Here is a 222,846-nt window from a genome sequence, read left to right as displayed (position 1 = left end):
AAGCCCCAAAAGCCCTAAGAAACTTAAAAAGCTTGTGCCTGTCGATAACCCCTTTTTTCCCCCCCACAGCAACATCCTATGATGGTTGGAAAAGCCTCATGAAACATCTCCAGTGCGCATATAACTATTTCCAAATAGCCATAGTCATGGTGTAAGCAATACACGAGCTGTGGTTGAGGAGCTGGCTCTTTGACAGATACTGTTCAGTGTCTTGCAAGTTAGTGTAACAAAAGACACGCCTTCAGAGCTGCTTCTCTACAGTCATTACAGTTGCAATTATCTGAGCCCTGCACAAATGCAGGAATGTTCCCATGCTCAGCTAGTAGAAGGACCTACACCAAGGTAATGCAGAGTAGGCATTCCTCCCCTTCGTTCTGAAGAATAGTTTTCTTCTGAGGAAAGCCTCGAGGTACAGCTGATTTAAACAGCCATCTCCATCATGTTGGTTTGCTCAGTGATTCCAAGAGAACTTTACAAGTTAATATTTTGCCCCCTTTAAAAGCCATGATTCCACGTAGCAGCTGTCAGATCAAAGTGTTCTTACCCACATCCATCCACTCTTCTAAAATAACAGTTTATGTTCTGAGATGATGTTTAAACTGCTAGGCCGTTCCTTCTTGACCTATTCTCTAGTACTTCAGCAAAGCCCCAACTCAAACCAAACGTGGTCACTAGACCATGCAGAGGAAGGGGGAACTCAGTATCTCCGACAGCTTCATTCCAAGGTCAGCTGCTGAGTCTACTGGTAAATCTGATACACCCTGCTGGTTTTCGGGTCTAAAGCCCAAACCAGAACCATGATCAGCTTCAACTTCTGACTTCTTAGAAGGTCAGATTCTAATCAAGGAAAATTCATCCTCAAATCAGTCTAAGAAGGCTCATCTACCTAGAAAGCTTTAGTCTTCGCATCTCTGCAGTCCTTGGAAGCAGAATGGAAATTACACAATGGAAGTAGACCAGAAAAGATAGAACTGGCTGCTAGATCACTTGCAGTCTCCCCAGCTGAAACTACCACACCAGCACTGGGAAAAGAAGGCAGAACTAGTCACTTCTGAGCTTTTGCTTACATCACCAGGAAAGTTTTGAAAAAAAGCCAAGGTACACATTTGACATGGAAGAGTAGGGTTTTATCTTCATAAGAAAATCTATGCCTGCACATCAATCTCAAGTTCTCAGCTACATTAAGAAAGTGCACCATAAGCTTTTCCATAGCAATAACACTTAACCAAAGAAAAAAACTTTTTTTAAAAAATACTTTATTAGAAAAAAAATTCAACCAAAGTTAATTGATAAACAACTGTACAAAACATATTTCTTTGGTCAATTTGTGAAAGTTACCTTAATTTCTTTAGCTACCCACATATGTGAAAGGAATTTTTCTTAAATAAAAGAATTTATATACACAACAAATTGAGCTGCTGTTGCTTGGCAATTATTATGTAATCACCTTCTCAAGGGACGTTTGAGGCTGCACATGGGACTTACTTAAGAGAAGAATTCAAAACCGATCAGAAGAGTGCAGGTGGAAGACCATTGCCAAAAAGCAAGCGCCAAGAACTTGGCATTTTCCATTGTGTAGAGGGATCTGTGGAATTGTTGCTCTGCAACAAAAGCAGAATAATTCTTTAAGTTTTAAATAATGATACTGTAACTCTACCTCTGGCACATCTATTAAAATAACGGGCAGCATTTCAAGTGTCAATATCATTATGGGTTGGTTTAGAGAAGAGCATTGGAAGATCAAACTTGATCAAACCTTTACGCAATTTCCCCCTGCATCTGTCAAACAAAGGGACTGGGGTTTTGGTTTGCCTTTTCAGGTGGGGAGATTCCCAGTAAGACTTTAATCAAAATGGATCTTTACTTTGGCATATTCTTGATGACCAAGGGCCAGAATGAACCCAACCCATACATTTGTAACTTGTCTAAAATTCAGCTGAATAACATTTTTCATGTTCTGAAGAAAAATGAAAGTAATGGATATAAAATGTGAAAGCAAGAACCCCAGATCAAACAGCACTTACGTCGCTTTTAATTAGCTGGAGCCATTCATTAAGATAGTTAACAAGAGCAAACGCATCAGGGATGTTGTCCCCTTCTGAGCAGAATTTCAGAAGAACTGCCATTTGGATTCCTTTTGAACAGCTGCAACAAAATGAGCAGGCATTTCTATTTCTTCTCTAAATCCAAAACAATTCTATTTATGTACTAAGAGCAACAACAATCTGCATATGGCTTGTTAAAAAAAGCCCCAAAACCAACAACAACAACAACAAAGTCTATGTATAGATTTATTTTTTTTTCCTCTCCAAATTTCCTTGATTGCATTTTCACAACTCATGTTCCTTCTCGTAGTCTTGAATTTGTTCTTTGCTTTGTGAGGCAGGAATTCTAGGTCATGGAAGAGTTACTCAGGGCCTCTTTTCCATACTTAGTTTGCAGTTTTTGTGCTGGTGGGGCATTTATACAGATTCTTTGATACAATCACTCCTTATCTTTCAGTGTATTTCAAACAGTATTTTTACAGGCTGCGTATCACTACTTTACTCACAATATTCCCATTTTTTCATTTAGATATGAAAACTGTTTTTTTTGTTTTGGTTGTTCCCCCCCTCCCAAAGTCCTGGGAGGTCTTTTGTATTCATGTGTTGCTTTCATACTGAAGTCAGTACAAAGGTAAGTATGATTTTAGTAATTCTTCTGCTGTTGGATGCAACGGTTTGGACAGGTGTCAAAAACAATAGCTTAAAAAAAGTAAAAGTGAATTTTCCGCCTGACACAAAAAACCCAACCTTTTGCAGAGCTGACAGTTTTACCATAATGAACAAGTATTACTACGCAAAATTTGAAACTCAGGCATGATTGTAGCACAACTTGGGATGCACATACCTTTTAACAACCCCCCCCACCTGATCGTTTGCTGGCCCTGAAATCTTAGCTCATTCTTAGTACTGAGAATTTTTTTTTTTTTTTTTTTTTTTTACAACTGATGATGGAACTATTTGTCACGGGAGACAGTTTTAGTTAAAGTACCACAGGCACAGAAATTTTACTATTTACAAATTGTGTTTTCCATAAAATCAGATACCAGATTAATAATGATATTAACTGTAAAGGCTTTATTATTTTCCATTAGCCTATTCACTTATATTTTTATCATATTTTAACTTTATGATGCAGAACTCCCTATTTTCTGGCATATTATATCCTCTAAATAGGGTCTTAATTATGAGCTTGATTTGGAAGAAGTTCTAGTCCTACAAAATGCTTTTCGATGAAAAGAAGGACTTTTCCTACAACATAGTGGTTTAAAAGATAATTTTGCCCATGTACTAAAAACAGGACTTCTGATATCTTTCTGTGCTGATCTTTAGGCAACCCACCTCTCAGTGAATAATAGTTTTGTGATGCCACCTCCAGGAATATGCAGAACTTTTTCTGTATCATTTATTCCAGGGTAAGCTGCTACTTTTTCCATTTCTTTCCAGTTTAGCTCCTTCATAAGGCCTTCAACTGCTTTCTCAAGATCAGGTGTAAGTAGGTAGCGTAGTGGCGTCCTATAAACAAATCAAGAGTACATTTGGTCTGACAATACAAGACACTACTGATGTTATTACTTCTGACAGAAAGAAACTGCAAGCATTAAGGACCTCACACCTGCAATGAAGAATTGCACTGACACTCCCTTTCTCCTCAAATCAAAGTTAAAAAGTAGTCTGTGGCCTCAAGACAGTATGAACTACTGAAGTTTCTGCCACAAACAGAACTAAGGCACCACCTTTTTAAAAGGGGCTCAAATACATAAACACATAAATAGGGGAACCGCTTACGGTTGTTGAAAAGATTTACAAATTAAATGTGCTTTTTCTTCCATCAGATTGGAGGTGATTAATTTAAAGTTAGTTAAGGTAAACTTGGACTTCATTGTGACAAATAAGCTCACACTACAAATATATGCAAACTTCAGTCAAGTCTAAGTATTTTCTGAATGCACCACCCTCACTCTTTAGTGAATCTGCTATAAGACAGTTATTCTGTGGTGCTGGGGAGGGAGTTAAATCACCACAACTTATGATGCAGATCGCATTGAATAACCATCAGTCCCTCTCATTTCATTCCATGTTAGCCGGCCATTCTGCAACTGTATGCAAATCTCCCTGGTAACTATATCTGGAACGTGCATGGACCTAAACCTCCTTTAAAGCCCTACACATTTATACAGTCTGAGGATAACAATTGGTCTTATGCGAAAATATTTAGTTTTGTTTGTCTGTTTTTGTTAAATCACCAATTATGATGTCCTCAATCAGCGAGTAATGCTTGATTTTTAAAGGGGTAATATCTACTAAATATACTGACTCAAGTCTGAACCTTGCAGTTGCCTCCCAACAAATAAGAATCAACAACTTTCTATAAAAAAAGAATGACAACTTACTATATTAAAGAAAACCTTCAAAATGCAGAATAATGAAGAGGTAAGAAACTAACAAATATTCTAATTGACTGTTAAAAATCTAATCTGTGACCTGTATGTTAGCAGCTAATCCCTGACATTGCTTGCAGTCACAGGAAATTAAGAAAATTGAGGTTCTGTTGGCTGACAGTACAGGCCAAGTGCAATTTACTTACAGCTTATTATTTGCTCAGTACTTTTGACAGTAGTAACTAACAAAGTCCAGAGACTAATCCTGTATAACATAATGTTTTAATAGCATATTAAGTATTTTATGACCTAGGTACACAGCAAAGCAAAAGAATCCTGCCAAAAGTACTCAGCAGAGGGAAAGATGTCAGTTTGTCAAAAAGAATGGAAACATTAATAGGTCTTTTAATGACACAAACATACCCAAGAAGTTGCTCATCATCGCGCTGGTATGCATGGCTGCTAGACAGGAGAACAACTCTGGCACATTTGCTGTTTTTCACCCAAGAAAGCAGTGTTTGACAGAATGGCCTGTACTTGTTCTTTATGCAAAGACAGGAAAAAAAGTGAAAAATACGTTGTGTCCTTAAAAAAGAAACCAAAAGCCAACAATACTAGGTGTTACATAGCATGTTTAGCAGTGGTGTAAATTTTTTTTCATAGCCATTTAGTCTTCAGCTTCAGCTATATTTTTAAAAAACAGAGGACTACTCTGGTTTTTTACGTAATCAAAACTACATATCTAATGATAAAAATTATCATTAAGACCACGTTAACAACAGCAGTACCACCTTTTTTTGTGTGTCGTTAATACCAATGGAAAAAGCTTTAGAGTAAGATGGGATGGTAGAATCACAGTATTTTACCACACTCTGAATTGCTAAAAACTGCGGCACAAATTTTTTAATCTGCTTATTTTAAATTAAAGCCATTGTCCAGTTAATTAGTAATTCTGACTGCTTCATTTTTTACATAATGAATGCAGTTCAAATATATATTAACACTACAAAATAATTAAACTGGGGTGACATAAAGAATTAAGCTACTACAACAAAAGACAAACACACAAAGACAGTAAGTGTAAAGGAAAAAAAAACCACGACAAAACCCAGAACATTTTGTGTTTTCGAGACTGTTAATAACTAATGAAATATTTACACTAAAATCTACCAACATAAGCAGGTTGTTCCAGGGCTTTGGAAAACAAAACAAAACCTCAACCCTCAATGAATACAGAAGTCAGTTTTTGTAGCTAAAATTCTACCAACTGCAGAAAGTGTTATAGCACAAAGTAGAAAAATATTTTGGTCTCTTTCAGTCTGGTGTGGACTTTTTTTTTTTTTTTAGCAAAATGTTTTATAATGTGGCATAGCTCTTCCAGCTTTGCTTATTTAGTCTGTTTGAATGTCTTAAAATTTACCTAGGCCACTTAAACTATTTGCCAGCAGAACTATTCAAACTGAATAGTGAAGTAAGAACAATCAATGAACATACATACCTTTATAAAAGGTGATCTGATCTGCAGAACTACAAGTTTCTTTGAAGGTAATGAATACACTGCAAGAAGAAATAATAATGAAGTTTTGTAAGAAGAAAGCAAGAAAGAGATTTGGGCTTAGAAGTATCCAGATTTATCCAATTTACAAAGTTCAGGATGATAAACCTTTCAGCTATTGATTCATACTGGAAAGCTTGAGAATATCCAGAGTCTCAAAAATATGTATTTTTGTGCATTGTCTTCCCTGGACTTAATTTCATTTGTCATAAATTCAAAGGATCGAATGAAGTAAAATATATGACTATCTGCCTCCCATAATGATTCAGACAATCTATGCAACTTTGCAAAGATTATGACAGTTTATTCTGCTATTTCCATGATCTAAGAGGGGAAAAAAAAAAAAGATGAAATGCAATGGTCAATATAGGGAAAGAACCTAAGAATCTGAAGGGGGGAGAGTGAGAAATACTACATAAGGAAAAGGCAAACATAGGTGGGAAGGAAGGGAGGAAAAATATCTTTCCACACCAGAAATTCAGCTTGCTTTCCAGCAGTTTACTGCAACCAAGTGCAACAACACTTCATGTTGCTTTGGATTAAACTTGCAGAGATTTTTGGCTGCACTGTAATATAGTTGAGAGTCAACATTTATTAGAGGTTCCATATGTCAAATTGGTTATCCAAAATAACAATAGTAACAGATTCGTCTGTAAAGTGTACATACATCCTTATCTATAAGTTACTGAATTTGTCATTACTGATGTTAAACATTGTTCACGTAAGCAAAATGTAACGACAACATCAACAAACGTAAATGTGACATTCTTGCACCTTATGTAGCTTGCAAGTACCTTCAGCATTCAATACCCACCTTCAGCATTTATACTCAGCTCCACTGAGTTTTCTTCTGCTGTTGCATAAGGATTGTTTCCAACCATGGGCACCAGGCAATCAGTGTAGAAGTAACCAACTTTAGTCATGTTGAGTGTGGAAATCACTAGATCTATTGCCAATTGACCGACATTTCCCACTGACACTGCTGGCTGAAGTAACAGAAGTTACTGAATTACAGTGTGTTTTATGGATAATACAATATGCATTTCAAATAGTGAAAGTTTAAACTACTTAAATTCTGGTCAAACATGGTTTCTAAATCTAAGTACATCCTGGCCACTTCTGTGAATAATCCTGTCTCACTGTAAAATTAAACAAAGGCTTGAAAACTTGTCTCCTCCTTCTCTCTTTTTTGGATACAGACTAGATAAAAGTCACTCAAACAACCAATGCAGAGTTTGGCAGCCCTCAAGTGACACCTAACGGTAATGTTCATGTTACATATTAAAACTATAAATCTCAGATTAACACATATACAAGAGTAGGTAGTTTTTAATTTTTTAAGGGTCATCTTGGATTCATTTCACAGGAATTGCCATGGTTTATCACCAACTGGGGCAGATACTGACCTAATCTGATGGCACAGAAAGAAACGCAAGAATTTGTGTCCTTCTACAGAAACTAAAACTGGAAGACAATGGTAAAATTTTTGGTTGCTTCTCTATAATTTATAAGCAAGTGTCTACAAATTTCTGCTGCCACCAACTGTGGAAACACCGAAGTTGATGCTGATTAACTCATGGTGAAAGAGGACGTAACAGCACTCACAGACTGTCATTAGAAATTGGCTGGTATTCAATAGCCTGTTACTCCCAGACAAAGAAAACAGCAGTGATCTAGTTCCTGTGGCTAGTCAGCTGATCTGCAATGACTTCCCGTGCAGCCTGCACAGTCATCCCAGGCTGTGCAGCCCTCGATGAAAGGCGATAAGCCAATTTTAAGAAATACAGGAATACAGTAAAGGAACTCACTAACAGATAAAATAGTGGTTTGCTACTTCGCAGCCTGCACTGGAACTCTTACCCCACAATAACCAATGTAACCTCACATAGGTTATCTTAAATTGATTTCATGGCATATATGAAGATGATTAAAACACTTTCTAAAACAATCCTAATCGGAGTTTAAATATTGCACAAATGAGGATTTTTTCATTAAAAACACGTATATATCTCCTCTAAATGAAAAAAATAACATTTTATTCCAGCGCCAACCCACAAATACTGCAAATTTTGTAAGACAACAAACGGCACTTTAATCTTAGAGCGAAAGCATACAGTTATAGCTCAGCACATAACGCTTGGCTTGACAAAAGCAGAAAACGGGGGGCTGAGAAGAAAGAAACTGACGGAATTCGAGGAGACCGCCTTAAGCTCTGCTGGAAACAGCTCTGGGAAGGATCCCTGCAAACCCCGCTCTTTTACTCGGCAAAACAGCCGGCATACACACGGGCACAACAACCCCTGCCCTGCGCCTCTCCGTTTTCCCGCAGACAAGTACCCACGGACGACCCAGGCAGGGGAGAAACAGAGACCACAGCGCCCCGGCCCTCCTGTCCTATAGGTGCGGGCGAGCCAGGGAGACAAGCACCTGCCCGCATCCCACAGAGCGAACAGAAGCCTTCCGCGCCCGGGCCCCAAGAAGCAGCACACTCCCCTCACCTATTCCGGGGTGCCCCGTTGGGGCAGCGCCGCCTCAAGCCCATCGAGGACGGGAGCGGAAGCAGGAGCACGACTTACCATGAGCAGAGTGAAGCCTTTAAAATCGGAGCTGGCGGAACCCCCGCCACGGTCGCAAGGAACAAACATGCCGGCCGGGGAGGAAGGAGGCAACGGGGACTAGGCCTTTCTCCTCAGCGGGGTGGCGAGTACCAGCTGTAACCGCCCGCCTCGCGCTGCGCCCGCGAGGAGGCGGGGCAGCAGCCTCGCGCCGGGCGGTCGCGCCGTTGCCCGCGCCCGTCGGAAAGGCGGTTGGGGGCGGGGCCTCGCCCGCGGCGCGCGGTCCCGCAGCCCTTTTCCCTCCCGCTCCTCCCGGGGCGGGAAGTATCGCGGCACTTTTCCTGCGCTGCCGCCATGTCGCTACCGCCGGAGAAGGCTTCCGAGCTGAAGCAGATCATCCACCAGCAGCTGGTCAAGGTGGGGGTGGTGGAGCGGCTTTTTCTGACGGGGAAGTCCCGGGGGAGGGGGGATCCTGGCTGGTTCTGACAGGAGAAGTCCCGGGGGAGGGGGGGGGGGGGCGGATCCTGGCTGGTTCTGACAGGGGAAGTCCCGGGGGAGGGGGGATCTTGGCTGGGCTTCGCTGTTTCCCATGTAGGCGGTACGGACCCCCGGCTCCAGGTGACAGCAGTGCCCGCTCCATCGCCCTGCTTTGTTTTTCCGACTTCAGCCGCTTTAGATGGTTTCCAGGCGCCGTTTTGCCTTACTGGTGTTTGCGCCCCCTTCCAGGAGGGTCAGCGGCACTTCGCGCTCTCGTTTAACCGCTGCCTCCGGCTTGCGGCGTTTTCCCCGCCGCCTTCTACCGACTCCGCTCCTGGCGCTCATCTCCTCTTCCCTGAGCTACAGAGAGGTGGAGCTGAGGGGTCTGCCGTCCTGGCCTCCCCGCCTTGCTGCTCTCCCAGTCTGTGTCGCTGCCTCGTTCGTGGCAGGGAGAGGACAGCAGCGGGGGCGAGGCCCGAGGCTTTGGGGGGGGCCGAGCGGCTGGGTCAGCACCATGAGGCTGAGGCGCGTTTTGTTTTGTGGGTTTGGGTTTTGAGGGATGTTCTTGGACTGACTGGGAAATAAATACGAATGCTTTAACTCATATATTGCAAAGTATTTCAAGTCCCGGTGGTTGTGGCCTTAACATCCTTCCTGTGTGAGAAACAGCTTTACAAACCCAGTTTCACAGCTGCGGTGAAGGACAGAAATTCTCTCTGACTTCTCTTTGAGTGTAGGAGAAGCTTGCAATGGAGATTTCCTACTTTTGTGCCTTACCTACAAGTATATAAGGATGTACTTTTTCCTTTAAAAAATTGAGAAACTATTATCCTAAGCTTCAATTTTGAGGGACACAAAAAATTTAAACAGTGACCATTTGATGGATTTGCAGACCTTTTTGTAAGGAGGAAAGTTCAAAGCAGGGGGTGCTGTCAAGAGCAATGAAAATGCTCAGGTTTGGTATGCTTATGATTTTTTTTTAGCTGGTAGAGCTGCTTTGTGAGATAGTGACTCATTTGATTAGTTCTGCAAGGATTAAAATTTTGGTGTAGTTATTTCTGTGTTCCTAGTAGAATGCCTTTAGTCTTATAAAGTGACTGTTTAGCCATAGCTGCTACCGTATAAAGAGCTTGTTTTTGTAGCATATGGTGAATTTTCTTTCAGATGGACGTCCATGGCAGGATCAGAGAAGTTCTTGCTGAGACTATACGTGAAGAGTTAGCACCTGAGCATCAGCAGTTATCCACAGAAGATCTGATAAAAGCCTTAAGACAACGAGGAATCATTGATGATGTTATGAAGGAACTTAAATTCATAACTGTAAGTAGCTTTTGAAGAGGGAAAATATTTTTGCTTATTCCTCTTACTGCCTCGGTGTTTTGACAAGGTGAAAACTCGCTACTTATAAAGGTTTGTAATGGCTTTGTTGATTTGTGACATATTAGGAGCAGAACAGCTTAATGCATATGCTAAAATTGGTTTAATGATAATACTGTGTTGAAAGTATTTGTTCAGTTTCGTTACATCTCAAGTACTAGAAGGAAGCATACCTGAGGAATGGTATTCAGTTGAAATGGAGGATTCTTTAATTTTTAGAAGACTGTGGTAAGAGCACTGTTGTATCTCTTGACACCTTAAAAAGTCTTAATTGTAATTCCAGGATGTGAATGAAAAGGAGAGGACTTCAGCTCCAAAACCATCAACACATTTTGTTGACAGAGAACCATCAGTTTTGAAAAAAAGTATGTTGCTTGTTTATTTTAATATTTGGATCATAGTTTTGAGAGAAATTTGAAGTCTATGATTTTTGAACTCTGAATCAGTGATCCAGTGTGAACTGGCATATAGGTGGATGCTTTTCCTGCTTATCTACAGGAAGTAAATTCATGTAAGCAGCAGAAATTAGGGAGGTATAAAATATGAGTTTTTTAAACCAAATTATTTTACATTAGGATAACTTAATACGTATTAAAATCACTTTTTCCTAAGCACTTGTTTCAAAAAAGCTCCTTTTTTTTTTCCTAGTCTCCTGTTAGTTAACTGATACTTAACATGCTTCCTAAGATCTGTTTGCAGTCTCATCATTTCTATTGCTACACTTTACAGCTAACATTGACCCAACACGGAGGTATCTTTACCTTCAGGTTTTGGGTGGAAAAGCTTTTCTGGAACATCTTCAGGAACCGGAGCCTCTGCCTGGCCAAATCTGTTCTACCTTCACTCTGTGTTTACACTTTCGAAATCAGCGCTTCCGTTCTAAACCTGTCCCCTGTGCCTGTGAGCCAGATTTTCATGATGGTTTTTTACTTGAAGTACACAAGGATAGCCTAGGTAAGGAATATTGTAGGGTGAAAGCTCATGCCTTCCCCGCCCCCCCACTCCAATTTGAGAGTTATTGTGAAATATGTTTGATATTATTTAGTGGCTTTCTTTCCTATTTTTTGTCATGTTTTCCTGGGGAAACTGATTACTGTATTGGGTTATACCACTTATAGATCTTTCTCTACTCCTACCTCTTCTTTTTCTTCTTTTCCACTCTAAAGTAACTTTCGAATTTGACCAACTGTATCCATAATTGACAGTGAGGTGATAGTCTCGGACATGGTAAGAGATACTAAGATGGCTGTGATTTTCTTGAGCTTTATGCTGAGAAGTGAAGAAATGAGACATAAATTTATCATCATATGGAAGGAAAAACTTCAGTGTGAGTTCAGTTTGCTTACCAGTTGGCAAACCACCTGCAGAAGAGCCAATCATACACAGCCTGTATTACTGTTCTCTGGTTGGTAGCCAGGGAACAAGGTAGGAGTTAAGTATGTCATGAGAAGACTTGTGGATATTGTCGGAATCCTGTAGAAATCCAGGGTAGCTTACGGAATATCAAGAGGCAGTTATAGCAGTAACATGTGGGAGAAGTACTGGATATACCACAAATTCAAAGAAAAGCAGTCTTTGTTAATTCCACTGCTCATGGAGTGGTTTACGTCATGGGATCAAGCTGAACTACAGAGAAAATTGTTTCCTAAATACTTAAGTATAGTAAGTTGACCTGAAGCGTTCCCACTTACTAAAAGAATATTTTAGATTGTTTTTACTTAATGTTACTTTAATATTATTGATTTTTTGAAATGTTAATTCAATTTTAATTTTTGTGCAATTGAACTAGTTACATTGGAGTACCAAAATACAGGAATCTTTTTATCATCTCTGTAAACTAACTGTAATCTTTCTGTAGCTCTGTCCTGAACTGAGTTTGATTTTTAAGATGGGATTATTGCTTACACTTCTGGACGCAAGATTTTCTTAAAATGCAATGTATGCAATGACTGTAAATGCACGCTTTTTTAATTTTGAGGAGAACTTGGGGTGATAATATTCTTCCTATCTTGGTTTAACAACGACAGGTGATGGAAGTAAAATGGTGGATGCAACCACTATGTTATCTATATGTGATCCAGTGCATATGGTTCTGATCAAAACAGACACATTTGGTGAGACAACACTAGTAGCATCCTATTTCTTGGAGTGGCGATCTGTCTTGGCCGCAGAGAACGGCGTAACAAACGTTGCTGTTGAACTCCTGGGTGTAGGTAAGGATAAATAATAAGGCTGTAATGATGACTTAAAATATTGGGTACTGAGCTTTCTTATAAGCTTAAACCGCTATTCATGATGTAGTTTAATTTTAATTCAACTCATAAATTACTATAAAGTGTCCTTAGAAAATGTGTAGGAGGTTAAGGGTCAGATTTTTCTGTTACCAAATGTGTATTCCACATCCCGTGTAATAATAGCCCCCATGTCTGGGAACTCCCACTACTGATTTTCTGCAAAATCTTGATATGTTATCAAAACCAACCAACCAAAAATCAGCCAGTTTGTCTCCAGGAATCTATATGGCCGTTGCACTGAAGAGAAAATCTGTCTTGTGTCCCTCTCATAGCAAACTAGCAATTGCTAAAGAAAGTGATCATTGCTTTGCTACCTTGTATTGCAGGAACTGGAAGCATATTTTCTGATAGAGGGATTGAACAGCTGTGTTAGGTGCTTAGCAGTTAGCATATGCATGTATTTTTGTGTATCACTTGTCCCCACTCCCCTTTTTATGCATTCCAACCGAGTTTTTAGAATATGATGATTTAGTGGATAAAGACTAGATCTAGGACTCCATCTATCATGATTTCCTATGCTAGGTATCCCAGAGTTTGGTCACAGTAGTAGCTGATAGGTCATTTGTGTATTCTTTATTGCAGTTTTTCTACCTGTTAGAGTGGTGAGGAGTTCTTGCTAATTTCAAAAGAGATTAAATTATACCTTCAAAATACTTTGAAGATTGGTTATACTACACCAGTTATTTCTGATTGTTATCACTATTGCCTGCTTTTTTTTTTTTTTTTGGTTGATTTGGTGCAATGAACACAAATCTAGTAAGTTTATTTGCTAATATGTTTGTTAATTTAATTTCCTTCTGAAAATGCTGACTATTGCCAAAACTTTAGTAAGCAATATGGGTTAGGATAGATTCTCAAATGGAGAGCTTATTATTTATAATGACTTGGAAATAGATAACAAATAAATTGAGTTTGATATGCAAATGAGTGTGATGGGAGGAGTTAAATCTAATTATCATTAGTTTTATTCCAAGTAATAAAGTATATCAATTCAGTAAATCCGTTGCTTTTTCTCCTCTTCTAAAGTATTCTCATTGTACAAAATGCATCAAGAACGTCAAAACATGCTGCCATCTCAGATAAATTGACAAACTGCTATGTGAGGCTTCTGTTGCTTACATTATGCTTATAATCCCATGGCCTTTCATGTTCTGTATGTAATTCTAAATTTTAAGCATTATGCAACAACATTAGTTTGTGGGGTTTTGTTGTTTGGTTTATGATTTTTTTTTTTTTAATTGCTTAATCTATTTGTATGGCACTCTAGTCCTTCATAATAAACTGTATCTTGGGGAAGATGAACTTCCACTTATTTCCAACTACTTAAATTTGAGCTACCCTTGTAATCAATAGGAATAGGCACTTCTGTAGTGTGTGACTCTCCTACTCTATTTTTAGATGCCTGTGCTAGACATTTCTAGAACATCATTCATCTCATACGTCCCGGTACTGGCTGTAAAGAGGGCCTTGGATAGTTATCTCAGATCTAGATGTCTGCTTTTTTGGCCAGATTACCCTTTCTTACAGTCTCATTTGAGTTTGAAATTTAAATAAAGATGCTTATTTTGCATATGTTTAAAGAAGTTTAGTTACTTTTTGTGATTATATAACTAAAATATTTATTTTAATTATTTGCTCCTGTCTGGCTGAAATGTCCTAAATAAAATTAATTTGAGAGAACTTATCAAAATGTATTTTGGTTCAAAGGTACAGAATCAAAGGTTTCTGTTGGTGTTTTAAACATCAGACTGGAAGTGTATCCACAGCTTAGTAAGACATTGTCTCCAGAGGTAACTAATACTCAAGTAAGTAATTTCTAGGAGGATTGACTTATCCTTTTATGGAGGAGGGAGGAAAGCTCAGTATAGAATTACTTACACAGATGTTGAGAGCTGTGGATTTTTGAATATTTGATATTTTTTTGGTTACATTTAAAAAAAAAAAGGTAATTATATTTAAAACTACTTTGTCTATACTGATCATTACTACTGTTGTAGTAGTTTTTATAATTACCTTAAGAAGAGAAATATGGAAGATGCAATATACCTTGTTTTCTTCAGGTAGTGTATGTGTGTCCTTGCTGTCTTTTTCCCATTTTAAATAATAATTTCAAGTCAGCTATTCTGCCTGGAAAGCCAGTAAATGTTGGTCTGAAGGTGCATGCAGATATTTTTTGGTGCATCAACAGTTGATCAATCCTTTTATAAAGAAGTGCATCACTTAAGATGAGCACTACTTCACTGAAGCTTGCTATATGAGCCTACAAACAAGAAACATAACTTGAGTTTTTTGTTAATTGGATTTTCACTTAATACTGTTCTTCAGCATTTACATGGCACACTTTAAATGTTAAGCTTTATTTTACATATGCTAGGATTTGGTGTTAATGTACTTATTGATAACTTTTTTTCCTGTTTGAAATTAATACGTATTTGATTAGTTATGTTTTTCTTACCTGTAGTTTGCTTTGGAACATCAGAAAACAGCAGAAAAAGAAAGATTATTTCTTGTATATGCTAAACAGTGGTGGAGAGAGTACCTACAGATAAGGCCTACACACAACGTAAGGCTGGTAAAGATTTTTGCACAGGTTTGTAAGTTTTACAAGTAGATCAATCCTTACTTTAAATTATCTTTTTATTTTTAGATATATTTTGAAATTTATGTGTATATAGAATCTGCATAGATTTATGACGTGGTTACATTCAGGTCAGAGCTACATGTGGTGTATCATGCAAAAAGTGAAATTTGTAAGGGTTGAACTCATGTATGTGTATTGAAGCTTAATAGCGTGATGTAGAAAGAAGGGTTACTCCAACCATTTCTGATGCACAAGATGATAAAAAAGCCTGATTGATTAGTCTTTTCCTTGAATGCTCATAAATGGCAGACTTAAGTTATCTGTGCAAACTACTTCAAACCAGTTTTATACCAGATAAAACAGTTCTAAAAAATAGACTTGCTTAGATCTATTAAAACAGATCCACACAATATTTGAGCTCTGTGTGGTCTGTAAAGCAATCTGTCTGGTTCATGTTGCACGCTAGCTACAGACATAATTATTGTAGGCTAATAAATTACTATGCATCAGTTGCTCCTTCGTAACTGTCCCTCAGTAAAAGGAATGGTATGATTCTTTGCAGTTTTAGTGCCATGAATTTATCTTGCATGGTAGCAATTTTCCTAGCACAGATAACGAGCAGTAGCTTATTATCTCAAAGGAACTTCCTGAAGTGATCCCTGTGTACTCTTACTTTTCAGTAAAGTAACGGCTTCCATTCTGGCCATACCCTGAGTATTCAGTAGTGATGTTAACTTCCAAATTAGGGTGTGGTGGGTTGATCCCAGCCAGCAGCTGAGCCCCCTCCCAGTCACTCCCTCACTCCATCCCAGTGGGATGGAGGAGAGAAGGAAAGGGCAAAAGTGAGGAAAAACTCATGGGTTGAGATGAAGACAGTTTAATAAGTGAAGGAAAGAAAGGAAGAGGGGGAAAAACGTGATGCTAAGACAGTCACTCACCACCTCCCACTAGCAGGCTGATGCCCAGCTGGTCTCTGAGCAGGGGCTAGTTTAGAAAAAGTCTGTTCTCCATGCCCACCAGTTTTATTGCTTAGCATGATGCTATATGGCATGGAATATCCCTTTGGTCAGTTCAGGTCAGCTGTCCTGGCTGTGTCCCCCTCCCAGCCTCTTCTCCACCCTGAACTTACTCTGTGTCAGGGCAGAATGAGAAACAGAGAAGGCCTTGATGCTGTGCGGGCAGTGCTCAGCAATAGCTAAAATATTGATACGTTATCAACACTTGTTTTAGTCACAAACCTAAACCAAAGCACTATAGGGGCTGCTATGAAGAAAATTAACTCCATCCCAGCCAGACCCAACACAAAGGCTTAAGGTTTTCAGAGCACAGTTTATAGAGAAACAAAATAATGTAATTAAATAGGGAGTTCTAGAACTGGGAGTTTGGCTGGGGACATGAGGTAAAAATGAGACTTGTACTATTTTGAGAATAAAGCAATGTTGTGAATTCATGGTATTCCACTTTCTGCACCTACAGTTGGGAAGAAGGTTGGAGGGAAGGGTTTCTGGATAGGATTAGAGGACAAAATTCTTTGTTACAGACCCATATAGAAACTGGCAGCCCTCAGAACACTATAGGAACTATGCCCCCTGCTAGGTCCGTACCTATAGAGAGCTTATCTTGATTCTGCCGCTGGCCATAGCAAATGTTAGTAAAACTGCCTTTAATGGCCTTTCTCATTTCTAAGAACAGAAGTGAGATTATCAGAATTGTTTGATAATTTAGTTATCAGCCAATTTTGTAAGTGTAATGCAAGAGCATGCATTACATACATAAAACTATATTAAATAAATAATGAATCCTTGTGAGATTTTTTTGTTTGTTTGTTTGCTTTCGAGCTGTGAAATACTTTCCAACAGGATTCCAGTGAACTACAAATAAATGGTGCTTTTCTTAGACCAACTTGCTGGAAAAGCATGACAAAACCTTAATGGGGGCAATATGTGACTACAGTAAAAAATATGAGACCATGGTTTCGTGAAGCTGCAGACATTTAAAAGGCTTTGATCCCTTTTTAAATTTACAAACATCAAAGTATCAGTTTAGCCCACTTGAGGAAAAAAAGAGTTTTATACTGCTTGAAATAGTTTTAATAGTTCATAATCATAACATTTCCCTGCAGCATGTAATAAAACAGACCTTTTTCCAGTCATCTTATTTTTTTCATTTTTCCAAGAAATTAGAAATTCTTAGTATTACTACTCTCATAACTTTTATATAATGACATCATTGTGAGTAATTTTTTCCTGTTTTTTTGGCGTTACGATAAGAGGTAAAGAGTATTCAAATTCAGAAGCAAATAGACACCTTTTAAATTCTAAAATCAGCTGCGGAGTGCTTAATGCTTTGTGGGGGATGTTTTGGGGTTTTTTTGGTTGGGTGTGGGGTGTTTGGTGGCTGGTGATTTTTTGTTTGTTTGCGTTTTTTTTGTTTGATGATAATACGGAAATTGACAGTGGATGGAGCATTAACAGTTCCTTAAATGGGTGAGGAAATTAAGTTCAACCTTACTGCTCCAGGTGTTTGAACTTTTTGTCTACAATGTCCTACTGGTGACAGAGTCAGTGGAAAAATCTAACTGTAAGATCCCTCTAAACAAATTGTCTTAATCCTCTTGTTGTCTTAATTCTAGAAGGATTTTTGTCTCTTAATATTTTTCAGTGATACTCACTTCAGGGAGAATAAATCCTGTAGCAAAAAAGACAATTTAAGTGAAGATTGATTTTTTGCAACATTTGCGTGTCTGGCAAATAAATGTATTTTATATGTTCAGGATGAAAATGGGGTAAACCGCCCCGTATGTTCATATATCAGACCACTTCGAGCAGGCCGCTTACTAGACACTCCGAGACAAGCAGCACGATTTGTCAGTGTCCTGGGTTATGAAAGAGCTCCTGTCATCGGAGGAGGTGGTGGCAAACAAGAACAGTGGTGCACCCTTCTTGCTTTTATATGTAGAAACAAGGTATGTGAAAATGGTCTTTGTGTGACACAGTAGAGTGGGTATCATATTCTAACTGAAGCCAGTAATTTAAAACAGACTGCAAATACATGGATCAAATCAAATTTGGAGAATTCTGTTTCAATAACTTGTTTAAGTCCTTTCTAAAGTGAAACAGATGTTAAATAGTAGAAAAGAAGGCTTTGGAGCAGACTTCCTTTACTGCTATTGTTGGGGTCCATTTGTCAGTACATCTGTTTGACAGTGAGTTTGCTTTTCTTCATTTGCTTTTCTAAGATCCCATATAAATATTCAAGGAATCCCTGCTAGTGTGCAGGCCACTAATTGAAATTCTGGACTAGTCCAGGAAGAGTTGGAAAACTCTCTTTTGAAAAACTGATTTTTTTTGCAAATACTCACAGTCTTTGCGTTCTTTTTTTGCAAGATAGGGATTTTCACTAAAAGTTCAGCCTAGTTCTTAGTCATCTGATGCTTGTGTCATATGACTATAATAAATGAAATAAATTGTAGCTCATTATGGATTATAGCTCTTCTGTTGTGTGAATAAAAGTAACAGTGATGCCTCTTAATACCTTTTTGGAGTGGTTGATGATTTTCATTGTTTTTGAATGCAGAAGTATCTCAGTGACAATCTCATTGATGTGTTTCTATGAAAAAGATTTGTTCTTGGCAGCAGGAGCTGTATCCCAATTTTCAGACCTGTCTCAAAGCCTACACAGAACAGACATTAGCTGTTGTCTCTGTCACGTCATGCATAGGTGCCATATAATGGCACCACTGGCTTTCAGATGGAGGTGGTGATTGCGACTTTGAGGACCATTGTGTTTGGAGGCACAGAGAAAGGGTTTCCTCCAAGGCAGAAGTGGAAAACTGTATAGAAAATAGGTGAATTTAGCCCCTGAGACACCAGCTGGATTGTTGTTAATGTTTTTGTGGAAAGTGGTGTGGCGTTATTAAACGAACACAGGTTTACCAGTAACTTGTTTAAACCTACTTTTTGGATATGTCCCTTGTACATTATGGTAGGGGAAGATTGTGTTATCTGTGTAATGAAAAGATACGTCTAAGAACACTGAATTGTACATTTGCAATGTTTTGAATAGTATTTGACTAAAGAGCCATATTGTTCTACTTCTGAATGCTGTGCTTTGTATTCCGAAGGCTTCATTGCATGAGGAATTTTTTTTTCTTAGTTTACATCTAACATTTGTAAAGAACTTAAGATAAAATAACATTATACATCACATTCAGAAATTGATTTCTGTAAATTACCAATGGTAGCAATAACTTTTTGAAGGAAACTTTTTTTTCTTTCCCCTGGTTGAAGGGAAATGCAGCTACACATGACTTCCAGTTCTGTGGGGACGCTTGTTTTACCTTTTTTAATTTCTGAACTTTGACAACACATTCAAGACAATAAAATTACAATAGAATAACATTTTGTTGACTGATTAAATTTCTTAACTGTATGAACATACTGCATAATTTTTAATATTACCTCAGGCATTTGCCTTATGTACATTTTGGCTTTTAATTAGAATGTTAATTTTGTCTTTATGGGTCAGTAGATTCTGGTTTTGGTTTACTCGAAGGTATCTTTATAACCATAAGAAATGTTTTCCAGTATTAGTCATACAGTATATTTGACCAAAAAATATAAATAGTCTGTCGTTAGAACATACTACTATTTTTAAATTATTTTTTTCTATTACAGAAAACTAAAACTTGTCAAGTTTAAACCTTAAAATCCTGACTTCAGATACATGCTTTAGGTAAACCAGAGGAAAACACGACTTACTAAATCATGATTGGAGAAATATCACTATTTTCTTTTTTTTAAGATTTTATCCATGCCTGATACTCAAACCAGCTTACTAATATTTACTACCTAGGGTGATTGTGAAGATCATGCTAACCTTCTGTGCAGTCTTCTTCTTGGGTTTGGATTGGAAGCCTTTGTGTGTGTTGGAACAAAAGCAAAAGGAGTCCCCCACACTTGGGTAATGACTTGTGGAACTGATGGAACAATTACTTTTTGGGAGAGCTTAACAGGACATAGGTGAGTAAAAGGAATGTAAGAAAACAGCGATATATATTGAGGTTTGCATGGGATATTTTTGTTGTTGTTGTTTTGTTTCTTATCCTTACACCCTGTCGTGTAACTCATGTAATCAAAGACAAAAGGCTTTGAAATTTTTTTTTTTGTGTACTGTTGGTGTTTGGAAAATAACTGGTTCAGTGTAAAGTGAAATATTTCAACAGTTTATAACACAGTTTTCAGTGTATTTAATAGAGTATAGCAACTGTTTCTTGTTTTATGGCAGCTGATTGTCATTGATGCTATTGCTGCCATCGTTTGTAAAGCTGATGATGAAATCTGATGTGATTGTTTAGGAACTGTTGGGGTTAAACCCCAGCGGGCACCACACAGCCACTCTCTCACTCCTCCCCATGGCAGAATGGGAGAGAGAATTGGAAGGGTAAAAGTGAGAAAACTCGTGGGTTGAGATAAAGGCAGTTTAGTAGGTAAAGCAAAAGCCACGCATGCAAGCAAAGCAAAGCAAGGAATTCATTCACCACTTCCCATGAGCAGGCAGCCATCTCCAGGAAAGCAGGGCTCCATCATGCGCAACAGTAACTTGGGAAGACAAATGCCATCACTCCGAGCGTCGTCCCCTGCTGCCTTCTTCCCCCAGCTTTGTATGCTGAGCATGACGTCATATGGTATGGGATATCCTTTTGGTCACTTGGGATCAGCTGTCCCAGCTGTGTCCCCTCCCAACTCTTTGTGCACCCCCAGCCTCTTCACTGGTGGGGTGGTGTGAGAAGCAGCAGAACAGGCCTTGGCTCTGTGTCAGCACTGCTGAGCAGTAACGAAAACATCCCTGCGTTATCAGCACTGTTTTCAGCACAAATGCAAACCACAGCCACATACTAGCTACTATGAAGAAGATTAACTCTATCCTAGCCAAAACCAGAACAAGAAACCCATATTTTTTTCCCTTATTTCATCTGTAAAGTTAGTGTTACATGACTTTTTTCCCCTGCAGAAATTTCTGGAAGTTCTCTGAGATTCTCTCTCACTTGAATTGTTTTAGAAGGGCATTTGTACCCGTCTAAATGTTCTATACTGCAGAGCTTCTGGAACTTGTTAAAAATTCTTTCCCTTCTTTTTCTGTGTGTCCTATTGCTCAAGTACATAGAATGGTACTCAATCCCAATTTTTATATAAAAATAAAAAAAATGCTCCAAACTTCAATGAAAAGAACTTCCTCTTTACTGATGATACTCGCCACTGATCCGTCCCACTGTACTTCCTAGTGCTATTTGAAGCACTACTTTTGGAAACATAGTTTTTGTAATATATAGCTTCAAGTTGCATTTGTAGAAGCACAGTGGGACTACATATTTGAATATAAGACTTTTGGCTTTGAAAAGTGCTGATTAATATCCAGTGTTGAAAATTAGTGTTGTGATTTAACCTGTCAGGCAGCTAAAACAATCACACAGCCATTTGCTCACTACCCCCTGCCCAGTGGGATGGGGGAGACAATCAAAAAAAAAAAAAAAAAAAAGTAAAACTTCTGGGTTGAGATAAAAGCAGTTTAATAGGACAGAAAAGGAAGAGGAGAGTAATAATGATAAAAGAATACACAAAATAAGTGATACACAATACAATTGCTCACCACCTGCTGACCAATGCCCAGGTAGTTCCCGAGCCGCAGCCCTCCCCAGCCAACTCCCCACAGCTTATATACTGAGTGTGACATCATCTGATAACGGAATATCCCTCTGCCCAGTGCGGGTCACCTGTCCTGGCTGTGCTCCCCTCCCAGCTTCTTGCGCACCTCCTGCAGAAGGCTCATGCCTCCTCACTGGCAGGGGCCGGGAAGCTGAAAAATCTGACTTCTGTAAACACTGCTTAGCAACAGCTAAACCGTCAGTGTGTTATCGACGTTATTTTCATACTAAATCCAAAAGACAGCACTATTCCAGCTACAAGGAAGAAAATTAGCTCTATCTAGGCCGAAACTAGGACAATAAGCAATTCTATTTTGCCTCTTTATGTGCATCCTGTGATTAGCATTTGAAGATATATTTCTCCAAACGTGATGAATAGTGGGGAAACTGTATGGATGTGTTGTCACAGTTGCAAAATTTAATTGCTGTTGAATACCTGTGTGATCAATCACCTTATTTTTCTAGATTTAAAGAAAAAAGTGGTGTATTATTTCATTCTATGTTATGCCTCCAAAATGTGTATAATTACTTTTCTGTAAATAAATTAATGCCATTTTGGGAAAAAAAGATATGTTAACTAACTTGGCTTATATTTTTAAAAGGAGAAATGGCTTATATCTGTTCCATCTAAATATTTTTACGTTGCCTTGAAATAATGTGTATTAATAAGAAATTGAATGTTTTTGATTAGGTACATCCACAGACCTATCAACCCTGATGACCCTCCACTAGTTGAACAACCCAAGCCCCTGTATCCTTATCGCACAATAGGTTGTATCTTCAACCATCAGAAGTTCTTTGGAAATTGTCAGCCCTCTGATGCTGTGGAGATCTGTGTGTTTGACCTGCATGATGAATCTAAGTGGAAACCCATGAGTGGAGAAGCAATAAAATCTGTATGTTCCCCTGGAACGACATCTTCAGTTCCCCCTTTTCCTCCTCTGTGTGCTTCCACAATAGATGCTGCGATAACAAGCAACGAGATAGAATTGCAGCTGAGAATACTGGTCTCTGAACATAGAAAGGTAATGCTGTTTAAAGATTGCCGTTGATCTGTTGCAATAATAAAGGTGCATGTGTTTACTGTATACTTATTTTGGATAGCCGTTTGTTAGTTCACATATTCATATCTTTGCAATGTGTTTTCCATCAGCTTTTGCAGAGATGCAGTATGTGAAAAGTGAAATAACTGAAAAAATGTTTGGAAAGACTGTACTGAGCTAGTTTAGACATATTTATTATTTGCAGTAGTGATTCTGTAGCCTCCTGTGTGGGCTCTTCCCCCCACCTTGCCTTTGCCTGTCATTCTAGATCTGTGGTCTTCAGCTTGCTGGCACCTGCAGACCTCCTACAAGTGGTCTGTAAAAGCCAGGAAGATCAGAGCTGGTTGTCCGTGGGCTTTGCCTATGTGTCACAAATGTTTTTGCTCCCTAGATAAAAGCAGGCTTTCAGCTTTCATGATCCTACTCTGACTGCTTTTACAAAATGGGAACATACTTCTAGAAGTTAGTTTAATCCTTTACCAGCATTTTTACAAGATGTAATGTGCCAGAAGTTATTGTTCTTGTGCTGGTGAAGGACATGATATTTTAAATCCTTGTTAGCTTATGTCTGGTTTAAATGGGGTTTTTTGGGTTGTTTCTGTTTTTATCTCCCCATACAATGCTCAGCCTTTGGGGTGGCAAGTAACTTTCAGAGTATGAACCTCATGCAATGTTGAATACAGAGATTTTGGTAGATTTTTCTACTACTTTGCATTTGTGGGGTGGTAGGAGGAAGGCGCAGGTACATGCGTATGTGTTTTGGGGAGCTGTTGTGCATTGTTTTTTCAGAAGTGGGTTGCTGTGAGAGACATTAGAAAAATGTGAGGTGAATCTTAGCTGATCTTTCCCATATTTTTGCTGTGTATTTATGCGCTATCTTCTTGCTTTGCATGCAGAGATACTGGAGCTAAAACATCTAGTTTCAACTCTGCTGGTCTTCTTTTAGTCTAGTAGTTTAACTTAATTTCTTGGTAAATGTTTGATGTTTTGTTGATGAAGTTTGATTCTTGTGGTTGGTGTGTGAATCAACATAGAAATCTTACTGGTTTGTGGATTCACTGCCATTAACTATAAATTAAAGATTTGCCATGGATTTATTTGAATCTATACAGTACACAAGCTCATTAATATCCTAATGTTCATTTTGCACGGTTGTCATCATTCTGTGACTTGCCTCACAGGATCTTGGCCTTTCTACTGTTTGGGATGACCAACTATCCTATCTGTTGTCACCAGCATTAGCAGCCTATGAGCTTGAACGTACAACAAGCATTTCTGCAGGAAATGAAGAATTTCAAGATGCTGTAAGAAGAGCAGTACCTGATGGTCACACATTTAAAGGGTTTCCTATCCATTTTGTATACAGAAATGCCAGGAGAGCATTTGCCACATGTCTTCGGTAAGTTTAAAGGTAACAATATATGTGTTAAAACCAAATAGTAATACTTAATTATGAATTGCAACTCTTTTTTTTTTTTTTTTTTTTTTTTTTAATGACCTTTAAAGAAAATGAATTTCCTTATATTCAAACTGGAAGAAGAGTTGTGTAGTATATGCAGTGGGTCATAGGGTACAGAGCTTTTATGTTACGTTGGTGAGTTCAGTGATGATAGACTTCTCGTGGGTTAAAGAACAAGGAGTTAATTCAATTTCTCTGCACTTGTTAAAAATGATCAATGGTGGTCTTGTTTTCCTCCAAGGCAACAGCCCCTACACTATACAGCAATATTATTATTTATGATGACAGACTCATTGCTATTTGAGTGTTAGTCACATTTGAAATAACTGCACATATGTAATTGAAAATGTTAATAATAGCTTAGTAATATCCATTACTCTTGGTTTTGTTTTTGTCAAATAGGTCTCCTTTTTGTGAAGAAATAATCTGTTGTAGGGGAGACCAAGTGCGACTTGCAGTTCGTGTACGAGTGTTTACATACCCTGAATCTGCATGTGCTGTTTGGATCATGTTTGCTTGTAAATACCGCTCTGTCCTTTAAAAAAAAAACAACAAACCCAAAATCATTTGGACTTTTTTAGATCTGCAAAATAATGTATGTGGATATAAAATTATGCAATTAAAAACTACTACTGTGTTTTCTATAAATGTCACTGACTTTGAATACCACAGCGTGTGTATTGAAGAGGATTGCGTACACAGAAATTATTGTATTTATAAAGAGAATTTATTCTTATTTTTAATAAAAATTACTTTTAATACTTACAGGAATGTGGGTCAAGTTACTAGAATGCGTGCATAAAATACTAGCTTCTCTTCTGCAGTTCTGAATGGGTGTGAGAATTCATTTAGAAAATAGTCTATTTTATGTCTCTTTTCCAAGTGGTGTTCAGAGTGTACTTTGTGAGTGACTGAGATCCAGAAATTTTGAAGTTTAAGCGTGTCCTTTCCACAACAAAATTTATTTCTGTCTCTTTTGGACCTAGCAATAGCTTTTATGTTCAGCTTCTAAGAACAGTTCAGTCAGGTACAGGTAATCTTGGTAATCTATGGATTTAATAATTGATGGATATATTTTTTTTAATGTTTAAAATTAAGACTTGGATAACTGGACATGTGAATAGCTGTGCTGGGTTAGATAAAGTAGTTTAACCTGATGCCTTTTTCCTGATGCTAGCTTTAGAAGTTTCAAGTTGTAGCCAGGCCATTTTGCTTAACAACCAGTCATGATTTTGTCTAATTCTGATACTCAGATCCATACTTAATTATCCATTTATGGTTTTGTTTGTCTTAAACCTCTGGATGATGATTTTGCTGAGTGTCTTTTAGACTTCATGCTTTGAGAAATGGCAAGCAATTACTGAACTTCTCCATACCATGCCTCTCATGTTTTTCACCATGTGGACTCCAGGCATCTCTTTTTGATGCTGAAGAGTCCAAAACTATTTGATTTCTTCTGTAGAAGCCATTCCGTATCTTTGATTATCCATGTCCACCTCTTTTTGTTCTACTTGTAAAAAAGATTTGACTCTTTCTGCTGGTGCTGGAGCAAACGAACCCCCAACTAATCCTACAGAGGCTTGCAGCAGGAGTGAATGTTGGCACTTCAAACGTGCATTTAATCAGAAGTGTGGCAGTGTGATGCTATTTTTGTCTTTTTTTTTTTTTTTTTTCCCCAGAAGTGTTAAATGTTGCCTGTTGTAGCACTTGGCTTTTAACTTGAGATTTTAATTGTACTTACTGGCCCTGCTGCCAACAGATTTAAAATACTTTACAAATCTGGTTTTATTTTCCTTTTTATACCTGAAAGATCAAAATGTATTCCTTCGCCTAGTCTACAGCATACAGAACCCTGATCAGAACTTCAGACAGTACAATTATATCTGATATAATGTGAAAGGCTGGATCGTATTGTATGGTGGATATTGCTAAACTAAATAGCTTTATTTAAACAGTAATTGTATCTTATTTGAGCCGTGTATGTTACGTACACAGAGAAAAATGTAACTAAAAGGGGCCTAGGAAGAGCAGCCCGCTCACGCTGTGGCCTTTTCGGCGTACGGTACTCTGCGTGTGCCGAAGGGGACGCTGCACAATGCTCTCCTGGCGTTTGTGCGCGCCAGTCTGCCATTATAAAGTGGGTGCTAATTTCCCTTTACATATGCTAGGTACAATTGTAGAATACCAAAGGAGGGAAAAAAAAATAAAAGAGAAACATAGAAATGTTTTTGGATGCGAGTTTTAAGTTATTTAGCCTCTACAGCAGGAAGCAATGCTCTTGCTTGGCACCGGCTCGGGGAGAAGCTGGCACAAAGGGGGTGGCTGTGCCCTTCTGGTGCCCACGTGCGTGCAGGGGCAGGAACATAGTTCCTAAGTACGTGAATGACGATTCACTTTTTGGGCCTTGGCAGACCGTGCTCGTTGGAGCGCTGTCAGCCTTCCTGCGTGCCCTTGGCCTGTGTCTCCTGCCTCGCTTTGTGGTGCGGGGTGTTTGCGTTGCCAGGGCAGCACCCGTGACGGAGACGTGGCTCAGTGTCTATTGGGGGTGCAGGGGGGTGCGTGTCATCCTGCTCTCCGACGGCAGCTGTTTGCTTCTCGGGGGGGTGGGGTGCAGAACCTTCTGACACTCGGTGCAGAACCAGCGGCCCCAGGGTTATGAGGTAAGAACACCGCATCGTTATCCGTGTCTAAGGCAGACGTGGAAGCCTAGCATCTCGGAAAGAGATTAAAGCACTGCCCACGGACACAGAGGTTGCCGTGGGAGCCCCCGGAGCCAATCCCGCCTTCTCCGGCCCCGCGCAGCCGAGCCGTCGCCCGCCATTACGTCCGGGCCGGGTCTGACGGCGGCAGGGGGCGCTGCGGCGCCGGGCGGCGGCCGTTGGCGGCGGGGGGCGGGCGAGGACGCCATTGCGTTGCTATGAGCTGTTTCACCCTGCAGCGGCGGCAGCGGCGGGCGGCCCGGGCGCCGCTCCTCCTGCCGGCTGGCCGCTGCCTGCCTGTTTGCTGCGCGGGCCGGCCTGTCCGGCTGACTGGTGGCACTAGCGGGGCGGGGAGGATGAGCACGGCGGGACCGGGCGGCAGCAGCACAAGCAGCAGCAGCAGCAGCAGCAGCGCAAGCAGCAGTACCAGCAGCCGCTGCGGCCGCGGCGGGGCCGGTCACTGAGCCGAGGAGCACCGCGGCGGAGGCAGGGCATGGCGTTGCCGGGGGAGCGCGGCGCGGAGCCCCAGCCCGGCGCCTCCCGCCCCGCCGACGAGGAGGAGGACGGCGGCGGTGGCGGGGCCGGTGGGCAGCCGGAGGCGCTGTCGCTGGAGGAGATCCTCAGGCTTTACAACCAACCCATCAACGAGGAGCAGGCGTGGGCCGTGTGCTACCAGTGCTGCGGCTCGCTGCGGGCCCGCGCCCGCCGTGGCGAGACCCCCGCAGCCAGGCTGGGGGCGGCCGCCCACCTTCGCGTCTGGCGGGACGGCGCCGTCACCTTGGAGCAGGGCGAGCCCCACCGGCCGCCCCCGCCCGCCTCAGGTAAGGCCGGGTGCTCTGCCGCCGCCACCGACCCCCTTCAGCCCCCCCGGGTACGGCCCGGCCCGGCCCGGCCCAACAACGGCGGCAAGCCGTGTGTCGGGTGCGGGCGGCCGCCCTTCTCCCTCTGCCTTTGTCCGCGGGCTGTGGCGGCCGGGAGAAGACGGTCTCCTTCCCGCCGGAGGGTTGCGGTGAGGGAACGCTCGGCTCCTCAGCGGTGCCGAGGGCGGGCGGGGGTGTGTGTGGGGGTGTGTGTCCCCGCACCATCTCGGTTTAGTGCGTGGAAAGGTAAAAACCGGCGCCTTGAATTTAATCGGCTGCGTGCGGGTACAGGGGAAGTGAATGCAGGTTTAGTGTTTTATAATTGCATCGTCTTTTAGTGCGTAATACTGTGTCATCCGCACGTATAGCGCCTGCTTTTGGAGTTCCTTTGGCCATATTGCTCATCCTACGGTGTCTTTCAGAAATAGTTCGGCATCAAAAGACGCCTATTAGAAATAGATCAATTTAGAGGTGTGCTGACATTAAGTAAATAAGAAAGGGCCTTAGCACCTACCATCTGTTTCTTTTAAATACCCAGGAAAACCTATTTTGCATTGGAAAGGAAGAGAAGGGCGCATGTCTGTTTCTCAGCATTTCGAAGCTTCTGATTATAAATGTGGAAAGGAATATTTTTGTTGTTGCTGTTGCAAGTAAAGCTTGATTTCTGAAAAGAAACTAAAGCCAGGCAGTAGAAGGTCGTGATCAGTTCTCACACAGATGATGGTTTTCCCCAGTATCAACCTAGTCCATGTTCAGCGTCACTGAATTTTCCAGGAAGATGGAGGTTTGGGCATTTTAAAGTTATGTGAAGCAGAAGGCAATGGTAGATTCACAAAATGGGATTAATTGAGCCCTCAACCTTTAGAATATGGATATTATGCCTGATGTTACAATTTAATGAAGCCTTTTAATGGAGTGCCTGTCTGAAAAGTCTTTTGGCAGAGATTTGCAGTAATCCAGTTTGGAGCTCGTCAAAATATAGTCAGTGGAAGAGGGACATAATTTTATTCCACAATTGAAATGTATCTAATAATAACTTCCATTTAAATGTGATCTGATGTGCTTTTTAAATTATTTTAAAAAATAGTTTATTGTAATGTTTAATAAAATGCTAGACCAACACCCAGAAGTTCTAGGAAAATACTTCCCTGACCAAGGCACATGCATGTCACAAGAGCATTGAAGTTCTGTGTTGCATATTGTGTGCTGCTTTTACTTGGAGTGTTTTGAGATGATATCAGACTTCTTTCATTCTCTTTCCTACTGTAGGAAATATATTGATTTGCTATGTATTTCTTTCTTTTGTTGCTTTTTCCTTGCTATTTGTAGGCTTGTTCTATTTCCTCTTACAGTACATGTTTAATGGCCCCAACGAAGGTGTTGGATATATCTGGATATAAAGTTCAGGCCCCTCACTGACATCCAGCATATTTAGTTTATGCTAAAGCTGCATGCCATATCTGCGTTAGTCTTTTAAAATGTTTTAGTTAACATGTGCTAACCTGTGTATGTTGATACCGCATTTAAATCTTTGGATAGATGAGACTATTTTTCTCTTATCTCTTTTTTTTTAACCTTACTACTTACTTTTCGAAAATCTTAGACAGAGAGAGTGTGTGTGTGTGTGTGTGTGTATATATATATATATAAAAAAAACCAACCCCGAACCAGTCTGCTAAGACCTCCCAGGAAAGCATGAGGGGGAGGTAACCCAAGGAGAGTACCGCCTCCAGTGCATTTAATAGAAACGGGGAGGAGGGGAGATCTCTGCCAGATGTCCATTCCTAGACCGTACTCAGTGATCCCAGTTTTGCATCAGCCGCAGGCTGATAGGAGCCTGGATTTGAAAGGAGGCAGTCTTCCTTCTGGGATCCTCTCCCTGCCCCGGGTCTTCCTCATCTCCCTGACTTTGAATAGATTTCTGCAATATAGGTCGTTGCTCAGCGGTCAAGCTTTCACAAAAGATTTTGTGTGTTTGTGGGAGTAACTGTCATCAACATGAAACAAAGGTGGTCACAGTCAGTTGGCTTTTAATCTTCTTTAATTTGTGGAACTGTAGCAGGTTTTCACTGGAAATTGTTGTATGTGTGATACAGTGAATGTTAGTAATTCACTATACTGAATGTTGAAGAGTTGACAGTAGGCTTGCTTCTCTTTGGTATCTTTTGAACTGTCCCAGTTCTTTTCTTTATTACTCGCTACAGTGTCCTTAGGTGATGATTAATGAGCTTTCTGAGCCAATTTCAGCTTGAGCCTCTTGAACGGGTATTTATTCTTAGGCTCACGTATTCTGTTGAGTAGCAGTGAGAGCTTAAGAAGAGCCGTTGCCCTGGCACTGTGACTTGGGTAACAGTCCATCATAGTATGGGCCCTGAAGCTGTACGGGCACATTAATTTTACTCTTGAGATACAAATTCAAGTTTTCTTAAAAAGAAGTACTGATTATGTAGAAACCGATGGTACTTTTCCGAAGCTGTTTCTTGTGAAGCAATTTTCCAGTTAATGCACAAGACTTGAAATTCCAAGTAAAAATACTTGAAGAAATTGAAGAAATGCCCTTGAGATAGGAAACAAAGATGAGTTTCACTGATACCGGGGCAGAAAATCAACCTTGGAGTTGAATCCCTGTCCTTAACCAAAACCAAAGACTGATTCTCAGATCTCTCCAGTTTTATCTATATGTGGTCTATTAATATTTGGTTACCTTGTTTAAAAAAAACACTAAAAAACCCCCCAAAACCCAAAACAAACACCCCCACCCACCCCCCAACAAACTAATAAGGTTTTGGTTAAACAGAAGTAAAAAGATTAAGAATGAAAATGTTGCTTAGTTGTTCATTTTCACATAAGCATTGATATTACCTGAATCTCTGGCAAGAGGAGGATCAGGAAGGATTTCTGCTACTTGTTGTCCTGCCTTTGTATTTCAGACAGCTTAGGTTCATGTCAGGAGGTTTGTTAGAGCATTAGGGATTCTGTGGGTTAACACTCCGACCTGTAAAGCTATTTTGTTCTAGCAATGCATTAAAAAAAAGAAAGTATAGCTGTAGGTTGGTGCATAGGTTTGGATAATTCACAGGAACAAATATTGGCTGTTAGTTTCTATTTTTGTAAACAACAGAATCCTGTGTGGGCAAATAAAGGAGTCCCTGAAGAATGGTGTCTTTGGGTAGCAAACATTCGGGCTTTGTTTAGGACTGTGAAGAACGATGTGATCAGTCATGCCTGTCAGCGGGGCTCAGGCGAAGTCAGGAGCAAACGTGGCCGTGTCACAGAGTTTGCTTTAGAGATGCTGACGAAGCGATGTTTTCATGGTGTGTTGCAAACCTTATCGTTTTGCCAGAAAGGAAGTGAGTAGGAATAAACGTGAATATGCAGAAAATGAAGAGCTCGCTGTGGTCATCTTAGTATCAATCATTTTTGATTTTTGTCTGGTGTCTAAATATGACAGAAATGTGGGTTGCTTAGAAATACCCATGATGAAATTGAAGATACGATGTATAATATAACTAATGGATGTTTCAGGGCATTTGTTACTTGCAACATGTGATTTGACTCCTCCAAGCTCTTTTCTTGTGCAACAGTACTTGTAAGCATTTTTCTAATCTTGAAGCAATAATGAAGTGATAGATACCAAAGTAGAAAACCTGCCTGAGAGCTGGAAACGAACCTCCTACCCAGTACGTAGCTGCAGTAGAATGCCACGGGGCACAGGAGGCTGTTTTGTCAGGGTTGTGTTGTCACTGCGAGCCAGATAAGGGACTCTTGCTTCTCGGAGTGCCAGCTGTGCCGCCACCTTCCTGCGGGACAGTTTTGGGGATGAGCAGGCTTGGAGAAACTGGGAGTTTTCCACATGTGTTTTGTTAGTGCCAGGTCCCTGACTTAGCAAAGGCAGCTGCTGGTTTGGGGCATTGCAGTTGAGCTCCTGAAGAGAAACAGCCTTGAGGATCTCAGAAAGGGGCAAGGGCAGGTGGTTAGAAAACCGAACCACGCTGATTTCCAGCCGTTGGCTGTTGAGGGCTGGCACGCATGTGGTTCTCCTCAGCCTTCCCTCTCCCTCCCGAGAGCGTGGCTGTGCAGGTGGTGTCGGTGGCCCTTCTTTTGCCTTGTCCTCCAGCCCTGGAGGAGAAAGTACTGAGGGAAATTACTGCTGGCTTTATCAGAAGCAAGTCCTATGCAGATTTTTCTCTTGGAAATTTGCCAGGCGTTCAGTGGGAGGGCATAACGCATGGACTATTCTGGCTTTGAATCAAAGAGATCACAGAAAAGTTGACTGTGCGGTGGCTTTCATGGGACTTGGAGGGCTCAGGGTGAGACATGCTGGAGAGGAATAGCTTACGTTGTCTTGGCAGTTTTAATGACTTTCATGTCCTTCTTACGCCCTTGTGTGCCCGGGTATTGGAAGGCAGCATGGAGAAATACGGGATGAATAAATGCAAATTTAGCTTGTGTGCATCAAGACATTCTCGTCTGTCAGTCTCTTGTGGAGCACTGAGGAAAAATATGCAGAATTTTTAGAGGAAAATGAATGCACTGGCATTTTACATCTAATTTTGTTGACTCTTTTGAAAGATAATGGATGGGAGTAGTCTTGCTTGCTGTTTAAATTTCAAAACAGGTGTTGCTATGAATACTGCTAAAATAAATATTACCTCTAGAATTGACTTAATTATGCTCTGAATTCAGATTTTGTTCAAGGATATTCAGAAACATCTGTATTTAAAAATAGTAAAGTTTGATGTATTGACCCTCACCTTTTCCTGCAAGAGTTTTAAGAGAGAGATATATATACATACATGTTAATGTTGGAAGTCAAGGTAGGAAGAAAATGGCACTACACAGCAGAGAGGAGCCTCAGCGAGTTGATGCTTTATCTTTGCTCACTTGCTCTGCTGATCTATGGGAGAAAGAAAGCTTAGGCCTTATTTACGCTAGGCTTTGTGCCATCAGTGTGGTTCCCAGTACGTAAGGGTGAACTGGAAGGCTTCCAGTCATGGCTTATACTGATGCATCCCGTTCACTGGGAGTTAGGTGGTCTCTCTGTGAATGTAGGCAGATGGCTAGGGACCCTACGTAGGCAGCTCTGGTGGGGGAGGACAAAATAAGCAAAGAAAAGATCCCAACATAACAAAATAATATCTTGGGCTTGGGAGAAAAAAAAAAAAAAGCTTATGCCAAATGCCTGCACAAAAGAAATGGAAGTTGCCAACGGTGATAGGTGACCTCGGTTACCTTTATTTGTATGCAGAAATGTTGAAGATGGTAAGTAGGCAGTGAAGGAATAAAGACTAATTTAGTGTTGTCCGAAATCTGCATTTGTTCCTAACGAAAACTTCAGAGCAAAGAACTTTGAGGAGTTGTGGGCTCTTGATATTCATAACGACTTAAATTACAAATGTGGTATCTTTTACTTGAAAGGAGGTTTTCTTGACTAGTTCAATAAAAAATGTTGCTGTAGAAAGGAAATTAGAATTGTAGTTGTCATTATTAACAGTGATTGGAGTAGAGTGGAAAATGAGACATCTGCCATGATGTTGCAGAGAGTTAATACGTCTTTAAGAGGTATCACTGGGGAAAGAACAAAGATTCTTTTAAAAAAAAAAAAATGGATAATGGAGTCCAGCTTTGGGGACTGGCTGGAGGTGACAGTGTGCCCCGCAGTACTCAGCAAGAGGTGATGTGTAGGACTGGGGTAGCATGAGAAGGTAGCATGAAGATGGTAGCTGTGTGTGATGTGACACAGCGAGAGGGAGAGCGTGCCTTTAACAGGACGATTGAGAGAGCAAGATGTGATCAGAGCGACAGGCAGTGAAAATGACCTGCACGGCAGCAGCGCTGTGAATGAGTCTGACCTGAGCGTGACTGCGTTTGCCAAGTGTGGAGTAGGTGTGTTGCAGGTGACAGGAGGATTAAAGGATTAAACATAATATCCTGGATCCACGTTGGCAATGAACATATCTTTATAAAAGTGGGGAAGCTTTTTCATAATGTCTGTTAAAAGAAGACTGGAGAGTGTTCGCTCTCTGTTTCTGAATTATTTTACCACATTACAGCATTGGATCCAGTAAGGAGACAAACAGAATATTGTTCTATTCATGATAAAACATTAAGCTAGCTTGCATGACAGACACAACTATGAGTGCGTTATTGAATTTTATTACTGTGCACTTTGAGAGGAACAAAAGGAGATGAGTCAGTTTGTACAGTGTAAATACAAGACTGCAAAGACATAGCTGAGGTAGAGAAGAATTGAGAGAACTACTTTTTCATCTACTTGAGAGAGTTTATTAACAGCTGGAAAAAATTCTTAACAGATCCAATAGTGCTGTGTTATCAATTTAGAAAAGCTGTAACCTGCTTGAAACTCTGGGTGCATCAAATGTGATAGCAGAAACTGCTGGTGACTGCAATGGAGTCAGAATTCTGCCACAAGCACACATACTTTTTGAATGAGCAAGTAAGTGGATAGCTCCAGGAAAAAATTAGAATATGATTTGAGTAACAGAACTTTTAAAAAATAAACCAAAAACAAACAAAAAAAAAGAGACTTATGAACTCTGCATATTCACACTTTTTGGGAAGGGTTGATATCTGGACAGGCCAGAGGAAAGTGAGCGTAGTATCTGTACTTGAGCATCCGCAGAAGAGCCTGGCAGCTACAAATAGAGCTCAGCAGCACTTGGAGATGTATATCTACCACAATATTTATCTTAGAATAAAAAAAATGGATGTGATTCCTTGGTAAACTTACAGGTTTGCTAAAGAGGGTGAGCAGTGGAACACAGAAAGAATTGCGTGGTGACCACAGCCGTTTTCCTTCTACAGAGTAGAAATGGGACGAGACAAAGAGTGACCATTTAATTATATCTTAGGAGGTAGGACTAAGGTAGTATGCATTTGTTAATTTGGAATTAAAGAATATTATTTTAAAATATTTTTTATTACAAAATTTAACTGGGTAATAACACCGAAGACCTCTTAGTCATTACCTTTGCTTTGTGCAATGTACAGAGGGGATTGCTTATGACTGTAGGAAGTGAGGATTAACTTCAGTGAATCTGGGTGGAATGGAGAAAGACGAAGGCATGAAAAAAGATTGGCACAGGCTGCCTTCAGTCTGGTAACGTCTCTAAGAATTTTCCTTGTATTTTCTTACAAATTTCTTTCTCTTCCTTTTGCCTCTCCCATGAGAAAAATGAGGCATATAATTTCTAAATCATCGGCTACAGGCTGATACAGAAATCATGAGTCAGATCCAAAAAGCCACAAGCTGTAAAAACTCATCTGTTTCTTGTTGCCTTCTAATTACAGAGTTTAAAGGAAGGATATGTTGATCCTCAAAGCCGAAGAGTTTTACTTAAAGACATGGGTCTCCATACTCACTGCTCTGAGGGGTCTCTGATTGCCTCTCCTAATCCAGTCTCCTTCCTTCCACTTCCTTGAGTTCTTACTCTCCTTAACCTTCTTCCCTGCAGCCTGATGTCACTTACTCCTAAGCTATAATTTACCTACATTTGTCTTTGTCATTTTAATTTTTTTCTGTTTCTTTTTATCACGCAAGATTTCTCTGTCCTCCTCTGTTTATCTTGTAATATTCATCCTCTGCCAGAAGTCTGGCTCACTCCTGCTATGTCAATATTTTCCTCTCCATTTAATTATGAATCCTCTTCTTTGCATATTCATCTCTTTTCCTTACATTGCTTGGTTGCCTTTGCTTTCTTCATTCTTTCCCTTTCCTTTTATTGGTACTCATCTTGACTCTTGTATTGACTATCTGGTCAGATTTGGTGACTAACACTCCAGTTTCTGCAATCAGATGATGAAATGAGTCTGAACTTTTTTCCTTTTTCTTTTCTTTTTTTTTTTTTTTTAAAGGAGTTCCTCATTCTCTTAAGGGCAGGGAAAAGCCTGCTGTTGTAGCTACAGTGCTTCTTGAAGACGTAAAAGCTAGAAAGCAAATACAAATTCAACTTATCATTAATTTCGGGGCCTGACTAGACTGCTGAATTTGTGGATCTTGAGTTAGTGACTCCCACATTCTCCCTTGCACCCTTTCCTTTAATTAGCCCCTGTGTTCCTCCTTCGGCCACTTCTTCCGCTGTTGTTCAGTACTTATGGCTGTCTTTCCTGAAGGCAACTTGAGTTCTGCTATCGTGGAAATAGCTGCTCCATTTCACCCAAAACGTGCAGAAACGGGCTGTGGCATTTAACTAGAATATTCATCTTTTAACACAGGATGAGTTTCAGGTTTGTTGCCAATGCATACATCAGCTACACTGTTGCCTGAAAAATCAGTGCTACTGATTTCAATTCTGCAAGAAGCTGTCTTGAAGCAAATGGGTTTGGATCTATGCAGAGGAGTCTGAGGCATTAGAGGAAGGCTAGGAAGATGCTCTAAGCTGCAGGGCTCTTAGAGCAATGGTTATAGCTGAAATAGCAGCCATGTGATTGTGATGTCACATCACTAACATCAACTCTGTAGCTTAATTTTTCTTCGGGTGGTGGAGTGCAAATGGTTTTGTGCATCCTGCATGCTTTCTCATGAATATCCTGTGTCAATCCGTTTTAACATACTGAATTATCTATTTTGCTTTTAAAATTCAATCTTAAATTTGTGCTGCTTGCTATTGGCAGCAGTGCATGATACGCTTGCTATTTGTTATTAAATCTAGGAAGACCCTTTCTAACTGTGAGCTGTTAATCCTTGGAAGGCTGGGAAATTGTTCATCAGTGAAGCATGGGCTACAGATAAATTCAGTATAGTCTTTTTAACAGCATCCTGAGAGATTTTGTGAAAAGATTTATTTTTCCTGGTCTAAGTAGCAGCCTGAAGCTCCTGCCTTGAGGGATGAGTCAGTATGCTCTAATGCTTGATGAAAGTTTGGCATGACTCCTGTTGAGAGTTTGAAATAAGCATAATTTTCAAATAGAAAGTTTGAGGGAAAAATGAATGTGAAGGTTTGGATTTTTTTTTCTTGGTGGCAAATATGTCTCTGAAGACTGTTTTCAGAGATATAGGAAAAATCCAATTTAAGTCTCTTCCCCGTTGCAAAAACTGTTCATTGTTTTGCATTTCAGTAATCTGTGGGTGAAAAATCATGTAATCTTCCGAACTGTAACTTGTTTATAAATTGATGTTAATTTGACAGTTAAAGTTATGCTGTTTACTAGTAATGAATGCATTAGTCACTATCTGAAAGCTGTCATGGAAAAATACTCTTGAATTTTTTTTGGCAGTGAAAGTGGTGAGAATGCTACATAGATTAGTATCTAGTTGAATGGTTGTGAAGTCTGGATCTATGTTAAGTAGCAGCAGCTTAAATAATTTTGTAAGTCTTCACCTGTTTACCAGATAAGCACTTAGTACTGCTTGCAGACAGAGACTATTCTATGACTTCATATAGGGATTTTTTTTTTTCTCCCAGTGGAAATTAAGAGAGTGTGACCCTTAGGCTACACTTAAGAGGTTCTGAGTTTTCAGTCTGTCAGCTGGAGAAGAAATTTCTACTCCCAGCCAGTCTAAGTAAAGCCAGTCTAAGTAAATTGGCTTGCATGGGCCATACAAAAGCAAATTCATTTCAGTCTTGATAGACACAAGTAAGTACTTGTTTCTTGGGTCAATACTTTTGTTAATGCTGGTCTCTTCAGAAACGTAGGGAATTCCCAAAGGAGAGGATCCTGAAGTCACGGCAAACAGCTCAGGGAAATTTGCTAAGTGTGTAGCTGGACTGAAAGCACAGAGGCATGTGGAATGATATGGTTAATAATTACCATAATGCAGTATATATTAAAATGTTGTAAGTCAATTAGTAGTTTGCACCTGTCTAGAATACTGTCTGCAGTGCATTTGAGCTGGTGTGAGACTTAAACTGCTTGTTATTCCCCCTTCCTTCCCCAGTACATGGAATCATGGCAATACTGTTGTTTTTTAAAATGCTGGTATAAATGGGAATAAATGGTCCAGTTTAAGATGTTCCCTATGTTTTTATAATAAACAATGAATTGTGATTTGCTCTGAAAGAAGTAGTAAATTTTGATAGTACTATATATAAAATAAGGAAAGCTTCCTGACTTTGAGTGTTTTTCCTTGAAGAACAGCTTCCATGGAAGTTTATCAGAGTAGATGTATCAAAGGGGCTGTGAGATAAGTTTCTTGCTATTCGTTACAGAAATCCAAATTTTGCCTTGCGTGTTTTGGTCTGGGCTGATTTGTTTTGTGTTTGAAGACTTGGTTAGGAGTTCTATTAAAAGGATCTTTGCAGGACCTCAGCATTGCTATGAGGTGTAGCAATGAGTACTTTGTATCTGCGCTACTGAGAGCATCTAGTAGACAGTTTGACTCCTGTTCTGTTAGATCATAGGAGATGCAAGTCAAGCTATTTTAAATTATCAGTGATTGCAAACATTGGTGGCCTTCTGTATGGCATTGCATCATCATAGGTTTAAAATTACTACTTTTTTCTGAAGTAGTAATTTAAAAAAAAAAAAAAGTACCATTTTCCAAAAAAGGCAGTGCACTTTTTTCCCTCATCTTGACTACATTTCTGTGAATTAGTCTTGTGTCATGGAGATGCAGTGTTTTGGTAATTTTTCACTTATGTTTCGCAGAAGTAGCCCCTAAAATTAATGAATCTGCTAATAATTGTAGGACTATTTAAAAAAAAGTTCTCAGTAAATTTCTCCCATTTATAACTTATAACAATCACATGGATTTTACCATTTTAAACACAAAAAATCTGCTATGTGGATCTTGAAGTGAATCAACCAGAATCACCAGTCCTTTTAAAAAGATGATATGTAATGCAAGAGCTGCCTTTTTAATTCACTCTTCTGCTCTTCATTTTGAGGTCAGACTTCAGTGCTAAGCATTCAGCTTGCATTGGCAACAGTTCAAAATGAAGGTAAACAACTCTCACTCTGTTAGGTGGATGTTCCCTATTCATTCCAGATGTGTTTTAACCTTTAGTTTCAATGGGAAAGTGACCAGTTCAATGTGAAAAATGAATCTTTTTCTACACAGGTTACTCTAGTGCCGACAGTTTTGCGTGTCGTTCAGATCTAATGTATGAAGCCGGCATGATGGCTCTTCTGTGCAAACGCTGTGGTAACCAGTTGGTTGAACTTCCTTGGGCTTGTCAGGCAATCTGATAAAACAGTCCTTCTAGTTATGGCTACAAATTGTAGGCTTTTAGTAACTATTGCAGTAAATCCTTACATCCTTTGGCCACGCTGAGTGGTGTTCAGCAACCATTACCTGTAACATATGCTCTTGGTGTATGCGCAGTCAAGGTAACGCGCTGCTGTTCTAGTTTTTGAGTATATGGGGACTCAAAATCCTGTCATGCGTTTCCTAGGGTGCATGCCATCAGGCCCAAAATCACACGTTTTAGACCAGCATTGCAGGTGCAATGCAGCCAGAAAGCAAACAGGAAGAGTAAAATTCATTGTCTGTGTGTTTTGAAATTAGTTTTGGGTAGCTCCCCTTTGAAACAGATGTATTTCTGTAGAATACTTGACTTTCTCGAATAGTGTTTTTCCAACAGAAAATCATCCTGTCAGAATTACTTCACCCTACTTTGATATGAATTATTAATATGAAATTATAATTTTGCTGCTTTTAGTGAAGTGGTGCCTTCCTAATATGCTGTGAAATTTCAGTCTTATTTTTTGTTAAGCTGTCAAGCCGCTTACACTTTTATACCAAAGTGTTTTGTCTATGAGAAAATTAGATTTCAATTTGATGAAACAATCCAGAAACTTAATTTTTCTGTATTATATAAATTCCAAAGTGATGTTTCTGAACTTGGAGGAAATGCAAAAATTGATCAGAGGGATGTACAAAAATATTACAGTAATGTTTCAACTTTAATTTGCTTCAATGTTGTATTGTTGTTGAACTCTTTGATATCCCAGAAGTATCAGATGAAACAGTGGCTTTTGCCTGGTTTATGAATTAATGTTGTTTTTTTCTCTTGAAATAATTATTTGCTGCTGCTTAATTAAGCCAATATGTTTTCATGTTCCCTCCAAGGCCAAGCATCAATCATACAATTTAAATAATGAAGCCAGCCATTAAAAAGACACATCTTTTTAAAAGGGAGTATTGTGAAGGATCCAGGTAAAGAAGGCAAGCCTGGCGCCTTCTTGTTAATTCTGTGATGCATATATAATCGAAACATTATTGAAATGTATGATTAAAGCAAGGCAAAGAATATTTGGCGATTACTTAAAAAAAAAAAAAGTTATTCAAGTTTTTAGGTTTTTTATTTGTCCGTTGTCTTTTACTTAATCTGAAAACTTTTTTATTTCAATTACAGATAAATCGGGCCGTTTACACTGCACAGAAATGGAGGTAAGAGAAGTATTTTGTGTTCTCTGCTAGTGCTGATTTAGGTCAGTTCTTTTTCATTAACTTGCAGTGTAAATGTGGTACATTTATAGTGTGGAGTTATCATGGCAAAGTTCTACTGTGAAATGTGTATTTATGACTTTCATTATCAGCTGCAGAAATGTGTCTTAACATGGGATATTTAGTCTCACATTCAGAAACAGAGGAAAGAAAGGCCATGTGGTTTTCCAAAAACAAGGTTAGAGATATGTTATGCAGCCAATGTAATCTCATTTGATATTAATTTATTTTAGATAATTTCTGTTGGATAAATTCTCTAAATTCTTTACAAAGGACTAGTAGGTCATGGACTAATACTTAGTATTTATAGAATAGCTTGGTGATTTTTGACAACCCATGAATTTGTGTGGAAGCAGAGAAGACAAGTGATCCCAGGGTTGCTTGTCTAAAGACATTCTGATTTCAGATGCTTTTATTATTTCCTTTAATTTATCACTTGGCCAATTCACAACCAAGAAATATTGTTGTATGTCGTGCTGGGGTAGCAACAGAAACACAAATCCAGTTAAATCTGCTTGATTTAGATCTTGACCATTATTTCACTCTGTATCTTTGATACTAAGCTGTGACTAGTGTTGTAAGAATGTTCAAACTATCATTTTGCCAGATTCATAGGTTTAATCCAAGACTGAAAGGAAAACTAAGTAGAACACCTTGTTGAACAAGATGTGGACTCATAGCATAATTTTTATTATCATACAGAGCAAATAATATAGTCTACTCCTTAAATAAACTTTTCCAGCAATAAGTATAATTTCTGTGTCCTTTGCAGGGCAGTCTTTTCTCACTGCCTTTGAACTTTCTTTGAAATGTAAAACTGAGTTTTTACTTCAACTGTTCTATCAATACCTCAGGCTGAGCCTGGAGATGGGGCAAGTGCATGCATCTTAATTGGTGGGTTGTCTGTTTTCTTATCAATAATATATATGAGGGTGACAAACTGCTGTTACTGACTGGTTTATACATATGAACTGTGCATGAAAATGACCGGTTTAAAGGCAAAATGAAGGGCCAGCTAATTCAACTACGAAGAGTAAAAGGCTAAGGCCATCCAGATTTTTGCAAGTATTAATAACAATAAAAAAAGGAAATGTTCTTTCTGCAGGATACAGTGTAAGGCGTAATTCCTAACTGATGTGAGTACAGAAATTGGAAGCAGGCACGTTTTGTTTCTTTGTGTGTTCAATTTAAGCAAATGCATCCTGGTTTTCTTTCAGCATTTGTAAAATCTCAGTTTGTAAATCTAGTACCTTATTTATAAATGATAATCTAGTGTATCATTTGCTTTGCATACTAAATATTATTTACAATTTTGCTTTGCTTTTTTTAACAGAAGGTAATGAAAGGCCTTAACAGTAAAAATACAGATAATAATAATAAAAAAATAATAAACCCCAATAACATATTTTTAACAAAACATAAAATCTTTCACTTTGGGAAAGTAAAAGTGCTTTTGTTTCAAACAAAAATGTCTAGTGAGACTCAGTTGGATACGTTATACTTCATCTTCCATGGGAAAAGAGTTTTTAAATTTTGATATTTTAAAAATATTTGTTGTTGATAGTTAGAAAGAAAAGCAGATTAGAATTTCCCATGAGACAGAGGCTTCGTTTTAAATTGTCTCTAATAAGCTGCACTGTGACCATTAGCATATTGACTCTTCTGTTTATCTGTGTCATTTTGAAGGAGGCTGCGAAGGAGTCAGTGGCTTTTTCCTCCCCCAAAATTCCTTTGGGGCTGCAGCTTTAGACTTGGAGTTGGTGATGTTTGTGTTTTTCAGAACTAGGAGTTCAGCAGAGAGAGCCCATCTCACTTTTTTCATTCCTGTGGAAGAGTGTGGCCTGACTTAATTTATTAGAATATGTGGGAAACCTCTTAAAATTGTAACTAATATCAATCATAACATTTTTGCAGAACAGATAAACTATCCTGAACTGGTACACTGTCTGTTTCAAGGTGGCAATATGAGTGGTGTGTGAAGTTCAGAGTCCAGATGCCATAGCCATAATGGGGAACATGGGAGTAAGGAATAAGGTGACCTTATTTAATCTGCATCTGCCTATGACTCTGTTACGTACATAATGATAGCACTCCTTAGTTGTCTCAGCCGAGGTGGTAAAGATTATATAAAATATGCCAGCCTCATTTGTAAACATTTAATACTCATATAGAAAGTATTCTGTGAATGATAAGTGAATCATATGTAGGAGGGTTTAATTGCCATGTATTTGAAAAGACTGCCTAACTGAGCACGGGCCTGTTGTGTACGATTAATGTAGTTAACCAGTATGTATGCTAATACAGAGATATATGCAACCTCTCACATTTGTTTAAAAGTCAGAAATGAATTAATTAGACAGTCCCAAACAATGGTGAATAAATTGTTCAACACCGTTCAGCTTAGGTCAAATTCCAAAAAGAATCACTCGTAGAAATGTTTTAGGGAGACTTTGTGTGTTCTGTATGCAAATTCTATTTATGAGCTATCAGATATAGGTATTGCTAATTATTAAAGATCTTAACATACAGTGAAAATTATAATACTTGTCTATGGAGCTAAAACTGCCTTTTTTTATCTTTTCGTTGGGAACTTGTAATATTGACTATATTTCAGATAATAATTTAGGGAAATAAATATTTAGGTTATAAGGATGCTCTGTTTGCTTTGGTACAAATAAGAATATACTTATTAGTTTGTTGTAGTGACACAAACAAAATCAACTACCTCTCATGCTGATGAAAATGAGACCGTGTATTTAATAGCACAGAATGTTAGAATTTCAAAAGAGGCGTCATAATTTTACATTACAAATAATGCCACACCTACATTAAAGTGTGTTACCTGCTCTAAATTTGAGCAGTGTAAAATGGGTGTATTTAGCATCTACTAATGTCTACGATTCATTTTTTTATCCTTGTTGAGTGTAAACAAAAGTAACATTGACTGAGGGGTAGTTGCTGCAGTGAACAATCCTTGTCATGCCTAGTGATAATCACTTCGTTCTACTTCCTCAGCATTAACCTTATAGTGACAAGGGAAAAAAAAGTCACTGCAGAGAGGACCGGCAAAAATGTTTTTTCAGAAGGATTTCTTTTAGTAAAATATAGCTGAGTTTGTCTTCCATCAAGTTTTGATTATGCATTGGAAAAATAAAATTCTGTATGAGTGCTTGGTTACAAATCTGGTAATTCTACATAAGTTTTTTATTCCTTGTGCTGTTAAGAGGAGAATTAACAGGGAGTCAGGATTGCCTTCTAGAAATCGAAGTAAAATCATGCATCTTTTCTTGCAAGCATTAAGCCATGCTTGAGTATTATGTGCCAGTTCTGATAAGTGAAGTGCTCATCCCTTGCTGATGGAATTATGTCACAGAGAAGCTGCACATCCAGCCTTTGAGGGACCTGTTATTTTAGATACCTGAAAGCCCTTTATGCTTGTTCATTGATGTGGTGGTTCTGTGGCAGTAAGTCTGACCTCCTGATTTTCCTGAATTACTTCACAGTCACAAAGAAACAGCTTAACAGACACTTGATTAAATAGCAAATGCACACAAAAAAGTAGAATTTAGGTTTTGATCTTTTGTGTTTTGCAATGAGCTGCTTTTTCAAGAGGAGCTTTGTTTTTTGTCATTTGTATAAGTGTTTACAGCGCATCAGGAGGAGGTTGATCTTGGAGGAAAATGGACTTCTGTTGTTTACTTGCTATAAAAGCTTGGCACATCGCCCTTTTCATTCAAGCAATTTCATTAGGAATACACAGTGAATATTGGGCTGGAGAACTAATAATGTATTTGACTAAGCTGATTTAGTGGTAGTCAAATCCTGCCATCTGTCCGGAGTCTCAAAGAGACATCAACTATTCCTTGTAAAGGCTTTGTAATTTTGTAGTGTAGTATGATGTGCCTTTAATAATCTACACGCCCTAAAGTCACACAGCATTTATGATGAAATCTTCATTCCAGTGATGCCACCGATAAACCTTTCAATCAGCTGGGGAAGACTCCAGAGGCAGACTTCAGCTTTGGTCTTCTGACAATTTCAGATAATGGCTGGCAGAAAACTAGGTCTTACAATAACTTTGATCCCTCTGGGGAACGTTTTACCTGTGAAAAGCACCAATAGCAGAGCACAGAGCATGAAGTTAGGTGGCATTGGTGGGGTTTTTTGATGTGTTTTTGGTTTGTTTTTTGAAATCTCAAAGCACAAAAATATTCCCCATATGGTTACCCTGTGGTAACTACAGAATTGCCCATTTTTTTTCATGAGACTAAATGTGAAAGTTTGCAAATATAGTTTATATGACTCTGAAAGGGATCTCAGAATGTGGGGAGAATAAGGTAATTTGTACAGGTCTTTAGTTTTTGCAGAACCCTGTCTATATAAATTCTATTTATTATGCTTGATAAGATACCTATCACATCAATGACATGCTGTCATATCTATGGTAGCTATCATATGTACTGATTAATATTGCGTCTGTTAGCTTTAAGGTGCTATTTTTTTCAGTCAACCAGTGTCAGTGGAGATGTTTGCTTGTCTGTTCAGGATGAGAGTAATCTGATTCTCATTCAAACTGCAGAGAAAAGCTAAAATTTATACGTTGTTTGCATGCCTACAATTTAATGGCCTTTTGTATTGTCCTTCTTTGTTGTGTATAATAAAAGACAAGTTTAGAGTATCAGTATGAAATGAGAATGCTATGTTTCATACCTTTTTGCAGCCGTTCTTTCCCCACACCATTTCAATCCACATAGCACTTGCACTTGCAGTGGTGAAGTTGGGGTACTGGATAGGTTCAGGGGGAGGTTTGATTTCAAGGAAGCCAAGAGAAATTAGACTTTAGCATATAATTTTTTAAGTGAGCAAGGAGCACTTTGAGCTGGTTAAGTATCCAACTATAATGTTGCATTCATTTTGTACTGCATTTTTCCTTCCAGATGTTCTACTCTTGATATTGTAGTTATCTTGCTGTAGGACATGAGTAACTACCTCTGACTGAAGTGGGTATTAGTGGTGTTCTGTGAAGAACAGACATGGATTTGTTTGGGTTTTTTGGTAAAATGTTATGGTCCTACTAGATTATTAAATCACCTTAAGAGAGAAAATTCCTCAAATAGACATTTTTTATGTGTGTTCCTAATTGATCACTAATTTTTCTTATTTCTGGGTGGCTGGGTTTAGTAGCTATCTGACTCTAACATAAAGGCCCTTGAATATCTAAGCAGTATTATTTCAACTATAACATGCATTACTGAATTAGGCTAATTTTAACATAGCTAAGATAACCTAATTGCTTGTTTATCAGTTTTGAATTTGGTCAGTTGTCAAAGAAAACAGGAACTCAAGGGAGCAAACCACTTAACTGAACCACTGAAGTGAAATTATTAGGTACCAGTTTTTCAACTTAAAATTTAAAAGCAAATTTTGTTTTAAATTTAACCATTAAGAAAATGAGGGAAGGATTGAAAGATGAAACTAACAATATCAGTAAGTTTATTTTCAAAATGTGAAGAGATTTAAAGTGAGAGAAATATTTGACTGACGTGAATCCAGAATGCTGCCCCCTACTTTGTTTAATGACACTTACGCTCTTCTTTTCAGTGATAGCTTTTATTAACATTGAGTCATGCTTTGAACACACTTAGAAATATTGATCCGGTTCATCTAAACCCTTCTTGTATGAAGTAGATCATGTTTTAACATATAAATTCTTAGCCACTTTACACTTTGCATGTGTAGAATACCCAGCAATTTATACTTGGGAAAATAACATAGTGGAAGGCTTTTTCTAATGCCGCTTTAGCTGACCTAATGCAGATGAACGTGTGGAATTTTTATGAACAAGTATATGGTATGGTTAATCTTTGTTTAGCCTTTAATTTTTCTTGCTGCTTTCTGCTGTCTTGTCTCTGCTGGGAGCAAAAGAGCTGCTGTCCTCTGGTTGCAAACATGCAGAAGTTTCAGTTATTGCAAGAGAAGGGAGTGGAAACATGGTGTCCCCTCACAGGATTCCCAAAGGTTACTCGGGGAAAATACTAAGAGTAAAGCTTAATTGGAATTCTAGTCAGATACCCATTTTCAGTAGATTAATAACAAGGCAGGTCATGGTGGCCTGTTCAGAAATTCCCAGTAACAGTGTCTTTGAGCCTTCAAAAATCACAAGGCTTATTCTAGCATACAGTGAGATCAGCAGAAAACAAACTGTTGAAAAGAATATGTTTTTTTAAGTTAGTTTCTAGGTTTTGGTCAATACATACTCAAATACATGCTTTTCTTTGCAGTTCTATGATTGCATGTTTTTCTTCGCATGAATGCTAATATGTAGCTTTTTATCTAAATCACTTGACCTGAGAAGTTGAGATGTTAAACACCGCAAGATTTGCAGTCAAGTTGTGAGAGTGTGCAGCACTGCGTGCTTTCTTTGGCAAAGAGGATACTGAATCAGTCTTGGGGCTTGCTGAGGCAAAAAGGAGTTTTTGTTAGGTTTGTATTTTCTTTTGTTTGACTTGACACAGTGCAACTCATTTGAGCTTTTGTTCCAAAATGAATGTTTTAGCAACTGGTAAGTTTCTGTATTCCCCATGACCTACCAGTGTGAACATTTTCGTCTTAAACTGTTTAATTTTGTCTGCCACTTACATATTTGTAAAGTCGACCATGGGAAAACAAAACAATCTTCAAGATCTCTCCTTAATGGTGTGCAGGAAAGACTTTAAAAGATGTTCAGTGCTGAACTCTTTGATTATCATTTAGTGTTGCTGTGTGCTGTAGCATGTGAAGTAAAATACCTTTATTTACCTAAAGGAAATCCAGAGGGTAAATTAAACATAGAGATAAAACAAAGAGGTGACTGAATTCTAAATGGGTATTTCATCATGTCCCTTTCTTTTATTAACCAGTAGTAATTTTCAAGCACCTGTAATGCATTTAGTACTTCACCCTCAGCAAGAAGTAAAGGTTAAATAATTAACTAGGACAAGGCAAGCTGTTCACACTTAGTAGATTAACTCCTCCTTCATTTAAGGAGGTAGGGCTATTCTATTAAACTGACAGGTTTTCTCCTCCATGTATTTGTGTCTCAGCCTGAAACACCCTTGTATGTGTCTCCTGTCATCATTTCTCATCTGTATTGTACCTTTACTTCTAAGCCTCCCTCTCCTGTTTTCTCTCAAAATTGTTTATAGTTCATTCATTAACTTCCTTTATTTCTGTTTCTTCCTGGGCAAAAAGTTAATCATCTGCTTTTGTAGGTGAGTGTTACTGCTTCTGCCCAGTACTTGATGACTCTCAACGTTGCAGAGATGACTCTGCTCCATATGTGTTCTTTCACAGCTCCATGCACTTCTGCTTGTTTCTTCTGCTTGTCCTAGTGGATATTGTACTGCTGCCTAAATTCATTATTTCTCTGCTATGTGTTTCTCATTGTGTCTTTATCTTTCTCTGTTATCTGGACTTGTGATATTAGTGTTATCTTTGACTCACACTCTTTCCTTTCCTCCAGATGCTTGCCAAATCCTTAATTGCCATCTGCTGAAAGCCAAGATGATAATTCAGGCTTTGTGGGTTTTTTGTTGGGTTGTTTTGGCTAAAGCAAACTGCCTGCCACCTACTCCTTTGTTGGCAGTGCTGTAAAATATTTCTTCAAAGTTTTTTGAAATACTTTTCTCTGGCTGCATCATGGTTTTGAGGTTGCTGTATGTTGCTTTTCTCTTCACCTCTGGCCTGCACGTTCAGACTATCTTCTTCCTACTATTGTGGGACTGGAGCAGATACTGTAAAGTAAACAAGTTGCTCCATCTGGTCTGTTCATCTAGGAAGATGTGCCATTCCTTGTGGTATGTGTTCTGTTAGCTTTGGAGCAAAGCTCTTAGAAATGTTTCAGAGAACATAGATGAGAAGAATGTGGGTGTATTCTTCCGAATTATGTATTTCTAACTCCTTCACCATTTGGTGATTGTGAATCAATACTTTCCTTTGAAAATACTTTGTAGCACATGAGATTACATTGTTTTTTCTGAGCATGTTGCTTGTGCTTGACTATTTGAGTACTTCACTTTTATTCTCGGAGTGAAAGCTCTATGCAATTCCTAGGTCTTCCACAAATGTTTCATTTAGTTAGGCATGGAGAGAATAAATACAGTTGAAACTGCATGAAAACAGTGAAGTAATTTGTGGTCTCCGGTCCTTGGCCACCTTTTTGCCTTGTAATTTTCCAAAGGGCTGCTCTTGTTTATAACTCTTTGTGTTGTTTGCTATTGGAGTTTGCTTTGAACCTACAACTAGTAAGGCATGCAGAAAATAGTTCTTTTTTCCCTTTTCTTCTTCCTTTTTTAATCTGTTTATACACTAACAGAAATAGTGTGCTTAATGACCTTTGTTGGCCAGGATGTGTTCATAACATCCATCATTACTTTTTCATAATACTTTTAGCTTTTGTTGTCCAACTTAATGTACTTGAGGACTTCTGCTGTGATTTTATTTAATAAACAAACTTTTAATTGTAATACCTTTTTCTTCAAAATTTTGCCTTTACTTTTGTCAGCTCCTAGTTTTTTATTCAGATCTAGTAGACCAAGCTAGTGCTGAACCCGGCTTTCTTTATGCAGAGTCTGGTGCTTTTATCACACAGTCTAAAGGACACTTGAGCAGTAACGCTGCGTGCTCATGGAGAGTCAGCTGCATGTTTATGCCAGTAACATTTAAAGCATTGGCACTAGGAAAATGTTTTGGAATACAACTTGTTTTTCATGTTTCAGACTCATTACCGGATGTTAAAAAAAAAGTTAATCTGAAAAACTTAGGTAAGAATTGTTAAGAGAGAAGGGGAGAAAAACGTGCCATTGTGATGGAGAGAGTTTTAGAGGGATTATAGCAAAGTTATTTTTCAAGTTAAAGTACTTCATTCTCTTACAGAAGGAAAACATTTGTTTAGAGGTTAAAGTGTTTTTAATCCCTGGACTCCCAACTTTCTGGAGTGTTGTCTGCTTTTGCAACTCTCAGATCCTACAGTTTATTTCTGTATGTTCTTATGCTAGTTAAATATGGAAATATAGTACTTTACAGCTTAAAACCCAGACCAGCAGTAAACAAGGTGTGTGATGAACTTGAGGTTCTATGAGTTGCTTCAGTGACTTAATTATATGGACACTAAAGTAGGCAAGATGAATGTTCGGTGGGAGAAAAGAAATGCAGTTCTCATTTTAGAGAGAAAAAAATTAAGTTTGAAGACATCAGGCAAATTGCCTGGTGTGGCATTTGGGCTGTGTGGTGGAGCCAGCATAGAATCTAGATTATTTAAGCTTTAATCACAAAACCAAAAATCTTTCTTCCAATTTTAAATACTACCTGAAAAAACAAACCCATTACTTTGCTGCCAAGAAACTACTAATTCTGCTGAGAGTAATTTCATCAAGATACTAGGAATTTACTTTCAAGCTGGGCTATCCCTTTTTTTTCTGTGTAAATTTCTTAAATACTTTAAAATTCTATAGCAGTAGTCACCCATTCTCTTTCAAAATAAATCTCTTATCTTTCAGGGTTATACATGCAGATGTTGCCATGCTAGTACACAAGCAGACTTTACTTTCTATTGTTCACTTGCCTGGCGGTAGATAGACTGAGCTTTGTTCCTACACAGAAGACAAACCTACCCCTAAATTTCCTGTATATATTTCAGACAGAGAAAGCATTTCAAAACTGATGTAGAATACTTGGGAAAAATCAAAATGAATAGTTTCATAGAAGAAAACAGCAAACTTGGGGGGATTTGAAGTAGGAGTCATATTTAGGTGTGAGAAAGGGGAAACTATTCAGTAATAAGGGAAAGAAGCATCAAAACCTAGTACAGAATAAGGAATACTATTACTGATACAGAATTTGGAAAGTCAGTGACGCAAATGAGGTTGCCATTAAAACATGGATGAAATAATGTTTAGCTTCACAGTGTGGTAATACTCAAGTAATAAGTAGTAGGACAGAGAACTCGAATATAAAAAAAAATCTGTTAGAATTGAGCAAGCTAGTGGTCCTAAAAACAGAATTTCATTTCTCAAAATCTGCTTCAGAGGACTGGTATCATTTTTCAGCAGATGTTTCATGAGCAAAGATATAATCATTAAAACCAGCCTGAACCTCACTGTGGATTTACAGTGCAACACAGTGTTTCAGTATTCTTCTAGCATTTCAAATGTCATGTTGAAACACAAAGTGTCAAATTAATGAGATTCCAAGCACTTTTCTGTCAGTGGCTCATCCTCTTGTTTTTTTGAAAAAAGACAGCTTGTATACGTATGAAGATCTTGGTTCTTCAATCTTATGTCTGCATGAATATCTAGATAGATGAATTTTAGCAGACAGTGGGCACTGCAGCAAGTACACATACACACTGTCTTGCATTTCCTATCTTGGCATGGAAACTTGAACATTATGGGTTAATGGATGTTTGTATTTGTATTTTTGTGTATAACTGAAAGATACGGTTCACCAAAGGTGGCTGAATTTGTGCCACAGGGGTTTTTGTTTAAGGTGACCTATTACAAATTTTAGAAAGTGACTGTAAAAGCAAGTTTTCAAAAAGCTTTCTAAATAGAAGACAGAAAAGTGTTGATTGCTGTGCTTTCCCCCTGCTTAATGGCTATAGAAACAAAGAACATTAGCCGCTTCAGGCGTTATGGTAGTTAGAACCTCTGTGGCTTTGATGCAGTGAAACTGACAATTGTTAGACTGTGAAATAAAAGCCCTTCTAATGTCAGTTGTACGGAAACTACAAAACAGAGTATTGTTTCCCTCAAAAAATTAAGGTTGTTTTTTTTTTTTTACAGTCCCAGTCCCATATCCAAAGCAATTACGTGTGTAACTACATTTACACTGATACATAAATTTGAATGAGAAATGATACTTTGTCTCAGTGATAGTTCCCATGTTCATTCGGGACCTGGGCTATTGTGCAACACCGACACACAGCCTCATCCAAGTGCTCATCCAAGCTGCTCTGTCATGGCTCCCTGTGATGTGCAGAAGATCTAGCTAAGAGCATGTCCATCCCTCTGAATCACCCAGCACAGCAGGAACTGTCTGTTATGGATGTGTTCTTTTCTGAATTTACTTTTTTTATGATTCATTCTGTTGGAATGATCTTGACTCACTTCTACTACTCTTTTACATCCCTTTCTCGCTTGAAATAATTATTTTCTAATTACTTTGCCTGTCACCTCTTAGTGTCAGACCTCTTTAGCTCCTCAGTAAATGAGGATCCCAGTCTGACTTTTTTTTGCTTTCCTTTAAATTGCTAGTAGACAGCAATCTACCCCCTGAGAACAGCATCCTTAAAGCATACTACTTGTCATCCACCCACACTCTGAGTATCTCTGCTGCTCTGGAGAGATCCTGTAATTAAGCATAGAGTTGTCAGTAGTTTCAAGTCCTACAAACAGGGAACAAATCCCATATCTGCAGAATCCCTCCTTGTAAGGGTGACAGGTGGCTTTTTAGACCATGTTGGCCCTGTTGGTGTTCCAGGCTAACTCCACCGTTGTCCCTGGCGTGACCCGCTCCCACCGTGGCCCTAGGGTCTGCAAACTGCAGAGGTCCTCAGCATCCTAGTGTAGGATTTCACCTGCAGATCTCATGAGGGTATCCTGAGCAAAAGAAACAGATATGAATGGATACAGCAAATGGCTGTCTTCAGTCACAAGTTCTGCTAAATTCTGACTGCCCTAGCAGCTGCTGCCATTGCACTCTCTGGTAACACCTATAGCTACAGAGAGTCAGGACCCGGAATGAACAGTTGACTCTTACAGATGCTGTGTCCCTCTTAGTACCTTCTGTCTATTCTCTGTTCTTGGCATCTGACCTCCATAACTCGTGCTGCTGCAGTCCATTTTAGAGATGTAATTACTACACAAAGTCTCTGATTCCTTGTCTTCTTCCATTACAGTGACTGACTCTAGAAATCCTGGAAGACATCCCTGAGTCAAGAAAAACAAGTGTTGTCCTTTTCTAGCCTGCAGAGAACACTGTTGGGTCATAAGATGCTAACCAACCTGATTGTTATATCATGAGACACTGAATGACACAATATCCTATTGAATTTGCACATATTTACTGGTGTGTCTTTCTATTAGTTGGTCTTCCTGTTAACCACAGCGTTATTTATGAGGAGACATTGAAGATCCTATGCCAACCGTTCCTATACAGACAATTTACTTGTGTTTTCCTTCTGGATGCACAAAGTTTAGGAGCTTTATTACTTGCTTTGAACGTGAAAAATTGTCTTTTAACATTCACAGGTCTAATCCCTTCATATGATCTCTCAGATTTTTGTCTCCACTGTGGAGCAACTGTAGGGATTGGCCATCCCTACTCAGATCCTTTTGACATGGCTAATATGTTGTGCCAAGACTGATTTATATTAACTATGGTCATGCTGGCTTTGTTGATTTCCATTTATTTCATCAGAGCCTTAGCTGCCTTAGAGTAAAGGTTGGGAAGGTTTCCAGCACTGACTTGCTCGGCATAGCCACCAGCAGCTCTGTAGCTTCATTAAGCTGCATGGCATTGCTGAAAACTCTGGCAGCAATGCTGTTTAAGGCCTCTGCTGGACTCTGGATCCTCATGTGTATGAAGGTCTCTGTGATCTGCTGTTTAATGACTGTAAATTTGTAGGACAGTGCTTGAAATTGGCCAAAGTTACAATGTTACTGAATTGTAGAATCATATAGTTAGACGGGACCTTTGAAGGGACCTCTGGTCATTTGGGGTGGACCAGATGACTAGTATGCTGAAGATGATGGTAACCTCACATTAAATGAGGTTGATGAGGACCGTGTCCAGTCAAGTTTTGACTGCATCCAAGGTCAGAGATCCCACAATCTCTCTGGGAAATCCGCTCCCCTGTTTCACCACCCTCATTGTGAAGAGCACATATGCTGATGGCCACTCCAACATACAAAGAGAAATTCTTAGCAGTAGCTGTACTTACTTGAAAATGTAATCCACAGGTATGGGTACATTCTTTCTGTCTTCTCTTTAATCTACTAGCACTTGTTTTGAATTGCAGGTTGAGAAATACTGAGGGCATGGAGGTTAGTGCTCAGAGCAGAGCATTGATGTGGCAGCACAACATGAAGGACAAAGGCATGAGCTCCTTCTCAGAGTACTGTTAAAAACAGAAACAGACTTTCCAAACTCTAGTGTTCTTCTCTACTGAAACTTTGGGTTACAGGTCTTGAGGAACTCAGGTCACTGGTGATAAACTTTTTGTTCTTAGTTTCTGTGCATAACCTTGTATTTGTATGTTTGGAAAATGGCTGACATGGTTTTCATTCCAGCAATTTCATGTCGGTCTTGAATGAGTGATTTTATTTACACTTTGTGAATCATTCTAAGTTTTTTTTGTTGTTGTTTGGGTTTTTTTTGATACAAAGCTCCTGTTTTATCATGCATAACAAACAAAACCACATACACGTGTTTGTATGTATGTATATTTATTTTTGTCATGGTGAAATAGTAGACAAAAAGACGGCATAGTGGATACGTTGGTGTTTTCTGTTAGCAGCAGAATTGTATTATTTGGTTCGCACACATTTAAAACAACACCAGGAGCTAGCGTGTGTTGCACAAGGAAAAAATGAAGTAGCTTTTTGCCAAGCTATGGTAAGTAGATATGTGCTCATTCTGAATATGTAAATGTCTCGGGGGGAAAAAACAGTTTCCCTTTAAATGAAATTATAATCTCAAGAGTCATAGAGCCTTGTGACTGATCACAAGTTTTAGAAGAGACTTCAAATCACTGAACCTAATGTTACATAAAGTTTGTCGTTACGTAACAAGTCTTATGGATTGTAATGTTTAAAATACCCAACATCTATTACCATAATGTAGCCAGTTTAAAATTTAATCGAATGATCTTAAAAAGACTGTTAGGCAACCATTGTCATTAGACAGTTGGATGTATTTCATTTTCTGGTTTAGATTGTATCACTGTTTACTTGTGGTAAAGCTGCTGATAATATGTTTTCCAGACATATGAGACTGGACAGTTTCTACATAAAGTAAGTGTTCTTTGTGTATCCTAGATCTTTGTCACCTTCTTGGATGCATCCTTTTTTTTCCCATGTGGATGTCTCAAATTTAGATGCGTGTTTGCCAGTGATTATTTGTATAGACTTTACATACCCAAGATTATTTTATATTTCTTATAGAAGGACAGCTGCTCAACAACAAGCAACATGTGTTATAAAACATTTACTCTTACATATGCCTATATAGATAATTCAGTTTTAAAATGAGAAGGCTTCAAGATAAGCAAAGATTTTAATGTATTTCCCAGATATTAGTAATGTTTTCTTAGCTGCTCATTTTGTTAAACTAGCCTAAACATATGCTGTTTGGAGCACTTTGGTGATTTGTTTGTTTGTGTTGCTGTACTGAAATAATTTATGTAAAAAAAGACCAAATCCATGTGCGTAAATCAATCCTTTTTATTGCTCCTCAAATGCTGCGAGTCAGGGTTATTTTAACTGTATTTATTTGTCTGCATTATCCTCTCCAAGTATTTGATGGAAAGAAAGTTTGGTTATTTTCCAGGTTCAGAGAAGAGAGATAGTCTAATGCATGGGAGTCCTGAAATACTTTAATAGCTTGGAACGCCCACGCTGACCTCACATACGGAGATGAGGTGTCAGAGGCGGTGCAGGGAGGTTTCAGGGAGGAGGCAGAAGCGTTGCCCTGGCCGCGCAGACTGCCAGCTGACTCACAGAGTGTCACTGGGAGTGTAGGATGGTCAGGCGGCTAGAAGGAATGAGCCATCATGTTGGCTAAAACAGTTTAGTTCCTTTAAAGAGAGCGAAAGGCCCGTAAGAGGGGCAGAGTACGAACGTGGACAAGGATACTGCTGCTACAGCACCCATGTGCGTGCTGGTGAGGCTCGTGCTACCCTAAATGAGTCTGCCAGCGCAGGAGTCACAGTAACGTGATACCCAAGATTGATTAGCGGATGTGAACGTTGCGTGCATGTTTGTTTTCAGTAATTCCTGCAATAGTCATTGGTACCCTTTCTTTTAAAGGAAGGTCTTGTTTATGTGATACTGTTGATGGATCTAATTGGTATTAGTTTCCTAAACAATATTCGCTTTAAAAAAGCTATTGTTCTCTCACACAAGACCATCAATGACTTTATTACAAGTTTTTTCCAGGAGATTCCCAAATATAATAGACTTCATTTAGTTAAAAAATGAACAACACGGGTTTGTTCGTAGGTCTCATGATGAGTTATGAAACAAGTGTAGCGAGCAAATTGCCACATCTTCTTCATTCAGGAGGATGAAGTTTTTTCTCTTCCTGAACAACATGACTAGTATTTTGTCTCTTAGGTCAGGAAAACTCAAGATAAATATAGAGTTCAGTGCAGCTCTCTCACAAGCTAACTTTCAAAGTCCATATATATTTTAGTATCTTACATTATGTCCAAACACTGGATTATTCTTGATCTTGACTTCAGACATCTGATTTTTCAGTAACACTTTATTTTCTGATAGTTGCCACATACTGTTTAATAGAAGAATACACGCTTTTCCCCCCAGTGTTTTGCTATTTTTGGGTACCGAAGCACAACGCCCTATGTCAGGGCCCTGCACACACACCTCTGGTGGGGGTGGGCTCTGCACGCCCAAGGCCAGCTCTGCTGTGGTGCAGCTGTAGCCTGGGACCAGGCAGCTGTGAAAACAGCCATGTCAGAGCTGTGAAGAGCCATCAGAAGCCTCATCACAGGCATTTCTCCTGTTTTCTCAGGAGCAGCATTTAAGCTGAGCCTTTGTATTTTATCTCTTGAGCTATGCTGCAGCTCTTCCTGTGCACAGCCACGTCCCTCACTGGTCCTGACCTGCTGGCTTGCCTTCCTGGCCAAGCCTCAGACCTGCCTCGTCACCCTCATGGGACGACTTTGGTGATCGTGGACTGTGGCTGACCTGGGTTTCTGTCACCAGGCCTGCTCTGCTTTTCCTGTTTGGGTACCGGGGACTGCGTCCCTGGTCAGTGAGGGCACTGCCCCTGCCTCTGTTGTGGTCACCCTCAGCTCCTGACTCGCCTTACCTTGCAGAGATGGCTGCTCTTGCCGCTTCCTCACGTGGTTTTCTTTGCTCATTCAAAATCAGAGAGGCATGTTTCCTTTCTCTGATCACAGCATAAAAAAACCAGTATAGAAAATAGAGACACACATGGATGCTGAACCCTGTAGGTAGGGTTACACACACTTCTTTTCTCTCCCAGCAGCAGTGGCAGCCAACATGCAGATGTGAGTACGGGTTTGTAGAACACAGAATACAAAGCATTTTAAGGTAAAGTTACGAATGATCTGGAAAAGTCATAGCTTTAATGGCTCATCCATCTTGAGAGTATCATAGTGGAATATCAAAAGAAGTACTGAGTTGTCCTGTGTTTGACCCAGTGCATCATTGTGCCCTAAATGCTGACAGAAGTCAGTGTGCCCTAGTGTCTGACAAATTAATTCCAGGTTTGTTGCAGTATTTTATACCCACATCCTCTCCCCAGCCAGTGGAGATGGCATGATGACAGGGGCAGTGTCCGTAGAACAGCCACCAACCAGCCAGTGGGGTGACTGTGGCCTATTCACTTTTCCATCTTCCCACCCTTGATGTCTGTTTTATGTGGCCATTGTGAACAAGTCACAGTATAATTTTAGATTATTACTGGGATCATTGTGCCTGTTCACTTGAAGGTCAGGGACTTGTTTGTGATTGAGAGAAATTCCTATGTGGAAAAACAAACATCTCAATTGTTTCATAGCAAATTATATTTGGAAATAAATATTCTCATTGAATTTCTGAGAAGAGAAATTATGATGTCTGCTTTGTGAGTCAGAAAAGAGCAGGCTGAAACTCTCAGGCCAACTAAAATAATACAATAAATACTAAATCTCATCTAATACTATAAGTGTCCCCCACTTACTTTCATCAGCAGTGCTAATATCATCATACAGTACTGTAAAAACAGTTTTAAAGCAAACATACATTTTGTGTCCCCTTCCTCTCTGAAGAGAGGATAGCATGTGCAGAGAGGGAACTTCACTTACAGGAACAGCAAAAACCTATCCTTTCTAAGGATACATGTCAAAATCAGTGCTATGTCCTTTCTCATCTTGCAACATCTAAACTAGGAGCTGTTTTCAAGGAACATCAGTTTTGTAACTGTGCTGGTTTTGGCTGAGAATTTTCTTCATAGTAGCTAGTTTTGGATTTGTGCTGAAAACAGCGTTGATAATCAAAACATCCCTGTGTTATCCCTGAGCAGTGCTGACACAGAGCCAAGGCCTTTGCTGCTTCTCTCACCACCCCACCAGCAAGGAAGCTGGGGGTGCACAAGGAGTTGGGAGGGGACACAGCTGGGACAGCTGACACAAACTGACCAAAGGGATATTCCATACCATGTGATGTCATGCTCAGCATACAAAGCTGGTGGAAGAAAAAGGCGGGGGGCGGGGGGGGTTGTCTTACCAAGTAATGGTTATGTGTGATGGAGCCCTGCTTTCCTGGAGAGGTCTGAACACCTGCCTGCCCATGAGAAGTGGTGAATGAATTCCTTGTTTTGCTTTGTTTGCATGCTGAATTTTTGCTTTACCTATTAAACTCTTCGTCTTCAACTCCCGAGTTTTCTCACTTTTACCCTTCTGATTGTCTTCCCCATCCTGCCAGAGGGGAGTGAGTGAGCAGCTGTGTGGTGCTTAGTTGCCAGCTGGGGCAAAAGCACAACAGTACCTTCCATAGTGTTAATGTATTAGTCAAAATTAGCCCTACTTTCTTATCAAAGTTAATTTTGGGCTACTACAGAACACAAAAAATTGTCCTTTGTCCATTTGTATTGCTCTCCAAAGAGGAATGATGACATACTTCACATATCTATCGAGCTCTTAAGTTAGACGTATTTATTAGATAGCTTTGGTTATGCTATTATTGCAAACTGACAAAGGAAAAGAAAACTTATAAAATCTTCCTTTTCTAAATTACTGAGGCGATATTTCAGAAAAACTCAGCAGAGAAGATGACAGTTGTTATCTGAGCCATGTGGCTGGTCTATGAATAAAAGAATTATATGTGTTAAATGAAAAATCTATTATTTAGTCAACTGTTTATATCTAACAAATCTTACTAGGTGAGCATCCCATCATCATCGGATGCCACCTTTTTCACATCTGCCTGCCATTCTGGCTGCTCTGATTAGGCACTGCCATTTTACAAATCTAGAAATTTCATTAAAAACAAGAACGGAAAATCTGTGTATTATGTGATTTTTTTAATTTGTTTTTTTACTAAGGTCTACAGATTGACTGCATGCTGGCTGAGGCTGTGAAGCAGGGAGAGTGGTTGGAGTATGAATTGGTGTATAGATTATTTTGGCAGCTGTGTTGCAAGAGGACTGCTCTGTTCAGCATGACAGAGTCATTTCCTAATTGACACGGAATAGGCAGAAATTCCCCAACCAATGAGTTGTAGTTGAGATTCTTCCATCTTAAGCTGACTGATGTATTTGAGCTGCCTTCCAGGCTTAATGGAGCAGAGATGAAAATATTTTTCTGGAAAGGAAGTACTTAGAAAAGTTACAAATATATAATTTTGTTTTTTTTAATTAAAATCTGTGCATCTGTGATGTTGCTATCTATATAGTAATATCTAATATAGAAGAACCACCTTAGCTGGATAAATGCTTGTTATCTCAGTCGGAAACATAACTAACTCTTGGCTCAACGATTGCCTTGTAATGTAGGAGTTTCAGTGTTTGTGCAGAAGTTTGGGCCCTGAGTCTGTCTTGCTGAAAAATTATGACAGCCACAGTTTTCAAACAGAAAATGCAAAATTTAATACTTGTAACTACAGGAAATACCTGGCTCTTTGTTTCAGCCTGCGTGAGCTATCTCTGAGTGGAGGTAACCACGGTGGCCCACAGCTCCATGTGGGCGATGCTACTGTAAACTAGTTTGCTTGCAGCTCACAGCAAGTGTGACAGGCAGTTTTCTGGTGTAAGCTGTAGCTTTTTGTTGGAAATTTTGAGAGTGTGCACAGTGTGGGCATATACTTCGTACACTCAAAGTCAATGCAGAATAGATGCCCTACTTGCTGCTGAAAAGTGCTCTTTGATAGCAAAATTGGATGTAGAGTCCTACATACTACTATTCTTTGATGTAGGGTATGATCAGTGAGTCAAGCTTACTACAGTTATGGGAGGGGATATTCAAGGTACTTGGACTCAAAAATATCAGGGAGACAGGGGAACAACTAAGTTTTATTTTACTAGCAAAATACTTTTTTCTTTTTTTCATCTCTTTTGATTACTTTCTATGACTTTGCCTGTTGCAACAGTTCTCCAATATGAGCAAGAAAATATGTGATGAGTTGACTTGCAATTTTATTATTAAATAGTATTATTTCACTGTTACATACTGTTGGTGGGCTACCCTGTGAACATTAGTTGGGAAGCAGTGTCTTTATACAAGCTTAACAGAACTGTGTAAATGTAATTCCAAAGGAAGATTAGTCACTTTGCAATAGAAGAATTTGTATGTGGCAATCTAACAGACGTGCCCCAAACTCATGTCATATCTTATCATAAGTCAAAAATTGTCATAACATGGGTGAATGGTTGAAACTTCTTTTTCTTCTCTTAGCAACAGAATCTGAAAGTGGGAAATCTCACAATACTGCAGGTCTTACATGAAATTCTGCAAGATAGATAAACTTGTAAGAGAATAATGCTGTGCTATAAATACATTGCATCTGCCTTTTAGGAAGAATGGTGAAAATATTTTTTAGGATATTGCTTTCTCATCAGAACAATAGAAACATTCTATTTCTTAGGTCTCATGACATCTTGCATACTCTGTGTAGGAGTCTTTGGTGATTATAGTTGCCTGAAGCTGTATTAAGCACAGAATCATAAACATGTAGATAGAAGGGACTTTTAGAAATCTTGTGTAATTCTCCCTTCTATGTGCAAGCAGAAAAAAAGGCTAAGTTACGTCCTCACCTTTCACTCACTAGATGATATCTTCTTAGAATTTGCTTGTTTATTCCTGTTTATTTGCTTGTTTATTCCTGTGCTGCTGCTCTTTGTCTTGTTCTCCCTACCAAGACAGATTACTGCTCATAGTTTAAAAAAACCAAACTACGAAGGCATGTGAATCCTTATCTTTTGCATTCTAGGTGGTGACTTTTGTGCCTTTGAGTTAACATAGCACAATAGATCTACCACCTGTGCTGCAATTATTCTATCCTCTTGATGATATTTCCTGATTCTTTGAATCCTTTGGATACAATAAAGAGCTGTCTGGTCCATGTCTGAAGAAATAAGAAAGTGAAAAATTAGCTAAGATTAAGTTCAGAAGAGGTTTAATATAAAAACTGTTTCTTGAATGCTTAATGATTTTTGAAGAATGGTGCGTTTGTTTGGGTTTTTTTCCTTTGTATTCTGCTTTTATTTTGTATGCTACGTTAAGTAAATTGCTTGAAACTCTCTGAATTTACTGCATGTGATTAGAAGACAGGGTGCAGTAAGCTTGGGGTTTGTGATGTAGTGTGTTTTGGCCTTGGTTAGGTAGATACTGGGAAAGTATAATGATAATCGCTAGTAATATTACCCTTTTTGGGTACATTTCACTAGGGTTTACAAATAGTTTAAAGTTTGTAGGAGCAAGAATGTTGATAGTGGGATAGTGTGAGTTTGGTTTTTCCCTTCTTTTTCATTTTCCTCCCTAGCACTTACAATATTGGTGTAAAATCTGTATAGAGCCTGTATATCCTAAGCATCCCTAGAAAATCTGCAGCTGTTAAAAAGTAGAAATTATATAATGATTGCTGTGGGAATGATAAATCTGAAATGAAGGAAAGCAGTAGTATGAAATCCAAGCATTTGAAACTGGGTCAGGCTTTAGAAATCCCCCTTTTTTTTCCTTAGAAATTCATGACTTTGAATTCTTTCATTTCCTCCTTAAAGCCTCAAGCCTTTTACAATTCCTGGGGTTTGATTTTTATTTTTTATTTACTTGAACTTTAAGGGCTAAAAATACCCACCTTAAAATGAAAGCAAAAGTCCTTAAATGCTGTTGCACAACTCAGGAATTGGGACTGTAAGGAACAGGCTAAATTGCATGAGTCTTTTGATGAAATCATGAGAACTGGTAACTAAAATTTCAAGTGCAGTTGGAAAGATGTCTCAAGACAGAACAGGTTTTAGTACAACTATGACTAGATGGTTTTTCATAACTACTGTGCTACAGACTTCATTAGTTGTCTTAAACTAAGACCTTTTAAGCATTTGTCCAGTTAAGACCATTTAAGCATAAGTGTATTTTAAGCATTTGTCTTTACATTTTCTTTAGAAAGTTTTCAAGACATATTTTACTGGACTCCCAAGGAATGCCTAGAACATAAATTGTATTACTACATTCATCTGATACAACTAAAGTGTGGTATACCATATTGCTGGAAGTAAACATAGTATTTACACAGTATTTTAAAAACAATTGGGAGAAGATGTAGCCTTTTTAAGCTATAAAAATTGGCATCAAGATCAGCAAAATAACAAGTGTCCTTGAATAGAGAGTCATCCAAAGAGTTACCTCTTTGTAATGAAGCCTCCTCTTCCTGGGGTGGACAGAAATCAAGGTGGGTTTTGTGACCCACTTCTGGGTATGACCCATAAATTGAACCTTCATCTAGCAAAGTCAGAATACATTGGTATAATTTCTGCTTTTAACAAATAATATTTTTGTGATGCTGGTACAGACTGGCTGTTCTGGTAGAAACATCTCGTGCATTCTGTAATTACTGAGAAGAGAGTGACCTGGTTTTGTAGTATGACTCTGCATAATATTTCAGAGAGTCAGCTCCGTCAAACAACAGCACTTTTGTGAGTCAATTAAAGTATTTAATTGTTCAGATGAGGAAAACCTTATCAAACTAGTCAATATTGATCTCTTTTTCTAAAGCATCTACATAACTCAGGAGTTCTCCTGAATATGCCAGAATCTTCCTGGATGTGTTCCCCATTATGTCCAATGTATTCCTACTTGCTGGCCTTCAGATATGATATGGTGCCATCCCATCTTCAGTTGAAGTTGACTGTTTTAAAGTTGGTCTTCTCCTTGTTAAGATATAGGCTTGGAAACAAGGTGGATGCTTTTATGGTTGGTACTGCACAGCAGGCAGCTAAATGAGATGGCGCAAAAGAAGTTACGACATCAGGAGTGGGTTCTGGGTCTTACAGATTTTTAGTGACTTTTGGTTCTTTGGTATGTTTGATTGCTTTCCCATATTAAAATTTAGCACAAGGTTTGGAAGTTTGTTTGAAAGTTCTTCATGACATTGCTATCATCTGGGCATATAAAATAATAGAAAAAAATACCGGGATTCAAGGAAGATAATTGCTTACATTTGTTATTCAAAAAAAAGGAGTAGGAGACTTTATAGATAACAATTTGCACTGTATTTGATGTAAACTGTACTTTTAAGACTGTATAAATTATCAAATTATAAATTATCTACATAAATTATGAATTGTCATGTGCAAATTTTTTATCAGTTTGCCAGGAAAATTCTTTACTCTGTTAGCCAGACAAAACACCAATCCTGTAAACAGTTTCATTCCAAAATATCCATATGTAAATATGTAGTGACTTCTATATTTTCATTTAAATAACACATAACAATAGCACTTATTCCATGAAGAGATGATATTGTGTGCATGGGCATGAACTCATGCCCATGGAAAGATGCCATCTTAAGAAAAGAGAATACCTAATAAATACTGACAGCGTCTAAGACTTGGGATTTAAGGGACAACATTTTTTTATCATATATAGATGATGATTAATCACTGTATTTCTATAAAAAGAAAATTCCTCATTTCTGTATTTGCTGCTGCTCACAAGTTAGCTTATGGCTATCAATATGATGACTTCAGGCCAACCGCTCTTTCCATTGCAACTGCAACATTAAATTTTAAAGATAAATGTTTGCCTAAAAATTTCCAAACAAACAGAAGCATTGGGTTGGAAGGGGCTTCTGGTCAATGCTCAGTTCACACTAGGTTGCTAGAGACATTTCTCTAGTTGGGTTTTGAAAACCTCCAAGGACAGTGGTTCCACAACATCTCTGGACAGCCTGTTCAAGGGCGTAGTTCTCCTTCAGGTTTGTTTGGGTTTTTTTCCTTGTATCAAGTCTGAACCTCTCCTGTTTCAGTTTATGATTATTGTCTCTTGTTCTCACACTGTGCCATTCAGTGAAGAGCCTGGCTGTCTTCTGACCACTTTGCAGGTATTAGCAGGCTGTCCTTATCTCCGTCAACATTTTCTCTTTTTCAGCTTTGAAGAAGCCCGGGTCCATCTGCCTCTCCTCTAATGACAAGTGCTCTGACACCCAACCATGTATAATAAAGGAAATAAAGGCAGTCTCATCCAGGGATTATTTTCCTTGTCTTTTTAATTCTTGGCGTTTATGATATTTTTAAAAATATTTTTCAACAAATTATATTTTAAGAGTCTGTAAAATAATGCTAAAGGACTAATTAGAGCAGAGGAGCGGAGGGGAGCAGCGGGAAGGAACATCTCCAGAACTTTGTGAAGTCAAGCAGAAAGGAAACTCAGCCTATTCACACCCAAAGCCTGGTCTGGGGAACTCACTGCTTTGAAATGTGGCATTACAAAGATATAAGAACCTCATTATGATAAGGATGCAGGGTATTTTAATGATAAAAAATGAAATCTTAATGAGGAGGGTTTTTAAGCTTTTGAACCATGCAGTATAATAGGCTCTGCCATACTATTTGATTATCTGTTTGCTTGACCCTTGAATCTGTTGTAAGCACTCATGTAATTTTTTTTTTTCTGGAGACTTTCTTGGATTGCTTCATCGAGGCTTTGTTTAATGAGTTCTAAGAAGTGGAGATGTACGAGATGCATCAATAGTTTTGAATTAGTGCTCATGGAAACGGTATGTCATGTTGGGAAAGCAGTCTGTCAGTGAAAGAAACATTCTGCAAGCAGGTCTGCGTGCTTTTAAAAACAAAAGATCTTCATTCATTTTACTGGCACTTACTCTGATACTCTGTTCATCCTTTGTTTTCAATTCTTTAAACTGATAAAGTTCAAGATGCTCTTGGAATTTACTATTTTATAGTATAGAGGCAAAACAGTACTTGCTGTAATAAAATTGCTTCTTTATGTGAACAAAAAACTTCTTGGTGTTGATTAAAAGTTAATCAAGCTTTTCTCCAATGTCTTATTTTTTTGAAAGCAAGGAGGGGAAAAAAATCCTTTTGTGATGCCTTCTTTAACCTTCTTTCTTCCTGCTCATAAAAAAAGGAGCTTTGTGCTCTTGACCCTTCTGCCCTTGCAGGCACAGAGCAAAATTCCTAGTTATGCTGCTAGTCAGTGTGTTTACTAACAAACTCTCTAATTAAAAGCCACCAGGAAATCCTCTTTGGTGCTATCTGTTTTTTATATTTGTAACATTAATGTTCAGATGATATTCTTTATTAGGTGGGACATTTGCATATATTTCCAGAATTATTCTATCATAGACTCAATCTCGCAAAATTGTGTTGTAAATAGATCTGAATTGAGCAGGACATATGTAGTCACCCTTGACTTTTTTCCTAGCGATTGCTGGCAAAAATGTTTGAAATTATGTTGAAATTGAATTCTGCGGAATATTTTGATGTGAATGGGTACACAGTAAAAGCACATACAAGAAATGAAGCCATCCTGTCATGACAAAGATCTGGTATTTCGGTTTACTGGTGATGCTTGTATTGACTGAAATGCTTATCTATGTCCTCTTGTATCTTTGAAGAGGTGTGGAAGTTTGCATGTTCATCCATGATCTTATTAAGAGCTGATTTAAAAATCTTTAAGTCTGTTAAATGTCTAGAAATAATTGCTCTTTTGTTCCCTGTATGGCATCATTAATTTGAAAGAGCGACAGGATTATAAAGGTTCATCTTTTTACAGGCCTTATGGCTGTTCTTTAAAAAAAGAACAACCAATGAACAAACGGAACATCAAGGACAGTGGTATATTAGATATATTAGCTGTGAACTCCCTAATTCTGGATAGCTGTGAATTGGCTACAGGTTTCATTTTTAAAATTTAATTACTATGTTCTAGATGATTTTTGTTTTCCCAATTAATGTCATGTAATACCTTTGCAAGTCACATTTCATAAATGGAACTTCTGTATGTTCAAACTATGCTTGAATTTACAGTTTGCTTAATCACACTGTAAAACACTTGCAAACAAGACTTGCTAAAATTACACATTAAAAAAGCTTAACCTGATTTTCTTGAGTTCTGTGGACAACTGACCTAATGCTTGAAATTTGTAGGTGGTGCTAACAGTTGGTAGTTAAGAAAAGCTTGCGTCATTTCTTTGTGTTATTAGTTTTGATTTAAAGTGAGCAGCTAACAAATGGTGATGGTTAACATCTGATGCCTTTTGCTGATGGGGCTCCAAACCCCTTCCTCTTGACTGCTGCTTTGGCTATAGTTAATAGTCATCTGGTGAAGGACTGCATTATGGTATCTGTAGCTCACTACTGCATGACTAAGAGGCCACATGAAGGGAACAAATGCCAGTTTTACCCTGTGGAGCTAACTGATGGGAGCGCTTAGTGCCGTGCCTGCGCTCTGCACTGCTCTCAGTCGCATCCTTGGGTGCGGCTCTAAATTGGGCTGCTTATGTTCAAAGCCCTAAATGGGCTCAGACAGCGTTATCTCAAAAGGCTGCCTGGCTTCTCTATAGTAGCTTCTCCCATAGGAATAAAACTACTGATGTACAGGTTTGGTTTCTACTTTGTGAAATACTCAGGCACTAGACAGGGGGTTGAACAATTTATGGTCTTCAGAAAAAGGCAAACCTATTTTTTGTTTTGGTTTGTTTTCTTAAAGCAATTATCCCTCTAACAGTCATGGTGTAAAATTGCTCTTTCTAATAAGCTTCCAGTGTAAATAGAGTAGGTTAAACTCTTTTAAAATAAGCAGCTTAGCTTCAAAGCCATTGCAGGGGATAGATGGGAAAATCATTTACTGCCATAGGTAATGGTGTTTCTGTGTGTATGTATGCATGTGCACTCACACCTGTGCATACTGTATGTGGGCACGTGTCAAAACATTAGTAGTGGGCTGTGTACAGAGATATTTTAAAAGATCATTTTGAAGGAAAATCTGTGTATGATACTATTTCTACACACAAGCATGTTAAAAACTTCTTAAGGTTGTAAATTCAGGAGTTCACAAACTAAGAATTCCCATAATTGATGGTGGCCTTGCAAGAGCAGTTTGGTTCCTTTCTGTGTTTGCATCATCTTACAGGTTTTCTACTGCATTTTCACAGTCATCCTATGTTCTAGTTGCAACATTCAAATCAATTTTCAAAGAAGGGTTGACTCTTTCATGGGCTTTACCATTATATTAATTGCTCTAATTTCAAAAGGGTTTACAAATGTGTATTTTCATCATATGTTTTCATTTTGTTGTACAGATAATCTGATTTTCGGTGCCCCATTCTGAATACCTAGAACCTGACTTTCAGAGTACTTCATGCTATACAACACTTCAAGTGTTGAGAGCACAGCTTTCACTGATTTCCGTTTCAGCACTGGTGGTTCATTGCCTCTGCTGTTCAGACCTACATCCACAACTCAGGCTTACAGGAAAAGAGGTGTATAAAATTTAGTGGCTAACTGTACTAAGTATGTGTAGCTGGTCTTGTGGGTATTTGTAAAGGTCTGCTGTGGTAGAATGGTAGAAGATTTTATCCAAGCTAAGAAATGTCATTCCTGAAACCAAAGCTACGGACACTCATGTATGTTGTAAGCCACTCTTCCAATCAGTGGGGACTAAAATTTTACCCATAAAAGGTCCCAAGCTTACCATAATATATCTTCATTTTTTCCCATTAGGAAAAGAAACAAGGTGATGAATGGGTTGAAGAGCATGGGCATTGAAGAGAGACAGACCACACACATTTGAAGTGTTCGTGGTCAGAAGTATCAGGGAGACCTCTTTCCTTCTGCAAATATCTGCCAAGGATAAATCAGTTCATGTGGAAGACAGCAGCCTCGTATTGTGCTTAGATTCTGGGTTAAAGGTTACAGTTTCACAGGTGTCTTGATAGCAGTGCTTTGATAAGGCTCATCTTTGTTAGCTTCCCCCCCCTTCTTCTTGCTTTAACAAAATAAAACCTATGAACTCATGCATGTGAGAGTTGGGAAATGGCAAAATTAGTGTTACCCATTTAAACACAATGGGAAAGCTGTTGTGAGCACATAACAAGATTTTCATGTATTATGATGAAGCATTCTACTCTCTCAAAACGTAATGTGGTTTTAAAGCTTATCCTTCATAATAATGATAGTATATTGGTTACTAGAAATATCCTTGCTGAATCCTGGTCTGACTAGTCCTCTTGAAATAAAATTAATGAAATCGTCCTGTAGGGGGTTGCTTCATTGCCCTTTGTGTGGTTCACACTATGCCAAAGGCATAGATTACATATATTTTTCTGTTTGGTTGGTTCTAATTAAATGTGTTTAGTGTCAATAATTAACAGTAACAGCAAGAGATTCAACAGGTTCTCTTCTGCCCTTTAAAATTTTAAGAAGCCCCCCTTTATTATTTCGTTTTCTTTGGAAAAACTATGAAAAAGATATCTGCTATCTGAAACTAAAATTAGACCTCTAACAATGCCTGTGGGTTTGGGGACAGGAGAGGGAAGGTAAAAAGACAGAGCCAAGCCTGTGTTACTAACACAAACTTTCTTTCTGTTTCCCTTTGCTCTCTGTTGGAATAGGATACTCAGGAGACACTAAAGCTTTCTCTTCTCTATTTAACTGCATTTATCTGAACTCTGCCAGAGTTCAAGTTACAACCAGCTCAAGATATCTGACCTTCACAGCCCAAAGCCCTGCAGAACAGGTGTAGACCACCTGAGATTGCATCTCACAGGCTGGGCATTGTGAAATAACTACAATAACTACTTGTAAAGTAGGTTTGCACATCAATGGTGCTTTGTGAGTCAAGTCCTCATTAGAGTCCTTTATAGTCTCTTGTGCATAGCTCCAGCCTGGCAAACTGTTCAAGGTGATGTTGGACAAATGCTGATCTGCTCAGAAGTTATCTCCCCTTTGGATTAAATGCTCATTTGAGAGGGATCTCTCTGGGTAAAGATCTGTGTGATGAAGTGGCTTAGAGCACTGCATCCATTTGTGTTCCCAATCCCATTTGTTTTACGGTCCTTGGATCACAATTTATGACTGTATTTCAAGGTGTATTTCACACAGGTTATCAGTTTTCGCTTGGCTTTTTGATTCCTTTCTTTCCCACAGAGATTCAACAGCGCAGTTTCACGTATGCGTGAGTGGTTCTATAAGGTGTAAGTTACTCTTAAGCATCCTGTTTCCTTGCAGTCCCACTCTCCCACCCCTGATTCTGATCCCTCAAAAGCTCCCTTGCTCCTGTTTGTCTGTGATACCACCACATGTGCAGGTTTTCTGAGATGACGTGTTATTTGAGGATTTACTTTCAAATACAGGTATTTCCTATAGGAAGCAGGTTATCTCAGGTGAGGATAAAAATGAGGGATTTTTCATCTATATGGGATTTTTAACATACTGCAAAGTCTATGGTATAAAGAAGGGGATTTTGGAAGAGCAGAGTGAGTTTATCAACCACTGTGAGATGAGATTAAAAAATATTATATATTGTCCAAAGTAATCTGATAATATTTGTTGTCATTAAGTAAGTGCTTATTAGTGTTTGAGAGGCTCTGTAGGACAGACAAAAGAAGCTGCCTTTTCTACCCTGAGGAACTTTTTGGTGGGGAGCATTTTTGTTCCACTGTGTGTTTTAATCAAGCATGTCACTTCTTGTTAGTAGCTCTTTTCATATACCTCCCTTCCTGCCGTTTTAAGGTTATGAATGTAATGATTTCATTTTGCAGGAGAGAAAGGAAAAATTTTGAGAATTTAACTGCAGTCCCTGTTTGGCTCTCCTTGAGAAGCTGCTGTTCTCCCAGTTGCTGACTGAAAAGTGTTCAGTAATTAAACCTTGGGGTGTAAACAGGGACTAGATTTGGTGAGCGCAGAGAATCCAGAATCCCTCTGGCCTTCCTGAATCCCTTGTTTTAGGTACTAGAAGATGTAACCACCTTCTGGTTGTAGAAGTGGCCAAGTCGTGGTGAATTCTTTCTCCTGCATTACTCCCATCTCAGTCTTCTACTCAGCAGAGAGATCCCCGCGTTGCGCGCCGGCTACTACATAGGTGAAAAGAATCCTGTACAGGAAGGGTGTGGCTTGGGAGATTATAATTACAGTGCTTTAATTATTCACAGGATGTTGTAAATGTTTAGCATATAACTAACCTTACTTCATCCATATTTCATTATCTGTAGCCCCATAGAAATTGGACCTGCAGTAAGAAACGTAGATGTCCTAAAAGAAGACAAATAGATTGCTGAACCATGTGTATATAAACACTGGTATTTATTTATTTTAAAAAAGCAAACAATGTTTGTCATTAATGTTAAACTACACATTTGTTTTTAGGTTTTTTTTACTTAAGTTAAAGTATCCATTGCCTAGTCTGCATATGATTTCCTTCACATAGGGTAAAGAAGAGTGGGTAGAAGGTGCTGGTTTAGAACTGCAGTATAGGTATACCTGTATTATTTCACCTTTTAATATCCAAAGCTCCAAATTCTATTTTAGATCTTTTACATTATGGTGGTTGTTACATTTCTCTGGTAATTTTACCTTGATGATAATTACTTGCAGTTTCACAACATTGTAGCAGCAAGAAAAAGAAAATACATTGATGTTGTTAAAGGAGGAAAACCAGGCTATTTTGTTTAGAATGGCTGAATTATTGACATTTCTGATTTTAAAAGAAACTTTAGCTCTTCCACTTGTTCTACTGGATTCAAAATATTTTGTAATGACGATAACCATTCGCTCCATGTTTTTCAAGAATTTCTGAAGTTTCCATTGGGGTAGAAGCTAAAGTGTAAGAGAGGAATCAGACAGTAGTCTTTGAATTTAATGCACTTTGTAAAAGCTGGTGAAAGACATCATCTTGTACTATACCCATGGGAGGAAAAAGGTTTGCGAAATAGGGCTGTAGTTTTCATCTTAAAGAGAATTTCCCTGTTCTGTCAGTATTTTCACTTCTGTTGCAAGGGAGTATTTTAAAGAGATTTCTGAAGTATTTTACCATACCAAACTTGTGTTCTCTTTCCGATGTACTTTGTGGTTAAAGTGAAGGATATAAAATAAATTTTCTTCCTTCCCCCCTTTTCCTTCCCCCCTTTTCCTTCCCCCCTTTTCCTTCCCCCCTTTTCCTTCCCCCCTTTTCCTTCCCCCCTTTTCCTTCCCCCCTTTTCCTTCCCCCCTTTTCCTTCCCCCCTTTTCCTTCCCCCCTTTTCCTTCCCCCCTTTTCCTTCCCCCCTTTTCCTTCCCCCCTTTTCCTTCCCCCCTTTTCCTTCCCCCCTTTTCCTTCCCCCCTTTTCCTTCCCCCCTTTTCCTTCCCCCCTTTCGATAGTGTGTCTTGACTCAAAGTAGAATACTTTAACATTAATGTACTAGCTTATAGATAGTGGTAATATAGATATTATTAAACTGTTTCCCCAGAATAATATTCATCCTCCTTCAGCTAGGGGAAAGAACTCCAGTGGACACTGCTAGATTTTCATCACAGGGTACAAGCGCTGGCCCAGATATCCCAGAGCTGCAGCCGCCTCCCATAAATTTCCATTTAGACAGAAACTAAGTACAGACTGCATCGGAGCTGCCCAACTAAACCCACAGTTTTTGTATTACAAATTTTTTTCCAAGGTACTGGCTGCTGTTGTTCTTTCTGTACTGGCTTAATAGTTTTGTGGTTATTTTACAACTTTTCAGTTGTTCTTTAGTCTTGCATTAAAGCTATTTATGACGTTTCAGTCTCAACTCGGTCTGTTGCATTAACAAATAGCACGTTGCAAGTTTGTTGAGCAAAGAAGTTGGTGTTGAGGACCCAGTGTGCATGGACTATGTGTCCCAGTTGCTTTATTTCAGATTAGCTCTGAGAGCCTTAGGTTGGGTACGCCATCAGCAAAACAACTGTGTTAGGTGAGCTTCTGGATTTCATCTTCTGTTTTAGCTTCATCCAAAAGAAGCCTCGTTTTGCACAGCACTCCATGATGCAATCCAGAAGCTCAGAAAGAGACGATGGGGAGGTTCATTTCAAAGGTGCTGTTCTGTAAATACTAATGTGAGTTGCCCAGAGAGGAATGTGCTTGGTCGAAAATCTGTTCTAGTAAGGTTAACAAAAACCCATTTTACTTGAAAACTGAAGTGCCGTAGTACCCTTTAGTGACTGTTGGTGCTTTGTCCAAAGCATGTGCTACCTCAGTTTAGCAAACCACAGTAAGTCTGAAACATCATTCCACTTGGTAGCACATTGAGCACAGGATGGGTAATGAAAGCAGAAACAGGACTATGAATGTATTTTCTATGCGTTTATAATTTGTAAGCAGTTACTTCTTAATTAACGAGTTACAGAAGAGAAGGAAAATGTTTTTTGCAAGTCCAGTGTTTTTTTTAATGCTCTAGCCCAAAAAGGTGACTGAACAAGAGACATAAATGTGAGCCATCAGTAATGAATGCTGCAAAATTGGTAAATGTTTGTAGCAGACCTGATAGGTCTGATAGTCATCTCAAGTTTCCTCTCCTAGGTTTAATGGCTGCCGTTCCTTAGAAAACAGTGACAAGTGGTCTGTTGCGAACAGCTTCATGTTAACATTCGAGTGGAGTTTTTTAACTTTGGAAAAGAGCAAAATACTCCAGTAGAGAATTAACTGCAGATTTCATAGTAAGATGAGGTATGTTGGGAGGAAGCAGCTATAAATCAGTCCAGAAAACATTTGCTGTAGTCAAATAGCCAGAGAATTTGGGTAAATATCATGTATACTCTAAGAATATTAAGCCTTGCCTTCAGCTGAAAATTTCTCAGGAATTGTTACAGTCTGTATCTGTGGTGGCTGCTGGCCATCCTGCCTAACATTTCATATTTCATATCGTGTTCCTGTATGAGCAGGAACTACTGAAGCATCTGCTTATTGGAAGAAGTTTCTCCCTGAGGCCATGCTTTCTAGTGAGCAGTAATCCACAGTTCAAGGTGTATCTTCTGCATAAGAAAAAAAATAAATTCTTTCTCTCTTGAATTTTTTTTTGTACAGGTTTTTAGGTCAGACATTTATGTAGTCCCATTGGTTGATCAATTCATGAAATATGTTTTAGTTGGGAGATATGTTTAAAATGTTTACAAACATTATTCATTACCTCAGTTTGACCATCTAAAAATAGAGAGTTTTCTGGGACAGAGAAAAGCTTTTTTTTTTTTTTTTTTCAGGTAGAATACTTTTTATTAGTTTAATTAAATAAGGGCAATGAGCAGGGGAGGTTATGTTTCCAGTCTGCTTGTTCCATTGCACCTGGGCTTTGTTGGAATGTCATGTATTACTCCATAAAAAACCCCTTTAAGTATAATGGAAAAATCCTTAGAAATTTGATTTTAAGCATTTTTATTTAATTGCATTTAAAAAAAAAAATCTAAAAGAAAACACTGTATTTGGAGTATTTTGCTCCACTTTGAAATTTCTTTAACACTATTAGATTTCTCTTACTAATAAATGTTAGTTTAAAATAATGTTATGATTTGAGTTAGACTTTTTTATTTTATTGTGTCTTGCTTTTGGTTGACTTGATTGATCTTTATATAACAATTTTAAAATAATCAAACTTTTTTTTTTAATCTTAACTATAAGATCTTAAATCTAAAGATTGAAGCAAAACCTTCTAGCAGTTCTCCCCCCACAGTTCTAAGTGTCATAATAAGTACTTGGTAAAAAGCAATGTTCATAGGTAAAACTGGAGATTAGGGAAGACAGTGTATTGTTAAAATGTAGAAAAATTGTCAGAGAAAGGATTATGTTTACACCAAGCATTTTACCTAAAAATATTAAATAATTATGGCAAACAGTCATGCTGCCACTCCTTGTTAAGGCTAATTTTAGCTCTTCCAGTTAAAATAGACATTTCTTTTATCTGTAAGTGTAGCTTTGAGGTTTCTGCAGTGCTATGCTTTCTTTTGGCCTAAAGCCAAAGCTGATGTATGGTAGCACAGAGAGTGCATATGCACATGCGTAGAGAGCACATACGGTAGTGTAGAGATTTGGGGGTTGGGTTTGCTGTTTGTTTTTGTTTTTTCCTTTTCCTAAACTGGTCAGGAAAGCATGGTTTTTTCCAGCAAATTCAATTTTCTGATCTGGCAGACCACATTGCATCACAAACACTATGATGTTAGCAGAGGGAAGGTGAAGCAGTGAGAATGACACCCACCCACCCCTGGAGGGTTTGGCAAGTAGCAGTTATTCCTTAAAACCAGTGTTCTCAGAAATGGTGTCACTGCAGTTTGTCTGACACTAACTCCTGGTCCCAATCCTTACAAAAGACTCCCCTCCTTTGTGAGGTTTCACCTGCCTATAAGCTAACATTTACATGCCGCTGCCTCTTTTGTTTTATACAAAAAGAAATACTGAGAATACACAGCTTAGTGAAGGTATAGTGGGACTGGACAAAGGAGAAAAATAATCCGTGCAAAAGAGTTAATGAGAGGAAAATAAAACCAAAATCTGCCATCACGCTGAGCTCCAGAATTCACAGATATAAATTGTTCACTGGCATTTGAAATACTGAATGTTTGATTCCCTGGAGGTAGTTGAGTAGACGCTCTTTCAAACTGATTTGATTGAAGATCTTTAACTCCTTCAAGAGTATTGATGACTGTGCTCATGTAGTTAAAGAAATCTAGGCTTATGTTTGTAATACAATGATATTTTACTTTTATTCTTATATTTCTTAAACTTTTTTGGGGCTACAAAATAAAAGAACAAGGAAAAAAAGGTTCTCTGGTGAAATCAAATGGATACCTCTCTGATTTAAGGAGATTACTTTTGAGTAACTTGTTTCTTGGCTAGGCAGGAATGTTTTTGCTGTTCCAAAGCTGCGGTTCCTGTGGAAGTCCAGCAGAATTTAGTGTTCCTTCTGTAATGGACCTTCTGACTGTTACATTGCTTTTATTTTATGTTATGTTATGTTATTTTATTTCCCTTCAGAAAATGATTTCACTTGTTAGAGAACTATGTGAAGAATCAACCTTTTTTTTCCATTTTGTTTGGTCTAGAAATTGCCGGGCAATTTCTTTTTGAGCTATAATATGAACTGTCATGCTGTGTGTATTACAAAAGGTATTCCCGAAAGGGTGTGTGGATGTGATGGAGTTTGTAAAATGTTAAAATCTTGAAGGATATTAAGAATAATTAGGGATTCTTAATTAAATTAAGGATCAAAATTTAAAGCCACAATGTCCAAAATCATTAAAACCTTGCCATTTTTCCTATTTCTTAAGCTTCAAGACATTCATTCTCTAGAGTGTAGACGGGTAGGTATAATTACATTGCTATAACAAGACAAAGGGATGGTGCTGTCAGAATTTATTTCCTGTGAAGTTTAGAACAATCTGATATTCTAATCTTAGTAGCTATTTTCTCTGGCTACCTGTACTACTTACTTTTAAATAAATCACTCTTACGTCTTGCTTTATACTCTCAAAGAAAAGCAGTTTTGTGTGTTGCATTGCACCCAGCTGATAAGCCCAACCATTAGCCTCAGGCATGTACTTTGCTTCATTTTTCCTTCCCCTAGTTTATAGGGAACAAAAGTAATAGGGAAAACTGGATGATTAGAGGCACTTCCAGCTGAGTTTAAGCCTGTGTGTGTGACATGCAGAAATATAATTTAGACTTGCCCAGCACTTCTCATCCAAAGCTTTGAAAATGGGTCAATATCCTCATATTACAGGTGGTAAAACTGTAATGGGAGAGGGGAAATGACTGGTGTGAGGTCTCACAAAAAATGAGCAATTAGGAAAACCCCACAGGACCTTCAGCCCCATACACTTCCTACACTTGAAATTGGCTCAAGTACCAGATGGAAGTAGTAGTGCCTGTGTTTTACAATGTGGTTAGAAAGGGCAGTTAGCTTATTTTGCTGGGGAGTTTGCGGCCATAAAGATGAGACTAAATTTAGGATTTGAATTCTTTGCTTCTTTTGTGTTAAGAAAATTGTGGAGGCAACTATATTCTGACTTAGACATGCTGTGACAACACTTAGCTAGAAATTATAAACTCTAAATTTAAAAAAAAAAAAAAGCGTAATGTTTTCAAACCCAGAAAACTTGCACAGTACAAACAACACTTTGACTGTCTTTTTCTAGGTAGGAATCCCATTCTGTCATTTGAAGGATGATAATGTGACTAGAAAGACAGGGGAATATTGCAACATCATTTTAATTTCCAGAGCGGGAGAACTCTAAGGGGATTTATACTCCCTGTACGCCTGAGCTCAGCTCTGTTCTTTGCAACACAGCGAGGAAGCTTTGAGGAGCTTGTTGTGAATCCTGATCCAGGGATGAATTGTGTAGGACTCTGTAGCAGTCCTACGGATGTGACAGCTCACTCTGCCTTGGTGTTCCCCCTTCGCCATGCTACCACGTTACCTGCAATACGCATCTTTACGTATCTTGCTTTTCCTTGGGGTGAGGATGGGAGAGTGGCTTGTATAGGACCTGACTTTAGCACATCCATTAACAAGGTCTCAGCACAGGAGAAACTCAAGATTGGCTCTTTTAGGCCTAAGTTTATGAGACTCTAAAGTTTCCCAAGCAATGCAAAATGCACTGAATATGACACAGAATTTCACTATAGATTTTTGAGGCAGTAAGTTTAGTTATTTGGTATGCGTATACCTTCTATTTTTTAAACTTCAGCCTTTTTTTCCCTCAACTACCTGTGCAGCTTAAATAGATGTAAGTGTTGGAATTGACCCCTCTCCACCAGTGGCTGGATATTTAGTAACTCGGCTGCTATCTGAGCAGCTAAATGACTTATCTAGATAATTCTGCTCTATTAGAAGGGCAAGTGCTGAGCATTGTAGAAAATCTGGCTGTATGATGTAGGTTTCTGCACAGAGCCAGTTAGGAATGCTTTGGCTTTGGTTATTTATTTTTTTTAATTGAAGCATAAAATGCATATTTTTTTAATAGTGTAACACTTCTGAACTGTGATTGTAAGCAAATCTTTGTTATCATCACTGTACTAGAATACATGGATATTATTGTTATTGGCAGAGAGCAATAAAAAACTGCTCAGCAATTTGTTATCCAGGAATATGGCTGCCCCATTAAGGATAATAAACTGTCACAGTTCAGCACTTTGATGCCTTTGGGAGCTGACAGGTGCTAGGATATCTTGTGCTAAGGTACTTCATGCCTGAGGTTATAAACTGTGTGTTTTATATATCAATAACTTTTAACTCTAATAGAGGTATGTTTTAATATGGATTTTTTCGGGGGCGGGGGGGGGATTTCACTGTTCGGAAGGAACAGTGAAAGAAATAGAAAACTGTCATTTCGTAAATGGATTCTCTGGGGTTTTGCTGCCCAAAGGGCAGGTGGTAAGCTTTCTGCCGAGGCACGGCTACACATTCTGTTGCTCTTTGGTTTATGGTAAATCAGCCTTCCATGCTATGATTGTATCTGAATTTCAGACCTAAAAAATGATTGTCAACAGTGCCTACTGGTGCTTTCTTGAACTATCCTAGCAAATGCCAGTCTTTCCAATGAGGCCATTGCGAGAGCTCGAAGGTAATTGTGCAGTAACTCCGTTGCTCGTTACTAAAATATTTTATGTTCACTTAGGCATTCAGTCTTGGAGGAGTATTTGAATGCCAGTGATCCAAATGCCTGTATCCAATGTTGCTGTTTATGGGGAAGAGGACGTGGAAGAATATTAATAAAATGAGGAGCTTTGCAGAGGCTTTGTCAGCCTGCAGTGTTGTATGTGTATGACATAGTTAAAGATCATACGTGATCTAAATGAATAGTTGTCTGGCACATTAGTAACTCCTCGGACTAACATCGTAGTCCATGTGAAAATTCACATATTTCATGATCGGGTTATGCCCTGAGTGCCAAGCTCAAGTTTCCTTGCACATCTGACTAACAAAAAACCTCTCAGTAAGACTCTCTAGTATTTTAGCTTTTTGTTCGCAGGCCATATGTGTGAATTCCCATTAGTTTCTTTAGTAAAAAAGTCATGTATAGCTATCTGCCTAGGTATTGCTGACAGCTCTTCCACAAGATAGTGGAGGTAGCTGTGCATGGTTTGTCTTGGGTGGCTATGTAATAAATGCTAGCATCCCTGGGGAGATTATTTCAATGGCTGATTGTTCTCATTGTGAAAAATTTTCCTCTAGAGTCCAACTGGAATCTCCCCAGGAGTAGCTTGCACCAGTTACCCCTCATCTTTTCCATGTGACTCCTTGTAAAAAGAGAGTCTCCATCTTCTTTGTAGCCACCTTTTAAGTACTGGAACATGGTGATGAGGTCACCCCTAAGCCTTCTTTTCTCAAGGCTGAACAAACCCAGTTCTCCCAGGCATTCCTCATATGGCAGGCTTCCAAGTCCTTTGATCATCCTGGTGGCCCTTCTCTGGACCCTGTCCAGCCTGTCCACATCTTTTTTGTATAGTGGGGACAAAAACTGAACACAGTATTTCAGGTGTGGCCTGACAAGTGCTGAGTAGAGTGGGATAATGACTACTTTGTCTCTGCTGGTGATGCCCTTGTTGATGCAACCCATCATCCTGTTGGCTTTCTTTGCTGCTGCAGCACACTGTTCACTCATGTTGAACTTGCTGTCCACCAGGACCCCCAGGTTGCTTTCCACAGAGCTGCTCTCCAGCTGGGTAGATCCTAGTCTGTGCTGCACTCCTGGATTATGTTTTCCCAGGCGCAAGACCTTACACTTGTCCTTGTTGAACTTCATAAGGTTCTTTTTAGCCCACTCTTCCAGCCTATCTAGGTCTTCCTGCAGGGTGGCTCTCCCTTCCATAGTGTCTACTTCGCTGCTCAGTTTGGTATCATGATATCAAATTTGTATTGCTTTGTATGTAGTTAATGAATACTGCAGCCACAAGAAAGCAGCAGCATATGTCAGCCTTCTCTACTCCGCTCTCGTGAGACCCCACCTGGAGTACTGCATCCAGCTCTGGGGGCCCCAGTATAAGAGAGAGACATGGAGCTGTTGGAGCGAGTCCAGAGGAGGGCCACAAAGATGATCAGAGGGCTGGAACACCTCTCCTGTGAGGACAGGCTGAGAGAGTTGGGGTTGTTCAGCCTGGAGAAGAGAAGGCTCCAGGGAGACCTTATAGCAGCCTTCCAGTACCTGAAGGGGCTGACAGGAAAGCTGGTGAGGGACTGTTTATCAGGGAGTGTAGTGACAGGACAAGGGGTAATGGGTTTAAGCTGAAGGAGGTTAGATTTAGATTAGATATTAGGAAGGAATTCTTTTCTATGAGGTTGATGAGACACTGGAACAGGTTGTCCTGTGACTGCTGTGGCTGCCCCCTCCCTGGAAGTGTTCAAGGCCAGGTTGGATGGGGCTTTGGGCAACCTGGTTGTGTTGGGTTTGTGTGGCAAGGTTTTGGTAGTGGGGGTTGGTTACAGGGGTGGCTTCTGCGAGAAGCTGCTAGAAGCTTCCCCTGTGTCTGACAGAGCCAATGCCAGCTGGCTCCAAGACGGACCCACCGCTGGCCAAGGCCAAGCCAATCAGTGCCTCTGTGATAACATATTTAAGAAAGAGAAAAAAAAAACAGTTAGAGCTTTTGCAGCCAGAGAGAGGAGTGAGAAGATGTAAGAAACTCTGCAGACACCAAGGTCAGTGCAGAAGGAGGGGGAGGAGAGATCCAGGCGCCGGAGCAGAGATTCCCCTGCAGCCCCTGGTGAAGACCATGGTGAAGCAGGCTGTCCCCCTGCAGCCCATGGAGGGAGGATGAGGGGGTGTAGAGATTCCACCTGCAGCCCGTGGAGGACCCCACGCCGGACAGGTGGAGGCACCTGAAGGAGGCTGTGGCCCTGTGGCCCATGCTGGAGCAAGCTCCTGGCAGGACCTGTGGACCCGTGGAGAGAGGAGCCCAAGCCAGAGCAGGTTTGCTGGCAGGACTTGTGACCCTGTGGGGGACCCACGCTGGAGCAGTTTGCTCCTGAAGGTCTGCACCCCATGGGAGAGACCCACGCTGGAGCAGTTCGTGAAGGACTGTAGCCCGTGGGAGAGACTCACATTGGAGAAGTTCGTGAAGGACTGTCTCCCATGAGAGGGACTCCATGCTGGAGCAGGGGAACGATGAGAGGAGTCCTCCCCCTGAGGATGAAGAAGCAGCAGAAACAACGTGAGGTTGAAGCCGGGAGTGAAGTTGAGCCCGGGAAGATGGGAGGGGTGGGGGGGAGGTGTTTTAAGATTTGATTTTATTTCTCATTCCTCTACTCTGTTTTGCTTAGTAATAAATTGATGAATTTCCTAAGTTCAGTCTGTTTTGCTTGTGACAACAATTAGTGAGTGATCTCTCCCTGTCCTTATCTCGACCCACAAGCGTTTCGTTATACCTTTTCTCCCCTGTCTAGTGAAGGAGGGGAGTGATAGAGCGGCTCTGGTGGGCACCTGGCCCTCAGCCAGGGTCAACCCACCACACTGGTATAGTGGAGGGTGTCCCTACCCATGGCAGGGGGGTTGGAACTAGATGACCTTTGAGGTCCCTTCCAACCCAAACCATTCTGTGATTCTATGTTTCTATTCTTTTGTGGCACATCATTTTAAAGGGACCTGTTGTGTTGTTACATTTGGGCTTGTTTCTTGCATCATTGAGTTTAGGCATAAAATCTTGGCATTAGGACAATTTGGCTGACAAAAGAAGTCTGTTAGGAGTCAGAAGGACATATTTCTTTAGGAATGGAAGACGATGGATTTTAGGAAAGCTACGGTTAAATGAGAAGGTGTCGTGTTCCAAACTCTGTGTGAACTTGTTCAGGTGCTTTATCTGTCTCTGAAATTCATCATCTGTGAAAAGCTTGAAATGCGCACACACATACTTCTGACAAATATGGTGAAACCAGCCAAACTTTTGTAAAGTGTGTTGAGAGCTGCTGCTGGAAAGCTTGTAAGACGTACATGCAAATGTAAAACTTTAACTAATCAAGAATTTGTATTTAAAAGAATAGCTTTCATTGTACAGATATTTTGTTTGCTTGGCTTTTGTAGTTGTTAATTTTGGGGAAAATAGGTGTGAGAAAGTTCTTGATTCACAGGAGAAGAAATGGTTTACATTGCAGCAGGTGTTTACTCACTTTAATTTTTGGATTAATTAAATTGGGGCCAAGCCTGTAGAGGGCAACTGTAGTGGTTTAAATGAAATCTGTGTGAGATGGCTGAGAAGTTAATGCAAACTGACTTTTTGAGTAGATTAGTTGAACTGTGTAGGTATTTTGAATAAAAATGGTATTGATTTTGCATTGCTTCATGACTACCATAAATTGAACTGAATCAAAGCTGTTGTAAGCATTTTATTATCTGTCTTCTATAGTTGTCTGACAGACCATAGGCAGGTATGCAATATCAGCCAAATTTAAACCAGTCACACACGAATTCTCAGGATCAGAGCCACTGAACTAGTTTCACTGTCCTTTATACCAGTTTTCCTTGAACTGGTCACTTCTCTCACTCACTAGAAAATCTTTTGCTGTAGTTAATCTGATAGTCTTGTATAATCTAGATAAAGCCTTATTCAACAGGCTGATATGGCAAATGGCAATTTCTGTCTCTTACACAGTTTGACCACATTGGAGTTTCTGTGGGCCTGTTATGTTTTTGGTAGTCAACTAAAGTCTTTGGTCCTTCTGTTGGCTTACTCAGGGAGTTCACTTGATTGCTTTTTATTTCTATAAAAACCCTATAGATAGATGTTGTGGCTTAACCCAGCAGGCAGTTAAACACCACACAGCCCTTCGCTCACTTCCTCCCCACAGTGGAGCATGACATAATAGGGTGTAGAATACCCCTTTGGCCAGTTTGGGTCAGCTGTCCTGGCCGTGTTCCTTCCCAGCTTCTTGTGCACCCCCAGCCTCCTCGCTGGCAGGGCAGTATGAAAAGCTGAAAAGTCCTTGACTTGGTGTAAGCATTACTTAGCAACAACTAAAACATGAGTGTGTTATTAACATTATTGTCATCCTAAATCCAAAACACAGCACTATACCCACTACTAGGAAGGAAATAACTCTATCCCAACTGAAACCAGGATAGATGTTTAATTATATTTCATCATTTAAAAAAAAAAAGTCAACAAAAACTTTGTTTGGACCTGACTTTATTTAGTGGAGTCAGCAATACTGAAGGATTATGCGTGCTGAAAAGAATATTAATTGATCTGGTTTGAGAGGTGTGGTATTGAATGATTTTGAGGTAATAATACTACCTGTTGATTTGTCAGATCAATACTGCATTGAAAATTTTCTTTAAAAAAAGGTCTCGTGTAAGAGGCATTATTCTGAAGAGTAGTAGCAGATTTATGGCTCTGCTGTACTTGAGAAGGGAACTAGAACAGAAGTTTGTGACATCATCTTTGTGTCTTTAAATTAAAAATAAAAAATATATATTCTCCTTATATTTTGAAATAGCATTTCCGTAGTCATTGGGGCTTTCATGAGTGTAATTTTGCTGTGCTTAATTTCAAAGCCGCTAAGATTTGAATGAAGTTTTGGTGCAAATTGTCTTTGTAGACTGTGATAATAAAATGTTTCTTAAAGAATCAATATGAGATACTGTGCCTACAATCCTAAATAGGTAGGATATTTTAAGACAATTTTCAGATAGTTTGAAGCCTACAGGAGGGAAATGTAACAACATACCCATTCTGCCTATTTGGTTCAGCAAATATATTCCAAGCTTAGAATAATTAATGTCATCGCCATCTCTACCATTTACTTAAATGGGATCAGGATAACATGACCTGTATTTAAAACTGTGATATGAGTAGAGGTGTATTTAAGAACTTTCAAATGACTTTCACCATCTGTGTTACTCAATTATTGCACCTAATTCTTTTACTGGAGCTTCAGCTGTTACTGAGTCTCCACAGTTAAATCAGGGAATTTAATTTTGTTTTTCTCTGGGGATGAACTGTCACTTTGGTGAAATTCCTTCAGGTTGGATAAATTCCTTAATATCAGAGTAACAATTTGTCTTAATCTTGGGGATTATAATGTATGAACAAAAACTAGAAGAAAAACTAGGGGTTCGTTTCAGTGTTTTAATGCAGCAGATAAAATGTAAGTTGAGACTGACACAATGGAATAAATTCTGCTTTCATTTATGCTAATAAAAGGTAGTTCTCCTTAGATAATATCTATAGTGAAACTCGAACAACCAAAAACATGTTTATAATTATCAGAATCTTTGAATAAGTTGGGTTGGAGAGTTATATTACACTTTAGCCTTAATAAACTTACAGTTAAATTACTGTTACTTTATTAGAGGCAACTGAGTCCAACAGCATTTGACTGCCTAAATTTTTACATATTCACTTTGGGGGGAACAAAACAAAACCCAAAAAAGCAAACATCCGCTTTGTATGTGTTACGCTTGTTCTGTGTCTTTGATCAGGAGTTCTTCCACTAAATCTCTCTAATGTATACCTGAATAATAAAAAGAATTCAGTAAGTAGGTCTCTCTACCCAGTTAGTGCATTCAGAGACTCATGGATATAAAATCATTTTGAAAAACATCTCCCCTGAATACAGTAGAGAAATTTTCCTAGCTCTGAATATATCTAAACCAGACTGAATCTTGTTAAAAGGATGTATTTAATTTCCATTCATATTTATTTTCTATTAGACTCAACATACCCTGATTTTTTTTTTGCTTCGCTTTTATTACTGCTTTGTCTTAAATAGCAAGGCTCATTATATTGCAGAAAGCAGTATCTTGTTATTTTACTAGCACACCAACATCACTCAGAAGTTAAATAATCCTGTATCTTATGTCTGTATTCTTTGGAAATGAGTGATTTCTCTGATTCGTTGGAAATATTCCAAACTCTTGCTGCTTACCTGGAAGCACTTGGAAGTTTTTTCACTGTTCTCATTTGACAGTGTGTTGCAAGTTGCTCTAATTTAGTGAAGGTCATATTTAAATTTAGCAGTGTCCCAAGCTATTAAAACCCAAGCCTGTTTCCACCGGGGAATGCAGTGGTAAAAACTACCTTAGTATACGTGAGGTATGCAGTGACAGCAATGCATCTCTTATAACCACCTATTTAGACATGCTCTTCCATGAGGTACTCTTGAGAGTTACGTAGGGTATCTAAGGATAAGGTAAATAACCAAAAAGTGTACTTTGGTTTATCCTAACCCCGTTATTTGTTCACCCTTCCTAAAAGCATGGTCTTTTTCAGTTCCAGAATTGGATATTGAAGAAGCAAGCAAATGACTTTGTTACAAATGGAAATGATAACCAGGGCAATAGCTTGCTCCCTCTGTCATCTAGCTGGAGAGGAACAGTTGGGTTTACATAAGATTTTAGCATGCCTGTCTTTTGGAGTGTATTACAGAATTTTAGCAGAAAAACTCGTGCCTGTTTGTGTGTTTTCTAATGCATCATAGAAAATTTAAGATATGTAACTCTTGACTTCAAGAGTGTCTATGGATATGTTTACTATGTGTGTTATGATTCCAGAAGCCCAGCGTGGAGCTCCTGGCAGGCTAATGTAGAGTTGGCAGTAGGACAGTTTAGTCTTTGCAGATTGACTAAGTGCTGCCTTATACCAGGGGTGGTGGCGGAGAGGATCTCTGCCCTAAGGAGTGCCGTGGCCAGCGCCAGCTCTGGGCTCTCGGCGCTCCTACCGTAAGGCAGAGTGATTCTCCTTCATAAAGTGTGTTGGAGATCTGCTGGTAAGAAATGGGAACACTTAAAAATAGTAATTGTAGCATAAATTTTTAATAAAAAAATCTATTACAATTCATAAAAGTGCAGTAGTAATGCAAATAATGTTGTGAGTGGTTGCCATATCTGAGGTTCCTGTGGGAAAGTTCAAAGTTAGTTGACTCACCTTAGGAGCTGGAGCTTTACAGCGTCTTTAATCCCAATTTAGGGATACAAAACCTGAGTGGCTTTTGGAGGAAGGGAGAACTTCAGGGAGGGACAGGCATTTGAGCTGAAAAAAAGCCTTTTGCTGCTGTAAGTACAAGCCTGTCCTTAGGCTTTGTTGCTTTGTTTAAAAATTGAGGCAAGCCTAGGAAGGGGATGAAAGCTCAGACAGTGCCCTATTGTGTGTGAGTGGGGGGAATGGCATGTTCTGATCTATGCTTCAGCAAGAGTCAGAGAAATGTATGTTGAGGGGGAAAAAAAGATTCTTCTCTGAAATGAAAAAAAAAAAAAAGGGGTGAAGTACAGTAATTTCACTCAAGACTTTTGCAAGTCTCAGACATGTTTGGTTCCTATACAAAGGCTGTATATTTGAAGAGGTTTTGAGAATGTTAAATTGGCAGTGTTCATTGGAAGAACATAATTTGTGTCATATAAAAGACATAAAACCCTAATGAACCCCTTTCCAAGAGGCATGCCTTAATGTGTTGGAGGAAGGTGTATGGAATGGAAAGTTCCATGCAGTGTTTGTGTATGAAAATAATCTGTATGGTTTGGGATTTGTTTTTGCTGCGTGTGTAAAAGGGGAGTGAGGATATTGTTTTTACATCGTGTTTGAAGTCAAAGTGTTCCAGCAACTTTATCACAACTTGTTATAAAAGAACACTATAATACGAGTCCAGACTGGTGTAGGAGCTGAAAGAATACTCGCTTACGGTGAGACAAAATTCCCCTTTTGCTAATGATTTAAGCACAACAGAGTACAAGTTCAGTCTGTGGGAAATGGTTTTTGTTTGGTTTTTTTTTTTTGGTCTGAAGCCATGACTTTCAAAAGAACTTGGTGAGAAGGTGTAAAGCATAATAATGCAGACTTCCTTGTTTATTTTTTAAGCTATTTAGCCACTGATGGATTTGCAAGGATCAGGTCCTTCGCCAAAATTTAAATCAATTAGAAACAAATACGTTCTAAAATGTAAGATGCAGAACTTGGGGTTTTTATTTATTTAATCTGAATTGAGCAGCATAATTTATGGCACTTATTTCAGTGTCGTACAGTTGTTTCGGTGTGTCAATATACAATTCTGTGGTTTAAAAGAGCCTTGGTAAGTCCCTTCTTAGACTTGTTTTTCCTACTATACCTCTGTTTGCACAGATATAATTGAAAACTGTGCCAGTGGTTGTCACTTGTTAGGTGCCACAAGTATTTATTTTGTGTGAAATTAGCAAACAGCGCAGTTTAGAGCCAGTGACTTCTTTGTAAATGATTGATGCTTTAAAAAAAAAAATAATGAAGTGATAGTCCCTGATTATTGAACTCAAAAACCCGCATGTTTATCAATTCATGCACTCAACTGTGAAAAGCTTTTGCTTTTTTGTTTTATTTGATTTGTATTACAGGCAAAGTGACAGCACTCAGGCGTTGAAGCGACAAGAGCTGACTGTCTAACTTGGTATATTATGTTTCCAGTTATATAGACACAGATGTTTTATTTGTGTGAAGTTGCATTAATAGTTTTGCCCATGTGAAGAAGCGCTGATGATTCTGTGACTTTTGTTTGATATTCATGTGGCACTTGTGTGGTTTTACGAGATCCTCCATAAACCAGTATTGCTGAAAGTGTTGAAAGTTTTCAGTTCATGCAAGTCAAAGCAAAGTTTTTTAGTTAAGATATTTGCTGCTTTGTCTTTCAGTAAGAAGAATCTGTGATACTGGCAGACACTGAATAAATATGGTTTTGATCACGACTCCTAAATAAGAAGCTGAGAGACTGAAATATAAGTCTGAATTGGTGCTGTTCCAGGCTTTCGTGTTGTGTCAGCTTTGCATGTATTATGATATCTGTTCATAGTACGTAAAAATGCACAAACCATATTACTGAACTGCAAAAGCCCCACTGCTGATACATCAAAGGAAGCAGCAGCTGTCATCCAGTTTTAGCCACGGTGCTTTTGAATGCCTTAATCCTCTTCCCAAACAGAAGGAGGCAGAGAGAGCACTTTCTTTACACCCTCCTGCCTTTTTTTTTTTTTTAAGTGTTGCTGTAGCAAAATCCAGAAGCAGTCTTCAGAAACCATCGCTGCATGGCACAAGACATTATTTTCTTTGCATCTAATTTGTACGTTTCAGTTCTCCTCATGTATGCCAAGCTCTTGCAAATTTAGTTTTTATTAAAGTTAGAAATTACTCACATTGTGTTTACTCCTAAGTGTTTAAAATATCACAGTGATTATTCAACTGTACTTCATTTTCATTTAGGCCTACTTCAAATTGGAATTAACTTGGTATTCTTGGTTCCCGTTCAGTTGCTGAAGGGCTATATGTTGAGATTGTACTCAGAACTGGAGTTACAGGAAACATACATGCCTACTATTTTGTGAAATATTCACATTTTCAGATTTTTTTATAACAAGTTTTACAAGACAATTATTACAAAATAGTTTCTCTAAGAAGCAAGCCAGATATGCTACAAACATGTTTGATCTGTTACAGCTATTTTAAAGGTCTACATGGTGCAGCGTCCTATCTCCTAAGTGGGTCACGGCAGAAGTCTGGGGAGGGGTATGAGGACTGAGCAAGCATGCAGTGATGCTTCCCTGGTGTACTTTGCTGTCTCACTAGCATTTTCCCAAGTGAGAAGCTGTCCTTTGAACTAAATAAAGACAATTTTTTCTTCATTAATTTGCCTAATCATTTTTCTTAACTGCATTTTAAGAATATTTTCTAAATACGTATAAACAATTTTCAAGAGAATAGCATAGGAAAATTATTTATATTGAACTGAGTTATCAAAATTATTGGAAATAAGTTATAAAAGGGTGTTTTTTATGTATTGATTTTTATGTTTATTTGTTTATTAGCCACTGCCTTGCAAAGTGAATTTGCACTGCAAAGTAATCTCAACAGAGAAATGAAGTATTCAAGTGTAAAGCTGTCAGACTACAGCTAGTTCATTAAATTGTCTGTCTAGATAAACTAATAGGATAGCATTGTAAGTCTATGCTAATCTCTAGCCTCTCGGACCAAAATTACTTTGCTGTGCTGAAATAAGTAACCCGCTAGAGTCAAATTTAATATTTTAAGAATCCATTTGTGTTGTCCTATTTACCCAAATAGAATTTCAAAAAATCTGCATTAAAAAGTGTGTTAGCCAGGATAGTACTGGAAGCCAGATGAGAGAAAATGTCATTTGATGACAAGGTTTGGTGTGTTTAGAAATGCTCCTGTTATTAAAGTTGCTCCAGTGCCAACTACTCCTCCACTGGAATCTGCTCATTTATGTGACATGCTAGCCATCACAACACACAACATCTGAGATAACACGCAATAGCTCCAGTCCTACTTCTGTTATCAGACAAGGATCTCACAGCAGTGATGTTACCTTCTTGTGGCTTACTCTTGCAAGCGCTTTTTCCCTTCCCTCTCCATTAATACCCATTTCCAAACTGCTCAGTTTGAGATGCCATCTCTTTACGTCTTTAAAATGCTAGAAGCTTCAATACTACTCGTAAGGAAAATAATTAATGCCAAGAAAGAACATGTGCATTTAGCATTTTGGGATGTTCATGATAATTTTTTGCTAGCTTACACTGAGTAAGAGGTTGTCTGTTTGCTTTGCTCTTGACAGAGCACAAAAAAGAAGCCTTAAGTTCAATGAAAAATTGGGGTACTACCTCATGACTATGAAATCCAGTTGTGGTAGTTTCAGTGGAATATGTGTGCCTCCACTGGCTGTGCAACAGGGAAAGGAGTTCTTGTGGGCCGATATCCCAGTGCTCAGTGAATTAATATTGGGATGTCCACAGCGATATCTAGACATCTCTAAGGTCAGTGAAGAGAGGCAGAAACTGAAGGGCAGTTTCCAAGTGTCATTAATTTGTGGGAGGACGGAGGCATCTCATGTTAGTTTATTCTTTCTTTCAATTTCTTCCCACCTGCCCCTCCAAAAAAGGTCATATGCATGTAATATAGTCTTACAAAGTCTAGAGTAATGTTACTTTGAGGTTTGTCATATTAGAAGGAAAAAGGGAAAATAATCTAAAAAGGTCCTGCTTTTTTTAAATTGCAAATTTTTATTTCAAACTTTGAAATAAGAAAGCAGTAGGTATGTAGTATGACCTGCTTTTGCATGTTCTGTCCTGCATTACTGAAGTACTACTGTAGGTATTAGGGGATCATTTTTCTCTTTAATTTTGATGTTTATTGCTCTCTCAATTGCTAAGTTTGTAATACAGACACCAGAAAAGGGTGTTCCTAGACTGACCTATTCATTCATGTAAAAGGCATTAATAAATATTTCTTTTTAACTTTTATAGGTTATTGAATCACTAGGGATTATTATATATAAAGCCCTGGACTATGGTTTGAAGGACAATGAAGAGCGGGAATTAAGTCCTCCATTGGAGCAGCTTATTGACCACATGACTAATACCACAGAAACAGACGGGAGTAGGGATGAAGGATATGATGCTCTGGATGAAGGAGTGGAGGATGACGATGATGATGACAAAGACGAAGTTGAGGCCATTCATTCTTATAAAGATGTCATGAAGGTACAGTAATGGGCAGTTTATGTGATATTTCATTGGTTTTATCAATAAGAAAATCAACTCTTTTTTCCATGTTACTGTCTAATGCAATACTGGCTGTATAATTTTCTGATTTCCCTGGTCATTCTGTAAGGTTTGCTTTCAAAAAGGACATGCAGTAGTATTTCATGTATGACAGTAAGCAACAGAAGATCCATGATCAACTTTATCATTGGATGTGCCATTAATACTACGTTCTGATTTCATCCATGCACTGGATAGTCAGCTTTCCTGTTGAATTACTTTGTGTACACTTGGCTACTTCATGGGCTGTTTCAATTAATTCACCTTTTCATTAGTGCAGTATTACTTTAATTATTCCTTATCAGTTTCTTCCTTTGCCACCCTCCTCTACTGAAGCAGAGGAGTGCTTTTATATGAGTAGCTTATTTGTATGGAGTGAGTCAGGATAGAGTATTTCATTGGCGATCATTATGACTGCGGTTCTTGACCTGAGTTGTGAGATTTGGAAACAGAGCTTATGAATTTTAATTGCAAAAAGTTCTTTAATTTTGTCTGGACTACCGTAAACAGTCATTTAAAAGTTTTAACCCTCTATTTTCTATAGAGTAGTCTTTGGTATAAATTTTGGAGCCCAATGAGCTCTTAGTAGAGACAAAGTTATTAATAAGCATGGATTTTGACAAAATTTGTATGATTGGTTTATCTCATAAATAATATGAGTTTAATATAGGTTAGAAAATTGTATGCTAACTTGTACCAGGGGATTGAACTCTGTATATTGCTTCTTCGTAAATGCAAGTCGTACCTCGGGACCAGAAGTTTAGTGTGTCACAGAAATTAAGAGTGTAGTTGTAGAAGCTGAGACCAGAAGAGTGTCCCAGATAGCACATCAGGACACATTAGTAAGCAGAAACAAGACCCCACTAAAATCTGCCACTTCTGATGGGTTGACAGTAAAGAGGGAAACTCTTAGGAGACTGGAATGGGAGTAACTTTAGTTTGAGATGCTTTTGTATCCTCTTTGCATCAGAAATAATGCTAAAGGCATAATGCCTTCATTTTTAATCCCTCCTTCAGAGAAGCAGGGGTCAGAGGAAGAAATGAATGAAACGGCTTTTCACTCCGCTGTGATGGGGAGGGTCTGGCTGGATAAGTACTCTCCCCTTCAAGCCCCTGCCACTCCCCGCCATGCTGAGTTGGTACCCTCACTGAGGGCAGGAGCGAAGGTTGCTTTGCTCTCTCCTCTCTTTGCAACTCCCTGTCACACAGTCACCTTCCCTAGAAATGGCCAGCAGCACCCTGCTAAGTCTGCATGGGAGCTGCTCCAAACAGTGCAGTGCTACGTAGAGGATAGGTGTAATGCATCCTCTTTTCACCCCAGTTTGGTAAAAATGCTGTGAATTGGTGGGACAATCAAAGCTGGATCGTTAGCGGAAGTTTCCTTTAGTGCAGAGGTGGAAGAGACATTTGTATATGCAGAACTGAAGGCAGTGATTTGTAGAGGTGATTATTTTGCAAGTTCTTGATTTCTGCCAACAAGAAAAGGTAAGTTTGGAAAAATTCTCTGAACTCCTTCAGTTACAGTGGTACACATCCCTGAAATACAAAAAAGATAAGAAAATGTTTGGTCAGGTTTCAACTGTTAAGGCTGCTGATTGTATCTTTCTGGTTCTGTGTGTTAATACGTAGTCTGAGTTATCTGCCTATTTATGTGTTTTAAAATCAGCATCTTAACTTTTCTCATCTTTTGCTATTCATTTGTTAACATTCTGGAAATGTACCGCTTTTGTGACTTCACCTTAGTGAACTGAAGTTCAGCTGTCATTTCTACATCATCCTAATTTTTACTCCTTCATCTCTTGGAATTATCTTTTCTTGCTGTTGTTGCTTTTGCCTAACTTACTTGCTGCAGGTTTAACTCTGAGCTTGCCTTTATTCCCTACTCTGAGTCTTTCCTGCATTGACAGTACCAGAATGGCAGCATCATTCTGCCACATTTTTGACATCAGTGCAGATTTGTAAGATCCTTTTTTCTTGACTTCGTACTTTTTCAGGGGTAAGACCATGTTTTGTGGTTTGGTTTTGGTTTTTTTTCCCCTTCCAGTGGTAAAATGTGTTGCAGGCTACACCCTTATTTACCCAGTGACCATTTCACAACAGTAATGTGTGGTCTGGTGACCATGAGGCTCGATTATTGTAATTCCCTCTTGGCAAGAATCACGGTGAAGCTTTCTCCTCTGCAAGAATCACGGTGAATGCTGAAGCAGGTTTGCTTGTTGAATTGAGCAACTGTTGTTCTTGCCTAGTCTGCATTCTCTAAATTGCAAGCTTGGAAAATGGTAGACATGGGCTGTGTGCTACTTATATTGATATTTAAGGTTTTTAACTATATAGTCTCCAGTATGGACGTGGTTTTGTCCTTGAAATGTCCTTGAAGGATTAGAAGTTTTGTCCTTCTTCAAAATGTGTCATTGTCAGGTCCAAGGCCTGTCTGCCACTAAGACTGATTTTTTTACGTTTAATCACTAATGTGGGTGAGCTTATTTTGTGATTAAAACAAAGAGATAGATATGTGTCAGGTTTTTCTGTAATGTGAAGTAGACAAGGTCAATCCTGAAGCCTCCCCTAACCTGGAAAATGCTCAGTAATGTGTTGGACACCTATTCCCAAGCATTAGGGAAAGGGTAAGTACTAAATAGTACTGCCAAGGTCATCATTGGCAAAGCTCCTGTTTGGAGAAGGCACAGACAAGCTTCTGTGCTGCTTCTCGGTATATTTGGTTGATTCGGCTTTTGATTTCCTTGGCAGGACCAACCTGCTGCACAGACTTCATCCACTGTTTTTTAAAAATGCATCTATGAAGAGAGGAGACATTGGTTGCCAGACGCTTAACGTTTTTAGTCTTTGATGTATTTTGGATATGGCAGCCCTTGTGCAAATGAAGGGCGAAATAGAGACAGTAAGGACTGGATGTTTCAGACAGATGCTTTGGTTGTTCAGGGCCCTTTCCCTGCTCCAACCCGCGGTACGTACACACCGTGCACGTGCAGTACAGGAAATCTGTACATTTTGGGAGCACCTGGTGTGCTGTGGACACAAGGACAGAAGCGTACATACACAGTAATCCTGAGGGTTTGGGAACGCATCAGGTTGACAGCATGTGTATGGCTTGGAGAGCCTTGGGTCAACAGAAGACCTAGACAGTCAGCCTGGCACGCTGGGTGGTGTTGGGCTTGCTAAGGGTGTGTGAAATCCTGTCATGTGGCACCTTTATCACAGTGTGCAGCTCTCCCTGATACTGAAATGAGATGATGCAGTTTATCATCCTCTTCCAGAGTATGCTCAAACCCTAATTCTGCTCCTAATCTTAACGTTATCTCACTCCTTATCACACAGATCTCTGCAGTCAGATGGTTTGAGCCAGCACCACTTTTCATGTTAACTTGGAGGTGCTTTCTAAGCTGCAGTTTATCAATATCTACTAGCCAGAGCCCCAACTCTAAACCCAGTTCTAGTATTAACCTTTATTCTAGGCCAACACCCTGTTCTAATTCCAAATGTAAATAAAGCCACATAACCCTTTGATAGCAGGTTTTATTCTGTGCTGGTATTTGCTGGGCTGAACTGCCATCCTAGCCTTGGCCCTGTCAATTCTTCCAGCTTTGAACGTCATCGTAGCCAAATCGCCAATGCCAGTACTAGACTTTACCTTAGCCCTTCTTCAGAGCAGAGGTGTTTTCAGTAGTATCTGCAAATCATGACACGAACCTTTGTCACCACCTCGGCTACCTTTTTCTGCAGATCTCCTAGAAGATACATAAGGAGGCAGTGGTCTTCCTGAACCAATATCTTGCTCGTGTTCACCTTTCATCCCGAAAGTTAACTGAACTTTAAAAGGAATCTTATCTGTAGCCAGGCCACACCTTCTTGTATCAGGGACAAATATAGGTGGATGGCCCCCAGTGCTCAGTGGCCTTGGTCCCAGGCCTTACCTAACTAATCACTTTTAGGTAGTTCAGTAATAATGTTGTTACTTCTGACCAAAAATTATCTGTCATGTGGCTACTGCTTCACACAGATGAATTAGTGACCTAGGTTCTATAGTAAACAAAACTCGTACTTAGGAAATCTCCATGCAGACCTTTTAATTTGTATGAAAATTATTTTCAGAGCAGCATATACAGTATTGTGTTATCTCACTATAATGAATGTAAACAAGATTACAGTTTGCTATATTTTTATAGGTAGAAATTAATGTTTGTGCTTTGCTTGTAAGCAAAGAGGAAGATTAAATTGTTTCTGTCAAACCCCCCATATTTCAGATATTTTAATTGTCCTTTAATCATTGGCATGGTCTCTAAAATGAGAAACTTGTAAGTCTAGGTGACTCGTATGTCTTGGTAGTTCAATCTTTCAGCTGGAAGGAACTGAAATTTACAGTGGTGATACTGATCTGCTTGTGTTTTGTTTTGAGTACTCTGATGGTAGTACAGATCAACTATCTATGGCATGTGTAGAATTATAGAGGAAAAGAAGAATATGTCCTGTCCCCATGCAATTACAGGCGGGATGAGAAGATGTACATTTAGATCTAAGTATTTTGGAGGCTCCCTTCTGAGTTTGAGGACATACATTATTATCACATAGATGGTATGACCCTGTGTAAGTATAATATGGGAACCTGTCAGAGAGGAACCAGAAAATGCAGTTAAAAACAAGTCTGGGTATTTGGTTTTGACAAACAGTTGAAGAGTTCATGTTACTGGAATTCAAAGGCCCATAATTTTGCCTAGTCCATGAGGTTAAAATCTGTAAGATGCAGCTTTCTGCGTGTGTAATTCTAATAAGGCTGGGTGGGTTTTAGCATTTTTGTATGAGCCTGCAGAACAGTATTTATGCTTCATTTCAAAACAAGCAACTTGCAGTGCACCCTGTAACACTGAAGCTGGTGAAGATTTTGGAACCTTACTGAGATGGTAACCAATGCTCCAGATGTTGTCTGTTCATTCTATATTAAAAAGGTATGCAACAACATTGGGCATTTGTGAAAATTATCACACTCAAAAAAAGACAACAAATGATCAGCTGTCTTCTCTTGAGTCCTGTTCATAGTCTACTAAAATGTCATGTGCTAGTTTTTATCTAGGTGGATCTTCTTTTAGAAAAAGGTGATCTATGTGTCCACATATTGATGGGGGGAAAAAAATGAAATTATAGTAGGTTGGAAGTCCTCAGTTCCGTTCACTTTTGTTCTCAGAGTACTTGAGCTTGATTTTCTGGCTTGACCAAAAATGAATCATCTATCTGTGGATCTTCAGTTGTCCACACAGACCTGGTGTCTGAGACCCCTTTTGTAATGTTGGGGAACCTCCTGTCCCAACTGTTTGTGTCCCTGAAAGTACAACTATCTAGTCTTTGTACCTTTTAAGTTCTGAGGGGGACAGGTTCTCCTTTGGCAATTCCTTTTTGCAGTTTAACTCTTTGGGAACCGTAAGCTAGAAAGAAACCCAAAGATCTCCCAAAACGATATTGTGAACACATTCTCATATCACGTTGGTATGACAGGACACCACCCAGTTGATGCCTGTGGGGAGTTCGGGCCTCCGAAAGTGGAACTGCGTGGCACTGGTCTGAGCAGGTAGACAGCTTGTGTTGGCACACACCCTGGTCACCTTTTCTCTCTGTGATGCATTGACAGAAGCGGGACCTCTGAGCTCAGCAGTGAAATCCCAGGGACCAGTGCTCATCTCCTGTGCCCAGGGGCTTAAAAACATTCCCTTTTGGGCTCCTACCCTCCCAAAGCCTGCTGACTGACAGTACACCTTTTTGTATCAACTGCTCAGTATCTTCAGACAGACGCACGGACATTGTGAAAGTCTCAGAGAATCAATTCTCAAGATTGGGTTAACAACGGAATATATAGATCTTGACTGAATGAGACCCATCCACAGGCATTTTCTTATTCCTTCACCATTCTTTGAGCTAACTTGGAGTTGTCTTAGAAATGCAGTGACCCTGCTATTTTTCTCTTGCCCAAGCAAGCCTTGTACATCATGGTTATTCATTCAAGCCATAGTGTGTTTCTTCTGTCTGTGCTATCAGCTTGGCTAGGATCCATGTCACCTATATTTAGTCGAAGCATTCCAAAAGAGGTTTTTTTTGTTTGGTTTTGTTTTTTTTAACTCCATCAGTTCCTTCATCTGTTTTGCTGCAAGACCCCTCAAATGTTTGTGCAGACACAGCTGAAGGCTGGCCGAGTAAACTGTACTGCTGGCTGAGTCATGAAAGGAGTCAGTGTTTGAAGCTCCAGTACTGTGCAGGCCCAGGGAGCTGAGCTGAGGACAGACTGTGCAAAATAAATCAGAAGCGTCTCTCTCCATGTTTCAGTCTTCATAATGTATGAGCAATGCATCTCCCCATTGTTGGTTTTAAAATAAAATCATTTAACAATAATAATAGGGTTTTGATATGAAGGGCTTTATAAACAGCTGCAGAGCAAGTGGATTTTTGACAACGGGGAACTCTGCAAGTGAAAGGTAAGTAGAGGCAGAAGTAATTTTGTACTGTTCACAACATTTATTTTGAGAGGTTTTGCATAGAACTGCATTAAACCAAATGTACTTGTGAGGAGTCTGTCCCTCATGACTTTGATCTTTCCATTAGAAAAAAGAAGGGCTTTTTTTCCCCCCTTGCTTTAATTATTCTCATACAGAACAGTGGAAACATCCTTTCCATTGGTGTGGGCTTAGATGGATTGGAGCATTTTATTCCAGGCTGGGAGACAAAACCAAAAACAAACCAAAACCAAACCACCTTTTCTGCAGTGATTTTTGCCTTCCCATTATGGCTTACAGTAATGCATCTACACTGGTTAAAAAACCCTGTACCCATAAGTCACATAATTATACTGGTATAACCTGTCTAAGGTCTAAAATAGTCTGAGGAATCCAAGGAGTTGTCCAACAAAAACAGGAAACACAGATTGGGTGTTCAGATTATTTTTACGTACAGGGAGGTTCGAATACACCTGAAATTTGTGTGTGGCCTTTATGCATCTAAAATGGGCATGGGCATGGGCTTTTTCTCATCTGTTTTATGCTGCAATTATTATAAATAATTTATATGTGGGTAAAAATAAAGTTCCAGTTTTTAGTGGAGGTGGAAGGATTCTTTGGTGGTAATGGTGCCCTGCAGTGCATAAAATGCAGAATTTGTCATGACAGAGCTCCAGTTTTCCATTTAAAAATACAAATGTCTATAATGTGCAAAGCAATCTGTTAGAAATAATACATTGGAGTATGAGGTTTGATCTGAAGCATCAAAGAACCTGTGTTAGCCTGCACTGCCTAAAATAGACCCTGAAGACTAAAGTAGATCAGGTATTTACTTTCACAAGGTACATTTTGTTTGATCAGATTAATTTGAAATTCTAACTAATGACTGGAAATCAGGGTAATAGTTGGTCAATTAACACAGTAATGCTATAGTGACCCATAACAAAGTGAAAAAAAGAGCAGAGCCATTACAACAGTGACCCATATCTTCTTTGCCCTACGGATTAACTCCAGCACTCAGCCAGGCAATGCAGACTGACCTGTCCAAAGCTGAGGGGATCTCCCCTAGAGTCTCTCTCTTCAACACTCAACCACCTCCCCTCTCCAGGTGTTAAAACTGATAAGTGAACAGAAGGCCGTCATGGATTTTTTGGGTTCACTGTCAGCCTGGTAAAGACAGTTGATCTGCTCAGAAAAATTAGCCAGGACATCACCTTGTCTTACATGAGGGTTTGGCAAAGGTTCATCTTGTCAGAATCTAGTTTCGACCCATGTAGACTTTGCAGTCTTGGATGTTCATGGTGTTACAGCCAGCTTTTTAGCTCTACCAAGTCCTTTTGCTACTTTAAAGGCCATTTTTATACGGATTCACATGACATCTTCTATCGTGTCTGTAAGGCACAAGTGTTCTTTGATTTCCACATAATGCCAACATCCCATAGGGAATATCCCATGTACCTTATCAGGACTGCTTGTGTTATTTACATGATGAATGTCGTATATCTTGTAGACAAGTAAATTAACAGTGACATGCAAAATTGCTGTACGATATTCTCTCCCATCTGATGTTACGTGTTGAAGGTTCCCAGTAGCTGCCCTCACAGACTGTATTCAAAACAGTAGATTAACTTGTTTCTGCAGTTTTTAAGTTGTGCATATAGAGCTCTTGTTTGAAATGGGCAGTTAAGGTGCTCTTAGAGCTCTAATGCTCTACAGGCATGAGAGAAGCAGGATTTATGGGGTGGGGGAGAACTTCTTAATTAGGCCAACTGATTTAGCTGGGGGAAAATATGTTAGCCCTTCCAGGCTGAAACGAAAGGTCCAACAGCAGGATTTCCAAGTGCTTGTCTGCTTTAAATTTTGGAGTCTCTAACTTTTGTGATGTGTTAGAGCTTCACAATCCACCACCCCATTCAGGAGAGGAGTGAAAAGGAAAAGTGGCTGTGGAAGCTTTGCCTTGTCTAATTCTTGCCAGGACTCCAAATGACTAGATTTGAGGATGCTCAGAAGTTCTTTTTGCTGATCGCAGTTGTGTAAAAAACTATAGGTATTTCAGTTGTCAATATTGCTAGTTTGGAGTCACTTTAAGGATGATATAATTGCATTGCCAAACAAAATGGAAGCAGCGTAGATGCTACAAAATTACTTAATTCCTTATAGAGCATGTTGTACTGTAACAGCAACATGGGAAAAGTAAAGCAATGGAGAGAGGGCCCTTTAATTAAGCCACTGTGATCTTCTTGCTTTTGAATTATTCAAGAGGGAGCCTTGGGCTTGAGGCAAAGTTTCTTTTGGTGCATTTATTTCAGTGCTGGTAACAGTATTAAAAGAAATGAAACATTTGGGGAAAAGTTATTTGAATTGATTTAAAAGTACCGCTAATTTTACAAAATAGTAATCTCTCTTTTTTAACTGTGTGATTTTTTTTTTTTAATATGCTCGTGATTACTGTGTTCCCATGATGCTATTTTCTGCTCCCCCTTGCTTAGTGTACTGTTGCATGCTGTATTTTAGAAAAATATTTAAGTGAGATAAGGCCATTTGATACAAAGAAATAAACAGTGTATATTAGATTGTGCTGTCCCCTGAAGATCTGAATCTAAAAGAATATCCTATTTATCCCAAAGATTGGTCTGAAGACAGGGAATGTTTTGCATTTCTTAGTAAAAGGATTTTTACAGTAGGTTTTTGTTTAAAACATGTAGTTGCAACATCCTTAAATAGCATTGTAACAGAAGCAGTCTTAAGGGGTAGCTTTCAAAGGACTATTGTCCACAGGATCCATGGTCCTGAGTGTATTTTAAATGATTGATTTGTAAGAAATTGTAATGAAGTAACACAATGGGAAAAGCAGTATTCTTCTGGGTGATAGCTTCTGTGCATTTCTCAGGTAGCTTTAGCTTTGCCTTACTGCCTTGCTTGGGCCATACTGTCCCAAAGCTTGTGCATCTGTGCAGATGAGTCTTGTATGTGTAGTTGTGGAGAATTATCGGAACATTTTAATCTAGCCACCTTCCTAATTACTCACACTCACTTGTGCAACTGAACAAAATGGTTTCAAGAGATAAACTTCCTGAATCCACTAAGTTTGGCAGAGCATTTATTGAAGGGAAGTTGTAGGCTAGCCTGGAAACTATAGGAAGACAGTGGGCATGGGAATTCAGGGATTTTGTGTGGGGAGGCAAAACAAACTGGACGAGCCAAGTAGCAACCATGGCCACTCGTTGTTTGGACACCCGAACTAAATCATATAAAGAAGAAGCTTTAGCTGAGAGATTGGCAAGGGCAGGGAGCTGAGGGATTGTGCTCAAGGAAGGCAGCTGCACGCGGGGGCAATGCTTCATATGCTGCTCTTAGTTTGCTTTGTGTGAAGCCTGTAAAGAAGGCATTAGGAAGACTTTTTTTTGAAAGCCTGATTGGATGGAAAACAGAGGAGCTTTTTGGCCTTTGAGAGAACAAACCCCTTTGTTTTATTGTTATTTATGTGTATTTGCATCTCTGAGCAAGAGGCTAGAAACTTGATTTTAAATGCTAGAAAAACCAGGAGTTTGTTTTATTGTTACTGAGTTCATGATGGCAAGGAAGAACAAAATACTTTGGGTGATTTAAGCCAAAAGAGAGATCTATGGGGTTTTGCCTGCATTTCTGTTAGGACAAAGCAAGCTTGGAGTTGGGACAAGAAGTTCCTAATGAGCAATTGTATTTGCTTTTCCTTTACAGCACGCTGAGATTTCTTGAGGTGAGGACTAAGACCAAGACTTGCTTTAGATGAGGTTGTAACACGACTCTTCTAAAGTAAAAGCCAAGTCTCTTTATGAACTGGTCTCTTCTGATCAGTTCATGTCAGTCAGTCCACTATATTGTACTGTGTGTAACAAACCCCCACATAAGTATTTTATACATTTGCACACACTTGCACAGATATATGTAAAATATCACTGTCCTCAATCCACTTTTTAAAATGGAAAGATTGTAAGGTGATATTTGAAAACTTGCTGGCATTGGGGGAAGAAAATGAGCTGTAGAGTTTGCTCTTTTAAAAAACTTTTATTTTGGCAGTGGCATGTAATATTAATGAATCAAAAGCCTGAAGTTCAGGAGAGTATCAGTCAGCATGATTTATTAAGTATTTTCATGTCTGGACAGAGGAATCGTGTCACCATAGAAATATTTTTAGTGGCTCAGAGGTAAAAAAATAGAAAATATATTTTCCAGGCAACACACATGTTTGGAAATAAAAATATTCAGTAAGTTAATTTGCCCTTGTGTTTGCATTTAATTTCTTATAAACCTATACAGAAAGTGAAGGGATTCCTGTGCCTTAGCTTGATCAGGAAAGCTGGGGACAGTTTGTGTAAATCCCTTTAAGGTAATTTTAAAGCAGCTTTGAACGTGACAAATGTTTAAGTGAATTATGTTGATAGACAGGTTTCATTAATTAAAGTGATGTCATTTGGTGTCTTAAACAGTTGTCCTGATTTTTCATTCTGGGCAGTGTAATTGGAGGTCAACACGTGGTCTGCTTTACTTTGAAAGTAACCACTGTGCTCGTTTTAAAAGGGTGATGTCAGTCCTTTTCACGTTTGAATGTGTTAGTGAGCAAAGGAGGGCATTTATTGCAATTTCTTGTCCTGGAAATGATGCTTACTGCGTTCAGAGCCAAGGCACTTTGCCGGGGACTTTCCAGTGAAGAGTCTGGCTGCCAGAGGCACTTGGCCTCATGGTGTCACCTTCAGCAGAAGTGCTGCAATCTGTCTTTACAGAAAACCTTTACAAAAACCAAACTGCAAAACAGTTGCAAAAAGTGTACCTCTGAATACTACGGGTTGGGTTTTCTTTCCTGCCCAGGCCCATTTTTTGTCACAAGCAGCTGAGGAAGGAGAGGGGACATGCCTTCCAGGTGCTCTCCCGGTGGCCAGGGGATACATGGCACTCATCTGCCCTCCGCCTGGCTCTAGGGTCAAGTGAGCAGGTAAAACTGCACAAGTGTTGCTGTCGCATCCAGGACACTTTCCGCTGTAAAGATGAAACTCAAGTGGTTTGTAATCTCCCACCAGGTATTTCTTCTGCCTGGGTGCATGGCTGCGAAATGCTGAGGTGAGATAGCTGGCAAGATAACTAGGCCACCCCCCCACTAACCTCTATTGTTTTTAATGCCTACCACAATGAAATGATTAATAATTTTCTTTACCACTCTGACAGATAAAGATAACCTCTCTTTGAGGTTAATTTGGCAGCTATCTCAGTCTTTTAATGAAGACGCTGCAAGCCGAGTGGTTTCTTGGCAGCTCCCTGCTGGTGTCATGCAGAGTTTGAGGGAACCGAGCCCCCCTCACTTTCCCCGCCTCCCCCAGCTTCCACTTGAAGTCGTCTTTCTCGTGGGACCCTGATGTATACTTAAGGATACTTGCAAAAAGTCCTTCAGAAACACTTAGTTTGGAGCTTTTTGACAAGAGAGTAGTATTTTCAGCTATCTTTGCTGGCAGAGCAAGCTGTAAACTTTAACACTCATTGGTTTTACACCAGGCTCTTTGTAGATGTGACGGTACATCCTAAATTCAGTTCAGAGCTGTCAACAAACTCCAGTTGAGGCACTTTGCTGGTATCTTAGATTTGCCCCTTTATCCGTTGCTATCAAGTTCTTCTATATGAAGCTGATGTTAAACTGGCTTTCGTCTTCCTGAAGGCAGCAGTGTTTGAAATAGATTTATGTATTTACATTTCTAGTTACCTGTACTTTGCTCTTAAGTCTAGTTTATTTTAAAAATAACTGCCTTGAGTTTCAGCCTTCAAAAGTGACTTTATCATGAAAAATGTCAGTACAGAAAAGAGTAACCCAAGAGTAACAATTGGTCTTTGACTACATGCAGGAGAGTGTTCTACCATGATTGCCCCTTTGATAACCTTACTCTCCATGGACTGAGGTCACTACAGTATTCATTACCTTCCAGAGATTTAATTCCTTTTATATTTCTTCTTTGGAAAGCATTGGTAAACGGAGCATGAAAAGGCATCTATTTCAACAGACATGTAGTAGATGCATCTGCAAGTGCCAAGGGTTTCAAAGGTAACTTTGAAGTTGACAGATTGAGCTGGGAGTTCCTGCCTGACTTGCAGAGATATATCTTTCATGATACGTAACTGAGAACAGGTAAATAATTATCTATGGTGCAGGTCCTTAGAATACTTGGCACAACATAGTTTAATTATTTTAAGAGCTCTGTTTGAAAACAAAGCACTCATGCAGCAGTCGACTGGAGAAGTAAGAAAGTGATTTGCCCCCCTCCATTTTCTCTTTTCCCCTTCAGATAATAAAATTTTGATGAAGAGGCGGCTGGTAGCTAGGTTGTGGTGTGTGGTTTTTTTATTGTTGTTTTCATTTGTTTTGGGTTTTTTTTTTCCTTAACTATTCTCTGTCAAGGACATGTCCCTTTTACTGCAGAACATGCTTGTTTCTACAAGGCTCCTTAGATAAGAATGATAAGACTTATCTGAAGTGCAAAATTATTTTATGTTAATTAAAAGCAAGGTAATAAGAGTTGGGAAGAATCTTCAAATACTTTAAACTATAGATTTCTAATGCTTTTTTTTTTTCTTTTGAGTGTGCAAAGGAATTTCATTTCACAAAGAATGCTCAGCATTTGAAAGTGCAAGTAGCTCTTTCTGAAAAGATAAAGTTTTCTTGTTTTTGCAATCAGAGATTGGCCAAAGTGCATGGCTTTGCCTCCTCCTTCTTCTTCTTCTAGGGAAGAAGAAGAAACGTTTCTAAATTTAGTTTATTAGCAAGAGAGGTTCTCTCTCGCTCTGTATCTTTGGGATCTCATTTTATGTTGAAGTCTGTGTTGTTCGTCCTTGGTAGGAACAAGGACTCATTCCTATCCCCTCAAAGGAGTCATGATGTTAATAAAACTAATATATTTTAAAATTGGGGGAAGAGGTTAGCCTTTAGATTGTACTAGAATCTCCACAATATCTTAATTAGAAAGAATGAAGATTACAATTCATATGTATTCCTACGAGTTCAGGACCTAAGATTTCAGGAAAACTACCAATTACTACAAGATGTATAATATTCACTATAGTTGTCCGTTCTAAATTTTCATATGGAGACTGAAATCATTTTAGCAAATAGGAGTGAAAATGGGTCAACAAAGCAGGGACACGATGGAAAAATACCCTGTAGCATCCTACATGATTTGGTCAGCTATGGCTTTGATCCAGAATTTTTTTATTTTCTTAATCAGAAAAGATTCCTGACCAGCTTGATGAGCTTTGCATCAGCCTTAGATCTCCATCAGCAAGACAAAAATTTTAATTCCGAGTCTCGCAAGAGTGAGAGAATAAATGCAGCATGGACTGCCATGCAACTACTGTGGTGCGGCCCCTACTGTGACTACGGTCCCTGTGGCGTGGACTCAGTGCAGTTTGGGATATATAAAGTGGCCTCGAATGCTTGACAGAGTGGTGGGTTTACCTCTGTTGCTGCTGTTGGTGAGAAATGTGTGGAGCCAAAGCAAAGCAGTAAAGCTGTCTTTCCCTCAATTCTCTGAGCAGTCAGGGCAGTATAAACACCATCTGCAGTCCCTACAGGTGGTTAATCCCACCTACATACAGGGCGTATGTCAAAGCCATTGACTCTAGATAATTCAATTTCTAGTAATTGCCATACTAGAGGCAATTTCCAGGAATAGAGTGTGCATAGAGGAGAAGGACAAAAAAGGGCTCCACCACTTGAAATAGAGTGGATTGAGGATAAAATAACACCTTTTACATTCTGACTTACCAGATATCAGTTCTACTTGAATAAACAATAATATATTTTTGAATCAGAATTTCAGTATTTTCTTTTTAATCAACTAATCAATTGTGAGTTAAATAATTTTGTTCGTACCTATCTTAGAGCAGCATATGTTTTAAGTATTGACATTTATGTAACTGATATGCTTTATAAGACAACTTCAATGTAGATTTGATGGCTGTAAATGTTAAGAAAAAAAACGTTAAACATACTTGCCTAGAAGAAGATGAGGGAGAATTTTTCTTTGGGCCTTTTTCATTCAGAGTTTCAAGACCTGATTTCCCTGACAAAGGTACTACAAATAAGGAGTACGGCATGCATGAAGGAATAGAATAGGTTTCCATATGCTGAGATCTAATGAACGCAAAATGAGACTGGTTAGAAGTTGCTGGATTTATTCACTGGGAGTGAAGTTTAAAAGCTTGTTATGTTTAGTAATACAGTTTGTTTGGTTATGCAGCTGGAAATCTGTTATTTTGGATAGGAATAAAAAGTCATGCTTCAGGTCAAAACATGAAAGCAAATTATTATTATGCCTACTGAGAGAAGTTTCAGTGCTTTACATAAAAACAAACAAGCTTCCCACACACATACATTTAAAGCTCTATACGTGAACTGTAAATTGCTGCCAAGGAAAGTGCATGTTTTTATTTTAGTTGATATATTTTAATTGGATTTTAAGTGGCACATGAATAAAACTGCCTTACATTAATATATTGTCTCTCATTTAGTAAGTATGCAAACATCTGACCTGTTCAGTAATGAGATTGATGGGCTTTATTGAAAAATTGATATAGAAACAACCTCTCTTCTGCATTATTCTCCCCCTTTTTTTTTTTCCGTGTCAGTGAGATTTGGTTTCTGATTCAAGAGTCATTCCCCACCATTTTCTGCTGCCTTTTGATGAAATCGTTTTGTCTTTTATTCTGTTTGAAAATTTCACTATTTTCTATTCTTTTTCTGGAGATTCTCTATTTTTTCAAGCAGTACCCTGAATGTAATGGCTGCTTTATATGCTTATATGGAGGCTTGGGGAGAGGGGAAGAAAGAAGAGCATCTATTGTGCTCTCATTCTCTGCTGTGTATGCCAAGCATCCTGGTAGAAAACCACCTCTCCTCTCTTTTCTGGTGAACAGAAGTAGTAGTTCCAGTAAGAAGGCACCCTCCAGCCCTAAGGAGGGCCTGAGAAACATGGCAGACAACCATACAAAATTACATTACAAGGGTGCAACTCTACGCTATCAGTTGTTCAGGTCTAAGTTATTTAATAATGTAAAGGGTGGTTCCACAGCTTAACGGGCTGTTAGCTAAACAACTGTACAAGTAGCCCTGTGAATATGTACAGTCACTCCCCTTCTCCTTTAATTATCCAATTTTATCATGTTTCCCCATCTACGCCTGTACTCCGCTTCTGACGCTAGTTTTCTGACCCAGATGCCTCCATCCTGTCCTTCACGCTGCTGCTCCGGCATGAAATGCAGATGCGTGAACGATGCAGATGCGTGAACGGTACAGATGAGAGCTGCCAAACGTATGCAGAGCTGTTGCCTTGCTGTGAAGCAGAGAGCTTTAGAAAACGGTTGCTGCTGACAGGCTAACTAGTGGTTTTGCTATATGTTGCAGGGGTTGACTTTTCATGTAAAAGAATGGGAAAATTATAAATTGTAGGATTTTGCCCTTGTTTATGAATAATCCCATTGATGTTGCACTGAATAGTCAAAGAACGAGACCTAGCAAATTCAGATTACTGCATATTTATATTATTAATTCTTCCGTTATTCTGCTAAGAAACAATGGAGCACAGTTTCTCTGAAACTAAGACAGAATGCGGAATTGGTTTTCACTTAATTGGCTCTTTTAAAACAACCCTCTTTGGGAAGCAGGATGTTGTTAGTCCACTGTGTAAAGACAGTGTAACAAGACACCTAACACGTGTTCCAGTAACAGCTGTATGCAGGGGATGTATTTGAGGGGTAAAAATAGCTTAATAGCTTTCAAGAAGAAATAAGAATTTACGTGAACGCAGCTTCGTCAAGACGTCTGCACTAGCACATAAAATCAGTCATTGAAAAATTAATGTCAAAATATCCAGTGGGAATATCATCGTCTCACAAAACCATAGGTTGACCTCCATCTGAAGTCTGTTTTAGTAGTCAAGGTCTTCATTCTGTACTTAGAAAGCTAACAGAGAGTAAGAATAGGGTTCACTGAGCATGAAAAATACAGGATTGGGCTTAAAAGCTGAAATGTAGCCAGTAACGTATACTGTGGTTTGATTTCCATTTCTTAACACCCGTGCAAGTTTTAAATGCTTTTAAGTGTTAATAATTGTGTTAAATATTTGTAAGTAAGTCTTGTCTCCTTAAAAATAGCATCGTATAAATGTAACAGAATACAGTTTGTCTTCACCTTTAATTGTTTCTGTCATTGGAAAAGGTTCAAGTTTATAAGTGAGACAGTTCAGTGAGGTGTTAATCTTGCAGTTGCTGCCTGTTAAAATTTTACCAAGATTCTCATCACCACTTAAATTCAGTCTAATAGCGTGGAAGAGTTAAGATGCTTCAAATAGCTGTGAAATGTAAGAGTTTAAGAAAGAAAATGAATCTGAGCACTCAGCACCTCAAGGCAATCAGTACCTGGAGGAAATGGTGTCAGGACAGATACTCTGTTTAGAAGAAAATAGTGGAAGAGAGTCCTTTACTGTGCACCGGTTTCATCCTGAGCATTGCTGAATTGCTCCAGTTTTGCTTTGTATTTCTAAAACCAGCTACAGCATATGAAATGGCACTGCAGCATTTCCCAAACGCAGGCAACCCACGTGAGTCTTTCAACTTTACTTTCATGCTGACTTCAGTTTTGACCCAGGAGAGCATTTGCAACCATTTGTTAGTCTGTTCCTGTTTGATACTTAAGGTTATATATAAATAATTTGCTTAAGGCCTTTAATCTTCAGAGTTTGCAAAGCAGAGGGTAGTTAATGATGATGAAGATTGTATGATATAGATGAGTGGACACTTCTTTAAGGATCGAGATCTTATGCAAAGCACTGTTGTCAATCCTTGCATCATCTAATTCCCATTTGCAGTTTTGGTTTCAATTTGAGCAACTACATTTTTTCTTCTTTTTACAAACCTGAAAGAGGGAATCAACCAAGGCCACTATTTCATCAAATTGCACCTGTTATTGCTAAATGCTGTAGCTTTGCAGCTGTGTTTGGGTTTTTCATATTAGAAAGGAAAATCAGTAAAGAAGGAATGTATTTGTTAAGCCATTTTATGGGGAGGATCACTTAAACCATTAAATTCTGAACTTGTGTAAGTAGAGAACTATGTAGTTTTTCTTTTACCCACCTCAAAGTGGTAAAAAGTGTGATGAAAACAACAAATACCAGCATGAGGGGAAAGCTTTACCAGATTGCTGGAGAACACTTAAATAATGAGGTAGATGTGCTTGACACCAGCAAACTAGCAGTTTGTCTCAATTTCCACAAAACCTACCTTTTCTTTGAGGTGTGTAAAATTAATTAGGAGCTCACATGTCAAGCAACTGGACATTCCATGGCGCTTGCAAATGATCATTTAAAATACCAATTTAAAAAGTTGCAAAGCTTTTGCAGGTAGCTCTTTGGAAAGAACTTTCTGTGAATGCTTTCTGTACTTTCTTTGAATTTATTTTGTGGATTATTAGCTAACTCTGCTCCCATCCCTTTTATTGAAGTCTTACCTCACTAGTATTCCCCTTAAGTCCTTTATCAGAGGAATCAGCTAGTCCTTGGCCCAATGCAGTTACAAGTGGTGGAGCCAGGGGCAAATCTCTGCCCAGAAAGTTTGAGAAAGCACCTGTGAACTGGTAGGGAGCAGGCGGATTGGCTCCAGATGTTGTGAAAGCCACCTCAAAACTTACTCTGGGCCTAAGTTCCATGTACTGTGCATAGGGATGGCCCTAGCAGGCAGAAACATCTTACAAATTCATGTCAAAACACTTCTTATTCCTCTGACTGGTCCATCCCTTAATGTTATTCTGGATAATAAAGCAAGGCAAAATGCTCGGTTGAGTTTTATAAATACACAGGTATTGTCTTGGTAAGATTTTTCTGGTCAGGTGGCTCCTTGAAGTTCACATTCATAGGAATAAAAGGATATCTAGTAAAAAAAAAAAAAAAAAGCCACCTAATCACCAGGTCTAGTCTATCTGCACGGAGATAAAATCTTTCAGAAAATAACCTTCACTTGGGAAGGCATCTCAAGCTGAGTTTTATTTTTTAAACCTGTTGCAGTACCATACTGCAAAGGATGAGGCAGATGCCTAGTCCAGTTGCATGTTCAGTGATCTGTTGGCTAAAGTAATTTCTTCTTGTTGCTTAAGAAAAAGTACATCTTTTAAGTTTATGTTAATACTCCAAGGCTTTCAAAACAGTTAACAAGCCTGGCATTTGCAGGCTGGTAGTATGTTTTGCATAATATCAATAGCTTGTCTTTGTGTCCCATGGGAAAAAGAAATCCTTTTCTTCGTTGTGGTGCATTCATACAGGCCCTCTGCCCAAGATGATTGCAAGTGGAAACACTTTTTGTCTTTTGAAATCTGAATTCCAGCAGGCCAGGTGTTTTGATGAAGCTGCCAGTATATATCTAGCCAAAAAGGTTTTGCAAAACCTACCTGAATTTTAGTGGATGAGTCAGTTGTATTTTCTGTAATTTTATGGAGCCCTTGATGGAATATATTCAAACAAATGCAAGAAATAATGTTTGATCTCTTCAGATGGTTAAATTGTGATTTCTGTTAACACTGCTTTGGCTTGGTGCACTGTTTCCTAGTCAGTTGAGGATGAATTTGGACAGAGAAGCTGGCAAGGCTAAGGTATTTACATAATGTCTTTTTTTTTCTGTGAACCCTGAATGTGGATGGAAACAGTCTCTAATCTTCTTAGTGATCTAAGCAAAGATTGAATGCTTTGGGTCAAGCTGGGTTTTGGAAAGGCTCAGTTAGGGAAAAAAAAAAAAAATCCCAGCTCTTCACAGTGATTGCAAATGGAAATACTTACAGACCGAGTTAGTTAATGTTTCAGTCATTTATAATATTTTGGATATTTCACCAGTTTGCAAAGACCATATAATTTGCTTTCAACCATACTTTTTGAGACTTCTTGGAAACAGAAGAAACAGCCCTTGTATTAAGCTCTGGGCGCTGTTCACGTTCATCCCCCTTAGGATAGTTTTAAGTTGTATCATGAGGGATGAAAAGGCAAGTGTCAGAATAAGCAGCATACAGAGGCTTCCTTTCTTCGATGAACTCTCAATGACTGGAAAAGGCTGCAGACCTGATTTTAATCCTTCTTGCACCACGACTGCTATGACATGGTAAGAGGAGGAGGAGTTCATTAAGTGGCTGTCCTTTCATATCTCAATTATTAAAACATTCTGGCTGTGATTTTTGTGGTGTGTTACGGTAACATAGCTTTTCAAACACCACTATCGTAAAATTCAAGATGTGATTTTTTTTTTTTTTTAAGTGGATAAATATCTTGGACTCAGTCTTGAGTCTTTCATACTTGATTTGCCCTGTGTACCTAGATTTTGCAGTATTTTTTCATGCAGAAGTTATATCTTGTCAGGTGCTCTGAACAACATGCAAGTACAATATATTACACTGAAAGGGGGAAAAAAAAAAAATCAGTCTGTCCTATTTGCATTTTCATTTTCTTCAGGCTTACCTTCCCCAATCCAAAAATCTATGCTAAGTCACTTGACTTAATGTTACCATAAGGGGTTTTTTTTATATATAATGCATCCTCACATAATGTAAGATCACTCAGAGACTGATTTTTCAGAACATGAAAGTTAGTAGGAGCTGCTGGCCGTCTTAATATCTGCAGCCTAATGTTTACAAACCAAATAGTTAACTTTTTATGTGGTTACTTTTGTAACTAAATTTAGCAGCAGGCATTTAATTTTTTTTTGCCTACTTTGTGTTCAATAATAAAATCAAGATTATATCCATCCCCTGCTTGAACTTGCCACTGCTGCATTTCATTAACTTTCTCAATATTTGATGCAAATTGCTTCTAATTAACATGCTTCTAAATAAAGAAAAAAAGTTTTCTTAAAAACCTGTGTATAATCTATATAATAATAAAATTTTATTCTCGGCTGTGAAGACTTGTCCCATTTTATGACCTTTTTGAAACTGCTGTTGTTATTATTCTTACAGTTATTGTTATTCCTGTAAGTGGTGTATTTTAGAATGAAACCCTTTTTATCTGTGCTATAATTAATAACCAGAAATAGCTTACTGAAAACATAGTAAGGCAGGTAAGGACATGATTAGTTATTGAGAGAAAGGAACACAAATTAACCATACTCAGAATTTGGTCTTTTAAATGTTCTTTCATTAAGTCTAGGGAAATATTTAATAGCTTCTATCTTTGTAGTATGCATTGTCACTGTAGCACACATTAGTGGTGCATCGGGTTTGTTTTTTCTCCTTTTATCTGCAAAGGAGATGATATGATTTGTTAAAAAAGGAAAACAGAAAAGAAAAAAATGGAGCAGGGGGAAGGAAAAAAGAAAGAAAAGAAAAAAAGTAGAGTTTTTTTTTCTGTCAACTATGTTCTTGTGATTATCCAGAAAGAAATTTGAATGGTATAAGAAAATTTGGGCCATCACTGTAAAACAGTATAAAATTTGAAAGGGAGGAATCAAGGGCACTTTTGTGAATATATCTGCCATGTGTTCCCTGTGTGGAAGGAAGGAAGGAAGGAAAATAAACACACACACACATATATAAACTTTCCTCATGTATATTCTTTTTTGCAACTAAAAGGAGATCTACGTATGGGTACAAAAATCAGAATAGTATATTGCAGGAGTCCAAATTGTGCTTGTGAAAATTTATCAAAGAAGTTGACCCAATCTGACTACTAAACTCTGTATTGTTATACTAATTGGAAGAAATAAAAGATAACAAGGGGACTGTGGCCTCAGAAAGCAACTTGTCAGTGAGCCAAGCTAAATCTGACTGCAACCAAAAGAAATTGTTCAACCCTCCTTCCCTTTCCCCACTCTGGCAGCCTATTCCCCTTGCTCCTTTTAGCCTGTGCTACTACGCGTGTGTCTGTGCCATGAAGAATAACTGTCTCCTGCCCCACTTCCTTCACGGTGTTAATTTTTGCCTGGGTGAGTAATCCTCTCTGAGATAGGGCACGAACTCCGGTGCCAGCAGAAGGGCATCAGTGGACGCGTACAGCTGGAGGCCACAGGACCGCACCTTTTAGTGGCAGCATGGATTTAAATCAAACTGAAAACAATATGAAAAAGCAGCCCAAGCTTTACATGCCTTGTGCCCCTTGTAACCACAGCGTTTGCTGTAATGACAGGAGAGATTTAGACAACTGTGCCACTAGGCTAATTAAGGGCTCTTCTCCTAAAGAGGCTTTTGTCTCAAGCTTTAGTTCTGGAGAGCTGAATGTAGCCACCTACTGCCTCAGGTTTTGGCTTGTTCTTAAGTTTTAGCTCTATAGCTGTAAATACAGATATATATATAAAATAGATAGCTACTATAAAATCACAGTAACAACACATTTTAAGGCCTTCATTAAGATTTTGGTTTATTTTAATATCTACACCAGTACGATGTACGATATGGGTGCTCTAGTATCAGCTTTTGGTTTGGGTTTTTTTTTATTTAAAACTGTTTAGGGATCAAATTATAGATGATATTTTGTTCTATCTGTTTCCAGCCAAGATTTCCATGACAAATACTTACAGGTGATGGATTTGACTTATGGGAAGTGTAAGAAAAAGATATTACAATGATTAGTGTCAGTGCTGAGCTATTCTACACTAGTAGAAGCTGCATGTTCATGTTGATGAAGCTGGATGTTGCTCAAACCATTCAGGTTCTCTACTGGAAATATAATGGCTGGTTTCAGTGAAACTTCTGTTGTCGGAAATGGGAGCTGCATGTTTTATTCTAAACGCAATGCTGGACTGATTTACTGCTTAACAGCAGTTGTGAATGATTCTTAGTGATTTGAGTAGGCTTTCACAGTTTTGCAGGTTTAGCATATATGAAAACATTTATCAGTGTTTCTTTACATCAGCTCGTCAGCAGTGCCTGTGTCTGGAAATGTTCATGAATGTCTGAGGTGAAGCAATAAGACTGCACTTCCATGGCTCTTGCCGATTTTAAAAATCTTTGTACTGCTTGAAATAAATCAGAGTTTCAGCCTGACAATTGCATTTTACTTTTTTCCTTGCTTCAACTTCCATCCTGCTGTAAATTGGTAGGGATACAGGTCTCTTCCATGTTCATAGGAAGCAGAACAACGCAACGCTTATGGTGCTAAAGCTGGTTTGAATTAAGTACGTTTTCCCAAAATTTGATAATGCAAGATGGCTTTTTTCCCCTCCACAATTATGTTGGGTTTTATTTGGGTTTTTTTTGTTTGGGTGGGGTTTATTTTTGTTTTGTTATGTCTTGGCTTTTTGTAATGAAAAGGCAATGTCTTGGTTTTCAGCATTTTCCAGTGCATGGTCAACCCAGTCCCCTTACTGTCTTAGAACTCCTCTCATAAAATAAATGGTAGCAAGTAGTTTAGAAAATACACTCCAATTTCTGCCTAACTTAAATGTCTCATGGATTTTTGTGCCTTAAATACTTCATTGCATTCCCTTTCATGTTATCTCATGTTCTATAGCATTAATGAAAGCAGTTAAGCATTGTTTTGATATTGCTGTTTATTCTTCTCTCTAGCTGTGTGCTGCCCACCTGCCAACCCGATCAGAGGCGCCGAACCACTATCAAGCAGTATGTCGGGCTCTGTTTGCTGAAACAATGGAACTGTACACTTTCTTGGCCAAAATTAAAAGTGCAAAAGAGGTAAGCAGTCTGAGAATGTTTTCTGCTTTTGAGCTCATTACTGTGTGAATTAGGCTTACAAAATCACTTCTGTACCCAGCCAGCAGTGGATGTCAGATGCTTGAGGAAATTATCTGTAGTGTTCAGGGAGAGCACTACTACAGCTGAGGGGTTTTTTCTTTTGGCCTGTAACCATTTACAGATGTCTCATAGAAATTGTTATTAATTGCGACTAGTCTATTTGGCAGTAAAACAGAAGTTTTTCTTGGAGGGTTACACGCTGCATACATGCATCCATTCCTGCATGCATGTGCATGATGGATTTGAGTCTAAAAACTCCTCTGGTGTTTCAGGGATGTTGTGAGACATCAGAGCTTTGCCTGTTACTCCTTAGCTCCTTCTCATGCCTTGTCTTCGGCTCAGAATTACCTGAGATTCTTCTTGCTTATATTTTGTACCGAGTCAGCAGCTTCCCTTACCTTTGATATGTGATTGACTTGTCACAAAGGCTTCCCAGCAGAGCCGACTTAAAGGGAGGAACAGCCTACTTGGCTGTTACTGTTGACTGAAAGGCCATCCTAGGAACCACTTCAATTAAATGGTCTGGCTGAAGAATAACTTCAAGGTTGGGCGGATGATTTTTAATGAAGATAGTTTCAGTGATCTGGCCTGCAGAATGGCTCCTTAAGCAATTGTGTTAACACAGTGCGGGTGTTGGTTACGTTGGAAAACTGGTGGGTGAGGGAAAGGGCAGAAAGGGAAACATGCTTCTTAAAGCTGGTTTCTTCACCAAAGCCATCTTGTCAAGTAATGACACTTTCATAGTTTTTCTTTTTAATAAATCCCTGAAGGATTTTTTTTTCTTTTGTAAGTCAAAATCTACAGTACCTTTGAAAAGCAGGATAAAATTTTACAGGCTGATCTTAAATTTTTGATGCTGAAAGAGGCAGAGTTGTTCCACCCATGCACACATGCTCCCACTGTTTTCTTTCGTCTGGTTCTGGAAAACAAACACAGCAAATACCAGGACAAAAAAAAAAAGGAGTCATTCCTTGTCAGGTTAATGAGCTGAATCAGCTCATCAAAGGGTCAAATGAGCCTCAGAGCAGCACAACGGAGCTTTTATCCTCACGCTTGTGCTGGAAGACGCAAACCAGTCACAGGCATAAGGGACTGGTGCTGTCTTTCCTTCCCGGTCGAGATGCATCCATCCAAGGGGGAGACTCCTTCAGAGATGTTCTTCTGTTGCACAGGGTCAAGTTTCATGTCCACTTTTCCTCCAGTCCTACTCAAACTGAAAGCAGTTTTTAAAGTGAAGCAGTATCATACAAGGATAATTTTGACAGTGTCAGCATGGCTAAAGAGCCACTTGTTCTCTGAAGTGCTTGTGTTATGGTTCATCTGCATCAAATGCCCCGATGCAGAGAACAAACAGGATACAGTATCTCTGTTCTGAATCAGCCTCCTGAACCCTGATGTGATTAATTTCACATCTGGGCTTTTGACTGCTCCTTAGTGTTCTGAACACTGGATTGAGGGACCTGTGATAGAAACACCTCAGCTAACAGCTTGTGCAAAGTCCACGTTGAGGCTCAAAGATAAGATCCTTTGGAGTTAGAATCATAGAATGATAGAATGGTTTGAGTTGGAAGGAACCTTAAAGATCATCTGGTTCCAATCCCCCTGCTATGATGATCTGCCTTCTTTCTGCTCAGAAAGGAATTGTATTTCCAGTAGTTCTTGAATGTTTTGGCCACAGTAAGCAGTAATAAGGCATTGTCAGTGTCGAAGTAAAGTATTGTGGTTTATAACCATTTAAAATTGTCTTAACAATAATTTTTTTAAAATTTATTAAAACAGTAGAGGGGTGTTTTGAATTTGCAAATTATTTAATCACCTTGCAACTGGATGTAAAAAACCAACAACATCTGATCACACCATAGAGCCGTACTATGAGTTAATCCCAAATGAAAGAAACCATTTGCCTCTCAAAGGCTATTAGGGATTGATTCAAAGCACATTTAGGTCAAAGGAAGTAATCCTTGTAGTTTTCCTACTGAAATCAGTAAGACTTTTATTGCTGCACCTAACCAAGGCCAGAATTTTGATCTTTTGATTTCACTTTACTCTTGATCTGTCCCCCAGTAGGCATACAAGAAGTGACCAAGAAAATTATCTTATAAGCAGCTTCTGGAACCTGAATACTTTGGGTTTATGAGGTGCTTGATCCTTGCTTATAGCTTTTATCCAACTATAGATTTGAAATGTATTTAATTTTGAAAATAATGTAGTGTACAAAGAAAAAAATAGGTATGAAGAAAATACGAGGTGGAATGCTGTAAATCTTGTTACGCTATTTTAAAATGACCTCTATAGTTTATACTTGAGGCAAGCAGGAATCATATGATCACACTAGGTTTGTGCCAGTAAAAGCTGTGATATTGTTTATATGCTCTTCTCTCTTGCAAATACATAGAAGAATCTTAATTCATGAGGAATATGGTTAAATACAATTCAAGTCAATAAGTTCCTTTTTCTTTTCCTTTTGTCATTCTCATATGAGTATCGGCTATGAAGGAGAGAAACACCTAATACTTCAGTAAGGACACTTTGTTGTCATGAATTTGTGGTGATTGCATTGGCAGATACCTGGGCAAAAAAACTCAAGTTATATACATCAGCTCCGATTTAAAAAAACCCTATACTGTGTAATACTGTGTTTGTGGCGTTAAAGATGCCAGGAATTTTAAACTGTTTATTTCAAAAACCGACAGCTTTATTTGGAGGTCAGCTTTTAGAATCCTTCACACCTAGACACAGTTGTGGACGTGAGATCAAAATTAAACTAAATACACTAAAAAGGGGGGAAATCCTCTAAAATCACTTAAAATAACTTTTCTATGAATAAAAATTACTTCTTTGAAATTCCTTGGATTCCTTCTAGGGCCACTGGATGGCATCTAGGTATCTGTTTCCCAGGTATATGAAGTTCATAGTTTTTGCTCAGTAGGTGCTTAAACAGCCAACTTCACTGTAGTGGAAGAGGGAGAATTTTTATCTGCAGAAATTCACTTGCTAGGAGTGGACCACAATTGACCTATCTTATGCTCCAGGCTAGGACAGGTTTAGAAGGCAAGTACACTGTGAAACAGGCAGAAGAAATATTGCTGTGATGCTGTTTTCAATTTGGCACTATAAAAACTTGGCAGGATTTTGAAAATTACAGGATTTCATCACTAGGCAGGAGGGATAGGCCTATAGGGTTGTAATATGTTTTGTTACTAATATATATACTGAGTAGTCATGTACTCTCCAGTCTATCATATGATCACTGTCATATGACAAATGGAGGGTCATTTCAGAAAGGGTTTTACTGGCGTGCATTTGGGTGAGTGCATTAATCAGAAATGATGAAGCAATGAGTGAACTGTTCAGGTCATCTCAATGGATGTCAAATAAAATGTTTTAGGCACTTTGTCACATACTTGATGCCATGTGGATTTTATTTCCAGTCTGATTCCCTGTGTATGAAAGGTCAGCAGTAAAACTGACTTACAGACAGGGAGATGGTACTTCCAGTCTTAAAGAGAATGAAAAGTTTCATGTAGTGGACGCACAGGAGAGGACTCAAGCCAGAGCTGAGAAAGGTGCGATACTACTATTGCAATAGTTAAAAAAAAAAAATAGAATAACAGTAGTAAAATTATGTATTTCTGTGGAATACCAGCAGTAACTCTAAAGGTAGGGTTGAAATTAACTAATCTGATCTAACTTAGCATCTTTTTGCAAGGTGAAGTTTTTCTAGCAAGTTTACTGGAGTGTTTTTTTCAGCTTGCTGGCAGCATCTGTATGCTGCTCAGGCTCTGTGAAAGGTGCCCTTGCTGCAGATCAACCCTGTGTACCATCTGCTGCCATCCAGAAGTGGTCTTTTGATGGGCCAAGACCTCCTAACTTTGCGTCCTGCTGTTTAAGCATTTACAGCTGATGACAAAAATGGAGTACAGTTTGTTTCTCACCTCCAGCAGTGAGCTTTTAAAATTGCAATAGGAAATTTCCATAAAAAGAGGATCTCTTCCCTTTTTTTTATCCTTTTTTTTTAATTTTTTTTTTATTATTATGTAGGGAGGAAAATGGTCGACAAGGTGGAGGAAATGAATGTTTGTGTGGCAAGGGGGAAGATAGTTTGGATATCTGCTCAAAATGGGCTTCATGTAAAAGAAAAGATTCATCATTTTCAGAATCATCCAAAAGTCACTGACATCACCTTTGTTCGCACCTAGCCACGGACAGAACTGTAGGCGCAAATAAGTGACGTCCATGAGATAAAGCAAACGTTCCTGCTGTGGAGTATCTGAAAAGGTCACACACATTGCTCAGAAATGACATCAAGTGTGACTGAGAGAGACAGGGAGAGACTATGCAAGCATAGGAATGCAGAAATCGCTGCACTGCATCAGACCGGGGATCTACCTGGCCTGCTACCCACATTGTGAACTTACTTTATTGAGGGGATATCTGCCCTAGTCCTCCTTCAGCTCCCTGTCACTGCCCAGGCTTGCTTTTTGCTGGAGTTAATGCTCCACGTGCGCTTAGTGCCTGAGTGAGCCAGCAATGTGCCCTTGTCACAAAGAAGCCTCACGATGTCCTGGGCTGCACTGGGAGAAATACTGCCAGCACCTTGAGGGAGGTGATCCTTCCCCTCTACTCAGCACTGGTGAGGCTACACCTGGAGTGCTGTGTCCAATTCTGGGTGCCCCAGTACGAGACAGAGATGGGCATACTGGGGCAAGTCCAACAAAGCACCATGAAGATGATGAAGGGACTGGAGCATCTCTCCCATGGGGAAAGGCTGAGAGAGCTGGGACTGTTTAGTCTGGAGAAGAGAAGGCTCAAAGGGATCTCATCAATGTATATAAATACCTGAAGGGAGGGTGCAAAGAGGACAGAGCCAGGCTCTTTCCAGTGGTGCCCAGTGACAGGACCAGAGGCAATGGGCACAACCTGAAACACAGGAGGTTCCCTCTGAACATCAGGAAACACTTTTTTTTACTGTGAGGATAACTGAACACTGGCACAAGTTACCCAGGGAGATTGTGGAGTCTCCGTTGTTTGAGATACTCGAAAGCTGCCTGGACGTGGTCCTGGGCAACTGGCACTGGGTGGCCCTGCTTGAGCAGGGGGCCTGGACCAGCTGACCTCCAGAGGTCCAACCTCAACCACTCTGTGGGTCTGAAAAGGGGAACCAGTAAATGCTGATGCCAGACTGTAGCAGAGCTAAGCATTCATGAGTGGGCTGTGGGTGATAAACTCCACAACTGGCACAGCTGGTGCTAAAAGACACCATGTGATGCCAGCCAGTATAAAATACAGGAAGCTTCCAGTAGGCAGATGTGTCCTAATCTGCTGCAGTAGATTTGACTCATATCTCAAACATTTTTAGAGATTGATGTACACCCTAAAGTATCAAGATTAATATTCCTTCCAAACTAATTAAGACTTTGTATATTTTTATAATTGGCTACATCTTCAATTGCAATGAAAGTCCATGTTCATCACAAACTCATCCATAATTTCATTATCCATAGTATGCCTTGTAATTAAGTTTTTGGTAGAATACAGATAAAGCTCCAAATCTGTCATCTTTGTACTCTTCTTTTAAATCATGTTGCCTTTCGTTTTTGTCCTTTCTGATGTAAAAACATAATTCTTTCAGTCTGCCTGGATATATTCAATCTGATCTGTATGAAAACATAAACATACAGATTCTGATTAAGTACATGAGTATCCTAGTTTCATGCCATGCAAAGACTCAATTGGAAAACTGTTAATTAAAAGTTAAATGTTACTTTCCATTTAACATGGCTATCCTGATGTATTATTTGTACAAAATATGGTAATAGAGGTAGTTAATACGTACCTAAACAATGTTAATGGCTAACTTATTTTGGAAATATGGTCATTAGCCAGGTTAGTCTTAATAGTCTCGTGACTGTAAGAGCTGTTAAATACCCTGCTGCTTGGATTTTCAGAAAACACAACTGGAGAAAGAAATTGATTCACAAACTTTTCTGGTCATAACTTCACCTTTGCCTACACTTCCAGGCTTCCAGTGACTCCACTTTTGCAACCATGTTGTCATCAGGCTTGCAGGCCCATGGTGATTTGTTTGATCCCTCCATTTAGGAGCTTTAGTAAGGGAAAATGCTGCTGTTTTGTTTTTGTGGAGTCTTTTTTTGTGTTTGTTTTTTTCTTAAGTGATGCAAGCACTGTCACTCAATGAGTGTTATGTGCGCTGGGTTTGGGGTTTTTTTGCTTCTTCTTAAACAGTTCTGTTGAGCAGCATGGTGACTATTGCCCTTTCCAGATCCTGAGCAAAGCGTGTTGACCCATACCACTATATATGAAGAACTTTGTCTGATATCGACTCAAGAGGTTTTCAGGGACTAATTTAATTGATTCTATTCCCACGTTTGAATTAAATGGGATTTGGGTCTTTTCAAAGAACTAGAGTAATGCTGCTGGCCAAGCCCTTGGAATTTAAAACCAAGTTGGATAGCTGAATATATAAAAGCAGTTTTTTCCCTCGGTGCAGGTTATATATTTTTTAATTGAGCCTAGAGGCACAAGAATATTTTATTAGTTTCATGGATAGCAGTGTAAGAATTACTTGCATCAGCAAATAAATGATTCCTAATTAAGAATATAAACTGGGAACTGCAGTAGACTGTCTTCTGCAATTGGTGAAAGACAAAGTCCAGATCTGGATTCCCAAGAACACCATCCCCATTAAAACGTTGCATTTTAGAGAGCATTTTGTGGGAGTCTTTGACACTGTGCTGACAAGTGTCTTTATATAAACTCCCATCTGTCACTGAACACAGGAGAGTGCGTCTCGAATGTGGGACACGCAGCAGCAGCAAATCAGCTGCCTGCTTTTAATAATGCAGCAAGATGTTTGAAGACATTTGGTATTTTTAATACTAGCTTTTGTCACAAAACGCAGGGTTTTTTAACAAATGGCCAAATGCTTTAATGGTTTAAAAAAAGCCATAGCTGTTGAAACATTCACTTCCTACACATCCAACCCTTATTTCCTGAACGAATGCCCAGGCTGTAATAGGTGAATCAGATCTGTGGTATGGGTCTGAGGTTCCGGGATTGTTTAGAAAAAGCCTTTTAAGATGTTTCTGCTTTCTGAAATGGAAACTCATTTAGGCCGTGTATTTATTATACTATAATAGATCTTCTTAATCCATTGTCCCAAGGGCAAGTGCAAGTGGCTACAGCAGCTGAGGTTACATGCAGGTTTTGGATCACCGTTAAGTTCTGACAAATGATCTCTTGTATTGGAAATGTGTTGGTTCCCATAATTTACGATTGAAACAGATGCTGAAACCCACTGATGCTGGCTGGGAGTGCTGGAGGGAAATAATAATATTTCATTTAGTCTAGAAGTTTAAACATAATCATTTGTCAGAGTGAATTTATTCTTTCCTAAGCAGCACCTGACAGGTGCAGAAGAGCTAAGGAAACCTTCCTAAGCACTGGCCGCAAGGATAGAGTGCTGCTGTCTCTTTTTCTTCCCAATTCTCCAAAGCTTTCTAACTTCTGTAACGATGGCAGTTCCTTTCCTTTCTACTGTTCTCCACTGATTGCATGGTGAGCTCCATTTAGGGGTCAGAGACGGGAACCAGGGAGGGGAACAAACTATCGCTCCAACATGGGTGTCTGTTCCAGTCCGTGGGCAGCAGCCTGATCACTCAGCGCTAGGATGGGGAGTAATGGGAGCTCGGCTTTGGCAGTAGCCTGTGCTTCTATCAGCTCATTTGTATCATAAAACTGCGCTTTGAGAGACTTCCCCCTTGGCTGGCAGGTTTTGCTCTTTCAACTCTCCAGTGCGTGGTAGCCATCATCATCTACACCTGTGCTTTCTTGGGTAGAAACTCCCCCTCTAGCTATGTTCCAGAGAAACTAATTAGCTGGTTGCCTTATTTGGAAGGTCTTTCAGCTGTTTGGGGTGGGGGTTTTTTCCCCTTTCTTATCTTCTGCTGCTAAGAAAAACAGGTCGTAATCTTTTTAGCTTCATGGAATATTTATGTCAGTCAAAGGCGTCAGCCTTTGGGCATAAACCAGCCCTGTAAACTGTATGATAGGGAGCATGGTTGCTGAGATGGGTAATTGCCGCAAATCTTGTTGAACAGTCGAAGTAAAGGTTAAGCAGCTGGAACATGTTAATTTTTAAAAAATTAATGTGTACCTTCCAGTATGGAAAGGAGGAGCAATGAGAGTTGTGAGCTCGTTTACTGAAGTTAGCTTTTTGATTATGGAGAGGAAAAAGAGAAGGTATCAGAATAATTTTATATTTTGCAGTTTATCAATAAACGTTAGCGATTTGCAAGAAAGCAAATAATATACAGTTCCGTTTCTGTACTTGATTACAGCGACTGTATGATACAGAAAAGAGTAAACCCTGGGTGGCAAAATACACATAAGTGAGGCCTTTATGTTACTCATTGTTTCCATTTTTCTTTTTTCTTTTTTTTTTTTCCTTTGGAAATTGCCTGTAAGTGTTAGACTGCAGCGACAGAACCAACACAAGTTTCTGTAAAGACATTCTTTCCCGATTGGGTATCCTGTGGTGATACTGCAAGTCATGCCAAAACTTTCCCACATTGTCCCATGATATATTTGTTTCTGTAGTGTAGGTTATTTATGGGGTTTTTTAGAGTCTTCCTGTAAATTATGCATTTTATTTTTATAGGGCAATGGTAGTATTTCTTCTTTGATATGAAAGCAAGTGCATTACTTAAATAAGACAATAAATAACCCATCTGCTCTCTTTCCAAAACCTCTGTGGTGGCTGATGCCCATGTGCTATCTCTGTAACCAAGTTTGGTAGATACTTGCACTTTGTTAAATGTGCAAGTTAAGCACTCTTCCAGTGCTTCCATTTCTTCCACTGAAATGTTGGCAGTTTTGGAACTACTTCCAGGAAAAAAATGTTTTACAAAATATGCTTATTTTTAAGTTTTCTGGGAAGCTCAAAAGCTAGATTGAGGCTGATTGTTCAATTCCATTCAAGGAACTTTAGGAGTGCTTAAAAGTGAGAAAAAGATTTTTGATAAATAAATACATCTGTCAGACCTCTGACCTATTGCTTTAGTCTCATAAAATAAACAAATAGTTTATTTGAGGTTTTAACTACCTATTTTGAATACATTAGTAAGTACTTAGAAAACAGATCAAATTAAACATTGTTAAAGATTTCCTGGAAAACTCTCTGTAAAAGTGGAATGGAGTATTAAGAATTTGTTTGTACTACTGATTCCAGAACATTTCGATACAGAAGTAAACCAAAACCCAGCATTTTGAATATGCAGTTGTTTATGTGTATAAAATCATTTTTGTAAACCACGGCCTTTTAAATCTTTCACTTGCATTTGTCTGTGTGCAAGCTTGCCTAGTCTTTGGTCTGCTGTAACTTTTAATCATTTTTCATATTCTTGTTTGTATGAAAGCTTTTTCTTTGCCCCTTTGCGACAATCTTTTCCATATTTGCATGATCTGAGCTTGTTCATAAATAGCAGGTTTTACCCTTGAAAGATCTGTTTCTCTTCCTTACGTGATTGTATTACTCAATTTCAGAATCTAAAACCATGTTATACAGACTACTTAATTTCAACAAATACCAGTAATTTTGATATGAATGGGATCCTTACCAAGTCGGTAACATTTTCTGTGTTGTAGCTTAACAGACCTGGTAGGTGATTGGGTTTTTTTCTGTGCATAGCCCGATTTTAGGAATATTAAAATTTCTATGTATAGTTTTTCCTCAGGCATGCTGTTATCTGAAGTATTTTCATAGTCAGAACTTACGATTTTTTTTCCAACATTTAAGGTCCACTTTTCAATTTAAGAGAAATATATTCAAATAGTATTTCAAGTTACTTTTACAATATTACTATTCAAGTCATAAAGCATTCAGTAGAATACCCAAACAACATAATTCAACAGATGTCAGAAAATAAGCTTCAGTTTTAGTTGAGAATAATGCTACCATTCAGTTATTGACTCACTCTCTTTTCATTGGCAGAATCTGAAGAAGATTCAAGAAATGGACAAAGAAGCAAGTGATGAATCCAGCACAGATCTTGATGACTTAAAAAATGCTGACTGGGTAAGACAACAATTGAATAGTGATTCAGCATCATTACTAGTAGTTTCTATTTCTTTGTAATGCTTGCCTAAAGTTGTTTGGTTTATGTTAAAATCAGTGTCTGGGTTTTTTAACATACGAATTAATAGTAACTCGTGACAAGTTAGAACCAAATGGAGTCTCAACCTTCCTTCACAGACAGATGAAACAATACAGGTATCCAAGCATTAAATTTTTTTCTTTAGGCTGTTTTCACAGAGAAGCTTTTGCGATTTAAAAAGACTGGACATTTAGACAGGTATCATGCTGACTGCCCTTCAAAGGGGCAGCCGGGCAGTAGGCAGAGCCACCGAGTTTCTCTAACAGTGAAAGAAAAACTGTTGCAGAGAAACTCTTAACAGAAAGTAGCTTGGTTTATTTTCTAGTTACTATTCTTACCAGTTCATAGAAGAATATTATGAGGTTTTTAAAAGTATTTGATTTCAGTCTCCCAGTCTTCTGTCCACCACCTGTTCTTCCTCCTCTCCAGTCATTCTCGCTGCCCAAAAAATGAGAGGGAGGTGTTAGTGTGCGGTGCTTTTACAGGCAGAGCAAAAGGAAATGGAGTACTGAGAGGATATTGCAAGAACTGGAGTCCTTTCCAAAATTTCTATTTGAAGAACAAAAGCTGGGAAATTTTGCAGGAACATTTTGGGCCTAAGGGAAGCAAAGTTTCGGATTCAATCTCTGTTTTAATTCACATAGTATTAGCTATAAGTCTAGAAACTTTCCTGACATGTTTGCAATATACTTGAAAAGGAAATATAAATGTACAGTAAGAGCATTTCAAATCTTTTCTCTATATTATCTTAGAGGTGAACATCACTTGAGGTGAGACTCTGCAGTCCTGCTGAGTTGCAAAAAAGTTTTGTTACGTTCATGAGAGTTAAAAATAGGCTTATATAAAATAACCACAGATAAAATGGGGTTTAGTTGATGTGTTAAAAATAAAATAGTACAGCTGTATGTGTTTGGTGGTGTCCTGAAAGGGGAATGAACAACTTTGGTTTAATCTGAGGTGGCATTCAAGGTTAAGGCATCAAATAAAATTTCTCTCTCTTTTCTCTTCAGGCTCGTTTTTGGGTACAAGTGATGCGAGATTTACGGAATGGTGTTAAACTTAAGAAAGTTCAAGAGCGTCAGTACAACCCGCTCCCAATAGAATATCAGCTCACACCCTATGAAATGCTGATGGATGATATTCGATCCAAACGCTATACGTTGAGGAAGGTCATGGTAAGTCAAGAAAATTGCTAGAATTTGTCAAATCTGAAACGTTCTTTTCCTTTTTTATCTTCTTCTTTTCTTCTCTTTTTTTCTGAGAACCTGGAAATTATGATGTCATGTAGATAGTAATATTCATGGTTTTTATATGGCATCTTAAATTTATGTAGTACATTCAGGAGAAAAACATGAAACCAACAAATGTTGTGTATTTTGTTTTCCATATGGCAGGCATTTAGAATTCTGAAAGACATACCTATATATCATATGCTTGGACAAATGTCTTGTGTTGGTTTTATGATAACCTTAAGAGTCATATCAAAAGTTCTGTCACACTTTCCACTGAGAGATTGTTTTAGGCTTTTCTTATTGATTTGGTAGAATATTTATCTTGAGTTACAACATAATTTTTGGAATTCCAGAGTGTAAAGTGCTACCATGCTGTTACATGAGTGATACTGTGACGGGAAAGGAAAACCTACAGTGGTTGAAAACTTCTATTACCTACTACCTATATTACAGTGTTTGAAAACTTATGTTACCGTGATCTGTTATGAATGTTCAAGGAGTACTCTATGTAAAAAAAAAAAAAAAATTAAATCTTCATTTGTAGAAGTTGAGCTTAATTATTTTCAGCATATCCTATTGCTGCTTTCAAGTCAAGACAATATACCAAAGCAAGCTGGAGAGTGTTGATTGATGGGTGTCCTCCTAGACACTCATAAAGGTGCATGTAAGATTGATTTAAGGCACTCTTTATTGGACTCCATTTGATACTTACTGTTCTTTCTTTCCTTTTGGTTTGTATTGTGTTCAACATTAAGACCCTGCGAAGCTAGCAACTGATCTAAAGGGCTCCTTATCCCTAGTAGGATACTTTAAATCCCTTTGTTAGAGGCATGTGTTTGGTCAGTGTCAATGTTTATACCTTGCACTTATCTTTGCCTGTTACTAGTTGGAGTGGAAGCATCATGTTAGAATGTTCAGTGTTCAAATGCATTTGCTGTCCTGACAAAATCTCACCAACCCTTTGTTAGTGAGGAAGCCATGATTCCACCAGAAAAATTCAGAGATGGGGCGGGGGGGCACACATGAGAGAGACAGAAAACGTGTATTTTGTTCTATTAGAGATCATTAGAAAAAAAGAATAAAGGAGGAAGAAATCGAACAACTACATGGGGAGCAAATAAATGAGTTCTGTTACAAATATAAATGCCTTTTATATATGAGCTGAAAGTAGTTTCCTAATCAAGATCTGGATTTAGACTATCAAATTGTATTTATTTTCTGCAGCAGATGTCGCTTAAATGTTAAATCAATAGGGTAAAATACACACCCAGGTAATGATGTTATCTGTCTTTCCACTAACAATTCAGAGAACTGTGCTAAGTGTTCATACTACCCACTGCAAAAGAGGAACAGTCCCCTCAGGACCTTGATTACTGTATGCAATCAGGATAGTAGTTGTGTTTGAATGGGAACCCCTGGGTCATCTAATTTTGCTTTTGTCAGACTAGCCTTTAATTCATCTTCTGCTGACCAAGCTCCTGCCTATTCAGAAGAGATTTTCTTCATTATATGGTAGGTCTTCGAGGCACAGCTGCTCCTCTGCTCATCCAGACTCTCACTGTATACGAAATTCCTGCAAGCATCTATTTTTGTCCTGCTATCTAGAAGTCTACTAGGTAGATGGTCCAAAGTGACCTCTGGGCGTAAACTTGAATTGGGATTACAATCAACTGCAGGTACAGTACCTGTAGTGTTGTCTATGATGCAATTGCTGGCCGTCTGACAACTGCTAGCGACATCATGTTAGAAAAACAACTTCTTTCTTATTAGAAACCTTAAATTCAGTAACTTGGATTCTGCTGCAGGGTCTGCTCGAAGAATATGCAAAGCATGCACAATAATAAGAATGCAGTTTGATGTGAAATGTGTGGAACCTGAAAGATTCAGAATTAAAAGTTTAGATCGCATGAATACAGCATCTTTTAGCTGACCGTCACGGGTCAAAACCAATTGTGTATTCCCATCAGAGAAAACTGTCAAGATTCTTGAGGAGAGGAGAAAAGGACAAGAATAGATTATGTTTCTTTCTATCGGTCAAAATGGATGCTTGGCAAAATTTTTATTAAAAGCAATTTTTTATTTAAATTTATAGGGAGTATTTTTAGACTTGTAGCTTGTGAAAATCCATATGCTACTAATGATAACAAGAGGTTAAGTAATTCTTTTAAGTAAATGAGATGCAACATGAAGTCTTCACTGTTCTTTTTATTAATATAATGCTGTGTTTAAAAGAGTAGCTTCATCTGTCCATGACTGCTCAATACTCTAAGTAGAAATTAGGAAAGGAGCAGATGTTCCTATTAGGTGCATTACTTAGGAACTAGTTTGGTGTTTCAGACTATCAAAAGTGTTAACAGATGCCGATAACTGGAGCTGTCTGTTCTCGCTCGTCTTCTGTCATAGTGCAAATATTCAAAGTGTTTTGAAGATGTAAAATGTCAAATTCTGGGCTTTTTGTAAATAACTGGTTTCATTACTTCCAGTGACGTTGGCATTTCTATTTCAGTTCATATGAAAATAATTTCAAATTTGTCATCTATCTGTCTGAGGCAAGAGTCCTTGTTTCTGTGGTTGTTGTGGCAACAAGATAACTTACATCCCGCCATTTTGCAATCTTTGCATGTCTACCTGGAAAGATTTAATAGCATTTTTCTCCTATGGATGACTCACTCCCAGAAAGTTAAAAATTGTGAACATTGGTAGAGTCAACATTTGGAAATGGGGAAATTTAAGGATTAAATTACTCTTACAGGCTTTTTTCTTTATTATGCATATGTTTTAAGCTATAGCTTTTAATTCCACATTGATTCACAATTAGTTCTCTTTCCTGCCCACCTCCCCTTCTCCAAGATGTGCACCATTCACTATATTTCTTGAGCTGTGCTTATTGTACAGTAGCTGATAACTCTTAAGTTACTTTTTCAATGCATGGCTGTCAGGTACCTTTTGCATAGTATCCAAACTCAGCATTACATTGCATAACAGTTAAATTCTTCATAGGTAACGGCGCTCTTGTCTCCGTATTTGAGCTCTTCGCAAATGTCTGTGATGCAGTGCTATTAGCTTGGCCATGTTCCCATAGGGGAATTTAGGCCTATAGGCAGAAGTTGTTATTGTTAAAAATATCCAGTAATTTGAATGTCTAATCTGAGAATCCTCTGGCATGGTTGTTTGGGTATTTGTAACAACAATGTATTTATTTATTTACAGTATTTATCATTTTATTGTACTTATATTAATTGCAATAACAGCTGTGCATGGACAGTATTTTAATAAGTGAGATTTCAGGTGTTTCGAGTTGGGTGTAGAGAATGTGAGAAGTCTTTGACCGGTTTGTCCAGCTGGACATTGTGGAGTCTGTTGTTCTCTTATGCACAGCTCTGACTTAGTTTTACTGAGTGGTATGCAGCTGCCTTTTTTTCATTTTCTGCCTTTGTCAAATTTCTGCACAAGTTTAGGAGTCATCTTAGGTAGAGCAGTGAGCTTTACAGTTCGTAATCATGCTGTAGGGGTGTCGTGGTTTAACCCCAGCCAGCCACTTGCTCACTTCCCCCCCAGGTGGGATGGGGGAGAGAATCAGTAGCATAAAACTGAGAAAACTCCTGGGTTGAGATAAAGACAGTTTAACAGGTAAAGCAAAAGCCGCACACACAAGCAAAGCAAAACAAGGAATTCATTCACCACTTCCCATGGGCAGGCAGGTGTGCAGCCATCTCCAGGAAAGCAGGGCTCCATCATGCGTAACCATTACTTGGGAAGACAAACGGCGTCACTCTGAGCATCCTTCCCTGCTGCCTTCTTCCCCCAGCTTTATATGCTGAGCATGACGTCATATGGTATGGGATATCCCTTTGGCCACTCTGGATCAGCTGTCCCAGCTGTGTCCCCTCCCAACTCCTTGTGCACCCCCAGCCTCCTCGCTGGTGGGGTGGTGTGAGAAGCAGAACAGGCCTTGGCTCTGTGTCAGCACTGCTCAGCAGTAATGAAAACATCCCTGTGTTATCAGCACTGTTTCCAGCACAGATCCAAACCATAGCCCCGTACTAGCTACTGTGAAAAAAATTATGTTAAACCAAACCAGCTATGTTAAGAAAAGCACTATACTGTCTGCACAATGAAAGATGGCAAATATATATTTACTTATGAGACTTTAACTGACAACAGGACTTTATCATGAGCTGTTCTGGAAATGATGTAGCATACCCCCTCTGTCTATTTCAATTGTCCGTGCAATCTCATTTAAAATGAAAATTTCTAGGTAGTACAAAACAATATTGTTTTCATGTTACCTATTATTTAGAGATAGCACTCTCCTACTTAATGCTGTCACCTATTATAGTGAGACAAATAAATGGCTGGGATAATTGAATGTCAGTGATAAGTGATGTTCTTTTTGTGAAAGTCATGTGTGATGTACTTCTTGTTTGGGACACCATTTTTAAAGCTTGGGCTTCAGCCAAAGGTTACTAAGTACCATTTGCAGTTATTTTTTTAACTGCAAATCCATATTTATATATGAAAATGTGATGGTAGCAGGTTGTAAGTAGATGATTACATGGTAATTTTTCTGTGCTTTAGCTGTTTAGATCTTTAAATTTCTTGTTGATTTTTATACTCATTGGTTATGCTTTCCCCACACTGCCAGTTTTAATGCATACTGCTGTACAAAAGAGGTTTTACATGCATAAAGAGTTAGGATAGTTTTACAGCATTTTGAGGTATTTATTTAAATACTGGTTTGCAGTTGGGGCCAATCTGATATGTGAAAAAAAAAGATCATTTTGTTGATTTGGTTTTTTTCCCCTGCATGTATCATGGCCACATCTGTGCAATACATATATCTGATTTAGACTTGAATCAAGAGCCATGAATTTTAATCAATTAAAAATTAAATTGCTCATTACAGAGAGAGTTAGTTTGAGTGGAGAAATAGATCTAGTGTGGACAGAGAGGATAAGAGCTTCCCTTCAGTGTCTTTCCTGTCAGCATCTCTCTTAGGCGCTGGTATGAGAAGGTAGGTTCTGCCACTGGCACTCCTGCTCTTGGCTTGTTGTCTTAGAAACATCCACTTGCTTTGTGACCAGCTCCCCGCATATCCTGTGGAAAATCACTTAAGAAAATCTTATATTTCTCCTTTCCCAATCAAATGGGAATACTGATACTAATTATACCCTGGTGGCATTAAGTCAGGGTGTAGAGTGCCCTGAGGTGAAAGGCTCAGAGCCATGTATTATTTATTTCCTACTGTCATGCAGAGGGTTGTTCCCCAGGGCTGGAAAGGAGATTATCAGTTTACAAAATGGCTGTTCTGATGGTAGTAACTCTCAACTTCAGCTATCAACTTTGACATCTGATGAACAGTAACTCAGGGAAGAGAGACTTCTCATTTCATTAACAATCCTGAAAAGCATGCTGGCCTCAAAAAATTGCTCAGTCTTTAAACAGCAGAAATCAATCACACCACTTAAAATAATATTGTCCTCAGCATAAAAATGTCAAATCACCATTTAATATAAACCTTTTCAATTTTAATTTTTCTGCACTATTTTTAGGAAGATGATGCATGTTGCAGAGTTTAGCAGCTTGGTATTCTCTGCCAAGCTATATGAAATTCACTCTAAGGAAGCTAAAGGGGTGGGGTTGGGGGGAACAAATAGAGTTTGGACCATGGCTGGGGTAGGATACCTCCAGAAGGAGTCCCCAGGAGAGACTCTGCATCTGCTTCCTTACTGGGGAAGGGATGAATCTTCTTTGGGAGGCTGTCACTCTGCCTCAGCCTGGAAACCGGGCATGTCTGAGGTGAGCAGAGCTTATATGGAAGTTGCATTGACATTACTGAAGTTCAATTAGGGATCATATTCTGGTGATGTTATGGGCATTTAAACCCATTTTTCTGACTGCAGCATTCCTTCTGGTTAGCAAAAGTGCACGTGTTTTGACAAACCAGAGCTAGATCTTTACATATATTTCTGACACTTAAGGGGGGCAGGGAAAGAAAAGAAAAAAAAGTGCTGAAATCTGGGAGACACAGTCTAAGAAATACAGTGTCATGGGAATTTCTGTCAAATTGGAGGATAGGGCTGATAGCCAGCTACTATGTAGTAATAGAAGGTACCAGAAGGATGTATGGTGTAGGATGCTTTCTCATCCCTGACAGTGTGCTTGGCCACTGTGCTGTATGAGGACTGAACCCGACAGGTGGATTTTTTTTAAGCAAATCCATACGCTTATTCCCAGCTTACAATTTATAAATTCTTCATTTGACAGGAAAACTTCTGTTGCCTTCTTTTATATCCTGTACATATCGTGAATTGCTGACTCTTTCCTGTGATGTCTTGTATATGGTCTTACTCTAAATGAGGTATCAGAGAAAGAAATGTCTGTGTCTCTGGAGAAAACCAACCAACCAAGCAAACAACTCTCACCCAGCCCATTTTCTACAGAAATATATGATTTACAGCAAGTAAATGCCCTTCCTCTACTTCCAGTGGCATGCCATGGCATTCTAGTGATTCACTTTCTAGACATATTAGCAAACTTTGCTTTACACTTGAGTAGTCTTTAAAGTGCAGGTGAAGAGGCAGCTATGAAATCATGCTCAGAGCTTCCCCCTCCTTCTGCTGAGATTTCCACACAAGGCCACCTCTTCATGGCCAGACCAGCAGAGGCGGGTGGTAAAGACAAAAAAATCCCAGGGGAGCATACTTTTCACTCATTGCTGAAGGCAAATTGTTGGTGATTGTGTCAGCTCTGTCTTTGCTTTCACATCTGTGCTTGGGAGCTGGTAAGGAGATCAAGAAAACTGGGGCCTTAAGGAGCATCCATGTTTTCTCAAAGGCTAAGAACAGAGTATTAGGGACTGTGTAATGGTTGGCTGTGAGACGTGACTCAAATAGTTGTTCTTAAAAATGGTGTGGGCCCCTTTTCCTCCAAGCAAGATAGAAGCTTTGTCTGCATTCTCCCATAGACACAATTGCAGCCTTGATGTTTGATTTCGTCATTTCAAAATCCTAAGTATTGCTGATTAAAGCTGCTGCATTTGCGGTTATTCTGCAGCTATCTGCAAAGCTGAAAAGCTGTTATCTGCGTGTTTCCTTGCCTGTGCTCTGCATATGGATTGTTGCTCTGCTCAGGACTGGTGGGCTTTTATGTCTGGTGCAGGTGTCAGAACACTGCAAGCTCTGTCAGGCTTGTGAGTTTTCAGTTGATCTCATCATCTGCGTGAATACAAATACAAAACACAGAAATACATATTTTACTTTCTCTGTTCCAGGTCAACGGTGACATTCCACCTCGATTAAAAAAGAGTGCCCATGAAATAATCCTGGATTTCATCCGATCACGACCTCCATTAAATCCTGTATGTAATCCAGTGGGTTTCATTCCTAACAGAAATGTGGCTTTTTAAAGCGTGTTTGTGTCCAGGGAATATATTAAATATTGTGCTTTCTGACTTGGGCTTTCAAAAATATTGTCTTCTGTATATAGAACGTGGTCTCTTAAAGAACAGTGTGTAATATCTTGCACTTACCGATTAATAGCTGTTATTACCAGCAGCCCTTTATCTCTGGGAAATCATAATGAATCGGGGAAAAGTACAATCCTCTCTCCAGTTTATGTGGGTTTTAATATGGAATGCATGCAAAATCATATCACAACATTCCACATTTTTCTCCAAAATAGTGTGAAATCTACTTTCAAGGAAGCACTGTTTTATGTAAATACGATTATCTTCATATCCCAAGGCCTCGGCAAGAAAGCTGAAACCAACCCCACCACGGCCACGCAGCCTTCATGAAAGGATACTGGAGGAGATCAAGGCAGAGAGGAAGTTACGTCCAGTCTCACCTGATGAGATAAGGCGTAGCAGGCTGGGTAAGCACGTTGCTAGTTTTTACCTGCAGCTTCCACAGAAAACTTCCCACATAAGAAGCAGCAATATTAGCGATGTCCGTGCAGATGTCACGGAAGATAAAATTATTCTCATCCCTTCAGAAAAAGAAAGAACCTACAGCCTTTGCTAGGGCTGTGCAGTCTTTGTGCTAAGCTATATTTAAAATAAGATACTGTATGATTCAACTTGATTCCCTTCAAGTTTTTAATGTAAGTATTAGATAAATTTAATGGCATTATATTGCTTGTTGCACATGATGGTTAATGTTAGATTTGCTCAGAATGGAATGGGTATTGCTTCTCCCCAGCGCGATATTCCTTACATATCTGCAAGTATTCTTTACGTGTCTGTTTTTAATTAATTTTATTCTCTTTGTTTCCTGTTGCTAGCATCATCAATTTCCTTATTTTAATTTAAAATCTGCTTTTATTTTGTTTGCTGAATCTATTGCTTCTATTTTGAATTTAAATTTTTGCTTCATTTTCCAAGTTATGGAACATGTGTTTGTATGTATTTTCAGTGGGCAAATAATTCAGACTTGCACTGCAAAGCATTTCATTTCTGTAGTGTATGTTCACCAATGCACTATGAAATACTATGCTTTCCAATGATCACCTATTTGCATTATTTCAATGGTTCTGATGACAAAAGCATGACAAATATAGTCCTACATTGTGACTTACATTTCTTTAAGAGCACAGTATTTATCTGTATCAGAAAAACTGAACTTGATGGATTTTTGAAGAGCAAAAGTAGCATCTTATGGCTAAAAAGCATGAAATAATCCACGTATGTACTCCCTGGCACTGCTTTTTGCAAAATATTTGTGCTTGCCACGTGTGCTTAAAGGCACCGGTCCAGATTTAAGTGGGTTGTGACAACCCATTGTCTCCAGAGAAAAACAATTTCATCAGTCTTGCTTTGTTGCATTGTTTTTGAAGTGCTCCGCAGAGTTTGGTGAATGCTTGGGTGCATTTTGAAAAGCATGATGTTTTGAATATTGTTTCTTTGGGCCTTCCAGTTTCTGGTTTGGATTCAGTTTATGCTTGCTGTATCAATGTTTTTAATAGGCCTAGATACTTTTCCAAATGTAGGAGGCTTGTAAAACTGTGGAATGATTCCTTACTTTTCTTCAAACATTTAATTTTTAATATTTTAGATATTCTCCGTCTGGGAACTATCATGTCATCTCAGGGGCAGCAAATTTGGTCTTTAAAATTTCTGATATAAATTACATCAAACCCATTTAGTAAACAGTTTCTAAAAACAATATTAAATTGTGGAGTATTACTGGTGAGGACTTCCTGGGCTGATTTCAGGGCATGGCCTCTAATGAGGAATACCTGTCTTCCACCAATTTTTCATTTTTTGTTAAAGAATTAAATTTTTGAGTTCTGGAACTGTGGTAACTCCCCTTCAGTCCAGTGAACTGTTTGGATTAAGTGCCATGTTGCTGGAGGTGTAAAAGGGGATGCACGCAAGTTTTATTTCCCAAGTGTGTGTTTGCTGCTGGCTTGAAGAAGAAACAAGAGCAAAGGCCTTGAAGATATTTTTTTTTCTTATGTTGAAATATGAGGTTTTGTTCTTTCTCACACTGAAATGATTGTTATGTCCAAAGTTCCTTTTAGAATAAAATGTGTTTGTGCAGAATTGGGAATGGAGTAATGATAGTGAGATTCAGTATGGCACAAATAGATCTGCCATATAGTTTAGATGACCACTGATTGTAATTTAGTGTAACAGCATGTAAGATAATGAGGTTTAAGGATTATAAATATAAGTAGAAACACCATATGGGACACTTGCACCATCTGGACAGAAATATTTGTTGCTATTAAAAAAAAAAAAAGCATTAGAGTGAAATAGTTGGGAGTATAAGGTACATGAGTTATTCCCATGTTGCTCAGTTTATAGCACAACTACACTTGACAATTGGGGTGAGGGGGGCTGTACTCTTGCAGTTCCTCCTCTGCGATATGGGTGGACCTCTGGCATCTGTTTCCCAGCAGCCAGAGGCTGTGTCCCCCTGCTCTGCACAACGCATCCATACAGGTAAGATCTGCTCTACCCTGAGCTGTCGTTGAGAAAAGCCAGCCTGTGGCTGACCCCTCTCAGTCTAAAACTTCTTTGGAAATGGTGATATAATCTTGGTAGCTGTTCTCGCAAAGGGAGAGGTTTGAGTGGAGGAATTGGAGCGAGCTTTCAAATGACCTCATAAAATCATCAGAGTAAGCTATCAAGACAAACACAGCCTTGAGGTACATGTCTTTTTAATTAAAAGCATGGATTTGTGACTCAAGCAAGTTCAGCTAATGGAGCTTGGAGAAAACCTTGTTTCATGTACATGTTTTATCAACCTTCAGTTAGGACTCAGGATTAGGTGATAAACACCCTTATGCTTTAAAATGTATTTTGTCTTTATGCTAAGTTTAGACAGGGATTTAGATACTGTTTCTGTAGCTGTTATCTGTGGCTGATGTTGTCTAGTTAATGAACTACAGGAAAAATACCTTGACTCCCAAATTTGACTCCGAGTCAGCCACCTACTGCGTTAATGACATAGATTTATTCTCATGAGCAAAACTTGTCCCAGCACAACCTTTTTTTAAAACATCTTTCAATGCAATGGTATGTGTGGCTGACAGGCCCTTTCATACCAACTTGCATGTTTATCACCTGTAAGAAAGACAGATAAGCTGATGTCAGTTTTGATGCGTTCTTGTACATTCTTGTTGCTGGGCTTGGCCTGCTTATTTGGATTAATGCATTGAAATTTAGTTTTCAGTTGAGAAATATTTTGAGTGTCTACTCCTTGAATTACACTGTTTAATTGGAAATATAGATAGATCTTTCCAGAAATAAAGAACATCTGACCACTTATCTAGGAATAAAATGGTTAGAGGCCCAGAAAGAAGAGGATAATATTATGGCTATGTTTTAAAGGCTAAGTCCACCTAAGGTTTTTCAAAAGAACAAGAATCAGCACAAATCACACTGTGTTCAGCCTTTTTTTCCATCCTGTTCAAGGAAACTGCTGCTCAAGCTTAGCTTGAGTGTCTCTCTTTATTAGTTTAATTATAATCATTGGAGATTATGCTTAAAAAAATTAGAAATATCTTTATTTCAGGTCACTGAAACTTGTGTGAAATGTGGCTTTGTACTTTCAATTTTTTTCAGCTCTTTCTCTCCTCTTTTTCCCTCCCTCCTTTCTCTCTTTCATTTTAATTGAAAATAGTGCATTTTTAAGATACTTACCTCTTGTTTTGATATTTGATTTATTGAATTCCAAAAAGCTCATTCTACAGCTATACAAATATATTTATAATTGCTCTGTTTGCAAGTCCCATTTATACTACTGTAGTTTTCAGACTTTGAGCTTTACTACAGTAAAGCAATAGTATGTCCGACACATTTTGGATTTAGGCAACAGAATCCAAAATGTCTCAAGTGGAGTTAATCTTTTGTTTTCATTACCCTTCTGCTTGTCTAACAGCTGAATCGTTTTCTTTTTGTTGTTTTTGTTTCTTTTTTACAGCAATGCGGCCACTTAGCATGTCTTACAGTTTTGACTTGTCAGGTAAAAGGTGCAACAACACCTGACGTGGTTATTGTGCTTATTGTGAAATTTGTTCCATCTGTTTGTTGAATTCCCATTTAAGAAAGAAACTTGAAGGGATTCTTCCAAGATATGGTCAGTGAAAATAAAAATTAAGACAAATTGCTTATTAATGCCTACATTTCCCTTGCCACAAAAGGGTGCCTAGCTATAGGAAATAACTGTATTTCACCAGAAACAGAGTGCTGGAATTCCAAAATAAGGTGGCCCAGAGCTATTCCACAGTCTAAAAAGGATTGCAGAATACAGCGTCACTTTCAAGTCTGATTTACTTATTTATTAATCTGACCTTTGTGTCTTTACACTCACTTTTTGACTAGACCAACTTTGCAGTACTTCATTTCTCACGAGGAACCAAAAACTAGTTTTGAACTCGTCTACCTTTCTAGATTTAATGAAATACACTTATGAATACTAATCTAGAAAGGAACTGTCAATTCTGCTGGGCATTTCTACAGTAAACGCTTTGTGAGTTGTGAAATCAAAGATACTCACTCAAAAGAGGCTAAACCTTCCTTCTTCACTAGTTAGCAAACTAAGTTGCTATGGTTTGCTGATACAGAGGATTCGATAGCTGATCCTTCATCAACTATTTAATACCAAATTTAAAGGTTCCTCTTGGTGGGCCATTAGTTAGGACGTGCAGTAACCATATGAACACGTCCTTCTTCAGAGGCAGCAATGTCAGAGAGAGTTAGTGCCTACTAGGCAGAAAATAAATTCATTCCTCCCTCATTGTGCACTAACTTTCCAGGATGCTCAGGCCCAAAGACTCCATCATTGAGGTTGGAAACAGTCTACATTAGCCTCAAAGGTTTGTCTGCTGCGGACAGCTCTTATGCTAGCTCTTAGCTAATTTCCCCTAGATGATTCCCAAGAAAAACAGTCTCCAAATAAATCCATGCTCTCATTTCTTGAAGAAGCAACAGCAGCTGTACCTTCCGCCCTCCCTTCCAGTTGCATGTAGAAACATCTCATTGGGAACTTTCGTCCTCTGTTTCTCCATACACCCTTTAACCTCATGTGGTTATTTGCCCCATAGAAAGGCATAATCTGACTGAAATGCTAGTATATTGTGAACTAGAAAGTTCATGTTTGATTACCATAATAAAAAAAACCACAATAGTTTTGTAATACGGGAGCAAAGTTCACAAGTGACCTATCTATGTACATGGCTTCATACTCTGGCCAAGCCAAGTGAACGCCTTGTCACCGTGAAGAGGTGAGGGGGGGCTCTCACTTCTCCTTCTCCTCCCCAAGCTTCCCTCCTAGCATGTCATTCCCCCTCCTCCTCTGTGCCTGTCTGGCTAATTTATTCACAAGATGACCTGGTTGAACTCATGTCACCCAGGCACAAATACTTTTGTTTGGGGTTTGTTTTTTTTTTTTGCTAGGTTGGTTTTCTGCTCTTTTAGTGATTTAAACCTGCTTACTATCTGATCAGATGATCAGAGAGCTGGCGGAGGGCAGATGATGAGTATGGGCAGATGGGAGGAAGGAACAGGCCCTCCCCGTCAGAGGCGGTGGCAAGCTGTTAATCCAGCTCAAGCCCTTTTGTGAAACCTTATGCTCACAGCGTATTGTACAGCTACTACAGCTGTCTGGTGGGATTCAAATTATGCATGTACTTGGTATCATGTTTTACTCCACTGAAAGCTGAAGGATCCTCAGGGGCTCAGATAATAGCATAAACAGGCAAACTTCAGTTTTCAAAAAGTATTGCCGCTTTCAGATATGCCAAAAGTCCTTCAGTTTTAAGATTGTAAAACTGAATGTACCAGTGACCAACAAAAGGCAAATGTTCAGATCTGTCCTTCTACATGTGTCTGTTTGCTTCTTCTTTTGCCTTTTATTTTTAAGAATCCTGAGACATCCTCATTTGGTTAAATCCAAACAATATTTTGTAAACGCTCTCTTCATAATCCATTAATTCATTACCATAATGTTTTTATTTTAAAGAAGTAGCTCGATAGCAATCTATATTGTACTTGGATTTGCCCTTTTTGACTGACCACCGAAGAACTCTTCCTGTTTTCTTTATCCATCTTCCAAATGTGATTGGTTTTGTTTTTTTCAAGTCATGTGGTTCTCAGCAAGCAGTATCATATGGCATGACAGCGTGATCTGATAAATTGTCTTTAGAAGTAAATTCAGGATGATTAAAACATTCCAGTTAAGTAGATGTGAGACACCAGATGAGCAGTACAAATGAATTAGATGGGTTGGGATGTTGATAGTAAGCAGATAAGCAGTAGTTTTGAATGTTGTTGCTTTGCGTGGTTTTACTTATTTCATTATTTTGGAGGTGGGGAAGCTCTACTGTGCTTTCAGTCTGTGATCACTGTTTCCACGTACTTGCTCTTTCATTGCTTTCATTGCTCTCTGCTTGATGGAATTGCTGTCATGAATAAAAACCCCACAAACCTGCTGAAAAACAGAAGTGTTTTCCTACAACATGCTAAAGGACAGACGCGGGCTTTTATTGTGCTTGCTGTCTGTGACTGGGATGACATAGACCAATTCTGAGAAGACTTTTGCTGGCATGGAGCCGGTGTAGTTGGTATGTCACACTGCTCGGATCCACTCATCTCCCTGCTGTTGTCATCCTGAAGAGGAGAGGAGGGGCACCTGTGACCTCCATCTACCCTGCTGTTTCCTACTGGTAGACTAGAAGGAGCAAGCAATAGCCACCTGTAATAAGAGTAATCTGAGAGGTACTCAGATATCAATTAGGGACCAGGGCAGTCATTGCCCACTTCCTCTAATAGAAAAATAGCGTAAAAGCAGCTTCAGTTCTATGCACAGCTCAAAAGACCAGTCATTAGCACTCTTAACCCTCAAGTTCTTGCCTCAAAGCTGTATGCATGGCTGCTTTGAAGTTGTTTCTTCAGAAACAGTTTGTGCATTGGGGAGGGTGTGTGTCATGGAGAGAAGAAAATGGGAACTGAAGCATTTCAACCCAAACTTCACAGGGATTGTTCCTGTTGTCCCAACCCTGTAAGGTGAAGTGTATCACTGTTGGCTTTTCATGATCTGTGCCTCAGACCAGTGTGAGAAAGGAACTCCACCAGGTCCTGGTAATCTGTTAATTTAGATAACACAATAATAAATGTGATGCCAACACCACCAAAAGACTGGCCGTTTGGTACACTGATGTATTGGTTCGCAGGTTTGACTTCAGCAACTAGGTCCAATGAAAGAACAACACATCTCTGTTACCATTATTCATTATATAATCTTTCCCAGTATATTATCATCATCATAACTAGCAAAAGGTAAACCTGTATTAATTCTGCAAATCCATTTTAGCCGCCTTTTCAACTCAGTGTAAAATGATGGAGGAGTACATTTGCTGTATAGAACAAAATTCAGGTTTCTGTTGTCATTATTTGCCCAGGAGAGTTAGTTAAGAGGCAGACAGCATATGGTTACAGGACTGCAGTGGTTTGCATGTAATCTGTGGTCTGCTTAATTCCTTGTTTCGTAAGAGACGTAATCTTACATGTAAATAAAGGCGCATTTCATATTATCCTAGGGTGGGATTTTTTTGTCTTCCCCCTTCTTAAGGCTAGTCAGGGAAGGCCAACACACAGATCAAATAATCAAATCAAGACCTTCCCTTCTTTCATTTGCCTGTTGTAATGATAGCTTAGAAGAAACTCAAAAGAAACCCAACTTATTCATCAATTTGCAGGTACTGTTCATTGTACTTGCTGCCTGAAAACACAGAGCAATGACACTCTCCCAGTGTGTCTGACTTTCTAATAAAATCTTAACCCCTGGCTGTTACTCTCACAAGTTGGTTTTTTTTTTGTATCATTTGAATCATCTTCAAAACATTTAGATGTTCTATGAAACTACTATCCATTTAAAAAAATAAATGTAGGGTTTTGTTTCAAAAAAATTTCCGTTAATTTCTTCTGTCATATTCATTTTTATAAGCATTAGTCTATTGGTTGTTTCTGATTTGTTTATCCTGATTAATTTTATCTTGTTTATGATGATATACGATTATCTGCCACATGGTAATGTTTCTGTTGCCTGAGTACCTCACTAAAATAGCTTATACGAAGTAATAATTTTTTGGTCTGTGTCTGCTAACAAATTCTGGTTTTAATTTTGGAACAAGTTATTTTTGTTGAAACTGTAAAATTTCATTATCCTTTCCTTAAATTATAATAATCCATTTATTCATGTGTATCCAGTACTGTAAGTGCAGGAATGATAAACTGAACTTAAGCACTACTGATAAAATGAATTTTATAAATTGGATGGTTTTCTAATTTTACTTTTTGTTTGTTTTTTATTCTTTAGTGCTTGCAAGTTGTAAAAACACTCCCTGTTGGGTTTTTTTCTTTAGAGGAAAGAATGGTGATAAATGACATTTCCTACTGAACAGCCCTTCAAAACAAATACTGTGTTGGATTGTCTTCTCGATTCACCTAAAACTTCTCTGGTATTTCAAGAAGACTTATAAGCCAACATATGAACAATTCAACAATATGTAGGAACAACTCATACACATGTGAATTTAAATAACAGCTGGTTTAGGCTTTATAGATAGTGATTGGCTACATAAATTACCTCCAAAATGGATCAGAAATTTCCTTTTCTGGGGCCTAAAGAAATTGGGCCTAAATTCTTAGAAAACAAAACAAAAAAACACAAAGCAAACAAACCCAACAACAATAAAAACCCAGAAAACAATTTATGATGTACCCTGGGTATCCATTCCACCCCCTCCCATAGTGCTAGAGGATGTCTGGTGGCTGTTCCCTCCTCTTTCCTTTCTCCAGACCGATCGTGTGTTTTATTTTTTTGGAAGGAGGACAATACTGTTGGCTTTCCCATCATTTATTGTCTCAGTGAATCCAACAGTACTTACAGGCCATTCCTCACCCTCCCTACCGTCAGACAGGGTAGTCACCGCCCAGGAAGTTTTTGGGAGAAGGGACACCACCTTTGGGTGTTGGGCTGGTGGTGCCAGGGCTGCTTCATTGGACAGTCTGTTCAGAACCGCCCTGTGCAATCAAAAGACAAATCAAAGGTTTTTCTCTTGCTCATTTGGAAAACCCTGAGCTGCTTCAATCAACTGCATGTCAGCTAATTAGCTAATTATGAGGTCTCAAGAAATGGTATTGGCAGCAGGGAGGTGAGGCGGTTTGGTATTTGTTTTCCTGCTGTCACTTTCTGGGATTCTGTTGAGTGGCTGTTAGAGCAGGAATGCATTTGATGTGGAGGACGCCCATGCTGTACTCACAGAAATCTGGGAGGAAAAAAAAAAAAAACATGACCTATAAGCCACAGTGCTAGTCAGGACACCCATTAGCCAAGCCTTTGAAGATAGCAACTAAGGGTTAGAGAGTCTAAGTCTTTGATTGCAACTCTTTGTAGGGAGGACCTGAAGGCAGTAATAACACTGTAGTACGCAGATTCATAGGCTTGGAATGTCACCATGACTTTAATAGTCCAAATAATCTCCTTTTCTTATACTCCCATTTATAGAGGAACTATAATACATCCCGGGTCCTTTCTAGCTCAGTTTTGCACATTTAACAATAAGCTAATTGATTCTTTAAAATATATGTTGATTTAACTTACTTCTCCTCTTATTCCTTTTCAATAGCTGCTCCAATGAGAATGTTGTAAAACAGACCTACTACTGCAACTGAGGCTTTGTCTCGACTGTATAGTTTTAACTTACTTAGTGCAAGAACGGCTTTTATCAATGCAAATTGTGTTGTAGCAGCAGTGACCGTGTCTGTTTATACCAGGGCAACTATGTACGTAACTCCAAATGATGTGTGAGTACTTACATTGTTGGCACTGGGAATATCTGGGTGATATCATTTCTCTGTCATAGTCCTCCCAGTAACCTAAGGTACGAGTCATTTGACCTTCTGTGCCTCTTTTCACCATGTATAAAAATGGGAATAATAACGTGTCATTACCCCAGCCTTAAAATACCTGGAGGTACTTTGTTATTACAAGACTGGGGAAGGAGTCCTATAATTACATGGGTAGAAAAACACATCGGTAGAAAGACCAGATGATTGGGCATACATGCAAATGGGAGATTAAAAGCTTCTCTTCCTTCTCCCTGCAACATAATTTTCTTCAGATTGGAATACTACACTTTGTACTTTTACAGGGATAAAACTGATTTATCAGACCAAACTCTAAGCTCTCCTAAAATATCAAAGCCTAGGTCATTATCTTAATGTCTAAGCTAAGCTAGGCTAAGCACAGCAGACCCAATGCATACGTTATCCGAGATGCATCTTCATTGCACACTGGCAGAAATCCTGAGTAATTTACTCAGTCGAGTTACATCCTTGTAAAACTCATGTAGATGAAAATAGGGCTGGAGCCTCATGTTTCTGCTGTTACATGAAGTTTTGACATCACAGACGTATTTTTAATACAAATGACCATGCAAGCCTAAGAATTGTGCATATTTTTGATGAATGCTAGTTATTTAGCTCATTTTCATTCCTTTTCTGTGTACTGCAGAATAAAGTGTAATTCTGTCCTCACAGGAAAAACTAGGTTTACTCCATGCTAAACTTCCTAATTGCTGTGTGGCGTTGTCTTCAGATTCACTGGAAACCCACTTGTCCAGATACGGTTGTGAATTCTTCTGATACTTGTTATATAGTTAATTATAGACTATAAGTTGAAGGAAGAATAGTTTTGTGTTTAACACAGGAATTTTTTTAAGGTTGATTGGTGTTGATCTGAGATTGGTTTTTAGTATTGTGCACTGCTGCTTTTTCCACTGCTTCCATTCTTTCGTATTGCTTCTGTACCACAAGCCATTGCCTGTAGTTCTCCAAACAGTGTATTGCTAAAGTAAAATAATTGCACAAATATAACTATCACGATAATTTTTTCTCCTTTTGTGTATATAGCCTTGACAGTAAGATTTGAGAAGGCAAAATAAAAATTTGGTCCAAACACCAATTGTTCTGTTTCTTTTGCTAGATGTATCTACGCCAGAGGCTGGAAGAAAATTAGTGGATGCCTCTGTAGTGAACGGTGGCCTGGCACCGCAAGGAAAGCAGAATGGGGCCACACAAGTGACAGTACAACGCAAGAGACTCCTTAAGGCTCCCACGTTGGCTGAACTTGACAGCTCAGATTCAGAGGTAAAAAATCAGGACACAACTTGCTTCTCGATTTGTCAGAATTGAGTCTTATTCCTTAATTTGCTGAACTGATCAGCTGAGAAGTGACTTTGCAGATCATCATCTAAATTTTCCATGACTGCTTTGTCAGCACACAAAACTTCAAAAATATTAGATCACACCTCAAAAATGAGAATATTATTTTAAAAGGTTAAATGCTAATTTTGGCCTTAAACCCAGTATTTACTTATTTTTCTAAATACCCAGTATCTGTCCACAGTGTGTATGTAGCAATTATGCTTTTGGGAACGCAGGCAAATGTGTTGCACCCTTCTGGCACCCACGTAGGAGCTGTCACTAAAGGACTCAGATGTGAGGCCAGCCTGTCAAATAAAGAGCATCAGCTGTGCCAGAGGGGTTGCAGTTTGGTCCAAATGTCAGCACGTTAGTTTGCTATATAGGCTTGGGAAGTAACACCCAACAAATATTTCACAGATAGGGACACGCAAATACCACTTAGATGGAGAAACAACTTTGAATCCATCCTCTCTTAAATGGAGAGTTACAGATTTTAAAAAGCATAGAAAGGAGAAAAGCTAAAAAAAAGCTCTCTAGCTTAAAAGTTGCGTTATATATGATCCTCAGAAAGTACTAACATTACAGCCTCAACAATGAGCTTTGTCTTCTGGACCAGTAGTAGTATTGAGTTTGGACCTTTCTGAAAGTCAGGCTGTCTGGAAAGCACATGCAGGCAGGGTTTATTCACAGAGGCTCATTTTAGCCTGAGAAGGCAGTCTTCCTGACTCTCTCTCCAGTAAATGGAGAAGGAGGGGTTTCCTGACAGGGTGTGTACAAAGGCATCTAAGCTGAAAGATAGGAAGCTGGGGAGAAATATATGTGGGGAGAAATTTATCTCTCTGCATAATTTCTTGATCTGTGAAAGGTTGGCCCTCTTTGTATTAGGGGTTATCCTATGGGTGATTTGTGTGGGTGCATAATTTGGTGCATCTGTCCTGAAAGCAGAAGAGATTTGCATTCTGAAATCTCTCAGCAGTCTTTAAAATTACAATAGAGGCTATATGAGGTTTTCTTAATATGAGTGAAGCTAGGCAGGATGCAGGAATATTCAGATCTGTCAATGAGAGTTGGATCTTGAACTTAAGCTTCCCATCTTGTAGCACCGTGCATCCTGAAGCTAATGCAGCATGATATTTCACACAGAAGTCAGTAAAAGAAAATTCTGTAAAGGGAAACGTGAAGTGATTCTTGTAGTAAGGAAAAATAAGATGCCTGACTGTGACTGTTGATTAGGGAATACTGTACAGGCAAGAAAAGTTGCATAGACTAAGCTCTAGAACATACAGCAAAAGATAAATTGAAAATAAATCAGCCACATCAAGCTGTCACAGAGAACAGATGCTGTAGTGGTTTGAGTCAACAGAAGTAGCTGGTGAAGCAATTAAGATGATTAAGATGCTCAGCAGAATACTAGTTGGGGCTCAGGAACAGTGCTAAAGTAACGTAAGTAAACAAACTGAAGGGAGTTTGAGTGACATTTTCCAAGCTGATGAAGGGGATGGGACATAGAACATTTGAAAAAGTGAAGATCACTCTGTCAAAATGTCTTCTTTCTTTCCTGACTTTTACTTTGTATGTAACACACAGAAGAGCGTATGTGTTGTCCTGATTGCCTATAAATGACTCGGCCATCTCTTTGCCTGCAATTTGAATTGGGCTTAACCTATTTGGAGTTACTCACTGGGAGTTAAATTATGACTATGTTATGCCCTAAATTACAGGCTGCAAATACCTGCACTGCTGAGCTGTGGACCTCCAAATGAGCTATGATGCAGACGCATTTTCTTCCCTCTGCATCCCCTTTGTTCTTCTCTCAGCTGTGTTGTGATGCAGACTACGCCCCAGCACTCAGTGTTGCCAGCCAGAGGTGAAAGGGAAGGTCTGATACAGCCCTATGCCCGTTTGCTGGCAAGGATGAATATTGTACAAACCATTCCTGCTTTCTGCCCTTGCTTTTTCCTGCATCACCACTAGAATCACAGTTTCAGAGGGGGAGCAAGAAGTGTCATTTTGCTTTGTGTGGCTAAGAAAGTAGCAATCTAATAGTGATTTTTGATACACATATAAAAATGGTATCTTCCTAATGAAGCTACAGCTATCCAGACAAAAATCATGTCAGTAACATATTCACATTTTAAGGTGATGCTGTTAAAGCTGCAGCTTTCTCAGTACATGTAAAATTCTAATTGTTTACCACTCTGTGGACAAGTGCACAGTCCCGGATGTTGGGTTGATCCAATCTCAAATGTAAAATGTCAGATAGTCTACCATAATAGTCAGCAGTTATTGTATTAATATGGAGAAATTCATATGATGGTTCATCAGTACTTCCTACACAAGATTTCATTCTCAAAAAAGCCTTCCATATTTGAGAAATCGTAGGGCAGTGATAGCATTTTCAGTGCATGTGTTTGTACACAGAAAAAGTAATTTGAAATAACAAACGAGGAATACCTGTTGTCTAAGTAGGATGATATGTCAAATTTAACATACTCCTGGCTTCCATTCTCCCTGGGTTGCTTGTTTATACTTAATATTTTTTTATACTTAGCCATTGGCTCTGCCAGTTCATTCCCTCTCATTCTTTAGAATAAGAAGTGTGGCTCCTGAAATCTTTCTTGTAGATCTTTACCATACAGAAGCCCCTTACTCTCTATTTTTGTCCATTTCTTTTGCTGTGGGTTTTTTTTGAGACTTCTAGGCCAGTGGAATATCCAATGTTCATCCATTACTAATGAAGTAACTAGAAATCTTTCACGCAAATGGGAGCAAGATGGAAATATCTGTGTGCTACCCGGTTTTTCAACATGTGTCTGAGACATCATGTCCATCTTGAGTTCAGAAGTGGAATGAAGAAAGGTCGATAGCTATTTCTTTTGATCGAAAGGTGGCAATTAGCAAAATTAGATGGACATGTGAAACATTTCTGTAATCCTATTTGACAGTTTTATGTTAAAATATATGTAGGCTTTTGATATTTTCAGTTGTGCACCTTGTTTTGTCTCTCTTCTCTCTGTGCCAGTGTTTCAGACACAAGAAAAATGGAAGAAAAAGGAGAACAAAAAAAACCCAGAAAAGCATGTGAATGAACTCAATGCATAGACTGTTGCTTGAATCATGATTCAGTCTTTTGTAAAACTCTATAGCATAAGATGCCGACAACTGAAGCACTTACAATTTTTGGTGAGGACTAGATAGGGTCCCACAGAACAAGAGCCTTCTCTAGAGCAAGGATTGTTTGGATTGTGCTCCGGAGACAGCTGTTCCCCACCTGCTCCTTGAAAAGCCCTCCTTGAAGCCTTGGCTGCTCTTCATTCATGAAAGTGAGCAGCACAGCACCATGGTTATGTTTTTTTAATTGACAGCTTGCTTAGTTCTTTGCCTTAGCTTGTTCGATTCTCTGGCAATGGGAAAGTAATCTTCCACTCAGAAGAATCTGAGTTCTACAAAGTGAAAAGTTTAGTAGTTCCCTTTGTACAGAGGTTACTCACAAAGTTTAAATGCTTAGCTCTAGACTTATAAACACTGTTGCCCGCCTTCTAAAGAACAGCACATCCAGTTGTCTTGCAAGTTCTCCAGTGGTCCTTTAAGGCGACCGTGTGGCATGAAGCAGTGATATGCAAAGCTATCTGAGCTAGCTCTGTAGCTAAATTACTGGTTTCTGGAAGTAAAACAGCAAATGTAGCTAAACGTGCTGCTCAAACTTCCCTACAAGCTTCCCGACACAACTGTTTTGTGGGATCACACTTGATATGTTAAAGTGAGTATATTGGTTTGGGATCTGAGCTGGTTTGAGTCCCTTTGCAGAATAGCGTGTTGTGGCATATATGTGGGAACAGTATACATCACAGTGTCCTCGCATACAGCGAATACCCTTGGGCTAAGCATAAAGTACAGATCACCTGATGGGAATTTGTAGAGGCCTCTGTCCTGTGATGCATGGTGCTCATTGAGGTGATCCTGCCAGCTGTGCTTTTCTGACTTGCTGCTACCAAAGAAAGCAATCTTTCAGCCAGTGGAGGTTTTCCTGCTTGTGCTTCACATAACTAAGGAAATGGGTGAGAGGGAAGCTCAGCCACTTGCTGGATTTTAGAGCAGGTCACTTGTTTGATCTGTAAATCTTGACAACTTAAATGATGTAAATCTCCCTGGTTAAAAGCATTCACATTAGAGCTAAAGAGCATTCACATTCGGTCCTTCAACTCTGTTCCTTTGGGAGGCTCCTGTGATGATCTGTATCTTGCTGGTTTCTGGTGGCTGAAGACAGGGGTTTTAGGTGAAAGGAAAGGATTTAATAATTTGGGTGGCATAATGCTTTAGATAGCTGAAAGGTGTTAGTCAAAGCCTGTTTCACTTTCATTCATCTTGCAGAAATTGCTCTTGGCTGTCGTGATGAAACATGCTTATATGATGAATAAGATTTCTTTTAAATACAGAAGAAAGGAGAAACACACCAAGATGAGGGATTAGAGAACAGTGTAGTGGAGATCAGGTTAATTTGTCTTTACCTGAGTCGCTTGTATGAGTGGTTCTCATTTCTTTGGAGACCAGAGAAATCCAAGTGCTGATTCCTTGCTAGTGTGAGATATAAAGTTGAGTTAATGTATTTCCTGTAGCTGCAAATCCTTAGACATCCTTGAATACAATGAGGAAAATTAACAGGTTACAATGGATTCATGTACCTCTCTTCTGATCTTCTTCTTTCATGTGATAGTTAAATACATTGAATTCCAACCATGTACCATTTATTCCAGTTTCTAAAAAAAATGAATGATGAAAATTCCATTTACTCAGTGCTGTGTACAGTCAATGTTTTTCTCAGGACTACTTCTAGGGTTTTGAGTGATTGAATGGTGCAAAATATCTTTGATAGTTTGTGATTTCTGTGTGCTAAGTAGTAAGAGAAAACAATGCCTGAGGAATTCTGTTTCTTTTCCTTTTGCCACACAGGAGGAATCGGTGCACAAATCAGCGAGTAGCAGCAGCATCTCCCCCTCACAAGTGGAAGACCCCTCTCAAGAAGGTACCAGCAGCAGAAAGAGTGAGTTTTGATGAGAGAGCCTAGTGGCTGCTTTTACACGCTTCTGTTGTCTTCTCTTCCATGAACTTTGAAACTTTTATAGAAAGCTGAAGCTGAGTGTTGTTAACACAATAAATCTCTACAGCTGAACCCTAGAACCTGCTGAATAGGTCAAATGTGATTAACAATTGGACAGCATTAGCCTACACTATATGTGGATATCTTTATGATACAGCAGGTGGGTTCATACTTGGATTTGATGTAGAACTGTAGAGGAAGTCAGAAGTGAATAGGGGGTAGTTTAGCTACGCTCATCTCATAAAAGGATTTGTTGCTGCAGAAACACATTCTACCCTAAGACCAGTTAAAATGTTCCCTGCATCTCTGTCACTGTGGCAGTGAACGTACTTGTTTGAAAGACACAGAGCAATCACCAGTATTTTTTGTAAATAGTCATAGGGAAGAGGGAAGGATCTGTTCTGTTTTTTTCAGGTGCAGTTATTGTAGGCTTTACTGTGCACCAATATTTTTCATTTGTTTCAAAGTGTTTCAATTTCACTGGAAAGGTTTTTTAATGAAACATGTAATCTATGCATGTATTTTCTGTGCATGATGGTGAAATAAGTAGAGTAAGCCAATACTCTGAAACACTGATTTTATATACAATGGTAACTGGACAGTAGCGTGCCTACATTTGCTAGTTTTATGAGTATTCCTGTCCTCTCAATCTGGAAAAGGTAATGAATGTGGTACCTGTCTTGAAGATACTCTGAGTATGGATGTGTAACTTCAGCCACAAATAGTGGGAATTCTAGCAAATCAGTGGCTGGTTTAAGTACTGACCAATGTTATCTGTCTGTCTTTCTTACAAGAACTAATTTTTTTTATACTGGTTGAATCTTTAGTGCCTCCAAAGTTCTTGCCCATATCATCTACGCCACAGCCTGAGAGACGACAGCCACCTCAGAGACGACACTCCATTGAAAAGGAAACACCAACCAATGTGAGACAGTTCCTACCACCTTCAAAACAGAGCTCCAGATCACTTGTAAGTGGAGTGGGTGGTAGGAGAGAGAAAAAGAGGCATGCTAAGAGTATAATGAAAATTAAAACTTGGCTTCAGTGTGATTAGAACTTGACTCAAAGAAAGCTACTCAATTCAGAAACAGCCCTTGGCTACTAAAGACGTTTTGAAATCAAGATTTGAACTTTGTCTCTCTAGCATATTTATCCAAAATCCCAGGTACAGGTGCCTCAGAAAACATTTGCACTTTGATTAGGACTCTGAGTAAAGCCACATGCCTTGATTTTATTTCAGAATGTTACCAAAACAGATGAACTTCACCTTACCGATTTTTCCATTTGAATAGAGACAATTCCAAAGCAGTGGATCTATTTTGGGATTTGGGGGAATTTTTTAGTTGCATGAAGTATTTTAGTTAATGGCTGAATGAATGGAATGGTTTCTTTTTTTTCCCGCTTTGAGAACTTGTGTGGTAATGTTTATACATGTGAGAGCTCTTTCAGTAATCCAAATCAAGGTTTGTCTGTGTTGCTTTGTTGAAGTTACTGAGGCAAAAACCTGTATTACTGCTTAAAAAGAAAGTACAGTACGTTTGATCAATTAGCTTTAATTGAGAGCTGTTTTCCAACAGAGTATAAACAGCAAAGGGTATGAAATCCTGGTTCTTTTATGCTGACATACTGATTAGTGCTTTGTAATTTCACGCAGGATATGTTCTTCGTCTCTTTTCCTACCAGCAGGGTTTCGAAGTATGCCCCATGAGGTGCTGGTGAATAGAGAAGTCGATAAACACATCCTAGTTTTGAAAGGAAGGGAATATTCACTCACGCTGTCTTGTAGTGCAGTGGTATTAATGGGCTTTGAAGAGAGTTCCTTTTGGCCCAAGAGATGGTGGCCAGGATCCAAACCTGTTAGATGACGAAGTTGAGCAAGAAAATAATCTTCAAATATTCCCACAACATGCTTCCTCCTCCTCTTTTCAGAGGGTCTGCTGGATTTATTATATCCTTCCAAGTAGAATGTAGTTTCTCATTCCAGGTGAAGGTCAGGTAGTAGTGTGATGATAAACGCACAACACAGGTAGACTTCTTCTGCCAAAGTGAACCTGGAGCAGAACATACTGTACCAGAACCAAGCTGGAGGGTTCCTACAGCATGCATTTGAAGACACTATCGTATATAATGGATTGCCCTGTCATCGCCCGCTGCACTCACTATATGTGGAAGCACAAGCTTTATTTTCTGATAGGCCCAGCGTCATTCACAGACATATTGTTTAAAGGGAGGAGGGGAGAAAGCATTATATCTTATGCTGCAGCATGTGCTCTATCACACTTTTAGTGTATCTAAATATGTTACATCATAATACTGATCTCATATCATGTATTTGAGGGGGTCGTGCAACTTAAAAATCTTATGTATGAAGCCATTATTTTAAATAGGTTAACCAAGTTCTTAACAGGACCTTTGGACCATGTATGTATTTTCCTTCTGTCAGTCTGTTCACTGGCATACACCTAGAAAGACATGTACAAAATAAAGCCATTGCAGAAAAACTAATTCAACTATTCCACTCCCCCTTAAAAAATACTAGAGGAAAAGGGAGAAAAAGACATTAGGCAAGTCAGGCTAACGTGGGAACATGTGGGAAAGGTTTTACTAGTTTGTTTTGTTCTTGGGTTTTGGGGGTTTTGGTATGTTTTTGTTAAGCTTCAGAGCACTGTCACCTAGCTTGGTTTTGGCTATGAAGTGAGAAAGAAGGAAAATCAGTAGTGAAATGACGCTCTGTTAATAAGAACCTATTTTATTTGATGCCTAGAGATCTAATTCTTTAACTTGGCAACAGTGCCCTCTAGGGTGTGACAGACAACTCCCACAATACTTCTGTTTTTAGTTTTGGTAGATGGTTTCTGATATGCTGGCACTGGCCTGGTTCCACACTTTGGCTTACTGCAAGTCTTTCCTTCCCCAGGGAGATGCCAGCTTCTTTCAGTGGCTGCGCCAGATGCTGCATATGTAACATTGCCGTTCCTGCAGCGAACGCTTCTCAGTAAGCGTAGAATATTATTTACTTTTTATTTGACTTCACACTTCTTCATCCCTTCCTCCAGGATTGATGGAGTTTCATTTCTTATCACCTGCTCCTGTGACTGCAGTTTCTCTTCAAGGTGAAAGAGGCCTCGTCAATAAATAGCCCTCGATGCCAGTAAAAACAGGCAGGGGTTTGCTACAGTCTCTTAGCAGGATTAGCAAGAAACTGGTCTGTCTTGCATACTAACGATGGTTTTGTGAACTGGCATCTCATCAGAGTTAGATCTAAGTAGGTGGGGAGGGGAAACAGACTTGGGAAAATGCCAAACGGAGTGGTCCTTTTGCTATGTCACCTCCCAGCGCTACATGGAAAGGCAGGGCAGCTCAGTGATTTTGGAGGGGTCAGCCCTGGTGGTGTGCTTGCTGTAGTGAGCTGACTTGGCGCTTAATCAGTGAGATGAAGCCAGTGTCCTGAGATGTACATACGGATGCCTTTGTAGTCTGTTTGCTTTTTAAATTATTATTATTATTATCATTATTATCATTATTATTATTATTTTCATGACCCAGAGGACCAAAGCTAATGGTTTCATTTATACACAGCGTTCGCTTCTCTGCTTCCTATCTATTGTTCAGGTTCCTAGGATAACCAGTTTATTTCCAAGGATGACTTTCAGACCACTTTTTTCAACTATGCAAACAGCTTCTCTGCTCAGCTCTCATCCCGTTGAAGCAGCCATGTGTGGGGTGGCAGGGGCTATGTACTATCTCTGTGAGAGAGCTTTTGCCAGCAGGTGGAAACCCGCAAAGGTTTGCCTCTTTTTGCTGGCTTTGGAAATCACCTTCACCAGCATGTTCCCTCCTAGGGGAGCACTTCCTAAGCTGTGGCAAGAATTAAAGCTTAGGCTGGGACATTGCACCTGATTGACATTGATTTCAATGTGTGTAGGATATTTGTGTGTCTTCAATCACCTCACGGGGAAAAGAAATCAGTTCTGAAAGGACAGCAAACTAAAAATGCAACATCACAAGATTATCAATGGGACAGACCTTAAATGTTACAGCATATGAAGATCCTGCAGCAAAAATCCAGCAAAACTATTGTAATCCTGGGACTGTGTCGAAAAGAATAAGGTTTTATGTTTCTAACAAGATACCCTATGTAGAATGGAAGGGCATTTGCAATCTGTTTTACCTACATATGGTTTTGGTCCTCAGCACACTTATGTATCAGAACTTGCAGAATAACTAGTAACTATGTACCAGGGAAGGCAAATCCACTGAAAAGAAAAACTAATTCATTTACCCCTATGTAGATTTGAACATGAATATTTTTTTCCTTCTTTTTCTTATCCCAACCAATAACTGAAAGTGTGAAACCTGTTGCAGGAGAGTTTATAGTTGAGATATCCAGCTGACTTCTTAGAAACTTTTAGTCTGCTAAAGCAGCAAGAGTTTAGAGTGCCTGACTAATTGTGAATTGCAGAATTTAGAGACCAGTTTGGCACTTGTTCATATTGCAGTTTGCTAGGGCAGCTCGTTTGAATGCCTAGTGACATCCTTTAACGAGAAGTTTTACAAGGAATATGTTAGTGTAAAAATGTGTTGTTAGTCATAAGGACCTATTAGTTGCATGTATGCTGAGAATGACCTACAAAGCACTTTATTTCACATTATGGATATGTAATTCTTACTACCTGCTTTTCCTGAGTAAAAAAAAAAAATTACACAGATACACCTTAAGCTATTATGGTGTATATAATAAGATTGCACAAAGTGTTAAGCCAATTCTCATGAGGCTCATGGAAACTTCAAGTTCAAAATAGTATTTTTAAGTAAGATTTTTTTCCCCTTTAAAAATAAGACTATTGACTTGTCTTTAAAATGAGTATCAAGTACAATTCTAGAAAATTAACACCATTCAAACCACATTTTGTCTTTAGAATGTTCTGTTGTATGCAAATGTTGCAGAGAGCTGAAGTTCTCTCACTTTGAGCTGCCTAACTTGGGTGCAGATTATTGTTGGGAGTTTGAGCAATAACTCCAAAGCATCATTGTTTAATGAAGTTTAGTCAGAGCTTAGTGTAATTTTAATTAATTTCAGTACCTTAGAGCTAGTGTTGAAACAAAAGATTTTCTCATGTACTTATTTCTATTCCGAAAAGGAAAAAAAATAATCAAGCAGTTTTCTGAAATCGACATAATATTTATCTTTCATTTAATGTTGCATTAACATTTTGTTGTCCTTGTGTAACCTCTGGAATTAAAACATTAGCATTTAAACATGTGAACATTTTCTGTTTCCCCTGTTGCCTGCTAGCTATTTCTATTTGCTTTAGCGATAATCATTTTCGATTGGTACAACAACAGGCCCACACTATTCCCTATGCTCTACACCTATAGCAGATCCACAGACTTTCTTCAAAGGAGCAATATTCCCTGACATCATCGTCCTGTAAATTAAAGGAATGGGCGTTCATGAGAGGGGAGGAAGAGCTTCAAGTAAGAAATGTATTCCTAAAGGACTTAAAGCTCTGACTGATTACAAGCATTCATTCACCTCGGACAGTTTCTCTCAGTCTCCCACAATGCAGAACTGAGGGTTTTTTGCTGGCATTGTGTGCATCACGCTTTCCCACCCACTTCCTCTCCCGTCTCGCCCCAGCCTTCAGCCGTGCCTTCTCCATAGCAAGGCAGTTGCTATGGGAAGAACCCAGAATGAAACGCTGAGAGCTGCTGGTTAGCTGTAAAGTTGCTCATAAGGAACAGAAGTTATTTTGGTTTGGCTGTGCAGTTTTACACCTCAGAGCAAATTGCAGTTGTTTTTGATGTAGTTTGTTCTTTCCAGAAAACTAGTGATTCTATGCCCCAAAGGTTTAGCTGGCAAATCTAACAAAGTTAACTCAATTCTAGTCTTTTGTGGGGTACCTTAAACAGAGTGAAGTTTCTTTGTGTTCCCTTTCTAGATAGGTAAGACAACAGTTTTTAAAAATGTGGTGGTTCCTAAATGCTAATGTTTGCCAGGTCTGCAACGTAGAAAGATTTTCTTTTTAATCTAATGGAAAGACAGAACAGACCTCTGAGTACATGGAAATGGAGCATTTCACTACTAATCCGATTCATCACTTCAATTTGTAAACGAGATCTCCAAACTGTCAGCTGCGTCTTTGTATTTGCAGGAGAAATTTCCTTCGTTTATTCAGAGAGCATTACATGTCATTGTCATTACCGCACAGTAGCCCCTCTGGGCTGACTGAAAAGGTTCACTAAGCATAAAGCGATGGGAGTTCCCACAGAGGTTTCTGTCTTTCTGTTGGAAATGTATAATCAACTACAGGGCTGGATTACAAATTGGGTTGGTGCTTTTTATTCTCTGGTACCGAATTCAGGAGTTCTCTACTCAGTATTCTCCTAAATGCCGTAATACAGAACAGATGCAAAATTTTCTAAGTGGAAGGTTGTGTTGTTAGTCTCTATTTGAGTCTCTGCCATTAATAATGCAACATTGGGTAACCAGTTCTTCTGTTTTATATTTGAAGATCATTCTGTAAAGCTGCAATTGCTGCTGTTATTTTCCTGGGGCAGACAGGAGAACTTTTCTGCCTGAACTGACCTAACTTTTTGTAGTCTTGGTGGGATTCTGATCATGTGAGCACCAAGATGTGGTACCACTGAATAAAAACTTCTGCTAGAATGGGCTACTAACAACTTTCCTTGGCCACTCTGGGCATCACAAAGTCTCAGAGAAATTGCGTGTCTTCAAACAGTATACTTAAAAGTGATGCCATCTGCCAAATTACCTTTTCACTTTTAAATTATGAACCTGAACGTTGATTGCTTTGAAACAAATCTTCATAATAAAAGACAAGTGGAGAGAAGGGTCAAGTGGTTTGAGGAGGAAGGATGAAGAAAACTGTCATTGTTGTGGAGGCTGAACATCAGACCATGTAGATCACACGCAGTCTCCGACGGTGTGGAACTCCTGTGATGCCCATGAACGAGCCAGTGCTATTCCAGTTTGAAGGGAGAAACCCTCTATTTCTGGAGTTACTAACCAGGTGACTGGTTGTCTAGGTTGAAGTCTAGAAGAAGCCATTTGGCTTTGAAATAATACAGGTTTTTTGGCTTCCAGGAGGAGTTCTGTTATCCGGTGGAATGTCTGGCTCTGACGGTGGAGGAGGTCATGCACATCCGTCAGGTGCTGGTGAAGGCAGAGCTGGAAAAGTACCAGCAATATAAAGATGTCTACACTGCTCTCAAGAAAGGAAAGGTAGGGCTGGGTCTATGGAGGCTCCGAAGCTTATTGAGGGAGGCCGATCACACAAGCCTCCTAATTTACACATTTCTTACCCTGTATTGGAGAGAAAGAAGAGATATCCACCAAACATCCCCCAAAATGTTTAACACGTAGGTCAGCTTCCATGAATTATGTGCAGAAACATCAAAACTTTTCATGGAAATACCTTATTTGTTTAGATTGTCTATAAAAATGCAGTAGCATTTGTAATTATCAGAGCATGTACATTATAAACTTCACTGACTGAAGTGATTTCTGTCCCCGTGCCTTCTGCAGTATTGCTTAGTGTTTCTATTCCAGAAAATAGAATTACAGATAGCAGTAGGAAACTACAAGTTTTTCATACGAATCCTTACTGTCAAGCAAAGAGGGAATGAAAGCCTTCAGGGAAGTCAGGCAACATGTGACCCCAGAAGGAGGTTTAATATTGGAGAACCCATTAACGCATGTTTTTCTGTAAACTGCGGATTGGGAATTGGTATTTACCAGTAGGAGCAGTGTCCTTTTCTCCCACTTCTGACTTGTGCTTCTTGAACACCTCCAGCAAGTGTATTTTGACTTCATGGTGTATTTTACCTACAATCCTACCTGTGTCTAGTATGATTTAATTTAAAGATTTCATACATTTAAGGCAGAGGAACAAGACTCTTAAAATGTCATTCATTAGATTCAGCTGTTGCCTATTGTCATGACATATAAAGCTTAGTAATGAGCTTTTATCAAATCTCAATGTAAGTTAATACTTTAATTTACCCCACTATTAAAATTTTTCACTTGTATTTCTAACCAAATTTATCTAGCCTCACCTGAGTCTCTGGATCTCAGTATGGCATCTTTTGTTTGTCTGCAAAACTTTTCATTGTTCCTAGAAATGTTCTTAAGCTCCTTCCCTCCCTCCTTTGAATAAACTGAATAGATGGGATTTATTATCCCACTATGAAGCAGATTTTCCTCAAGTAAGATTGCTGTAATAGCTCTTTCCTGCACCTCCTCTAGTTTTCAAGAACATAGGATTGGAAGAAAGTCATCAGATGTTATCACAGGCAAAAACTGTGTGTCCCAGAGCGTGACCCAGATGGTTAGGAACGATTTCCAGCCTAAATGTATTCACGGCTGAATTTATGCCCATTTGTTCTTGTGTTCTTCACTTGTAACAGTTACCCTTCCTTATTGCTGTTACTCTTACTTTCCCATTACTTTTTTGTGTAGTAATGATAGAAACATCAGTGAGGGAGAAGTAAAAATAAGTTAATAATTACCTGGCAAGTATTTAAGTTAGGTAAAAAATTAAAGGAGTATTTATAAATATATGAAGATAGAATTCTGGACTGTTATTTTCCATATCATATTAGAAGTATGGACCCCAGAACTGGATGTAGTACTGCAACTGTGGTCTCAGTGGTAGCAACTGATAGATGAAGTCATTACTGCGTGAGACTTTGCCTAATGTTGTGGACTCCTCTGTTCTTCTTTCAGCTCTGCTTTTGCTGTCGAACAAGAAGGTTTTCTTTCTTTACCTGGTCTTACACTTGTCAGTTCTGTAAGAGGTAAATATTTAATACCTGCTAAAAATGAGTACTGTTTCAGAGGGAAAAATACTGATTTATATCTTAGTAACATTCAAATGTTTCCGCTGCATACTGTTGCTCGTTTCTATTTCTGTAACAGTTGATGTTAAAAAATTTTATGCAAAACTAGTTCTTTCCTAAGTGACAGAATTACTTCCATGGGCTGAAACTCTTGGCTAAAAGTGAGAGAAACATTAATTTGTTCTTTTAGGCTCATGGGAAAGCGAGATGGAATTTACTCAGACTCCCCGAACACCAGTTCCATAATTTCTGTTGTTGGGGAAAACATTTCAAGGCAAAGTACCTTTTGGATTATTTTTGGAGTATTGGTGGGGGTAGAAGGGAAAAGGAACTATTGGCAGGCAAAATGAAAAATTTTAAATTGAACAGTGAGACAATAAGTCTGAAGATCTGTGGAATCACTGACTTATTGTGTCACTTACCAAAGGAGGTTTCTTTAGAGGAAAAACAGCTATTTCTTTTTTTTTTCCTATTTTTTAATTTAGCTGTAGTTCTTGTTTAGCATTTCTCCTTGCTTTTGACTTCATGTCCTGACTGAAGTTATTATGTTGAAGAAGCTTTAAAAGTAAAAATGTTTGTATAAGGGTAGGATTCTAACTCCTGAAAACGTTTATCCCTTATTCTTGATTTAAATGTAATTTTTGTCATTGAAGTGATTCACGCTCTTGCTTTCTTACACAGGCCTGTATGCTCACAGTGTTGCAAAAAAGTAAGTAAACTTACAGTTAGATCCTTTCTAAAAAGCTGTAATCTTTGTAATGATACTGCATGTTCCCTCTGCTATTCTCCACAGATGCGGTTGCCGTCAAAGCCATATTCTACTCTCCCCATCTTCTCACTGGGACCTTCAACCTTACAAAGAGGGGAAAGCTTTATGAGGCCAGAGAAACCCTCTACCAGTCACCACCGATCATTGCGGAGCATGTCCAGGTGCGAAACAACCCTACCTCGCGTGCGTCTATTGGAAATGCTTCCTAAGTGTTTCATATTGAGGTGCTGTCTACCTGTTTTGTAGTTGTCAATGTTTCTAATGCTTCTAATGGTAACTTTCCTGAAGGCTGAAAATCCATCTCTCTGCCACTTGTTGCTTTGATTTACAGAAATAGCAATACCAACAGCGTGTCTTAAACTTTGTTCACATTACAGGTGAAAAACAGTATAAGTCTGGGACAACTCTGTTTCTGTAGCATCTCTGCAAAAATATCCTTAGCGTGTCTTTTTCTGGTGTAAATAGACTCTCCAGAGATAAGTCTCACAGGCTAGAATCACTCACTAAGTGGGAATTCAATGATGTCTTGCACAGATTTATCTTTTTTTCCCCCCTAATATTTCTAATTCTAATTCTCACTATTTTTTTTCACTTCGATGTTACTGAGTTATCTACTGGTTTTATATTTTATACACAGATGGTTGTCAAAGCTAATCCGAGAAACTAAATATCAAATAAATGCTCCTTTTTGAGGGGATCTACAGTATAAACCCACTGCATAAATCACTAGTGCTATGATGCTGTGTCAAATTAGCCAAACACATCATCTATTTATAGTTATTAGTGAGGTTGGTTTTACCAAGGTAAATGTCACACGTACCCTCAGTTAGTGACCCTGCAGTCTTGCTGAACCAGGCAGAAGCTGTCCTCACTGGTGTTTGGTGTCCTGGTGTCATTTTTGGGACAGGAGAAAGGAAGATTCAAATCAAGACCCTTCTGACGTGCTGTTTCCTGAAAGCATCCCTCAGGACCCGCTGCCATACTGCTAAATAATGTGACAGGTCCTGCTCTTTTGCCTTTCAGGTTGACCTCAAGGTCCAAATCTGTGGATAAGTCACATGAAGAGTTTCCCAAAGAATTAATGGAGGACTGGAGCACGATGGAGGTGTGCGTGGACTGCAAGAAGTTTATTTCGGAAATCATCAATTCAAGCCGTCGCAGCCTATCTCTGGCCAACAAGCGAGCCAGGTTAAAAAGGAAAACGCAGTCTTTCTACATGTCATCGCCTGGAACCTCTGAATACTGCCCCTCTGAAAGGACTATCAATGAGATCTGAGCCTTGTGCCTTTTTCTTTGCTTTTGTCTTCATGAGGTCATCATCCATGAGCAAGGTCACTGAAACTGGATTATCATTCCGTTGCTTCATTTCACTTGACTGGCTTGAATTTGCATTAAATCACAGGATTTCCTACTCCGATGGTTCCCAGAGACACAGAATGCTATGTTTAGATCTGTGCAGAATGATATGCAACGGGTCAGCTGCTCACACTGGAAGAAAATCAATAGTTTGAATTTGTTGCCTCTTTTGTATGTGTGCATTGAAACTAGAAAGCCTTTTCTTGCTTTCAGTCTTTTTTTAACCATGCTTCGAATCATTTTTCAGGAGATGAGCTGAAAATGTATGTTTAATGGAGAACCAAATCTAACAAAGTGTCAGTGTTAGCACAGTAGCAAACAGTAAGTCATATTGGTATTACCACCCTAGTAATGCTCATGTCCTAGTTGAAACAGCAAAGAGTCATATCACACACCAGACACTGAGTGTGAGCGACTGCAGTCAAAACCATCTTTCTTCAAACTGTGTCAGTTATTCTGAGATCAGGGTTCAGCACGGGACTCTACAATGTCTGTGTCCTAGGGCAAAATATGCGACGAAGCTGTTTGCCCGTGTGGTTGGCCATGCCCCTGAGCTGCTGTACTTTTCAAGCCTTAGTATACTTCTAAGTGTCTCTTGAGCAGGTTTTAGTAGTTTACTTTCTATCTTGAATGTATGATGATGACTACTAGTAGCAGTGAATTTTAGTAGTAGACAGAGTTGTACAGTTTATGGGGAGGATGGGAAATAAGGGAGGCTTCTAATTTTAACTGAATACCTGTAAAGTTGTTCTCATGGTTACTCAGAGAAAACGGTGGGTAAGGTGTACATTTGTATTATAATGGAGCACACAAATACTGCTATAGTTATGTCTGACAGCATATCCACTGATAACCCCATTTTTTCTGGGGTTTATAACTTGGCTGTAAAAATTCGTGTTCTGCTGAAATTTGGGACAGTGCTGTCTCAGATTGGGAGCAATCTCTCTTTTTTTTTTCTTTAATCTTTTTTCATTCTTTTTCCCTTCTTAATTCACTCATGAAAGAGTGCTAGACTAGTTGTTTAGAAGTTCCAATGATGTTGTAACGTTAACTGACATCTCATGCTTTTTGCACTTTTTTTTATATTCAAAATACTTTTTTTTTTTTTAAAATGCAGGCATAGCCAGAGCTTAGTCAATAATTTGGGGCCAGATCATTTTGGTATTTAAAAACAAGCTAACATAGCCAAGTTATTAATACTTGAAAATCAACTACTGTAACTTTTTCATAAATTTTTAATACCCTGAGGCATATTTAATATCTATATAGCAGTGTATTATAGAATGACATAGCAGAAAAATTTCAGATCTATTTATTAACATTTCTATACTTCAGATTAATGAGAGATACCTCAGAACTGCTCCAAAGTAGCCGGGACTGGATTTCCGTACCATGATTTTAAAGATGTATTAATCAAAACAGATTCTCCTGTCCAAATCTCGTGCATCAAAAAGCCCGAGAGCAGGCAGACGCCCCACCAGCCCTGGCAAGGCACGGTGCCGAGGCCGCGGGGCACCACAGGCGGTTGGCTTCCCAGCGGTAACTGGGCTCCGGTCCCGCTGCGGGCTGCCTCCTGCTGCCCAGGGGAACAAGGCTTCCCCTTCAAAGTGTATTTGCATGTTACATCGCAGCCTGCGGAGCAGCCACTCACATCTTTTACTTTGATTTGAAAAGCACGTGCAAAAGTCTCCTTAAACCTTCCCAGGGACTCATCCATCCTTATTTTTCTTTGAACGGCCCCTTGAAAAATGAGAATTTTTGCATGTACAGGGCTTATTGAAATAATGTTTTTAATTTTTTTCAGAACCAATGCAAACAGGAAAAGCAGGGCTCAAGGCTAACTCTCCCTCTTAGCTGTCCCGCATAAAGTCAGCTGTCATGGCCCTCTCCTCAAGGTACCTCTGGAAACGTGCATCTTAAAGCACCTGGAGTACTGGTGTGGGATAAGGATGTAGGATTGCAGGAGGTGAGCAGCACAGGCAGGCTGATTTGAAAGCTCTGCTGTTGCTGGATGGGTCGCCTGATCTCAGTCACATCAGCACTTTTTCTTGTTTCTGTGCCAAAACCAGGCCGTGTGTTTGCTGCACAGTGCATCACGAGAACTAGACTGAAAGAAATGCCTGAAATCTCACTTTCAATCACCCCTGTTGTTGCTTTTATCATTTTCTCCTGGGAATGCCCCAGCAACATTACAATCACTTGATCTGTTGCTCGCTGTCCTCTGCCCTGGCATCCTCAAGCCACTGAGGTGCAGCATATCCAGCACGTTTATTTTCCCCTTGGAGAGGGATTTAGGACATTGCAGAGCAGGCAGGACCAAGGACTAAGTAAATCCCGAGTGTGCAAAGGGAAATGAGTCCCTCACGGCACGCTTGCCCCTCCAGGCTGCTGACACAGGCTGTGGCAAGTGCCAGAAAGCGTGATGCGAAGGGCTGCCTCCCTCCTTCCCTCCTGTCCCTTCCTTTCTGCCAGAGTTGCTCCGCATTATCCTGGCATTTCATTCCACAAAAGAAAAAGCAGTGGGTTGGTTTGTCACGCAAAGCCCGAAGGAGCTCTGTTGCCTGGCTCTCTGCAGAGTGGGCTATTTTTAGCTTTCCATCTCGCTGCTTGCGCTAGCATCCCAAATCCACTGCAGCCATTTGCCTGCGTACCCCGCGGTGCTGCCCAGCATGTCCTATTTACGGTCTGAACTTCACATTAGCGTCAGAGGATGAACTCAGAAGCTTGTAAATATGTGTAATATATTTGTTAATATTTAGGAAGTCTCCATCAATCACGCAATGTGAGTTGACTTTCCCACAATGTTTTAAAAAGAAAACGAGTCTTATTTATATGTGTGTTGGCTATTATCTTTGTTAGAGTTAACTCTTTCAGCCCCCTAATACCGTTTGCACTCCATAGGCATTTTAGAGTCAATTATTGCCGAGAAGAATGCAGGACTAGCACAGTGAGCTCCCCTCCATGAATTTTTAAAATCTTTTAAAATTTTTTTTTTTATTTACTAATATGCCCAAGGTCTGTTTAAATATATCATAGGAGACCCAAGGAGTTAAAAATGCCACTGGCAGCATCCGTCTTGTTGCTTTGTATGTGAACCAGGTTGTGGAGAATTCGAAACGAGCTCTGCCTCAGGGTGGCGGTGGAGGAAGCGAGAAGGCCTTTGCTGCAGCTCTCGGACCTGCCCTTTCCAGCGCTCACGGTGACAACATGCTCACGGGGTGCGTTGGGTTTTCCCCCTTCCCCATTACTTCCTTTATACAAGGAGGGGTGGGACCTGGCAAGAATAAAAATGCCTTTCCGTTACAGCCCTTGTCTGTGTTAATTATTCCTGTGGAAGCAGATGTAAAGGTTCTCTCTCTCCTTTTCTTTCTCATGCTTTTAGAGTTTTGTAAGAACAGTCAGACATTTCTTTTGGCAAAGAATTGTTAGTGAAAATGATTAACAGCTGAACACTGGCTGGGCTCCATGAAGGGGTCGGAAACATGTCGAAGTACTCTTAGAATAGCAATAAACCCGCTTGTGTAACCCCAGTGATGTGATCAGCACATAGCGATCATTTCCAGCCAACTCCATTACCAGCGTCTCGCTACTTCATGCACTGATGGTCTGTAGCCGAGATGCGCATGTCCTATATGTAGTACCGGAGAGAAATGCTGGCAGTCTTTTGGAGAGGTTTTTGAATGATTGGTTTTAGTTTTTAAACCAGAAGCGGAGAGAACGTTTTTAATCACAACTATTATGTTGTTCTCTCTTCTCTTCCAAGCTCCCCTTTTTCCCTAGGCAAGTTCAGCATCAGCTTCCATGGTTAGTTACTGGCTGCATGCTGCATAGGTTAAAACTAATTAAAAGCTCCAGCTTTAGACTCCTGACTGCTACCTTCATGCTTTACCTCATCCAGCAGCTCTGTACATCTTTTAGGAATGTCTTACGAGCTCAGTCTCATCTGTGAAACAGTGACAGCACACAGGCATGAGGGCAAGGTGCTGCGACTGTATGCTCTGGTGCTACAGCATATGGATTATGTTAATGTTACCATAACATTTTATAGTATTTCCATGTGGGTAACTTGGAGCTGGTCTGGTTTATTTCTTCTTCTTTTGTATGTATGTATCTTAAGGTCAGTCTGAGAATGTTTATGAATATTGATTCCAGCTATAAAGATCTGGTTTGTTGTTTCTGTCTGATTTTTACTACTGTGTTTCAGATTTTGTGGGTACCTGAAATTACCATTCCCCACAATTCTGTGGCAGAACTACGAGAGGGGGGGGCATTAGCTCAGCCTGCTGTGATACAGCAAGACACAGAACCCCTTTCCTGACACATAAGCCCAAGTTCACAAGCGGTGTCCTCACGGCAGCTGGATGGAGTCCAGCACGGCCGTCCCTGCTGTGGGGTACCCACGAGCTCCGGCAGCCCAGAGCGGAGGGAGCCTGCGGCCCTCCCAGCCTCCTCAGCTTGACAATGAAAAATCCCAAAGCTGCTCTTGTTGCTCAGTTGAGCTGGAGCAAGCTGTGAGCCCTCCCCTGCCCCAGGGTCCCCATCGGCAAAACCAAGGACGCCAAAGCGCTTACAACTGTTGAAAGACTTTTGAGAGCTGCTGGCAGATGAGTGCTCACTGTCAGAGCTGACAGGATCCTGCACTACAAGTTTCCATCAGCTTTCAGTAGTTGAAAGCAATTAGCACCACTTCCAGGTGCACTGAATTCCAGATAGCCAAAACCTTACCACACTTTGACAAGCAAAGATTTGTGACTGAACTTCATCCCTGATGGTCTGCACTCAACGAATGTCATAGGGCATAACCAGGAGATGGAGCTAAATAGTTATCAAGCAGACACAGCAAATTTTATGTAGCGGTAGTGGTGCTTGTTTATTTGCAGTAAAGTGCAGTTCAGTAACTTCGCCGTTTCTCCTCTGGTCAGGCTGTTGGGCAGAGCAGTGCCTGGCTGAGCCAAGTGGTAGCCTGGGCTCATGATGGAAGCCGCTGCAGTCTGCAAACATCATCAAGACAGTTTTTGTAGAACAGTTCTAGAGGAAGCCATTTGGAATCGACCCTTCTGTAGCTAATAAAAAATGACATTTTTTAAGGAGATGATAGTCTTTAGTGGTACAGTCACAGGTGGAAAAGACCTGTTTGATTATTAACCAATTTCATTAAAAAAAAACCTCTGTAAGCATAAAAAAAAAAAAAAAAAAGGTGAGCATCCAGTACGAAAGCATGCGTTCTTGGTGCCCCTGTTGCAGTTGCAGAGCTTACCTTAAGCTCCGGGTCCTCCCTGCATCTCTCTAACCAGAGTCGGGTCGGTGCTTACCTGTGGGAGCCAGCAATGCTTTGGCTTTGCAGGACAGGCTGTAGGCCCAACATTGCAGTGTGGGATGTCAGGGGCTGCTAAATCTAGAACTAAAGGACATGGGCAGAAGTTGATGCAAGTTCTGCAGAAATTTGGCTCCCAAAGTTTGGTGGAAATAAGTACCAGTTAAGTTGACGTGTGTCTACAGAGGGAGGCTGCGTTCCCATGGCCCAGCTTACAGGGGAGGTGGAGGCGAAGGCCCAACTTCAGCTTTGACATTTAGTGGGCATGTTTCTGTCCAAGAGGCTGGCGGTTACATGACCTGTGAATGAGCAGGCACAATGCAGACACAACAAGGAGTGTATTTGAGCTGTATTTCTGTTAAAGCTGGTTCCTCCTCCCCACCCCCATCCTTTAATAAAGGAAAAAAGAAACACCACCCCCCCCCCAAACAGAAGATGCACTTTCTGGACATTAAGAGGCCTAAAGCACAAACCCTTCCCCTTCAAGCTCCTGCTTCTGTGCTGTCACTGCGCATGTACCATCTGTGCAGCTTCAGCCCTAATGGAGAAAGGCAATAGAATTGTCTTCTGCTCGTTTCCATGTTACGTGGTACTGAAATGCAACTTCTTGTTTATGCATTACTAATAAAAAGTTCTTTAAAATGGCATTGCACCACTCTCACTTTCTTGAGCCAACTGTAAAGATGACGAGCGGCATTCTTACACAGTGCAGCTGGTGAGGTCGTGTGTTTGGTCAGTTAGAGCCCTAGACCTTAGCTGCTCCAGATTTTAACTAGGTTAGAAATAAAACTATAGAAGTGGAAGAAGAGGAAGTAGTGCCCTTACTGATGATCTGACTCGCAGATGCCTTCCAATAAAATGAGAGTCATACCTTCATCACTGTAGCTGTGGAAAAGTTAGGAGGACAAGACTTGTGCTTCATTGAATAAATTCATAGCAAAACCATGGCCCAGCTCCTGGAGCTGCGATGAAAAGGCTAGCACATAACCTGCGTGATTCTGACCAGGGGCATGAAGTAAGCATTGGGAAAGCAGGAAGAAAGTTTATTAGCTAAATGAGGCCTTATTTACAAGTCAAGGGTAATCATTTTAGATGACTCTCTGCTGTTTTACTCCAAAATGAAGCAGCACCAGACCCAAATGGAGTTACCAGCTCAGGCACAGAGGACCCCTGCAGAGTTTTTGACCAGTATGATGCATGGCTTACAGTGAGCTCCAGGCAGCCTGGTCCTGGGTCCTGCTGCTTACCCAGTACAGACCTGCGTGTGTCTTTCTGCAGCCTTCTCTGAAAACCAACAGCCCATTTTATATTACAGCAGTTACACCCACAAGTGTTTTTTAAACTGAGGATGTCATTTATTTAAGATAGCACCATAGTGTACATCATAGACACTTTACAGAGTCCTGCCCTTCACAGCTTACAATCTAGGAAGATGCAAGAACAGGAAAGGTGGTACCCACTGCTCCACCTGAAGATTTAAATGAAAAGTGTCACATCAAGGAATGTCACTGTTCATCTTACTGCTTCTTTATTACATCATCACATACATCAATGCCTGATATGTGCTACACATCAATTCCTGATACAGGCAAAATGCTGCAGTTCAGTGCTTTTACTTGTGTTAAGCAAATCTTTCAAGAATACTGGAATTTACACTAAACACCCATTTTCCCAACAAATACGACCTGTTCCCCATCGTGCCTGCTAACCTGATGGGGGGAAAGAAGTAAGAAGTATGGGAGGGCACAGAGGACTCACACTGGTGTAAGGGACAGTCAGAAAGGAAAAAAAAAAAAAAAAAAAAACCAGTCTGTGCAAAACCAGTTACACACAAACCCATTTGATTACACTGTTTTAAGTTAATGCCGTTTGTTGCTAATGTGAGCTTGCCTGCACTAGCATGAAAAACAGCCGTCAACCACAAACCAGAGTTTACCTCAAGTTTGGTACCTTCAACATCTTAAAATCCTCCAGGGCCAAGAGCTAACATGCCCAGTTTGCCACGGTCTGGGAACCAGCGCTGCTGGCTTCCCTTGCTGTTCCCCCACGGCTGGGAACCATCTATCCCCAGCTTCAACCTTCCACAGCAGGTGTGTGCAACACAGCTGGAGTCATTGGGCGGGGGGGCAGCCAGGCTTCTAATCAATCTGGAGACCTCATACATTGGCACTAAATTCTTAAAAAAATCAAACCATCTCCCCACATGCACACACCCACACACCCCGCTCCCTTTCACTTGAATTGCAACCTAATGGCCAAGAAACACTGAACTGCAAGCCTCAGTGGCTTGAAGAGCAGCAACCAACCTCCATCCCCCAACACACAACACTCTCATTCTATTTTCAACTCTCAAAGTGCAGAATTCTTATTCAAAATGGCACTTGCTACTATTATGAGTTTTCTTCTGCTTGGCCCCCCGTGTTTCAAGATCCTTCCAAGTTAATGGCTGTTGACTTAATGCCATTTCTGCTTTACAAAATTTTTTCCTCCTATTTACCCAGATGTTTCTGCACCAATCCAAAAAGCCACCACCCCGCAATCAGCCTAGCACTTCCCATCACATACAGCTTTCTGTCTTTGACAGACACCTCAGTCAATGCACATGACAAAACTTACTTCAGAAATAATTTTTAGCCACTTCCAGTAAAGAAAGACAGGGGAGTTTCCCTAGGGAAGGACTGGGGTACATGGCCAAGATAAGCAATTCCAAAGGGTGGGGTTGTTTGGGTTTTGTTGGTTTTGGGGTTTTTTTGCCCCAAGAGTCACTTCAGACTATCACAATGACAGAACTGCAGTGAGAAATTGAGTGCTTCAAAAACAGTGTACGCACAGTAGGGCTGACCATACAGCTACAGATCCTGTCAGATCCCACGGAGAACAGTCCAATGGTCAAGGGAGAAGAAGGAGCCCCATATGCAAACTAGATGAGGAGAAAGCAGAAGAGCGACAGTGTCCAGGAGAGTTTACGGGAAATCAAGAATCACTTCCTCTGCTGAACACTGGAGCCTGCCTGGTCCCAATGTGATGACACTGCCTGCAGGGTCCTTTGTACACACTGGCAAGATCAGCAACCACAGGAAGATGAATAAGCCCAGAGAAGCAGGAGCGTCCCCTACCCCAAAGACAAGGTGAGAAGCACCAGCACTGTCCAGCAGCAGAGGCAAGCAGCTGGGTGATGGAACTGGTCTCTGGAAAAACTAGTCTTTTTCCTACCCAGAGCTTCCCTACTCCCATTTAGTCTGGAAAAAAGCAGAATAGGACTGAACACAAGCAGGTAAAGTGCTGATCCATGGCGAGTGGAGCAGCAGACAGATTGGAAAACCAAGCACCTAGCCATATGGTTCCCAAGTAGCATGAAACGTGGAGAGGAAGCAGGCCAAAACCAGTGGGGAATGAAACAGAAAGGAAATACTGCCACACAAGCGGGCAAGGATTTGTTTATGGAAGAAGGAAACAAAGTCCAAAGTAAGCCAAAAAACTGATGCATAACTGGTACTGACCCTGTGGTGTGGCAGAGATTGGCCCTGGACACAATATAGGAGCCTGTGGTGAATCTTCTGGGACACCAGCTAGTGCTGAAAGGTGCTATACACAAGTCAGTCGGCTTGAAGACAACATTAAGCAACTGTTTCAAAGCTGATGCAAGAAGCAGCTTTAGACAATGCTTCTTCCGAACCAAAGTAATACATGAACCTCTCCAAAGGCTTTTCTCCCTTCCCCCCTCAACAGTTGTTATCATTATCTCCAGTCGCATGTGTGGAAATGCCATAGTACAGATTTCCACATGCACACACACTTACTCATCTTTTCCTTTTGTTTAGCTGTACTTCCCTTCCTAGCAGAATGCCACCAGGAGCTAGAACATCTTCTGCATTCTGTATCCAGGAAGCAGCATTACTCCTCTGAGAAGCACAACAACTGACCTGTATCAAAGCTATCCAGCATATCTTTCAGAAAGGAGCTACTATCAGACTTCAAGATCTAAGTTTCTGTTCCAAAACAAGAAAAACTTTAGGTCCATTTAAAAAGAGCAATGTAAATATTAGCTACTCATTTAATTGCTTTCAACTAATATTTTTTTTTAAATTAAGTTTATTCATTAGGATCATGTAATGTAGCTAGACTACAGTTACACCCAAATTAATGTTTGCTTTCAAACTAAACAGAATACAAATGCTGAAATTTCCCTTAAGCTACAGACACTTTAAAATTACCAGATAAAAACAGTGACCAACATTTTACTCTTCTAGTTTTTTTTAGAAGTTGCTCATGGTCTTTAACAGCTTCCTAAACACAAGCTTGCCACTTGAATGAGTAAACATACTTGCAACATTTATTTCACTTTCTGTGCACACCAGAAAATAAGTTAAAAAGCCCTAACAGATGGCTGGCTAAGAAACGTGTACCACACCTGGACCAAATACGAAAATTTTGTGAACATCAGACAAGGCTAGTACTGTTACCAATAGATATTTGCGCATGTTTTATAGGAAGCTATTTCTGCAGCTACTGGAGTATTTTTCCAGATAACGAGAAGTATTTAAAATGATCCTAAAACCATTTTGTACCAATGTGGAAGAGTGTTGAAAAAATTCAGTTACACTGGTAGTCAGTAGAAAGCACTCAAAAATGTGAGTCCATTTGTTTTTCTTGTACTCTTGTTTTGTCCATTCAGGGCATGAAGAGTACATGTTCACCAAACCTTACCCTTTGGATTTCAAATTTCCTGCTTTTTTCTCATTTCAACTCTTCCAGTTGTCGCATCACTCTCTCCCTCAGTTAAGACATGGTGTGAAGAGCAAGGACCAGCGGAACAGCACAGTCTCGTCATTCAAGTAGCCTACAAGTACCCTTCTTAGAGATAAATAAGAGAAGTATTTTCCAGCACCTTCCAGGAGTTACTACTCCTCTCCTCATAGGGAGGGGAGGAACTAGGGCAAGTTAATAAATATGAAAATAAATTATACTCTCCCCACAAAAATGTATTTTAGGCTATTAACATCAATAGAAACTTTATCTTTGTTTCGATACAAACATCTAAGAGGTAAAGTATCTGTGTGTCATACCAAGCAGCACATTTAAACAACATAGGAAAAGTTAGTACCACACAAGTTTTAGCTTTTCGGTGTGATCCTCTAGATAGATTGCTAATTCTACAGTATGATGTTCTGACTCGTGTAGTTCCCTTTAAATAGTTGTAAAACACTATCAGATTACAAAACAGACAAAATTCAGTGCTTTAGTACCCATCAGCCCTTCACAGAACAAAAGTTCACATGGAAAACCCATAATAATACCACACGTGCCTTCTTTTCAAGTTTGAGTATGAAAAAATGAGATGCTGTAAATATAACATACTCTCTATCTTTGTTATAAAAGGCACATTTAGGTGGGTTTTAAATGTGCTAAATGTTTTGTTTCCAGTGTTAAAAATAAATCGTTTAAATGAAAAGAGCATCTGCAGGAGGTCAATTTAATCTTCAGTAGGCAACAGGAGCTGCTGTGGAGATGACGGATGAGGTTACTTTTCCGCTGATCCAATATTCTTATAAATATATAAAACCTATGCAGATCAGCCTTGGAAGGGAGATCTACAAAGCAGTCTGCAGAATAAAACTTTTCTGTCAGTTACTTGGTATTTTGGGGTTTATTTGTCTGTTGACACTGCTGCCATGGCCGGTTTCATGCCCTCGCGCGTTGACTTCAGCTCCTCCAATTCTGTGTTTAGTTTGCTGATCACCCACTCCAGGGCATCCCGACCCTGCCAGGAAAATACCAGAATTTAGGATCGGAACAGATACACCACCACTGCTCATTTGTCTATAGTTTTTCCTCTGTCAGACATGAGATTTGGTTTAAAATGAATTCCATGTCCTGCATAGTTTGATACTAGATTATACTGATAATTTCTTAGCATCTTCTTACTGAAATGTCACTGCAAAGTCATTTGTTTAACCCATAAGCAAGAAGTAAATGCAACATTGGTGTAAGTTCCCTGTAGCAAAAAGCCTAATTCAGCAGTTAAGTTCCGTTGGGTAAGAGTATTGCTGTTTTTACTGTTTGCTGCTCCCACCACCCAAAGAATACCAACAAATTTATGGCAAAGTCTATATACTGTTCTCAGATTCATTAACCAAGTTATATGGACAGGTTTTGAGAAGATCCAGGACAAAGAAAGATAGTCTCTTTGAAGTAGCAACTAATTGACTTGATCTGTAGCAAGAGTTCAGAGCTGGACTCACACTGAGTTCTACGTTCATGCACAGCAATTTTCAGCATATAAAACAGAATTGAGAGACTACAGTCGCATATTTTATATCAAAGTACAGTCTTTCCTGTTCAGTTCTCAGAATGGGAGTGCGCCAAAGGTAGGTACTGTCAACCAATGCTTTAGTAAGAGCTGGGGAATCCAGCAAAATAAGTATGTCAAAAACCTTTTGCCTTAAGAAGACTCTGCAGCAGCTGCTCCCCAAGGACCGCAAGATGAGCATGCAGCTGCACAATAAAGCCAAGAAAATAAAGAGAAGCACTTTAACTAAACCAAAGTGTAAGGTTTTAGAGCTCCACAATCTCAGAATGACAGCCTTTGCCAAAACAAGCAGATGGGATCAGACCAGGAAAACACCTGGCCTTTTTTCACTTAAAGAGAAGCCAAGAGATATTCTTAGTAGGGTAACAGAGGTTAATAAGAAGTACAAACACTAGACAGTGGTAACTGGGAGCCACATGGCTCTGGCCAAGTCTAGAGGAGTTCTGGAGATAAAGAGTCTGAGTCCAAAAAGTCCTAAGTTTCCAAGAGAGCCAGTGTCAGTGTTCAAGCACTCTGCAGAGATTGAGGGAAAGGGTGTGAACACCCCTACACACACACACAGAGTTGTTCTGAACTCTGATGTACAAAAGAGTATCTGGCATGCATTACAGGCAACAAAGTGAACAAAAACCTCTTGAAGTGTCCAGAACCTGCTGTTGTTCTTTATAAATCACTAAGCATGAACAGCTTTGAAAAACCTTAAAAAAAAAAAAAAAAATCAAACCAAAACCCACACATACTCTCGAAAAAACTTTTTGGAGGTTAGAAACATTACTCTGGAATAATATTAAAAGCCCAGTTCCAGGTTGCAAAGTGTAACCTATTAAAAGAAATAAAGTTTTAGTATGCACAAGAGCATGTTTATCTCAAGATCCTCACTATGTTCAGTGAAGGGCTGACTCTGTTTCTCTTCAGGTTTTTCATATTACTGGGACTCACAGAATAAGCACTAATTGCTATGTCTGCATTGGCAGGCAGTCCTTAAGCAGAGAAAAGTCATCCACATATCACAACAAAGTGTTCAACTCTTGGCCAGAGCTCAGAAAGGAGGATTCAGCCTTACTCAGAATTACCTCAAGAACTACTAACTTTAAATTAACTTAGTTCAAGACATGCCTTTAAAAAATACTGATAATATTCAGGAAAGCATCATTTAAATTGTCCAGGTCAAGTATGGGTTGCTGAAAAAAGTCCTGCTTCAGCAGGTGGTAACTTCCACCATCTCTACCTGCTGTGCAAAGCATGGATAAAAGCACCCAGACAGGAGTAGGCTACTGCATAGCAACAAGTTGTAACTAGCCATAAATTAGCTCCATAAGGAACAAAGCAGGGGGAGAGAGAGGGAATCATCTTTCAGTAAGCATGCATTTGGATATTTAAAAGTCAAGTTAAAATGTCCTCTCTTAGGTAGCACAGGCACAGAGAACTGAGTAAGACAGCAACAGCTTCGATGTTCTATTTGTCTAATTGCACAAAGAAGACTTGGCAGAAAGCCAAACACTTTTGATGTAGAAAATGCTCAGTAGAAAAATACTGAAATTGTTTTTAGGCCCAGACTATGAAACAACCAGGTCATAGTGTTGATAAAAGAAAATAAAGAAAAAAAAAAATCCATGATATTAAACTGGAGCACCAAGATACTTCCTTCAGCTTTTGAGACTACATAGATCTGCATGGGAATAAAGCCGTGATGTTGGCAAGGAAGATTCTGGGAATATTCTGCACAGGAAATTAAGTTACAAAATCTTAACTGGATGCAAAGCCTCCAAGTACTGTAGAACTACCCAGTTACCAAAAAAAAAAAAATCTGACAGAGGATTTGGTCTATAAAGTTTCATACTGTACAACAAGTTCTATAGTAAGTCATTAAGCAAGCACATTCATAACCAAGCATGCATATTAAATTAGTCTTTATTGCATATGTTAGCAGTATGATGTGTTTGGCAGACCGAATGCTGCATATAAAGATTTGTTGGTAGAGCTTAAGTGACTGATAAATGCTGAGCCTTTGTAGTTGACATGTTCCAGAAAAACAGCCATAAAAGCTTAGTGGAATGACAACATAAAAGCAAACACTCACAGCATACACTGATCTCAAAGTAAGCAGTGTAAAAAACCCCTACATTCTTAACTAGGAGAAGCAGCATAGTGGATTTTTTTCTTTTTTTAAGGAATCTTATTAGTTGAAGCATAAGCCAATACAGGAATGACATAGACAGGCTACACTGACTAGTGGAAGCAAATCCATCTGCACAGAGGTAACATAGAGGCAAGGACACTCAGTTCTCTCAACCTTGAAGTCAGATTTTTTTCATAGTCACATCACTTAAGGGACACATCACCACCAAAATGAATGTAACTACAAGACCAAAGAAAAACACAAACAGTCTGACATCCTGACAGCTTCAAGCTTTGTACAGACTTCCACCAAAGCTCACAGAAGTACAACAATATTCCACAGGCATAAGAAAAGCAAATACAATTTCACTATACAAAAGATTACCCCTGTTAGGCAATCTGTTTCAAAAAATCAATTTTATATCCAAGAGTAAAATTTTGTTTCATTTTTATAATGCCAATTCCAGTCACTAACCAATTTATTATTTTTTTTCCAGGTACCAGTTTTACATACTGGAATCACAGAAACCAGGACCAGATCAAACACTTGGTCGAGGGACTCATTCACATGCCTAGTTATCTGCAGTCATCATTCCACTTGCAAACCATAAGCAATAACGTGTGGCACAAGACATGGCTGCAGCAAGTTGGTTGTCCCTGGCATAAGCCCGGGTTAATTGATCCAGTCTAGATCTGACCTACTCTGACTCTCTACAACTGCAGTGTAATGAACATGTTTGCCATTCCTGTATGCAATGTTTATAAAACATACATGCAGGTTAATTTATGAAATTCACATGACAACAGTCCATGCACATATTTGCTAGAAAGCTGAAATGCTGTACCAAGAAGAAGAATGCTGGCATTACCACTAGTTAGTACAAACTGTAGATGTGGAGAACTGCTAGCTTAGAGCGCTTTCAGAATTTTGAATTATCCACTCAATAGCATCCCACCCCTGGAGTAACACAGAAAAGATTTACAACACATGGCAAATGATTTTTTCCATCATCATTAAAAATAATAAAGCGTCATCTGCCACCTCTACCTCAGAGTAAAACCTCAATACTTACTTCCTATTTCTTCAGAACAACAAAACATTTTTCAGCAAACTTTCATGAAGTTTAAGAGGGTGCTTAGAACACAGGGGCACAGCACAGCATGCAAGAAGAGCTAGTAATAGGCAGAGCAGGTTACTGGATAGCAAAGTAGGGGCCAGTAACAGCAAGCACAAATTCCTGCCACATTTAACATCTCTAAAGAGACTCTTCAGTGAAACACACAGGACAAGAAAGTTTTTTTCATTTCACAAGACGCTTGTGAGCCAGTGTGTTCCTTGAAAATGGCAGAATAGAAGAACAATCTTTAAAAGAAATCGAGCTCTCACACAGGCAACACTTGAATAGGTACCAAGAAATATTCACCCTCTTTCTCTGAGTTCAGTAGAGACATGGAAATGTGACAGATGCCACGAGAGGAATTTAGCCAGCACTTTTAGGAGTGCCTAATTGATCTGGCCATTCCAACTAGCTAGTGCTTTGCTACCTCCAAGTCAGCTGAGGTTTGGTTGTCAGCCAGGGTTTGGACTTCTCTTTCAAGAATATATGCCCCATACAGACTTTTAAATGGAAACTGGATCAGAATAGAATTGTCATGTATCTGCAATACATTCCGATTATGACTTTCAAACACAGAGAGCACTCAGCTAGTTAAAGTTACTCTTCAGTGTCTAGAAATTGCCCATCACTCCTTCCCCATCCCCTGATTTTAATCTGTTTTACTCTCATTTTTGGAGAAGCACACAGCAGGGAAGAAAAGGAGGCTTCCTCCTCTCTGATCTAGTTGGCCAATACTTCCTATCAAGTTGACTTACACTGTCTTGGTCAAGCAACATCTCTCACAAGGACAAAGGGTTGGCCAAAGCACAGGCTCTCTGGCAGAGTAAGAGTTAGCTGGGGCAGATTCCCACTGTGCTGCACCCCTCCAGCAACGCAGAGCACAAACTCAAATTTCAGGTGCACTCACTCTGCTGTTGGGCAGTGATGTCTAAGCTTCTTTAGCAACCCCATTTCTTTCCCACCTTCCCTGAAGAAGGATAGGACAAAGTGCCCAAGAATAGGCACTCCCGTAGCTCTGCCTGTGCTGAAGTACAGCTCCATGATTGCAAGCCAAGTAGGAAAAACAAGCACAAGACAGAGGAGTTGGTGTAGTGTTACCTACAAAAGCCAGCATAGTTGCATCTCTTCAAAGAATATGCCTCTGCTTATACTACCTTGCTTTCAGCCAAAGGCAAGGAGACAACTCAAAACCAGATAGGAACTGGAACAACTGACAAAGCAGCATAGAAAATATGCTAGTATTAACTGTTAAATCCAGATTATAAAGGCTGAAAAGGAAGTTACATTCACTATTAGCACTAACTCCTGGAAATAGCAGGTTAGTGTTTGAAAAGGTGCTTTGGAAAAAAAACCAACAAAAAACCCCACCAAACAGAAATCAAGTAATAATATGTGTATGCTATACATAACTGCAGCATACACATAGAGGTTTGTTTGTTCTGATGTGCAATTCTAGTTGAAAAACAAAGATACAGTAGTGAAACTTTTTCATACTCTGGGAAATGATATTCTACTTGCTGAGGTCCTACAAGAAAATCACTTGAAACTGTGCACAAAGTTTAGAGAAATTAAATACAGTATTCAGCACACATGATTGACAATTACTATTTTCAACAAAAAGAAAGGTAGGGGTGGGGGGAGAGAGGGAGAAAACAGAATAAAGATGTACCTTTCTGGCATTAGAAGATATTGTATTTGCCATTAAGCTTTCCAAGTAACTGCTTAAGCTAATGCCTTTAACAGTAATAATTGCTTCTTGAGTTAGCACAGTTCTGTAACAGAATAAATAAAAGTTAATACCTAAACTGAATTGGACTAACATAATGTCTCCTAAACACAAAGAAGCACAGAAACATCCTTACTTACTTTTCAGGGTTTTCAGGATGAGGTGTGTAGACCAGTCTCTCATCAACAGACACCAAGTTTGTGAGAGTAATCTTAAAAAAGAAAAAAGAGCTGAAATCCTCACTTCCTCCTTTTTCTGTTATCACAGCACTACTCAATAGTAGAGCACTCAACATAATGTCAGAGACAAAGTAGTGTACACAGAACATAAAACGCAGAACACAGTCAATAAAAAGACCTAAAAAGGGTGATGCATCTTCTCCTATCCTAGATCTAATTATATCAATCTACTGCTATTTGCAGTACAAAGCACAAACAGCTTTCCATTCATTTTCTCTGAATGCTGAGTCTTACCTGATTTATGGTATGCAATTCAGAGAGGCTTTTCAAGACCAAGACCATCATAACACTATTTGGAGTGTACAGAAAATTAATACTCAGGAAAGACAATGTCTCTTGTACAGAGACAAGGTTCTTCTACAGACAACGCCACTTCAAATCTGATAGTTACAAGTTCCCAGGATACCAAAATATAGCATAATGGTTCATTTACATGTTGTGAAAAAAGGCATTTCAAATTAAAACTTCTGTTGTAAATGGCAGTGTAATGCAGAACATGTTATTCATCTAAAAGCCTAATTATTTGACATGCATTCTGAGAAAAAAAATCTTACATTAAAAACTGAATCACAAATGTTTGATCCCAAAGCCTTTAAATTTTTTCCTCCTTCTTCCCACAAATAGAAAAAAGAACCAACTAAGATGCCAACTGAGATGTGGAAATTGCTGCCTCCTGATGAAAGACGCAAACATATTTCTAATCTAAATACTGAGAGCAAAACATCTGATCTCCAGAACTAATTACCAGAAGCTTCTTAAGCTACAACTCACATTAGTTGAACAAAGCTCCATCTTTTTTTCCACTGGATCTACCACAGAATGTTCCTCAATGTAAGTCAGAGTTCTACTTGTTCCTAAAATCTGAAAGTGAAGAAATAAATAAAAAAAAAATTAAAAAAGTTAAGTACTAAAATTAAACAAACAAACAAACCAAACCAAAAAACCCCACAAAAAACCCATCCTGAAATGCATAAATGTCAACTTCTTAGTGACCCCAAATAAATACAAAGTAGTTCATGGATACCGGAACACCATGATCAGTGGCAAGACTACATTCTGGTAGGTTGTATCAGTCATATAGCATGACACAGACCAGTCTGGAAGGCATGTATAGACATACCCACACTACAGGCATATTAAAGCCTACAACATATTCTCACTACTAAGTACACTAATTACAACTTATGTGATATTTGTACATGATATTTCCTATAAAATCAGCTTTTACTTTGAATTCAACTTCAATTCAGAGGACAACATAAAAATGCATCACACCCTCAATAAACCATTGAGATAGTAAAAGCGTACCGCTTTTACAATACTTGGCAGTCCCCACTCTGTGCTGAGAAGACGGTGACTATGTAACCTCCCCCGGTTATCCAGGCTTCTGTCGAGGACATCTACTCCTACCACACACGGATTCATAGGGTTGGGATACTTTCTCATAGCAGCTTTGATCACTGTATCCCAAGGGTGTCTGTAAAAAGGAGACAATATTTTTAACTATTTTGTATTTAATTGCAAGTATTCAGACAACACTAAATCAGGGATCTAGCTTGTGTAATATGGCCTGTGCTGTACAACTTCATAGCTCCTGAAAGTCCTTTCAGAATTCAGTGATGCTTGGAAAGGCACTCAGAAAGTATTGATACGCAAACAGAAAAAAAAATTCCTTTCTCCAGAGTGAAGAAAGGAATTATTAACCCAACACTAACAGAAACGAGGGCAAGGGGCAACAGTCACAAATTGCTACAAGTGACATTCCAATTAGCTGTACAAAACCCGCACAATAACAGGGTAGCTGTCCACATAGATTGTTGAATCTCGATTCATTTCAGAACTCAACCAGAAAAGCAACCTGACCTAATATTTGAGGTGGCACTGCTTTCAGAAGGAGGCTGGACTAGATAACCTCAGATGTCCACTCCAACATAAATTCTTCTATAATTCTAAGCACACCAAATAAACTAAAGAAGAAATCATAGCAAAAAAGTAAAGTGAAATTTAATTCAACTAAAAAAACCCAAGGAAGTTCAAAATAAAGAAACAGATTTTCAGAAACCGTATCAGCTCACTGCCTTAAGTCTGCACCTATACTACTGCTTCCAGCAGCTTCTTAGCATGAATTACATTTATGGATACTCTTCTCAATACAGACCTGTTTTTATGAACCAAGTTTTGATAATCTCAAATTCCTGGGATCAGAGTAGCCCCACTACTGGAGACCAGGCTGTCCACACGGCTCTTGTTGTGGGACTTTATATATCTCCTTCTGAAACAGAGGAGGCTAGAGAGATCACGGACTTGATCCAATACAGAAATTCTGTCCCTAAGCAATTATTTCTATATTCAGAATAACTGAGAGATCGGGAATGAAAGGTTTCTAACCTTTAAAGGTACTTTTAAAAATTCAACTATTGATATCTAACTTAAGAAGGCTCAGGGGTGCCAACTTGTACATAAGAGTTGCACTTGGGGGCCTAAATGGATTCGATTTTTAAGAACACTACTTTTAGTCTTAAAATAGACCAGTACAGAAGGGCATCAACAGTACACTACCACAAGAACAAGCAGAAGCTTGGAAAAATAAGTTCTTTTTCCAACAAGAAGAGTAAGAAAAGGTCTTTCAGCTTTATTGGTGCAAGCAGAAAAAATAGAGACCTCAATTCCTACATCAGAAGGAGAGCTGGAGGACCATTCCTTGTTATCTTCTAGTGACTATACATCATAATCCACATAAGATGGGGGTGTTCCAATACAGGTCTTGAGAAGAAAATGCTAAATAAAAATCAATTTTGTGTTTCCCAGGTGGCAGATATTCAGAAGTCTCAAAGTCAGAAGTTATGCCATACACAAGCAGCCTTTACTAGCCTCTGCCTGTCATTTCATATTAGAAGCTACAGCTTACTACACCAAACTAATGTTAAAGTTCCACACCTAATATCTATGTCAGCGTAATGAATTCAGTTGTGTTAATGTAATTAAAGAAGTTTAAAACTGCGCGTCTGGGATATGTTGTAAATCTTTTAAGAACCATCACTCCTGGTGCTCTTCAGGTTTTGAGATTTTTAAGAAACCTGTAACAGATGAGTTATCGGTGGCATCTGAAGAGCTGCACTGGAACTGCTGTGTCCTCCACATCAGCTTCCTGGTATCGCTTGAGCAAGCATTACACACCTGTTGATACTTTTGCCTATTGTTCCCTTCTTACAAGAAAATGGAACTGGATGACTAGAACCGTGACCAAAATGCATTTAATGCAGAAAAACACTGACAGTAAGAGAACTTACTCAGCTGTCTGCTACGCGTGTCTGCGAGAGTACCTGAAGGCTAAGGTAAGACACACAGTCACTCTGTCCATACCTCTTGGAATATATCATCAAGTACGACAGTAGTTTGGGATTTAATTTTTTTTGTTTTGTATTGTGTGAAAGTTATTTTTTCCTTTAATGCCCACATCTTTATCAAGCAATTACGCTGCCGGGCCAGCCCTACCACTGCCCTGTTGGAATGGTATTTCCCTCCGCAAGCGGCAGGAGGTGGCAGAAACCCTCGCACGGGGTCCGACCGCGCAGGGAAGAGCTAAACGCGACGAAGGAAAGATCGGCAGCGGGGGGGAGCGCTGACGCACCGCTGGGGACCGTCCCCAGCCCCCACTCCCCCCACCTCCCCCCGCGGATTTAACGCCGCCAGAAGCCGGTGTCCTCCCCCCTGCACCCCCCGGCCTTCGCGCCGGCATAACCGGTCAGGAGCCACCGCCGCTGCCAGCTCTCCTTCCTCCGGCCGCGCCCGCGGCATTTCCTATTTCCGTCCTCACCCCGGCAGAGCCCGACTTCCCCCCGCACAGCCCGGCCTGGCCCGGTAAGGCCCCGGAGCGGCGCCCAGCCCCCGCGGCCGATGGAAGGAGCGGCGCCGCCATTCAACGACCGCCGCGCGTAGCGGGGGGGGGGGGGGGGGGGTCGCCGCCCCTCAGCCCTCCCCGCCCAGCCCCTCACCCGAACACGTGCTCCGAGCTCCAGATCTTCATGGCCGCCCTCGGTCTCTCCTCAGGGCCGGCGGGGGAAGACAGGCGGGCGGCAGCAGCCCGAGCTCGGACGGCGGCTGACAGCTACACGCCGGCCGGCCGGCGAGCTACGAGCAGACGCGAAGGGGGTGGAGCTCCGCGTGCCGGCACTGGACGTACCCAGCCGGCTCCTGCGTCACGCGTCTGCGTCACCACCTTGCCCCACCCCTTCTCTTCGTAGCCGTTGAGGCAGAGCAGTGCGCACGAAGGTTGTATCCCGTCGCCGCTGCTCGGGCTCTGGATGGGAAGACCGGGCGGGAGGACCCGGGCGCCTGCGGGACCTCACCTGGCTTTTAACGAATTGACGAATTACTTACGTTGAGGTTTTCCTTTAACCATGCTAACAGTTGTGGATGTAACGTATGCGTGCCCTGCTATGCCCGGGAGTGAAATGATGCTAGGCGCTTAATTCACTTAAAGGCCTTTGCGGAAAGTAACTTTATAGTGAACATCTCGATATAAAGTGTATTACATAGGGGGGGAAAAATGAGACAAGTCTTCGTGTTTTTCACCGGGCTCTGTTGAACGTTACCGCAGGATAAACCGGCACCACGCGTGTTACTCAGCAACGCCGCGGGCGACCCGTCCCCCTCGGCAGCGGCGAGGAGGAGAGCTGGGGCGCCCAGGCCCTCCCGCAGCCCCAGCTCCGCAGTCCGCCCCGCCCGCGGCAGCGCCCTTCTGAGCGGCGCCGGCACGCCTTGACTCAGCAAACACACCCAGCTACCGGCCTCACCTCACGGGCCGCCATCCGCCGTGACGGCCCCGCCCCGAGGGGGAGGGCGTGGCCAGAAAAAGGGAGGCGGGTTGCGCGGAGTTCGGCCGCCGCCAAGGGGCGGGGTCTCCGGGAAGAGGCGGGGCTAAGAGGGGTCCCCCGGACGTAGAGGAAATGCACCCGGCAGCGTGATGAGGTCATGCGTCGCACGTGGGGGTGGGGCGACGGTAGCGACGGCGGCGGACGCGGTGGGCCGAGGCGGCCGTTTGGGCCATGGCGCACCGTTACCTGCTGCTGGCGCGGGGGAGCTGCCGGCGTCGGGGGCTCCCCGGGGTCCTGCTGCAACAGCTGCTCTGCGGGAGGGGCCTGCTGGGGGCAAGGCCCTGCCTGGCGCAGGTGAGGGGTAGGGCACGGGCCCAGCCGGCCGCTCCCCCTCCCGCCGGCCGTAAGCACGGGGGAGGAGGGTGAAGGAGGGTCTCGGTTGCCGTGGTGACGCGCAGGGCGGCTCCGTCGCTGCCCGGGACCCCGGGGCGGAGGGGAGGTTGCCCCGCTGCCAGGGGCTGAGGGTCCTCACTGCTCCCCGCGGCCTTCCCCGGCTCGGCTTCAGCGCCTTCGGCGGAGGCGGCCCCCTGCGTGCTGAGTACTGCCCTTCCGGGCGGCGGGGAGCGAGGGCCGGTGGATGGGCGTGAGTGCGGCTTCTCCTGGCCCGGAAACGGTAGCCAGGCTCCGTGGAGGAGCACCCCGGGGCACTGCGGGTTCTTCGGCTCCAGGAGCCTGGCATGGAGGAGGATGAGGTGGCACCTGGGAGCTGCTGTTCCTGCTGCACCTCGCCGGTATTGCCGGGTTCCCAGCGGGTTTTCGCGTGATGTGTTCCACCTAACCCCAGAGTACCTCCGCTGCTTTTTCAGGGTGATGGTTTGTGGTAGGTGGGTTTGAGGCTGTCTGCTCATAAGCATCGGAGTTGTGGGCTGAGCTATTTGTTTGAGAGCTTGGGTTGTCAGTGCAGTTGTAACCTGCTGAAAAAGAGACGGCAAGTGGCCAGCTGTTTGTATTCTGGGATTGCACAGTGCAATAGTAGTATGGATTTGAACCTGCTATTCTAGTAGTATCTGATAAATCATGGTGGCTGGGTGCTCATTCTTAGTAAAATGGGTTAGACTGCCAGCTATTCTATCTATTACCCTTGTAGTCAGCCCTAACATACTGGAGTAATGACAGGCCTATGCTACTGTTTGGGAAAAGGGCGATGCTTAATTCCTGCATCTTTTGGTGGCATCACGGGCAAGTTGCTTAATTTTTCTGTAGCATATAGTGGAGAACAATTGCACCTTTACAGTTATGAAGGTTATCACTAGGATAATGATAATTGTCAGATGAATATACGTAAGGATGTTAGTGACTTAGTCCTAATTATAAATATGTGTTTGGGTTTAATATTGAATTTGTGTTTTTGTCAGGGCTGAACAATACAATAATAAATGATTATTATTAATTACAACAATAAATGAAACACTGTCAGCAGTACTGCTAATCTCTCAGGAACCCAATTCTTGTTTCTGTCCATAAAATTTAATGACTTCTTATTTGGAATGGAACAGAAAGTATGAAGAGAACTTTGTAGTCATTCTAGCATCTGGGTGTGCGTATAAGTAGCAACACAATTTTTTTTTTTTTTGCATTTTTTTAAATGAAAGATAAATAATGGCTTTTGGGAAAACAAAAGTAATAGCTTGCATGAAGTTAGATTTCTTTACCAGCTTTCTGTTCCCTCCCTAACATGCTCTTATGTGATATTTTGGTGACTGATAGATAATTAAGACTTTTGCTTCACTTTATTTTGTTTGATTAAATAATAGAATTAATAGATTCTTGATCTTTTGCTTACATAACTAAGCGAATGAATTTTTCTGTTCTTGCTTTGTATATTCTCAGTTTTAAAAAAATGGATTACAGTTACAATGTTTTTGTAAAGTCAGTAGTTCTGCTTATTTAAAATTACCTATTTTATTTAATGTTGGAATCATGGAGAAGGCATTTCTTTGGTCTTACAGATCTTAGGTTTATGTTATGCTTTGGAGCAGTAACATTTTCATTGCGTTTCTAAAACAGACTGTTGGATACTTTAAACTTGCTTATCTTGTACTTCTGTTTTTAAAAAAAGTCTTGTGTGGTTTTTTTTTTTTTTCTTTTTATTTTTAGGAAGGTGTCACAAGATTTGCCTGGGAAAAAACCCAACAATGTTAGATACAGGTTTTTCGCTTTATATGTTGCCACAGTTCTTTCATCTTGAACTGAGAGAAGCTAGGCAGAGTTTCATGGTACATAGCCCAAAACAGCCACTGTACTATTTAAGCATGCAGTCCAAATGTGCTTTGTTTGCTGTTCCTCTGCTTAGGCAGTGGATGTGCTTATATTAGCAAAGCTTGCTGTGGCATTCCCATTGCTAGCCAACCTAGGGACAGGTCCTGTATCGGGATCAATATGATCAGTTTTCACGCTGATGATTTACAGGGTCAAAAACCAAAGAAACAAACCAAAACGCAAACCCAAGCAGTTGTTACCAGTGTAGGGTGGTTCTAACAACTTTGGCATTTGTGGAACACTACGGTGAAAGGAAACTGCATGTTTCAGTAGATTGACTCACCTAGAGCTGTCGGTAGGCCTCCCAGACTCAGTCAGGTGATTTACTGAATGTGCCATGAAGTCAGTTTTCTCTTTTCTCACAAAACAACTGCTAAAACTCTTAGCGCTCTGCATATTAACTTGACAGGTGACTGCGCATTTATTCATGGAATTTAGGATCTGCAGAGACAATCCAGCAACAAACCAGTTCCATTATTCAGGTCTGCCCCAAAGCTCTATCTGCTTACCCTTCGCTCGCTCCTTCCTTTGCTCACTCCCTCCTCCCCCCCCCCCCAATCTGATTAAACTGTAACTTAATTCTGTAATGAACCCATGCTCATCTAGCTGAACCAGGCAATTTGATTTGGTTTACTCCAAACTTTTCTCTTAAATACAAGCAGTTGCTTTATTTTAGTTGGAGTAAAGGTTTCTGAATATTCCTCTGTCTTTGCAAATAGCAAGTAATCTGAGCGTGCAGAATAAGTAACCCCCAAATTTTTTGGTGTTGTAGGAGGCCAGTGACATAGAAAAGAAGCCAATATTACTGGCTTTGAGTTTCATCTATTGCTGCAATATTCGCTACCTGTTTGTATTTGAATTACAGATGGGTTGGTCTGTGGCAAGCTCTCTTTATTATTTTTCTTGCCCACACAGATGCATCTCACTTGTCCTAAAGTTTCTTCTTAGGAGCACAGATGCAGTTGCTCGTGTTGGAGGTCATGGTGTGTTGGACCTAGTAGCTATTTTCCAGATTAGCTGCTCTCCAGACTGTCTGCACTGCACATTCTTTTCACGATCAGTAAAATATCCTCTTGGATTTTGATTTTTAGTATCAGACTTTATTCAAAGACATGCAGTGGCACAAATGATGGCTGGGTTGAGCAGTGTAAGAATTCTTAGCTCAGTCTACAGCAAAAGCAAGCAACAAGACATTTTGGTATTCCTCTTGGTTCCAGCAGGAACTAGATGGCTGCTCGGAATACGTCTAATGTATTTCATCATTTAATAAGGGGTGGAGGGTGAAGCTCCCAGACAGAATGCTTCAGGAGAGTTAGAATTCAAATAATGATATGTCAGCATTCCTAGGGTAGTCTTAGCATGTAATCTAGTATCCTACAAGTTTGTTTAAAGTGCAAAATAGGTTTTGTTGACAACAGTTGTAAATTGACTCTAACAAAATTGCTATGAAGACACTAAAATTGAGCTTTTCTTCATAGAGGTAGTCTTAGAGGTGTTAGTTCTAGATGGATGTTTGCTGTCTTGTATGGATACCTTGAGTCATGTTTCTAGGATCTGTTGCTTTCTGTTACTTCTTTGGGTTTTTTTACTATTTCTCTGGCTCTTAAGCTATATAGCTTCTTAGCAAAAAAGACCAGAAGGAGACTGAGCGCCTATATGGAGCAAAAGGAAATGGAAGCAGAAAGAAAATCAGTCTGTGGGGAAATCTTGATAGGAATTTTTTTTTTTTCTTAGAGGGGGATAATTGGGATTTTTATCTAAAATATGTCCTTCTAGAAGAAAGGGGAGTTGATTTCTCTGTATAAAATTGCAGTGTACTCTGGTTTTAAATATTCAGTTATGATACCAAAAGTGTTCTTCAAATTCATCATTTAAAATATTTGTATTTCCTTCATTGCATGTAAATGGTGAATAACAGTAAACAATTAGTTTTAGAACAAGGTGTGATAGACTTGGGTTTGTTATGTTTTTATAACTGGATCATAGAATGGTTTGGGTTGGAAGGGACCTCAAAGATCATCTCGTTCCAACCCCCCTGCCATGGGCAGGGACACCCTCCACTAGACCAGGTTGCCCAAAGCCCCATCCAACCTGGCCTTGAACACTTCCAGGGAGGGGGCAGCCACAGCCTCTCTGGGCAACCTGTTCCAGTGCCTCACCACTCTCACAGTAAAGAATTTCTTTCTAACATTTAATCTAAATTGACCCTCCTTCAGCCTAAACCCATTACCCCTTGTCCTGTCACTACACTCCCTGATAAACAGTCCCTCACCAGCTTTCGTGTAGGCCCCTTCAGGTACTGGAAGGAGCTATAAGGTCTCCCCAGAGCCTTCTCTTCTCCAGGCTGAACAACCCCAACTCTCTCAGCCTGTCTTCATGGGAGGGGAGAGGTGCTCCAGCCCTCTGATCATCTTCATGGCCCTCCTCTGAGCTCACTCCAACAGCTCCATGTCTGTCTTGTACTGGGTCCCCCAGAGCTGGATGCAGTACTCCAGGTGGGGTCTCACAAGAGTGGAGTAGAGGTGGAGAATCACCTCCCTCGACCTGCTGGTCACGCTTCTTTTGATGTGGCCCAGGACACGGTTGGCTTTCTGCACTGCAAGCATGCATTGCTGGCTCATGTTGAGCTTTTCATCAATCAGTACCCCCAAGTCCTCCTCAGGGTTGCTTTCAATCAATTCCTCACCCAGATCTTTACCTCCATAGGGGTTTAGATCTGCATTTAGAACTGGTATTCCTCCTCTGTGTTGGTTGCTTAGCTGGAAGTAAGCATTGTCTGCAATATCCCTGTTTTTTGGATTCAAGCAGATCTTTCATATTCAGAAGTTACAGGTTCTTAACTATTTGGAAAAAATTTTATTCTTTAACAAAACATAATTCAGTACTCTGTGGACCATGCTAGTACAATCCCTTATTTCATAATACTGGCTGAATGACACTATATCCAATAGGATCAATGTGTAGGTTTTACATTCATAGCTTGTAGCGTTTCCTGCTTGATTTTTCTCTTTTAATAAAGAATGTTGTATTTACGTGTAAGTTGAAACTGTGCTTTTAACAAATAGAATAAAAATTTCCTTGCTGTAGAAATTACCCATGTGATTGACTTTTCCTTTTCCATTGTTGTATTATGCTCTGGTCCACAGTAGTTATTATGAAGTCTGTTCTAAAGTTCCTGTTGTAAAGCAATATCTGACCTGTTGCAGTTCAGGACTGCTAGAGAGCTTGAAGATTTTTGTGGCGCTTTCTTGTTTCTTTATATTTTTATTTATTTATATTTTTCATGTTTCAGCTCCGTGAAAAAGTTACCACTGGAGTTACTACTGACAGAAGTACTGTCTTGGCAAATGTAATTGCTGCTTGCAGAAGGCTTTTCTCTCAACCTCCCAAAGGTGATTATAACTAATCAGTGAAGTGAAGCAGACTGCATTCCTTGCTGAGGACTGCACTTGTGTACCATTTAGGTTTATTTTCTGTGGGGAAATAAGTTCTTGTACTAACCAGCCATTAATCTTGAGATGGAACATTGATTTATGGGGGGTTTAGGAGCTATTAAAGAACGACTGTGGTTTGCTCGACTTCATGCTATGCAGTGCAATTTTCTGTTGAACTAAGCTTGCCTATCTCTGGTTTAAAGGATAGTTTTACTTTATGTTATTAAATACATTTGGTATTTTCTTGTCAACAATAGTAGATGTATTTGTGGAAACCTGGTAGAGCTCTTCAGCAAAAAGACAAGAATGAAACCATTTTTGCAGTCTGTTTGTTGCTAGCTTTTTTGCTGTTGTATACTTTCAGCTTGTGACTACTGAAGTGTAATGACAAAATTGTAAACTAAAAAACAATTATGTGCTCCTTAACTCTTAATAGGATTTGAAAAATATTTTCCCAATGGGAAGAAAGCAAATGGAACTAAAGGTACAGCTGCAGAAACAAAAGGTACAAAAAGCTGCTTGATTTCAGTTCTTTTTCTGAAATGTGTGCTCGTTAGATTAGAGTTCAGCATTAAATTGTGGGTTTGGGTTTTGGTTTTTTGTTTATTTTTCAGGGAAAATGTTTCTGTACCAGATTAGTTTTAAAGTGCAAATTGGTATATTATTAAATGTTGCTTTGCTTTAATATTATGTCTATCTTCTGGAATAATGTTTATTGTCTGTTACGCTTCTGTTGGAATGCTGTCCTTAAATTCTTGTTTTACTGTTTCCTATTAGTTGACATTAGCCATGCATTGGGAGATTCTCTATGTGTATAGTTCTCAGTTGTTCCTAGAGCAAGCTAAAATACCCATTTTGTTGTATGGAATAACAAGAATTGTCATTCTGGGTGAGGATCCAGAACCAGCTCTTTAGCCAGGACTAACCATGTATCCTGCTGCTTGAAAGAGGAGTCAGTAGTGGCAGTGCTTTAAGGAGCCCCACCTTTACAAGGAGTGGGGGTGAATCTGGAAATTATTAGCAGGAACAGCCACTCTGTTGTATCAGAAATCTATATAACACATCTTCCAAGGAGAAGGAGAGGCAGCACCCCTGTGAGTCTCTTATGAGAGCACTAGTAGGAGCAGCAGTTTTCCTGCCACTAGGCCTTGAATGGTAAAATCTAGTGTCATGCCTAGATGCCCAGACTACCAAGCTCTTGGAAGAGCTAGGGTTGGAAGGAGTGTGGGATAGTGGTGTGCTCCTCCTCGCCCTCTTGAGTATGTTGTCATGACGCCACCACACTGGCACCTTGTGAGTTGGATGACTAGAATGATTAAGATGAACTCATGGCTGTCACTGTGCTGTGCTTGTCTCTAGAATATTAAAAAGGGATGTCAACCTGTGATATCCATAAACCCTGAGCTTTAAGAGGCCCATAGTGTGACTGCTGGAGGGGTGAATTATGGGAGAAGGAGATGTTACTTAGAGCATATCGTGTTGGTTTTGAAACAAAAAACCCACAACAACCTACCCACACACCCCCAAAACCAACAAAAAGCCCCATCAATCTTCCCCCTCCCAACCCCTAACAATATGCTTAGAATAATGTTACACATCTTGGATTGGTGCAGTAGAAATAAGTTTTATGCAGTCTCGATAACAGGCTTCTTTTTATATTGGGGACATTTTTCAGTTCTTAGCGCCCAAGTGTCATCAGTTATACAATTAACAGACCTCTCTTTTGATCATATGAGATAGATGTCTGCCAGTAAATCAACTATCTGTTTTTCTATGGAAATTGCAGTTTCTCACACCTTATTATTGTAGCATTGCAAGCTAGTTCATTTTTCAGAGCAACTCTTTAATTTTAAAACTAATAAAAACTAATGTGAGATCAGTATAAGATGTAAAGATGTGTTTATTTTTTTTTCTTTTATCTTTGTTAGAAGCAAAGCCAGCTAGTGCCCGACAACCTAGTGGGACTAGTAGTGGAGGAGGTGGCAGTGGTGGAAAAAAAGGTGGCAAGAAAGAAGAAACTAACTGGTGGACCAGATTACAGAAGGTCTTGACTTTAAAATGTCTGTCTTTATGGTACTAACTGTCTTGTCCCCATGAAATAACCTTGCATATTTTTTGCTTTTTATGGCTATATTCCAACTGCCTTAAATCTTCCTTAAGCCTCCTGTGCCTAGTATTTCATAGTAACTGGCTCTAGGTGGCTCTCCACTCAGCACCTTTTGTAAATAATTGCTTTGTGTATACCTTCAGAGGCATCTAACTCTGGTTCAGGAATGCTAATGGAGTTTTAAGCTATATGAATATGGCTGCTAATAGTCAGTATTCTTATAGTGCTTTGTATTTTTGTTCCAGAATGTCAATTTGTAAAACTTTCTCACCACACAATGCTAGTTAGATGTAGTTTACAGTTCTGACCTTAATGGAACACTTCTGTAAGTTTCTTTTTGAAATTTATATTTATTGTCATTAGCTATAGCACAAAGATGATGGCATCTGGCAGTACCAGAATATAAAGAATGTTGTTCTGATTTTACTTGGTACCCTTTTTTTTTTTCTTCCTTCTTGGGTTTTTCCTGATAGACAAAAATAAAGGAAAAAACTATCTTGCATGTAGTCCTGGAGGACAAGGAACATTGTTCTAGAATGGAGGGAGAAAGGTCATATAACAGATGGCAAAACTTCTTCTGAAAAGAAAGTAGTTCACAGATCAAAACTTTTCAATTATGATTTGTAAAACACTTCAAGATTTTATACTAATGCTGTAATTCCTCAGTTATATCTGAAGTTACTGAAATGTGTTGATACAACAAAATACAGCTTGCTTTGACATTCTCTGTGGTAACCTTGAAGGCAGGGAATAGAAGCCAGAAACAGATACTAGAACCTGTTTGTTATATACTTACTGTATTACAGATTCTAAAACTTTTGTTTTCCTCCATTTCTTAGGGTGACATTCCATGGGATGTCAGGGAGTTTCGGATGTACGTAGTGGGAAGTTCTTTTTTCTGGACAATGGTTGTATATTACTTCTTCTTCAGGGTCCCTGGGAGAGAAATCACCTGGAAAGACTTTGTCAATAGCTACCTTTCTAAAGGAGTGGTGAGTAGTGAGGGGAATCAAGAAAAAAGTCAGTGTGCTGAAGATGCTCATTTTTGCCTCCCTGCTTATGCTTGTATTCATGTATCTGTGGAGTGAGAACTGACTCAAGAGTAACTTTTGAGGGAGAAAGGAATTAGCTTTCATCTTAATTAGTTCCTTGATCTGATATTCTGGATGGCTGTGTGAAGATTTGTGTCATTTCAAGAGAGGAGAGGGAATGAGCAGCTCAGGACAGAGCTTACAGCTCATGTGGATGCTAGTTTGAAGGCGCAAATGTCTCAGGGTATGGTTTTATAGTACTTAATGGCTTAAGCAGATATGCCAGCTGCCTTCAGAAGAAACTTACTCCTAACCTTAAGCATTTCCATGAGACCACTCTCCTGAAGAAAAAAAATAAAAGTTTTTTTGTGCTTGTTTCATGCTTTAAATCAATTCCTCAGGGAATCTGAGAAGCAGCAGTGTGAAAAGAAAGGCAGGGGTGGGGAATGGAAGCATCCCTTCAGGGACAGTAAATTGGCTTAACTGTGTTGTAAAATAGCCTCTTTTGTTTGTTTTTTCCTCTATTATTTCTTCTTTCCTTCTTACCTGGAGCCACTACTGGGGCAATCAATTTTATCATCAGTTTCCTATCTCTCTGTAGAGTTTGACAACTTTCCACACTTGGAGTAATAGGTTGATGGTGCCCTGAAGTTCAGGAGATTGTCTTACACAAGCCTTTTCCACTTCAGGAGCCGCTAGTTCTTGGCTCTGTTACCTCCCTGTTCATAGCTTTGCCAGCAGGTTGGGAAAACATTGGCTTGCTTCCTGCTCTAGGTTTCAGACCTGGGATATTGTGTTAACAGCGTGCTTCGTGCCCCTCTGTTACTTTGTTAAACTGCTAAGTAGGTTGTTTTCTACCTTTTTTTTGTCTTACTGCTCTATGCAGAGCTGCTCTGTATGCTTCTCCCCTTCTGGCTAGACTAGGTCTTGCAGTCCTGTCCTTAATTGACAATTATCTGTCCATCTTGTGAAAAAACTGTACTGATTATATTTGTCATGAAGCAGTAAGACGCTAGCTCAGTAAAAAGATTAGCCGTTAAAGTGAACAAAGCCTGAAGCCTTGTTGCACAAAAGCATTATGAAAGTGGGTTGTTGCACAAAGCCGTCTCTTGGACCTTTGTAAGATGTAGTTTGAATACTCAGATAAGCTAAATATGTAGCTAGCAAATGCTGTTGGTTGCCATAGTGGTGGCCAGTTAATGGGGAGAAGACATTGGCTCTACTGGGGTTACGCACTTTTCAAAACAAAGATGTTTAGGTAGTTTTGAATGAAGTCAGGCTAGATCTGGAATGGCTTCTTAGCTCACGTTTTGCTTCAATTCTACCAGAAATGACCACATGTAGTGAGTTCAGGGAAACAACCTTACTAGCCTGTGTACAGCTCAGGCCCAATTTGTAGAACCATTGCTAGTTCTAAATTCTTTAAAGATGCTGAAACTAGTTATTTTATGGACAGAGGAAGAAAAAATGGAAAGAAACTTCAGTTGCCTTCTGAAGAGACCCTGTCAAATTCAAGAAACTAACCATTTGAAGAGACTTCTATCAAAAAAAACCCCAAACAAACCCTTAATAGTACATATCTGCAAGCCTGCAGCTCAGTTCTTGATTTTAGTTTATGTGATTTCTGTTACCTCAACTAAATTCTTCTTTATCTAATTGATGTTCTTGTGTTTAATATGGTAGCACAGAAAGTCTTTTATATTAGGGAAAACAATTGTGAGAGCAAAGTCAAGTTTTCCCTCATTCTGTTCAGTTTGATTTGTTTTAGAGGCTGCTACAAGAGTTTGGAGTCATGTGATCTATTGCTTTTGGTGTTTGACCATTGAAATAATTAAGTATTGTTTAACTATTTCACTGTACCTGTGATTTGAGTGGAGGTGTGCATTTTTATTTATTTTCTTTTTTACCTGAAAAAGGGTATGAGATTTGTCTTTTCCATCTGTATTCTAATGTGCCAGTATTCCTTGCTTACTGATTACACACATGATTCCTCATGCCATTCCTAATGGCAAACTGTAGATTGTGGAACCATCCTGATCTACAACATTAATTTTATTCTCCATACTGGAAAAGAGAACGGGTTTGTATTTGGTATATGTAGCTCTTAACTGTGATGGAAGTGTGGTGAATGTACGCTCTAACACATCGCAAGTTTTGTTCTTTCCTCCTGCAGGTGGACAGACTTGAAGTGGTGAACAAGCGCTTTGTTAGAGTGATCTTTGTTTCAGGAAAGTCTCCTCATGAATGGGTAAATGCTTTTAATACATATATATGAGACATTAGCAACAGCAAAGCAATCTTTTTAGGTAAAGTTTGATGCAGAAAACTTGGTCCGGAGCATTAATAATCTCTTAATCTAAAACATGTTTTCTGCCTTACTGTTTCATTATCCTACATTGTGTGGGTTTTTTTGCATTTTACTGTACAGATTGTTTTGCCACAGGTATCTTAAAACCATGGCAAGTAGTTTCTTTCCAGCATCATGCTCTTAATACAAATACTCAAACAGGAAGAGTGAGAAATTGCTGGAGGTTCTGTATTTTTAACTGCTGTTTTCCATCTGGTCAAGAAAGTCCCAGACTTAAATGTGCACACTTTTGGATCTTTTCTGTTCCAGACTGCTTTTAGACAGTTATTTGAGAAAACAAAGAGAAATGTTTAACTTTGTCTCCATTTGATACTATAGTCTTTAAAACTATGCTGAGAGTTCTCATTCTTGAGAAAAGTACTTATTTCAGGGAGTTACTTTTCCAGTAGCACAATGAGGAGCAGGCTGATGCAGGTGAAAGTTCTCCAAAGAACAATACTTGGTGGCAGGCATCTATTTAAAAAATTAAAAAAACTCCACCTCATACAATGTGGAAAATCTAGAGGGAGCATTAAAGAAGCTTTATCAGGTTACCTCTTCCTAGGTGGTGGAATATTTTTTTAACTGACTTTCTGAAACAAGGTCTGCAAGTCCCTCTGGGATAAAGTGAAATCTGCAGCAATTACTTCATCAGTGGGTTTCAGTGTGACTTATTTATACACCTACTCTTTAGCCCACATACCACCAGTTGCCTTAGTTTCTCAATCAGTTAATACTTAGGACTACTTTCTTTTTTTTTCTTTTTCAATATTAGGGTAAGTAGGGGCAAGTCGGGCAGGTCATGGTGCAAAAGGGGAGATTTTTCTTGAAAAACCAAATCTCAACACTGTTTAAAAGTAAGGTCTGGATTTTTTTTTTTTTCTGATGTATGATATAAGTTCATGCTGTCGGTTCTGTAGACAGATAACTTTAAAGCTAATATGGACTCTAAAAGTAGAGAATTGCCTTTCTTAATCAGAAAGGCTGAGACCTTCAGGTGAAACTAAGTTGTATGGCTGCTGTGTTTGCTGGTTTAGTGCTCTGTATTATTCTGACTGCATAGCACCCTTCTAAAGATCTGTTTACCTACTCTCCTTCTGTTTGTTCCTGGAGAAAATGCCAGGATGTGAGTCTATTTAAAGTGCCCCAAAGCTATTTGGTGTATGATCTCTGTAGAACCAATGACAGATAGAGTGTTTTCAGGTTGGTAGGCCTTAGATTTATCACATGCATCTTACATCAGTTACACACTTTACAAGGCAACTTGAACTTGGTCTGAATCTGTTGTGAGAATTAGATGTGTATGTGTTAGACGTTGACTTGTAATGATGCTGAAATAAGATAAGGCACTTTGTGGTGATCTCTGCTTTTTTTTTTTAGCAGTACGTCTGGTTTAATATTGGTAGTGTGGACACTTTTGAACGGAATCTTGAAACTGTGCAGCAAGATCTGGGAATAGAAGTGGAGAATAGATTGCCTGTAGTCTACTCAACAGAGAGTGATGGGTAAGAAGTTGCTTCAAAAAAAAGCTCTAATAAATGGTTGTGTTTACAGTAGAAAAGTAGATTTGTAAGATGTGCACCTTATGCGTCACTAGGTGGCAGTATTATCAGAATAACAATCATCTTGGGTTAACTGTAAGAGGAGCTGTTCAGTACTTTGTCTATGTAGAAATACATATCCTCTTACCCTAAATATAGCTTCTTATTACATAAATGTTCATTTACAATTGGTCCTTCCTTCATTTAAGCCCTTCCTCCAAGTGACTTGTACTAGAGCAGGAGCCAGCCAGGCACAGCAGTAGAGCTCCAAGCACGACACTCATGTGGATTTTTGAACGGACAAAATGTGTTATAGAACTACGGTATATTGACTGAGATATAACAGGCACCAGTTTCTGCCCATAAATTCGATGGAATTCAAATTCTGTGGCCTTACAAAAAGGCAAGAAATTAGTGACTAAGTAGATTGTACTGTCTGCCTGTTAGCAGGAACAGGAAGATGCATCATATTTTTGATTTCTAAATTGGTTAAGAAAATAGTACTGACATTTGATTTACAGCATTTTTGCTTACCCAGTAGGTCTGCAATACTAGACTGTATTCTTTGTATTAGTCTTAGTGTTAGTAGCTGAGTTTTATTGACCTGGACTTTAAAAGAGACTGGAAGTGTTTCTCTGATGTGGTTTTCTGAATGGCTTAAAAGACAGATGTAATCTTGTATTCTAAGAACTGATTTCTTTTTGATCCATATGAGCAGTTTGAAAATTACTTCCGTTAGTGTCTGTGAAATAGGTTTTATACCATAAGGAAACTCAACTTTGGGTGTCGTAGTTCCTATTACTAATGAAGAAGGCTCATTTGCTGCCTCTCTTGTGTTTTCATTCTCGATACTGTGGTGTGTGTTTCAGTTTTTGGGGATGGAAGGGGAAGTTCTGTTTATTTCTACAATGTATTTTACCAAGCTGCTGCTGCCTGTTTGTCTTGTTGGCAACAGGAAAAATTGTAACCTTAACTCTGGATCAACCTGCAACTTCAGATAGAGGTTTTCTGTTCCTTGTTCTTCTAGAAACTGTCTCTGCCTCATTTAACTGTTTCTGTCTAACGGGGTATGCCTTTATGGATGGTCCGTAAATAAACCTGTTGAGCCCTTATTTAAACAAATTTGGAAAAAAAAATTAGTGGACAGGGTAATGTGGTGCTTGTGCAAAGAGGCTGCATATCAGCCTAAGGCTTCTCACAACAGACGGGGAAAAGTATGTCAGTTCTGATGCCTTCGTCAAACTCGCACAGATCTCTGCCTTGCTTCTGGGCACAGTCTCTGGCCGTGTCCTCGTCGATGTCTGTTCTTCATATAATACATGGCCTGTAACTTGTTGCCCTGTTCCAGAAACGCTACAGGAGACAGCAGCAGTTACATGATCGTAGTACTGCTGTACCCTGCTGGATCGGAATCTGCTGAATACCATAGGACAGGGAAAAATCCTTCTTTTCCTCTTCATCCCAGAGATGTGGGATAACAGTAAAACCTGGAAATCCTATGCTCACTTATGGTAGTGCTTCTTTTCACTGTTTTCTTTTTGCTGAGTGTTGACAGAACCTCTTGTGAGCTGTTCCTTGAAGATCTTACCACAGAAAAATCTGTGCAGTGCTCGGATACTGTGATAATGAGGACTGTGTTAGCATTAGGATTTCTGGCTTGTACAGAGCTGTGCTAGAAAGGTGGACAACAGACAGTGAAGGATAATAGGTAATGAGTAATAAAAAACCCAACAAAACAAGAATAAAAAAACCCTCAATAGCCTTGGGCAAGGGAAATAGAGACATTGAAAGAAGAAGAAAATGTAAAAATTGAAAGACATAAAGGAAGAAGAAAGAATACGTGTTTCAGAGAGAAACTTCTGCTTGAAGTTGTAGCATACACCAATTGTATGCTACCTAATGCAACTGATTTTGAGAATATAACTATTTGCATAGTTATATGCAACTAGTCCTGTGACTTTACCTTTCAAGGGCACAGAAAATGAGCTGCTACTGTTTAGTAGGTAATGCAGTTTTCCTCCGTAAAACTCATCAGTGTCACTTGATGATGTGCTTGGTTTAAAAACAAGCAATAAACCAATTTGTTCCCAAATTTATTTTGGTTATTTCCCAGTGTGAACAACCAGCAAAAATGCAAACATTACAAGTTAATAGAGTATTGGTCCTGCATTTGTTCGCTTATGATTGAATCAACCTTTTGTACATGTTATATGCAGTAATGGATATTTGTAATATATGTGTTTTTCTGTTCTGTTTGTTTTTTCTCCACAGATCCTTTCTTCTGAGCTTGCTGCCTACGATCCTGATTATTGGTTCTTTACTGTACACATTAAGAAGAGGCCCTGCAGGCTTAGGTCGAGCAGGGCGCGGAATGGGTGGACTTTTCAGTGTGGGTGAAACCACAGCCAAAGTCCTTAAGGATGAAATAGATGTTAAATTCAAAGATGTAGCTGGCTGTGAGGAGGCCAAATTAGAGATAATGGAGTTTGTTAACTTTCTGAAAAATCCCAAACAATATGAGGATCTGGGAGCAAAAATTCCAAAGGTAAGGGAATGATGGCTTAGCAAGTAAAAGACTTTATTCTTTTGGTAGTCCTCAGTATTCTAAATTGTACTAGGAATGTTTACATATGCAATGCTTTCCAGCTGCTTTCTTCTCACAGTCAGAAGAAAAAAAAAAAAGGCATTAAGTGCCAACAGTATAATTGTGGTGCCTAGAAGACTTGCCTCCTGGAATACTTCATCTGTTCACATGGGTCAGAAATGATACATAGAATGCACGTGTACCATCATTCTTGTATAAAATTGTTACAGAATTGCCTTTTGGCTATGCTGTTGTAGGAGCCCACCTGATGACATACCGTTTTAAAATGTGTCAGTCAAAGAAAGCACTGTTCCTGTAAATCTAAGACAGCACGGCAATGTTGTATCTATTTTTTTTCCTTTGGTTTAAATGAGAGATTAATCTTCAGTTCGTTTGCTTGCACAAGTTTGACTGTAGTGGAAGAAGAGCCAGTGGACTCAACATCATAACATGTAGATCTTTTAAGTAAGCTATTTCATAGGCTTCTATTTATTTTCCTCATAAAGAAAACAAACTCTTTCTCTTGCAGGGGGCAATTCTGACAGGTCCTCCAGGTACTGGGAAAACACTTCTAGCTAAAGCTACAGCTGGAGAAGCTAATGTACCATTTATCACAGTCAACGGCTCAGAGTTCTTAGAGATGTTTGTTGGTGTGGGTCCAGCTCGAGTAAGTCTTTGGCCTTGCTCTTTTGTTTCATTATTGGTTGTTGAAGGGACGTTGTCAAGTTTGGGAGGCAAAGAGTTTGATTGCAGCTGAAGTTCCTGCATCTATGCAGATTACTTAAAAATTATGCCAGATGCTTGTCTAAACACAAGAATCATAGAGGTACTGTTTGTAAAAGGAACTAATGCAGTTCAGTATCTGGTTGCAGGCCATCAGGACCTTAAGGGTTTACATCTTCGCAGGAACTTAAGAAAATAGAACAGAACTCTCCAAGCTCTACTCTGAAGTAAATTTACTAGTTGGGTCAGAAATATGTATCTCATTTGACTACTGCTATGGGAATGTCATCTCCTGCTCTAAATCATTCTTATTTCTGTGAAGTTTCAAACTCTCACATATAAACAGTTGTCTAGGACACACAAATGAGCTTCTAGTTCAAATAGGAGTCTGAGGGTTGTGGAACTAATGATTGATTTCTGGAGATAGGTGATTTAAATAACCAAATATACATCTAACACTTTGTAGTGGGTCGACCCTGGCTGGGGGCCAGGTGCCCACCAGAGCCGCTCTATCACTCCCCTCTTTCATTAGACAGGGGAGAAAAGGTACAATGAAAAAAAACAACTTAGGGTCGAGATAAGGACAGGGAGAGATCATTCTCTAATTATCATCATGAGCAAAACAGACCGAACTTAGAGAGGGAATTCATCTTATTTATTACTAAGCAAAACAGAGTAGAGGAATGAGAAATAAAGCCAAATCTTAAAAACACCTCCCCCCACCCCTCCCATCTTCCCGGGCTCAACTTCACTCCCGGCTTCAACCTCCGCCCCCCTCAGCGGCACAGGGGGATGGGGAGTGGGGGTTACGGTCAGTTCATCACATGTTGCTTCTGCCGCTTCTTCATCCTCAGGGGGAGGACCCCTCTCATCGTTCCCCCGCTCCAGCGTGGGGTCCCTCTCATGGGAGACAGTCCTTCACGACCTTCTCCAACGTGAGTCTCCTCCACGGGGTGCAGACCTTCAGGAGCAAACTGCTCCAGCGTGGGTCCCCCACGGGGTCACAAGTCCTGCCAGCAAACCTGCTCTGGCGTGGGCTCCTCTCTCCACGGGCCCACAGGTCCTGCCAGGAGCTTGTTCCAGCGCGGGCTTCCCACGGGGTCACAGCCTCCTTCAGGTGCCCCCACCTGCTCCGGCGTGGGGTCCTCCATGGGCTGCAGGTGGAATCTCTACACCCCCTCATCCTCCCTCCATGGGCTGCAGGGGGACAGCCTGCTTCACCATGGTCTTCACCACAGGCTGCAGGGGGATCTCTGCTCCGGCGCCTGGAGCACCTCCTGCCCCTCCTTCTGCACTGACCTTGGTGTCTGCAGAGTTTCTTACATCTTCTCACTCCTCTCTCTGGCTGCAAAAGCTCTCTCTAACTGTTTTTTTTCTCTTTCTTAAATATGTTATCACAGAGGCGCTGACTGGCTTGGCCTTGGCCAGCGGTGGGTCTGTCTTGGAGCCGGCTGGCATTGGCTCTGTCAGACACAGGGGAAGCTTCTAGCAGCTTCTCACAGAAGCCACCCCTGTAGCCCCCCCCGCTACCAAAACCTTGCCACGCAAAACCAACACACACTTTTTGTGCTCTTTTGCCTTAACTCTCTTAAAATAGCTCATTAAAAACATATTAAGTAGAGGGAGTTAGCTCTGTTCCAGTACATCCCTTTTTCTTTATTTTTTTTATTACAATTACATTTCAGACATTCAGTTTTAAATCTATCTTTGCCTGTCTAGGAAGGAAGGACACTTAAATCTCCAGAAAAATATTCTATAAACAAGTTACTGATAATATTTTATAAACAAGGCAGGTAACACAAAAAAATAAGGTTCCTCATAATGTCCAAAATTATGTTCCATTTCCAACATACCTTCTCATACCTTCACCAAACTCCAACCATCTTGTCTTAAGCCTTAAAACGTATACTGCAAGGTGATGTGCTCTTGGAAAACCTAAGATTTCTCTGTGGCAAATTCTGCAAACAGACTTAAGGAAGTGTACTGTGTTTTTTACTTGTGTTTAAAAACTAATTTTGCTAGCATGAAATTGAAGTGCTTTAGGGTCTTGATTTCAATTTGAAATTTGTCAGGAAATGGCTTTTAACAGATAAATAATGCAGGTTTATGTCCTGTGAAAATTCACAGGAAAATTCCTTTTGACGAAGTTCTTTAAAGCCCTGAAAAACTGCAGCTCTCACGTGTTAGAGGTTAGCAGATAAAGTTTACAAGATTTGGCCCTTAGTTTGTCACAAGTGTGCGCTTATGCCTCTTGTAAGCCTTGGTCTCTTTCGATGGTCATTTGCTGGACTTCTTCCAGTAATATCGGTGGGAAAAGATAAGCAAAGCTGGGTAATTTGTGGTCTTCTGAGAAGAAAAGGGACCTGTGAAGGTAGGCACAAAACTTGGAACTGAGAATAACAGGAGCTGTTCAGAAAGTGAACTGCAGAAGCTGGTTGGGAGCGGAGGCTTCAATGAGGATGCAGAGAGAGACTGGAAATGTGTAAGGAAATTGGCAAAAGGAGTTGCTGTGGAGGGGAGAGGGTATAGACAGAGTGGGGAAACAGATGCAGAAACAGGTAACAGGATAAAAAACATGGACGGTGACTGAAAAAAGTGACTGAAAGCCAGAGGGCATGGAGGTATGCAAGATGAGTGGGACTTGAAAAAGGGAGCATGAGGTGCTCAGAAACCAAGTTGTCATTAGTTGTCCATACCTACCTGAAATGCCCCAAAGCAAAGTGACTTAACCTTTCTCTGCTGGTCTATGCAGATGATTATCAGCTTTTACTGCTGAGTGAAATCTACTGACATAACAGTTGCTGTTTTGGCTATGAATCAAAGTTTCAACACAGTCAATAATTTCTGATGCCTGTAGAAAACAACATGGTTTTGTTTCATTTCCTATGAATTTAGCATCATTAACAGCTGTCCTATTTACTAAATTAATTATTTGTAAATTAGGATATGCTAGAATTAAAACAGCTTATATGGCCTTGGTTCCTTTATTTTTTTAGTGTATGGGCATTATGGTAACTTTTAGTTCTGTCTGAAAAATAGCTGTATATGTCTGGATCTCTGTCACTTTCCAACCAAAGGATAGTTCACTTTGAGCATCTGACACTTTTTTCCTTGTTTATCACATTCTTTCATGCTTTATTCGTTGTACTTTTTTCAAATTCTGTTTACAAATCAGAGTGACTTTCCATAGTAGTGTGTACTGTGCAAAATTTGCATCTTTTAACATCTGCTGTACATTGTCATCGGAGAAGCCTTCTCTAATTGCATCTCAGCGTACAAAGTAGTAAAGCTCTGAGCTGCCATGTAATTCCCACTCAGGTCAAAATTCTTCCGTGGTTTTTCATTTCCTGTTTGCTCCAGTTAGATTGATCAGTTGTAGATCTGTGAACTCGCTGAACTGGTTTTAATGAGGCTCTGCTGATAACATTGTAAGCAGAGTAACATTGTAATGTTGCATCTTAAAGCCAGTCAAGTTGTACTGTAACTACTACAGTAGAATTTGATAGGTAATATCTTATTTAAAATCTGGAAGTCCAAAAAAGGACTTCAGCTATTTGCTCATGTCTTGGCCAGTTTTTCTAGACTTCTAGAAGTTAATTTAACTTCCAAAAAACATAATTGGAGGTGAATTCAGTTTTCCTAGACCACGTAATGGAGAGACAGGTTGGCTAAGAGTCAATATTTAAACAGCATAGTGTTAGACTGCAATGGTAAACGCTTGTAAGTGAGCCTTAAGTTCACTGTAGGAGCTACATCATCTTGTTCTAACTGCAGGAAAACTTAATGTTTTATTTCCTTGCTATGAAGAACTACTGTATGGTAGCATGCCCGTTCACACTGCAGTTCTGCTTATAATACTGTGCATTAAAGAAGAGCTTAAAAGAGAAATCTTGTTTTAAACCTCTGAAGTTTGGAGGCTTTTAGAGCTGAAGTTGAAGATATATTTCAGTTATTCAGGAAAAGTGGTTATTTCTTAAGGCTTTTAAGTTGTTTAATGTGTCAAACTTACGGATTGGGAAAGGATTTGTCAATGCCTGGGCCTCTATGTGAGTGATTCTTGCTGAGCGGCAGCTACAGCGTAACTTACCATTGCCTTAAGAGCTGGCTGGAGGCTTTGGAACACTTATTAACAACCACACTCAATTATAGGGATACTGTTACTGATGTACCTCTTCACCTCTACCCACCCCCCAACTCTGAACAATTACAAACCAATCTGATTTATATTCTCTTCTCCTCCTATTAAGGTTAGAGACTTATTTGCTCTTGCTCGTAAAAATGCCCCGTGCATTCTCTTCATTGATGAAATAGATGCAGTAGGAAGGAAGAGAGGAAGGGGCAACTTTGGAGGACAAAGTGAACAAGAGAACACACTCAATCAGCTTCTAGTAGAAATGGATGGTAAGTATCTAACATCTGATATTACATTATAAATACAAGGATAAGGGAAAGAGGGAAAGAACTAATATACTTGTTCAGACCTGTTAACCAAGGTTTGGGTTCTAGCTTAAATATAAAATGTTTCCTTGCTTCCTAAAATGAAGAGCAGTGACTCATGTTTCTGCAGCCTGATGTTTTGCTAAAATTCGATCAGAAAAAAGAACCATCATTTTGCATTTGATAATCCTTTGTCATAGTTGAATAGGCCAAAAAAATTTCTTTGCATGAGATGAGTCTGGGAAAAAAACAAACAAACAAAAGAGCTAGCCATGCTGGTTCTGCAATTTCCTGAGCAGTTAATCTATTACTGCATTTTGAAAATAAAGCAGGATTTGATGTAGTACTTCACAAAGCAGAGCCTAAGGCCATTTTTTTGCTTCTTACGAAAAGCTGGACAATGCTTTAATAAATGGAAATATTTTCAGCTTTAAGATCATTTGTTTAAACTGTCAGTTCTTATGTGGCCCTGTAAAGCAGACGGTCTTTTAAATTTTTTTTCGTGGAAATTATATTTACATAATTTTTTTTCTTTATTACATTTCTTCAACAGGATTTAATACAACCACAAATGTAGTAATTTTGGCAGGTACTAACAGGCCAGATATTTTAGACCCTGCTCTAATGAGACCAGGACGCTTCGACAGGCAGATTTACATTGGTAAGTTTTATCTGCATCACTGTATACTTCTGCATTTGCAGAATCCCACTGAAATCACTGCAGCTATTGACATATGTAACTTCCTTGCATGCATTTGATTAGAGTGTGTGTGTATATATATATGACAAGTAAAAGCGTACTTCTTTAATCTTAAAGGACCTCCAGATATAAAAGGAAGAGCATCTATTTTCAAAGTTCACCTTAGACCTCTGAAATTAGACACGGTCTTAAATAAAGATAACTTAGCAAGAAAACTCGCATCACTAACACCTGGTTTTTCTGGTAAGTGACTCCTAATGCCACTATTCTTATGCATTTACTATATAAGCTGTAGATATTTTATTTCCCTATTACTTCTGGCTTTTTTGCACCTGATCTTCTGGGTGGCCCTCATTTTACTGGTACAGCATGAAATTCTCTTTGCCTGTTTGAGCAAGTAGGAGAGTTTTGAGGGTCTTAAGGGGTTTTTTTTGTCTGCCTCAATCTGGATGACATACCAAATGGCAGTTTCTTCTGTCTTCCAATCTAGAGATTTCTCATTGCTATCACTCGTGCATTCATCCTTTTAATATGTTTGTTGGATTCTTTGAACACTACTAGGAAAGACCTGGGTTTTGTGGAGTTTGTGTGCATGTTCTGTAGGGGGATTTCTGTTTCTGGGTGTAAAAACTTCTCTCTGGAAAATGTACTGTAACCTTGTGTAGAATTAGGAATGGATGTGAGAATTTTCATTACTGGCTTGTAATTTAATCCATTTAAAATCTGTGTTGACCAGCAGTTGAATTTTTCACTGTTTTCACAGTCTATATAAACCACAGTCTGGGTTTTGAGGTCTGATTGTCAATATTTCTGGCAATTGCAGTGATGATGTTTAAACTAAGTTACGTCAATGGCATTACTGCAAGTAATGTTAACAAGAACTGGATGGTTTGAAGCCAGTAATATGAAAGGATGTCCTCTAGAGATATGTCAAGGTCTGAGCTATACTGGATCCATGTGTAGGAAATTTATTCTGCTAAATATATACTAGTCTAAGTATAGTCTATTGCAGACAGAAAAACTTAATGGAAGGTAGGATGTATCAAACGAGTACTTCACTGGTAAGTTCTATTTGGTAGCTGTCTACCTAAGAGAAAAATCCTAAAGCGTACAACTGTAGTATGTGTCTTTAAATATCTCTTAAAGAATTATGCTACGTGGAATGAACTATTTCAGAGACCGTTACCTTGAATTCTCAAGCTCTATGAGATCTATAGAAATCTAATTCTAGATAAGGTTATCTTTTTATGCTAGACTGAAAGTTGTTGCAAATGATCAGTAATTCATGCCTTCTCTGCTTTTAGGTGCTGACATTGCTAATGTCTGTAATGAAGCTGCTTTAATTGCTGCAAGGCATCTCTCAGATGCTATAAACCAAAAGCATTTTGAGCAAGCAATTGAAAGAGTTATTGGAGGTAGGTGAATCACATCAATTGTTTCTTAAAAATAGTAATATGACAGGTGACTTCCTTTATATATGTAGCCACACTTTGAATCTTTCCTCTGTTCTTCAAGGTTGCAGGGTGGTTTTTTTTCTCTCCTAAACACACCTGAGATTTAGGAAAGAAGTATCTTGTCTATATTGCTGACTTCTGCAATGGAGCAAGTGATAGAGAGAGAAACTTCATCAGGACGCTTTTCTAATTTCTTCAAAATGACAAAAGGAATAGCTGTTTGGATTTTGCATTGCTTTTAACTGCTATTAGCCTGGAATAGTCTAGAAAACGACTTGATATTTAAAGTGCAAGTGTTTTATTTAAATGTTTGAATATTCTTTAAAACTTATACTTTGAAACTAGAAAAATCAAATCAAGGACAAGGTTACAGTAAAACTCAGAAGATACAAATGCCTAAAACTTGCAAGTTTTGTTTCAAAAAAACTTTTTCAATAGATTGTATACATGGCATCTAAGTATTACTCACCATCTTTCTAAATGAGAAAAGGTATTTCAGTGGAGAAAGGTATGTCTGAAACTATTAATCAAATTTATTTTATAAAGGTTTGGAAAAGAAAACTCAAGTACTGCAGCCAGAGGAGAAAAAGACAGTAGCATATCATGAGGCAGGGCATGCAGTTGCAGGATGGTTTTTGGAACATGCTGACCCACTCTTAAAGGTAAAGAAACTAATTTGAACTAGTAATATAATAGTAGCATGGACAGCATCTTTTTCTTTCCTTCATCCCCTCCAATCCCCTCAATGTTGAAAGGGTATTAAAATATGTAATCTCCAAAAAGATACTGTGTGTAAACTTTAGAGTACTACTTTGGTTCGCTTCTTGTAGCTTTCTTAACTGTTTCTGACTTAGCTGTTACAGGGTTTGTAGTATAAATGTCCTTGGAAAGTGAAAGGGACCTGATCTTCTCATGAGTCTGCCTGCCTTGATAGCTGCTTTTTTCTCTGAGACTTTTAGTACAGATCAATGGTTTAAGTTAATCTTACCAGGTTATGCAGGCAGATGCCTCTTCAGGAATATTAACTATAAAAATGATCATCTAGAGGCTGATTTTAGTTTAATTTGCTTTTTGGATGCACAGCTTGACAAGTCAAAGATAAAGGAAAAAGCACCCCAATCTCCCAAACTTGCTTTAACGTTCGTTTTGCATGGCTGTGTTCCTAACCTCATCTGACTTTCAAGCTTAAAATTCACCTTGTACAATTTACTGCTGGAAGGAAGGACATTAGTAAACAGGGAAAGTCCTCCAACTATTCAGAATACTAAAGATGCAGAAATGCTGTGTCTCTTACAGAATATTTAAAGCCCAATACATAACTCTGAAAGAATTGTGGATTTTCATTAAAAGATTAAAAAAATACCATACAATCTTTGGAAAAGATATGACAGTGGTCTTACCTTTCTTTTCCAGATATTCTAGTAGTTGTTACCCCATTTTAGAGCTAGCCAGGGCTTTTAAGGATAAATCACAATGAGGGCAAAACTGTAAACGGAAATAATGTCTGAATTAAACTTCAAGGGTGAGTATGGTATAGGTTGTGGTATTAAAAATTAAGTCAAACCATAGAATGGTTTATGTTTTTTAACACTACTGAGTTCTAGCATTCTGTTAATTTTGATTGTAGGTATCTATTATCCCACGCGGTAAAGGACTGGGTTATGCTCAGTATTTACCCAAAGAACAGTATCTTTATACCAAAGAGCAACTACTTGACAGAATGTGCATGACTCTGGGAGGACGTGTATCTGAGCAAATCTTCTTTGGAAGAATTACAACTGGTGCCCAAGATGACTTGAAGAAGGTGACCCAGAGTGCATATGCTCAGGTATGGGCGGAGTTGGGTTTTTTTCCTTACAGTTTTTCCTTATCTACCACCTAACACTAATATCTTCAAAGGGTGCAATTTGATCAAGTATGACCCTCAAAAGCCTACTTTCAAAAAAAATGTTATGACTAAACATTATGCTACGGTTGTATAGTGATGCTGATGACTCAAGTATTTTATTATAGTCTTACAACAGGAGTACAAATGATAGGCCCACAGGAACATATATGCCGCAGTTAATTCAAATACATGTGGAAATGATGTATTTTTAAAATGAAATTTATTGCTCAGATTTGATCATCTGATGCGCTTCTACAATTGCCCCATTTGAAGACCCAGTTAGGATTCACATGCGTAACTAAATCCAGAACACGTTGTATTTAAGCAGTATTTGCTGTCAATTAAGGCCACTGAAATTAGTTTTTGTACCCTATTAACTAGTGTAGATGAGTAACTTGAAATCTTATCAATGTAATGACTCACCTAAGTGTAGCTATGTAGTACACACGGGTGCTTCATTCCATTTCCTGCATCAACACAAAAGCTGTCATTTTATAAGACGCTGACAAGGTGAGCAATGGAGACATTGTAGAGCACACTTCCCTTCCCCTGTACAACACTTACCCCCAGCCCCAAGCTGCACCCATTTGCTGGTCTCTGGTGTTCTTCCTGTTGCCCCAGTTATGGAAGTAAATGTGTAATCAAATGCTGTTAATATTAATTTTATGGAATCTTCAGTGACTCTTGTTCAAATTTAAATTAAAAAATGCTTAAGCATAGACTTTTGTTCATGTGAACTAGACACATTGTCTCCAGAGAACTGGAGGCTTAAATAAAAAACTCTTCTTAAGGGAGCAGGTTGTAATGCTTGTTTCTAATACTGAGATCTCTTTGAATTCTGATCATTCTTTGTCATACCTATATTCATCTTGCAAGGCTGCTTTAGTAGTTCAAGTGCCACTTTCGTAACCATCAAATTGATAGTGGCCGTGGAGTGAATACGTAAATAACAGTTCGAATTTACTTCTGCATCTGCTGGAGTAAAATGCAGCTTAAAACATCCATATTTGGCAACCAGATGAGTTAAATATTTGGTAATGAGTCAAGAAAGATAATTTTCACCTTTGTAGGGGAGTGTCTTGGGATGAAGTACAGCATATGATTTTTACATATGACAGGACAAAATCTTCAAGACCTTCTGCTTTAATCCTTATGTTAACTTACCTATATGGGCAAGTGGAATATGCTATACTTTAGAAGCATTTTGAATTGAACAATGCTTATATTTCTGGTAAAGGAAAAGAGTTTTACTGCAAGATGAAGGCTGAAGTGTTTTTTCTGCAATATCTTAATGCTTAAACAGCAAAGCATTATGCACATCATGAGTAACTACCTTTAAGTGGTTGTATTTGGATGCTTCAATTTAATCATTAAAAAAGAGTAAGTGAAAGTCAACTAAGGTAGTTTAGCTTAGGTAGATTTGAGTTTTCAGGGGAGGGTTGGTTTTAGAGGAAAAGATTGGATCATAGTGAACTAACTTAATCCTTTCAGTTTTGTTTACCAGATTTTACATCAACATATCCTAAACTCTTGCTCTCCTTTGATTCTTTTTTCTTTTTTCTTTTTTTTTATTCAGATTGTTCAGTTTGGTATGAATGAAAAAGTAGGGCAGATTTCCTTTGACCTACCTCGTCAAGGAGACATGGTGTTAGAGAAACCTTACAGTGAGGCCACTGCCAGATTGATAGATGAAGAAGTACGGTCGCTTATTAACATTGCTTATGACAGGACATTAAGTCTTCTGACTGAGAAGAAAGCAGAAGTGGAGAAGGTGAGCATTACAATGTTTTTAGCCACCAAGTTCTAGCTGGTAAGCTGGAATCTGAATTGAACGGAATAGATTAAAAATAGTGACTATATGAGGAAGCTTGCTCAAAAACTATTCAATATAATCTTGAGAGTGTGTCACAAGACTTATCTTAATAGAAATCTCCTGTGTTGGAACACCTCTGACATTCTCATGAATGTGATTTAACATCTATCACCGCTTATATGGTCAATACTTGTTTGCAGAGTTGGAGGGAAGAGTCTGTCTGCTGAAATAGGCTTCAGCAGATGTACTGAACAAGTATGACAAAGACTCAAATATGAAATACCAAGATTCTGATTCATTAGGCTAAAAGAAGGTCTCTAAGAAGGGAAGTATGCATAACTTCCTTTCTCTGAATTCCTTTTGAACTTCACATAAAAGAATCTTTCTACCATCTGCCTTCCCTACTCCCTGGCTGCTTGTGACCTGCCTCGCTGCAGCTGCGACTACCCTTGTGCATATTCTCTTTCTCCATGCCAGGAAGCCTGACACAGCAAAAGGATAATTTTCCAGGATGGGCATCTGATGGGTTTACTGACAAGACAAGTTTGTATGGATTCGGTAAATGGCGTTGTAATAGGTCACCATCCCAAAAAAGATCACTGAATATGGTTTGCACTGAACAACGCGCTCACTGATCCAAGAAGGTTACAAGCTACGCTTGTACAGTATTGTACGCATTTGGTATTTTGTGGTGCTTTAGCTTGTAACATTAACAGCGGCCCTATTGAACCATCTGGTTTGATAGGAAGGGAACGCTTGTTTTCATCTATAGCTTAATGTCTTGCATCAGGAGCCTTCTGGCAGCAGCGAAAGGCTGCTGTTTTGATGCAACAATAACAGCAACAGTGGCCCATAGGGAGGGCACTTTGCCAAGTCGTAGGATTAAAAAATGGTATTTTTGCTACCTAAATACTCACAGGGGAGAAAAATCCTGTATTACATGAACTCTGAGCAACCTGGTTTTTCTATCAAAATTAATTGGTGCCAAATTTGGTTCCAAACTGCCTGAACAAACTCTACCAAAGAAGAGAACAACTTTGGTATTTTGTGTGTGACACATCTTATTGCTATTCCAGGTTGCCCTGCGACTACTGGAGAAGGAAGTGCTTGATAAAAGTGATATGCTAGACTTGCTTGGCCCAAGACCATTTGCAGAAAAGTCAACTTATGAAGAATTTGTTGAAGGTACAGGAAGTTTGGATGAGGATACTTCACTACCAGAAGGCCTTAAAGACTGGAACAAAGACCGTGAAAAACAGAAAGAGGAGACAACAGATGAACAGGTTGCTAGGCAGATCAGAGGAGGGATGCCATTTTAACTGCAAAGTGTGTGGTGATGTTGACTTGCACTCTGGAAGAGAAACAAACTCACCTAGTTTGTACTTCAAAACAAAAAAAATATTTATTCAACCAAACTGTATTAGGGATGGGTGGAAGAGTGATCTCTTGTGATGAGGTGAGGATATTCTGCTCCCAGTTTACGTATGTGATATCATCAGTTCATTGGTAAAAGATGATCATCTTTCAGTTGTCAACTGAAGAAACGTACATTGGATTTAAGCTGCAGTGGAATGCCAGAACTGAGCCTCTCAAACTTTGCAACAGTTCAGATTCATGCACAAACTTTGTGGCACTGGTGTCTCTCTTTTTTTTTTTTTTTTTAAATGTACGTAAGCTTACAAAAATTCAAGGTTTTTTGATTATTCATCTAAAGTATACCTGTATGTGACCCGTTTCCAAAAAAAAAAAAAAAAAAAAAGTCATACAAAATGCATTGTTGAATGCTTAGCCAAAAGTCTGGTCTTATGAGTACTAGCTTTGCAAAACTATCAGCTCTTTCATCTGATCCTTTTCCCTTCCACCTTTCATTTTGATTTTAGAAAGAGTTTGTCTACAGAGAACTGCCATGTAAATTGACAGTGAAACTGGACACCCACTTAAATATCTTAAACTGTACTCATGGTTCAGTGTCTAAGTCTGAAACTCAGTTTGGCTCCTGCAGTTTTATTAGTCAGTTTTTTACAGAATTCTGTAAGATATTGAACATATGAATGTGTTGTGTAAATACAGTTTGAGTCAATAAAATCAGTACTTTTCTGAACAAATTTTGTCCTTTTTCTTTTCTGGTTTCTTGGTATAGAATTCAGACCAATATAAAACTTCAGCTTAAGTGTAAGATTTTGTTAAATTAGGGTAGCAAAGTAGTTCTCAAATACAAAAACCAGCAGCTAAATTCAAAGGTGTTAAATGACATTGTCAGTTTCATATTGGTTTGCTTGAACTAAAGCTTACCGCTTCCCCCCCCCCCCGCCTTAGTTGAATACAGTTGCCTTACCCAGAAGCAGATTGCTATACTATCTGCTGCTCGCTAAGGATTTAGTAGTTGGAGAATTCAGCTGTTCAAAAACGAACTGACTGTCTCCCTATCCCAGAAGAAGAGAGGAAAGCATGTTTGGGTAGCGGGGTGGTGGTGAAGTGGGGGAGGAGAGTAAACCAAGCTTCTCCGCTGGATAACAAATCCTTTAAGGCTTATGACCGAGAGGGCAGGTTAAGGGAATAATTAGTGATTGATTCCATCTGTATGTTGCAACATACTGGAAAGCAGTAGGATGACAAAGGAAAAAGTTGTCTCTGAAAGGTCAGACATAAGCTCTTTGCTTGAGTTATTTGAAATAAATTGTTTATGGAAGTTATTCTTTTATGTTTTCTCCCCCCCCCCCCCCCCCCCCCATGATGAAGCTGTTGCCATTTCCATTGCTTGGCTTTACTGTGAAAAGGAACAATGGAAAGAGAGCAAATACAGCAATTTAGGGCATATTTCCTGGGTACGTTTAGTTGTTAACGCTTCTCTGTATCCCTATTGGATTCGTTGTTGTAGAATGAATGATAAACCAGAAAGCATCTTGAATAAAACTCCAGTTCCTTTATTACTGGAGTCAAAATTTAGAATGATTTATTGCAATAGTAAACTTGTTTTATAAAACTTAAATCTTGCGCACACGGTAAAGTAGTGACTGATTTCTGTGCACATGCTCTAGTGCTGTACCTTACATCTATTCTGTAGTAATGCCTTGTTTGTTCTATCCCTCCCTACCTTTAGCTGAACACTTCTTGTCCAGAATAAGCAATTTGTAGCCGGTGCTGGGGGCTAAATGTGCTTATGCCGTAAAGGTCAGAATACTGCATTTCTTCATTCCTTACTTAACCCCCCCCCCCAAAACACCACCACAAACCACAACCAACCACCCCCCAAAAAATCCCCTTACCTAACTCTTCACAGTGGCACTATGAGACTGTAAAAGAATCATCTCCTTTCCAGGAACTGTTCTCTCTTACTCCCTGTTTGTGCTGTCTACTTTTAAATTTCACTCCTTAGTTGCAGCATGCAATTAATAAGCATACAATAATGTAAAAGAGAGGCAAGTCCCTTTTGCCCTGATTTTAGAGCATTAACTTGCTTTGTGTAGTCTTACCTCAGTAAGACACAGCATTTTGTGCCAAAAGTGGCAGAAGTTGACAGTGTTGGGATTTTGGAATCAAAACAAAGCTGTGAAAGAAAAAAAAACCCTGTTTACCCAACCTGCTTCTTTAAAGAGGGTTATTAGCCTCCTCCTACTCACAAATTTAAGACTTCAGGTGGTTTAACATAAACGAAGAAAATCAAGTTTAGTCTGTGCTGTGGCTGCCAGTAAGGCCAGATTAGTTTTTGTTGCAAACACATGGAGCAGTGCTGCTTCAGCTAGTAGAAGTTGCGCAGCACGGAGACAGCCGCTTTCCCTACTCCTCCCAATGCTGGAAGAGAGCAGCTATACCTCTTTCCCAACCTGACCCCATTCCCAGGAGGTGACCACTTTCTCCTAAGGCAATACAAATGCCAGAGAAGAAATGAAGTAATTTCAGGATGCAGAGAATGCCGACGGTGGCTTGGTTAAGGTAGCGTGTGCAGGGAGTGTCACGTCTGTAAAGCAAGGGTCTGCCTGATTCCTTGTGTGCTTTGACCAGAGTGACTTTGCAAAGGAGCTGGCCCACCAGGTTAGGTTCCTCGCCCGATTGGTGCACCTTGCCCACTTCATTTTCAGTGGTGTCAGTGATGTAGGTTGCTGGTTCTTCCCCTTATCCCAGTGCTGGCAAAGCTGTTTTTGTGTCTGGGCAGTACTAGGAGCTGGACTTCTAGGCCTTCTTAGGTCTGGCTTGTCCTGGCAGCCTGCTTCTATGTATTTCTCTGTGGCCAGGTGCAAAGCAGTAAAGGGAAAATGAAGGTGGGCTAGGCACAGGAAAAAAAGGTGCAAGAGCCTAGGTTGAAAAACTAGGGGGAAAATGAAAAAACACATAGGTGAGGAATGTGAAGAGGACCAAAGCCAGGTGGGACTTGGCAGGTACATTTCAAAATAAAACAAGTTTCCAAGAAAAAAAAAAAAAGCATGAAGTTATTTGAAAGGAAGTGCAACTGGATGAATTGTTCACCAAAGCCATTACTAAAACAAGTTTCAGTTTTACCTCAGGAAAGGAAGATGCTGAGAGTTGCTTGACTGAAGACAAACAAACAGGAAGCATTTGTGCTACCCATGGCTTTCTTACTGCTTTCATGCAAACTGGTCCTCTGACCATGTTCCTACTACAGGTTCCTGGGTTCATTTCAGTGAGTTGGGGTTTTTTTTTTTTCCCCCTACAATCAGATGGAAAAAAATCTGCCTCCTTTTTTTTTTTTTCTCTAAGGAAGGCATTAGTTTGCCTCCCCCACCTCCACACATTCTAGAAATTCACATCGAACAGTTTCAACTAAGTACATGTGAAAGAACAGGTAATAGTCAAAGCAGGATCACAGGTCATCTGTATTCCACAGGCTCAGTCTCTATGATGTTCTGCATTTTGAGTCAGCGTATGAAAAGCAATAAAGGACAGGCTGGTTCACGAAGTGACTCAATTATTTAGCAACTCCAAGATTCCTGGCATTTTTAAAGTATTAACTTCCCCCCCCCCCCCCCGGTAATACCAGCATTTATGGCTGGGACCTAGTTATGAATTCTGTAATACAACAAAATGCAGTTCCACAAGCTGTAAGGCGGCTGGTTCTACTTCACTCAGAAGCAGCTATACTAGTGCTGCAATTGAAAAGTCTCTGCCACTGCTGATTAATGGCTCTCCTCCCTCTCGAAGCTAATAGCTTGCCATTTACAAGGCATCAACTAACCTTGTAAGTTTAATAATGGCTTTATTCCCCATGGATTTTTGCTTTGTAATGCACTAAAGGTTAATTTCTCTTTAATACATATTGTGTTTTAGCTTAATTTCATGCCGTGCTAAATAAATAGCCACAACAGATCGCAACATTTATAAAATACATATTTAAAGGTGCTCTATTGCTAGTCATAAATTCTTTAGGCATCCTCAGCCATTGCAAAGAATGTGGCCCCTGTGAATTTGCTGACTCCATCATGACCCTTCAAAAGATGATCAGTCAGGCCCTCCTAGTCGCTGCCATACACCTGCGCCAAAGCCAGTTTGGTTAGTATGTTCCGACTGACTCTCTTCTCAACCCATTAAATCAATTTATATGAAAAACTTGTACTTGATTCAAACTAGTTTGGTTCCGTTTCTGTGTAGAATAAAATTGAGCGGACAGCTTCAGCTTATGTGATTAACAGTTGCCTGATTCACATACTTTATGAAGTATAAAGGGATTCTCATTCCCTGAACCCCAAACTAACATAACATCATCGTGTTAGAAGCAATGGCTCTTTGGAAGTTACACTATGTTTGTAAAGTGCCTTTTTAAGTAGTGAGCAACACTTTTGCTTAGAAAGTGCTTCTGAAGGCGAACAGAAAAAGAGCAAAGAGTTCCTGAAGCATTTAAAGTTTGGATTTCCGGAGGGTTTCTCCTTTGTTTGCTTGTCTTGTTGCCTAGAAACTGACCTAAATAGGAGATTCCATGTAGACAGAGTGTTCTCTGGGAGAGGTTCTCTAAGGGAGCAGGGCTGTTTAACTGATAGGAGCAGAAACATAAAGCATGCACGAGCGGGTGCCCAACAGTCACTTTGTCAAGGTGGCAAGTCAGCTGGGTAAGACAGAGACCTTTCTGTTTCAGCTTTAGTGTAAGCAGATAAACTGTTGTTCATCTTTTGTTTTGCCAGCTGTTTCAAATATTTTTGGATAAATACTTTTATTTGTACTTTAACCTTAATCAGTCCAGTGATTTTAACCTATCTTGGTAACAAGGCATGCATAGCACCTATAGGTGTGGTCAACTTACAAACCTAGGCAGTGAGATCTATCAACACAGCGGCCTATGTTCCCTCTCCCACCGTGTTTTGTGAAGTATCTGAATTTCAGCTACATGGGCAAGGTAGAATGGAGATAGGAGTAGCAGCAGTAACTGGTGATAGCCAGGAAAACAGGGGACCAGCGATATTGGAGTGCCACTTTAAACCCCAAGGGTCTTTGAAGAACATATCACAAATGGATAGATTTCATATATATAACCTGTGATTATTCAGCAGCAAGCAATGAAGTCACATAACATAAATCCAGCCTCTGGCCTGCAGCTCACTGGATATTTATATAGTATTGACTGCCCAAAACACTTTTGCTTGAGAGGCTACTAATCTTTTTTATTTTGTTTTTAGAGGATCGGAGTCAAATATCACTGTTAACAGTTATTGTACAGAATAACTAAAAACTTTTTCTTCTTTTTATTATGAATAAATTTTGTTCCTGGCAGTTCAATATTGTACATTCAGTACAGAATGAATACTTTAAACCCACAAGATTCTTTTACGCATAATTGGATGAAAATAGTGCAGCTCTATTTTGTAGATTTTCATGCCTTTTTTACGTCTTCTCTTGTACAACTTTAGGGACAACAAACTTTGTTTGGAAAAAAAAAAAAAAAAAAGATCCCAAACTAGCAATCTCTGTGTTCAGACTCTCAAGCCAAAGTCTTAGCTAAATGCCTTACGTTAGTCTCATGAACAGAAATGGTGTGATTTTCAGAAATTCTGAATGTCCTCAGTTCTCAGTGACCTCAATGGACTCTGAAGAGTACCTCTAATATCTGAAACTCATGCCCCTTTTTTTCTTATTTTTTAAGCCTGAATACAGATTTATAAGCCTAATTATTAGAAATCCAGATTTGAGAATTTGGCCTGGAAAAGAGTGCACCTAATTTCTTTATTCATTGATTTCTTCTTCATCATCTTCAAATGCTTCCTCTCCATCATTTGCTGTTGCTTCTTGGTATTGCTGATACTCTGAAACCAGATCATTCATGTTGCTTTCTGCTTCTGTAAATTCCATTTCATCCATTCCTTCTCCGGTGAACCAGTGGAGAAAGGCCTTTCTCCTGAACATGGCTGAAAACTGCTCTGAGATCCTTTTGAAGAGCTCTTGAATGGCAGTACTGTTGCCAATGAACGTGGAAGCCATCTTGAGGCCACGAGGAGGTATGTCACACACTGCCACCTTGACATTGTTTGGGATCCACTCCACAAAGTAACTGCTGTTCTTGTTCTGGATGGCCAACATCTGCTCATCAACCTCCTTCATGGACATGGGACCACGGAAGACAGTAGCTACTGTCAAATATCGCCCATGCCTTGGGTCACAGGCTGCCATCATATTTTTGGCATCAAACATCTGCTGGGTGAGCTCTGGAACAGTGAGCGCTCGGTATTGTTGGCTGCCTCGGGCTGTCAAAGGAGCGAAGCCTGGCATGAAAAAGTGAAGGCGTGGGAAAGGGACCATATTTACTGCCAGCTTCCGGAGGTCAGCATTTAGTTGGCCTGGAAAACGCAGGGATGTAGTTACCCCACTCATGGTAGCAGAAACCAAGTGGTTTAAATCACCATATGTTGGAGTGGTGAGCTTCAGGGTGCGGAAGCAAATGTCATACAAAGCTTCATTGTCGATGCAGTAGGTTTCATCTGTATTTTCAACCAGTTGGTGGACCGAGAGTGTAGCGTTATAAGGCTCCACCACTGTATCAGAAACCTTTGGAGAGGGCATGACACTAAAGGTATTCATTATCCTGTCCGGATATTCCTCTCGTATCTTGCTGATGAGTAGGGTTCCCATGCCAGACCCTGTCCCTCCTCCCAGGGAATGAGTGAGCTGAAATCCTTGCAAGCAATCGCAGTGTTCACACTCTTTTCTTACTACATCAAGTACAGAGTCAACCAACTCTGCCCCTTCTGTGTAGTGTCCTTTAGCCCAGTTGTTTCCTGCACCAGTTTGTCCTAAAATAACATACAATAGGGAAAAAAAATATATACAAAATTATTAGTAAGGTTTGTTATTTGCATGCCAGATGGATTCACAGCTGTAACAAAAGCTGCTATAAATCTGTCAGGTAGATAACTGTGCTCTTCAGTTTTGCCTACAAATGTCTTTGGAAGTATCAGTGTAAACTTTTTATATACTCTCCTTTTGCCTGAAATCCCTGGTAGTTTTCATTTATGCCTCTGGGTGTTTTTCTTTTTTGGTATTTAACCTTCCATAAACGCAAAAGTGGCCTTGACTACTTGTTTTGAAAGCTTTCACACTCCCAATCCTGCTTATTCCATGAACACAAGATTACTGTTTAATATTTAAATACATTATGTTTATAAGGACCATGCTGTATACAAAGCTAAATCACATATATACATTTCTAAACAAAAGGTTTTTGGACTGTTCCCGTGAGACACAGAGGCATTGTTGTCACTCAAGGATAAGGCTGGGCTTAGGAAGTTCCATTGAACTTGTTATATCAAGAACTATAGCTTTTTTAATTCATGGTTACCTAGCCTGAATGAAAATACTGATCTGCAGAAGCTCCACATTTTTGAAATAACATTCTTGAAAATTAAGTGCCTTTTAGATTTTACTGGTTTCCCTACAAACTCACTATTCTTCAGTAACTTGCAGAATTAGATTACTGACCATGAGCCCCTTACTTTCTCCCCAAGGCTTCCATTTTCCTTTTATGTGCCACTCAATTTATTAAGACGGACAGTCAAGGATCCTTTGCTATGTCACTATTTTGTTATTACTTAGATAACAAGGAGGATTATTAAATGGGGAACTAGTTTTTTCAATACCCCTGTTCTTCACAGTGACTACTACATACATACATTGTGCCACTGAACTCACTCAGTGGTACTGTTGTGAGTGATATTCAGAAAGAGCAATTTTCAGAATTAGGTATAACGCTGTCAACTTCTGTGTTGTTCTTCAAGACCTTCCCCTTCCTTCCTATTACCATATCTCATTTCAATTCCCAGTGCACTGTGTTGGTGCCAGTGATTCAGGGAAACTGCTTGCTGGGAGATTGTTTAAATGTGATGCACTGTATTTTTACTGCATAAATGCTTGGCTTCCTCATGATGTATTTGGTTAGTTAATGCATTGTTCTATATGTTTCTATATTTTTCTCTTTGAACCTTGGCGGCTCAACACTTCCTGTCCAGCTGGGCAAAGCACAAAGTAATATCCTTCCAGAATTAAATATGCTTGTAACCATCTGCAGATCCCCTACTACAGACAGGGCAGCACATCAGACTGCACACTAACAAGCAGACATCACTCCAAGATGTAGAAGGATCCTAACAAAGCCAAATTCTGAGTTTAGGAGTTTATTTTGCAGATTGCCCCTTGTGTAAGCATCATATTGTCCTTCTTGAGTGGGCAGCGAGATAAGGACAGAATGGACAATAGCAGAGAATGAAGAACAGGAACAAAGAACAAGTTAAGAGGAGAATGGGAATTACTCTCACACATGTGGAAAAGTTATTTTCACGGGGAAAAAAGAAGAATCAGTAGAGACTGATTTTACTTGCTTTTGCTTAGTTTGCAGATTAAATTTGGAGGTAAAACACCTAATACAGAGGTGGACCTGTCCTCCTTCGAACCCTCCACTGTGCTAGACTCCCTCAGTCTTAATTTGAATCACACAACTCCTAGATCCCACCTGTCTCTATTGCACTAATACGACCTTTGTATTTAAACTGCAGAGTGTAACTGTAGCAGCAGCTGCCTACACCAATAGCAATGTCTTCCCTCCAGCCCACAACTATCAGCTACTCTTCCTACACTGCACTTTGTCCACTAGTCAGCCACCTGCCTAAGGTCTCCAACATTTTCATTTGACATTTCTTGCTATGCACATGTATATGCCCAGTAATCTGATACTTGCAGATCCACTGGCTCTATAGAACTGTAACATCACCACCACCACACAAAACATACACAATTAGCCCTGGAAGCTCCAGACTTCTAACCCAAGACAATACAGTACAGTATGGGGGTGCCATGGCTCTGATAAGGCTGCCACACACCTGGAAATCTTGATCATGATCCTGTGAAACCCTACTGGATGCCCTCCACTTATCAGGTACCTACCAGACCTCTGAAAATCCTAGACGAACACATAAAATGATCAAATTCCACCAGGACTAAATCTCTAGGTAGAAAATGAGCCTGTGTCCACAAAAATCAGGACTTGGTAGATCTTTTGCCAATCCTGGAAGCTCTGTGTTGTACGCAGCCCATCTCCAGCATACTGCCTCTGCCATTTCTCACTGTGCATTTACCAAGATCTAAAGGAAGTCTACACGAAGCAATCCTACAATTTACCCACGCTCTTGGTACTATTTCTTTCTCCAACACATTGTAGGTTTATCACACATGTTCAGGTTGAGCTGCACATGCATAAAAGCCATTTGTCTAACAGTCCATTCATTTTTTAATCCCTAAAATGGCAACTATTTCCTGCAATCTTCTTTCACTCCTTTCCCATCTTCACTGCTTGAAATAAAAGACAAACCTGGCAAGAGAGATCAGTAGCTTGCACACTAACGCTTCAAAGCCCAGTATGAACAGCCTTGGTGCAGAACACACGGTATGACTTAAGAGAGAGAAAGACAGCTCCTTTGAGTGGGTAAGAGTCATGTTGTGGTTGCCCCTACCAGTTCAGAAAACTTAAATGGGGGTCATATATATGCAGCAAAGCTAGCAAGGGTGTATACAAGAAAAGAATGACAAATACAAAAATGTACAGAGTTCACAGCAGTTCCTGGCGGGCAACCATATGCTGTTAGAAGGTCAGGAGACCTGCTGCTCTTGTACAGCAAAATCATTCCACCTGCGCTTCATCTTTTAGATCACTACCTTGTCAACACAAACATTAACACACTAAGATTATTTTTGTGTCCATCTCAGTCCTCTGCTGGTCTGAGCTAAAATTCCTGTATCTGGAGTGTGTGATCATGTATTCAATATACCCAATTGATGGTCCATAGTTACTTGCTATGGAGACATGGGCACATGCAGTTGTACATAAGCAGAGCAGAATACATCTCCACCAGAATGAGCCGTTACAGCCTGGGGTACAGCAAGTATGGAACTGCCAGCTTCTGCCACAAAATCCTTTGTGGATCCAGGCCAGATTTTTAAAAGAGAAAACAAAATGCTTTGTTGGCTTTTGACACAGAAGATCATTACTTCAGCACTCAGGCAGTCATTCTGCATTATTCAGCAGGTCGGGAGGACAGTGCCTGATGCTGGCAGGGGCCTCTGTCAGATACGAGTTGATCACATGCTGTTGGTTCATTGTTAGCTTGGCAGGGAGTACAGTGAACTGGACTATTGTTGAAGACACTCTGAATTGATTTTGCTCTGGTTTTACTGGTGGTATGTCAAACTGTAAAGCTCCAGTTCAGTATTTCCATAGGTCAGGTGAATTCACTTTTGGAGGGTTTGTGTAGTCCATGCAGGAGAAAGGGGTGAAAGGATAAACCTGAATACAGAAACATACTTCATAAAGCTGTCTATGGCTTTTCTCCCCAAGCTTACTTCTACTTGAAGTAACTTAAAATTCCTTTGAAAAAGACCCTTAACATCACGGCCAGGGAGTATACAGGAGAACAATAGTGACAGCATTGAAAGTTTTCAGTCAGTTAAAGGGTTAAAGTAACTCTGCATGGCTTCTTACTCCCCCCCCTCAACAGCAACAACCCAGACTTGAGATTGTTTTATACCACCCAAACAATGTTTATCTTTTCTCTGTCTGTCCTTGGCATTGTTCCTTCCTTATGTTAACACAATATACCAAACTAAGTTGCAACCTAAGCTTGCCTTGGCAGGCGGAAATGTGTTTTGTGGCTAGTGGAGACTTGGAAACCAAAAGGACATGAGAGTTCTCGTGGTAGCTTTCATTCAGACTTCCTGTTTCAGCAAGTGGATCCCTTAACTTTCACACGCTGTTTCTCCTTTAGTGCAAAGGGACCAATAATGCTTCTGTACTTTGTAAGGATGCTATGAAATTTAATCCTGGTAATGTGCATTTTTAAGCTTAGCTGGAAAGCACAAGTCCAAAGTGAAACAGTAAAGGCTAGAACAAAAACTCTGCAAAACCAGAAGTTCCCCACATGCTCTCAGACTGTTCCTCATTACATTGGAAAATAACCCAGTAACTGGCTATATATGACAATATTTTCCATATTACAGTTGGTCTTCCTCCACTGTTTACTATACTTTAAGGATCTGCTGAAAAAGTTGAATTACACTGCCAATAAACAATTTCATGCTCAAGCATTTAACATGAATTCAAGTCAAGAGTAGTCTGGTTGGTTTGTGGTTAAGGTCGTGTCCCCCCCCCCATTTTCTGCAGAATTTCCATCTGTTTTCTTGTAAAGAAGTAGTCTCAGGGAATTCTCTGCAGTTCATATATACGGAAAGCAAATGTACTTTGAATACCATAGGAAACTTTCAATGGTTTGCTAATTGAAAAAATTATTAACAGAAGAATTACATTTTCAATTAACAGGACCTTTTAGCTGACTTACAGATAATTGGAATTGTATTGTTAAGCTATCAGGGCTTCTCAGTACTAACAATCACTTTCGAATAGGGAGCTGAAATAGTTTTTGACCATTCACCTGGTCATCAAACACCTGTTGGATAGTTTTGGTTTTTTAAAAAGTGATGTCCACATACCAAAGATGAAATTGTCAGGCCGAAAGAGTTGACCAAAAGGACCAGATCGCACACTATCCATGGTTCCCGGCTCCAAGTCCACTAAGACTGCTCTTGGTACGTATTTCTGGGCTACAATAAAAAGTAAGCATGCCTTTAATGTTCTGAAACAAGGTAATACACTTATAGCTCTCAATGCACATACATGATGTCTCATATTATTAGTCTATAGAGATTGTACATACATAAGTATTTCCTGTACAGGAAGTCATGGTGGCAAAAAAACCCCAGCACCATAGGAACAAATTAGTTCTGCTTGAAAAACAGACCTGACATCTTTTGGGTCATACAGATTGTATATTACATTTTGGAAGCTCTTTTTTAGCAGTAGATATGGGGGGGGGGGGGGGGGGAGTTTCTAATTAGAAAAAAAAAAGGTTGACATGTTCTTTGTAAGAAAGTAGATAATCTTTTCTATGAATAATGGGGTGAGTGAAGGGTTTATGTTCAAATGATCCTAACATATCACACAACCTTTTATGCTTGAAGGATTCACCTTCACTGAAAGAACTACTTGGTGTAGGTGGCAAAGGGTAGTAGATTAGTATATCTACCACAATGCACAAAAAGAATCTGTATCCAGTTGAAATTGTTGAAAGGAAACTCAGGTAATAATACGAATTAATCTGAGCTGGACAAAAGATGAAACATTCACATTTACAGGTTCATGTCAATAGACCAAAGAACTCATGATCCCCATCTTACACTGTTAACACCCTTTAACACCAGACTGACTCAGAGGATTTGGGCACCTTTGGCATCTTATTAATGAATCACCATTGAGTTCTCCATTACCTGTGTCCCAACCCTCTCAGTCACGAAATCAGAGTACTACAGATGCAGGCTTCTGTAACCAACATTTTAATTTGGGGCAATTGATAAGACACATCTGATGAAATAATTATACGTTTAAAGAGCAAACACCTAGCATAGTGTTAAATAATAAACAAGCCTCCACCTCCAGACTGTAAGGACTGCCCCTTGTGCCATTTTTCTCTGCCTGGGGAGGTAACACCCAGTTATCAGTTCGTAGATAATCTTTTCTGAGCATAATGAGGTGAGTTGGGATCAGATGGGGGGGGCTGATGGCACAGAAGGAGCATGACTAGATGTGCAGTACGGCTTCACAAACCCATTCTCTCCCAGATGTCTGTGTGCCTTCCTACAGTCCCCTGTCCCGTACCCCTCCCCATCCCACACTTACACGACGATTCATTATAGTAGACATTGATCCTTTCCAGCTGCAGCGCTGAGTCACCGACATAGCCTCCGGCTGGGTCAATGCCATGCTCATCACTTATCACTTCCCAAAACTAAGAGAGGAAAAGGAGAAGAGGGTTGGGAACTCCCCTGCGGAGAACCGGGGGCCCTGCCCAGTGCCCAGGCGGGGGGCGGCGGTCCCGCGGGGTGGCTCGGCCCGGCCGCAGCTGCCGGATTCCTGGCGTGCCCGCCGCCCCTCCCAGCCCGGGACGGGACGGGGCGGCAGGGACAAGCTGGGCAGGCACCAGGATTTAAACCCAACGGACAAACGGCCGCCCAACTCCTCGCTCGGACGGGCTGCGGCGTTTCAGTTTTGGAGGGGGCTGCTCGGAGTTCTGCCGCCCTTCCCCGCTTTTAAGCCACGGCCCGGCCGATTTAAACATAAAAATAATAAAAATAAAAAAAATAAGTCCCGTTTGGTTTCGGTACTTCCCAAAGCCTTTTATGGTCACGGGGAGAGGTGAGATGCGCTGTGCCCTTCGTCCCGAGCGCGCCCGGCGCCTCTCGGCAGCGCCTCTCCCGGGACACGGGAGGGCAGCGGCCGGCGGTGGGGGGGCGGCTGGCACAACCCAGCCCCGCGGGGCAAAACAGCCCAGAGAAGCGGCCGGGCGCATCTCCCAGGCGCCTAGAGTCTCCGCAAGCGGTGGGCGGGCAGGCAGCGGCAGCCCCGGCTCCCCTCAGGCTCACCTTGGTCCCGATCTGGTTTCCACACTGGCCCGCCTGGATGTGCACGATCTCCCTCATGGCGATGACCGCCCCCCCGCGGACCTCGGCTCGCCTTGCCCGCTCTCCCGCCGCCCAGTCCGGCTATGCGCGGTGCCGGCCCACCGGGCGGCGCTTTTATGAGCTCCGAGGCGGTGCGCGCGCCCCCCCCCCCCCCCCCTTCCTTCCCCGCGCTGCTGCAGCGTGTCCAACGGCCGGCGCCCCGCGCGCGCTCCGCCAACGGCCGCCCCCGTCGGGGACCGCCCTCGCCCCGCCGCCGTGTCAAGGGGGGCGACACCCTCCCCCCTCCATTCCGCTTCGTAACATCAGCCTCATCCGCAATGAGGGTCCCGAGGGGGGCTCTCCGGCCCCAGAAGGCTCCCGTCCATGCTGTGCTTCTCACCAGAAACCGTGCTTGGTAAACGCGGCTTTGTCGTCTTCACCCACCAAGGAATCCTGTCCTTGCTGTGTGCAGGCGGACCTCATCGGCTTCTCCTTTTATTCCATGGCCTTCTGCCCCGTCGGCTGGGCAGATGGCAACTTTCACTGGCGTGGCAGCATCCAAAGAAATGGGTGGACCGTCTCAATGCCTTGCCAACGGCCATCTTCTTTGCATCGCTCTTTTCTGATGTGGTTTTGCCAGCAGATAACAAGCTGCTGCCTGAAAATTGTAACTGGGAAGGCAAGCAGTCTCTATGGAACAACTTTCCTGAGAACTCATGTCACTGGAATACAGAGCATGCCCTGGAATATGTAGAGTTTGGATAGCTTGATTTTTAATGAAAAAGGGAGATTTTCTTTCTCCTCCAGAGAGGAAACAAGTTCCCACACCTGACTGTACCTCCTTTGTGATCCCTTTAGGCGGCTGTTGCATGGTTTCCCGGTTAGAGAAAAAGCTGCCTAGCTTGGCTGCCTGTTTTAATGCCAGTGTGGCTTTTCTGTGGGATGCCATTGTCTAGGTACCATATTCAGCTATATAGCCCTGGTGGGAGGCATTCATCTGTCTGTGCACATCTTTCCTGTCTGACCAAATCTCTGCTGTTGTGCAAGAGCAGCCCTGAGGCCAGAGTTACAGAACCTCATTATCTGCTTGATCAAAGGTGACCCAGCTGGGACTCTCCCGGAGAAGAATCTTGGGTCCTCTCTCCAGCTTGGACACAGTTAAGATAACCCCCATCAATCAATAAACCCCAAAATAACCCAAAATCTGTACCTAGGCTGGGAGGTCACCTCCTTCTTGCCCACC

At 39.8% G+C, this 222,846-nt stretch overlaps 6 protein-coding genes across 12 annotated transcripts; 3 read left to right on the top strand and 3 right to left on the bottom strand.

The window, feature by feature from the left end:
• Positions 1–850: 850 nt before the first annotated feature.
• Positions 851–153,537, bottom strand: PSMG2 (proteasome assembly chaperone 2). Of its 2 annotated transcripts, none has more exons than XM_075744496.1 (7): positions 8,555–8,722; positions 6,793–6,964; positions 5,922–5,980; positions 4,847–4,965; positions 3,384–3,557; positions 2,025–2,145; positions 851–1,601 (listed from the first exon to the last, which is right to left on the bottom strand). In XM_075744496.1, exons 1-7 carry the CDS (start codon positions 8,621–8,623, stop codon positions 1,509–1,511), a joined length of 807 nt encoding a protein of 268 aa, XP_075600611.1. In that variant the 5' UTR covers positions 8,624–8,722; the 3' UTR covers positions 851–1,508. The 2 variants fall into 2 exon arrangements, with proteins under 2 accessions (XP_075600611.1, XP_075600612.1); XM_075744497.1 differs by lacking the exon at positions 8,555–8,722 and adding an exon at positions 153,528–153,537 and having other exon boundaries at positions 1,239–1,601.
• Positions 8,825–25,232, top strand: CEP76 (centrosomal protein 76). 2 transcript variants are annotated; one of them, XM_075744476.1, is made up of 12 exons: positions 8,826–8,950; positions 10,175–10,330; positions 10,671–10,752; positions 11,117–11,341; positions 12,415–12,600; positions 14,389–14,486; positions 15,143–15,271; positions 18,036–18,227; positions 20,117–20,283; positions 22,657–22,990; positions 24,190–24,407; positions 24,870–25,232. In XM_075744476.1, exons 1-12 carry the CDS (start codon positions 8,888–8,890, stop codon positions 25,006–25,008), a joined length of 1,989 nt encoding a protein of 662 aa, XP_075600591.1. In that variant the 5' UTR covers positions 8,826–8,887; the 3' UTR covers positions 25,009–25,232. The 2 variants fall into 2 exon arrangements, with proteins under 2 accessions (XP_075600592.1, XP_075600591.1); XM_075744477.1 differs by lacking the exon at positions 24,870–25,232 and having other exon boundaries at positions 8,825–8,950; positions 24,245–24,377.
• On the top strand, positions 27,395–164,569 carry SPIRE1 (spire type actin nucleation factor 1). Of its 4 annotated transcripts, XM_075744478.1 has the most exons (17): positions 27,395–27,987; positions 40,344–40,378; positions 88,878–89,114; positions 112,218–112,343; positions 122,416–122,499; positions 123,589–123,753; positions 131,084–131,170; positions 131,556–131,685; positions 135,240–135,281; positions 142,305–142,468; positions 147,476–147,566; positions 148,451–148,593; positions 154,732–154,869; positions 156,373–156,443; positions 157,167–157,194; positions 157,279–157,415; positions 158,278–164,569. In XM_075744478.1, the coding sequence occupies exons 1-17, from the start codon at positions 27,660–27,662 to the stop codon at positions 158,528–158,530; spliced, it is 2,259 nt and encodes a 752-aa protein (XP_075600593.1). In that variant the 5' UTR covers positions 27,395–27,659; the 3' UTR covers positions 158,531–164,569. The 4 variants fall into 4 exon arrangements, with proteins under 4 accessions (XP_075600593.1, XP_075600596.1, XP_075600597.1 ...); XM_075744481.1 differs by lacking the exon at positions 135,240–135,281; XM_075744482.1 differs by lacking the exons at positions 154,732–154,869; positions 156,373–156,443; positions 157,167–157,194; positions 157,279–157,415; positions 158,278–164,569 and adding an exon at positions 151,236–154,724.
• Positions 164,570–165,257: 688 nt separating this feature from the next.
• PRELID3A (PRELI domain containing 3A) lies at positions 165,258–179,612 on the bottom strand. Its single transcript, XM_075744502.1, has 6 exons — positions 179,431–179,612; positions 176,744–176,912; positions 176,207–176,296; positions 175,337–175,407; positions 175,140–175,242; positions 165,258–169,685 (listed from the first exon to the last, which is right to left on the bottom strand). The coding sequence occupies exons 1-6, from the start codon at positions 179,460–179,462 to the stop codon at positions 169,572–169,574; spliced, it is 579 nt and encodes a 192-aa protein (XP_075600617.1). The 5' UTR covers positions 179,463–179,612; the 3' UTR covers positions 165,258–169,571.
• Positions 179,613–180,395: 783 nt separating this feature from the next.
• Positions 180,396–208,735, top strand: AFG3L2 (AFG3 like matrix AAA peptidase subunit 2). 2 transcript variants are annotated; one of them, XM_075744474.1, is made up of 17 exons: positions 180,396–180,606; positions 185,864–185,963; positions 186,442–186,510; positions 187,934–188,049; positions 188,952–189,104; positions 191,317–191,391; positions 192,871–192,995; positions 195,303–195,576; positions 196,145–196,282; positions 200,586–200,739; positions 201,329–201,436; positions 201,593–201,718; positions 202,780–202,890; positions 203,476–203,591; positions 204,557–204,757; positions 206,394–206,588; positions 207,707–208,735. In XM_075744474.1, exons 1-17 carry the CDS (start codon positions 180,484–180,486, stop codon positions 207,947–207,949), a joined length of 2,427 nt encoding a protein of 808 aa, XP_075600589.1. In that variant the 5' UTR covers positions 180,396–180,483; the 3' UTR covers positions 207,950–208,735. The 2 variants fall into 2 exon arrangements, with proteins under 2 accessions (XP_075600589.1, XP_075600590.1); XM_075744475.1 differs by having other exon boundaries at positions 180,413–180,606; positions 192,874–192,995.
• Positions 208,736–213,211: 4,476 nt separating this feature from the next.
• Positions 213,212–221,747, bottom strand: TUBB6 (tubulin beta 6 class V). Its single transcript, XM_075744489.1, has 4 exons — positions 221,586–221,747; positions 220,843–220,951; positions 219,600–219,710; positions 213,212–214,861 (listed from the first exon to the last, which is right to left on the bottom strand). The coding sequence occupies exons 1-4, from the start codon at positions 221,640–221,642 to the stop codon at positions 213,798–213,800; spliced, it is 1,341 nt and encodes a 446-aa protein (XP_075600604.1). The 5' UTR covers positions 221,643–221,747; the 3' UTR covers positions 213,212–213,797.
• Positions 221,748–222,846: the final 1,099 nt, after the last annotated feature.

Source organism: Balearica regulorum, chromosome 2 (genome assembly GCF_011004875.1).
Source record: "Balearica regulorum gibbericeps isolate bBalReg1 chromosome 2, bBalReg1.pri, whole genome shotgun sequence".
Classification (NCBI taxonomy): domain Eukaryota; kingdom Metazoa; phylum Chordata; class Aves; order Gruiformes; family Gruidae; genus Balearica; species Balearica regulorum.
Note: the sequence above shows the minus strand (reverse complement) of the source record. Positions and strands in the feature narration are given on the sequence as shown.

Excerpts from the sequence above, each read along its gene's own strand:
- PSMG2 (XM_075744496.1), bottom strand. The coding sequence starts at position 8,623 with ATGTTTGTTCCTTGCGACCGTGGCGGGGGTTCCGCCAGCTCCGATTTT. Across the intron at positions 3,558-4,846 it reads GATGATGAGCAACTTCTTGG|GACGCCACTACGCTACCTAC; the intron begins GTATGTTTGTGT and ends ATTTGTTTATAG. Across the intron at positions 1,602-2,024 it reads TCCAGCTAATTAAAAGCGAC|AGCAACAATTCCACAGATCC; the intron begins GTAAGTGCTGTT and ends CTTTTGTTGCAG.
- CEP76 (XM_075744476.1), top strand. The coding sequence starts at position 8,888 with ATGTCGCTACCGCCGGAGAAGGCTTCCGAGCTGAAGCAGATCATCCAC. Across the intron at positions 10,331-10,670 it reads AGGAACTTAAATTCATAACT|GATGTGAATGAAAAGGAGAG; the intron begins GTAAGTAGCTTT and ends TTGTAATTCCAG. Across the intron at positions 15,272-18,035 it reads TGGTAAAGATTTTTGCACAG|GATGAAAATGGGGTAAACCG; the intron begins GTTTGTAAGTTT and ends TTATATGTTCAG.
- SPIRE1 (XM_075744478.1), top strand. The coding sequence starts at position 27,660 with ATGGCGTTGCCGGGGGAGCGCGGCGCGGAGCCCCAGCCCGGCGCCTCC. Across the intron at positions 131,171-131,555 it reads CACGACCTCCATTAAATCCT|GCCTCGGCAAGAAAGCTGAA; the intron begins GTATGTAATCCA and ends TCATATCCCAAG. Across the intron at positions 156,444-157,166 it reads ACTTGTCAGTTCTGTAAGAG|GCCTGTATGCTCACAGTGTT; the intron begins GTAAATATTTAA and ends TTTCTTACACAG.
- PRELID3A (XM_075744502.1), bottom strand. The coding sequence starts at position 179,462 with ATGAAGATCTGGAGCTCGGAGCACGTGTTCGG. Across the intron at positions 176,297-176,743 it reads TGCCAAGTATTGTAAAAGCG|ATTTTAGGAACAAGTAGAAC; the intron begins GTACGCTTTTAC and ends CTTCACTTTCAG. Across the intron at positions 175,243-175,336 it reads CATCCTGAAAACCCTGAAAA|AACTGTGCTAACTCAAGAAG; the intron begins GTAAGTAAGGAT and ends ATTCTGTTACAG.
- AFG3L2 (XM_075744474.1), top strand. The coding sequence starts at position 180,484 with ATGGCGCACCGTTACCTGCTGCTGGCGCGGGGGAGCTGCCGGCGTCGG. Across the intron at positions 196,283-200,585 it reads TTGGTGTGGGTCCAGCTCGA|GTTAGAGACTTATTTGCTCT; the intron begins GTAAGTCTTTGG and ends CCTCCTATTAAG. Across the intron at positions 201,719-202,779 it reads ACTAACACCTGGTTTTTCTG|GTGCTGACATTGCTAATGTC; the intron begins GTAAGTGACTCC and ends CTCTGCTTTTAG.
- TUBB6 (XM_075744489.1), bottom strand. The coding sequence starts at position 221,642 with ATGAGGGAGATCGTGCACATCCAGGCGGGCCAGTGTGGAAACCAGATC. Across the intron at positions 220,952-221,585 it reads GAAACCAGATCGGGACCAAG|TTTTGGGAAGTGATAAGTGA; the intron begins GTGAGCCTGAGG and ends TTCCTCTCTTAG. Across the intron at positions 219,711-220,842 it reads CTACTATAATGAATCGTCGT|CCCAGAAATACGTACCAAGA; the intron begins GTAAGTGTGGGA and ends TTTTTATTGTAG.